Source organism: Panthera tigris, chromosome B1, assembly GCF_018350195.1.
Source record: "Panthera tigris isolate Pti1 chromosome B1, P.tigris_Pti1_mat1.1, whole genome shotgun sequence".
Lineage (NCBI taxonomy): Eukaryota > Metazoa > Chordata > Mammalia > Carnivora > Felidae > Panthera > Panthera tigris.
In genome coordinates this window covers 148,733,672-148,977,464 of record NC_056663.1, presented here as the reverse complement: position 1 = coordinate 148,977,464, position 243,793 = coordinate 148,733,672, and the positions used below count along the sequence as shown (strand labels likewise).

The window sequence follows — 243,793 nt, the reverse complement described above, 5'->3', positions numbered from 1 at the left end:
ATAATGTAAAGAACTACCTCCTAGAGGTTCAAACATGTAAATGCAACTATGAAACGTCAAATTTTTGTGCCATTGTTTTGGAATGACTCATGAAGTTACCATCACCTTCCCCCCAGGTTTTGTAACAAAGATACATTTGTGACTAGCTAATTATTATGTGCACTCATTTATTAATCAGGCTTTCTTTGGATATATCTAAGGGTGGGGATATTTCTCTTTTTTTCTGTGTGTGTGTGTGTGTGTGTGTGTGTGTGTGTTAAAAAAATCACCAAAAATAGGGAGGTTTCATAGTAAAAATGGTTAGAAGATCTCCGGCCTGATTTTTTATCACCATATTTTGTTTCCTAGATATAACTTTTTTTCGAGGATCCTTCTAAAGGGTTTATAAGTAGAAAATGTATTAAATAAAAAAATCTCTTTGGAAAACTTGGAATAATAAAGAAACAGAAAAAAGTATTTGTGAGCTCAGGAGAAATGATTAGAAATTATATAACGTTTCCCTGAATTCTTTAAGAGATTAAAAGGTTTCTCACTTAAGGAGACACCCTTGACAAAGATGTTCCAAAAATCCAGATTATTTTCAAAAATTTGCATTACACCTCTTTTATATTCCAATTTGCATGATGTAAAGAGTTGAGTATCTCTGCTGTATTCTTCCAGCCAGGATAAATTGACCCACTACTTTACAAATTTATAAGGATTTAAATCCCTTATAAATTGACTATGGGTTGATTAAAGTGATTTTAAAATAAATCATGTCATTTAATTTCACTTCATTGTACTGTATTTACTAAACATTTAAATTCTCAACACGTATAGCTTGCTTAAAGCTGTCAACATTTAACTTTTATAGAGAATTAGAGGCCTGTTTTTGAAGTGATCCAGTTTCGGTAATAAGCCACTTCTGTGTAGACTCCAGGTTTGTTCTTTTGACCACAGTTATCTCCCCAGCTCACGATTCCAATGAGATACCAGGTGTCTTTAAAATCCTTTATAACTAAGGGTCCCCCAGAATCACCCTGAAAATAAAAGAGAGAAATAAAATTACCTAAATATAGAACTTATTACTTAAAATATTCTGATGAAGCACATATTTTATTACAGACAGCATATTTATTGATTACCAATTACAGAACAATTAATTGAAACATGGATTTCAAAAGTTATAAAAGCTTTAAAGTTCAGTTTCCACATTTTAATTTTTTCAGATTTATAGACATGTAATTGACAAATATAATTGTATATAGTTAAAATGTACAATGTGATATTTAACATACATATATACATAATTTGTGAAATGATTACCACAATCAGTTTTATTAACACATCTATCATTTCACATAGTTACTGTGTGTGTGTGTGTGTGTGTGTGTGTGTGTGTGTTAGAATGCCTAAGGTCTACTGGCAAATTTCAAATACACAACACAGAAAGTCTAGTTGGTGTTGGTTTTCTCCTGGCTCGAAGCAGGGTTCTTGGATCTCTGTTTTATCAGACAGACTAACCCCCTCATCATGCACCTCAGTTATAATTGCTGTATTCATGTCTTGGACCCTGTCCTTGAGTCTTTTCTCAATAACTTTCCCAGTTTTTCTGTGTCTAGAGCTTTGTTTTACTACTCACTTGCGCAGTCATGGAGCAGGAATTTTACCTCTGCTTCCCAATCTAGTGAAATCTCCTTATGACCACCTCCTTCCTGAGGCATATCACGAATCTCACCACTTGCCTAGATTCTCATATCCTGTCTGCTCCTGGACTCCTGTCACCACCTTCCCCTTCTCCATCATGGCTTGGACCTCTCTGTGCATTCTCTGAATTCTAGCTGCCTCTCTCCTCTTTCTCAGCAACTGAGGCTGGATATGTACCCGATTCCGCTCTTGCCCAGCCTATATGCTACAAAACTCCCTGTTCCTTTTCTGACAGAGGTTTACATGTGTAATTTATGGGACTCAGGGCAGAGCTTTCTGCCACCTGACATCAAAACAACTTCCATTATTTCATCATGTACAATCATCTCCTTGAAGTTTTCAAGAATCTCATGTTATAAAGCAAGTACCTACAGGAAGAAACATACTTTATACCTTCATCAGAAAACGTACATACAGGATAGCTATTAGACAGCAGAGGAAGGCACTGGAAAGGGCACCAGGCCTAATCCACCTTCTCACTCAGTGTTAACTGCCTCTCGCCCTCTCATTCTCCTTATGCTGAGAGCCAACAGATTACTTAGAATTCCCTCAAATATGAATTATAATTTCATACCTTCATTATTTTTGCTATGCTCTATGTATAGAAAAATAATAGTATTTTCTTGTTGTATAACTTCTAAGTGCCATTTATGCTTCAGGCCTCATTTAAATGTGATTTCTCTGATATTTGCTGCAAAATTGTTCCCTTCACACTAAAGATATTTGCTCTCCATTATATCATTTAAAACATCTAATCATAGCTCATTGTTCATGATGATTTCCTTTCTAGATGAGACCCCTTTAAGAAAAGGGACTTTGCTGTATGAACCTTTGGACTTCTGGTATTAAGAAAATTTAATTTGGTTGGCTAGTTTGTTTGATAGCTTTAAAGAAACTCTGCTTATATAATTTTGCTTAATAAAACGTCCAAAAATGTTTGTGTTGTGAAATATGCATTTAGAAATTCCTGAACTGACAAAATATCTATATTGGTACAAACATAAAGAACATTGAATATTTCTTGGAAGAGATAAAAAATATTTTGAGTTAATGATATCAAAATAATTTCTACCTACCCTGCAGGCATCATAAATTCCTTCCAGATATCCAGCACAAAACATTCCAAATTTTATATCATGGCCATATATGTGTGGTTGTTTGCACACATCATCACTTATGATTTTCAGTCTGGCTTCTCGAAGATTATTTTGGGATTCCCCTTAAGGGAAAACAAAGTAATTTTAGTGTTTACAATCAATGTCCTTAGCTAGAAAGAAGTGAGTGGACTTTTTTCCTAATCGAACCTATTTCATATTGAAGCTGTCAATACAAAATGAAGTTAATATAAGCAGTTTCTAGAGAATAAATCTGTCTTTAAAATCTGGCACATTTAAATGATAATTATTGCCCTTATCATATTTTTGTAAATACCTATACTTGTAAGAAAAACATTTGTGTCTTTTTCTGGAAAACCTTTGTACATTTACTTTATTTTTATTATTTTATTTCATCTTTTTTTAATGTTTATTTATTATTGAGAGACAGAGAGAGACAGAGCATGAGCAGAGAGGGGCAGAGACAGAGGGAGACACAGAATCCAAAGCAGGCTCCAGGCTTTGCGCTGTCAGCACAGAGCCGGATGAGGGGCTCGAACTCACAAACTGCAGGATCATGACCTGAGCTGAAGTCGGATGCCTGACTGACTGAGCCACCCAGGCACCCCTATTTTATTTTATCTTAATTCTAGTATAGTTAACACAGTGTTATGTTAGTTTTAGGTGCACAATTTAGTGATTCACCTCTTCCATGCATCACCCGGTGCTCGTCACAACAAGTGCATTTCTTAATCCCCATTGCCTATTTTATCTATCGCCTCTCCCACCTCTCTCTGGTAACCATCAGTTAAGAGTCTGTTTCTTGGTCTGTTTCTTTCTTTTTTCCTTTGCTCCTTTGTTTGTGTGTGTCTTACTTAAATCCCACATATGAGTGAAATCATATGGTGTTCGTCTTTCTCTGACAGAATTATTTGGCTTAGCATCGTACTTTTTCTTTAAACCAATCCATTTATATATATAGGTAGGAAAGCACTCATTTTTAAAAATACAGTTTGTATTTGTGGATTCCGGATTGTTTCTAGAAACTTGTCAGGTTTAGATAGCTTCCTCCCTTGGCTTGATAAAATAACTAAAATACAGTGTACATTTATTTTATCATTTACATTTTATGAAGAACTTTTACATATGTAATGATATTTAGTGTCAATGATTTAATTTTCTAATGTATTACAAGTTTGGGACTCCAGAATATAAACTAGATCCTGAGTTGTAGAAACCAATGTTATGACAGGAAGATAACTGCCTCTGGTGGAAACAAAGAATATCACAAGCATTCGGGGATTCTTTATATCAAACCACATACTGGTCAGGAAACTGACATGTGGTAGACAGAATCTACAATGATTTCCAAGATTCCTATGTGATCTCCTCCCCTGCTTCGGCCTCCAACTGTGGATGGGATCTGTGAATATAATGGATGTCATTCTCATGATTAGGTTATGTTACATGGCACAGGTAAGGGAATTCTCCGGATGTCAGTTTGACATTGAGTTCATCAAAAGGGAGATTATCCAAGGTGGGCCTGACCTAATGAGGTGAACCTCATTTTCAAAAGGGTTTAGGCCTTCCCTGAGTTCAGAGACTTTTTCCTCATGGTTTTGAAGAAGCAAGCTGCTATGAGTTCTATAGCTGCAAGAAACTGTATTCCATAGCAACCAGTGACCTTGAAAGAGAACCCAGAGCTGCAGATGGAGACCACAACTCCAGTGGACACCTTGATTGCTGTTTTGTGATACCTTGAAAAGAGGACCTAGCTAAGCTGTGTCTGAAATTCTGACCCATGGAAACTGTGAAATAATAAATGCTTGCTGTTTGAAGCTGTTAAATTTGTGGTAATTTGTTACACAGCAATGGGAAACTAATAGACATACCAATTTTAGTAGAATACCAGTTCAGGATTTATTTCTGGAGAGGTGATTACTGAAGTGTTTAAAAAGTGCTTAAGTTATTCTGTTCTTTGAATCAACTGGTGTTTTGTCTTTTTTTTTTTTTCCTATGACATTGTCAGTTAAAAAAATTCATGTCCAGTGTCAGGAATGGTAAAGTGAAATTGACAATCTACATATTGTACCTAACAATATAAATTTATAACTTTTTCAGAAAACTGGTTGGCAAAATTTATAAAAAATACAGCACATAAATTCCAGGCATCCCTGAACTATTTCTCAACTATTTTGGGAATGCTTAATGATGTTTCTCACAAAGTATTGTTTTTTAAAAGAGTCAGCCTTTTATTTCACTAATTTTCTCTATTTTTTCTTAATTTTGACTTTATTCATTTATACCTATTATTATTTCCTTCCTTTTGCTTGTTTTAGGCTTATTTTGCTCTTTATTTCTGATTTAAGTAAGAACTTAGATTATTGATTTGAGAATTTTCTTCTTTTCTAATGTCTTCAGTTGCTATAAATTTCCCTCTCTGCATTGTTTTAGCTACATCCTACGCATATTGATGTTGTTTTCTTTTTCATTTTCAGTCTTTTGTATACTTAAAATTTTCTTTAAGACTTCCTCTGTAACCTATGTATTATTTAGAAGGGTATTGTTTGGGGCGCCTGGGTGGCTCAGTCGGTTGAGCGTCCGACTTCAGCTCAGGTCACGATCTCACGGACCGTGAGTTCGAGCCCCGCGTCGGGCTCTGGGCTGATGGCTCAGAGCCTGGAGCCTGCTTCCGATTCTGTGTCTCCCTCTCTCTCTGACCCTCCCCTGTTCATGCTCTGTCTCTCTCTGTCTCAAAAATAAATAAACGTTAAAAAAAAAATTTAGAAGGGTATTGTTTAATTTCTAAGCAGTTAGAGATTTTTCTGTTCTCTTTCTGCTAATGGTTTCTAGTTTGTTTTCATTATGATCAGACAGATACTGTGTATGATTTCAGTTCTTTAAAGTTGTTGAAGATTGTATTATGGAGCTAGATATGATCTACTTTTGGTCAGTATTGGTGAATATTTTATGGATGCTTGAAAAAAATGGGTTCAGCTTTGGGTTCTATACATGCCATTTAGATTCCATTGCTACCCAAAAAGTATTACAGCAGGTATATTTCTGCCAACCTCAAACTCCACGCCAGAACTGATTCTTCCCACCAAACCAAAGGGAAAATGAAATGCCCCTCCCATCATCATGAAGCAGGGAGTGTAAATTCTATATTATAAGAAAACCCGTCAGAGAGAGTGCAGACATAGAGGTGTTATGCTTACAGCTCTACTCAGCTGCCCTGGGATTAGTAAGATATGAATAATTTCTGTGATTGGTAATATGCTGTAAAGAAAGCCATACATATCTCAGTTTGTATAATAGAAATGAAACCATATGAGACACCTGGAAAAAATCTAGAGACCATCAAGACTATTCTTGGGTACATTAGTGAAAGATATTCCTAGTTCCTTAGTGGAGACTAAGAATTAACGGTTTATTCTTTAGGGTTTTTATATATAAAGGAATTGTACAGAGCTCTGTGAATGGATTTTGTCATTCCCAGAAAGGCTTTTCTTTATCTTCTTATGCCCAGAGTTAAGGAAACTCTCTTGCTGTTGTTATATGTAAGTACCTAGACCAGATTTTACAATCCAGAGTGTATCTGACTATGCCAAAAAAGCATCCAAAAACAAAATCATTTTTACTTATTAGAAGTGTAAGGTAGTATATCAAGTTAAATCAGTTTAGAGAGAGCCACGGAAGCTTTGTTATCAGAGACTATCTCTAAATTAGCCTCTGTAATTCTGAAGCAGATTTGGCTGTAATTGGACATTGTAGCTGAGAAACAGAAAAACTTGTGAAGTGATCCAGGAAAGTCAAAATGAGTAGTGGAGCAAACCAAGGGGATGAATAGATTAAAAAGGTAGAGGGGGGCTCACAGAGATGAGGCATAAAGGGAGGAAGCGTTGGAGGGAAAGTGGGCATGAAGATGACAACACATCTGATGCACACCTGGCATTGCATAGACAACAGCACATAGAAATAGACTCTAGTGTTGCTGAGGGAACATTCACTTCTTTTATGTCTTCCTTGAAGCCTACCCTTTGGAGCTGCCTCTCCCTATTCTATGTGAGTATGACCAGGCTGTCTATCACACACCTTCCTTTCTTGGTATAGGCACAGGAGAGAGTACCTGAGTTAGTGAGTCAATCCAAGTGCCCTGTACACAAACGGGGCCAAAGGAAACCTTTTCAGGGATTAATGTAGATTCTGGCAAAGAAAAGGACATGTTCTTCCCTCTGCATCTATTAGGGGAACATGATGTAAACCTTGATGTTGTTGGCCACCTTTGACACTATGTGGAACTAGAATCCCTCCATATGAAGGCAATCTAGGGGAAAACAGAGCCAGAAATGGGAAGATTCAGAGATTCAGCATTTAATGACATGCAAACTCCTGAATCCAGCTATGTCTAAAACAAGACTCATCTCCTCTGTCTTGATTTCCAGATCACAAGGGCCGAATTTGCCATTTTATTATTATTTTTGCTTTAGTTAGTTTGAGTTGAGTTTCTGTCACTGACAAAGTAAGAGCTCTAATCCAATCAAGCTGTGTGGAAATGGCTGGCAGGATATATTAATGGAGATTAGATTAAATCACACTGTCCTAAATTGGATTTAGAGCTCTGTGTCCTTTCTGAGATACCTACCACCATAGAAAAGTGCTCCAAATCCTGTGATATAAACAGTTGAATTGGGTTGGAAGGATGCAGAGGCTTCTGGCAAACAAACCCGGCGGATGTCATTAGTAAAGGTGACCTTGGGAGAGAACTGTACAACAGCAATGTCGTACTCTCTTGCTGGGGAGTGATATCTCTCATGGACAATAATTCTTCTGATATTTCTTTTCATTAATGGAGGGTTGATTGTTGTTCCAAAACTAACAGTCCATTGATGTGGATTTGCATTACTGGAAAAGGTTAGAAATGCATATAAACTGTACATATAAACTGCAGCACTATAATAACTGCATGAAGGCTAATAAAACTCCATCTTAAAAATATTTGGTTGTAGTGATAGTTTCCTTTGACCTTTAAATATAGACTATTGCTATTTTGAAAGATAAATTGTATACAAACAGTATCTTAGAGCTGAAATCCAAATAAGAATTATTGATTTCTAGAACTGTAAAGCATATAAGCTATCATTAATTTATCTCTTCAGCAAATATTTGTTGAAATTCTGTATGCTAAGTCTTATTTGAAGTGCTGGGTTTGAAGTAGTGAACCAGACAGAAAAGGTCCCTGCTGGTGGCAGTATTCAATTCCAGTATTCAATTCCAATTCCAGTGAATTCCAGTATTCAATTCCAGCTGGGTTTGAAGTAGTGAACCAGACAGAAAAGGTCCCTGCTGGTGGCAGTATTCAATTCCAGTGAAGGAAAAAGAACAAAATGAATTAACAGATAAATAAATCCAAGCAGTGATAAGGGCTGTGAATAAAATAAAATAGGGTAGTGGAATAGAGTACAGGGGGGTAGTTAGATAATTCTCTTTTGAGAATAGGATGTTTAGGCTGAGACATGGTTTATGAGGAATTAGCTGTGAGAAGGCAGGGAGACAAATTTCCAGACAAACTTCCCAAGGCTTACATCAGATGGGCTGCAGTTCGAGACCCAAGGGAAGAATGGTGGGGCATGAGGCTGGCGAGGTAGGCAGGAACCAGATTTTAGAGTGTCTTATAGGTCACGAATAGTGTGTTTAGATTTTATTCAAGTGATATGGGAATTCACTGGATGATTTTAAGACAAGAGTAATGTAGTCTCATTTACATTAAAAAAAATCACGTAAGTTCTTTCTGGAGAATAGATTGTTGGAAGGTAAGAGTGAATGAGGTAAAAGTTGTCAGAAGTAGGAGCGCCTGGATGCCTCAGTCAGTTAACCTTCTCACTTCAGCTCAGGTCATGATCTCACAGTTCTTGGGATCGAGCCCCACATTGGGCTCTGTGCTGAAAGCACAGAGCCTGCTTTGGATCCTCTTTCTCTAAAATAAATAAACATTTAAGAAAAAAATTTGTCAGAAGTCTTGTGAAAGATGACCAAGTATGGATGACTTCTAGCTTGTGAGCAACTTTTAGCTTGTGGGCTTGCACAACTGGCAGATCATGGTACATATGGAGATTGGAAAGGTCATTTAGTAATAAAAGATCATCTAGTAAAGCCTTTGTTTTATACATAAGGAAAATAAAACCTAGATAGGTTAAACTATTTGCCACGTATCATGTCTGCTTGCCTCTCTCTGCTCTTCTCTTTATTGGACATGGTCTCCCATCAAAATCTATTAGTAGCAAGATTAGTATTCTTAACTAAGTACTTAACTAACACCGTCCATGAGGGATAAGCAGAAACAGATACTGCCCATATAGATACTTGTTCCTCAACCTAATTATTTCCTAATAGGTAGCTTTAGTCATAGAAAGAAGCATATAAACATATCATAGGGTTTAAGTCCAATTTGACAGCTGTAATTATGTTGGGATTATTATTTTTATCTTTACGGGAACTTAAATTTAAATTTTAAATCGTGTTTTTATACACAGTTTTGATGTGCAAAAATAATGAGAAAAGCTAAATAAAAATGGTTTGTGAACACAATTGTTCATTTGCATAAATATATTGACATTTTTGTTTATAAATAAATCTCTTGTGAATTTTATTTGTGCAAATCTGCTCCCTCACCTTAGTCATACCTAGATAAACTTAACATAAATCAAGTATTTCGAACTTGGAAGTGCAAAGGACAGACCTTGAATTGCATTTACTTAAATGGAAGTGATCATTTCAGAACTTTCAAACAAAACCCTGATACTATTTAATACAACTTGTATTTGTTACATTGTGGACAGAAAACCTGAAAGAAACACCTGACATGAAAGATCCCAAGTGAAGATTACAAATAAACTTAAAAAAATTTTAAACTGGGCCCAAATAAAAAAAATGATAATGATAATGAGTATAAAACAGTAATTTAGATCCCCGACTAAATTGTAAAAATTGAAAGTGTGATTCCTGGGTTGGAAACCATCCCTATAAAAAGGATCTGGGAATTTTGTTGATTATTAGCTTGAAAGTCGATCCACGTGATAAGAGTTCTTAAAGTGTTCAGTCAGTATAAGAGTGCAATGATATCAAACAATCTCAAACTAGGGAAGGCCATAAAAAGTCATTTGGTCCTCTCACTGATCCAGTGCTTGAAAGATGGAACTTCGCATGAGGCAGACATACATGCTTGTGTTCAATTCCACCCTCCCCTAACATTGTGACCTTGGGCAAGTTACTTAACTTTTCTTATTTTGCTCAGTGAAAAAAAGCTTATTGAGCATTGTTTACTTAATGAGGTGAGTGTAAGAATTATGTGAAATCAATCCTTTTAAAAATTTTTTTAAAATGTTTATTTACTTTTGAGAGAGAAAGAGACAGCATGAGCAAGGGAGGGGCAGAAAGGGATAGAGACACTGAATCTGAAGCAGGCTCCAGGCTCTGAGCTGTCAGCAAAGAGCCTGATGCAACGTGGGGCTCGAACTCACCAACCATAAGATAAGATCATGACCTGAGCCATAGTAGGAGGCTTAACTGAGTCACCCAGGTGCCCCTATGTAAAACCAATCTTAAGCATCTAATCAAAAATTTGTACCACACTGGAGCTTAATAAGTGCTAATAGTTGTTGTTGTAAGAACACAGTCTCAGGTAGCAATGGTCTATGCTTGAACCCTTCTGCAGATGGGAACATCGCCTTTCCCTTAGAATCTCTTTCTTCACCTTGGAATCCCTTGCATGTTTGAGCAGCTCTAACTATTGAAAGTTCTTCCTTGATTCCCTAATTCTCTTGCACAGGAAAGTGTCTCAGACATAGGCTTTGAATGGCAAAGTAAACCATACAATTATACTATCACCTTTCTTTACCATCCAACACTCTATAGTTTGAGAACATTTCATTTTCTCAATTTTTCTTTGAGTGTGTTGTCCAGGACAGAACTCACTATCCCAGTCAGGATTTGACCAACAAAGAGTCTAATGTCTCCTTTATTTTGAAATCTGCATTTCTTTTAATTCAATTTAAATCATAATGTAGTTTTGTGAACAACTAACTCATAGTAGGCTATTTTCTGAAAAAAATTTTAAGCAATTTGCACATGTTAAAGCACAAATATGCCTTTGGTACTGATATACTTAGATTTTTTTGACTCAATGTAGAGCCTTACATTTATATTTACCAAAATTAATCATTTAGTTCTTGCTTATGATTCTAACATAATTAAAGTCCTGTTGAAATTTGTTTTTCTTACCCACATTTGTTATCCTTTCCAGCATCTATCATCAGCTACTTTGTTGATTGTAACTTCTATATCACCTACCAAGCCCAGAAAATACATTGTCTAGGACACAGTGCAGAATAAAGATCTTTGGTGGGCCATAAAAAACATCTGCAGTCTTTCAATAGCAATTCTTAATCATCATCCTTTAGATAGAGTTGTTCAATTACTGAGCTAACTATAACCTTCCATTCAATTTATGTTATTTTATTTTTTCAAAAGCCCTCGCATTTTACTTTGTCATTATGACATTAGTCATGCTAATTTTTTACTATGTTTATTTATATTTATTTGGGAGGGGGCAGCATAGAGGTGGAGAGGAGAGAATCCCAAGCAGGCTCTGCGCTGTCAGCATAGACCCTGATGTGGGGCTCAATTGCATGAAATGTGAAATCATCACCTGAGCCAAAATCAAGAGTTGGACACTTAACTGACTGAGCCACCCAGGCACCCCAATCATACTATCTATTTTGAAGAGTGTTTTGGTTCTTGGAAGCATGATTTAAGGAAGACACTGACAAAATCAAGAACATGTAGAGGAGAAGAAGTAAGATTGTAGGATATCTGAAGCTGATGTTGTGAAATAAAGTAGTGATATTTATTTTCACATATGGTTTTGAGATTCTCATTTATTTTATATTATCTGGCTTGAAAAAGAGAAAATAAGGAATTAGTTCTCTCCATGGTTCTATGGAGAAGGAAATAAATTTGATCCCTGATGTTCCAGATTAAAAAAAAAAAAAAAAACAAATATCAGTGGATAAAAGTTATTAGGTTGCAGATGTGATGTTCATTGTTATAAGGATATTTGCGAAAGTGGATCCATCTACCACAAAATTGGCTGACTTTGGAGCTAGTAAGTTCTCCTTACTTTGAGATATTCGATGCCCAACTAGAAAACTAGGGATTTCTTTGCATTCTAACATATTGGCCTGTTGAGCTCTGATGTCTTTCAAACTTTAAGAATCTAAGTCTCTATATTCAGATTTAGACTCCGGTAGACAGAATTACCATGGTATCAAAAGTCGGAATTTTATTTGCAAATATCTTCTCCCATTTGGTGGGTTGTCTTTTTGTTTTATTTTGTTGATGGTTTCCTTCACTGTGAAAAAGTTTTTGAATAGTAGTATAGTTTTGGTATAGTTTAATTTTGCTTTTGTTTCCCTTACCTGAGGAGACATGTCTAGAAAAATGTCTACAGCTAATGTCAAAGAGGTTGCTGCCTGTGTTTTCTTCTAGGAATTTTGTAGTTTCAGGTGTCACATTTAGGTCTTTAATCCATTTTGAGTTTATTTTTGTGTATGGTGTAAGATGGTGGTCCAGTTTCATTCTTTTGCATGTAGCTGTCGAGTTTTCCCAACACCATTTGTTGAAGAGACTGTCTTTTGTCCCATTGTATATTCTTGCCTCCTTTGTTGTAGATTAATGGGCCATATAATTATTGGTTTATTTCTGGGATCTTTATTCTGTTCTATTGATTTATGTGTCTATTTTTGTATCAATATCATACTGTCTTGATCACCACAACTTTGTAGTGTATCTTGAAATCTGGGATTGTGGTTCCTTCAGCCCTGTTCTTTCTCAAGATGGCTTTGGTTATTTGGAGGCTTCTGCACAGTGAAGGAAACCATAAACAAAACAAAAAGGCAGCCTACTGAATGGAAGAGTATATTTACAAATGATATACCTGATAAGGGTTAATAATCAAAATATATAAAGAACTTGTACAACTCAACACCAAAAAAAACAAGTGATCTAATTGAAAAATGGGCAGTAGGCCCAAATAGACATTTTTCCAAAGGGGATATACAGATGGCCAACAGACACATGAAAAAATTCTCAACATCACTGGTAATCAGAGAAATGCAAATCAAAACCAAATGAGACATCACCTTATATGTGTCAGAATGACTAAAATTAAAAAGATAAGGAACAACAAGTGTTGGCCAGGTTGTGGATAAAAAGGAACCCTTAGGCACTATTGGTGAGAATGTAAATTGGTACAGCCACTTTGAAAAATCATATGGTGGTTCCTCAAAAAATTAAAAATAGAATTACTGGGATGCCTGGGTGGCTCAATCAGTTAAGCATCTGACTCTTGATTTGGGCTCAGGGCGTGATCTCACAATTTGTGAGTTTGAGCCCTGTGGCAGGCTTAGTGCTGATGGTGGGGAGTCTGCTTGGGATTCTGTCTCTCCCTCTCTCTCTGCCCTTCCCCTGCTCCCATGTGTGGGCTCTCTCTTTCAAAATAAATAAACTTTAAAAAAATAAATAAATAAAAACAGAATTACCATATATGACCCTGTAATTCCACTACTGGGTATTTATCCAAAGAAAACAAAAACACTAATTCAAAAAGATCTATGCACCCCAAATGAAAACTACAATGAGATATCACCTCACACCTGTTAGTATGGCTAAAATCAACAACATAAGCACCAGCAGGTGTTGGTGAGCTTGCCAGGAAAGGAGAACCCTCTTGCATTGTTGGTGGGAATGCAAACTGGTGCAGCCACTCTGGAAAACAGTATGGAGTTTCCTCAAAAAGTTAAAAATAGAACTACCTTATGATCCAGCAATCATACTACTAGATATTTACCAAAGGATACAAAAATATGAATTCAAAGGGACACATGTACCCTGATGTTTATAGCAGCATTATCTACAATAGCTAAATTATAGAAACAGCCCAAATGTCCATTGGCTGTTGAATGGACAAAGAAGATATAGTATATATGTAATGGGATATTACTTAGCCATTTCTTGCCAAAGAAATTTCAAGCCAATCTTGCCAATTTCCAAGCTAATTTCAAGCCAAATCTTGCCTTATGCAACAACATGGATGGAGCTAGAGACTTTTTTTTTTTAAGTAGGCTTCAAGCCCAGTGCAGAGCCCAGTGCTGGGCTTGAATTCATGACAATGATCTCAAGACCTAAGCTGAGATCAAGAGTCCAGCGCTTAACCAACTGAGCCACCAGTCATCCCAGAGCTGGATGGTATTATGCTAAGTGAAATAAGTCAGAGAAGGACAAATACCATGTGTTTTCACTCATCTGAAGGATTTAAGAAACAAAACAAATGAACAAAGGGAAAAAGAGAGAGGCAAACCAAGAAACAGACTCTTCACTATAGAGAACAAACTGATGGTTACCAGAGTGGAGGTGGGTGGAAGGATGTGCTTAAAAGGTGATGGAGATTAAGGAGTACACTTGTTGTGATGAGCTCTGGATGTGGTATGTAAGTGCTGAATCATTAAATTCTACAGTTAAAACTAATGTTACACTGTATGTGAACTAACAGGAATTTAAATAAAAACTTTAAAAGAAGAAACTAAAACAAAAAAGGTGTATACACCTCTATGTTTTATTGCAACATTATTTACAATAGCCAGGATATGGAAGCAACTTAAGTGTCCACTGATAAATGAATAGATAAGAAAGATTTGATATATATTGATATATACATATATGTACATATATGTGTGTTTATATATATGTGTGTGTATGTGTGTGTATGCATGCATATATACATATATGTGTGTGTGTGTATATATATATATATATATATATATATATATATATATATATATACATATACATACATACATGGTGGTTGCCAGAGGGGAGAGGTATTGAGGGATGGAGAAAATATGGAATAAATAAGTCACAGGAATAAAAGCAAGCATAGGAAATATAGCCAATGGTATTATAATAGCGTTGTATGGTGCCAGATGGTAGCCACATTTGTGGTAAGCATAGCATAACATAAAGAAGTTGAATCACCATGTTATACACCTGAAATTAATGTGACATTTGTGTCAACTATACTCCAAAAAAGCCACCAAAACCTGTGAGGACATGACAAATGAATGCTAGGATAAGGACTACTACCCTCACTGACTTTGCAAATACGTATGCAACTATAACACATTAGAAAAAAGCCTGAAAGAAAATTTTCTCATTTACCTCGGTAATTTTGGGGGACGTTGGTTATTAATCAGAACATAACACTCAGTTTTTTAGCAGTAGTGAGGGCCAACTTACAGTCAATAACTTACTTCTTAAAGCAGTGTGCTGCGGTGATGAGCCATGTATTACTAATCAAGGTGGCCCCACACTGATGTATGTTATTTCGCTGAAGGGAAGCTTGCCATGGCCAGGCAGCCTTGGCTGCAATGTCTCCAGACATTATTCTGTTGACTATTAATGGAACAACTCGTTTACCACAACCTGTAAGAGATAAAATCACTAAGTTATAAGAAATATCTCCATAGTCTTTGATTCAGAGTACCTAATAGAGTACTAGAATGCAATATTTGCATCTATCATTATGTAAACATGTACAATATTAACACCTATCCTCTGTGTTTCCTGATATGCTGATGTTTTGCTCATCCCTGCATTTATAGATGTGGATATATATATTGCCTACTAAAGTTATGTTAAACTACAAAGGGTTGACATATCACAAAGTTATGTTTCCTGAAGACTTATGGTATCAATTATCTAGATATCCTGGGAGCTCCTACTATAATTTTTGCTTCCCAGTTTCAGATGATCCAGCGTGTTACTTTGACACATTTTTACACAGTAAAAGTACAAGTTTTTATCCGTAGAACTCACCAGACAAGTAATTGCCCATTTGCTGAAACTCCTTCTCCCATACATTTTTCTGTATGACTAGTTCCTAAGGTGTGCATGGGTTAACATATAATGACCAGTTTCTTACTCTTCTGGGTGAAGAGTTCCATGTTTCCACACAAACATCCCATTCACTATTGGTGGGGCTAAATATGTACTCTATTATGTGCATCAGATCAGAGATTACTTTGCTGCTTAAGTTCCTAAGAATTAAGCCTGTTTAGAACATGGTACTAATAAGGAAAATATAGTAGATTCAATTCTTGTTCCAACTAATTGGGTATCACAAAAGAAAACTCATTTTACTTATACTGACTACACTCCATTGTGGCCAGTCATTGTAGAAATCTCCACCATTCTGCCATTACTCTAGTTTAGACAACCATTTTTCTCATCTGGAGGGTTACAACAGCTTCCCAGCTCATCGCCCTGCCTCTAGTCCTGCTCTTCTAATCCATTCTCTATACTGAAATCTGAGTGAGTGACTTCCCGCTGCCCTCCAAATGAAATTGAAATGTTTCAGCATCATTCTGGTCCTTGATCACTATTAATCATATCCGTTTCCCATGCTCCCCACCCCCCATTCTGTGTTCCAGTTACACTGACATTTTTCAATTACAATAAATGACCATGTTCCTGCTTTTCTAATGACATTTTTACATACTGCTCCCCCTGGCAAGGACACTCATCCCACTTGTCACTTGACTCATGGTCTCTCCTGTCTTACGGATCACTTTCTGACTCTATGAGACCAGGTTAAGCTGACTCTGTGATTGGCTCTCATAGCACTGTGCACTTTCTCTGTTGTAGCATTTATCACCCTATTTTAACATTTCCTGATTTATTTATGTTTTCCCCTACCTTTGAACTCTTAATTTTAGAGGAGGGATCTTGTCTTATTCATAGTGGTATTCACTTTCTGGCACTAGGTAGATGTGAAAAAGATATTTGTTGAACGAATAAATGAATGAATGAATGAATAGATACATATAGTTTGTTTGTAAGACACAGAAACAAATGCATGAATGCTTTTGCTCAAAGTCATCACCACTTTGATTAAATCTTTCAAAATTTAGGCCATAGTGATATGAAGGGAGTGAGTGGAGCTGGTGTCAATCATGAAAATGAACATAATAAGCACATTTTATAGCTCAGTCATGAATAATGGAGTCTATTTCCTCCCCATTTATCACTTTCTCATTATTTCCTTTCTCAACAGAAAGAACATTTCATAGCATTTTTAAAAATTAGAAAAGCAAGCCCATTTATTCCAAGCCAGAAATACATAGTTTATTCAAATTGCCCCCAAATTCCTACCATGTAAAATGTTTTTCTTGAACATGATGTAAAGATTGGTTTCAGAGCTAGAAAAAAAATACTTGTTTATTGTCCAATTGTTATTCTCTTCCAAAGAAAATGTATGACATGGATGGGAAATTATGAGCTAATATTTGAAGATATTTTCTCTTCTGATGTGGAAATTGAACTTTTCTTAATAAGCTAACTAGACTTACATGCTTGGACAGTTAGCTTTCCTGTTGATGAGCTCATTGCTGAAAAACAAAAGAGAACATAGAATGATAATATGATATTCTCTCAGTTGGTCTCAATAACCAGAAATTACCAGAGGATATTGACTATGTATGGATTCTAGACAGTTGAACAAATATTCAGGAGAATGGCTACCCAATAAAACAGGATATGTATACAATTTTTATAGATATTTGTAGGCAACCTCTAATTAGGTGGGTAAATCCTCAAGCAGTGGGTGATTAAGGCACAAACAGTGGATGATTAAAATTCATAAATTGTGTTAATACAGAACAGTTGTTTTCTAATTGTGCAGGATAAAACCTCTTTGGATTTCATTTCAGGGGTGAAGTGAAATGGGGAAAGAGGCAGCAAGTAGACAGATCTCCAAGCTCAAATCCAGCCTCAGTCAGAACAACTCTGCTTTTATTTCTTCTATTTAAGCTTTCGCATAAGCATTTTTTTGGTCAAAGGGTTTAGGAATGAAAAAATAAACCACCCAAATAAACTATATTGAATAATATTTATAAAACACAGTTTCTAAAGTATCAAAATGATTTTTTTTCTGAAGAATAAACTTGTGTATTCTTATCCAACATCTGCTAAGTATTAGTAAAGACCAATTATTGGAGAGAATATAAAGTTAAATTCTGTCAATTTCCAACAGTTAGGATTCTGACAAAGGAAACATGAGCATTTAAATTGAAATCAGTGGAAGGTTATATGAAAACTGTGATGATTTTCAAGGTAAAAAGGCTTATGAGCAGAATGAGGATAAAGTATTTTATTTATTTCAACCAGTGAACATAACTAATTTTTACCAAAGAATTTTACTTTTCATGTGTAGGAGAGAAATAAACTAACACCTTAGACATGAGAGTGACCCTCTAACATACTTTGAGTTGAGAGTAATCTAGTAATTAGGGCTCTGCACGCTGTAAGTAACATCAGAGGAACTGGAGCACACATGAACCAAATGTGAACAGTGAGCTGCTCTTTCATAACTATGGTGTTTGCAATGCAAAGAAGTTGATTTTAGCTTTGCTTTGACACATTGCATCCCATAAAGGGCCCACACCACGTAGTTTTGTTTTTTCCTGAAAACAAAACAAAACAAAACAAAACACAGATTCTTGACAAATGACAGACAATCTTGGGCTGCAGGGTTATTTCTAGACTTGGTTTAGAATTTTGGCAGTTTTCCATTCATTGGGAATCCCCCAGATTGAGTGTTCCTAGAGAGCAATGATTTTGCCTGTAAAAATTGCCTTGAGGATAATACTGAGCTTTTCACTAAATGGGTTTTCCTACGTGCTAGTAAACACTGATCCTTTTACATTTGGAAATTTTGAAACCATGAAGGTTCTGGCTTATTCTACTACTAATCACATGCATTGTGTACAAAGCATATGTGCAACTTACTAGCTTTCTAAGTGGTAATGGCCTATTTGTTGCATATGTTCTACTTTCTTATATATCCTCATGCTATTTCTATGGTTGTAGGAAGAACAAACATTATTAGTGCAATTTTACTGTTGAGAGAATGGAGGTAAAGTCATGGGCCAATTACTTGGGTGGTCTTGCAGTGACTCAGTGGGATCAAAATAGGTTCTCAATCAGCACACCCTGCCTTTTAATAATTTCTTAGTCATTAAAGTAAACTATAGCACACAAACTGACCCTGTGAAAAAACAAAAGGTAGGCAACTGATAACCATTTCATGCTTCATTTCTGGTTTCAGATAGTTCAGGCTTTTAAATTTCTGCCAAATTAACTGGTTATTGGAAATTATAATTGTAACACATCATATAATTTATCAGAATTGCCACTATTTCACAACCTTGATTCATTTGTTTCCCCACCTAACAAAGAAGGTGGATTAAGCCCTTCCCTCCTGGGTTGGGAGAGGTCCCAGGCTTTATTCCCGGAGTAGCTGACTCTTTGTCACTTCAGCAGACTCCTGCCCATCCCATTCCCTCAGATTTTCACTTCCTGGTCAGGTTTCCTCTTGAAGAGTCAGCCAGACCCTTACAAGGGCAGGGCATCCTGTTTCACCTCTGATATTAATCACTTCCTTTGTGCTTCTCTTAAGTCTGGTGTCCATTGGAATTTGTAGGGGAAATTTGCACTTGTCTGCCAGAAGTAGGTGCTTGTGGAAGCAGCTTAATGTACAAGGGTGAACAGGTTTCTGTTTGGCTGGACTCCTCAGAGCCTTTAATATGCTAACGTAAGAGATTAATATCATAGACAGAATTTCTAAGATGTGTCTGACCACAGAACCCTTTTTATATAGAGTCTCTCAAGAAATTAGAGATCTAGACTTGAATCTTATATCATTTTAATTATTAGAGTCCTTACTTTTTTTATCTCTTTTATATCTATAAAAGATAAATTTGCCTATTTCATAAGAATATAGAAATTAGATGCTGCACGTGAAGGGCATAGAGAAGGCCTTGATAAAGACTGATTTTCCTGTTCAGAGAAATGATAATGGTATAGTAGAATGGTTCTAATGATTTTTTTTCCAGCTCAGTGATTTTTAAAGCATCACTTAAAAGATGGCTTTAGTGGCTACAAAGTTGGTTTATCATATTCCCAAATGCCCATAGGAAAAAACAGAAACTTCATAACTTGACTATATATAGAAACTATCCATATTTTTAAAAGGCAACAAATGACCTCATGTTTTAGGAAGGTCCCACTTAGAAAAGTAGTAGTTGCTAAATGCTTGGTATTTTCACTTGCTTAGTCATGAAGGCAGTGGCTGAGTCAGATTAATTCTCTGTTAGTGGTAAGGTTTCCTTATTTTATGATGAGTACCAGTCAATACCTATAGGATAAACCACTTGACAACTAACTTCAGACATGTTTTCAACAGAGAAAAATAAAACCTTGAAATGTCATATTTTTAACTTGAAATTTTTTTCCATCTAAATTCTAGCTATTATTTGGAAAGGAAATAATGGCAAGTAAGGTTAAGATTAGACATAAAATGGACCTAATAGAAAACTTCACATACCACAGAAGGTGCACCTACTTACCATTAACTTGAACTGAGGAGGCATTTATTGACAAGGCTCTTGTGGTCCTTATCTTCTGATTTAAGATGCTATGGATTTTCTCCTTTATCATGGCTCTTTGCTCAGAAGAGGGGAACTGGAATATCATAATGATATCTACTTTCACACCATCTTCCTCTGGCCTACAACATACAAGAGAAAGGTATTTATTCCAAGAATACATTGGATATCATATCATACTCTTTCCTATACTTAATGCTCCTAAATTATATCTTAATTGCTGCAAATGTCAAGGACTAATCCTCTCACATTGACATTCATCTGTATGTCACTCTCTGACCCAAGGTCATTTCATATGTTGTCTCTTCGAGTTTCCATTATGTTTTTTGTAAATTTCCCCCATTAATTTGAAGGCTTGTTATAGCAGTTGGGTAAGACTCAGATATCAGAAAATATTTTTCTCAGAATCATAAAGTTTGAGAATTGGAAGAAACTTTGGTGGTCTCTTTGGCCAATCGCTCATGTATCTGATACCTAAACCACCTCTACAGCATTCGTGATAAGTGGCCCTCTAATCCCAGTACAGTAATTAAAATGATGGGAAATTTACTTCCCTCAAGAGGCTATTTCTCTTTGGTCAGCTCTGATTTTAAGAGAGTTCTTCATTTTGAGTTGAAATATGTCTTCCTATATCTTCCATTACATTAAGCTTAGGTCTAGTTTGGGACATATATAGAACCTTAATTTTCTCTTCCACATAAAGTATTTGAAGACAACAGCATTCTTGGTTTTGAGTCTTCCCTAGATTACACATGTCCAGTTATTTGAACTTTCTTCATATGAACAAGTTCAAGTCCCTTTACCTGTAGTATTCAGTTTTTCCTCTTAAATTAGGAAAGCCAAACAATTAAAGGTCTTTAAAAAATTGAAATCTATGTATTGATCTGTTATATCTCTTATTTTTACACCTAAAAAGACCCAAGCTCTGAAAAGCACAATAGGCCTTATTGTCCCAAATCTTTTAACTAAAAAAAGAGGAAATCATATTGATTTTGAGGCTTTTTATATATTGTGGTCCATTTAGGCTCTAGAATGTGAAGATATAATAACCAGAATTTTATGTCCAATTGTCAAATGTATTCCCTCTTGAATCAAAGGGAAGACCTTGTTTACAAGGTGGAGTTTCTCTGGACACACACAAAAACTTACATAATGATAATGACTATAAATTCAAATGAGTTCACAAGACTGTAATAATATTGCTAGAATGGTATGGCAAATCAGAATTTGAAAATAGAGGATGTGAACTCTAGAAAATTTCAACAAATATGTGCTTTTTATCTCCTAAATATTATACAATTTATCCAATTAATAATATTCTTCTGGAGGTCACTGGCTATTTAGTAAAGGTATAAGGAACGTGGAATAAGTCTTCCAATAAGGCATTAGTCTATTGGTGATAAAAGTGATTATTTCTTAATATAAATCTCTTTGAATATATACATTTTTAAGAAGATGAGTCATACAGGTCCATAGATTTGTATTTATTATGTGTGTGTTCTGCTACATGCTTTCCAAATAACACAATTGAAACCTCTGAGCTATTTCAGCAATTGATATGAACTTCCCCCTTCTACCATAACAAACAGAAAACTTATTAAAACAGGAACATCTTTTTGTTTGGGCATGCCTCCTGTTACTGGGACTTTGTTACAAGTAAAACTTATGATCCCATTATGTAGCCAACTTGGCCTTCTTATTTTTGAAATGATATGTCTGAAAGAAAGAACTTGGTGTATGCAGTGACATGCTGCTGGGTTTTCCCAAGGCCACAGGTTCTGTTAGTCCCAGACCTTATAATCAGCTCATGGGGTTTAAATCCTTGTTCTGTCACTTGGGGAACTTTGAATGTATCACTTAACCTCCCTGCATCTTAGTTTTTACATTTTAAAAATGGTGGCCAGCAGTATATCTCCAAACCACTGTAGAGATGCTATTAATGAGAAATCCTAGGCAAGAGCCAAGCTCACAGAGGCAACAATATGTGAGGAATTCCTATCTCCTTTGCCCTATGTCCCTCCAGGCTGTGACTCCACCTTTGCCCAAATATACATACGTCAGTCTCACTACTTGGTTCTTGATATAATGCTTGTTCAAGGCCGAATCTATAAATATCTCATCCACCTGTTATTACAAGACAGAAACTCTGTGTTAATATTTTATAGTAAGGATATCCCCCTGACTAAATGCTAAAACAATAAAAAGAAGTTTTAACATGAGTAATATTATTTAAACCAGTGGTTCTTAACTCTCACAGTGCAGCAGAATCATTGGCATTTTTTTTCCTTAAAATTATAGATGCTGGAGCCCTTATCTCAGAGTCTTGGTTATAATTGATCTGGAGGGAATCTAGGCATTCATATTTTTAAAAATCTCCCCAGGTGATTCTAATGTGCTGACATAGATATCCAGAATAGAAGATATCTTCCTAAAATTATATAGAAGGTAAAGTAAAAGATATAGAGCCAAGGTGGGACATCCAGGGAAACCTTGAGAGATGGTGGAGAGAACCTTGGTTGAGTACTGGGTTTGAAGCCTATCCTGCCGCTCATGAACTGGGCAACCTTGTAAGTTACCGAACCCAACCTGAGCCTCAGTTTCCAAACTGAGATATTGATATACTGCTCATAGGGTTATAAAGATTAAACACACACACAAAATTCTAAGTATATTTTGGCAATGGACTTCTGGTGGTTCCCTAACCCCCATCCTGGTGTTTCAGGTCTCAGATTTCTTTGTAGGTCTTTGGTGGAAAGTATAAAGAGGCATTAGGGATGTGGGAGAGCCAACGATTTTTTAATTGTTTTTGATTGTGGGCCCTAGGGTAAATCAGAGAGGAATAAAGAGTAAGATGGTGTTGAAGATTTAGATTAGAGTTTTATCACTCATTTCATATCACGAAGGAAGAAGAAGATAAGCCTTATTGCACAGAATTTTAATTGCCTGATCTGACATCATGTGGCTGTGGCTTAGCACACCTGGATACTGGATTGCAATATCTCCTGGTGACCACTTGGTGGCAACAGTGTCATCTAAATTTGAGCATTCCATTTCACGTTTGATGAATGTGATGAGCCAAATGTGTAAAAACAATGTCCCAAATCCCTAAGGCGCAAGAAGACCAACTCTCATTTTGAAAAACACAAATATAAATAGAAAAATAAATGGGAATAAATGGAATAAATGGAAAAAATAAATGGAATAAATGGAAAGCTGTTTCAGAGATCAAGGAACAAGTCATGACTTCCTTGGCACTATCAGGCATTCACAAGTGCTTACCTGGGAAACAAAATACTCCTAATCGCATTTAACCCTTACAATAATGGTATGGAATAAAAATTATTTTGATTCTTAGTTTATTTGAAGAGGAAGCTGACACTTGAAGACATTATATAAATTTCACTGGCATCAGGTGGATAATAAACTGGGACTTAAGTTTAGATCTTCTGCTTGTAGTTTCATCTCTTGTTATCACACAGCCTCCTTGATAAATATGATGCACATGTTGCTTCAGGTTCTTTCACAGAACCCATAACAATAAGTTATAAAATAAACAGTTGGTTGATTGAAAGTATAACATTTAGGGGTGCCTGGGTGGCTCAGTTGGTTAAGCGGCCGACTTCGGCTCAGGTCATGATCTCGCGGTTCGTGAGTTTGAGCCCCGCGTCGGGCTCTGTGCTGACAGCTCAGAGCCTGGAGCCTGTTTCGGATTCTGTGTCTCCCTTTCTCTGACCCTCCCCCATTCATGCTCTGTCTCTTTCTGTCTCAAAAATAAATAAACGTTAAAAAAATTAAAAAAAAAAAGAAAGTATAACATTTATCAAGCTATAATTGGTAATGTATTTATAAACCTGAAGATCAAAGGCAATATTTAGAAATTTTAAAAAAATGCCAGTATCCAAAATATACATTTATTTGTATTTACATAAGAAAAGCTTAAATGGACTGAGGAAATGTGCGGTTCATATGCTAGAAATGGAACTCTTTAAATTTAATTTCTTTTTTTGTTACACAACACATAGCTAGTCTTTTACTCAGTATCTGGGGGGAGATCCAAAAGCAAAGAAAAGGTAAAAACAAAACAAAACAACAACAACAAAAACAGGGAGAGGAGTGTCAAGTAGTAAAAGGAAGAAAAGCAAATAGCAGTTGTGTATTTATAGAAGTTTGATTTGTAATTATCCTCTGAAATTCCACCCACAATTGTTCTGCTGGCTGTTCATAACTTGTTGGTGAAGATATTGGATTAAGTTTTTGGCTTTAGATGACATCATTCATCTGGCCACATGCCTGCTGAGAAGACTATCTGCACCCAGCATCAATTCCATCTTTGGTTTAAGTGACTTTAGTAATCATAGAAATAAAGAAGTTTTCTTCTTTCTAATACAAATTCAAAACCCTGCCCCTATAAAGCCTCTTTGATTAGCCTGGGGTGATCCTGGTAGCCTGAGGAAAACACTTTGAGAAACACTAGGGCACAGGGACTGGCTAAATGGGTTTCTACCAAAAAGGGATTTTCAGCAGGGGAAAATCAGGGAAAACATGAACATAAACTTTATTGCTGAGTGGATTTTACATATGAACTAGCTTTCTTAGACCCTAAAATAATGATTAATCTTTCCTAGAAGATAAGGCTTGCCTCATAAGAAACATTCTGCCAATAATTTGGCATTCTAAATTTGTAGAAGTTTCAAAGGACGCTTTTTTTTTTAACTGCGTGCCAGTTTGTTATAAATTTATTATTCACAGAAGCTAATAGAGATAGTGATTAATAAATTTATCCCACCTCCCTTCTGGGGGCATTGGCAGAGTCTGATAGTTGGGATTAGTCTCTTAATTTAACAGAGACCCTCCCCCTTTCAGGCTAGTACCTCGTTATGCTTGATGATTTTGTAATGCTGGAAGTTGCACTGAGATTAAGTTCTAAAAGGGCAATTGAAGGTTAGTTGGGTGTTTAATAAAAGAGTGAGGGAGAGGCTGTTAACTCCAACACACAGCCTCGCCCAACCATTCAGCTCCCATTCCGGAAAGAACCCTGTTTACACACGTCGCCAGCCTTTCACTGTCAGATGCTCCCCAACTGGGCTCCTCTCAGCAGTCTTGGTAGTAGGAGGTGTTTCAGGGTTGACGCTGTAAACTTCAGATAGATATGCCACTGAAGATTGGCCAATGGAATATGAAAGCAGTTTCTTCCACTGTCACAGCAGAAGAGCCCTGAGAATTAAAGGACTCACCAATGTGCCATGAAGAAAACTTCAGATCCTGTTGCTTTCTCCTAATTACAATAAGATCAGCACACAAAGAACAGTATAAGAGATGCTTTAGAAAAACAACACTTGTTTTGCCTTAAATAAGTCTTAATTGAGATTGCCTTGCTACAAGGGCTGAACTCTAAGTACAAAGAGTAAAGCACAATTCATTTGGGCCTCTGGTTACAGAGTCAGATATTCAAGGACTTCCCCTTCTGCCCATTTTCCATCCTGTCCAGTCTTCAACCATGTGTACCTGTCAGCCCTGGCCCTTGTTTCCTTTATACTTGCCCTTCTCAGGCTATTCCTTGAAACTATAGCACCCTCCCCCATTCTGCTGGCTCTGCTTTTCTGAATCATATCTCTCCTTCAATGTCTATTTCAGATAATACCTTCTTTGTGGTTATTCCTTGAAGCTTCTTTGTGGTTATTCCTTAATCTTTCCTCTTTCTGTTGTGATTTTTCTAATCCATCTTATACTTACTACTATTCCCTTAATATAGTTATTTATGCAAATATATTATCTCCTTTATTCAACTGCAAACCCTTTATGTTAAGTGTGGTGATTGATCTTTTCTCATTCCATACTATGTAGAAATGTAGCATGTTTTTGTTGAATGAATGAATGAAAAAAAATGAGAATTTATCAGAAAGACTTGCAATTACCAGGAAACTTGCAAGAGTTTTTAATGAGCTTTTCATCAGATTTAGATCAATGCTTCTGGAGAAAAAAGCAAATTGACTGTGAATTACTGATGGGAAGTCTTTCGCCTTATGGACATTTTCAGGTAATTTCATTGCTTGTGGAAAGCCCCTCCCAGGTGAGACTACAATAGATATTATAGTAGGAATAGTCATCACTGTTGTGGATCACCTATGCAGCAAGCACAAACTCCACTGTATTTATGAGCTCCTTTGCTTTTTTCCTCAACCCTCTGAGGTGAATACTATTATTATCTGCATTACAGAGATGAGGAAGTGACTTGCCCAAGATGAAAAAGTAATGAGCCAGTTGACCTTGGGAGGAGCACACAAGTGTGTTTTTAGTAAAAGCCCCTATTGGGGCATTTGGGCAGCTCACAATTAAGCATCTAACTTTGGCTGAGGTCATGATCTTGTGGTTCGTGGGTTGAACCCACGATGATCTTGAACCCATGATCTTGTGGTTCGTTGGGGTGTGTGCTAACAATGTGGAGCCTGCTTGGGATTCTCTCTCTCCCTTTCTCTCTCTCTGCTGTCCCACCACTTGCACACGCTCTCTTTCTCTCTCTCAAACTAAATAAGTAAACTTAAAATAAATAAATAAATAAATAAATAAATAAATAAATAAATAAAACTCCTACTCACTGATGTGTAGCAGGCAGCATGTAAGAGATCAAGAAACTGTTATATCCCCCTCCAAAGGCAGTCTGTTTTCTTTGTCCTTTAAAATTAGGACTATAATCTTTATAGTTCTTATTGCAATTTTTAAAAGTTCTATCTATTTAAAACTCTAGATCTTTGGTACAACCCAAGAATCAAAAAGTCAGCTATGAATAATTTTTCTAAACCTATGTATGGCATGGCCAACCTGAGCAGTGATGGTATCTACAGGATTCTGAAGCTTTGGTGGCTTTCTGGGTATCACGTCACTTTGTGTTCACAAAAATCCTTTAAAAAAAAACAAAACCTCCCACAGCTGTGAACCCAGTGCTGTGTCTATTAGAGATGGCAGTTGGATCCTGTGTAATAAGGGTGTGTGACTGGAGTACTATGGAAGTATGATTACTTTATTTTTTTTTATTATTATTTTTTTATTTTTTAATATATGAAATTTACTGTCAAATTGGTTTCCATACAACACCCAGTGCTCATCCCAAAAGGTGCCCTCCTCAATACCCATCACCCACCCTGCCCTCCCTCCCACCCCCCATCAACCCTCAGTTTGTTCTCAGTTTTTAACAGTCTCTTATGCTTTGGCTCTCTCCCACTCTAACCTCTTTTTTTTTTTTCTTTCCTTCCTTCCCCTCCCCCATGGGTTTCTGTTATGTTTCTCAGGATCCACATAAGAGTGAAACCATATGGTATCTGTCTTTCTCTGTATGGCTTATTTCACTTAGCATCACACTCTCCAGTTCCATCCATGTTGCTACAAAAGGCCATATTTCATTTTTTCTCATTGCCACGTAGTATTCCATTGTGTATATAAACCACAATTTCTTTATCCATTCATCAGTTGATGGACATTTAGGCTCTTTCCATAATTTGGCTATTGTTGAGAGTGCCGCTATAAACATTGGGGTACAGGTGCCCCTATGCATCAGTACTCCTGTATCCCTTGGATAAATTCCTAGCAGTGCTATTGCTGGGTCATAGGGTAGGTCTATTTTTAATTTTCTGAGGAACCTCCACACTGCTTTCCAGAGCGGCTGCACCAATTTGCATTCCCACCAACAGTGCAAGAGGGTTCCTGTTTCTCCACATCCTCTCCAGCATCTATAGTCTCCTGATTTGGAAGTATGATTACTTTAAACCATGAGGTAATAGTATCAGCAAATGGATCGTGACATTATAGGATATTATCAAAGTTATTTATTTGACTATACTGGTCCTTCCTCAGTGTTTCCTTGTAGACTGTCAGAAAGAAACAGATGGACATCTCTGACTGTTTAATCACACATAGTAAGTAGCAATATATTGGTTTGTATTACCTTACAAATTGGTTTGTAAGGTACCCTTACCCCAAATTTGTTTGTATTCCTGAGATTGAGAGGCAAAGTAAATTCAAGAAATTAAAATGTTTGCAATGAAGGGTGATAAAGAATAAATTATTAACTTTCAGTATACCACAAAAGCTTAGATCTCTAAATTACCATTTTAGAAGAGGAAAATATGTAATTTGTGTGTATTTAAAGTTGCACCAAAGATAGTTAAACCAGAATGCCTGAGGCAAGGAAAGGTCATTTCTTTAGAAGGTTCCTGTCCTCTCCAGGTGTGTTGTCTTTGATATCTCTAAATTTGATTAATCTGTGAGAAAGAGAGGATATGAATCATTACTCTTAGACTCTTGTACAGTTCCTGAATGATGAGCCATCATCTAAATAGATTATCCAGTAGAGTGAAGACTGTGCTATATTCATAGCTTTATCAGGAAGTTTTGAGATGGTTCATATTGCTTCCTTTCTCAAAAAAACTTCTCTCAGAAAACAACCATCCACATTTTCCCTCCAGTCATAGATTATTTATGCTAAATAAATATATGCTGATATTTCCATCCACCTCCTTCCCATATTATAGTTGTTTTTCTGTTGTCTTCCTCCTCAAAAACTGGTACAAACAAGAAACCATAAGCCAAAACTAGTAACAAGAGACAAAGAATGTCATTATATAATGATAAAGGAGTCAATTCATCAAGAAGATAGAACCATTATAAATATTGTACCTAACATCAGAGTACCTAAATAAATTAAGCAAAAACTGACAGATCTGAAGAGAGAAATAGACAATAATACAATAATAATAGAGGACTTTAATATCCCATTTTTAGCAGTGGATAGATCATCCAGACAGAAAATCAACAAGTAACCCTTGGACCTAACCATTTTTCACATCAAATGGACTTAACAGATATATAAACAACAATCCACCCAACAAGAGAATACACATTCTTCTCAAGCACACACAGAACATTCTTTAGGGTAGATCATCATAGGGTACAAAACAAGTCTTAGCAAATATTTAAGAAGATTGAAATGATACTATCTTCTGTGACCACAATGGTATGAAACTAGAAGTTAAGAACTGAGGAAAGCTAGAAAATTCACAAATATGTGGAAATTAAGCAATGCACTTCTCAACAACCAATGAGTTAGAGGAGAAATCAAAAGAAAAATTAAAAAAATATCTTGAAGCAAGTGAAAATGCAAACGCATACCAAAACTATGGGATGCTGCAAAAGAGCTCTAAGATAGAAGTCCATAGTGATGAATGCCTACATTAAGAAAAAAAGATGTTAAATAAACAATCTAACTACATACATCAAGCAACTAGAAAAAGAAGGAAAAACTATTGTTCACCTGAAACTAATATACCACTATGTTAACTCAACTGGAATTAAAACTTAAAGAAAGAAGTAGAAGAAAAAACTAGCATTAGCAGAAGGAAGGAAATAACAAAGATCAGAGTGGAAATAAATGAGATAGAGACTAAAAGACAGAAAAGATTAAAAAAAACCTAAGAGTTGTTTTTTTGAAAAGTTAAAGAAAATTGACAAAACCTTTGGCAAACTAAGGAAAAAAAAAAAGAAGACTCAAATAAAATCAGAAAATGAAAGAATATTACAAATGATGCTACAAAAATACAGAAGATCATAAGGGATGACTGTGAAAATTTATATACTAACAAATTGGATAACCTGGAATAAGCGGTTAAATTCTTGGAAATATACAACCTACCAAGACTAAATCATGTAGAAATTAAAAATGTGAATACATCAGTAAGGAGTAAGGAGGTTGAATCAGTAATCAAAACCCTTCAATACAGAAAAACCCAGGACCATATAGTTTCACTAATGAATTCTACCAAACATTTAAAAAAGAATTAACACCAATTCTTCCCAAAATCTTCCAAAAAATTGAAGAGGAATGACCACTCCCACATTCATTTTACAAGGTAAACATTATCCTCATACCAAAGCCAGATAAGGACACTATAAGAAAACTACAGGCTACCTCTGGAAAACAGTATGGAGGTTCCTCAAAAAACTAAAAATAGAACTACCCTACTACCTAGCAATTGCACTACTAGGCATTTATCCACCGGATATAGGTGTGCTGTTTTGAAGGGACACATGCACCCCAGTGTTTATAGCAGCACTATCAACAATAGCCAAAGTATGGAAAGAGCCCAAATGTCCATCGATGGATGAATGGATAAAGAAGATGTGGGTTTATAGCAGCACTATCAACAATAGCCAAAGTATGGAAAGAGCCCAAATGTCCATCGATGGATGAATGGATAAAGAAGATGTGGTGTATACACACACACACACACACACACACACACACAATGGAGTATTTCTCGGCAATCAAAAAGAATGAAATCTTACCATTTGTAACTACGTGGATGGAACTGGAGGGTATTATGCTAGTGAAGTTAGAGAAAGACACAAATCATATGACTTCACTCCTATGAGGACTTTAAGAGACAAAACAGATGAACATAAGGGAAACAAAAATAATATAAAAACAGGGAGGGGGACAAAACAGAAGAGACTCATAAATATGGAGAAAAAACTGAGGGTTACTGGAGGGGTTGTGGGAGAGGGGATAGGCTAAATGGGTAAGGGGCACTAAGGAATCTACTCCTGAAATCATTGTTGCACTATATGCTAACTAATTTGCATATAAATTTTAAAAAATAAATTAAATTAAAAAATTTAAAAAAACAACTATAGGCTAAAATCTCTGATGAACATAGATGCAAAAATTCTCAACAAAATTAGTGAATCAAATTCAACAACATATTAAAAGGATCACACACTATGATCAAGCAGTATTTATTCCTGATGTGTAAGGATGCTTCAACATACACAAATCAATAAATGTAATACACACATTAATAGAATGAAAGATAAAGATCACATGATTATCTCAATAGATGCAGAAAGATCATTTGACAAATGAAACACCCTTTCATGATAAAAACGTTCAGCAAGTTGTAAATAGAAAGAACATACCTCAGTATAATAAAGGCCATCTATGGCAAGTCCACAGATTATACAATATACCTCAGGGAAATGTTGAAATCTTCCTAAGATCAGGAACAAGATATCTAGGATGCCCACTCTCACCACTCCTATTCAACATGGTAGAAGTTCTAGCCAAAGCAATCAAGCAGGAAAAAGAAATAAAAGGTATCTAAATCAAAAAGGAATAAATTGTCTTTATTTGCAGATATATGATTTTATATAGAGAAAATCCTAAAGATTCCCACAAAAAAGCAGATAAGTAATCAATGAATTCAGTAAAGTTGCAAGATACAAAATCATACAGAAAATGGCTGCATTTCTATATATTAACAATGAAATATCTGAAAAAGAAAGTAAATAATCCCATTCACAGTAGCATCAAAAATTATAAAATACTTAGGAATAAATTTAACCAAGGAAGTGAAAACTGTAACACTTCGATGCAGGAAATCAAAGAAGACAAAAATAAATGAAAGATATTCCATGTTCATGGATTGGAAAAATTAATGTTGTTAAAATGCGTATACTACCCAAAGCATCTATAGAACAATGCACTCTCTATTAAAATTGTAGTGGCATTTCTCACAGAAATAGAAAAAAATCCTAAAATTTGTATGGAGCCACAAAAGACTCTGAGTAGCCAAATAGTCTTGAGAAAGAAGAACAAAGCCACTTCTTGATTTCACTTCCTGATTTCAAAGTCTAATACAAAGTTATAATAATCAAAACAGCATGGTATTGACATAAAAAGGCACATGGAACAATGGAAAGGAATCAAGAGCCCAGAAATAAATGCTCACATATATGACCAGCTAATATTTAATAAGGCAGCCAAGAATACTCAGTGGAGAAAGGATAATCTCTTCAATACATAGTGTTGGAAAACTGGATAACCACATGCAGAAGAATGAAATAGGGCCCCTTTACTCCTTCTCAAAAATAATTCAAAATTAAAGATTAAACTGAAAATAATTAAATTAAAAATTCATTCAAAATTAAAGATTAAAGATTTAAACATGAGGCCTGAAACCATAAAACTTCTAGAAGAAAATAGAGCAAAATGTTTCTTGACATTGGTTGGGGCAACAATTATTTGAATATGATTCCAAAAGCATAAGCAACAAAAGCAAAAATTGCTAAGTGGAACTCCATCAAACTATAAAGCTTCTGCACATCAAAGGAAGTCATCAACAAAATGAAAAGGCAACCTGTGGAATGGGAGAAAATATTTGCAAATCATACATCTGATAAAGGGTTAATATCCAAACTATATAAAGAACTTATACAACTCAAAAAAATCTGATTAAAAATGGGTATAAGATCTGTATAGACATGTCTCCACAGAAGACATAGCAAAATAGTCAACAGGTACATGAATAGGGGCTTAACATCACTAATAATCAGGGAATGCAAATTAAAACCCAATGAAATATCATCTCACACCTTTTGGAATGGCTATCATCAAAAAGACAAGAGATAACAAGTGTTGGAGAGGATGCAACTCTTTTGAAGAATGTGCACTCTTTTGAAGAATGTAAATTGGTACAACCACTGTCATAAATAGTATAGAGGTTTCTCAAAAAATTAAAAGTAGAACTATAATATGCCCCAGTAATCATACTTCTGGGTATATATCCAAAGGAAATGAAAGCAAGCATACAGAAGAGATATTTGTACTCCCATGTTCATTGCATCATTATTCACAGTAGTTAAGATATGTAAACAACCTGAGTGCCTGTCAAATGATAAATGGATAAAGAAGATGTGATGTTGTGTGTGTGTGTGTGTGTGTGTGTGTGTATGTATATATGTATGTGTATATATATATATATATATATATATATACACACAATCATACAATAATATGTCATATATATGTATATATACATATGGAATATTATTCAACCATGAGAAAGAAGGAAATCCTGCTATTTAGGACAACATGAATGGACCTTGAGGGCATCATGCTAAGTGAAATAAATCAAAGACAAATACTGTATGATATCACTTATATGTGGAGTCTAAAAAGATGAATTCACAGAAACAGAATAGAATGGTGGTTACCAAGGCTGAGGGGGAGGGGTGGGAGAAGCAGGGAGATGTTGATCAAAGGGCATAAACTTCCAATTATAAGATGAATACGTTCTAGGGATCTAATGTACAGCACAGTGATTATAGATAATAATACTGAATGCTGCTTGAATGTTGCTAACAGTATAAGATCTGAAATGTTCTCACCACAAAAAAATAGTAATTATGTGACATGATGGAAGTGTTACAGTGATAATCATTTTGCAATACATCAAATCAACATGCTTTACACTGTAAACTGACACAATGTTATCTGTAAATTGTGTTTCAATAAAGCTGGACCAAAAACTGAACAGGAAAGTGAGGATACTATGGAGGAGGACACACTTTTATAACAAGTAAACCCAATGTGTTGCTTAAATTACCTAGCACAGCATATGGGATTTATAATCTTTATAAATTTAAATATTAAATGGGAGAAGAATTGACACAGAGTTGAGCTTCCTATATTAGCTGAGTTTCTTCCTGACAAGTTGAACAATTTAGTGGAAAAGCACATATTCAAATTACCTATATGGCTTCAAATCTCCCGTCTGTCATTTACTGGCTATGGACCTTAACTTCAGAGGTTTAGTTCCCTTATCCCTAAAGTGTGGATAATAATGCCTCCTTTGCAGTGTTACATTGCAGATTAGACATGAAATATACAACAATTATCTTTTTCTTCCAGGATTCAAATTAAGGTAGAGGTGTTACACATCTTCCTCTTTTAAACATGCCTAATCTTTAATTTCAAAATAAATGTAGGTCTGTGTTCTCAGGAAAGGACTTGGCCATACTCTCCATTCAATTTTTCTAACCTCTGAACATGAAGTTTCTTGATAATGTCTGCTTAGTTTTTTCTTAAATCTTCCAAATCCAGTATCTTCTCTCCAGGCATAGGGCCACAATCCTACACCAAGCATGGAGCATCTTTTACTTCTTTTACCTTCTGCAAATCCAAACTTTAGGACTAATACTTTTGCTAAGTTTAAATTTATCTCGACTAATTTTTCTCAGTAGAAACACTTCCTGCTTCAGTGTTGATCAGAGCCCAATCTCTCACTTTTGTTTTCTAATTCCTTTAGAGTGTTTCTAACTAGTTTATCTCTGCATTTCTTTCTGTTTCCAAGCTCCTTTTTTTCTACAGTTCTAGAGACATAGCATTAAGGATATTTGGAGGATCATTTTAAGCTCCTTTCTGGTGTCCCTGAGTGCTCCTTGGGCACAGGGGGAGTGTTTTTTTATGGGGAGACATCCCTAAGAAAATTCCCAACTGTTCCCAGTTTTAATGAGACGATGGCCACTGGCCTATGTTGACAGTGTAATTGAAATAGACTAATGTACTGGGGATAATTACTTGATTTCTGGAATTTTGTGCCATAGTAGGTGGGAAGTAAAGTCACACAGATTATTCTTATGGATGACAGAAGTTTATTAAGAATATGTAATCATTTACTAGCTACATTTGCTAGCTCTATGATCTTGAGTAAATTAACTTTTCTGTACCTTGATTTTCTCATCTGTAAAATTGTGATAGTAATTGTAGTTACCTCATAAAGTTGTTTTTGAGGATTAACTAAAATACATGTAAGGTGCTTTAGCGTAGCGCTTGGCACTCAGTACATGCTAGCTATTGTTATGGAATTACAAGGTTATGACTTTCACATCTGTAATGACCCTGTAATTTAAAAGTATTTCTTGATATTTCTGAAATATGTTTCTTCAAATGAAGTACTACATCAGACAGTGATCCTACCCGAACTTATAATAATGAAGAAAGTGACCTACCTATTTGGGAGTGTCATGAATTACTGGTGTCTGGTTACTGAAGTCTTTTTAGCAGTATCTGAGCATGAGCTCATTTTACTTTTGCATCTCCATTTGCATTCAAATCAGTAAATCCCAAATTATGAGGAAGAGCAGGACCTGCAACCTGTCTTTCTTGGCTGTCTAATTAGCACCCATATAGGGCAGAGAGAAGAATCTGGTTTCATTCATTGGGATTCAGCAACAATAAACAGGAGTGGCAGGATGAGGCATGAACCATTCACATACTTCTTCTGAAGGTAACTGGGTGGTGAGTGGAGGAAAAAGGACACTTGTTTCATTTAAACAAGGCTAAATAATACAAAGCCTTTCCTGACCATGGGAAACCTAGCTGAATTTCCTTTTCTTTGAAGTTCTTCTGCCCTTATGGTCCTCAGCATACAATTTAGTCCTTAATTATGTCATGCTGTTCAGTTTCATGCTCATTACTCTCATATCTCCAAAGATATATGAAGCAATTTGAGGAGATAGATCATGTTTCCTTTTCTGCAAGATTCAGGTGCGAAGAAATGTAAAGAGCTGAACAACCGTGCCATTGGGAGGAAAGATTGTTTAGTTAAATTGGGAAAACTTATTTGGAGAATACAACCTGGGTTCCTACCTAACATCAGACACAAAGGTGGACTTTAGATACATTGAAGGCTTAATATAAAAGGTAAAATTTTGAACTTAATAGAAGAAAATAAAGTAAAATATTTTTATGACTTAAAGAGGGAATACCTTCTTAAAAAAACTTTAAAAACACAAACATAAGACAAAATTGATGAAGATCATCATTTCAAAATTATGGATTTCTATTTCATGAAGGACAACATGGTCCAAATTAATAGAAGATAGAATGGATGATTATAATTTCCTCAACCAGCAAACTGTTCATATCTAGAAAATATAAGGAACTTCTAGAAAATAACACTAATAAAACAAAATAACTCTAACAGAAAAACAGGTAAAGGATAGGTACAAGCAATTTATAAAAATGAAAACTCAATAAAGGATAGGTACAAGCAATTTATAAAAATGAAAACTCGAAAGGCTAACAAGCATATTTAATAATGCACAAACTCAGTAATTAGAAAAATGTAAATTAAATCACAAAAAGACATAACTTATTGCCTATTAGGCTGGCAGAAGTCAGCAAGCCAAATAATACCAAGTGTTGGCAAAGATGTGGGGACATAGGAATCCTTATGCACTGCAGATGGGCGTGTACACTGGGTCAGCCATTCTGAAGAGCAATCCACACTAATTAGTTAAATTAAGTGAGTACACACCCAGTGACCCAGTAATTCTGCTCACAGAAGAACTTGCACAGGTCTATAGGGGACAAGTAGGAGGCTATTTGATGCAGCATTTCTTGGGATGATAGGTAGGAGGTAAAATATGGCAAAACACACTATAAACCATTTTGTAGTAGTCAATAGCAGTGAATTATGTGTACATTTAGCAACATGGACAGCTTTAAAAAAAGTTCTGAGTAAAAAGGCATGAAACAAAAAGTGATGCCATGGGCTGAATATTTGTCTCCTGCCCCCAAATTCATATGTTGAAACGCTAACCCTCAATGTAATGGTGTTAGGAGGTGGGGCCTTTGAGAGGTGATTAGGTCATGAGTGGGGTTGGTGGTGCCCTTATAATGAGACCCAGAGAGCTTTTTAGGTCTGTTCTCCACTATGTGGGTATACACTGAGAAGTCTGCAGTCTGCAACCTGAGAGAGGGTCCTTATCAGAATCTGACCTGGCTGTTCCCTGATCTCAGACCTCCAGCCTCCAGAACTTTGAGAAATCAATATCTGATATTACAAGCCACTCAGTATCTGGTAGTTTGATGTAGTGGCCCAAAATGACTAAGATGAATGATTTATAACACAAAGAATAAATTAAAAGCATGTGCACACAAAACAACAAAATACATTTTTACAGGAATGAATACAAACAAAAGAATACATGTGGCACAAAGAAGGGTTGCCTGCTGAGGGAGGTGAATGGGAGTACGTTTTGTGAAAAAATGAGAGTAATAAATAATGACAGCCAGCGAATGGCCTTGCATGTGCTCATGATTGTAATCTGTCATTACCTATCTCAGTCTTTGCACGTGAAGCTCCTTCACTCTGAGAAATACATGATTTCTTGAAATTTAAAAGTCCACTTTCAAACACAGTATTACTATCATAAATGCACTCTGCATTTGTTCACTTCCATTTATGGATTTTTATTATTTTATTTATTTTTATTATTTATTTATTTATTTTTTTAGAGAGAGAGAGAGAGAGCAAGGAAGAGAGAGGGGCAAAGGGAGAAAGAGAGAAAATCTTAAGTAGGCTCCAGGCTCAGTGCAGAGCCCAACATGCAGCTTGATACCATGACCTTGGGACCATGACTTGAGCTGAAATCAACAGTTAGACACTTAACCAACTGAGCCACCTAGATGCCCCAATTCTCTTACCTTTAGATAAGGTGGTTGAGCCACAAAGGGTGGTTTATCAGAATCACTGTTTATTAGGATGGAGATTTCCTTGTTCCCCCATCCCTGCCAACCCATCCCATTAGACACTGATTCAGTGCGTCTGGAATGGGGCCTAGGAATTTTCAAGGTGATTTAATGCAAGTGGTCTGAAAATAGTCTTTTGAGAAATATTCAGGGAAATGATCCACAAATCTCTTCCTTCAACATTGTTTTAAAACAGAAAGAATACATCTGACTTACCAAATTCTCACTCATCTCCTTTAAGTCCTTAAGGTTGTATGTATTGTTTTGTCTAGAATTTCTATTGACTTGTAGATCTGAAATTTTAAATGTTCCATGATAATACTCCATTTTCTGTCCTGTGATAAAAAGGAAAAGTAGGAAATTACATGATTAGATTTCAAGATCTAAGGCACAGATATAATGGCGTTAGTATAGAGTCTTGAATTATTATTGAGACTTTTTTCTAATTTAGTTTCTTAAATATAATGAAGATAATTAATTTTTATGTTAATAATAACTGGAATTTATTGAGTGTCTACTATATTGCCAAACACTGTTCTGGGCACTTTACATGTATTAATTCATTTGGTTCTCACTCTAGCTCCCTGAGATTGGTGTCACCTCCATTTCACAGGTGAAGAAAGTGTGGCACAGAGGTGTTAAGTAACTTGCTCTATGCGATACAACTAGTGAGTTGGCCTGAGTTTAAACCTAGAGAGACTAGCTCTAAAGCTGAAACATTTAATTCCTATATTAGGTCTTGCTGAGGTAAAATGTATACCACCTTATACTCTGCTAAAAGTAGATGTATATGAACATCCTTGTGAATTTTGATTTATAATGGGAGAGCCAAGCAAAGTAAGAAAGACAGGAAAAGAAAGGGAACAAACTGTCAGAGGTGGGAGATAAGAACAGTGTGTAAGTGGGGTGAATCAGTCAGATCTCTGCTTGGCTGCTGGGAAAGATAAGAAAACAGAGCAGTGGGGGCTCCTAAGAAATCTAGTAATCTTAGGAGTCTGGCCTTCTGGGGGTGGGGGGCAAGAAATTTATGAAGAGTTAATTTTTTTTTTTACATTTATTTATTTTTGAGAGACAGAGACAGAGCGTGAGCAGGGGAGGGGTAGAGGGAGAAGGAGACAGAATCTGAAGCAGGCTCCAGGCTCTGAGCTGTTAGCACACAGCCCAAGGCAGGGCTCAAACCCATGAACCATGAGATCGCGACCTGAGCTGAAGTCGATGCTTAACTGACTAAGCCACCCAGGCGACCCTACAAAGAGTTGAAAATAGAAAAACGGAGCAGCCACAGAATAGCATCTCTCCTTAGGGAGCCTGGCCTAGGAAGGACACAGTGGGCACAATGGGTTTCCCAGCTATGGACCTAGGAAAGAGAGAGGGATCTCAGAATGGTACATCTTATAGGTGATACATTTCTGGGCTTTGTAGTGCTTTTTTTTGGTCCCCCTGATACTCATCGGCACAATCCATATTATTATCAAACATTATACTCCTAGTAAAGGGGCTCGTATGCAGTCAAATGAAATGACCTGAGAATCTTTTGCCATTAGCATAAACTACAGGCTGGGTTGTTACAAAAAGCCCAGAAGTGTGTTCTTAAAACCTTTAATGATCATGATAGAGTCTTCACCTGCCCCCCCCCCCCACCGCCCCAAGTCTGAGGAAGATGACAATAGGTGAGGCCATTCAAGTAAGAAGCCTGAGGTAGTTGTTGTATCAAACACATCTGTGTGAGTGACCCTGTGGAGATTTGTCAACAAATGTTAATGCTTTGCAGTCTGTGCAGAGAAAGATGATATTTAAAAAGAATTCTGAAATGCATTATTTGTGTGATTATAAATATATCAGGCAATTAAAAAATATGTGAATATCATTTAGGAAAGGATAAAATTTTCTCTAAAAATAAGTAACAATATTTGTCATATTTATAGTTTACCAATTATTTCAAAATTCATGATTTTGTTGGACATGTGTTTTTCTTTGGCCCTTGAAATGTTGGTGGACATAATGATGAGTAAATGAGTCAGTTTTAATAGCTAATATAATAACTAATTTATCATAGTTTCTCACTTGAATGGTTAGAGTTGTTTATTATGATTACCAGTAGATTTAAGTTGCTACTTTTTTTAGTTTTTAAATCTTTTTAGAGTGAGAGAAAGTGTGTGAGTGGGGGATAGGGGCAGAGAGAGAGGGAGAATCTTTTTTAAAAATTTTTTTAAGTATTTGTTTTTGAGAGAGAGAGAGAGAGAGACGGAGCATAAACAGGGGAGTGTCAGAGAGAGAGGGAGACACAGAATCCAAAACAGGCTCCAGGCTGTGAGCTGTCAGCACAGAGCCTGATGCAGGGCTCTAATCCATGAACTGTGAGATCATGACTTGAGCTAAAGTCAGACACATAACCGAATGAGTCACCCAGCTGCCCCAAGAGGGGAGAATCTTAAGCAGGCTCCACGCTCAGCACAGAGCTCAACGTGGGGTTTGATCCCATGACCCTGGGAAATCAGGAGTCAGCTGCTCAACCTACTGAGCCACCCAGGCGCCTCTTTCAGTTACCATTTTTGATCGTCTGTGTAGTCTTAAAAGAATATTAGCTTGTGAGCTCCAAGGAGATAGGAAACTGTTCTGCTTTACATAATGTTGTACCTTGAGTCATCCAGAAAATTACTCATATACAATAGGCATTCAATAATTATTTTTATAAAATGACTGAAAAAAATTAAATTCTAAATGCTGGTAAAAGCACAAAAATGCTTTTAGATAAAATTACATTTACATATATACAAATGAAGGTTTGCAGAAAAATGAAATCAAGCTGAGTGAAATTCACAATCTTTACCTACCAGAGACTAACAAGTGGGCCAGAATACCAATGGTCACTGCCACCACTGTCAGTAATAACACAATGAGAAGGGCAATCATCCATGGTTTCAAACTTCTGCTCTGGGTGCCAAATCCTACTGTCCTGTAAAAAGGAAAACTCAGCAGGTTACTCTTACATTGTAACAGTTACAAGCTTTCTGGTTGTCCTTTGGATAACAGCAAGTTTCTTTGGTCTACCTTTTCCAGCAAGAATACATTTGTCTTGGATATGCATCAAGGTTATCTTGGGGTGAAGGGACGTATTAAGAAGATCAGGATCTGGGAATGTACAATATTACTTGTGGTTTCTATTTCTAGAGGCACTGGCTCTCTGTGCTGTCAGTCCTGACATCTCTTATCAACAATAGTGCTAACAACATTGTGTCAAGTATTTGTTTGCATGTATATTAATCTAAATTTAATTGTGAACTCCTCAATGAGCTACACTGGTATTGTTCATCTTTTTATCATTAAGATTTAATAAGGTGCCTGGTAAAGAGTAGGAATTTTACAAATCCGTAAGAGGAAGATATTATGCCAGCTTTATATATGAAATAACAGAGGCTGAGAGAGAGGACACTTGATTAGAGTCAAATGGTTTAAAAAGGTCCTGGTCTTCTAACTCATTTTGTAGTCTCCTTCTCTACAACTTGCTATTATAATCAACTTTATTTACCTCTTTCATTAGAATTTAGCTTTGGGTGGGTGTGTGTTGCTAAACCAACCTCTTTGGGGACAGAAGGTATTTTTCCTTTACAAGATTTAGTCCAATGCTTTGCACTGAGTGTAATTTTATTTTTTATATTATTTATTTCATTAATTTTTTTAAGTTTATTTATTTATTTTGAGGTATACAGAGAGTGTGAGTGAGAGAGAGAAAGAGCAAATCCCAAGCAGGCTCCACACTATCAGCATAGAGCCTGATGTGAAGCTCCATTTCACAAACAATGAGTCATGGCCTGAACTGAAATTAAAAGTCAGATGCTTAACTGACAGAGTCACCCAGGCGCCCCTGCACTGAGTGTAATTTTAATAAATATTGGTTGATTTACAAGAAATTTTTCTTTTGAATATAGACATATTTTATATGTAAATGAAAGCATAAAAGATACAAGTCATATGGACCTAAATAATTAAGAAGATAATAGCTTTGGCATAAGCAATACATTTACCCAATAAACCTAGTGGAGCTTGAGAGGCTTGAATTCTGTTGGGTATAGAAAATATTGACAATGTATGCATTGGCTGATTAAAAAGAATCTAGACAGCTGGCTGTGGAGAGGCAGTGTGTCTTCCAATGGACAAGAATTAAGGTGCCAGAATATAACAACAAACAGAAGCTCTGTGGAGTGTAACATTATTTAGCCTCTTAAATGATTTAAAACCTAAATTCAGGGGTGCCTGAGTGGCTCAGTGGGTTAGGCGACCAACTTCAGCTCAGGTCACGATCTCGTGGTTCGAGAGTTCAAGCCCCGTGTCGGGCTCTGTGCTGACAGCTCAGAGCCCAGAGCCTCCTTTGGATTCTGTGTCTCCCTCTCTCTCTGTCCCTCCCCTGTTCACGCTCTGTTTCTCTCTGTCTCTCAATAACAAATAAACATTAAAAAATTTTTTTTAAAATAAAACCTAAATTCAGAAGTTAAGGATAACTTGGAAACTATTTGGTAAAATGTAACACATTTTCCAGGTGAGAAAATGATGCCCAGAGATGATTAAACGACCTCTGATGTAACAGAACTAGTGGTCATCTCAGACTCATGCCTTCTAACTCCTAGGGCACCATTGTTTTTCCCGCAGTGCCACACTTCCACTCCATTGAGTGCATTCTCTTAAATTGATTTATTATTTATATATTCATCTATTCACTCATTCATTCCTTCTTCATTTATTTGCCCATTCATTTTCTCAGAGAATCTTAGTATGTTTCCAAGACATTCAAAATCAATAAGAGAACCAAAGAAGGAAGGCTAGAACTTAAGGAGACTTAAGGGCTTTCAAATCTGTCTTCTCATCAGAGTTTCTCTGAATAGGGCAAATGGAGAAAGTAGATGACAGGAAGATCACTGTTATAGACTGAATGGTAGGACTCAGAAGAGGAGTTGTTCAACAACCAATAGCCCACTGCTTCAAGTGCCGTGGCAGTCATATCTACAAATCCCATACAAGGAGCTGTGAACATCTGGGCAGGGGGAATGACGACCAACAAATAGGTGTGTTAGGTTCTCCTTTTGTGAGAACCTCTGGGAATAACAGGTGTACAATGCCACATTACAAAAGCTGCAGGAGCCATAGTCTAAATCTGCAGCTATTTAATCCTGTATGAATAAACTGTCAACTCAGTATCAACTTTTATGAATAATATGATAATATGAAGAGATGCATGAAAGCCAATATGCATCATTGACTTTCCATTCTGGAGAGGTCCTGCTAGTGATTTGCATAATATCACTTCAGATTTGGAGAAAAATAGGCTCAGTAAAGCCTTGGGAATCTAGCCTGATTGTAAGTAGAGATGCACTGCACCATTGTGCCCATGCATTTTTTTTCCTGCTTTACTTGCATCAGAAAACAAACACTGATGTATTAATTTTCTATTGCTGTGCAACAAATTACCACAAAGTTAGCAGCTTAAAGCAATACCAACTTATTAGCTCACGGTTCTGTACATGTCATGGCTGAGTTTTCTGCTCAGGATCTCACAAGGTTGAAATCAAGGTGTTGATTGAGGCAGCTATCTCATCTGACATTTGTGATCATTTTCTAAGCTCACTTAGGTTCTAGGCATAGCTCAGTTCTTTGAAGTTGAACTGGGGTCCCTGTTCTCTTGCTGGCTGTCACAAGCCTCTCTCTCTCAGCTCATAGATTCCACCACATTCTTTGCATGTGGCCCATTCCATCTCTACAGCCAGCAATGGAGAATCACCCTCCCAACAAATCTCTTACATCCTGAATATCTCTCCAGGTAGCGCCTAGTCCTTTTCAAAGGTGTCACCTGATTAGAGTAGGTCCACCAAGGACAATTTCCCTATCTTAAAGCCAACTGATTTGAGACCTTAATTATATCTGCAAAATTCCCTCACGGCAGCACCTAAATTAGTGTTTGAGTGTCCAGGAGTGTGCACACTGAGGGATGGGAATCTTAGAGGTCATTTAAAATTTTTTTTATCATAGCTGGAAATATAACTTTCATGAAAATGGACAGAAATCTCTATAGCCTTCAGAGAAAGCATGTGATATTTAAAATTTCTAATTTTTGTGGAGGTTGTAGAAAACTATTTCATTAAAAGGAAATTTCTATGTTGAATGTACAATTAGGAGAAGACTAAGGTATATTTTATTCAACTAAAATTTTGGGGGAATACAAAATAAACTCTTGGAACTTGAAATGGGAAGGCAGCTAAAAGTAATCCCTGTTTAAGACCTATTTGGCATTCTGCATTCCTTAAAGGAAAGGGCAAGTACAGATGATACTTAATTCAGAGTAACACAATTTATAATCTGTATTAAATCCAATTTATCATATTCATTTACTTTCATTAAGTTTGAGTATTCAGTGTTTAAAAGGGCATATGCATGACATCATTTTTCCAAAGATGTCAATGAAAACATGGTGATAATGTGAATAATTTTGTGACTTTGCTTTCTGCAGTTTTTCAGACTGAAAAATACACATCTTGAGGAATATATAGGGCAGTCTGAACTGTTAATGATCTGAGTTGGGGTATTCTTCAGTAACCAGACTCTAAGCTGAGGACTTTTATATGTGTGAGTTCAAAGAGGTTTGAGTCAGCAAAAGACATAATAGACCTCTTTATCCACATGGATTTTCCTTTTTCTAGAAAGGCCTTCCCTGAAGGCAGCAACTTAGGCTTGCTCTACAGTCAACCACATGCCCATTATCGTTTTATCTATAAACTCTAAATTTTTCTATTTTCAGGATCAGTCTTCTGTTTTCTTGTAGATGCATGTTATCATTATACAAACGTAAATGCATGTGAATAGTATTCAAATGCCAATTTGCAGACAGATTATGTTCCCATAAATCTTCATAAAGATAGTTTCTTGAAGTTTAAAACATGCAATCTTATTTAAAAATAAATTATTGGTTAGCTTCCCAGGCCACCTACAAGTTTACTGAACTTCTAATGTAACTGAACAAAGGTGTTAAGTGCATCAAATTCCTAGAAGGCATTTGGTGCAAAAAACTTTGCTCTTCTTTCCCTAGCATGGTGCCCATCCCTGGAGGAAAGTTGTTCTAGAGCCAAAGTGCCAAATTCTCTTTCTACCAATGAAAATCATCATTTCCTTTGAGTCACTCAAGTCAGATGTTTGCTACAGAAGAGCAACATTTTGTGGTAACCTAATATACTCTGACATGTGAATATCTGTTTGGGTACTCTGGGACTCTTTTGTTTAATTATTTAATTTAATTTAATTTTTTAATTAAGTGTTTTATTATAGTTCCAGTATAATTAACATATAGTGGTATATTAGTTTCAGGCATAGTATGTAGTAATTCAGCACTTCCACATTACTAAGTGCTTATCATGGTAAATGTGCTCAATCCCCTTCACCTGTTCACCCATCCCCCACCCATCTCCTCTCTGGTAACCAGCAGTTTGTTCTCTATAGTTAAAAGTCTGTTTCTTGGTTTATCTGTCTCTCTTTTTTCCTCTTTCGTTTCTTAAATTCCACATATGAATGAAATTGTATGGTATTTGTCCTTCTCTGACTTATTTTGCTTAGCATGATACTTTCTAGCTCCATACTTGTTGCAAATGGCAAGTTTTCATTCTTTTCTATGGTGGAATAATATACCATTGTGTGTGTGTGTGTGTGTGTGTGTGTGTGTGTGTGTGTGTGTGTACCACCTCTTTTTTTATTTTTAAAGTTTATTTATTTATTTTGAAAGAAAGAGAAAGAGAGAGAGAGAGAAAGAGAGAGCAAGGGAGGGGCAGAGAGAGAGGGAGACAGAATCCCAAACAGGCTCCAGGCTGTCAGTGTGGAACCTGACATGGAGCTCAATCTCACTAACTGTGAGATCATGACCTGAGCCAAAATCAATAGTTGGACACTTAACTGGCAGAGCCACCCAGGCACCCCCACCTCTTCTTTATCTTTTCATCTATCAAAGGACACTTGGGCCACTTACATAATTTGTCTATTGTAAATAATGCTGCAGTAAACATAGAGGTGCATGTATCCCTTTGAATTTAGTGTTTTTGTATGTTTTGGGTAAATATCCTATAGTGGAATTATTGGATCATAGGATGCTTGTATTTAAGGAACCTCCATACTGTCTTCCACAGTGGCTATTTTAGGGTGACCATTTAATACTAAGAGTGACAACAAGAGCTACTATGTAGTAAATGCTGACTTTGTAGGAGTTGTTGGTTGGTATATGGTCGCATCTCATCCTCCAAACATGCTTGTCAGTAGAATTATGTATCTTTGCTTCACAGGTGACTAACGTGCTCCATTCATGAAGCCAGTATGCAGAACTAGAACCTAACTTGGACTTCTGTGACTCAAAAGCCCATTTTTCTCTGTGATATCAAACTTCTTTCTGAGAGTGATTTTTACATTTTTTTAGAACAGGCTTCCTATGAACTCAGATGAATAATGGGTGGTATTTCAAGCAGCATGAAAGGCAAGTGAAGAGTTTTAGGAAGTGAAAGTAGAGGTTGTTTGATCAGAGAGGCCACCCATCCTCATTGTGGTTAAGTCTGAAATTAATTTTGCTTTCACATTTTCCTTTCTATTGGCTTTACACTTTGATGAACTCTGAAAAATTTAGGATTCGCTTCTCTCCCTCCCCGTAGAATCTCTTATAACAGTGGCAGAGGTCACCTGGAGTGGGCAGAGGGGAGGTAGGGCTGATAGAATGATAACCATATTGGGGGTTGTCTGTAAACTTTGAAGGCTTTTATCTAATTTGACACTTTTTTTCATACTGCTACAAGTTCTCTATATATTTTATTTCTTGAAATGTTTATAAATATCCTCTTACCCCAAAGTGTGCAAGATCTTGAAGATAGTGAAAACATCATATACAGCATTGAGACATTTCTCCAAAAATGTTCCCAGGTGGTGGGGGAAAGGTTTTCCATATTCAAACAGGTTTGGAAAAAAAATGGGTTAAATAAAATTAGAGAGGATCCTCACTTCTAGAAGTCTCAGAATCTGGTTTTAAGTGGAAGTAAATGTGAACAATATTTCTGTCTTGGTTTTGTATATATTCTTTTCACTGATACAACCCCAGTGCCTCATACATTATCTGATTCTTAGCAGAATCTTGAATACTATTTATTGAATTGGACTGAAATAAACGTTTTTTAAATTACATTTTCTTTCTTTCTTTCTTTCTTTCTTTCTTTCTTTCCTTCTTTCTTTCCTTTTCAATATTTATTTTTGGGAGGGTGCAAGTAGGGGAGGGACAGAGAGAGGAGGACAGAGGATCCTAAGCAGGCTATGAGCTGACAGGCTGAGAGCAGTGAGCCTGATGTGGAGCTCAAACTCACAAACCAGGATATCATGACCTGAGTCGAAGTCGGCCACTCAACTGACTGAGTCACCCAGGTGCCCCTCAAATACACGTTTTTTTAAAAAACACCATATCTACTCCTATCCTGTGGGATTCTGATGTTCTACAGAACACAGCTTTGAAAACATAGCTCTAGATATATTTATGCCACTGTGATGCTCCATGGAATGCTTGTCAGGAGGTTAAAAAAGAAGAAACGAAGGAAACCTTTTATATTCCTTCAGTGTTTAACTCCCAGATATGGGAGGGACAATGGGGCGAGGGGCAGAATTGAATAAAATACCATTGTGAGTCCAGAGCAAAGAAAAGTTTTTGTGGAAAATGTTGAAATTATTCAAGCTGAGCTGAATTCAGAGGTCTCAGGGAAGGAAAATTAGGACCCAGAAAAGAGAAGACTATTTCTTCACCTATCTAAGGAAATGTCTTTACTCTGGTCCCAGGGATGGAAATTGGGCACACGGGCAAAAAAGGAGCATGAATGAGAATTTTAAGGCTGTAAGAGGAAAGCATAAGCTAAAGGGGATTGAGAACACCTTTCCTAGATTCCCCGAGGATACTTCATCCCCATGGAGGGAAACTCCCACCTCCTGCCACTTCCCTGCACAGTTACTCACTGCTTAGTCATGTCTGGCTTGCTAAGCTGGATTTACTCTAAAGCCTTGTAGCTCTGTCTTTAGCAACTACCCAACCCTAATGAGTGAAATCAATTTCAGATTCTTGTCCCTTCTAGATCGTTCTGTCTTGATTTAGTAAGAGGGATTTCTTGGCTGTATTCTGAGAGGTTAGGCATTTAACTCTCTTCCATCTTCAGATAACAGCAAAATGAAGGTTCATGGTGCTAGCTTATAGCTGCAAAGCCTTTCTTAAATAGTTTTGAACTTAGACTTTGGATTAGGGGCAGAGCACAGTCACATGTTAGTTTAAATTAATGCACCATCATTGAACTAACTTCTAATTGAGAGTGGTATAGCATTAAATGATAAGAAACCAGTCTCTGGAGCCAGACTACCTGAGCTCAAGTCCTAGCTCTGTCATTTGGTGGCTCTGCAATATGAAGCAAGGTATTTGGCCCTTTTGTGTTTTAGTCTTCCCATTTGGAAAATGGAAATGAAATTAATACCTACCTCATTGGATTTATATAAGCACTAAGTACATTAATTCATGTAAAGTGACCAGCCCATAGTAAATACTATATAAATGTGAATTAGTATCACTATTTTTGTTGTTATTATTATTACACACTTGATAGAAATCAGCCATGCTGAGACAATGGGCATTTTACTATGAGAATTTTATGGTAGGTAATTGAGACCAGTAGTATTTTAGATTTTAGGATCATCTTGGAGTGGCCCTACAGGAAAGACCTTATATAGGAGGGGTATTAGTAAATACCCCAAATATTTTTAATGCAGTATTAATCCACAAAAAATATGTTCCACTGTGGCTGGCCAAGAGTGACAATAAAATGCAGATGCTGTTTTATAAGTACAATATTGATGTGGGAATAAGGGATTGAGTAACAAAACAGAAACTTATTATGGAATGTTATACTTTATAGAAAAGATACCACCAAACATTATGCGGTGTATGTGCACGTGTGTTTGTGTGTGTTATATGTGTGTGTTTGGTATAGTCCTGACATGTTTTGGCATAAGATGCAGTCCCACGTATTAAAGTTTGTAAAATGTGTATCAGATAAGAGGTGAAGGTCCACACTGGGATGCTATGCATGTGTGAAAAATAAGTTGTATTCAAATGCCTTGGTCAGAGCCTTGTATACCATAAATATGCCCTAACAAACTACTTCTAAGAATTGATTAGCTATTACAGTGTTATTCCTCCTTTGTCCTTTTGTTTGTCTGTCTATTCAACTATCCGTCCATCTGTCCACCTATCCACCCATCTTTCTTTTTTCACAATATTTTATTGAGCCTCTATTTTGTTTTAAGGCATCATTCAAGGCTTAGAAAGGCATGGATGAATAAAACATGGATTCTACCCTTATGTAGTTCATGGTACAACCCATAGTGTTTTTGTCTCAATCTGTGCCATGTGATTGAAAATAACGAAGTATTATAAACTTCTTTTCTATAAATATTTAAAATTACACAAATAATAAATTTCCATTAAGGTAACAAAAATGAGCATTAAAAATTTTGATATAATAGAAAAAGTATATATTGATCTCTGGTCCCAGTTCTTGGCACAGAGTTCCTAAATCCCTTATAATTTCCTAAGTGATAAGAGCACCAGGAACATCATTTTTTCTGTTTGGTCTTTAACCTTGGTTCCTGACACAGAGCTCTTAGATCCCTTGGAATTTCCTGGGTGATAGCAATGTCTTTTGTTCCAATGGGGTAACTCTGGGTGGGCTCCTACATAGCTTCAGGATAGGGACTAGTCACCAGAAAGACCAAGCTATAGTTACAAGCTTGGAATTTCAGCTTCATTCCCCTTCTCCCCCCCAACCAACCCCTCCATATAAACCTCCATATAAACCTCTGGAAGCTGAAGATTGCATTCAGAATTTATCATGTCTATGCAATGAAGCCTCCATGAAAATCCCAATAGTATGGGGTTCGGAGAGCTTCTGAGTTGGTGCTGGGCATCTCTGTCCTGGGAGGGTGGTATACCACCAACTCTACAAGGACAAAATCTCCTGTACTGGGGACCCTTCTGAACCTCATCATATGTATCTCTTCATTTGGCTGTTCATTCATATCCTTTAATATAATTTGGAATAAGTTGATAATCTACTAGGTAAACTGTTTTCTTGAATTCTGTGAGCCACCCTAGCATATTAAAACAAAGGAGGGAGTTGTGGGAAGCTCCAATTTATAGCCAGTCGTTAAGAACACAGGTAACAACAACCTGGACTTGGGATTTCTGTCTGAAATGGGGCCAGGGGAAGTCTTATGGACCAAGCCCTTAACCTGTGGGGTCTGTGCTAACTCCAGTTAATGTCAAAATTGAATTGATACCCAGCTGATGTTGGAGAATTGCTTTGACAAAAACCGACACAGCTGGTATCATAAGTATGAGTAGTGACATAGGAAAGGAGTTTAGTGGTTTAGTAAAGGAAAACACAGGGAGTTTTTCTGAGAAAAATATTTAAAACATTTCCTTTAAGTCTTTACCTGCCCAGACAAATCCTCTCCAGGCATCCTCTGCCTTTTAGGATCAGAAGACTTTGGCCTCAGTCCTTGCATTTAATTTTTTGACATATATCTTGAGATGTTTTTGAAACCTCTCTGAATTTCAGTTTTTCCACTTGTAAAGTGGTGATAATAAATACCACCCAGAGATGTGAGGCAATAAAGTGAGTAAATGAAAGGCTCTAGCACATATCAAATTCCTACTCTGGCTCAGGAGTTTTCATGTGACTTATCTCATGTAATTGTTGACACAGCTTTGTGGAGTAGGCCTTGTTACCTTATCACCGACTCACTAATGAGGAAACTAAGAATCAGAGAGGCAAACAACACAGGTACCAGAGATAAGGGAAAGGAAGTCCTTAACTGTCTGACTTTAAGGCTGTCTGTCCCATTTGTAACCAGACCACTGTGATAATGAACGTGAAGCCTTTCATAGTATATTATTCAAATGTTGCCTATCTTATTTCTATATCCCCAGTAGGTCAGTTTCTTGTCATTGCCCAAGATGTTTCACAGCCCCAGCTGTTAATGAATTGGGAATATAGGATGGCGTGTACAGCTTGAGTTAAAGTCACTAACTCTGATCTTGGGTAGCTTTTTTTTTTTCCTTTAAAATAGGCTAACTTGTATGAGGACTGTAAATAATGAATGAGACAATGTATGCAAAATGATTCACATTTTGTAAATAGATACTAAATGGCAGATGTTATTATAATAATTACAAATAAACTACCACCCAGTAAGGATTTCTACACTTACCTGATCATAAATTCTTAACATCTTGGTTTCCAAGTACTTTATATACATATCTGCCAGAATGCCTATTTTTATCCATAAGTATATTATTCCCTATATGCCACACAAGTGGAAAAGTAGGAAAGCAAAACAAAGATACTAGCCTTTAATCTTGATGATATGAACACATATTTCAATTTATTGACTACAGAAAAAACCCAACTCAGTGAATCATTTTTAGCACTATGAATTTCATACTCAGTTTAAAAAATTTTTTTTTAATGTTTCTTTTTGAGAGAGACACAGAGAGCAAGTGGGGGAGGGGCAGAGATAGACACACACACACACACACACACACACACACACACACACACACACATACACACAGGGAAATTGAAGCAGGCTCCAGGCTCTGAGCTGTCAGCACAGAGCCCAATGAGGGTCTCAAACTCATGAACTGTGAGATCATGGCCTGAGCTGAAGTCAGACATTTAACCAACTGAGCCACCCAGGCACCCCTCTTACTCAGTTTTTGTATGAAAAAACAAAAAGTTGTTTTCTCTTGAAAGTTATCAAAGAAAGAAAAGCAGGATATCCTAATAGTTAAGTTCAGATTCTGGCTCTCTTAGCCTGTAATGTAGGGCCAGTTAACTTTTATCTATACAGTGGAGATAATAATGGCATCTAATTGTAGGATTGTGAGAATGAATGAACTAATATAATATAGCATGCATATGGCACTATGAGTAGTTGAAAACTAACAAAACAGTAAAATTTAGTTACTAATTTACACACAATTTAGTAATCAGTAAGTAACATGAAGGTTTTGTTATTTTGGTTTTAACCCTGAAGATATAGTTTTTGAATAAATTAGAGAATAAATTTGGCAAATTAACAAGTTGATTGACATGAGTATTCAAAATGAAATTAAACTTTAAATCATCAATATTTATAAAGATTTGCCCAGGACTACCTTTTTCTCTAAAAGATGATAATGAAGGGGCGCCTGGGTGGCTCAGTCAGTTAAACATCTGACTTCAGCTCAGGTCATAATCTTAGGGTTCATGAGAGTTTGAGCCTCGTGTTGGGCTCTGTGCTGACAGCTCAGAGCCTGGAGCCTGCTTTAGATTCTGTGTCTCCCTCTCTCTCTCTGCACCTCCCCTGCTTGCACTCTGTCTCTTTCTCCCTCTCTCTCTCTCTCTCAAAATTAAATAAACATTAAAAAAAAATTTTAAGGATGATAATGAAGAGAAAGAACCTAATTTTTACATTTATTAATAAGCAATATTGAAAACAATGAGCTGTAAGAAGAGAACGATGCCAGACTTCTGGGAACAAGACAGTAACCTGTTTGTTGATATGATGAGCCATTTGATATTTTATCTTTTATATGAAAAATAATTGAGATTTTTAAGTGAATGAATCACCCAATTAATACATGTATAGGAAGGAGTAGGGGTATGGATATTGCTAAAGGCAAATGAAGATGGGTATTCACAGTGAAGTCTGAGCACTAAGGACTATCTCTGAAATACAGTGAAGATGGTCATGAAACATAGAGAAGTAGCCAAAGTTCAGTGTAGCAAAAACAGCAAAGATATGGATCAAATATATTTTGAGAAGGTGTCCACATTATATTTCTTGTTAATAGAGAAGAATGGTGAGCATGGCTATAAAACATATTGTAGAAGTACTGTACGTGGAATGTAGGGTGTCATAGTAGTAATTAAGCATTTGCTTTTCTTTAATCCTTAAGCCTGCCTATTAATGTGACCTGCCATCTCCTGAAAATCTTCCAAATCCCGGATGAGCGTTCCATGAAGTTATCTCAAAGAAACCATACACATTCAGTTTCCCACCTTCTCCTTTCTTTACCAAATGTGATGGCTATCTCGAACAATAGCACTGACCCCCAATATTACTCCTAATTTTTTTCCCTGAAGCCAAAAACTTTCTGTAAACCCACAAATATTCATTAGAAAAGAGGACTTTTGGTGTCTATAATCGTGATATTTTAAAGAGAATAATTTTGGGGATGTGCAATATGAAAGGTTGGAACTACTTACTGCTTTACAATATCATGACTTCCACAAACATGAAATAGGCATTTTCAAATTCAATGAATTTTAATGAATAAGCAAAATATTATGCTAGACATTTCCATTTGTGTACTCATTCATTTGTTCAACAAATATTTATGGAGTGCTGCTTATGTGTGAAGCCTTGTGGACGCTGCCCAAGGATCTCCGAGACCCTTTAGCAATTCACTATAGGACTGATACAAATGTGTATTTTATTAGTGTGGAAGGAAGCCCAGTGGAGTTCACTAACTCAGCAGCTGATCTCTGAATTTCCTGATTTCCTTAGTGGCTGATCTCCTCTCTGAAATTTCCCAGGTAGAATCCTTGCCACCCAGACAGGCTGCGGGAGTCTGGGAATACTGGACTTGGAAGTTGTAGATGGCAGCTCTTGCACTCTGTCATCATACAGCTCCATAGATCCAAAGAAGCCCCTTAACTTCTGTTTCCCTCAAATTCCTCATTTCAAAAAGGGAGTTAACAGTACCTATTCTGATCTCACAAGGGTGTCCTATTAAATGAATGGCATATGTAAAAATACTTTGAAAGTGGCATAAATCAAAGCAATCGTGAAGTATTATTGTCATCATGGATGTTTAAAATCATGGTTTTAATTCCATATAAAGTTATTCCAAGGAATCTTATTTTTTCCTCTCCTTTGCATGTGGCAAATGCCCTTTTGGGAAATAAAATGAAAGAATTCAGTTTTTTTTCTTTAGTATTTAATGGGAGAGTTTTAGGAAATAGACAGGTTTGGGTCTCCTGGTTCCCTTCTTCCCACAGGAATCCTAGGATTTCTATGAGAAGGCAGGTATCTCTGTAGCTATGGACCTCCCAATCCTATTAGTTTCCAGGGCTGACTATAAGGTATAAGAAAAAGCAACAAAACAGAAAATGCTGTAGAAGATAAATTTAGTCAGATTACTTAAAGAAGGCTTTCTGTAAAACAAAGGAACACCTTCCACAGGTCCCCAAACCAGACTCAATCAGAACATAATATAATACAGTTCTTCATTAACTTCTTCTAAAATCCCAACTATTGAACCTGGCAACATGAAATAATGCTAAGAATGATTTTTAATAAAAAGATATTGATTTCAATTACAGAGATTAATTAATCCAACTGTTATAATAATTCCAGAAATCTCACAAGATCCATACAGATTGAACGCACTGAGGACATCTCACAGGCAGTGCCCTGACATAATAGGGAATCTAGACACTGACAGACGGTAGAGCAAGTAAGCCATTTGCTAAACAAAACTGAACTTACCGATACATCATCTGTAAGAGGAAGAATTTGGTTTTGCAGTTCTGCACCCACTGACTTCATTTGACTTTCTAATCAACTGCATGTCACCTCTAGATGTATTAGAGGTCTATGGCTGAAAGAAATTAAAACAAATTACAAATAGTTGAAATGAAACTAGTTAGACAAGTCTGAACAGAGAGCCTCAACCCGCAGGATAGCTTGAAGAAAACAGCCCAGAGATAGCATAGTCCCAATAAGAAAGCAACATAGTTTCTTTTGGTATTGACTAATTTTGTTAAAGGGAGATAAACTGGTTGAGAGGATTTGAATGAGAAATACCTTAGGAATGCACTAGGATTAAGAATTTAAAGAAGATTATTGGTAGGTATACCAATACCTTAAAGAAACCTTTATATAAAAGCTCTTAATAAAAACAATCAAGTATCCTTAAAACCTAGATTCATAATATAATTCAAGAAATAGTGTTTAATTTTTAGTTGAATAGCAGCTATCTCCATGTATGACAGGGGTAGAGTGAATTTATTAATATATAATTATTTTTCTTTAAAAAATACGTACTTCTGAGAGTATGTGCAAACAAATTCATATCAAACCAGATTTTTTCCTAAAATGGCTTAATGTGATACGTACACATGCTATAATTTATATTTATGTAATATGAATTACAAATATATTTTCTATACATGTATATATATATACATATATATAGAGAGAGAGAGAGCGCAAGAGAGAGACATTTATCAACGTGAAGAAAACAAAGAATATAAGTAAACAATATTTTCAATAAATTTTCAATCAGACATGAATACCTGCTTTTTGTGTATACTGAAACATTAGAAATGAGGCTGAAGCTGTTTCACCATGTTGTGGTCATGGTGCCTTTCCTTCTCCTTAGAAGCAACTAATGTTATTAAGGTCCATTTTCTTACAGAATATACTAAGCATTTACACACAAACAGACACATGCACGTATACCCATAGAAAAATATATATGAGTATTGATCGAACAGTATTATATACTTCCTTGTGCAGTTTGGTTTTTCTTCCCTTGATACTCTATTTTATGTTGAGAGAAATGGATTTACCTTATCTTTTTTAACAGCTACATGCAATATGAATATACTTAGTGTTTAGCCTTGATTATAATCTCACAACCAAAGGATAGCCATTTAAAAGGAAACCCTACTTGGGGCGCCTGGGTGGCTCAGTTGGTTAAGCGGCCGACTTCGGCTCAGGTCATGATCTCGCGGTCCGTGAGTTCGAGCCCGGCGCCGGGCTCTGTGCTGACAGCTCAGAGCCTGGAGCCTGTTTCAGATTCTGTGTCTCCCTCTCTCTGACCCTCCCCGTTCATGCTCTGTCTCTCTCTGTCTCAAAAATAAATAAACGTTTAAAAAAAAAAAAGGAAACCCTACTTTAAATGAAAATTTAATGGTCATTGCTTCTAACACTTAAGGAAAGTACCATTCAAAAGAATCTTAGTACTGTAGAATGCTTTAAGTGCATAGACTCTAGAATTAGATGTGGGGTTCAAATGTTAGAAGTTTCTATCTATAAAATAGGAATAATACTAATGACTACCTTTTAAGGTTTTTAGAAATGTAAATGTGTCAATATATGTAAAATACTTAGAGTAGTACCTTGTGCAATGGAAGCACTACGAACATATTAACTTTTAATATTACACTTGATCTTAGCCAAAAGGCCAAGAAGCGATATTATTAACTTTTAATATTAAGATCTTAGTTTATTTGCATATATTTTCTTCCTATTTAACAGAGAAACACTTAGTGAAGCTCATTATGTTGAGCTATACAAGGAGCACACGTAGTTACATTCTTCCTTTCCATCTTTTCCCTGCTGTTTCTCTGACACAGGGTTCCATGGAATAGTCAACAGTGGCATGGACTTAGAATGGAATATTGTTTTTTTTTAATTAAAAAAAATTTTTTTTAACGTTTATTTATTTTTGAGACAGAGAGAGACAGAGCATGAATGGGGGAGGGGCAGAGAGAGAGGGAGACACAGAATCGGAAGCAGGCTCCAGGCTCTGAGCCATCAGCCCAGAGCTCAACGCGGGGCTCGAACTCACGGACCGTGAGATCGTGACCTGAGCCGAAGTCGGACGCTTAACCGACTGAGCCACCCAGGCGCCCCTGTTTTTTTTTTTTTTTCAACTTTTTAAATGAGTGTTTATTTATTTTTGAGTGGGGGGGATAGAGAGAGGGAGACAGAGGTTCTGAAGCTATCAGTGCAGAGCCTGATGTGGGGCTCAAACTTATGAATGGTGAGATCAAGACCTGAGCTGAAGTTGGACACTTGAATGAAGAAGCCACCCAGGCACCCCTAAAATGGGATTTTGACTCCTTGGTAGTTATGTGACCTTGAACAGACCACTTAAACCCTTTGAGCATCAATTTCCTCCTATATGAAATGAGCTGATACCATTTATGTTCAGGGCTTTTCGTCAGAATTAAATGACATGGTGTTTATAACACTGCCCAGCACAGTGTCTAGTAATAAACGGCAGCTTCCATAGTGTGTGGCAGAAGGCCTGGTAAACAAAGCCCAGATGTTGAAGGAAGATGCACCTGCCTGTAAATCCAGGCTCCCCTAACATAGCTGCTGCTTGACCTTTCTTAGCCTCCTCATCTGTGCACAGAATTAACAATAGCTTTGCAGACTATTGTAGGAATTAAATGAGAGAGTACATGTAACATGCTCCCCATACTGTGTGTTGTATACATTCAAGAACTGAATGGTAAACTGTATTAAGATAAAATGGCGACGTCTCTGAATGTCAGCACAGCAGAACCTGGCAAGCCATTTGCTCAGGACTCCTCTTTTGGCCTTAATGTCCTCTGGGTCCTCAGTTTTCCAGGTCTCTGTTTATGGGAAGGTAGAGGAATAATGGCTGAATATGAAGATAAATTCCAGAATTGGTAGTGGAAGTTCAGTAAGCTGTAGGCTGACAGAAGGCAATATGGTGTAGCAAACAAGAAGCACACAGCTTGAAACAAAGCGAAGACGAAATTTCTGTCTAACTACAGCTTTGATTAAGTTATTTAACTTTCTGAATGTAATTTTCCTTCTCTGAGAATAGTAATATATGTGCAAATTAAATGAGATTATCTCAAAGGCATTGTGTTGAGTAAAAGAATCCAGACTCAAAAGACAACACGTTGTGTGATTCCATTAATAGGCTGTTCTAGAAAATGCCCAGCTTCTAAGGACAAAAATCAGTTTCCAGCATCTGGTGGTGACAGGCAAGCATTCACAAGAAGGGAGTTTAGGAGTTGGGGGAAAATGTTTTATATTTTGTGGTGATGGTTATAAGTTCAAAGAACTTATTTGTCAAAGTTCATAGAACTAGTCACTAAAAAAAGGTGAATTTTACTGAATGTAAATTACACCTCAATACAAATATATAATCAATATAGAAAAACAGTTTAATGAGACTATAAAAATTGCAAGTAAACAGTACTTATCAAAGGCCAAGCAATGCAATCAATACTTTGCAACAGCTCTTTGGGATACAAATTAACCCCATTTTACAGAAATAGAAACTGGAACTCATAGATGTTAAAGAGTTTGCCTAATCTCACATCTGAGAGTGGTAAAGATGGCATTTTCCCCCTCAGGTGTCTCTGACTCTAAAAGGCCCTTACCTTTATCACTTAGATCTACTTTATGAATGGCACTTGATACAAAGCTGACCCTTAAAAATAATTTTATTTTTTCTTATCACTAGCTGATTACAGAGGCTGTAGTAAGAGGTAGCAGTCCTTGGCCACTATTCTGGTCTATCTTTTACGTCCCAACCTAATTAACCTAATGTGACAAGGTAAGATGTAAAGATGTAAAGAGTTATGATGGTCAATAATCACATTTTTATATGGATAAAATTGTATATATTTTCATTTTAGGCATCTGAATAAGTAGATCTCAATAATTCACTGTTTCAGAAGATTGTATACAGTCGTCATGTCCAAACCTATACTTTTAAAGTTGGAGGGGTGCCTGGCTGGCTCAGTTGATTAAGAGTTTGACTCTTGACCTCAGGTCGGGTCATGATCTCAGTTTCGTGAGTTCGAGCCCTACATTGGGCTCTATGCTGTCAGTGCAGAGTCTGCTTAGGATTCTCTCCCTCCTCTCTCTCTGCCCCTCCCACACTTGTGCTTTCTCTCTCAAAATAAACAAATAAACATTAAAAAATTTTTAAGTTGGAATTTTTCACAGAAAATAAGTACTAAAGAAAGTTTGTCAGTGTAAATTAAATTGGCATGCTACTGCTTTGCTTTTGTCTATTGTGCTATTAAATGATAAAAACTCTTATAGTGCATAAGGATTATATCATGAGACAATAGCAATATAACTTCTGTGATTGAATATTTTTCTTCAACTGATATTTTTGTCCTCTGTCTGATAAGGGGAAATTAAACTGATGCCAACTGACAAATAAGTGTTGTCATGTTGAGAATGAACAGGTGGAAAACATCCCTTAGTCTAGGAGTGTTTGCACATAGGAGCTCAGACTCTATGTGTTGTGGTTATTTCAGAGAAGCCTACTATGTTAAACATCATGGCATTCAGTAACTCATTAAATAGATCTTTGCTCAGTTCCTATGATGCACCAGAATAGATTTCAGGTACTTGGATATTAGGGAAGTTAAAAAAAAGATAATCATTAAAGTCACTTCTTTGCATATATCATCAACTCCTTCACTTTGTTTTCACTTTGTGCTGTCTCAATGAAAAGATAATTTTGGATAAACCCGTTTCCATGATTCTTTAGCTGTACTCTTGTGCAGATAAACAGGCCAAGTAGAAAAACACAAACTGATCTAGTTTTAAATTCCTGTGCATGATCCTGAAGTGTGCTCCTGATGCTGGAGGTAGTCATTTTACATGTCCCTAGACCATTCACTTCCCCACACTTCTGGGCAGTCTCTCACCTCTCTTTTTTCCTTCAAACCCCTTCACTTACTCTTCCATTCTCAATTTTAGCTGATGGCCTTGATCCCTGCATCACTGTATTGGGTTCTTGAGGCTGCTGTAACAAATTACCACAAACCTGGTGGCTTAAAATACAGAAATTTATTCTTTCACAGTTCCGGAGACCAGAAGTCGGAAATTAAGGTGTCAGTATGACTATACTTCCTCCAAAGGCTCTAGGAATAAGCTTTCCTTGTTTCTTCTAGTTCTGGTGGCTCCAGGAGTTCCTTGACTTGTATCTGGAAACTCCAGTTTCTGCCTCAGTCTCAGCATGTTGTCTTTTCTGTTCTGTGTTCCCTCCTTTGCTGTCTCTCTCCTGTTCTTTTTTGTGATAAAATATGCATATCACAAAAAATAGAAGAGGAAAGAAAACTTCCAAATTCATTCTATGAGGCTAGCATTACCCAGATTCCAAAACCAGATAAAGACACAATAAAAAAAGAGAAGTACAGGCCAGAATATCTGAATGAATATAGATGCAAAAATCCTCAACTAAATATTAGCAAACTGAATCCAACAATACATTTAAAAAATTCATTCATCGTAATCAAGTGGGATTTATTTCTGGGATACAAGAGTAGGTTCAATATTCCTAAATCAATGAACGTGATACATCACATCAATAAGAGAAAGCATAAAAGCCGTAGGATCATTTCAATAGATGAAGAAAAAGCATTTGACAAAGCAAAACATCTATCCATAATAAAAGTTCTCAGCAAAGTAGGTTTAGAGGGAACTTACCTCAATATAATAAAGTCCTTATATGAAAAACCCACAGCTAACACCTTCCTCAATGGGGAAAAACTGAGAACTTTTTCCTTACGGTCAGGAATAAGACAAAGATGCCCACTCTCCCCATTTTTATTCAACATAGTACTGGAAGTCCTAGCCACAGCAATCAGATAAGAGAAAGGAATAAAATGCATCCACATTAGTAGGGAAGAAGTAAAATTTTCACTATTTGTAGATGACATGGTATTATATATAGAAAACCCTAAAGACTCCACAAAAAACTGCTAGAACTGGAAAAAGAATTCAGTAAGGTTGCAGGATACAAAATTAATGTACAGAAATCTGTTGCATTTCTATACACTATTAATGAAGCAGAAAGAGAAATTAAGAAATCAATCCCATTTACAATTGAAACAAAAATCACAACATACCTAGGAATAAAGGTAAAGAGGTAAAAGACCTATATTCTGAAAGCTTTAAAACATTGATGAAAGAAATTGAAGATGATGCAAAGAAATGGAAAGACATTCCATGCTCATGGATTGGAAGAACAAATATTGTTAAAATGTCTATGCTACACAAAGCAATCTACAGGTTTAAGTCAATCCCTATAAAAATATTAACAGCGTATTTCACAAAACTTTCACAAGTCATTGTGAAAGTCACTTTCACAAGTCATATTTCACAAGTCATTTTAGCCATTTTTTAAGTGTTCAGTTCTTTGGCATTAAGTACATTCACATTGTTTGCAACAACCAGCATTACCCATCCTCAGAATTTTTCGTCTTCTAAAACTGAAACACCGTACCTCTTGCATACTAACTTCCGATTTCCCCCTTCCTCTAGTCCCTGGCAACCACTATTCTACTTTTTGTTTCTATTAAGTTGACTACTGTATGTACTTTATAAACCTCATATGAGTGTACTCATTCAGTATGCCTTTTTCTGACTGGATTATTTCACTTAGCATAACGTCCTCAAAGTTCATCTTTGTTGTAGCATGTGTCAGAATTTTCTTTTTTTTTAGCATAGAATATTATTCCATTGTATGTATATACCACATTTTGTTTATCCATTCATCTGTCAATGGACTCTTGAGTTACTTCCACCTTTTGGCTGTTGAGAATAATGCCGCTATGAATATGGGTGTACAAATATCTGTTTATTTCTGCTTTCAACTCTTTTGGAAAGATACCGAGAGGTAGAATTGTTGTTTCATATGGTAACTCTGTGTTTAATTTTTTGAGAAATCACCTGTTAGATGAGTGATTTAAGTGATAAGTGATTTAAGGAGACTGAATGCGTCTCCTTAAAATTTCTATGCTGAAATCTTAATCCTAAATGTGATGGTATTAGGAGATAGAGCCTTTGGGAGATGGTTAGGTCATTAGAATAGAACCCTCATGGATGGGATTCATGCCCTAATAAAAGAGACCCCAGAGAGCTCTCTTGCCTTTCCTACCAGGTGAGAGAACACAAGGAAAAGTTAAGCCAGGAAGCATGCTTTCACAAGACGTGAATCTTCTAGCACATTGACTCTGGATTTCTCAGACTCTGAAACTGAGAGAAATACTTGTTTGTTGTTTAAGCCAACTAGTTCATGGTACTTTTGTTATAGCAGTCAGAATGGACTAACTATATTGCCATAACATTTTCCATAGCAGTTGTATTGTTTTACATTTGTACCAATAACGCACAATTAGTGCACATCTTTACCAACACTTTTTTTTGTATCCTAATACGCATTATCATGTGAAGTGGTATCTAATTGTGGTTTTGATCTGTATTTATCTATAATTAGTGATGCTAAGAGTTTTATCATATACATATTACCATTTGTATATATTCTTTGGGGAAATGTCTATTCAAGTATTTTGCCCCTTTTAAAGTTTGGTTGGTTATTTTTTAGTTGTTGAGTTATAGAAGGTCTGTGTATATTCTGGCTATTAACCCCTTACCAGATATATGATTTGAAAAAATTTTTCAAATATTAGAAATATTTCATTTCATCGGTTGCCTTTTCACTCTGTTGATAGCATCTTCTGATGCACAAATGTTTAAAATTGTAATGTCGTCCAGTTTGTCAGTTTTTTCTTTTGTTGCTTATTTTTTAACTGTCACATTTAAAAAATCATTGCCAAATTAAATATCATGAAACTTGTCACCTATCTTTTTTAATCCACTGCCACAGATTCAAATAGCACCTGTATGCATTTGACCCACAAATCTCTAAACATTTGTTATTATTCTTCTGCATTAAAGTTCTGTCTCCTGGGGCGCCTGGGTGGCCCAGTCGGTTAAACGTCCGACTTCGGCTCAGGTCACGATCTCGCGGTCCGTGAGTTGGAGCCCCGCATCGGGCTCTGGGCTGATGGCTCAGAGCCTGGAGCCTGCTTCCGATTCTGTGTCTCCCTCTCTCTCTGCCCCTCCCCTGTTCATGCTCTGTCTCTCTCTGTCTCAAAAATAAATAAAACGTTAAAAAAAAAATTAAAAAAAAAAAAGTTCTGTCTCCTGGAATAGTGTGAATCTGTTTCTGAAATCTCAAACTCGATATAACCAAACAATTTATTGTACTCTGATTCCTCTCCATCCATTCCTGAGTGTCCCACATCAATTGAATTGTCATGACCTGTACTTATTCTTTATGAAATCTTCCTCTCACACAAGAATCTACACCCCACCTCTCTTCCTGTTCCTGTTGAACTGGGTCACAAAATCTAACAAATATCTTCCTACGACAATGAATTCCAACAGTTATTTTGGGTGGGTGGAGATAAAGCAGTAGAACCATTTATTTTAACTGAATTTTATGCTGAAGCTAATTCGAGAAACAAATCACAGTGAGCAGTTCTGGTTGATGTGAGCAGGGCATACCTGAACTCCAATTACTCAGCATCTCTGTATCTCCTGAGAGATAGTCCTTGGAAATCTCTTGTCCTAGAGGTTTCAAGAGGATACTATTTGTCCTGCTCCACGCTAAAGAAAGGGCATGGATTGGATAGTGACCTAGGAATATTACAGGCATAGCTACAATACTGTCCACAATTAATTAAGTAGACCAAACAGAATGTGCTAACATTTCAATCAAAGTTACCAGTTAGTACAGTTAGGTGCAAGTATTAGTTATAAATATGAGAATCTGTTTAAATTAGAAGATTAATACATAAAACCTTTCTCTTCCTATTGCCTATTACTCTGAGAGATGAAATTTATGTTGGTTATTTTGCATAGATGCTAGAGTAATCCTTGACTGCTTATCTAACAACCTCTGGCAATTTATTCAAATGGAGAAAAACTCTCCTCCCTTCGGCAATTAAATAGAGATGGGTCATTGATTCTGCAGACTGTGGGGATTGGCAGAATTACTTAATAACATGTTTTTATTTTCTTTTCCTTCTGCCATAAATCTCCTATTCTCATAGCTAAACTCTTGTCAAATGAAAAATTTCTGTGTTCGTGATTTTTGGTTTGCACTTGAAATTATATGAAAAATTAAAACTTTTCCAACTGATCTAATCTGAAGAAAATGTACTGGGATACAATTTAAAAGTGAATTTATGCATGATGTGAAATATCAGAATTTGGGAGTCATCGGACATGTATGTGTAATTTAATTAAAATTGGCTGTGAATACCAGCAATCCAAGTTCACATCCTTGCCTATACTTGCTATTATTCCACTTGTCTGTGTGGTGTACAGTAATGATTTACTTTTATTTTAATTATGTTTTTCTCAATACTAGTTATTTGAACATTTGTCTTACATGCTATTAACTTTTTGGTTTTCTTTTCTATAAATTGCTTTTTCATATCCTTCCTCATATTTCTTCTGAGACTGTTCTTTTTTGTTGATTTGCAGGACTATTTTGTATATTCTAGTATATTTTCAGTTTATGCATTTTAAATATTTTTCCCATTCTATCCGTTGTATCATTTACTTAAAAAAAGCAGTGAATAGTCCATTGTATTATTATTATAATACTGTATATTATACATTATTATGTATATTATAATACTGTATATAATACTGTATTATTATAATAGTTAATACTCTCTATACTTTGCTTTAATAATCTATTACCTATCCTGGGTCACAAAGACAATCTCCTTTTTTGTCTTAACATTATCATTTTTTTCGCTTCTCACATCTCTAATCCATTTTGGGGGTCAACCTTTGTGCATATTTTTTTAAGTTTATTTATTACTCATTTATGTATTTAAAAGTTTATTTATTTATTTATTTATTTATAGAGAGAGAAAGAGCAGGGGAGGGGCAGAGAGAGAGGGAGAGAGAGAGAGAGCAGGGGAGAGGCAGAGAGAGAGGGAGAGAGAGAATCCCAAGTAGGCTCTGCCCTGTCAGTGCAGAGACTGACATGGGGCTTGAACTCATGAACTGCAAGATCATGACCTGACCCAAAGTCAGATGCTTAACCGACTGAGCCACCTGAGTGCCCCTGTGCATATTTTTAGGCAAAGATCTAGGATGGTGATGATAATGGAAATGTGCCTCTCAGATCCCCTGATTTGCAGGATAGAATTGACAGATGGCCCAAGATGCTGTGCTCAGAGCCATCCATTGCACTCATGGAGGCCATGCTTCCTTTAAGCCTCTCCCAGCCTGTAACCATGCACAGCAGAGTTGTTAAGGCAAGCTCACACCTGAGAGATGTGGGACTTTTCTGATGGACAGCTTTGATTTGAGGACTCCCCATAGGCTTGGTCAAATTTTCTTGGGACTGCACAGCCATCTGACGAGATTCTTCCTATCTAACTCTTCTTCCTTCCTTCTTTGCTGCATAAGGGGACAACCTGAACTGTATTCTCTAGGGTCTCTTTGACTCTTCCAGGAATTATTCCATTTTCTTCACAGAAATTTCCCCAATCTCTCAAATCCCACCTTGAGGTTTGATTGAATAGTCTGAGAAAATTTAGGACTGACTAACTCACTTCATTGCCTGTTGGGTAAAGAGAATACCACCCTGAGAAGCATGCAGAGCACAGATAATCCCTGGCATAAGGTGAGACCTGAATTACTGAAGATATCACCAGTAGTGACCTGGGAAAACTTCCTGGGAGGGGCATGATTGCAGCCATTATGGTTCAGGCAATTGATGAGGCAAGATGAGAAGGAGGAGTGCTACAAAGATAGTGGAGTTGGCTGGTTACTGCTAAATTGCATGTTGCCCTGCAGAAGGATAAGGAGAAGCTGAGAGTCCTTTGTAATCAGTTAAAAGCTATGTGAGATAGGTTACAAAGAGGCCTTAATCTTCTACAGAGAAATAGTAGACATGGCTCAGCATCAGGCTGAAGACCTAATAGTTAGTTTCTCAGAATTTGAATGCTTGGTCAAAGCAGATCTGCTATGCTTCTTTAGGTCAGGTCCCTGGTTTGGAATACCTAGGACCTTGAAATGCAATTTGGAGTCAAGTGGATGGATGTCCTTGAGGATATTGTTCTACAGATCCTCTGAATCCTGAGAATTTGCAGAAGTAGTTCCTCACTCCTTAGTAAAAGCCAGCCCTTCTCCCATGCAGCAAGATACTGGCGAGCGCTTTCTCCACAAGCCCTTTCCCCTTCCTCAACTGAAAACCTGTCGATAACTCTACTAGAATGTGCTGGGTCTGATAAGGGAGGAAGGAGACTGTGCACTTGAGGGATTATGAGAATTAGTGAGAAGAGTACTCCTGTTCCTGACATTGGGTTTTGAGTGTGCTTGATGAAGGAGGGCTGAATGGAAGACTGGAAAAGAATTCATTGATGTTCTCAAAATATAGAATTAACACCCTGGCAAGGACCCAAGGAGACTGGGGACGTCTTGCTTCTGGAGTGGCTCTTAACATCTTGTGGAAAGAAATAGCCAAAGCTGAGGGAAACAGAAACGTCCCAGTTGTCCTGGCAGGCAGTGGCGGAAGAAATTAAGAAGCTGAGGGAAGTGGCCATGCTGGAATGGATCTGTCATGTGAAGCCAGAAGACCCTGTGGGAGATGTGCTTTATGGGAAGGCCAAGATGACACACCGTTTACCAAAGCCTTAGAAATGAGCTGGTGAGAGGGGCTCCAGCGCGGCTAAGAAGTTCAGTGGTGGCTCACCCCTGCAGGTGCAGGCTGACCACACCAGGAGCAGCTATAGAGCTGGCCTCAGAGGGAAGCAGTACCGGAGGAAACCAGCTACTTAAGCTTTAATGCATCCGTCCTGGGGTTTGGAGGAGTGAGGGTGAGGAATACCTGAAAGCATCTGATTAGTGGTCACTTTTTCTAGAGCCTCCTCCCCTTAGTAGGTGTTTGCCCTGATACTCCCAAAAGTAGTTGTCTGGATTGCTGTGATTAGTTTCTGGTCTGAAGGGCAGGTGAATGTATTGTTAAGGCAATATAAGGCAGGCAGGGTGCTGGGAACTGCAAGAGTAAAACATAAACAGTGTTTCTTTGACCTGTTCTTTTATTCCACCCAGGGTGTCAGCCACCTACCCTCCCTACATAATTCACTTCACGAGAGCCTAGTCTCGTAGCCTTTCACTTTTATTTTCATTTGCTGGCCTAGAACCCATGTTTGCTTCTTTCATCTATAGTTTATCTGATTTTTTTTGATTTGGAGGGAATATCTTACTCTAGTACATTATTTTAGCAGAAACAAAAGCCCAGATACTACACACATACACGTGCGCGCGCGCACACACACACACACGCGCACACACACACACACACACACACACACGTTGCATATATAAGAATGCATATAAAATGTTGCTATTTTTTAAAAAAGTGGATAAGCTCTTTATAAGTGAATGAATATATTTGTTTATATTTGTATAAACAGAACAATTTGAAAGGATATATGCATTTTTTTAAAGGTTTATTTATTTTGAGAAAGAGAGGGAGTGCTAGTGGGTGAGGGATAGAGAGAGAGGGATAAATGGAGAATACCAAGCAGACTCCACAGGTTCTCAGAACAAAGCCTGATGTGGGGCTCGACCCCATGAACCATGAGATCATGACCTGAGCTGAAATCAAGAGTCGATTGTTCAACCAACTGAGCTACCTAGGCGCCCTAAGGATATACAGTTTTAAACTTTGATTACCTCAGGAGATAACTGGGGAGAGATTGTCTGATTTTTCTTTCTACTAATCTGTGTTGGAAAATAGCTTATGCAACTTTAGAGCCTGAAATGCAATTACAGTAAAAGTATATTTAAATAAATTATATAGACCAGGAGATGGCAGCATAGTAACACATTTGGTCTGTTTCTTACTGGGTTTTTAATGAACATAGGTTTGGATTATAGTGATCTGTTGTTTCTACATTTCTTGGATTCATCTATAATAAAACAATATTAACATATTGCACAATCCAGTCCCTGTTTTATACCTGGGTTGGCTTCTTGCTTAAAATATTACTTGATATTTTTAAATTTTGTGACTAAGTCACTCTGATGCTCCTCTATTACTTGCTACTCTTTTGTTGCCATTAAAATATCTTTCTGGATTATAAGATATTATCTGATTTAAAAAGCTACCGAAGTATTTTTATTCTTAAATAAAATAATAAAAATATATTTTTTAAACGTTTTTATTCTTTAATATACTATTTATTGAAGAAGTTCTGGGATCTTTGTCTAAGGTTGAAAATTCCACTTGTGACCACTTCAATTTCCTTATGGGTCTCTGGGCCTGATATAGCTTATACAAAGAACATTCTGTACTAGTGGGCCAATGACACTAGAGGAAGAGTCTGGAAGTCACCATGATATGCATGGCCAAACACACTACCCAAAGGCTCTGTTACTTTTAACAATAATTATCAAAAATACTTTTACCTCTATGTTGTCTTGAGAACAGGACTTGGTTTTATATACAATTATATACCCAATATCTAGAATATCCAATGTCTGACATATAGTGTTTCAAGAAATGTTTGTTAGATGAATAAGTGATTTATGCAAGTAGTTGCATACAATGCTGTAGGCCAGTGATGTCCATAAAACTTCATGATTTTGGAAATGATGTATATCTGTGCTACCCAATATGGTACCATTAGCCTTATTTGACTCTTTTATATTAGAAATGATATTAGTATAACTGATACTATTATAAAGTTCAATTAAATGAACTTTACTTAATTTTAATTAATTTAAATCTAAATAGTCCCGTCTGACTTGTGGCTACTATTTCAGATAATGCAGCTTTTAGTGCATAGTGATGCTATGCAACTTCCTATTCTCCACTCTACAATGCTAGTGAATGATGGACTGAGCCATTCTGCCTCAGCCGAAATTGTAAATCTTTTTTCAGGCAGTATTTATTTATTCATTCAGAGAATATTAAATAGAATATATATGTGGTATGATTATGCAGGATTTAGGTGTATGACAAATATCTCTCTTTCTAGAGAGAAATTTATATAGATTTCTCTAATCTATATAGACCAGTTGACATCTATCTATAGATAGACTTCTGTCTCAATAGATCTATATAAACAGCCTCCTTTGCCTGAACAGGTTCACTTTCCAAATGATCTTAATTTGGTTAGGATTTTTTGGATATGAGAGTAATCATCATAGACGGTCTTTTTAGCATTCTCAACACATTTGCATTGTAAGAAAAGGGAGAAGAAAGATATGCTCAGACCCATGTAAGAAAATTGTGGTTGTAAGATTTTTAACAAGTGACTTTTTTCCTCTGACTGTTGACTCCATGGCAGTGGTTCTCAGATGGGGGTGATTTAGCCCCACAGGCAACGTTTGGCAATATCTGGATACATTTGCTGTTATTATAACTTGGTGGGGGTTACCACTGGCATCTAGTGTATAGAGGTAGGAAATGTTGCAAACATTCTACAGTTCACAGGATAGCTGCCACCTTCCCCCCACAACAAAGAATTATCTCTGACTAATGTCAGCAGGGCAAAAGTTGAGATGTGTAATGCAATATACTGATGATTCAAAGGAAATGAGGTTGAGTTTATTATTATAAATATATTTTAATGTATACAATATAACATTATGTATGTGGACCAAGAAAGACTCTCAGCTGATATAAAACTCAGAAGAAAATCTTAGCACAGCAGTTATTTCATTAGCCAAATTAATCATAACAGGGGGAGCAAAGGTTTAGAAGCACAGAAAAAGTTTGAGTTTTGTTTAATACTAGTCCATAGTCATATATAGTGTCAGGAAATATACATTTAAATACATATGAAAATGACTATTTTGTCATATAAGTTAAATCTCTCCGAAGATGCTTTCTGGATTATTTGAGTATTCTCCAAAAATACTATAAAGAATGCCAGCCATTTTTAACAGTAAATTTAAATATTAGACAATCAGATCTTTTCCAAAATCTTATATCAAATTGGTTATGAATATCTAATTTATATTGGCTTCTTATTCTGTGGATCCTTTACTTGTTCTGAAGTTGATTGAAAATAAAGCTATTTAGAAAAGAAAATGCAGTAAGATATAATAAAACATAAGTGAAAAGTTAATTTATACCAGGTTTGGAACATCTCTCATTTTTAGAGATGGAAAGGAGCTCCTTCTCACAGAGTCCTTTTATCTTCCCATTTCCATCTAACAAAAAGACCAAGAAACTTTCTCTTTATTTTCTAAGTACAAAAAAAAAAAAAAAAAAAAAAAAAAAGGAATTTTTAGGTAGGGTAGCACAGAATCTGTGCTAGGCAGTGTTTTCAGTTTTCCTGTCTGGTACACAGATTTATTTATTGTTCCAAAGCAAATATTAGGTAGTTGTTTACACTTTAAAATCTACACTGTCATGTCAATGTTTTTCAAGTCTCAGAGAGAGGTGAATGTGCATGTGAGGACAAATGGGAAAGGGCTGATAGGAGGGCCATCTCTTAAGTCCCAGTTTCATGCCTAGTGCCCCTCCATCATTTGTGTTCACATTGGCCAGAACTAATTACCTTGATTTGTCTAGTACAGTGAACCTACAGATTCTTAATGAAGATTATTTGGTGAGGAACATGAAAACTGTGGAGTCAGGGAAGGGCAGTGTGCCCTGTCGGGGAAGAAAAAATAGAGAATGCTTAGCCAATTGGTACTTGTCTGATTAAACTGGATTGTTCTCATTTTAAATGAGTAGGAACAGAAAAATGAGCAAGGAGATCATGGGAGACACTTAGCAGCAATGGCAGATCATTGTGGAGTTGATGATATCTTGTATGTTCAGGTTAGCAAAACATTTCAGATGATGTAAAAGAAAGTCTGCTTTCCTCATGTTTAAGGAGAATGTTGTCCGTTCATGCTTATTTGCATCTTGAACTCGATGACAATATACATAGCAACACATTCTAGCAAAACAATTTGCTAGCGACCACATTAACATTTTGGATGTACAGGTGATTGTTGCATTAGATGTTGGTTTTAGATTTAATCCAGTCCCGATAGCAAGTCACTTTGGTGTAAAGTCCAGGCTTGTTTTCTTTTCCACAGTCTATTCCCCAGCTTACTATCCCAATAAGATACCAGTTTCTATCACGTGCTATAACCAGAGGTCCTCCAGAATCACCCTGCAGAAGAAGAAATGTACATTGTCAATGCAATAAATAAAGGGGAGTAAAAAATGAAAGTTTATGAGCCTGTGAATGACTATTAAATTAATATTTTAAATAAAAGTATGTAGGGGTGCCTGGGTGGCTCAGTAGGTTAAGTGTCTGGCTTCAGCTCAGGTCATGATCTCATGGTTTGTGGGTTCGAGCCCCGTGTCGGGCTCTGTGCTGACAGCTCAGAGCCTGGAGCTTCTTTTGGATTCCGTGTCTCCCTCTCTCTCTGCCCCTCCTCTGCTCATGCTCTCCTTCTCTCTCACATATAAAATAAAAACATTAAAAAATGTAAAAAATAAAATAAACAAAAGCATATAAAATGAATTCTGTTTTTACTTACCATTGTTATTAATATAACAATTGAATTTATTGCTTATTACCTGTTTTTATCTTACTACTTCTACTTATCTGTGTTAATATCTTCATCTGGAGTAGTGTGAATAAACCTAATATTTCAGTTTTACCCTTGTATAGTTTTTAGTTTTGCTCTATCTAAACAGGGAGCACAAACTGAACCTGAGTCCAGGCATACAATAGTTACATAAGTGATGAACTCAAGGCTCAACTATATGTCACATCCATGAAGCCTCTTCTGTTAGCTAGATATAGTCACTTGCTATGAATTTGTGTTTTTTTTTAACTTTTTAAAATGTTTCTTTTTGAGAGAGAGAGAGAGAGAGAGAGAGAGCGAGCGAGCAGTGGAAAGACAGAGAAAGAAGAAGACACAGAACCTGAAGCAGTCTCCAGGCTCTAAGCTGTCAGCACAGAGCCTGATGCAGGGTTTATCACTGACAGACTTTTGTTCCCAAACTAAGGTTTAATCCCTAGCCCTAGTGAACTGGTTTGAAGTGTGTGAATCCTGAGGACTTCCCTGATATCTTTAACCCAAGGTTTATTTAGACAGATGATTTTTAAATTTATCTTTTAGCAATAAACCTATATGGAAGCCCATTATAGACTTATTTTATAAGACAAATTATCCTGTTTGAAGCAGGCCTGGGATCCTAGAGTTTTGGCTCTTAGCTCCCTTCCCTTCTCTTTCCATGTAGCCTTTAGGGCTCAGTGGACAGAGTGTGAAAACTCTGGTTACTAAAAGCAATGCTTCTTAGCTCTTTTCCTGTAAGACCACATCCTAATTTAGGTCCTTAGTATTTTACTTTGCTGCTGGCGAAGGAAGCATGGGAACATGGACTAATGGAAAGAGAACATCTTTTACGTAGATTTATGTTTCTGCTCAAAAGTCATGTTATCCGGTTGTGTTGTGGACCGCCTTGTTTTTGCTTCTCCTCAGGAAGGAAAGTGAGTGGAAGGAGATCTTATATTCAGAATATGTAGCCAAATCCTATGTTTTTGTTCTTTTCGTTACTTGTTTGCTATATTATTAGATTGTAAATTCATTGTGGATTCAGTGTAGGCTTTTTTTTTTTTAAATGTTTATATTTCCTTCAGTAATTGCCAAGTTACCTTGCAATATACAAAAGAAAAATGGAATGAATAAGTGAATGAATATTTATTATATCACATTACAGTCAGGTAGTGGCAGATCAATAGTGGGCCCTTTGCATTTAAGTAAAGCACTCATATGTGTCAAATTCTCAAAACATTTCCTCATCTTTTAAGAATTGCTAAACTATTGGACCCAAGTTAAAACTTCATTATTTTAGTTACTTATTTTTAGTCTTTTAAGTAGCCTGACTTTAAAACTGATATTCTCCTTAAATGTTTAATCCTAAGATTTTGTATGGTTTAGTGAAATGCTATTTATTTAGTTTTTAGATATAATTTGTGAGGCAACACTTTAATATGAATAAGTGTTGATAAATGTATTCTCTTCCTAAATGGTGTGATTCTATATGAATGTAGACTACTAATGGTTAAAAGGGTTAAGTGCGGGTGGGATGATGGCTCTGGCCATGGAGGGATCTTCAGACTCCATTCCCTAGTGCCTTACAAGTAGTAGGGGTCAGACACCTAATTGGTTATCATTGAGACTTGAAGCAATGATTGTGTGGCTTCTTGGCTTGGTTTCTACTATCTGCTTCCAGTCTTTTTCTCTAATCAAAGTACTAATTTGCAACTGATGGTCCTTTTTTACATATGGTTCTGGACAATACGAGGGTATTAAATGAGGGGTATTTCTTAAGGTTCTCCCATTCCCTCTTTTTACACTCTCTTCCCTCCTCGTCAACTTAATTTTATAGTTGTATGAAGTGACATCGGTCTATAGTCAGTGAGGCCACCTCCATTCAACACACTAATTTTTGTGGATTTGAGTCTATTCTTACCTCACAGGCATCTCGCTTTCCTGTCAAGAATCCAGCACATATCATTCCTGATGATACAGCACCACCATATACATGAACTTGATTACATACATCATTACTTATGATCTCTACTTCAACTTGTCGCAGAGTATTGGGAAAAGGACCTAAAGAAGAAAATAATTAATAGATGAAGAATTTTCACATTGTTGCTTATGATAGTTAATTGTTGTGTTTTATAAAGGATGTACTGGTGATAAGATATATGTCTTAAAGTTGTAGGACTCTGAGCTCGATGACAGTGCTCAGGTTCAAGTTATATTTCTTGCATGCCTTCTAGGTGCTAGGTACCATTCTTGGTACATTTACTTCCACTGTCTTATTTAATCCTTGCAACAACCAACAAAAGTAGGTATGAATATTCTCTTTTTCAGATGAGAAAACCAAAGCTTAACTGGTTATGAGTCTTGCTCTGATCACATAGCTAAATGGAGGATAACATCACATTTAAACCCAGGGCATTTTTCACCACCTGGGAAAATCTGTGATAGTTTACCTTACTTTACCTGGAAATCTGCCACATCACTTTAAAATACACAGCTACAATGGGAATTGAAAATCCTTCAGGAAGAGCAGTACAGAGTGAGGTTGTACGATCAGAAAGTAATTTTAATACTGAATAAATGGAACCCTACTGCTTCATCAGAAAGACCATATCAACTTTGATAATAGCTCAAATGGCTGTCCACAACTAATTCCAGGGTAAGTAACCAATACCAAGATAAGATTTAAATCTTGTTTTACTAATGATCCACACATTCATTGATTTGTTGTTATATGAAAAGTGCTTTTAATTGTGTATTGTACCGTTTTAGTCATTGTATTCTTCTCATTACCCCTAAGCAGCTTTTATTTTAAAGACTGTATTAGTCCTTCATATAAAGATGGATGCACTGTTTACAAAAGGTTCAAAGACAATTAAAAGGAGGAAGGAGGGCAGTGCTGCCAATTTGACCAACGAATCAGGGTAATTCTGTGCTAAAGACTCTAGGCTTAGCAGTAGCACGTGTGAGTTTGAATACTGCACAATTTATGTGCTATTTAGCCTTGGGCAAGTTATTTAATCTCACTAAGCATCAGTTTACTCACTAAAAGGAGTAAATGATACCTATCTCACATGTCTGTTGTAAGGGTTAAAAAATAATTAATGTTAGGGTGCCTGGGTTGCTCAGCTGGTTAAGAGTTTGACTCTTGATCTCAGCTCAGGGCATGATCTCATGGTTCATGAGTTTGAACCCTGCATCTGGCTAACACTGTCAGTGAGGAGCCTGCTTGGGATTCTCTCTCTTCTTCTCTATCTGTCCCTCTCCCACTTGTGCTCCATCTCTCTCTCTCTCTCTCTCTTAAAATAAATAAGTAAACTTAAAAAAATAATTAATGTAACCAATTATGATAGTGCTTTGTCCCACATTTAGATTTCAGCCAATGGAAGCTATTGGAGTGGATTGTAGAGTATGAAATTATGTATTTAAAACCCTCATGGTACTAAGCTGCACTTCAATGTCAAAGATGTCTAGTGAGTGCTAGAGCTTTTATAAGAGAAGATATAGGTTTCTAGGGAATTTGTCACTAACTGTAAATAAATCTAATTCTCTGTATTAAGCCTAGTAAATTCACTTACCTAGCGTTAACTATCTTGCTGAAAAACTAAGCCTAAATCTTTTATAGTCATTAAAGATTATCTAGGATCTGGTGCATTTCTTCACCATTTTTAAGCACTGGAGGGTCATTATATGACCATTTTCTCTTCATTTCTGATTCTCTCTGAAATGATCCTAGTGAAAGAATCTGCTCACTATTCTTTATACAGATTTTTAGAACAGGCTAAACTATTTGTGTAAATGCTTCAGCAATATTCAATACTATCTCTTTTGTCCTCTCTAATTGACATTTAAAATTCATAGGTATTCCTAGGTTTTAATCAACTGTATTTAAACTATTTATAATTTCTGTGTGCCTACTTTTATGTGTTATGTTAATTGGCCTAGGATGCCTAGTTTTAAACTTCAAGTGCTTATAATTCCTTAATCTCAACTTTTAAAAAGTCAATTCAAGTGCTTAATAATATAACAAGCTATTTTACATTATCAACTATTCAAGGAAGAAACCATCCAGAATAGAAAGTTTCTATTTTACAAGCTGTCTGGTAACAAGATTTCTAATTAGATATAATTGGAAAAATTTGGGGAAGTAAGAGAAGAAAACCTTAGTCCTTGTCTCAGTTTCAAAACACAGAGAAAACCATAATCAAATATTTAATGCTTAACTTTAGACTGACGTCTTACAAATTTATAACATTATTTCTGGAAAGTATACAACTTGTTAGAGTAGATAGATCAAAGTTTAGTAATATACACACTATTGGGCATTGAACGATTCATGATGAAGTCCCAAATCACTCCCAAACTACTACTCTGGGAGGGGGTGGTGTTAAGTTTAATTAGGGTCTAGAGGAAGTGTAGTAGTATTGCCCTAGTGGTAGATGCTTTCCATTTCTACTCTAGTCAGTATAGTGGCCTTCTAATCCCAAAGGATTTGATTCCCCTTTGTTCTCATCACCATTGCCTATAGAACAAGGCAGATCCCCCAAGATGAGGAAAAGAACTCTCAGATTATAATGACAGTATAACAACCTGGACCCAACATCAGAATTTTGGAGTTCATATTGAAGGGAAGCAGATTTCTATAAAAATGAAGTGACAGAGACTTAGTACATAAAAGCTATCTTTGGAGCAAGTACATAAATAAGACTATAACTTTTTAACAAGAGACTGGAACAAGAATCAGAAATTCAATGGCTGCTTAAACTATATGTAAATTGCTCACCTAAGAAAAGTAGAAACAGAGACTCCTATCAAGATCTGAAGATCTATCTTTGCAGTGTATTGTGTATTATTAAATGTAGTAAAATGTTGTACTTTTGAACTGTATAAATCCTGAGGCTTAAAACCTGCTCCATAGATACATGGATCAGAGGGGTCCCATTTAATAGTTAGCATCAGGCGTGACATTTAAATTGTTTACTTAAAAAAATTGCTTAAGTCTGTTTTTGTTTAGTTGTATGACACATTACAGAAATTTATCATTATTACTGCTCACAAATCACATACTTTAAGATTCATGCAGCCATGGCAGAATCTCTACATATAAAAGACAGCAACATGGGGCTCCTGGGTGGCTCAGGTGGTTAAGCGTCTAACTTTGGTTCAGGCCATGATCTTACAGTTTGTGGGTTCAAGCCCTGTGTTGGGCTCTGTGCTGTCAGCTCCAAGCCTGGCGTCTGCTTTGGATTCTGCATCTCCCTCTCTCTCTGGCCCTTCCCTGCTCATGCTCTATCTCTCTGTCTCTGTCTCTCTCTTTCAAAATAAATAAACATTAAAATTTTTTTAATACAAAAAAGAGACAGCAACAAAAGTAAATGATATGAAAAAATATGCCTTAATAATTTTTGAAAAGGAAGTTATAACTAGCTGTAAAATTATAACCAAAATAGCCCATAAAGAAAGCATTAAACATAGATACTGTCTAATAGTAATAGCCAAAGTTTCCATAAGTCACCATATCTGGTTTTTTTGTTTGTTGTTTTGTGATATTTTTCATGGGACATCTTGATTTCATCTCTTACATTCAATATTTTGATTTTGTATCTTATATCTCCATTCAAATGGAAGACAGCTTTGCATTTTTTGCTTAGTTCTTTTTACTGAGATACTCACCATTAGCTTTTAATGCTCCCCATCCAGTGACAAACACTGGACTCTGAGGCAAGACTTCAAAAGTATCATCTGGGAGACAGACTCTGCCCACATCATTGGAAAAGAGGACGGGGGTGGAAAGCTTCACCACAGCAATGTCGTCATCATGCTTATGGGTAGCATAGTTGTTGTGAATGATAATTGATTGTATCTTTCTTCTCATCAGAGGAGGGCTGAGAGTTGTTCCAAAACTAGCCATCCAGAGTTTGGGGTTTTTGTAACTGATCACAGATTAAAAGTATTACAGTTGGTTCATTTCTGATCTAAAGTTGCCCAGGACTCCAAATAAGCATAGGACATAAAGGTGGTAGAAGGGAAAATTGTTTAAGGTGAAGGAATCTACTGCCGAAATCATTGTTGCACTATATACTAACTAACTTGGATGCAAATTTAAAAAATAAATTAAAAAAAAGAAAAAAGTTAAAAGAAAATTGTTTAAGGTAATAGTTGATCGGGGTCTTCCCACTCTACTTGAGGTATCTCCCCCAGGATTGCTCTGCTTCATTTAGGTGATACAAATCCGCCCCGCCTCCCCATTCTAAGGTAGCTTACTCCCCTTGAGGCGGAGTTTGTATTTTCTAAAGGAAACAAAATATTATTGCTAGTTTTGATTATAAAAGAAATACAGAGTAGTTGAAAAGCCTATAAATAAATAAAAAATTAGACTTATGTGCCCATATATGTACACATCCATGCACATATATACCCCCATATGAATGCAGTAATATAAATGTATGTATAGGTATTGAGAGAGAAAGAAAGGGAGAAGGGAGAGAGAAGGAGAGGGAGAGGTGTCAACTTGGAGCCACACTTTATATATTGATTGTTTTGTCATCCTTTATTTTTAGTTAACATTTTACTCAGAATATTTTCCCACTTGATATGAATTTCACTAGATTTACTGTATCTCATTATTATCTCCATGTATCCCATATGTTACATCTTCAAAAAAGATATAATTAAAGTGCAGGACTAAAGACATTCATGTGGGATAATCTGATGTAAATTTGTGCATCAGGGTACTATTAGCAGAGTTAAAAAATCCACAATATATCTTAGGAAAACTGGTGAGTGTGCTTAACTTTTGAAGTGTTGTCTTGTTCTTAGTTAAATTAGGATTGCTGGGGAATATATTTCCAGTTGCAGCTGAAGATTCTCTAATTTTTCTACTATTCTTTAGTAACTATCATTTCTTCCTAAGCCTGCTTCACAATGTTGAGTTCCAGTGGGAGGCCTAAGATGCTCATAAAAGAACGAAAAAATTTTGAGAATGATGAGAAATGAAGGTAAGAAAAGAAGGTGAAATTGGTCATCCTGCTGGTATAGACTGAGGACTTACATGTCAAAGCAGTGAGCAGCAGTCAGGAGCCACTCCTCACTGATCAAAGACGCACCACAGAAATGGATGCCGTCCATTTGCAGGCTGGCTTGCCATGGCCAATCAGCTCTTTTTGCAGGATAACCTTCAGCAATTCGTTCCATGGATGGAAACTCTCTCCCTCTACCACAACCTGTCAGAAGGAAATAAGATAGTTTTGTTTTGTTTTTTATTTTTATTTTATTTTATTGTTTCATTTTAGTTGACACACAATGTTACATTAGCATTAGCTGTACATTAGCTGTACATTATAGAGATTCAACTTCTCTATCATTATGTTGCGCTTGCAACAAGTGTAGCTATAAGATGGTTATTTATAAACAGTGTTTTAAACATGTCAAGGCATGTTTAGCACATAAAGATGGAAACAGTTATAAGTTTGTCTTGCCTTCAAAAAATTAATCAAAATTATGTAATAGAATAATTATTCAAATTGAAAAAGGATTAACTTAAAAAATAAACTATTTAATATCCTCCCTAGTGCATTTAAAGCAATTTCAGTTTAAAGTTTGTTTTTTCATATCTTACTAGGTCATTTTCTTGTGTGCAACAGTTTACTTCATGATCGTTGACAATTTTGAGTGCACAATGTATACTACTTATTGCAGAAAAATACCACTGGTACATTTAAAATACCTGTCTAATATTATAGCCATTACCCAACTGTATCAAAATTCACATATTAAAATTAATGGGTGTTATTTAATTCTAAGCAAAATTTTCTACTTTAACAAAGTGAGCCAAATAAGAATAAATACAATAAAATGATAGGGAATTGTTAAAATAAGTTATCAGGGAAACATTCTGTGAGGAATAGTAAGTTATTTCCAAAGAGCCCATATAGGCATGGCCAATTATTATTAATAATAATTTTTCCTCTTACAGAGTGTTAAATCATGTATCCATTTAGAGATATTTCATACTTTTGGGAAATAGTAAACCTGGGGATAGAGAAACTCTAGCGGTATTTTGAATTTTAGCATTTGATTTACAAACATCACAGGGATATTCTCGAACTTACAGCTGTTCAGAATGTGCTCTGCTTGTGCTTCATTCATATCTGGAAAAAGCAAGATGATTTCTCAGCAGTAGAACAATTATAATTTGGAAATACTATGCCTACATGACATGAATATTTCTGGTTGGGATGAGCTGAGTTAGTCAGGACATTCTTTAATTTTAAGGCAATAAAATGAAATCCCACCAGAAGAAGAGACCTGGGTATAAATTAAACCCTTCTTCTAACTCTTTATGGACTCTAGGAAAATCCTGGGTTATGATTTTAAAATCATCTGCATAGAGAAGGATATTATTTTTCTTGAAGGAAGACTACATCTAATTAATTTAGCCATAGTAATTTATTAAAATGAAAGTCAAACAGAAGAGGGTCTAGGACTACTTTTACATGTGTACTGTTATATGGTGGGCACCATTTCCTTCTGTCCTCATTCACACATTAGTGATATGGTAAAGGCACTCAAAGCATCTTAGATGCCTGACATCTCCACAGAGTCTCCCAGTAGAATAAAGGTCCACCAGTGTACTAATGAATCTTCAAAATATGTTAGTCATTTTGTCATAAAGTAAAATAAAAGAAATCATGATCAGTGACTGCTCCCCGAAATTATATGAATTGCTCCTCATGCCAGATAATATAATGAATAATCCAGATCTACAGTTTTGTTCAGTTGAAAACTAGTGTGGAGTTCTGGTAGGCCTGAAAAATAAATGCACCTTTCAGACTCTAAACTCAGATTGAGTTCATCAGCAGGGAACTAAGCTTATGTTTATTACTGTTTATTAGAATGAATCCCTTTGAATTTGTTTTGCTAATAATTCTCTAGTGGCTTCCCTGATCTTTATAACTGAAACTTCCTACCTGGATCTGCATGACATGGTCCCTATTTACGTCTTTGTTGTCATGTTGAACTGTTCTTGCTTTTAGCCATGACTCAGTGGTCACCCTGGCCGTTCTGTTTCTTGGCTGTGCCAAGGTGTTCATACAGTCTTTATTCTAGTTGTCCCCTGCCAGAAATGCTCTTCCCTTGGCCATTTTTATGGTTGGTTCCCTATTGCCATTCAGAAATTAACTTAAAGTCTTCTCCTCAGACAGGCTTTGCATGACAAATCAAAGCAACCTCCCATTCTCTATTCTCTTTATTGAATATGAAAATTCAAATTATTTGATATAACTTTTGTTTACTTATTTTTTAGTGGGCCATTGTCTTTCTTATTCCAATTACAATGTTCTATGAGGAGAGGTAATTTCCTGGCACAAATAGGTTCTTAATAAATACTTGCTAAATGAATAATGAGGAGTTTTGATAACTAGTAATTTACTGAGTCCTATCTACTAGGGAGTATGACAAACATTGCTTATATCCTCCCAATAGCAGTATGAGGCAAAAGTATTAAGGACATAATTTAAATACTTCTTCAGGTATAAAGCTTGTTCTACAACCATTTCACTGTAAGGTCAATTATAGTCTAGTGTCACCTTCTGTAGGAATGGAACAATGAGAGGAGTGGAATTATGGTCAATTCATGAGTAACTAGTCTGGGCTTATTTCTATCTGCGGCAACTACTGAGGGACTTCAGAGAAGACATGAAATCTCCTAGGTGAACATCACCCAGCAGATGTGCTCCACTGCAGGACAAAAGTTGAATAGCTCCAGTTTTGGAACAAGACTGTAGACTCCCTTTTCTCAGCCCTTCTCCTATAACTAAATACAACTAAATATCCTGAAAATCATCTAGCAGATAACGGTAAAATAACTCTTAAAGCTGGAAGGAGGAAGGCAAAATGGCTAGAGACTACAGTATTTGAAGGACAGTGTGATGAGCTTCCTAGTTTTGTTTTCATCTCACCTACATTTGGACTGGGGACCAAGAAAGGCCTGCAATCTGAAACCATCCATAGGCATAGACAAAAAAATCCTAAGAAAAGTCTGCTCTCTCCGTCCAAATACTGGGAAAGAAGAAGCACAACAGAGGCCTAGTGAGGAGCCCAAATCTCCTGTTTCACAACACAGGGCTGGCTATCTATTTTACTAGCACAGTGACAGTAATAAGCCCTTGACCATCCCAAACCCCACTTCCCAATCAGGGCACCAGCTTGCAGACTGACACCCACAGGGACAGCATCAGCCTTTATCTCCCCTGTGACATAAGTAGGTTCAAGCCCACCACACCCCTACACAGAGGATGGCCAAGGGATACAAGGCAGCTGAGAGAAGCCTGTTTTATTCCCATATATGTTGCTGGCAGCAGGAATTGAGAGGATGTTCCAGAAGACTAGAATAAATACTGCAAGGACTCTGCAAACTAAGTTGTTATTGAAACCACAAAAGTTGGTGAGAATCTATACTCCAAACCTAAACAAGTTGGCTATCTGCCAAAATAAAAGAATTAAATAGGATCAAGAGTCTCCTAACATAAACTGAAATGTTCAGAATACAAACAAGTTACTTGCCATACTGAAACCCAGGAAAACCACACTCTGCATGAGAAAAGAATATCAACAAATACCAATACTGAGATGAATAAGAAGTTGGAAGTATCTGATACGGATTTTAAGGCAGATGCCAGAAAAATAATTCAGCAGTCAATTACAAATTCTTTTGAAACAAGTGAAGAAATGGAAAATCTGAGCGAAGAAATAGAAGTTACAAAAACCAATTGCAAAATTATAGGACTGAAAAGTATAAGTAATAATTATTATTGTATTTATACTATTATATTTATATATAATATTATATAATATGTAAATATTATTTACAATAATATTCATATTATTATATTTATTATTAATTATTATTGTTATTAACCCTGCTGGGTGGTCTTAATAATGGAGAGTGGACATGGGGGATAGAGTCAGTAAACTTGAATTAAGTTAAATAGTGTTTACTCAGAAGAACAGAGAGAAAAGAGACTGAAAAAAAAATTAAGAAAACATCTGAGATTTGTGGGATGATAACAAAAGATTTAACATTCATATTATCAGAGTTCCAGAAGGAGAAGAAAAAGAGTGTGAGACTGAAAAAAGATCGAAGGAAACAATGGTTGAAGACTTCTCAAATTTGGCTAAAGACAGAGATCTGCAGATTCAAGAAGATGAGAAAATCTCAAATAGGAAAGACTCAAGTCCACACGAAGATCCATTATAATTAAGTTACTAAAAACTAAAGACAATGAAAAATTCTTAAAAGCAGAAAAATGATATATTACCTATAAAGTAACACCAATTCAAATAACAGCAGTTTTCTCATTTGAAACCGTGGAAGACAAAAGAAAGTGGCATAGCATTTTTCAAGCTCTGAAAGAAAAAACTATTAACCACGAATCCTATATCTGCTGAAACTGTATTTAGAAATAAAGAGGAGATGAAGGTATTCTAGGATGAAGAGAAATTAAAAGAATTTGTTTCTAACAGACCTACTCTTGGAAAAGGGCTAAAGGAAGCTTTCCAAACAAAAAGCAACTGATAATAGTTGCTTAATAGTTTTTAATGTGTAAATAGTCTAAATACATCAATTAAAAGAGAATGGCAGAGTATAATTAAGAAATGGCTCAACTATTTTCTTTTTACACTGAAATATCTAAATTGAAAATAAAAGGTTGAAAAAAGATATATCACACAAATATGAATCCAAAAAAACCAGTAGTGGCTTTATTAATTTCAGATAAAGTGGACTTCAGAGAAGAGAAAAATTACTGGGGACAGAGAGGGACATTACATAATGATAAAAGGATCAATTTACGAAGAATATGTAGCAACTTCATGTGTTTACAAATAGCAGAGCTTCAAAATACATCAAGCAATAACCGAAAGAGCTGAAAGAAGGAATAGACAAATTCACAATTATAGTTGGGACTTCACCATCCTCTAATATCAACAATTGACAGGATTGCTAGCCAGAAAATCAGCAAGGATATGGAATTAAACAACATCAACAACAAGACCTAATTGACATTTATAAAAAACTCCATTCAGCAATAACAGAAGGCACATTCCTTGCAAGCAGCCATGGAATATTAATTAAACTGGACAATATCCAGTGTCATAATCTTCTGCATATTAAAAGAATTGAGATCAGATTATGTTCTCTGTTCATGGTGGGGTCAAATTAGAAACCAATAACAGAAAGGCAATGAGAAAATCTCCAAACACGGGATTAAACAGCAGACTACTAAGTAATATGGTCCAAGAAGTCCCAAAGAAAATAAAAACATTACATAGAACTGAGGGAATATGAAAATACAACATACCAAGTATTGTGGGATGCAGATAAAGCATTACAGAGAGGAAAGTTATAGTACTAAATGCTTGTGTTAGAAAAGAGAAATAATCTCAAATCAACACTCTGAGTTCCTAACTCAAAAAAACTAGAAAAAGAAGAGCAAAGTAGGCCTAAAGTAAGGTAGAAGAAGGAAATAGTGAAGAAAAAAAATCAATCAAGATCAGAATTTCAATCAAGAGTTAAAACAGAAGAATAATATAAAAAAATCATTGAAACAAAAAACACTGGTTGTAAGAAAAAAATCAATCGAATTGATAAGCTTCTAGAAGATTGATAAAGATAAAAATAAAGAAGACAAAAATCACCAATATCAGCAATTAAATGAGGGGCTATCACAAAAGAGCCTGCAGCCCTTATAAGTTAATTAAGGAATACTTTGAACAACCTTACATTCATAAGTTTGATAATTTAAAAGAAAAGGATGAATTCCTTGAAAACCATAAACTACTAAAATTCATCAAAGATGGTATGGATAACCTGAACAGTCCTACTGGTAAAGAAACTGAATTTGTAATAAAAGATTAGAAAAGAATCCTTAGGCCCAGATGGCTTCACTGGAGATTTTGGCAAAACATTCAAAGAATTAACACCACTTTTACACAATTCCTTCTAGAAACTATAAGAAATGAGAACATTTCCTAATTTATTTGATATAGCCAGTATTATCCTAATACTGAAACTAGATAAGAAAAGAAAGCACACTAATACCTGTCATGAATTTAGATGCAAAATTCTCAGCAAAATTTTAACCAATTGAATCCAGCAATGTATGTAAAGAATAATATGGAGTGATGAAGTGGGTTTATTCCAGGTACGTAAGGATAGTTCAATATTTGTAAATCAATTAATGCAATCTTCCATACCAACAGATTACGGAACAAAATTATATGATTATGTCAATTGATCTAGAAGATATATTCAACAAAAATTGGCACCTGTCACACCACCACACCCATCTATCATAGTCACAATAAAAACATTTGAAAATAACAAGTGTTGATGAAGATTGGGAAATATTAGAACCTTTATACATTGTGGCGAGAATGTAAAATGATGCAGCCACTGTGGAAAACAGTTTACAGTTCCCTAACAAGTCAAACATAGAGTTACCATATTGCCCAGAAATTCCACTCCTAGGTATATATCCAACAGTATTGAAAACTGATATTCAAATACTATACACCAATATTTATAGCAGTACTATTCACAATAGCCAAACAATGGAAACAGCACAAATGTCCATCAACTGATGAATAGGTAAACAAAATGTAATATATCTATAAAGTAAAATATTATTCAGCCATAAAAAGAAATGAAGTATTGATACATCCTAAAACATGGATGAACTCTGAAAATATTATGCTAAGTGAAATAAGCCAGACACAAAAGTAACATATTATAAGGACTCATCTATATGAAACATCCTGAATAAGTAAATCCATAAATACAGAAAGGTAACTAGTAGTTGTCAGGGGCTGGGGGAAGGGAAAATGAGTGCTTAATTGGTATAGGATTTCCTTTGAGGTCAGGAAAATGTCTTGAAACTAGGTAGAGATAATGGTTGCACAATATTATCAACTTAATGCTACTAAATTGTACACTTTAAAATGGCTAATGGTTAATTTTACGTTACATAAATTTTATCTCAAAAAACCACACCCATTTATGATAAAAACTCTTGGTCCATTAAGAGGTATTTTCTCAGCTTCTTTGATGAACATTTACAAAAAACCTATTTCTAACATCATACTTAAAGGTGAAAGATTGAATGCTTTCCCTCTATGATAGAAAATAAGGCAAGAATATCCACTATCATCATTCTTATGTAACATAGTACTGGAAGGTCTAGCCACTGAATAAGATAAGAAAAACAAATAAAAGGCATACACATTGGATAGAAAAAAAGAAAACTGTCTCTATTTGAAGATGACATAATTGTGTACATAGAAGACTCCAAGGAATCTACCAAAAAAAAAAAAAAAACCCCACAACAGCCTAGAATTAACAAGTGAATTTAGTAATGTTGCAAAATACAATATCAATACTCAAAAAACAATTGTATTTTTATATGCTGACAATAAGTAGAAATCAAAATATAAAAACATGTTTACAGTTTCTCCAAAGAAAATCAAATATTCAGTTATAAATGTAACAAAAATGTACAGGATTTTTATGCTGAAAGTTAGAAAATGCTGATACTCAACATAGTAAAAGAGGTCAATTTGCCCCTAATAGATCTATAGGTCTAGCAAAATTTCTATCAAAATCTGTTAGGGTTTTTTTTGTAGATATATATAAGATTATTCTAAAATTTATTTAAGACCTAAAGTATTTAAAATAATATTGATAAAGAATAATAAAGTGGGAGAATCATCCTTCCCAATGCTAAGCTTGCTATAGAGCTGCAGCATTCAAGAGAGTATGATCCTAGTGGAAGGATAAATCAATGGAATAGAATGGAGAACCCAAAAATAGATCCCCACAAAAATGCCCAATTAATTTTTGATAAAGGAGTCAATGTAATTCAGTGAAAGGTGGGCAGCAAAAAAAAAAACCTCACAGCTTACACAAAAATGAGCTCAAAATGGATCATAGACTTTAACATAAGATATAATGTCATGTGAAGCCTTCAAATTTTATAGAGATATGTATAAAATGTTAAAAAGTATAAGTGTAAAATTACAAAATTTATAGAAAAAACGTAGGAAATAATTGTCAGAGACCCAGGACTAGGGGAAGATTTCTTACCAACAACATAATCCATAAAATGAAAGTTTGGTTGGTTGAATCTCATCAAATGTAAAACATTTCCTATCTGTTTATGGGATGAAAAAGCAAATGTCAGAGTAGTAGGAATTATTTACAAATTACATATGTGGCAAAGACCTTGCATCTAGAATACATTAAAACCTCACAAAATTTGATATTTAAAAAATAAAAAATCAACTCAATTAGAAAAAACTTGCACATTTTGCCAAAGAGGATGGATAGATGGCAAGCAATTAAAAGGATTTTTGCTATTAGTAGCTATTGGAGAAAATAAAATTAAAGCCATAATAAGATATCACTATACACCTATCAGAAAGGCCAACATGAAAAATAGTGATAACACCAAATTCTGGCAAAGATTCAGAGAAACTGGGTCACTTATACATTGCCAATGGGAATGCAAAATGTACAGCCACTCTGGAAAGTAGTTTTGTAGTTCCTTTCAAAACTCAAAATGTTTTTATAAACCCAAAAAATATACTCTTGGATGTATCCCAGAAAAATGGAGACTTATTCTTATAGGAACATATATACCAATGTTCATAGCAGCTTCATTGTAATAGCCAAAATCTTGAAACTACTCGAATGTTAGTCAATGGATGAGTGGTTAAACAAACTGTGGAATACAATGGAATACTACTCAGCAATGAAGGAACAAATGATTGATACACACATCAACATGGATGAACCTCAAGAAAATTACAGAGTGGAAAAGGTCAAGTTCAAAATGATACAAAATGTATGGTTTATGTGACATTCATTAAATAATTATAGAGATGGAGAATAGATTAGTGGTTGCCAGAGGCTAGGGATGGGTGGAAGAGATGGGTATAGTTATATCTGTGTCCAGATAACACAAGGACAATGCAATAAGGTACAGTTGAATATATTGATGGTGGTAGTGGTTATGCAAGGCTACATATGTGATAAAATGGCATAGAGCTGGGGCGCCTGGGTGGCTTGGTCGGTTAAGCGTCCGACTTCGGCTCAGGTCATGATCTCACCGTCCGTGAGTTCAAGCCCCGCGTCGGGCTCTGTGCTGACCGCTCAGAGCCTGGAGCCTGTTTCAGATTCTGTGTCTCCCTCTCTCTCTGCCCCTCCCCTGTTCATGCTCTGTCTCTCTCTGTCTCAAAAATAAATAATAAGCGTTAAAAAAAAAAATGGCATAGAGCTGCACCTACACACACACACACACACACACACACACACACACACACACAAATGAGTTCATATATAACTATGATACCTGAATAAGCTCTATGGGTTTTATCTATGCCAATTTCTTGCCTTTGATGTTGTGCTATAGTTGTATAAGATGTTAACTTTACCAAAGGCTGGGGGAAGGGCGCAAGAGCATGAGATTTCCCTATAAATTACTTTGCAACCTCCTGTGAATCTATACTTATTTCAAAATATTTTTAAAAGTCAAGCATCCCAGTAGAAAGTCTGAATTACTTTTCTATTCTTCTTATAGAATATTAAAAGCATTGTCATTTGAAGAAGTAATCAGAGAATAAATATGCAGTCAAAAAAATGTAAAGGGATAACAGTGAGGTATTACAGAGACATACCAAGAAACTAATTAATAAAAACAATGTCCTTTTTTTCTGGATTCTATATGTAGTATATTAGCTTTTTAAAATTTGTGATTTGTGATTTCTTTCTTATTCTAACTATTCACTTTCCTACCTAAAATAAAATTTATTTCAATAGTGGGTGAGATATTGGATCTGGTTAAAAAAGATAATATAGTGTTTGATTAGAAACAAGGCATGAAAGGGGTTAAATGAATTACTGGTTAATCTTCTGGTTAACTTATTATTATGCTAAATAAAACTGCTATGAAATATATTAAATACTAAATTTAGAAGGGAAAAGCCCTACTGGCTGAAAAAATTAAGACCAGAAAACGATTTTAAAATGTTAAAAATTTTTAAATTACACTAGTATGAATGAATAAAAGTGATATCACATGCTATTTGGCTTTGATCTGAGATAATTCACAAAGAGAGGCAAAGTTTATGCATTTTAAAAGCAAGCAAAAAAACCCATAACTGACCTAAATGATTAAAAAAAAAAAAAAAAGACTACCACTTACATTCTCTCCTAGAGTGTGAGGAGCATCAGATTATGCTAGTCCAAAATATGTCACTTTGGTATATGAGTTATTTTGAATCAAAGGTAAGTGAGAAAAAGCAGATACAAGAAATTCCTCTTGCCCTTCCTCTATTTGCCTAAAGGCAGGACGTAAGTTTACAAAGGTGTCCCTCTTCTTCTCTCTACCAGGAAGGAGAAAGGTTAATTCCTAGAGATAATTTTAGACCCTATCAGCCTGGAGAAGGCACCAGAAGAATCTTTATAACACTTTTACTAACTAGCCCTTATCTCTGTCCTTGAAAGCCTAAAACTGCTCTCCTTTGTTCTCTCATTTCTTCACAAATTTGTTCCTTGATGAAGATGCTATAAAAGCCAAATTCAAAGCCACCTCTTTGAGTTACTCATTTTCCCCTACTTTACTTCCATGTGTACATCATGTTAATAAACTTTTGTTTCTTTTTTCTTGTTAATCATCTTTTATTACAGTAGTCTTTTATTATAATCAAGAACTCAGAAGTATGAAGGGAAAATTATTTTTCCTCCCTACAAGTAAATTCCATGAATTTTTCTTTATATTGTATATATTTATATGATGAAAAGAAACAGAAATAGAGGCATAATTAGGGATCATAAAAGAATTAATAATTTCATGAAAGGTTTAGAGTAAAATCAGTGACTAAAAGTACACTTTCTTGAGACACTGGCAATATTAGCTAATTCTCTCTTCCAACTAATTGTTTTTCCCTCCCTCCCTCCTTTCTCCCTCCCTCCCTTCCTCCCTCCCTCCCTTCATTCCTTCCTTCCTTCCTTCCTTTCTTCCTTTCCTTTCCTTTCCTTTCCTTTCCTTTCCTTTCCTTTCCTTTCCCTTCCCTTCCTTTCCTTTCCTTTCCTTTCCTTTCCTTTCCTTTCCTTTCCTTTCCTTTCCTTTCCTTTCCTTTCCATTTCTTTCCTTTCCTTTTCTTTCTTCTTTCCTTTTTCCCCCAAAATCTAGTCACTAGAATCACTGGAGAGTATTCTGACTTGTATAAAATGAGAAGAAATTTCATAAGGGTATAAATTTTAGAAAAAAATTCACCAAATTATGCATGAGCACTTTAAATTCTGCAATTTTTAAAAATGAGATATACATAGATAACTATTATCAAACTTGCACTTTATTAACTCTGAAAGCTACACTCAAAGCTTCCCCTTGAGCTTTATTGTGATCCTGTATAAATTACTTTTGTAAAATTAAACCTAATATATTTCTGCATTGTTTTTTCTTTGTTGGACTCAAGATATTAGCCAACTAACTCTTCTAATATTTGTGTTTGGGGGCTATGTGTGTGTTTTAGCTTTCCAGATACCCTTTTCAAGAGATAAGTTAATCAATTCCCCAACTTCCTAGGATCAGTGTTGCTAAAGATACCTGAGAAAGTCCATAAAATAATACATTAAATTAATATGTTTATACTTTTCAAAGCATTTTAAAGTTTTTCCAAAGGATAAATTTCACAGTTGCTACTATTTTCATTTTGCAAAATAGGAACTGAGACCATTTTAGCAACTGACCCAAGTCTGCACTACCATGGTTATCTCTGGGACACAGGTCTCCTGATTTCTAGTCTAAGGTTCTTCCCACTACCACCTGCAGTGTCTCCTAGAATACATTCCATGCATTTTTCTTTTTACTATATATACTGAAATGATTTCTCTTACTCTATGAAACTCAGCTTTTGTTTTTAAAATTTTTCTGTATTTTCATGCAGTTCTAAAAGTCTATATGGAAAAAGGAATGATTCCAGTTTCCTCAGTGTTCTGTGGTGATTGTTGATTTTAAGACTGCTTATGTTTCATGCCCACTTTCAGGAGATTGAGTTAGTTTACACAGTTAAAGATAGAACATTTTACAAATACCAACGTCCTGCCCTATGCTGAGTTTTGTGCTAATCTTGGGTATGTGGTTGTAACTACAGAAGACACATTTCTAATATTCAAGAATGGCAGTCTTTTGCAAAGATAGATGAAATAAAATATGTACAAATTAATTTCTAAGCACCCTCGGTAAACACCGAAGTCTCAGGATGAATGATGAATCTGAGAAGAGTTTTGCATGGGAATGAGGATTGTCTTAAAAGTAACTTGCTTTGATAGGCAACTGAAGATCTGGTGATGGATGGTTCACCAGGAGATCCCTGAATAGACCAATCCCCATCCTGATCCTGCTTTGATAGGCAACTGAAGATCTGGTGATGGATGGTTCACCAGGAGATCCCTGAATAGACCAATCCCCATCCTGATCCAGCAACACTGTGAAGGACCTAAGTGCCCTAACCCCACAAAGTGGGGGTCGGGGTGGGCAGATAGATCCAGAAATGATGGAATTTAAATTTCTAACATTTGGCTTCATGGGAGCTCAAGATTAAGTCACATTTTTTTAAAAAGTCAAAATTTCACATGTACCTATATCCTTAACAAAATGTTTTCTGCAGGAAGTCTTGTCTCTGCTATCTAAAGCCCAGCACATTGGATTCAGTCTACTCTGTTCTATGTGCATGATAAACAGAACTGAATGTTGGCCATTACTCACAGAGACTCAAAGTTCTTCAAGCTATTTTTTTTCTTTCTGACTTTTGCCAAACCAAATACAAGTTTCTCTTCTGTTAGTTTATTATAATGTATCTGCTCTAGTGCTCTGGAACAGTTTGGGGTGGGGGGAGGGATACCAAGGGAATACTTATTAGTAACTTAATTATCTGTCAGCCTTAGAGTCTCGTATCATAGCTTACATAAGTTCTTGTAAATATGACAACTTCAAAGTTAATATATATGAGGCTAACAATAACCTTGGAATTATAATGAGCTTTGTTTAGTCTCATACCCCAAACATTTATCACCTAGTTCCTTATTATGCCTGTGTTGCAAATGATACGGTGCCTTTATGCCAGAGATAGGTATCATCAGGGTCTGACATTTTTCTTATTCTGTTTCCTCTATGGCCCTAGGCCAGTCCTATCCTGCATGCTGTAGGAAGGCTTATTGTAGTGGCAGAAAAAGAGCCAGGTCTCCTTTCACAGGAGCCCAAATTATGTTTGTGTTCCACATATCATGATTTCTGTGTTCATACCACTCTTACATTCTGGATTCAGATTGAAGAAAATATTGCAGCAGAAAGAGCCAGGCACTATAGATTACTGTATCAGTAGCAGAATGTAGGTTTTTATCTCATATATGCTTAATTAATTCAAACAATTCCACCAAGAACTTTAAAAAAATTATATTTGGGTTATAGTATAATTTATGTTTCATAATTATTTCTATACTAACCAAAGGAAGATAATATTTGGTGTTGATTGTGTGGGGATTTGTTTATTATTAAGTAAAGGAGAGATTTAAAAATGAAAAGTGGTTTCATTTTATGGTGAAATAAACTTTTCTCTGTAGTTGAGAATATTACTAAAATGATAAACTCTAACAAGGGAAGGAAAATGATATTTCTTGCCTCTAAGATGAGGTAATGAAGTATCTGTCTTCAAGAAGCTGTCATTTAATATCAGCTTCTGATGCAAAATGTTGTCAGCTTGCCTTTTTATTGTGTCTGCATTGTTAGAAACAAACTGAAATTTAAGCAATACATCTGTTCTCAAACCATCATTACTTGACCTGAAAAAGAAAAACACCACAATGAGTGAAGTCATAGCTATAGTTGTGATTATTTTATACCTTAGTATTTAAATATTAGTTACATCTTCAAGAAAATCAACATAAATATTTTATGTATTTTATTGTCATGGATTTTTCCTCCTTCCTGTGTCATATAGGTGTTAATACCTGAATTATTCCCTCCTTGTGTAACTTGATCATATTCAGAGAAAGCTGAGTATCTGAGAGTTCTACATTTTTTTTTCTGGAAAAATACATCAAAAAACACTTGTTAAATCCATCAACTTTGTGTATGTTTTCTTGATTTTTAAAAATTCACAATATCTATTTATTGTTAAAAAATAAAGCAAGCAAAACTGAGAAGAGTATTTAAGGATTGTAAGAATCTTTAACTAAAATGCAAGTCTTTAAGAGGACAACCAGTAGAATATATTGTATCAATACCCAAACTAAGAAATCCTCTCCCTATAGGTACTCTATACAAAGAATAACAATTAAATGTAATAATATTTAAAAAAATTGTGCTCTTGTTAAATCTGAGATTTTTAGATCCTGTCCACAAATGGAACAATTGAAAAATAACTAAATAATACAAATTGTCTTTTCATTATAAAAATTAATTAGTTGTGATTACCTGAGAGTGACAACATGAGACTTGATGTAATAATGATTTAAACTGGATCTTCGAAATATCTGATCTATCTGAAAAAAGAAAAAAAAACAACAGTAAAGAACTTTTAAAATATGAATTCACACATTTCAATATATCACAAAAATGCCTGTGTAAAATCTGCAGTTATAGCATTTACTTCTAAGTTTGCAACTAATCTCAGAAAGCTCATTTGGGCACAGTCCTGGTGTCATAAAGGTCATCCTTATAAGTGGATGCTGATTTTTGAACAATTTGTCACATGATCAAGGATGGCTGATATAAAGAGTTGAATTAAGCTAGATATTTCAGTAGCCAATATAAAATATACATAGGGATGGAGGTGCTGAGACTGAATTTCTCTGAAAATTTGATGTGTATAGTCATTATCATTAAAGCTCAGCTATCATCATTGATTGAAGAATCAGTTTTGTAGGCTTTAGTGAAATTTTTAGGCCATGTTTTGATCCTGTGGCAAATGGAGGAGAGGTGCAGAATGTGTATTTATCAGGTACTTCCTAAAAAAACATATTCATCAAGAAAAAATGCATGAAATAATTACTTAGAAAAGACAATACTACATATGCCATTTGTATGTCATTTTAGACTTTTCTCTGTGGGATAATTTCTCTGTACTATAAATTCCTAGAATAAATTATTTCTTACTAAAACCACAGCTTATTAAAGAATCTATGCTTTTACAAACCTGTTTATTATCATTAACTTGTCAATTTGGCTTCTTGAAAAAAAGACTGACCATTTGCCAAACCTTAAGTGAACTTGAGTCTCAATAATCAGTTTCCCAAATCAAAGTTGAAGAGCTGCAAATATTGAAACTGGGTCTGTGTTGAACAAATGCTTTTCATGCAGTTAATTTGATTTATCAGTTCTTTTCTGGCGAAGTACCATGCCATATCATATTGGATGGATTAGTGAGCATGTTTATTGAGAAATCAATAGCAAAAAAATGAATGGCCATGTGTCTTCCTACTAACGGATTATAAAGGGAAAATTGGTTTTTAAGGAAATATTTTTATAGCATACATACATTTATAGCATACATACATTTGGTTTTTAAGGAAATATTTTTATAGCATACATACATTATTTGAGAAAACAAATACATATTCATTGTAAAAAGTTATAAAAAGCAAGCAATACAGCAAAAGCATTAAAATAATTTCTAAGTCACCATATAGAGAACCTGCTATTTGTATTTTTGGTTATGTACTTCCAGATTTTCTACATACATTAATATGTCTTTATATATGATACTTACATATCTTATATATAATCATAAATTTTCTGCTTGCCTCTTTCCATTCTCTTTCCAATTTCATTATTTTTTCTTGTTTCTTTTGAAATCACTGCTTTGTGAACCATGTATTACCCATGGTAATTGAGAATATAAACAATTTAGATTATTGAACTCCACAAAAAGTTTCTAAAATTCATTTTAGGTACTGGTTTTAATAATTTCTTTTAGGAAAATATTTCCTAGAACTATAACTCATAGTCTAAATCAGGGGTCAGCAAATTACAGCCTGTAGGAAAAATCTAGACAACCATCTAAGAATGGTCTTCCCATTTTTTGAATAGTTGAAAAAAATCAGAAGAAGAATATTTTGTGACAACTAACAATTTAACAAAATTCCACTTTAAGTGTCCATAAAGAAGTATTACTGGACCATAGCCATACTTATTTGTTATATTATCTTATGGCTGCTTTTGCACTCCAGTGACCGATTTGAATAGTTGCCAAGAGACCACATAACCTGCAAAACTGGAAATATTTACTATCTGGTAACTTACAGAAAAAAATTGCCAACTTCTGGTTTAAATTACTGTACTTCCCTTAATTATGTTGTCTCCATTCATACTCTAGAGGAGAGGGCCAATTCTAGTGCGTTATTTACTAGTCATCTCCTTGAAGTGTATTTTTATAGTCCTACCACATGACAGGCACTGTTATAGGCACCAGAAATATAAGAATTAGTAGACTTAGCCCCTCACAAATTCAGAAGGACAAAGCCATACAAAATAATAATGTTGTAACAAGGTGGTAAGTGCTTTAGCAGAGGTGTATAAAAAGTTCTGTGAGAGCACAGGAAACAGATGCTAACATTTATTTGGACATAACTTTTCATACTTTTTATTCACAACATAAACCAGTCTTCAGAATAACTGAGGGAGGTAGGTGAAATTATACCTGTTTTGTAGTTAAAACTTTGAGGGGTCAAGGAGCTTTATCAAAGCTGATAGTCTGTCAAAAATTAAACTTTGGATATGAATATGGATGTCCTGACTTCAATGCTTAGACTGTAATTTAATATTTTGCTTCCTATAACAAAATATACCCTGCCCTGATTATTTTTTCTTAATCAAAATTTCCTTATGATGTGTTTTTGGAAAGACATGTCAATCCCACTCAGTTGTAACCTTCAACTCATTTCATCAGTTTTTACTTTTGGTTGAGGAAATGAAGAAAGAAATATGTCTAAAGCTGGCAAAATGATCTATCATCTTTGGTCAATGCTAGGCACAATAGGAGCTGTGTACACAACTGAAGTCTTCAGTGGAAGAAATGGTCTGTATGTTTCTGTGGTGTATTTTCAGGAATAAATGTTTAGTATAACTTGCCTGGTGGGAAATGTATGAGGGTCATAAATATATTAGGTGGTTAAAAATTGATACATGGTAATGTTTGTGTCTGAATGATTGAGTTATGTTTCCAGATAACTCTAATAATTTCATTTTTTATGTTTGAGCTATTTAATTTTTCTGTTGGGCTTCTATTATTTAGTCTTTGATGCAATTATTCTTTGTCCAGGGTATTTTTCCAATTTTCCTGTTAAAATATCGGTTAGAGTTGCTAGAGTTAGCAAACAAAAATGTGGTTACATTTCAATTTAAGGTATAGGCATGTTTAAAATATTGAATGAAATATATTTTCAGGAGGATATGAAATTAAAATTTAACTGAGCATTCTGTATTTTATCTGGCAATCCCAGTATAGGTTCAATCATCTCTTACTTTATTTTAACCTTCTTCACAATAGTATTATTGGTAGAAATGATGCCAGACTTACCTCATTATTGACTTTTTGTTTCAGGTCTGTTCTAATTTTTGAGTGTTCAACTGAAAATTCAGGATTATATTGAATACTGGGGATCTGGAAGGAGGTTTGGTAATAGTAATATTTCTGATCTGGAAGGGAGAACAAAAATGGACGTTTTTGCTTTAGTTCATTTGAGTTGTATAAATATCAGAAGTAGAGGGGATAACATAGAAAAAAATCCTATAATTGATGAACTATTGGGAATTAAACATTCAATAGCTGTGGCCAAAACCTCTCTCTAACCTTTTGTTTTCTTTCCCTTTTTTTTTTTTTGAAGTAAAATTGGCATATAATATTATATTAGTTTCAGGTGTACAAAATGATAATTTGATATTTGTATAAACTCCAAAGTGATCACCACAATGTCTTGTTATCGTCTGTCACCATAAAATTGACCCCCTTCACCCTTTTGGCCCATCCCCAACTTCCCCTCTGATAACTTCTTCCTCTCGAGTAACCACTAATCTGTATTATGTATTTATGAGTTTTGTTTTGTGTATTTGGCTTGCTTTTATAGACTGCCCATAAAAGTGAAATCATATAGTATTTATCTTTCTTTGTTTGACTTATTTCACTTAGTATAATGCCCTCAAGGTCCATCCATATTGTCTCAAATAGCAAGAATTCCTTCTTTTTTATGGCTGAGTAGTAATCCATAGTGTCCATAGTGTGTGTGTGTGTGTGTGTGTGTGTGTGTGTGTGTGTGTATCTGTATCTATATAATCACATCTTCTTTATTCATCCATAAATAGACACTAAAGTTTTTTGTGGATTTTGGCTACTGTAAATAATTCAGCAGTGAACTTGGGGGTGCATATATCTTTTTGAATTAATGTTTTTGTTTTCTTCAGATAAATTCCCAGAAGCAAATTAGCTGATTCATATGGTAAATCTATTCTTAATTTTTTGAGGAACTTTCATACTGTCTTCCATAGTGGCTATACCGATTTACACTCTATCAGTGTATGTGGTTTCCCTTTGTCCACATCTTTGCCAATACTTGTTATTTTATGTCTTTTTATTTTTTTAATTTATTTTATTAATTTTTGAGAGAGGGTGCAAACAGGGAGGGGCAGAAGGAGAGGGAGAGAGAATCTTAAGCAGGTTCAATGCCCAGCACGGAGCCGGACGCAGGGCTCATCTCACGACCGTGAGATCATGACCTGAGCCAGAATCAAGAGTCAGATGCTTAACTGACTGAGCCCCCTGGTTACCTCTATTTTTTGTCATTTTTATAATAGTCATGCTATAGGTGTGAGGTGATATCATGGTTTTGATTGCATTTCCCTGATGATTAGTGATGTTGAGTACCTTTTCATGTGCCTGTTAGCTATGTGTATGTCTTCTTTGGAAAAATGTCTATTCAGGTCTTCTGCCCATTCTTAAATTGGATTGTTTGGCTTTCTGTTTTCGAGTTATTTGAGTTCTTTATATATTTTGGATATTACCCCTTATTGTACATGAGTTGCAAGTATTTCTAACCTATTTTTAAGATCATACATTCTCAGAGTTATGTGGTTGTCAATTGTTTCATAATAAAATTATTACCTGTTAGTAATAATTCATACATTTAAGCTGTTAATTAGATAATGACAGAATATAATATATCCTCATAAGTTAACCTTGAAGTCAGAATTGCTACTAAAATAAATTTTACCCTCAGTACATTAAATATTATTAAGCCATATAATAATATGTATTGCATTGTTCAAGAGATAATATTATATGAACCAGTTCAAATTTTAAATGCTAGAAATAATTTTTATACATAAAGGATAATCATTTCCCAAATGTAGATAAGTTTATGCAAATTAATACTGCTTCATACGAAGTATGCATAGATTTATGAAAATTATTGTTGCAATTAAAATTGCACTCTATGGCCAAAATGAAGAAATCAGGAGACTATAGATGCTGGAGAGGATGTGGAGAAACAGGAACCCTCTTGCACTGTTGGTGGGAATGCAAATTGGTGCAGCCGCTCTGGAAAGCAGTGTGGAGGTTCCTCAGAAAATTAAAAATAGACCTACCCTATGACCCAGCAATAGCACTGCTAGGAATTTATCCAAGGGATACAGGAGTACTGATGCATAGGGGCACCTGTACCCCAATGTTTATAGCGGCACTCTCAACAATAGCCAAATTATGGGAAGAGCCTAAATGTCCATCAACTGATGAATGGATAAAGAAATTGTGGTTTATATACACAATGGAATACTACGTGGCAATGAGGAAAAATGAAATATGGCCTTTTGTAGCAACATGGATGGAACTGGAGAGTGTGATGCTAAGTGAAATAAGCCATACAGAGAAAGACAGATACCATATGGTTTCACTCTTATGTGGATCCTGAGAAACATAACAGAAACCCATGGGGGAGGGGAAGGAAGGAAAGAAAAAAAAAAAGAGGTTAGAGTGGGAGAGAGCCAAAGCATAAGAGACTGTTAAAAGCTGAGAACAAACTGAGGGTTGATGGGGGGTGGGAGGGAGGGCAGGGTGGGTGATGGGTATTGAGGAGGGCACCTTTTGGGATGAGCACTGGGTGTTGTATGGAAACCAATTTGACAGTAAATTTCATATATTAAAAAAAAATAATAAAAAATAAAAAATAAAAAAAAAATAAAATTGCACTCTATAATATTAGAAAATATTAGGCTTTGAAATAAATTGAGTGGCTCTTGAAATTTTCAAAATAATACAATGAGGTATATTCTTACCAAATGCCAAAAAATACACAAGGAGACCGATGATTATTGATAGAACCAACACAACAGCTGTGACAATAAGGGCAGTCATCCATGGTTTCAGTGAACTTGTCCTTCTACCCAGTGTTGCTGGCCTTTTGAGAGAGAGTTGTATATTAAAGTCAAATAGAACTTAAGTACTAAAATCTTAGTTTTTCATAGTTTTGATATAGAATTTTTTTTCTCTAGAATTCATGGTTAGCTCATATTACATTTAGTACATTAAATATATTGTTCTATAAAAAATAGAAAAAATACCAAAATACTGTTAATGAAAAATATAACTGATTGACATTTGACTTTATATTTTGATTTTAGAAAGTCAGAATTTACTGCAATTGACTACTGTTTCATATACTTCCTGGTCCATCATGCTAGATTTTCTGAAATATGTTTTTCTTTGTTAAATGAACTAAAAACATATTTCACTCATGTGGTTCACATCCAAAAAGCCTCAAATAATGAGAGCATCTGGGTCACTCTTCTCATTCTAGCATAAACCCAACAGAGGCTCAAAGTGATTACTAAAGGCTCAAAGTTGGATACAATCAATGATATGGTAATAGCAATGTAATGGGACAGATGGTAGCCATACTTGTGGTGAACATAGCAAAATGCATAAACTTGTCAAATTACTAAGTCATATACCTGAAACTAATATAGCACTGTGTGTCAATAATACTCAAATAAATAATAATAATAATAATAATAATAATAAAACCTTAAAGTTGGGTGTTGGGGGAACTGGAATTAGGACTTTGGCTTTTGGGGCTTTTTTCAGACCTCTGTACTTAATCCCATAATCCTGATTTATATGACAAGTAACCTGTAATGCATATGAAGAATATCTAGAATAGGACAGGTTGAAGAAAAACAATAGAGCTATAAGGAAGAAATAATCGGTAGATAAAAAAGAGATCATCAATATAATGAACAAATAAATAATTATAGCTCAGGACTTTGGACCCGGGAACTTCGTGGTATGAGAACCACTGGTTTGATGAATATCTATTTCATAGGGCTATACGATTTCAGACCTGTGATTTTTAATAGATGATATTGGATAAAACAGGCCATATTTACTTGAGTAAATAATAAATTTAAACAAAAATATTAAGACAATAATAGTACCAGTAGTATGCAAATATGGCAAAAAGCATGAAAGTGGTATGCAAATGACTGATATTTCGGAAAAACAGTGTGGAGGCAGGGAGATGTGACAAAGTTCTGTCCCTATCCCAGAGTCAGGGCCCAAAATCTAAAGGCTAAATCTGGATAATTACAGAATTGAGACAGTCTAGAATAAAACTGGCATGGCTTGTCCAGGAACATCTCATTCATGGGAGAACTAGGCAGGAATATGTCTCTGAAAGTTAAAGGTACCGGTTCTTGTTCTGTTAAAATTACACATGTAAAAGCAGAAGAAAGAATTACCTTCCCTGGATCGGTGGATGGTTGTGGTAAAGTGGAAAGTAGATCAGCACTAAATAATTGAAGATATCACCTTGGGGTACCTTTTGGCATCAACAATCTGGAAAAAGTGGGGATATTTCTGTATCCTTGTATCTTCACAAAGAAGTTAGAGGCAGTTTCCTCACCCAAGAACCATCAACTTGAGCTCTAATAAATATCTCAGGTAGCACTGGTTCTGAGTTTTGTTGTGTTTCTGGGAGGAGCTAAAGTTACTCTGGCTTGCCACTCTTTCTTTGGTTGGTAGCAAGACAAGAGTATTAAAATCTACAAACATCTGAGGTATCTTTAGAAGAGCTGGGCAAGGAAAGAGCTGATGAAAATATTCACTGCCTTTATTAATAGAAGACCATGGGCAATCATGAACTCATTCAGTTAACATTTACCAAGTTTCTTCGTGTGCCACTTTCTGCTTGGGATTCAAAAGTGAATAAGACATAGTCTCATCTTCAAGAATGTGTAACCTAGCAACACATTAAGTAACTACTAAAATACAAGAGATAAATACCATAATGGAATTATGTCCAATAAGCAATGAGAGATGAGTGTATACAAATGGTTTTGCCTTAGAGAACTTATCCTTTGAACAGGGTCTTGGAGGCTGAGGAGGAGGAACTGGTGAGAATGATGTCTACCACAGACAGAGGGAACAACATAAACAAAGACAAGGATTTCTCAAGGATATACATGAGAAAGTAGAATTTATGAATGAGAATATAGATATACCTAATTAATGCATGTATTAATGCATATATTCATTAGTTAACTCAGTGAATATTTATTGAACATTGCTATGTACAAAACAGGGGAATATAATGAAGAATATTCAATAGATCTTCCTCTCAAGGAACTTATAGTCTTATAGAGAAGGATGGCATTGTATCAAATTGCTCCTAGAGCTGTAGAGTATTTCTAAGACAATTTCAGAGAAGGACTAATGATTTCTCTTTGGAGGAAACAGTGGTTGAAAAATAATAATTTTTATTTATTTATTTATTTTAACCATGATAATTTTTTAAAGCTTGAAAATGCTGGACCCATCTTTCCTCTCCTCTGAGTCAGATATGGAAAACCATTCATAAGGAGGCAATTTAGTTTCAAAAAAAAATTCTCCTTGAACTGTTTTACTTCTAACACCAGAAACATCACTAAGAATGAATTATAGTCTTACATACGGGTCATATTGAAAAATTGTGTGAGTACATTTTCTTTGTTTTTTTATTTAGAATTTTTTTTTAACATTCATTTTTAAGAGACAGAGACAGAGCATGAGTGGAGTGGGGGGGGGGGGGTGGGGTGCAGAGAGAAGGAGACACAGAATCCAAAGCAGGCTCCAAGCTGTCAGCACAGAGCCCGACACAGGGCTCAAACCCACAAACTGTGAGATCATGATCTGAGTGGAAGTCAGATGCTTAACTGACTGAGCCACTCAGGCACTCTGAGTACATTTTGTTAATTATGTAGACATGCCCTAAAATGTATTCTTAAATGTTTTTTTAAAAAATAAAATAATTTTTCTTCCTGATTTTTTTCAGTACTAATCTAATTTTAACTTAAAAATTGATGAAATATCACTGGCTGTTCTAGATTGGTGGAGTTTGTACCTCATAGGTACTTGGCAAATATTTGTCTACTAAACAAAATTATGTGTCATAAAAAAGCAGGCAGCCCTAAACTATTTGTGACAAAAAAAAAAAAACCCAAAAAACAAGAAAACGCTTTTCAGCAGAAAGTCTTGCAAGAGATTAATTTCTTCAAATATGGTAGGAGGAGAAATGATCTTAAGCATTTATGTGGGATAGAGATACAATTATAAATTTTGCACTTAAAAATCTCTAAAGGACAATTCTTTCCTTCTCTTGCTTTCCTGGCTTCTCCTTCCCCCTAATCCTTCCAATTCAAAGAATTGAATTTTGGTCAGACTATCCCAGCCAGATGACTAAACAGATTCAGTGTAGTGTAGGAAAATCCAGCCTTAGAGAAACCTTTGACATTCAAACAAACAAAAACACTTAAAGTGACCTCACCTTTGAAGTGTTTATGCCAAAGCAAAGATGAGCAGTGACAAAAGTTACTCATTCAACAGGTCAATCACAAAAAGTCAAAGCATTTTTGATCCCTCCCCCCCCCCCCTTTGGTTACATTCTGAGTGGCTCATTATCCAGACTGTCTCATGGGGAGGTATTTCTTAACCAAAGCTCAGCAGAAGGGAATGAACTCTCCTTGCTCTTATCAGTGTCAGCCATTTTCTTTCAATGTAACAATTTTTTACCAAGGTACATATTCAGGTCCTTCCCATTAGATAGCTCTCCTACCATCTACTGTTTTCCTGGAGCTTTTAAACATTTTATATAACCATAATATTGTCCCTCAGTGATTCAAAGATGAGAGATAAAGGGTTTTCTTTCTGCCACAGCCATGGCCACATGACTTGAAGGGTTCATGGTCTCTGAAAGAGGTTATTCATTGTAGTTAAGGATGTGGGCTCTGCAGCTGGCCTACCTGATTTCTTATCCTGGCTCCTCTGTGGGACCTTGGGCAGTCCTTCAACTTCTTTGTGCCTCAGGTTCCCTTTACCAAATGTGGGTAATGATACCTATCTTGTGAGATTATTGCAAGGATTAAGTGAGTTAATATACCTAAAGCATTTAGGATAGTAACTAAAACCTAGTGAAGACTTAGGAGTTTTGATTATTTTATTATTTTTATTATCAAAAGTAGCAGACAAAGGATATCAAGCAGATATCCTTGTACATAGATGAGATGGAATGAACTGGTAGAAAATATGTGCTGGATGGTAGATGTGCCCCTCATGAAGGAAAGAGGTGAGAATTGGTGCCCAGGACCTTGGAATCTGAGTGACAACACTGGCCAGAAACTATGCAGAGACTGGGAAGCCCCTTAGGAGCCTAGAAAAGCCCTGATGATCTCCAGGGAGAGTTCCAGCAGATAAGAGTCTAAGCTTGAGATAAGGGGGGCTACCAGAGCTTTCAAGAGTAATCCCTAGTTTCAGAAGTGGGCATTATCAGATGAACACATTTTGGAGAATCCATAAGGGGAAGAATTACAATAATGGATATGAGAAAATTTCAGACAAGATAATTGAATCATCTGGCTGGGGTTTTAACCCATTGCCTAGGGAAGACAGAACAGTTCTGGAAGAAAGTTGTTGTTGTGTAAGTATCAGGAGGTGATGGTGTTATTATCATAGTAACAGTGGCTTAGCAGTGATGATGATGATTTTAATTGTACCACCAGATATGATGAGACTTGCATAAAATCTGTGATATGAGTAGAAATACTACAAGTTGTGAAAAAGATTAAATGAAAAGATTTGAGCTTTCTTTTATCTTTCGTGTTCTGACAAGCTCTGTGTCTTGTTTCTATAACTCCACATTATGCAAATAAGGTAGACATAATGTCTCATAAGTGAAAAGTTGACTAATGTCATAATTAACTGGTATTTTAGCTGATAAGAGTTCAGAAGGGGATAATTGAGTTCTGTTCATGAATGCAAATTTGCATGAAGTTCTATAAGAAGCTGTTTCTTGAAGGAAATTTTAATTTTTTTAAGTTTATTTGAATTGAGGGAGTGTGTGTGTAAAAGTGAGTGTGTGTGTGTACATGTGTGCGTACACGCGCGAGTCGGGTAGGGGCAGAGAGGCAGGGAGAGACACTTCCAAGCAGGCTCCACACTGACAGAGTGCAGAGCCCAACGTGGAAGTCAAACTCACAAACCATGAGACCATGACCTGAGCTGAAATCAAGAGTAAGATGCTTATCAGGCTGAGATACCCAGGTGTCCCCCTTGAAAGAAAATTTAGAGTATTGAGGCAATTAAAACCTGATGAGGACCAAAAAGTTGCATAGGCCATTGGCTTATTGGGTTATTGAAGAGAAGGTGACTGGCCAGAGAAGTACCATACTACTTTGGCCAACACTGGTTCAGTTTTGTTGGTACATTTTCTTGCTCTTATTAATATTTTCAAGTAAGCATCATTTATCCTTAATCATCTCTCTTCCTACTGCTGTTTAATGACAAATTTTGACCTCCACAAGAAGGCAGGGGTTGTTTTGAACATTGAAGCATGCACAGATGTATTAGCTACAAATATTTTCTAATGAACAAGTTCTACTGTCACTGTATCTAACCACAGGGAAATATTTATTTCTAAAAATTAAATTTGAAATGTGAAAAGAAAATGAGGTAAAGCCTTTCTTGAGTCAGAAAGAACTATTGAAAGAAAGGTTTGTTACTGCTAGAGAAGTCACATGAGTGCCAAAAGGGGAGAGTAATGATAGTTAGGTAACTTTGACAGCTTTAGTGAATAACTGTCAGGAGTTTTTACATTTAATCAAAACACATTTTGAGCTGCCAGAGCCTTTTGATGTCTTCCTTCCTTCCTTTATTTCTTTAGCAACTTTATTGAGATATAATTCACATACCATACAGTTTACTCATGTAAAGTGTAGAATTCAATGGTTTTCATTATATTCACAAAATTAACTATCACCACAATCAATTTTTAAACCTTGTATTACCCCAGAGACTCTGTACCCATTAGCAGTTCCTCTCTATTTTTTCCTAACTCCCTGACTTTAGGCAATGACTAATCTACTTTCTGTCTCTATTGTTTTGTTTATCCTGGACATTTCATATAAACAGAATCAATCATATAACAAATGTCTTTTGTATTTGTCTTCTTTTGCTTAGCATAATATTTTCAAAAGCTATAAATGTGATGGTATGTATCATTTCATACTGTTTTCCATAGTGGGAGGTAAGACTTCATTTGTTTTCTTTTGCCAAATAATATTCTATTTTATGGGTATGCTATATTTTATTTGTATATTCATCAGGTGATGGACATTTGGATTGTCCCTACTTTTTGGCTATTATGAATCATGCTTCTCTGAGCATTCATGTTCACATTTTTGTCTGGAAATGTGTTTTCATCTCTTCTGCATGCATAGCTAAGAGTGGAATTTCTCGGTCTTATAACTCTATGCTTAACATTTAGAGGAACTGCTAAACTTCCCCAAAGTGCCCACACCATTTTACATTCCTATCAAGAGTGTAAAAATGTTATAATTTCTTCACACCTTCACTAATCTTTTCTTTTTTCTCTTTGCTTCTCCATAGTGGTTTTTCTTTCCGTTTTCTTCCTTCTACTCATTTCTTTTGCTTTGTTCTTATTGTATCACCACCCTCTTTTTAGCTAAGTCTGTACATTTCTTATTACACTCTTCCTTTACTTCCCTTTACTTTTTTAAATAACATTTTTAAAAGACAAATATATGTGTTAATAAGATTATTCACAGTTTTCTAGATTACCCACTCTCTGAACCTTGAAATCATAGGACATCTCCCTCTGCACAACTGCTTCACATAGTCAGTCTACCTCTGAATTTTCCTTCCCATTTGTCCCCTTCTTTGCATGTCCTTAACATCATCATACTTCAGGCATTCAATGTGTCTCACCTGGACAAACACAGTAGCTATTAATAGATCTCTTCATGCCCAGATAATTTCCCCTCAAATACATGGTACAGTGTTGCTGCCAGAATTATCTTCCAATTATACACTTCTAATAATGTGATTCTGTCATTCAAAAACCCTTGAATATTTCTCATTGTGTGTGCTATAAGCTCTTTGGGTTAGTATTCATTCATTCGTTCAATCATTCATTGAGGATATATTTATAGAGATCCCACTATGTGCTAAAACTGATTCTGCTGCTGGAAAAACTGTGGCAAAGACCGATAAGTTATCTCCTTTTATGGAGCTCACAGGCTAGTGGAAAGAGGCTGAAAATAAGCCAAAGAATAAGTTTCATCTCATGAAAACAAAGCATATTAATGAATAGAGAGTGGATGCCTAACTGAGTAGTAAGGAGTTGTCCCTGCAGAGATGCCATTTCAGCTGAGAGGTGAATTGTGAAGAAACAGCTTCTAGAAACTTTACTTCTGAGTAAAGAACAACTAGGTGGCAGCAAGTTCCTAAAGCTAGAAAAAGAGTGTGAGCTTGTTGAGTTCTTGAAAGAAATCAGGCCAGGGTGCTGGATCATGATCGGTCCCAGAAAGAGTAGAAGAGGTTCAGCCAGAGGGACAAACAAGTATCAAGTCATGGGGCCCCTGAAGGCAATGCCAAAACACTGATAATTCAAAGTGTCATAGAAACCCACTGGACAACTTTAAATATAGGAAGAACATGATATAATTTAGATTTTTAAGAGTCTTTCATTTGGTGTGTCTAGCTTAATTCTGGGTTTTTAGTGGATAGTACTTCTCTTCACATGTGTTATTCTGTTTCTTACATTCACCCATTCCTGTTTTGCTCACAACACTTCCTCTGCCTAAAATATCCTCTCTTCCCCTGTATTTGTAACCTCCTCTTTTCACAGCTGCTGGTATTTCCATTTCTGGAAACCTTTCGATGTGCTACTCCAATGCCTTCTCCCTCCTCTAAGGGCCAGTTCCTTTCACTGCGATCCTACTCCAGTTAGCAGCCACCTTGAAGTTTCCTCTACTGCGTTGTTGCTATTTTGTTGGGTTGGTTGTGTTCTATTTCATGTTCTGGTTATTTGTGTCACTTTGTCCTTCACCCTACCTCAGCTGTCCAGCAAGATATATGTTCTATATCTTGTTATTACCAATAACTTCAATTTCTCCACAATCTAAATTTTAATCAACCAGCTCTGCAACTACCACCACTCTTTTTTTTCCAGCTCATTACCTTAGTACCCTGACTTCACCCCCACTGGTACTTACAATACATGGATCCTACTATCTTTTCACTGTCTTCCATCACCCTCATGGTGACATTGCTCTCTTACTTGGCATAAATCCCATGGTCTCTAATTATACTCATTCCTGGCATACATCTTTCATCCTGTAATCTTCTCTCTGTGATAATCATCTAACAAAACTCCAACCCTGGTTAAATACAACTTTATACCTACTCTGTGTTTACACAAATATGGCTGGGAAAAAAATACCCAATTTTGCTGATGAGTCTCATTGTAAATGCAGGAGCACTAACCTCAAGTTGGCCTCAGTGCTTCCTTGCCATAATACTCATTTAGTTATTCTTTCTTTCTCCCAGTGTGAGAAATAGATAATTATTCATACCTTGTCTCTTCAAATCTTCAATACCTCCTCCTTCATCCTCACCCTCAGCTAGTGGCCTTAAAACAATTTCACTGAGGAAATAGAAATAATCAGAAGAAAGCATCCACCAACACATCTGCCACCCCTGTTGTGCTTTTTTATCTCTTATTTCTGTGCCCATCTGTGTTCTCTGCCTTTCTTCTTGTTATAACAATACTGTTTAACACAGTGTTTGGCCCAAAGTGGGCAATAAATTTTGGTTTATTCATTGAACTGTTCTGTTCAAAACATTGTTCTGTTTTCTGCAGAGACAATGAAATTTAACTGAAGGGCATATGGGACAAGGAGTGAAAACATTGGGTTCTAGTCTTATCCCCCTACAATCTGAGAGAATCACTTTGAAAAGATGAAGTCAAGAATTAAGACAATTATCTAGATAATTTCTCCTAATTGCCCAGAGAGTTTTCTCAATATCCCACTCAGCTGTATAATCTGGTCTGTATGTGATCTGTCACATATTTGAAAGTTCTCTGGGTTGCTGTGGCCTCATGAGGAAGAAAGAAGCTGACAGTAGCGTATTTATTGGATTGTATCTTAATGCATGTATTGTGCACTATTATGGGTCAGGCTTTTAATAAGATGTTTGAAGACAATACCATGTTACAATATTTTACACATTTTTACATGATATTCCATCTCTTCTAGATAATTCTGCATGTATCACACAGTCTTCAACAGAAAACAAGCAATATTTCTCACATTACTTTTTTTTTTTTTTTAAAGAGATTGCTTTGGTCACAGCAGCCTTACCAGCTTTCTGAAGAGAGGTTGCATGTATGGGGTGGAAAGAGCCCAGGTCGTTTTCAGACAAAATGCCTTTGCTTTCACTAGTCACATGGCCTTGCCTCATTTATTACAGCCTGAGTTTATTAATCTGGAAAATGCAGATGACCCCTACAGAGATATAAGAATGAAGAGCTAGTAAATTCTCACTTGATATTAGCTCTTGCTATCAGACTTGGATGAGGAAGACTGGTTGACCCTGCTGAACAAAATGGGATGGCTTAAAAAGTATAAAAAAAAAAAAAAAAAAAGAAAAGAAAAAAGAAAGAATGAAAGAAGAGAAAAATATAAACACTCTGTTCTGACTAAGGCAGTCCAGCCACTGCATAGAAGTCACACTCATTTGGGAGATTCCTGTCTATGTGATAACTGAGTGTACAGACAGTTCTCTTGTCCCCAGTTTCCTATGACTCATCCTCACATTTCAGTGGCAAAATACCTGCCACAGGGTGACTGTATTACTTCAGTTAAATATAAATGGCATTTGTATATATATGATAAGCTATCTTAATTGTTGGGAGTTCTTTCTGTCTGTGTTTGATAAATTTGCACAGTGTAATCAGAGCCTCGTGGGGGTGGTTCTAGAGAGTCTTAGGGCCCCTGAGAAGATAGGGAGTGGTCCTTTAGTCAAGGATGCCCCACCTTATTTCAAACAGGTTTGGGAGAGCGGAGGGTGAGGTAGAGGGTGGAAGGGTGAAGCACAGGTCACCCTAACAATAATAATAATGATAATAGCTTTAATTTATATAGCACTTTATAGTTTTTAAAGAGCTTTATCATACCCCGTAACACTTGATCTGCACCCCCATCCCATAACTTTGTAGAGTTCACATGGTATGATTTGCCTATTTTTCAATTGAGGCTATAAAGATTTACCCAAGACCATAAAAGTACTAACTATTGGAGCCCACCTAAGTTCCTCGTCTTCTACCTATGAACATTTTTCTCTGTGGAACACAGGTTCTAATCCAAAATTACGACAGCAACGACCAGTGGGGCATGTGAGAAAAATAGAAACCTGGGAAAAGGAAGGGAAATTTTGTTGAGCAGAACTGTATGAAAAAAAAGCAATTTCATTTTCAGCCCAAATCCAAGGATCTGGAAGAACACCAAGACTCAGAAAAATAGTACATGGAAGCACTTAAGAGCTTCTAGTATTTTGCGGAGTAACCAGGGCAACCAAAGCCTTACAGTGGAGCTGTTCAGCAGACCATGTGGGAGAGGCATGCCTTAGTCACATGTCTCACGACAGTGAGGTCACCGACTATCTGGGCTATGACCTTCAGGGAACCCAAAAAAGCAGTAGAGGACAGAAAATGATTTTTCCTGTTGGAGGGAACTAAAATCCTTTGTGGAAGAGACTTAATTCGCTTATAAGTGGGACAGTTATAAGCCATTCTATGGAGTCTATTCTCAGAAACCTAAGTAAGAATCTAAGTCAAAGAAGTATAACAACCCCCTAGAAAATCACCTAGTCATTTGTTACACATGTGTGTCTGGCATAAGGGTCATGATCAAATAAATCCTAACACACTAAACTGTCTTCTAATTGGCACCTTCACTGGGGTCCATTAGCAATGATAACCTTTCACATTTGTAATCTTTTGTAGTTTTCATGGTGTTTATCTGAAATATTGGTACAGCAATAAAAATAGGTCTTGTGTATGGTCCAAGGACACATTGCTATTAACTAGAGGAATTTTCATTTAGGTGTTCTGACTCCAAACCCAGTGTTTCTTCCCTGCTATTTGCTCTAAGCTGCTATTTATTTTGTAAGGGGAACATTTCAGTAATCTGGATTTTAATTTATTAGTTCTTCATAAAATAGAGATTATTTAGAGGGCACAAGAATATTTTGCCAGAGAGTTGGTATTTGAGCTTGAATTGCAAAAATTATAGAAGATTCCATTTGATAAACTTGAAAGGACTGGAAAATTCAGGTAGTTACAATCAAAGCAATATTTAGCCATAGTAATTATAAAAAAGCATCAACCATGAAACTTAAAAATCAAAATTTCCCCTGCTGTGTTTATGATTTTATTTTTATGTATGCTGAAGTATATAAGTACCCTCTATAATAAACCCATAATGAGCATGTGTTTTAAAAAGTAGGGCTTCTAATTTGCATTTTCTTGAGGATTTCAATGTGGTCAAAGCTAAAACTTAACACCTATTACATTAACTAAATAAGGAGGCTTTCTGTATTGTGAGTCTAACAACCCCAGTTACAATTGCCACTTCCCTATGTACATAAAATGTACTCATCTTCAAGAACTCACTCAAGTGCTGTGTTTGAAGTGTTCATATTCTGTCCTGCTTAAAATTCATTGTTCTTTTTTTGAATGATTTTCAAATTTTAGTTGCAATCATCACAATTTTTTTTTGCCATAAGCACTAATATCTCAAGGAAATTTCCTTACATTTTTAAATGAACTCATTTTTAATATAGCCAATCCCTAAGCAATAATATCCATCAAATGCTGAGTTTGATATAGTAGCTTTATCTTCTCTATCATACATTAAAGTAAATCCTACCTAAAGTCATTTCATTTGTCACCAGCAGTATGGGTACTGGTCTTTCAGGTAATTTTGCTGAAGTGCATTGATTATACTCGTACTTAACATTTATTCAATTTTAAATTGTATTATATTCATTACTACTTATTGTTCTTTCAATCATCCCCTTACCAGAAATCAGGTTTCCTTTATTCCCCTACCATGTACCCAGTTACAAGTCTTGTCCTTGGTAGGAATTGAGTACATTCATTGTTATTGTTGAAATAAACTAACATTGAGCTCATCTTATTATTACTTAGATCTTTTGTTTGCATAAGAAATTTCTCAGTATCCACTTACTATGACCCCTGTGTATGAGTCTGAAATTCTATGTGGTTTATTTACCAAAACTGAGGATTAAGTTTGCATTTTAACTCAGTAATATGCCAATATCTAGGAAATTTGGAAGGAGTTTTTTCTTAGATGGCTAATGAACTGGGAAACAGAAAAACTTTGCCGTGAATCTGTGAAATAGGATTAATTGCAGATGGACTGGGCAATAGTACTTTCAGACTACAAACTTCCCTTCCATAAGTCTATAAAATAAAATAATTATTGCACACTACTTATTCCTATAGGGACATTTAAAATATTGTACTACGCCAACACTGTAAAAAATAGTAAATAAAAACCCCCCAAAATAAAAAAACCCCACTTTGTGTTTTACTTAAATGCCACACCAGAAGGAGAACTCTTCTTTTAAAAACTGCCTTGTTTGTATAAATTGTGTCTTTTTCACTGTTTTAAGTTATTTGATACCAAGCATTGATAAAAAGTTGATACCTTTGCTTGCAAAGTTCTTGGAGCTAACAGATTAGATAAATCAGTATCACATGATCTTAGTTTATTTTCATGTTTTGCTTTTGCATTTTTGCATGAGATATTCACTTCCTAAAAATGGCATGTAGACATCATCACAGGAAACACTAAATAATTTGACTACTTTTTTTTAAAGGAGAGGAAAGTGAATAATAATAGATCAAATCTTCTATTTATCAATTTTTCATAAATAAAAGGAAAGTCAAATGGCAAATTTTAAGTTATATGTTCCAAATATGAAAAGGAATAGGTAGGTTGGCTTACAAACATGGATTTAAAACATTCAATATGCATTAGCAGTTTTACTTTACCATTTAAAAATGATTATTAAGTTTATACTTATACCAGGTACTTCTGGTAACTGAGATTATGGCAGTGAACAATCCAGGTACTGTGTAAAATTCATTATTGTACTTTTAGCACATGGAATATGGTAGGTGGTCAATAATTTTCTTAATTGAAATAATAGGAAGAAAGGAAGACTCAGAGAGGAATCTTAACGAAGACTGACTAACATTTAAGATATGGGCAAAGAATGAAGTCTGAAAACCACAGAGGAAAATAAAGAGGAAAGTAAAGTGTGATATGATGATGAAAGAGGATATTCAAGGAAGGATTGATCCACAGTGGCATACACTGTTGAGAAATCAAATATGATAAAAATGTAGAAACCCATTGGGTTAAGCAGTAGTGAATCACTGGTGACTATGACAGGAAAAGGAACAGAGTAGTGGCATTATAAACAAAATGTCAGTGGATTTGAGGATAAATTGGGAGTGAGGAGACAGAAAGGCAGATGTAAACGTTTTCCCCCCATGAATTTGACTATGGATGGGAAGATAGTAAGTCATCAAGGCATATGGGTTGATGGAGGATTTTTTTCCCCTTGTGAATGGGACAGTTTTGAGTATGCTTACAATGGTGTTAACAAGCCAGCAGAGACCCTGAGGTTGGGTGGATATTTGAAGGATCCTGGATTCTAAACTCTTAGTTTCCTACATATAAAATTGCTATTTGTGGAGGTCAAAAGTGTTCATGTATTATTGACCTTTTCATATGGCTTAACCTAGAATGAAGAATTTGGACACACTGTAGGCATCCAGTTACAGTATGAATGGATGTAGGTAGGTTTGTTGGTTCAATGTCAGGAAGTTGAAGGAATTCTTTTCTAATTGATAAATCACATTCTCTGTTTGAAGTAGTAGACACATGAGAGGACAGGTGGTGAGAATTGGAAATTTGGAGAGGCTGGAGGAGCTGGAAATAGCAGTGGAAAATGGGAGTACAGACTAAGGGAATGTAGTAGGAATGCTGGAGAGAGCTGAATCCTAGATGAATTGGCACCTCTTGTACATTTGTGAATTTTCTGGTCTGGGCAGGGGTGAGCCACTGTTCAGACAATTATATTCTCTCTAGAATTTATCCAGGTGTGAATGATGAAAGAAAAAAAGGACAATAGAATATAGTGGAGTTTGCCATCATTAAAAAATTTATTGAAATGATAAATATAAGGATCACAAGCAAAACAAAAACGTGTGTGTGTGTGTGCGCACGCACGTGTATGTGTTGGGGATGGCAACTAATAGGTATGAAGAATTCACAGATTAGAAGAGCCAATGAATAAAAAAAAACCCTTATGCACTAGAAATAACTAAGACTTTAAGAAGGAAGGTTAGAATAGAAATAGTTGTCCAAAGTTATGATTCAGAAAGGTAATTCCAAGTCATGACCAAGTCTAGGGTGTGGACATGAGAGTAGTATTTGAAGACAATATTCTAGAGATGAGAAGATCGAGGAAATAAATGACTAGGATGTTGCAGATGAAGCACAAAGGTAGTGATGTTACCTAGAGTAAATGTAGGGCGTGAAGTAGAGGAAGAGATGGGGAAGCAAGTGCCGGGGTGCCTGGGTGGCTCAGTCAGTTAGTTAAGTGCCTGACTCTTGATTTCAGCTCTGGTCATAATCTCATGGTTTGTGGGTTCAAGCCCAGCATCAGGCTCCATGCTGACAGCACAGAGCCTGCTTGGGATTCTCTCTCCCCTCTCTCTGCACCTCCCCTGCTTGTGCTGTCTCTTTCTCTCTCTCAAAATAAATACACTTTACAAAAAAAAAAAAAGGGAAGCAAGTTCCAGTCTTCAGTAAAGAGGGGGCATACTCGTGGTTCCATAAGGACCATGACGAGAAAAGAAAGGGGGCAGAAAGCAAACTGTGTGAGCCTCAGAGGAAAAAAGCAGTTTTCAAGGGTGTTTACAAGGGTGTGGAGAACTATGGTCTGAGGTGGCAGTAAAGAGTGAGGAGAACCAAGACTAAATCTTCAGTAATAAACCCTTAGTTGAGATGGTTGTAAAAAATAACATGTCTTGAGGAAAGAATTATATTTCAGTTTTATAGGGATATAGAGAATACGCAGAGAAAAAAGAAGGTTAGGATGTAGAGCGGTTTGTTAATGAAGGGATGGCATTCCAAAAATTGTGAAAATGCACAAGATAACTTATCCTACGGAAATAATTTCAAATTGTGCAAAAATTATCCAGAAGGATGTTCATTATTACAGTGTTGTTTACAATATGTGTATCCATTTTACCATGATTGAAAAATTAAAAAACAAAAACAAGTAGAGGTTTAAATTAGAGATAATGTATCATGACATCATCCTGTAAAAATACTTAGCTATAGAAAAACAGATGTTTGTATCTCATTAAGTCTTATTTTTTAAAAGTGTTGATAAAAAAGAAAATACAAATGTATATCGATGTATAATGTGAGTGTGTTCTGGTAAACCTAATTTAAACTTGGAATTTTGCTACTTCAGATATACTAATTACTCTTACTCAGTTAAGGGGCCATCTGTCTTCTCTCTCTCTCTCTCTCTCTTTTTTTTTTTTTTTTTTTTGGTATCTTGTCCTAGCCCTACATTGACAGTCCTGAATTCCTAGAGCCCAAAAAATGAGGGAAATTACAGACGATAAGGGAAATATGTTGTTTAAATGACAAGCTTGGTTTACAAATTAAAAATCACCTGAGGGGAGCCTGGGTGGCTCAGTTGGTTAAGCATCAGACTTCAGCTCAGGTCATGATCTCTCAGTTTGTGAATTCGAGCCCTGCATTGGGCTCTGTGCTGACAGCTCAGAGCCTGGAGCCTGCTTTGGATTCTGTGTCTCCCTCTCTCTCTGCCCCTCCCCTGCTTACACTCTGTCTCTGTCTGTCTGTCTATCTGTCTCTCTCTCTGAAAAATATTTAAAAAACAACAACAAACCTTGACAGAGTCTTTTTATGCCTATTGTTATAAAACCCAAACTTGATTTTTACAATCAATGTGGGAAAGAACTTAAAATCCATTGGTGGGTGTTACTGCATGAAAAGAGACTCTAGGTGGTTGCCAGAGGCAGTAAGGGAGGGCAGAAGAAATGAATGAAGTTGGTCAAAAGTGGTCAAACTTCCAGTTATAAAATAAATAAGTCATGGAGATGTAATGTATAGCAAGGAGACTATATTGCCTATTTGGAAGGTGCTAAGAGAGTAGATCTTAAAAGTTCTTATCACAAGAAAAAAATTGTAACTGTATGGTGATGGATGTTTACTAGACTTATTGTGATCATTTCACAATATAGACAAATATCAAATCATTATGTTATACACCTGAAACTAATGTAATATTGTATGTTAATTATGTCTTAATTTAAAAAAAAGAAAAGAGACTCTTATATGTCTGTGAGGCAAAGAGAAATGTAAAATTATTCAGAACCTCATTGTAGGAATGTGATAATCCAAGGAATCTATTTCATAGTTACTCAGTTTTAGGAAAGAAAATAAGGACTAAACATTATAAATCTATTTACACCTGTTTATACCACTATATCTAAATACAGAGTGGCTTACTAGAAAAGTAAACAAAATTTTCTGTGTGAAAGAGTCTTTGAAAGTGATATGAAATCCAGCTAAGTCAAATGGAGAAGTTCCAAATAACCAAACCTGATAAGTTGTTAGTCCCATATAAATTTGAAGAACAATCAAACAGCTCAATTAACATATTACATGCCAAGAATTCTACTAGGTGCTAACATGTACAACAAAGAATAGTTATATTTTCTTCACATTACCCACAGGTGACAAAAATTAATAAACATTTACCTGTATATTTCAAATGGAGAAAATCTTCTGAGATTTAACTACACTGAGGCATGGATTTCCAAAGGGAAGAACAGAGATAGTTTTTCAATACCTCCCCCACCCATCCAAACACCCGTACCCCTTATTACTCCTGGGAGCCACAAAACTAAGAAAAACCAAAACCAATATGGCAAAAATCTATACAGTAGATATAATCATTTATCTGAATATGGATAGGTACAATAGAATTTGTAAGGATTTTGGACTTGGAGGGGAAAATTTTGAAAATCTTAAGAATATAAAATAATAGGAATGGAGAGGTCTAAATGGTTTCCTGGTCAATTGATCAGAGGTAGGTCTTCTGCTTTTCCTAGATTTTTACTTCAGCTTGTTTTGTTGTTCCTGTCTCTATCGCTTTATGTCACTTTCATTTCTTTATGGTAGGTTTCTTTTTTTTTTTTTTTTTTTAATTTTTTTTTTTCAACATTTTTTATTTATTTTTGGGACAGAGAGAGACAGAGCATGAACGGGGGAGGGGCAGAGAGAGAGGGAGACACAGAATCGGAAACAGGCTCCAGGCTCCGAGCCATCAGCCCAGAGCCTGACGCGGGGCTCGAACTCACGGACCGCAAGATCGTGACCTGGCTGAAGTCGGACGCTTAACCGACTGCACCACCCAGGCGCCCCTACGGTAGGTTTCTTTAACCAGCCCTGATACACAATTGACATTTACCTAACCCTTAAAAGAAGCAATTAAAACTGTGTGTTTATTCATCCCTATGCCTCTGATGTCCCAAATGGTGACTAGTACATAGTAATTCTTGAATAAATTGAGGACTATTAATTGAATAGCATATTGAAGAGCAAAATAATAATAATAATAATAATAATAATAATTAATTGGATTATCTTTATCATATGGAGTCACCACTTTTCCCCCTACAGAATGGAGAAAATTTTAAGTAAAAATAAAAATAATAATGATCATCGTCCCACTTCTATTACATTCCATTTAAAAAGTGAATCCTAATGTGTGCCAGTTCTAGAAATAAGATCAATTAAGTGTAAAAAGTTGTTTTTGTTCATTTCATGTTGTCTTTTAACAACCTAAAGTTATTAATGTGTAGCTCTATGGGGAGCAGGCAGAAAAATGAACATTTTGAATGACTATTGAGAATTAAATCTGTTGGGAGACTGTGATCCAGAAGTCCATGTGTGCTTAATTGAGTTTTATACACAATATTCAATTATTACCAACAAAGGAAATAGTGCAACTCTAGAAAAACAGTATTAGGAAAGATATTTGTAATTCCCTCATTATTTTGAGTAATTTGTACTAATTGACTCATATTTGCAAATAAATAATTAATGTTAAAAATATAGAAAAATGCCGAATGGATTAGACAGGGGAGTGGGAACTAAAAAACGTCTAAGATTTATTTTCCATAGACTTCCTTTCAAATCTGTTAAATACAAAAATTTTAGGATTATTTTTTTTGCTCTTATTTTATATTCTTGTGTATACATTATTCTTATATTGTTCTTTAACTTTTTATTTTAAAAAGCAAAAAAAAGTCTCAAAGGACGTTGTTTCCTTTTTTTTTTTTTTTTTTGAGTTTCAATGATGTTGATCAATTTCAGAATGGGGGTAAAATACAATACTTGCTCTACAACTTGTATATTTCCTGTATCTTCAATGTGTCAACTGAATGCATGATTTGGAAAGATCACAAACAGCATTAGATATTCTAGAATCTGGATACATGCAAGAATTGCCCCATCCTTTCACTCATACAAATTTACACAATGTTACCCCAGACTCTGTTTCTCCTTCCTGTCTCTGTGACTATCTCATTTTCACATTAAAATTTCCAATAAAAATCCAACTTGTTAAACCTTTCAAATCCTAAATATGAAATTGTTAGCATGGTTTCCTGAAATAAAAAACACTAACACGACCGTATTGTCTTCAACAACAGCCAAGGAAAAGAAAAACCTATTCAATTTCCAGTTCGCGATAATTTTCAGAAGTAGAAACCACAACCTGAAACAAATCTGTCAAACATGAAATAAAGTTAAACTTACTGATACATCATACTCTGCTGAGAACACAAACTTCTCCACCTCCGTGTTTCTTAAGATTTCTTGTCAAATGAGTAGCATCCTGGGCATTCTTTCAGACTTGTAAGCTAACTAAAGAAAGAATGCTTAAGGATTTAGAATAAACTAGTTTAACAAGTTGGGATGGGTACATTTTAGCCAATAGTAGGTTTTGAAGTGAAGAATCACTTGATAAGTCTTTGTTGCAGGAAGTAAGAATTTCCTGGCTTTGGCTAATGAAAATAAATGAGAAACAGTAGCGCCTACAAAACCTAAGCAACACCCTTGAAAACTTGGAGAAGTTTTGTATTTGTCTTTCGAGAGGTGTCACTCTTCCTTCTGAGTCATTACAGGTCTAGTCCTCAGGCCCTGCTCTTCCTCTCTTTCAGAAGCAATCGTGAAACAAGACCAAAGGTTTTCGTAAAACATTTGATAGCCCTTGACTTTTTTTTTCTCAGTGCAACGGTACCTGTACTCATTATGCCTGGCCCAGTGGTTCATTTGTGTGTATTCTAAAGGGGAATCCAGCTTCAAGGTAGAAAAATGAAAATATATTTGTGCCAACCGCCATTTTAAAAGGCTTCACCAGCTGATCATACTCTCTTTCATATGCTCTTTGTAGCTACGGCTGTATCTGCTTTCTTTGACTTGGAGTTTTCGTTTCTGTTTATCAAGTCCTTTTTTTTTTTTTTCCTATTGTGTCTTTGCCCACGTGCCTAAAATATCCTTTCCCTTCTTTCTTGCACAGTTCTCAATTCAAAATCCACCTCACTGTAAGATTCAAGTAATTTAATTAGAATCCGTCTACACAGAGTCCTGAGACTTTGAAAGCCTACATTCTCGGATGACTCCTCCAGATTTCCCTGGCTCTCACACTATCTGAGCAACCCCTCACCCATGCTTTCCCTTCAAGCTGGCATCTAGTTTTACTTTTTCTTATTTTCAGGTCTATGGATCCATCTCTCCTGTTAAAGAGTGAAACATTTGAGACTAGAAACTTTGATGTCTTTGAATGAAAATGCACTTATCAGCACCTCTGCAAACACTTGAACATGTGGTACTGTCTTTCTTTTATAACGTTGATTTGACAATCCACATTCACTCACATTTCCATCCCTCTTTTGTTTTGAAAAAAAGTTTTTGGCAAGACAGGAACACACAATAATTACAATTGATAAGTGATATATGGACAAAATGTTCAAATTAGCTAATAAATAAAAATTCTATATCTTTGCCAATTTTTATATTAATGAGTAACAAATTCCTATAAACTTAACCACTTAAAACAACAGCCATTTGTTATCTGTTTTTATTCTGCTGATCAGAAGTCTGGGCAAGTTCAACTTTGTTCTCTGCTTTCTGTCTCATAGGTGGAAAGCAAGGTATGAGCTCAGCTAGGTTCTTTTGTGGAAGCTATGGAGGGAAATCATGTTCCGGCTCATTCCAGTCATTGGCAGAATTAAGTTCCTTGCAGGAAGGCTAAGTTCCCTGTTCTTTTGCTGCCTGTCAGCTAAGACTGCTCTGCTCCTAAATGCTATCTGCAACTGATACACAGTTCTTTCCATCTTCAAGCAAGAAATAGTGCATCTTCTCATACTTAGAATCTCTGACTTTTCTTCTACCAGAAAGAGAAATTCTCTACTTCTAAAAGATTAGGTTAAACCTACCTGGAAAACCTCCTTTTTTATTAATTCAAAGTCAACTGATTAGTAATCTTAATCATATCTACAAAGTTCCTTTTGCCATGTAATGTAACATTATCATGGACATGTGTATCTCATTTTATTTACAATGAGATTAGGACAGAAGATCTTGGAGGACCATTTCAGAATTCTGCCTCCCTACCACAACATTAAAATAAAATATTATTTTCTATCCTTTTACCTATATGTTTAATAATGTTAGTAGATTTTAGTGAAAATTTAACATCATATACTCTGGGAATATGGTCAGGTGGTATAACAGTTTCAGAAAGCACACTTGCTAAAATGATGGGGGTGGGGAAGCTTCTATGCAAAAGGGTTCATTTGCGATGCAACATTACAGTGTATAAAGGACTAGCGGTACCTTTTTAAAAACTGAAGTGAAGAATGCCAAAAGGAAGAAGCCAAGATGGGAGATTAAAATGGAAAATAGGAAGAGTATAATCATGAAATTTTTTAACATCAAGAAAATGGATTTTGTTTTTTACTCTATAGGTCAAGGTCTCTTAATTTCTTTTAATGCCATGTCTATCTTTGGCTGTGGATCCCTTCTCCTAAAAATGTGTGTTTTTTTTAGATGCATAAAATAGAATACACAGAATTATAGGGAAACCAATATATAGTAGTATAGTTATGGGAAAAATTTTAAATTTGTGACAGAGTAATAAATATGTTTTCCATTAACATATTAAATCACAGGATTTAGCAATGTTGAATAACAGTTTCAAAGCTGCGATGCGCATAAACATATTTTGATAAGTATGTAACAACTGTTAAATGAAGTAAAAATATCTATAATCTCTCTTGGTGACAAAGTCACTGATATAACTTATGTTACTATTTTTATTTTTGTTTTTTGGGTTTTTTATGCCTGTTTTATAATAGAAAGAAAAAGCAAATTTCTGTTAAAAGTTAGTGAAAATAAAGTTAAGATTTTTTTTCTATCCAAGTTGTTGGGCTCTAAATTAAGTAAGTATCTCTTCTGTAGGAGATGGAGAAATTAGAGGTAATTGAAACAGAAACGCAGGAGAATGGACTAGAGGACATCAAGTTGGAGAAGGAAGATCATTTTGGAGTTCTTCCAAAAATCTAGGCAGGGGATTATGGAGGCGGGGTCATTTGGAAGTTAGAGTCATTTGGATTTATGAGTTCAAAGAATTGTAACTAAGTGTGGATTATCCACTTGGCTGTTGAAATTGACTACAAGGAAGACAGAAGTTAGGGAGAGAGATCTATTTTGAGCAGACACCTAGTAAGTCAATAATTGTGAGGAGTGATCAAGAGGTTGGCAGTAATTAGGAGGCACAATGTGTGGAATAGATAGAGGTATGAGCCTATATACTAAAAACACTACATGTTTTATACTAGTGTGTAGCAGTAATTGTTGGAAGACTACACAAGTATTTAGAAGCATATAATTAAGAGTTGGAGGAATTCTGACTGAGTTTGGAGTTCGAGCCCTGCCTTGGGCTCTGTGCTGACAGCTCAGAGCCTGGAGCCTGCTTCAGATTCTGTTTCTCTCTCTCTCTCTGCCTCTCTCTCACTCACATTCTGTCTCTTTCTCTCTCAAAAATAAATAAAACATTAACAAAAAGAAAATACTAAATATAATTCAACAAAACACTGGCATTTGCAAAATACACAAAGCAACTAGTATTGATAAATGAAAATGGTAACACTGTATAAAAATTTATGACAATCTTAGTGCACGTTTGGCATCAACCATGCTGGTATCGGTATCCAGCAATAAACTTTGCACTTTTCAAACAGGTTTTAAATATTCTCTGATTTTTAGATGGTATTATTCAACAGGAAAGTTTCATAAACATCATGAGGTAGGTAGATTAATGTTGCATTTCACAGATTGAAGCAGTTGGAAGCAAAGTTTTTAATTTTTATGACAAGATTTTTAATTTTATGACATGCTTGCATTTCTTATTAGCCATGTTAAAACTTTAAGGCAAGGAAAATATTGAAATCTGTAGAAGAATGTTTATTGTAAGTATTTACAGAAACAGCTTAGGGCACCTGGGTGGCTCAGTCGGTGGTTTGTCTCTGTGCTGAGTGTGGAGCCTGCTTGGGGTTCTCTCTCTCCTCTCTCTGCCCCTCCTCTGCTCACGCGCTCCCTCTCTCTCTCTCAAAAGTAAATAATAAACGTTAAAAAAACCCAACTCAATCAAAAATTTTAATTTGCTGAATTTTAGTGGGCTTTCTGTGTTTTATCTATTCATAAAACAGATTTTCTAATGAGGCAGTGAAAAGAGCAAAGAGAAAGACATTGGTTGTTTAGTAGAGTTCTTTTGCTGCTTGTTATTTAAAAATATAATCTAGATTTTTAATTTATACCATATTAAGGTTTTAAATTTGCTGCCAATTTACCTAGCTCTGCAGCTTTGCCTCATTAAAATTATCCTCCTTTCCTTAGGTATAGTTGGATATACTTTTGTTGTTTGTCTTAACAGTAAAACTGTTTTGGTCCAATGAAACTTTGCTGAATACTATGTGAATTTAATTTTCCTCACTTTTTTTTTTTTTTTTTTTTTTTTTTTTGCACAGAGAAACATTAGCTGGCAACAATCTAATTCCTGCGACTTCTAGAACTGTAATGTTCCTGGCTAGCGACAGCCACGTAACAGATGAGAGTAGTGGGGGAAGACTAGACTGGCCACAAGGGTTCCAGTCATTTGTAACAAGGTTATTTTTCACTCTCATGAGTGCATGAAGGAATGCCTTAAATACATCCCCTCACCCTCAAACAAACATATTAACAAAGTGACAGATTTATTCAGTTGAAGAGGGTAGATTCCCATTGATGTACTTTTACTCTTATTGTTGAATTGTGAATTTCATTGAGAGATGGTTAAACATTGCAAAAAATTTGGTCCATTGTTGTTCTAGCGTTAAAAACGAACTCTTTAGTTCTCATGGCACCCCAAATGCCATCAGGATTCCACAGGGATTATGTGCTGTATTGTTTACTGTCAGTTTAATGGATTTGACCTTTCAAAACAATATGTCAAGCAAATTTTGGTGGTTTTTGTTTGTTTGTTTTTTTAAGATGAGAGTATTACTATAACATTTACAACACAGGAGGCAAAACCCAGGTTTGTTTGTTATTTGTTTGTTTTTTAACCACAATATTTTTGCAAAATTCACAAGGCAATACTATTTATCAGTAAAAATGTGAACACTATTTTAAAAAATACAACCTTTTTTTAAAATCTTAATGTATTTGCAACATCATCTGTACTGATATCAGTTTACAATAACACACTTCACATTTGTTTAGCAGGCTTTAAACATTCTTTGACTTTTCAACTTATTATTCAACAGGAAAGCCTCACAACAATCCCATGAGGTAGATAGTTAATGTCCCATTTGGTAGATGGAAAACATGAGGTAAAATACATTGCATGACTCCTATAACACCACTCAACAGATCAGGTATCAAACTAAAAATAGGACATATGAATCCCGTTTTAAAAATCCACTTTTCCATTTCTCGGATTTACTTATGGCCTTTTGTATTTATTGCTCTCATTTGTGTTAAAATGTCACTGAATTGAATTTGAACTGAGCATTGAATCATTTAAATCAGTGTGCAGTTTCACAGGCACTTCTATGCAAAAAAGCTATCAGTCTTCTGAAATGTAAATATAGTTACACAAAAGCATATATTCATTGTTAGAGAACTTACACAGTAGAAATTTATTGATTTTGTAGACAGATTTGTTTTCCTCTTTCTACAAAAGACTATGTTTAGCTTTAATATAAAAAGGTCTATTATGAATCAAATACATCTTAAATATGCTAAATACTCTCTAGGAAGCTTTTGTTTCTCTGCATAGAAGGAAGTATAAATATTCAAGTTTTTACTCTGCTTCTTCTATTGATATTTAGTTATTAGCAGTCATCAACTCAAAAATTTGGTGACATTTTCCTTTTAAAGGGGAGTGTGAGTGGATGACCCTTTTGTGTTTATTGTATCTCAATATTAAGATGTAAATGATAACTAGGAAAGTTTTTAAGTTATATTTATCTTGTCTACATATGTTACAGATAAACATACATACATGTAAATTAACAAAAGTTTGTCATTAAAGAAATAGAAAGGCTAGATTTTTGTCTGATATATCAGAACAAGAAATCAAGCACTTTGGTCGTACATGTGAACCCTGAAGGTGAATACCGCTGCATCTCTGTAGTCACAACCCCGGTGACTGATGACCACACACCCCACAACTATGTCTATAACCAGACACAGTCCTAAACATATTGAGATATCAAAACATGATTTTGAAAATCCAGTAGATCACTTAGGGTTTTTTTTACAGTGTAATTTAAGCATTCTTAAATCAATTACATGATTTTAAAGAAGGGACTGCTTTTAAAAACTATACTGTTTTATTGAGTCCAAAGCACATTCATAATAATTGACAGTAGCTAGTTCATATTGAGAGACTACTGTGTGCAGACACTGTTCCAAGTGCTTTACTTTTACTAATGCATTTAATCCTCATAACAACCATATGAGGTAGGTATTATTTTTATTCTAATTGTAGAGATAAAAGTGCTAATGCACAGAGATGTCAAGAAACCTGCATCAGGATGCACAGTTCATACGTGGCAAAGCCAACGTTTAGCCTGGGCAGTCTGCTTCCAAAGCCTGTGCTCTCTGCCATTAGACTCTGAGCTGTATTTAAGTCCCAAAGCCATTCACTCATTTGACAAAGTTAATTTATCTTAAAACTCATGGAGGCTTTCCTTTCTTCCACATACAGGAAATATCCACATAGTGCTTAATATATGTGAGGCACTGTCCGAAGTGCTTACGCAAATCAATTCTCCCAACCTGATAGATATCTGACCTGGCAGAGAGCTGAAGACTTTACAATTCTATGCTTACAAAGACACCAGTTACTGTATGCTGCTGTACATATTTCTAAATAAATAATTGGATAGCTCATTCCACCAAAAATCTAAGGTGTGTTTTTCTTGCTTTTAATCACTTGAAAGCAACTCAACTAGCCTAGGTCCCATCAGTTCTTTTTATCCTCCTCGTACACATGGAAAAATGCTCCCAAGATTCTTCTTTTTCTTCTTTCTGGCCTGACTTCAATTGATATATGGATGGCAAGATGCTGTTAAAGAATAAATCAGAAACACTCCTTCACAATACAGCTTTTATCCTGAAGCTAGTCTTTGTGTATGTAAGTGTTAACAGCAAGTTCAGGTACACCCAAACATCTTCTAAATCACAAGTCTTATTAATGACAATGCTTTGTATTATTATTTAGAAACACAGGTTAGAGTTCAAGTTATATTGTAATTCCATGCTTCTCCATTCTAGCCAGTGAACGTCCAGCCATCAGTCTTTGAATGTTGAAGCTCTGAATTCTCAGGGAAGACAGCTGTTTGATACAAGAGTCACAGGTGCTCCAGGATATACTCTGAGTAAGTTTTTGGCAGCCCTGGCAGCTCGTCGTATCCTGTGAAAAATGATGTTCCTTGTCTTCCATTGGGGGAAACCATTATAAATAGTCCTCTTATTATAAGTACCACAGTTTCCCTTGTGAGGAGTTGGTGCTATTGCCATTTGCTCTGTCTTCCTCCCACAGGGTAGAGAAAGAGTTCGGTCACTTGTGTGCAAAGACCACTTCATGATATTACATAGGTCTGAGTCAGAGGATTTCTTGACATCCAGAAAAAGCACTGATCCAAACCGCATGAATAAAAATAATATACAATATGCAAGAATTTCAGCTTCATATGCCATGCATATAATTCATAGACAATTCACTCTAGATACCAGTCTTTGAGGCAATCCATCCTCGATACTGAGTCACTCTTGTATAGACCCCAGGTTTCTTGGGAAGAGCACATGATTGTCCCCAACTTACTATACCAACTAAGTACCAGATGTCATGATTATCATAAACCAGAGGACCACCAGAATCGCCCTTGAGAAAAAACAAAAATATATTTAGAATTATAAACTCTTACTCGGGAGGTAGGTCACTGCAATCATCTCCCTTCCACAGACAAAAAGGAAATTGGCACGCAGAACATGCAGCGAGACTAGAGATAGATTATATAATGTTTCTCTGAATTGAGTTAAAATTTTATTCTAAACTTTAAAGTGCAATGGTTACATTATTTCTGGTTCAGCATCCTTGTTTTTTTTTTAAGTCCTAGTTTTTTTTTTAAGTTTATTTATTTTGAGAGAAAGAGAGGGAGAAAGAGAAAGAGAGAGAGCGTTAGCACAAGTTGGGGAGGGGCAGAGAGAGAGGGAGAGAGACAATCCCAAGCAGGCTCCACACCGTCAGCATGGAGTCTGATGCAGGGCTCAAATTCAGGAACCATGAGATCATGACCTGAGCTGAAATCAAGAGTTGTACGCTTAACCAACTAAGCCACCCAGGTGCCCCCTTGCTAGTTTCATTAGACGCTTTTTGCATGGGTTAGTAAGTATATATACAAAATATTAAATATGAAGTTAGTATATATGGGAATAGGTGGAAAGTTTTGATAATCTCCGAATATTCTTAGCTAGACTCAATGTTATAGACTGATTCTTGGTCTCCTTGGCTTTCATGCACCTAATTATAATTATGCTTGCTTGATGAATTTTATATAAACACTCCTAAATCTGTTTTGGAATAAGGACAGTTAAGTACATAAATAGATATACATGTAGAGGTTAAAAGTGTGGTCTTGGTATTTGAACCGCTTATGTTTTAGGATTAGCTCTATCAATTACTGTCTATGTGACTTAGGGTAAAATATGTAAGCTCTCTGTGCCTGTTCTACCTCATTCATTTATTCTTTTGTGAAGTACTTAATAAGTTCCAGCTATGTGTCCCAGTCTCAGGCCTGGAACCTGCTTCAGATTCTGTGTCTCTCTTGCTCTCTGCCCCTCCCCACTCATGTTCTGTCTCTGTCTCTCAAATTAAATTAAACAAGCCCACAAATAAATGCAAGGTGACTACTATGGTAAATACTATGGAAACATACATAGGGGAATAGGACTGGTCAGGGAGGTCAGGAAAGTTTTCCTTGATGAGATGTAATTGAGCTGATATCTAAAGAATTTAATCTTTATGAAAAGGGAGGTGGCTATATAACATGTTCTAGGCAAAGGGAACAGTACTGCAAATGCTCTGTGACATGAAGAAACCTGGCATATGCAAAAGCCTGGGGCAGCATGGATAAAAAGGAGTACTGAAGAGAAGATAACAAGGGGGCAAGTGACTGTGATGAGTCTGTAAAGGTCAAGAAAACTAGTCCTGGAGAAACCCTGAGGGTCTTGCTTAGAAGTTATATTTTCTATCTTAAGACTGAAGGTAAACCACTGGAGTGTTTTAAGAAGGAGGCTTACAAGATCAGATTAACATCTTGTAAATCATCCTGGCTTTCATTTGACTAATGGACTACAGGAGCATAAGTGTGAATATAAGGAAATGAGCTAGATGAATAATTCCTTTAGATCAGGGAGTGTGAGGAAAAAGTAGGGAAAAGGAGGTAAAATCCATGGGATTAAGTAATCTGTTGGGTATGGGGGAGGGAAAGAAAGCTAGAATGTCTTCTAGTTTTCTGCTTTAACAGAGTGAAAAGGGATGCCATTCACAGAGACAAAATAAAGGAAGAGGGTCAGGTGGGGAGGGAAAAAGAACAGAATCAGGTGCAACATTTTGAATTTGAGATATCTTTGAAATATCCAAGGGGAGTTGTCAAGTAGGAGTTGAATATATAAATCTGGAGATAAAAGGGGAGGTTGGGGCTAAACGTATAAATTCATGAATCATCTGTCAAAGGATGGCATTTGAAGCTAAAGAGGAAAAGCAAATCCTCTAGGGAGAAAGTATAGAGTAAAAAGAGGAGCAGACATAGAATAGATCAAAATTTAATGGCTGAGATTAAGAGAGTGAACCTGAAAAGGAAACAGAGAAGAAGTAGACAGAGGTGTAAGTTGAAAATCATTATAAGCCAAGGAAGACAAGAAAGAGGGAGTGGTAGGCATTATTAAATGGTGCTAAGAGGGGAAAAAAAGAAATAGGACAAAAATACATTTACTGGAGGGCATTGGTGGGTTAGTGAAAACCTCAGGAAGAGCTATTTTGAAGTGAAAGCGCAGAAATCATATTGAAATGGTTTGAAGAGTTAGTGAGAGGTGAGAAAATTGAGACAATGGATATAGACATTTTCCCAAATATTTCACGGTAAAGAGATAAGATGCAGTGCTAGCTGGAGGCATTATAAGTCAAGAAAAAAAGTTAGAGGTTTTTCCCCCTAACTTGAGAGATATGAGTAGAGAAGGAGCTAGGTATAAGAGAAATGTTAACTATGTTAACTATGGGTTCAGATGAAGTCAGGTCTGCATTCATGGTGTTGGAAGATGAGGCAATGCTCCACTTAACGATTTCTACTTTTCTTTGAAAACTGGGAAGCAAAATTATCAGTTGAAAATAAAGAGGTTGAAAAAAACCAGAAGTTAAGGAAAGTGGAAAATGTTGAGTAAGTTCAGAGAAAGGTAGATTTGGAAAAAAAAAAAAAGAAAAATAGTAGGATTGTCACTTTTGTTATCTGAAACCTAAAGTGGAACCAATGTGTTATGTTGTATTTTTTCCAGGAGCATTTGACATCCTTGGTGCAGGCAGAGAGAGAGAGTAGATTGTGAAGTTCTTCCAGTTTTGGGACTTTGTCAGACAGAAACACTGAAAAGACAGATCAACAAGAGAACTTAGGATATTAGCAAAAGTGTTCAGAAAATGATTAATAGTGAAATCTAAATTGGACAAGTGGACAATGGAAGAAAGGATTAATGGAATGTGATAAAGCAGAGAAGCGATGGTCTATAGGTCTTTATGAAGTTGAAGAAAAGTGGTATTTTATTTGGCCAACAAATATCTGTGCCAGGCACTGATTTAGGTGTTGTTAATACAATAGTGAATTAAATAGACCCCCCCAAATCTGTGCCTTCTTGAAGTTTATATTCTAGTTTAATGGGAGAGACAGACAATAAACCATCTAAATAAATTGTCTGTTGGATGGCAATAGAAGGTAAAGGTAAAGATAAAACAAAGAAGGGACATAATGTACATTTGTGTAGGCTGTGTAAGTTGGGGAGTGAGGATGGGTAGACAGGGGTATAATATAAAGGGTATGGCCAAGGGAGCAGGAATAGCTTGACATGCAGGCAGGAAGTTAAATAGGAAGATTGGGGAATCAGTGTTCTTGGAGATGAAAGGCTCAAAATGTGGCCCTAGAAATGTGGCTCAGAAGTGGAGATCAATGGGAGTAGGAGGTCTAGGAACTAAGAATCCAGCATTTAAATGAGCCAGTGTTAATAATGCAGGCTTGGGATGGACAGGAAACCTGTTTCAGGTGTTAATGTCATTAATAGTGGGAGGGACACAGAGACTTGGAGGCCAGGAGATGAAGTAAGATACATGAGATATGATGCCAGAGCTGAATAAGGTGATCTTCAGAGGAGAGGTTTCTCTGTCTTTTGTTTCCAATTCTGTTTAAGAAAATAACAATAGAACAGAAGAGTAATTGTTTGAATCAAAAATAGGGAGCAATAGACTTTAATCTCCCAATTTGTAAAAATCGTACCTCTTTGATTTCACTATTTTAAATGAAATAAGCACTTGGCTTGACATACAGTAAATACTTAATACAAGAACTTTTTAAATTATGATTATTAAATAAGCTGAATTCTTGGTGAAATAGATGACTTTTTTTCTGCTAGGGGAAATGTATGCCAAATTTATAAATAGCTAATGGGAATTTTCAAAGTTTTGAACTTGACTTTGGACTTACCTTACACGCATCTACTTTTCCTTCCATGAATCCAGCACATAACATTCCTGAAGTTATCAGGCCATCATACACATCCTTTCTGTTACACACATCCGTGCTTATGGTTTCCACCCTGGCTTGCCGAAGTTTGTTTTGCGTGGGTCCTATTATATAAACACACACATACAAACACACACACATAAGCAAAAAATATGTTCTTTGAATATAACTGTATCTAAGACATGGAATAAGTATGTGTTGTATATTTCTAGGAACAAAAGCACAAAATCAAAAGATTATTTTATTAACATTAATTATAATTATTGCCTTATTTATGTTCTGTATCATAAATGTCTAAATTCAAGGAACCATGCATATGCATACCCCAATATTATATCATATCTGTGAATCTTCAAGCCATTAGAAATCCTTAAAACTGGGGCGCCTGGGTGGCTCAGTCGGTTGAGCATCCGGCTTCAGTTCAGGTCATGATCTCGTGGTCTGTGAGTTTGAGCCCCTCATCGGGCTCTGTGCTGACAGCTCAGAGCCAGGAGCCTGCTTCGGATTCTGTGTCCCTCCATCTCTCTCTGCCCCTCCCCCACTCATACTCTGTCTGTCTCTGTCTCAGAAATAAATAAACATAAAAAAAAGGAGAAATCCTTACAACTACATGTAATAGTGTGTGTGTTTGTGTGTGTGTGTGTCTACACTTTTTTTTTTCATGAGGAGAGGGTTCATCACACTGATCTTGACTAACCAGTAGCCTTTTATGTATAAGGAAATCAAGGCTCAGGGAAGTACACTGATTTTCTGAAAGATATTCAAGTAAAAACCAGTACATGAGCTGCACAGAGCTATGTTCCCTACTCTGTGCTGTAGCGAATTATTTAGAGGTGACTTGAAGCATGGGAAAAAGAACCGATGCCCACAATATGCCATAAATGTGATGCCAGTACAAAGCAAGACTGGATTTTAGAAGAAGGTAAATAGCATATGGTTCCAGATTGAAGCTGCTGGTGAATAGTCTTACACTAGTGATAAGAGAAGAGAACACAAAAAGAGACTTATAACAACATCTCACAAAGTCACGCTAGAGATGCATGGAGCATTTGGGAAATTTCACATATAATAGAGTTCTGTCAAGAAAAAAAAATCCAGATTTAAATACTTATTAGCAAGGGTGCCTGGGTGGCTTAGTCGGTTGAGTGTCCGACTTCGGCTCAGGTCATGATTTCACAGTTCATGTGTTCGAACCCTGCATCGGGCTCTGTGCTGACAGCTCAGAGCCTGGAGCCTGCTTCAGATTCTGTCTCCCTCTTTCTCTGCCCCTTCCTGCTCATGCTCTGTCTCTCTCTCTCTCTCAAAATAAATAAACATTATAAAAAATGTAAATATATATTAACATTTGTCTCTTAATTTTTTCAGGATATCTTTGACAGAACCTTAAACATTTATTTCCCATTTTATTTTATCTGGTTTTTTTTTAAGTTTATTTTGAGAGAGAGAGTATGTGAGTAGGGAAAGAGAGAGGGAGAGAGAATCCTGAGCAGGCTCCATGTTGTCGGCACAGAGCTCAACACAGGGCTCAAACCCAGTAACCAGGACATCATGACCTGAGCTAAAATCAGGAGTTGGACACTCAACTGACTGAGCCACCCAGGCACCCCTTTTTTCCCATTTTAAAATATTCAATTAATCTCTCTATTTAGAGTGAAATGAACTGGTACCTAGAAATATTAAATTCTGGTCTTCAATTTATAAAATTTTAGAACTGATGTCTTTGAACCAACCAGGAGGTGACACAGGTGAAAAGAAATGTATGTTAAATTAAATAATCAAAATGAAAATTCTCAAAACATTCACAAAACACTTTTATGTTTATGGTCATCATAAATCCCCATTAAATGAGGAAGAAAGAAAGAAAGAAAGAAAAAAAGAAAGAAAGAAAGAAAGAAAGAAAGAAAGAAAGAAAGAAAGAAAGAAAAAAAGAAAGAAAGAAAAGAGAAAGAAGAGAAAGAAAGTTATCAGTAAGACTGTGATCTGAAGTATATGCTAACTAGGAGCTTCTACATTGGGAAATATACAATTCAGAATCATTTACTCCCTTATAGTCCCATAGTATTTTGTCCCTTCTTGTAGCACCTAAAGTAGTCTGATATGCTGTTCTCAGTTAGCCTCACCCCTTTTTCATCATTGCTCCAATTAATTGTGAATTCAAGGAATGGGACCTGATTCCTTTTTAACCTACAAATTCCTGTTCTGCTCTGGGCTGTACACATTGGAACCATCATTATTTTTATGAAAAGTCTAAAGAGAAATTCTCTAGGACAGCTTGTTAGAGCTCAAGACAATTGTGTACTAAGTATATTAGGTTGAACCACTCACCATCATCTACAATGGATCCAAAACCTGTGACAAATACACTTGTTTTAGGTGGCAACTTTATAGATGAATCTGGGAGGCAAACTCTCTGGACTATATTTGAAAACTCAACTCGGTTGGTAAGCTGAGCCAAGGCAATGTCATTTTCATTTGTTTCCCTATGGTAATTTTCATGAAGGATAATTTTCCCCAGGCTTCGTTGCACTGCAGGTGGTGTAATAGTTGTACCAAAAGTAGCAATCCATTGACTTGGGTCTTTATTTCTGCAAAAAAAATCACAGGGTAAGATTTGTGATGCTTACCTGTGTCATCTAAAAAAGATTGAGACTGTATTTCTCACAACTATTGGGATTATGCTCCTGAAAAATCTCTCTGGTGAGAGAATTTGCAGTTGTTGGCCTTAAGGCAGAGAGTTTAAAATATTAATGAGACAAATGCGAGTACAAAAGCTCTTAAAGATATTTTGGAATTTCCATGCTTTGTTTAGATTAATAGTAGTAATGGGTATTTTATAATTAATTGTCAATCTTCTAATTCCTTGTTCATTAAAAACTCTTCAGATTCTCTTTCTTCTATAATTTCAATGAAATGTGTAGAAATTCATTTTGTTTTGGGTAATATGGATAGTAGGAGGCATTTTCCCTGCGTATCAGATACTTCATCCATTCTAACTTTATGACTCACTTGTTGGCTCTTGTTTCTGGGTCTTACCATGATCTTTGGGACAAAGTATAATCTGGCCTGCTTCACAAACCCTCATGTGTATACAGGTTTGTTTTTTTGCCCTCTGCCCATACACAACCCCAATATTCAAGGGCTAAGCAGATTTAACTCCATGTCAGGCTGTTAGAGGTTCTTTCCTACTCCCCAATCCCTTTAATCTGGCTTTCTCAGTCCCTCTTAGTATTTTTCAGGCTCTCCCTTCACACAGAAGTTTTTCTCTCTCACGAGGTTGTATTACAAGGAAATTCTGTCTAGTCCTATTATCTCTTTACCTCCCTATTTGTCCTCAAAGTCCAGTTCCCTCTTTTTCTAATTATTCCTGTGAGGAATGACTAGAAATACTGTATATATAAACTTGAAATTCTCTATGTAAAGGAAACTTATGTAGAAGGAAATCACACAGAGGAGAACTCATAAAGGGGATTTCCTCATTCATACAGGATTACAATGCTGGTGAATCATAAACTTCTTAGTGAAAAACCAGAAAGATCAGTGATTTTCAAAGTACTCTGCACTGCTTCAGGATGAGCAGGACTGGTGGGTGTGGGAGTAGGGAGGGGGAGGAAAGGGACATGGTGGGGAGCTGGAGATAGGGAAGGCTGTTTTACTTATTTATACTTTAAAGGAATGTTTTATTTGATGCAGAAATCTTAGGGCTGAAGATTTCTTTTGAAAACTAGAATTCTGGTAGATAAGAAGACATATGTGATTTCAGTCCTTAAGGAACTCATAAACCAATTGAGTAGATCAAATAGAGATACCCTATCCCGGGAGGCCTGAGTGGCTCAGTTGGTTAAGTTACTGATTCTTGATTTCAGCTCAGATCATCATCCCACGGTTTGTGAGTTCGAACCCCACATTGGGCTCCATGCTGCCAGCACAGAGCCTGCTTGGGATTCTCTCTCTCTTTCTCTCTCTGTCCCTTTCCCACCTGATATCTCTATCTCCTTCTCTCAAAATAAATTAATGAACATTAAAAAAATAAATTATAGAAATACCCTATCACTCCGTGCATTATGTGCCAGAAAGGAGACCTCATTTAAAAGGCCCAGCTCAATCCATGCTTTATGGATAAGGACACTGAAAATCAGAAGTTAAATGGCTTGCCCAGGTATGTGATAGATCCAGCTGGTTAGTGTCAGAGAGAGATGGCCTGGGGCTCCTGACATGCTGTCAAGAACATTTTCATGATGTCAAGGACATCCACACTGGTTCACAAAGGTTGGGATAGTTTTTCATGAACACCAAGGTACAAAGATTTGTCTTAAACACAATTTTTAAGATTACACTATTTCTGTAGAAAAAATACACTTATAAAATTTTAAAAGCTATTTGGATAATTGTAATATTGTCTTCAAAGTACACTGTATTTTTTCTTCACAACAATATAAGGCATTGTGCAATTACATGAAATTGCACTGGGGAAAGACTCCCAGCAGCCTCGAGAACTTACTTGCGGAAGCAGTGAGCTGCTGTGAGCAGCCACGTGTTACTGATGAGGGTGGCTCCGCACTGATGGCCGGAACCTATGAGCTGGAGGCTGGCCTGCCACGGCCACTCGCCTTCCATGGCTGTTTCCCTCCCTTGGACAATCCTCTCAGTAGAGGAGGATGCTGGTAAAGGCATGTTTGAAGATGTCATCCTTATTCCGCAGCCTGTCACAGAAATGTATGTTAGCTTGTTTTCATGAAAAGGGAGAGAAAAGAAGCATATCCTGATTTGCATAGGGTGCAGATGCTTTGGTAGTCCATTGTGCCTGCTCTTTTTTTTTTTTTTAATTTAAATCCAAGTTAGTTAGTTAACATATGGTATAATAATGATTTCAGAAACAGAATTTAGTGATTCATCACTTACATATAACAGCCAGTGCTCATCCCAACAAGTGCCCTACTTAATAATGCCCTTTGCCCATATAGCCCATCCCCCCACCCAACACCCCTTCAGTAACCCTCAGTTCGTTCTCTGTATTTAAGCGTCTCTTATGGTTTGTGTCTATATTAGTTTTACTTCCCTTCTCTTATCTTCATCTGTTTTGTATCTTAAATTCCACATATGAGTGAAATCATATGAGATTTGTCTTTCTCTGACTGACTTATTTCACTTAGCGTAATACACTCTAGTTCCATCCATGTTGTTGCAAATGGCAAGGTTTCATTCTTTTTGATCACCAAGTAATATTCCATATTCCATATTCCATATTCCATATACTACATCTTCTTTATCCATTCATCAGTTGATGGACATTTGGGCTCTTTCCATACTTTGGTTGGCTATTGTCAATAGTGCTGCTATAAACATTGGGTGCATGTGCCTGCTGTTCTTTAATCCTTTCCCAGTACTCAGTGTCTGAGGTTAATCTATAGGGGTCTTCCTGATCCTGTTGAGGTTCAGAAGAAATATTTACTAACATGTCAAGGCATCCAGTCTAGGAATTAACTTCTGTCTCTCTATATTAAGCATATATGGATGGATACATAGAGAGGTAGATAAAAATTTTATTGAGCATAAAAAAAAAAAAAAAAAAAAGGTTAGAGTGGGAGAGAGCCAAAGCATAAGAGACTCTTAAAAACAGAACAAACTGAGGGCTGATGGGGGGTGGGAGGGAGGGGAGGGTGGGTGATGGGTATTGAAGAGAGCATCTTTTGGGTTGAGCACTGGGTGTTATATAGAAACCAATTTGACAATAAATTTCATATATTTAAAAAAGATAAAAAATAAAAAGGATTTTACACCATGAAAAAAATATATATATATAGATCCTCTGCTAAGTGTTTTAGATTTATTTATAGCAAGCCACTTTTCAGATGAGGAAACTGAGCCTTGGAAACAGATCATAAAGTGCTAGAGGTCATCCAGCTGGTAAGTGAACGAGTTGGACGTAAAATTAGGAGGATCTACATCAAAACTTGTGTTCTTGCTCCTGAGAGATAGCCTAGTACCAAATGCAGGTCATGATTCTCCCTTGACATGAATTTATACACAGTCTTTGCAAGTCCTGAATTTAAACAGTCTTAAACAATAATGACCTTTTTTGGTTTTCTAAAATTTGAAAGACTAGTTTTAAAAAAAATACAGGAATGCCTAGGTGGCTCAGTCGGTTGAGCATCCAACTTTGGCTCAGGTCATGATCTCACGGTTTGTGAGTTTGAGCCCCATGCTGGGCTCTGTGCTGATAGCTCAGAGCCTGGAGCTTGCTTCTGACTCTGTGTCTCCCTCTCTCTCTGCCCCTCCCTCACTTGTGCCGTCTCACTCTCTCTCTGTCTCTCAAAAATAAATAAACATTTAAAAAAAAATTTAAATCAGATTCCCTGACAAGAAATCCTCAATTTGTTAGAGTTCAAATCAACCTTAAATAAGACTAGAAAGCATATTGATATATTTTATTAATGTGTCTTTCTTTTTTAATTTTAATAAGCTTTCACCCAAGTTGGGGCACAAACTCATGGCTCCAAGAGTCACATGCTTTACCAGCTGAGGCAGCCAGGTACCACTATTAATGAATGTACTTTTCAATTATTTATATTTTTATTAAAAATACTAGGTTTTTTTCATAAAGGAATATTTTTTCAGAAACAGGTTAAAAATAGACGCCTGTAATCATGTTTATAGATTCATCATAATTCCCTCTGAGTTAAATAGCTCCAGTTTAAGGTGACCATGAAATCAAACAGATGGGATTTCTAGGCTAATATATTGGTAGTACCTAATATATACTTCCTCTCCCAAATTCCTCTTAAAATATGCATGAAAGTAATGCTAATATAAATACTATCTACTAGTTGTGAGCCAGGCCTTTTATGTACTGTTACATATATTTTCTCTAATTTTCTCAATTCCTATGCTAGGTGTCATCCTCATATTGCAGATGAAAAATCTGAGTCTGGTATTTTTTCAAAGGCAACAGAGCAAAATCACCACAACATAAGGAAAAATAAGAAAAAAAATATATAAATTCTGGTAGAAACTCCAATAGCCAGTGGGGTTTGAGAGCAACTTCTTGGACTATATAAGCTCTAGCTTGTGAACCAGAACTGTGTGGAGAATCCTGGTAAGATGACAAAGCCATTGTCTTACTGCTATGGGGATTCCCCAGTCCAGGAAATTAAGCTACACTGCACTTGTTCCCAGCCAAGCAGATACTATAGGTTAAGCCATCCCACTATGACTCATAAACTCTTTTCTTCCTATGTATGTATGTATGCAGAAGCCACATTTCTGGCACACCGTCCTATAGAGAGATATAGGAAAGATGAGAAATTCTATGAAAATGTAGTTAACCTCATGCAGTGGTCTGAATGTGAACCTGTCAAATTTATGTCAAAATCCTAACTCTTACAGGTGATGGTATTACTAGGTAGGGCCTTTGGAAGGTGCTAAGTCAGGAAGGCAGAGCCCTCATGAATGGGATTAGTGCTTTGGAAGAGTTTCCAGAGAGATCTCTAGCCCTTCTGCTCATGGCATGATGATTCTTTAAATCTGTGAGTTGGAAGAGGGTCCCCACTGGACCACTCTGGTACCCTGGTCTCACACTTCTAGCCTCCAGAATTGTGAGCAACAAATTTCTGCTGTTTATAAACTACCCAGTCTATGATATTTAGTTACAGCACGAAGAACAGGCTGAGATGCCTCATAAAAAGTATTTAAGCAGTGAAAGGAAGAGTGCTGGCATCAGTGAATGCTACATTTGGTGGTGCAAAGGGGGAGACTGATGTAGTTTTCATAAACTCTGCTTGTAAGATCAAACCTTAAGCCTGCATCTTACTGTATAGTATGGTTAGGGACCCCCAAATCAGATGATATAAAAACTCAGAAGACAGACATATTTCTGAAAGTTATCTTCCACAAAAAATTTTAGGAAACATGTGTGTTACCAGCCAAGTTGTGCAAGTAAACATGATATTAATGTAACAAAAGCAGCCAAACATAAGAGGGAAAATATGCTGCGAGAAGAGTACACATAACAAAAGAGCTGTCGGTAATCAAATAAAATTCTAGATATCACAGGCATATCATAGCAGATATGAAATCCACATGGAAGAGGAAAAGTAACACCAGACAACTGAGATAAGTGGTTTGGGGGGGTACAGAATTGATAAGATCTTTCAGAATGTGGAGGAAAGTGACCTGAACTGGAACTAGAACTAATGATGGATATGGGGAGCAGAAAATGGAATTCAAATAAATCATTGGTGTTCCTGAGGGAGAAGAAAAAGAAAAATTGGAATGGAAATCAATCATCAAATGTACAATGGAACGTTTTTCCAGAATAAGACAAAAAAAACTGTACAGATTGAAAACATTCATAATGTCCTAGTCAAAATTCAGTGCAAAATATAATTGTCCAGATTTCTTGACAAAAAATTTAGGATAAAGATTTCCTACATTCATCCAAGAACAAAAAAATTAACCTATGTAAAAATAAAAAATGCAGCAGCCTTAGACTTTTCCTCTACAACAAAACACTAGAAGAAAATGGAATAATGTGTATAGAATTTATAGGGGAAAGTGTATGACCCAAGAATCCTATAAGAAATTGAGATAAAGGAAATCGAGAGAAGGCAGAAAATGTACACAGCAGATATTTTAACAAAAATGAAAGAAAACAGAAATTTAACAGGAAAAATCCTAACTAGTTACTACTTTAAAACATTCTCTTTAATTTGAGAGAATATTAAAATAGAAATATTTAAAGAGAATATTAAAATACAATGTTAGGTGGCATCTGGGTGGCTCAGTTGGTTACGTGTCCAACTAGGTCTCAGCTCAGGTCCTGATCTCACAGTTTGTGGGTTAGATGCCCATGTGGGGCTCTGCACTGATGGCGTGGATTCCACTTGGGATTCTCTTTCCTCTTTCTCTCTCTGCCCCTCCCCTGCTTGCATGCACACTTTCTCTCAAAATAAATAAATACACCTTAAAATGTTCAAAATACAATGTTAGAAATATAGTCACAAAAAGCATAATATCAAGAAGCTATGAATTTTCTTTTACTACATTCTGCAAGTCATAAAACTTAAAATTGTATTTGGTGTAAATTCATAAATTTAAATGTTTTAAATATTAAAAATAACCAGCAATAGGGGTGCTTGGGCTGCTCAGTCAGTTAAACCTCCAACTTCAGCTCAGGTCATGATCTTGCAGTCCATGAGTTTAAGCCCCACATCAGGCTCTGTGCTGACAGCTCAGTGTCTAGAGCCTGCTTTGGATTCTGTGTCTCCCTCTCTCTCTCTGTCCCTCCCACACTCATGCTCTTTCTCTTTCTCTCTCAAAAATAAATAAGCATTAAAAAATAATAACCATTAATAAAACACTAGGTGGTTTACAAAAACGTAAGATGAGCAAAAAAGACTTGATGAATTCTTCTTCTAACTTTTCTGTGACTTTGATTCATTATCTTTGTTATGAAATAGACAGTGGTGGGTTTTGGAACTTACGGCTGTTGAGAAGATTCCTCATCTTTTTGCTGTCGATAGCTGCAATAAACAAAAATTGAATTAGTTGGTCAAAGAATATGTTCCTGTTTATATGTGATTTTGTTCAAATTATCACTAGAAGAAATGCTTATTATCCATCTTTCAAGAGGGCATGAGATTTTTCAGTCAAGTAATATATACAATAACTCAGATTTGATTTGGTCTAAAATGTATAATTTTACATAGAAATGAAAAGAGAGCGTTTTGTTATTTTCTGATTTTTGCTATGAAATCTGCAAAGGACATTGGGAAAGAATGGTAAGGATAAATATCCCTGATTGCCTTCTTTGGGAGCCCTAGCATAACTGGAAGAGGCAACCTCTGATTCCCATGCAGCTGGTGCTCTCTGTATTAGGTGCACCAGACCATGCGTGTCAGGCACATGCCTGGTGGCCAGTGTAAAGGGGCAGCTCCAGGGAGCCAAGGGTATCACAGACTCTTCACAGCCCCGTTTCCGTCCCTGGTCTATAAACAATAGGAATTCAGTCAATACAAGTTGATGGTCTTCTCTCACTGGGGATTCTTCCTCCTGGTGAATATTGTAGAAGGTTGCTGCTCAGGCAGCAGGAACTAGAGGCATGAAGAAGCTCTGATATACAGCCTGTCCAGGGACACTCTCCCCATACCACTTTATGCCTCCCTTCTGTGACATCTTTTTCCCTTCACACTTTTCTTCACGTTCTTTTGAGTTCCATTTCATTGCATTTTTTTTTTTTTTGGTTTGATGTTTGTTTTGTTTTGTTTATTTGTCAGAGAAAATTGAGAGGTATATAACGATTTCCTCAGGAACACTGACTTCTCCACAAGAAGGGATATGAACCCCAAACTGTACTAGAGGTTTCCTGGGCATTTCATTTCTCTTTATGTAATGGGAGATATATATGTGGCAGAAGAAAATGTTTGTAGCAGAATTTTGGTTATGGAGTATGGTTATAGAATATAATTATTTGATATTAAAACAATAACCCGTAGGGTAAAAGGTCAGTGTGCATGACCAAGAAGTCTGAAAAATTATTTTTAAAAATATTGGAAAAATTATTTTTTAATTGTAAAAAAAATCCCTTTGACATGTCTTTTATGATGGATATTTTATTTTAGCATATATGATCATGCATTAGGAGAAATTATATTATCAGGAATTGAAATTTAATTTGAGATTGCCCTTTATGGAATGCTGAAAAATATCATCTTTTACTTTGGCATATAATTGATTAACACTTAAGGTAGATAGTACACTCTTCATTATTTCTAATTCATGAAAGTTGTCATTACTGTGTGTGAGGATTCTATCTCAAAATGGATTTTAAGGGGGTTTCCTGATTTCTAAAAACAGAGAAATTAACTTTAAATAATCTTTTTCTTAAATTCATGGATACTTTGACGGGAACAGACTTTCTGGTCCAAAGGGCAAATCAGGAATCTCTGCCCTTGGTGTACTTAATCAGAACAATGAACAGAACCAGAGCACCTACCGCACGTGAGACATCTGCTAGTGTTTTTGGGGAGGGGGTAAGGAACTAAAAAGCCACAGTACTCGACCATGAAACTTATCATTGGAACCCCATGGTTATGCATCTCAGTTTAGATTCCAACTAGCTAAAGGTAGTTTTAATTTCTTAACATCTTTATTTTTGTCTACTTTTGGGGGGAAACAAAATAACTTTTTTGATTTTATTTTGTGAGGAATAAAGGAGGAAATAAACAAAACATTGTTTTAAGTTGGAAATGATCCAGAGAACTTCTTCATAGATCATGGCAATGGTTCTTCCTACAGTGGTAAACCTTTCTAAAGATGTTGGTTTTCTTGATACTATAGGCGCTCATCCCCAGAACTGACCTGTAAAGATCTCTGGGAGTCAGAACACCTGTGCTTTAATTTTGGCCCCCCAAGGCTTGCTAATACCCTGTCTTATATCTTACTTGAGGCTCAGATTCCTTACAGTGGTGAAAATAATACTTTCCCTCTCATGCTTTTGCAAAGGTCCAACATGATACATGGGAAAAAATTTAGAAACCTTAGCAAAACCCCTAATCAAATATGAAAATAAATTCCAAAATTAAAATTTGCCTTATAGTGAATTTATATTTTAGATTTACATTGCTATATCAGTGGTGAAGTCTTAAAATGGGAGAAGACATTGATCTAAATTCTTATGAAAAATAAAGAGGATTGCCAAGGAACCACAAAGATGATAAAAGGACTTACATGTGAGCGTGAATGATGATTTGTTTATAGTCAGAGGCAACTGTTTTGTCTTCAGACTTTGATATAAAATCCTCTCAATTTTTTTCTTGATTTGCTCAGCACTATCAGTAGATGGGTATCGAAACATAAGCACCATAAGGATGTTCATACCTTGTTCATCTGGACTAAAGAGCAAAAAAGCAGATAAATAGAGATAATAACAACAAAGCCACCTCTCTAATTATTAACTATTTTTACCTATTAAGATTCCCACTAAATTTTTAAAAATGGATGAAATATGTGTATATCAGATTTCTAAATTATCTCCAGAAACGCTGAGTAGGATACAGAGCTGAAAAAAATTGTTCTCTCTCCTTAATTAGGTCACAGTCTGCAGGTGGTAGTGAAAGGAAGACATGTTCATGAAATCATGCTTTATATGCACTTAAACAATTTGCTTTTGAAGACATTATAAGCCACGGTAACCAACACCATTTTTCAGTAGTGGTGTGGCAGAGACAATGCTTTGTGCCCACGAAACCCAGTTACCTTTGCCTCCTGACCACAGGGCTAAATTTCATTCCCTAGCCTCCTTTGCAGTTTATTGTAACTCTAGTGAATTCTGTGGGCAGAAATGATGTATCCCACTTCCAGCCTGGCCCCTGAAAACTTCCCATACCACCCTCCCTGCTTTCACTCTTCCTGGATTTGCCAACCAGATACCAAAGATCTAGTGGGCAATTCCATTCTGCAGTCCCTCCCAGTACCCATGTCCCCTGTGGCCACTTCTGACTCTTTGGACTATGTCATGGAAATGAAGTAAACCTTTATTGTGTTAAGTTATTTATGTTTTGGAATTTGATAGTTTACGTATGTTTGGTAAGTGGATAATTAGAGAAAGCACTTATTAAAATAAATGTTTTGATAAGAGGTTCAAAGATATGCATTTATACCATGTATAGGTCTAGAAAGCCTCTAGTTACCTCTTGAGAATGAATTTCACCTTGAAACATATAAAGAATCAAAGTAGGAAGGAAGGAGAGAGAAAGTAAAGTAAGAAAGGAAAAAAAGTGGAAGAGAGGAGAAGAAAAGGCAGGTTCTTCTTAACTACAGGTATTTTTATCGTCAAGAAATGAAGCAGACTACTAAGTATTACATATATTTATATTTGTATATTGATTGATAGCCACCGAAAAATTTTAAAATTTTTCACCAAAATGGGTAGAAAACAAGATACATTATTTCAGTAAATGCTAAGCCTTTTGGACATCATATAAAAAGTATATACTAATTATTAGATGGATTCTAATAATTTATTTGAGACTCATAACATATGTATGTTTAATTTATGCATACTGCCTCTCATCCAAAAATAAAAATGAAAAGCTATTAGAGATAATAATAAAAATGCAATGGCATTAAAGAAAAATCTTACTGCAGAGAGAGTCATAGTCTGATTATTGGATAGGCCTACAAAGAGGATAACCAAAAAGAGCTCATCTAAATTCTACTTAGCCCAGTACCAGTGCCATTCTTCCCCTTCCAGCATCTAATGACTGGCATTGCCTCCAGACATATTCCTGTCATGACTGGGAAATGTCTGTGCACCATAAGCTGACTACTCAGGTTTATGAAATCTTTGTGTTCCTGTAAAGATTTTCCCAAGGGAGCTGGGCAGTCATGTTGATCAAGTACTTCTTAAGGATACTGGCTTGAAGTCGCAAACTAAGTATACATACCTCAGTCTGATAACATGAGATTTGATAAACCGACCTCCTCTGGAAGAACGTCGAAATATCCTAGACATCTGATTAGAATAATTAAACAAGAGAAGTATTAGTCATAAGAAAAATGTTACTCCTTTGTCTTTCCTAGAGAGTTGAGGCAAAAATAAGAATTTTGTTTTTTTCCCAGACAGGAACTGGTTTATCACAGTGGTAAGACTAAAAGAGGTTCTAATTTTTGGAGAACTGAATAACTTTAACAAAACTGTATACTTTTGTGTCAGCTTCTGTAAAACAGGATAACAACAATATCTACCTCAGAGTTGTTTTGAAGATTAAATGAAATAATGTTTCACACATTTCACACCTTGCCCGTCATGTAGCATACTATTGATAATGTTCATTTGATCATTGTCAAATGAATTTAAGTATCCGTGCTATTTTTAAAGGAAGCATCCTCACTTTTAAGAAAGCCCATCCTAAGTTTGTGGTATTTCCAAATATGGCATCCAGTCCATTGTTTGTTTCAACTCTTTGCTTTCTCTTAAAATTTTTTTTAATGTTTATTTTTTGAGAGAGAGAGAGAGAGAGACAGAGCCTGAGCTTGGGAGGGGCAGAGAGAGAGGGAGACACAGAATCCAAAGCAGAATCTAGATTCCAAGCTGTTATGACAGTACAGGGATCGACGCGGGGCTCTAACCCATGGACCATGAGATCATGACCTGAGCCGAAGTTGGATGCCCAACCGACTTAGCCACCCAGGCACCCCTCAACTCTTTGCTTTCTTAAATAATTATCCCATTACTAGAGCATTTGACATAATAAGTAAGGATGTGTCATTTGACTCTGACACCCTCACTTGTTAGTCATCTTTCCGTGGCAGGCAGGCTTCCAGCTGGTACCAGGTTCGGAAATAAGTTTCACCACACTCCATACCATCAGCATTTTATTACTCAGCTTCTCCAGCCTGAGCCATTGAAGGATTTGGATGTTCAGTGAGCTGATTTCCTGGGCCCTAATTCCCAAAAGACTGTTGAGGCACTGCCTCACAGTAAAAAGCACTGGACTGAGTGTCAGAAATCAGAAATTCCAGGTCCACATAAGTTTACAGAAGGCCCACCACCATGGTAAATCTTTCCCCTCAAATACTACATCCACTGGGAAGAGGGGATATTGCCTCCCTCTCCACAAGATTTCTCCCTCTCCTCGATGCCTTTAAACTAATAACAATGCTCAATAGATTTTACCTAGTCAATATTGAATCTCTCTCCTTTCCTCCAACTCCACAGCTGTAGTCTAAAATCAGCTCCTTTGAAACTTGTGCCTGGGTCTCTGCAGCATCCCCTCACTGGCACGTTTATGTGGTTCTACTCTGTCTTTTCTCCCCTCAGTTGTTCCCCCACAATAGTACCAACTGGAGTGATATTCCCAAAGTGCAAATTTGAGGATGTGATCCTCCCACTTCAAGCCCTCTGTCTCCCTCAGCATGAGCTCTGCAATCTTATCCCTTCACTGGCCCTTGAGCCATCCCTACCTTCAAAGCCTATTTTTTCATCTACTGAGTTACTTGCTCTGTCCTAATCCCACTAGACTGATTCACACCTCTATGGCTTTGCACATTTCACTTCCCTCTTTCTACAATGCACTTTTTCCCTCTGCAATTCCTTTAATTACAGTTCTGATACTATTCAGACTCTCCAGTGACAAATAAGTTATCTTTGACTTGCCCTCCTCAAAGTTCAATACTCCTTTATTTGGGCCACCCCAGCAACTTGCACATGAGGCTGTTATAGCAATTATCACACCCGTTTACAATTGTGGCTTTCTCACTGTAGACTGTGAGCTATATGATGGTAGGGAGTGTGTCTGATTCATCTTTGTATTTCCAGTGTTTGGAACACTGCCTGGCCCACAGTAAACACTCAATGCATGTTTGATGAATTATGGTGAAAATCCATGAATGAATAAATGAATTAAAAATGAGCAATATGGTAAAGGGAAGAAGAGAATAGCACATTGTTTTGTTTTATCTGCAAATCTTATTGCAAAGTAGAAGTAGAAATCCTTTGAGGCACCTGGGTGGCTCAGTTGGTTAAGTGTCCGACTTTGGCTCAGGTCATGATCTTGTGCCCCGTGAGTTGGAACCCCATGTTGGGCTCTGTGCTGACAGCTCAGAGCCTGGAGCCTGCTTTGGAGTCTGTGTCTCTAGCTCTCTGCCCCTCCACCACTCAACTCTGTCTATTGCTCTCAAGAATAAATGAACATTAAAAAAATTAAAAATTTTTCCAAAAAGTAGAAATCTATGGGAATATAAAGCAAGGTGGGAGGCAGAAGACTCTAGTGGTGACCCCCCTTTTGTATTGTCATTCCAAGGGTTTGGATCAGTTTTGAGTTATGTCACTTACGATTTCACTAAGCTTCTCTGAATTCATTTTATTTTCCTGTATCAAGTAACCTGGAGAAAAATATGATTTTAAGGTCTGCAACAATTTACATAAATGTCCCCTGAAATTTTGAACTGTACACATAATGGCAGTAGGGGAAAGGATCAGGATTCTGTCATATCAGACAGATATAAGAAAGTACTAAGAATCTGTTCAAACTAGAATGTTATTGTTAACAAGCCTATCATCTCCTGAGGAGTTGACCTCTGTTTAAAAATGGATACAGTACAGGATTGATGTGACCACAAATAATAGTTTACATGTACTAAAGTCCATACTACACAGTATACATTGACCCAATTCCTTTGTTTAAACCTCACACCATCTTAGGAGTAAAGTATTTTTAAAATTCTCATCACCCTCATTTTGAAGATAAAAAAAAAAACTGGATGAGGACACTTAAGTACACTGGTCTGAGGTGGCATAGGAAATGCTGATTCTGGCATTTGAACTCAGGGAATCTGGCCCTAGATCTGGTGTTCTCAAGTATATTAAGTAACACTGACAACTCTGAGCGATTTATATAGCTGATGACAGATGTTCAGGTTGGTGGAGGTAGAGAGGTCCTGGGGCAAGCAACTTTTAAAGAAGACCTCAAATACATCTTTTATGTCCTGAATCTAAACCCTATAAAAGATCATCTCTTGGGAGGTTGCTTTTTTTTTTCTGCTTCTGAAAAACTGTTCCTTTTCAGACACCTAATCATTATTGTAAGCAAATTCTAGAGAAAATTAACTTATGTTTATATTTTTCTGAGAACTCAGTAATACTACATTTAGTCCAAATTACAAAAACAAATTGTATCCTTCCCTTTTCATGTCCAAATCAAAGAATAGTTGTTGTTGTTGTCGTTGTTTTTTAGAGATTGTTCTATTTAAAACAAGATAGGGTTTAAGCTAAAATGGGGGGAAAGTTCACCTTAAAATCAGATCCCACTTGTAGTCCTTGGCTTGAACTCCAGCATCAAAAAACAAAATGACGTGTTTGAAACAATACGTGTGACTCTGACTAATAGGACATCCAGTTACTATCTTTCACAAGCTTGAGCTTGCACCTTCCCTCTGGCTGGGAACTGCATTCAGATTAAGTCCTCATAAAGATCAGTAGTTACTGGATGCCACCTAGGGAATCCCTTTCCAGGTCCACCCATGAAAATAAGCCAGGCAAGTTTAAATATTTTCTGCTACTGTCAGGGAAATATATAAGAACAGAGGGTGAATACACCAATAAAACAAATCCTTTGTCCCTTTCCTCTCCAAGAAAACTTCCTCTTAGCTTAAAAGAATTTTTCCTTCCTCTGAACTCCTAGAATACCTTTCATTCACATCATATATATTTGACAATTACATTCTGTACTGTGGAAGCTTTCATATTACCAAATCATCTTCTTGTCTAATTTTTCAGTTTGTATTCTTTTACACGCACAGAATTTTATACATAAACTATATTATAAACTACAATAAGCAAGAGACTGTGCTATTCAAATCTTGGCATTCTTCATAGTCTTACACAAAATAGGTACACAATAACATTTTCATTAACTGATTCTCCAGCTGTGGTTAATCATAAACAACAGTGTGAAGAAAAAAAAATGCTGGCTTTTGCATATCTTCATGTCTTTTTCACTATATTCTGTCCCCTTCCTTTTTTTTCTCATTTACTTATTCATTCAACACAATGGATCAAGAGTTTTCTATGTGTAAGGCACTGTGACAACACTGGATAAAAATTAGTAAATGAGGTACCTGGGTAGTTCAGTTGAGAGGCAACTCATATAGTTAAGTAAGATAGTTTTATGGTTGGAGGGTCTATAATATGTAAGGGTTTTCCAAGGAGGGACATTTAAGTGAAATCTAAAAAATCAGAAAGAGTAAGCAAGAGCAAGATCATGGGACAATCTTCCAGGTAGAAGAAATTGAATGTGCAGATTATCTCCCACCCCTCAAAAAAAAAAGTCAATATGATAGAGAACAGTGAGAAAGGAGGAGTGTAGAAATTGGAGGAATAGTCAGAGGCAGAGCATTAAGCTCCTTAGACAACTTTGTAAAAAGTTTGGATTTTATTATAAGTACATAAAATGACTTATTCTAAGCCACTTATGAAATTTTAACCAAAATAAAACCTATCGTATGGGTTTTTAGTTTTTTTATTTTATTTTGAGAGAGACACAGACAGTGTGAGTGGGGGAGTGGCAGAGAGAGAGGGAGACAGAGAATCCTCTGCAGGCTCCGCACTGTCAGCACAGAGCCTGATGGGGGGCTCAAACTCATGAAACCATGAGATCATGACCTGAGCCTAAACCAAGAGTCGGACACTTAACCAACTGAGCCACCCAGGTGCTCCTATAATGTGTTTTTAACATCTGGTTGCTATGTAGACAGATATTAGAGGGAGCCTGAGTGGAAGCAATGATTATGGTGAGCTGGCTATATGAATGATTATCTAGGTCCAGGATAGAGATAGTGAATTAGAAGTAGAAACATCAAATGTGAATGGATTAGACATGAGGATAAGGAAAAATAGTATTCTAGCAACTAGATGGACAGTGATGCCATTTGTTGAGTGGAAAAATGTAGGAAAGAGAGAGTGAGAAGGCAACAACTTTCAAAAACTGTATTTAGTTATAACTTCAAGATGCCTGTGAGAAATCCATGTGGAAATGTCAAGTAGGCCATTGAACGTACAAGTCTAGAGTTCAGAGATATCTGGGTTAGAGATAAAAATTTTTAGAATTAGAGTTATTGTATACCCATTGGTACTTCCCCTTTTTTTTCTGCTAAGAGATCCCTGCTTGCCTACAGAGAACTCATTCCATATGATCCAGTTGAAATTAAACTTGCCCCTTCTCCCACCTAACACCAGGTGGCACAGGTTTACTCTCTTGGTCACAGTGATTAGTGAAGGGTTGAGGAGGTATTCCAACTTTAGCCAACTATGTTGATTCTTCAAAATTTCCTTCAAGGACTATTACGGAAAAATTTCTTTTCTTGCTTCAGTTAATAACCTGGTAACATGTGAATATAGAATAAATGTAAGCTATTTTGTCTGCCACATGGAGAATAATAATAATAGCTTGAAGACACTGTTTGAGCCTCTGAATCCCACCATATCTGAAGTCAAATGAATCTCTAGGTTCTCCCACAGTCTTCTCTCCCTCCCTTCCTCCTTTCCTTCCTTCCTTCCTTCCTTCCTTCCTTCCTTCCTTCCTTCCTTCCTTCCTTCTGTTTGACTTGTTAATTGGGTTTCTGGTACTTTCTACCCAAAGTGTTCCATTTATTATGGGAATAGGAATTTACAGAGCAACAGAGCAACAGAAGAAGAAGAAGCAAAGTCAGGATCATGTCTCAGATGATCTGGAGGCCTAGCCAATGGGAATTATATGTCTATAATCACTTACACGCAAATATTTTTTTTTCCTCTTTCTTAAGGAGTTTCTTAAGAAGCTGAAATCACTTACAGATGATGAATTGTGGTAAAAGATGAAATGTAGAATACTTGTTCCCTATCTAAACTGCATTTACTGGGAAGGTGTACTCATAATCCAGCTTCTAGAAATATTGATTGGGAACAGCTTACACCTGTACTTCTCCGGAGGCCTGCCTTGTCTAGCCTGAGCACCTCACTTATTGATGTCTGGGAGCTTATGCTCCACCTTACCTGGACAGCTCTAATTGGTATAACATAAATAGCCCAACCCTCTTACCTCTGGGTGCAATCACCTGTGAAGTAATTTAGTAATAATCTTTTGGATTATTCTGAGCATTGATTTTCAAAGTGAAGCTAATGATTCATAGAGGATGTGGAAAATATTAGAACTTCTATTTACATTTATTTTTCAATTAAAAAAAAACAAGTTTTCAGAGCACTGGCCCTAAGGTGTGGAATCTTTCCAAGAGTGCACTGATTAATTATCTAACATCTCCAAGGGGAAAGTGAAGATCAGTCTGTGTTAGAATATCTAGCTGAGTGCTAGTCTTAGAAAAGGTACAGAGTAATTCCTTGCTGCATTGCATTGAATTCAATAGTCACTCTTCAGTGACTTTTTAACATAATTAAACTAGCAATTCTTAGAATGAAAACAATTATCTTGTTTTAATTACTATATTAGTTATTTTTTAAACTCTGCCAAAAACAATGGAGCACACATCAAAATATAAATCTGTTTTCTAAACAAAACAGTTTTGTGGCAAACCCTACCACACATCTTGCTCTGGCATTTCAGATGGGCCTTGGGGCAGAGAATGACACTAGAGAAAATAACTATCTTATTTATTTATTTTTTTTGCTGAACCTAATATCGGAGCACCTAAATATATAAAATAAATATTAACAGAAATGTAGGGAGAAATTAGCAGCAATACAATAATAGAGAATTTCAATAACCCACTTGACACACTGACTAGATCATTCAGTCAGAAAATCAATGCAGAAACAGAGCTGAACACAATAAATTAAATGACCTAAAAGACATATACAGAACATGCCCTACAATAACAGCAGAATACACATTTTTCTCAAGTATGCATGGAACATTCTCTAGGATAGATCATATGTTAGGCTATAATCAAATTTCAATAAATTTAAGAAGATTGAAATATCAGTTATCTTTTCTGATCACAATGGTATAAAACTAGAAATCAATAACAATAGGAAAATAAGAAAATTCACAAATATGTGGAGATAAAACAACACATTCCTGAGTAAGCAATAAATCAAAGAAGAAATCAAAAGCAAAAACATCTTTAAAAAAGCAAAAAAAAAAAATCTTGAGACAAATTGAATATTGATACACAACATACCAAAACTTAAGTGATACATAAAAAGCAATTATAAGAGGGAAGTTTATAGTGATAAACACTACATCAAGAAAGAAGAATCTACAATAAAAAACCTAACTTTATACCTCAAGGAACTAGAAAAAATAAACAAATAAAAACTAAGCCCAAAGTTAGCAGAAGGAAGGAAATAGATCAGAGCAGAAATAAATGAAATAGAGACCATAAAAATAATAGAGAAGATCAATGAAACCAAGAATAGGCTTTTGGAGAAGTTAAACAAAATTGACAAACCTTTAGTTAAACTAAGAAAAAAAGAGAGAAGACTCAAATAAATAAAATCAAGAATGGAAGAGGAGACATTACAACTGATACACAGAAATAAAAAGGATCGTAGGAGACTGCTATGAACAATTACAAGCCAAAAATTGGATAACATGGAAGAAATAGGTATATTCCTGGAAACATGCAACCTATCAAAACTAAGTCATGAAGATACAGGAAATCTTTAAAGACCAATAACATAAAGGAGACTGAATCAGTAAACAATAATCTTGCGACAAAGAAAAGTACAGGACTAGATGGCTTTACTGGTGAACTCTACCAAACATTTAAAGAAGTAATACCAATCACCTCAAACTCTTCCAAAAAATTGAACAGGAAGAAATACTTCTAAACTAATTCTATGAGGCCAGCATTACCTGATACCAGAACCAGAGAAGACTATAGGAAAAGTACAGGCTAATATTCCTGATGAAACATAGATACAAAAACCCTAAACAAAATGCTAGCAAACCAAATTCAACAACACATAAAAGGATCATACACCATGATCAAGTAGGATTTATCCCTGAAATACAAGAATGGTTCAACATAAGTACATTGATAAATGTAACACACCACATTAACGGAATGAAAAATAAAAATCATATGATCATCTTAATGGAGACAGAAGAAGCATTTGATAAAATTCAACATCCTTTCATGAGTAAAAACTCTTAACAAATTAGGCATGTACCTTAACATAGTAAAGGTCATATATGACAAGCCCACGGCTAACATCATATTCAGTGGTGAAAAGCTGAAAGCTTTTCCTTTAATCAGAAACAAGACAAGGATGTCCATTCTCACCACTTCTGTTCAACCCAGTGCTGAAAATCCCAGCTATTGAAGAAAACAAAAATCCCAGATAAGAGAAACAAATAAAAGGCATCCAAATCAGAATTGAAGAAGTAAAATTCTCTGAACAAATGACATGATCTTACAGTAGAAAACCCTAAAGATTACACATGTTTCCTCCCCACACACTTCACAAACCTGTTAGAACTAATCAATGAATTCATTGAAGTTGGAAGATACACAATCAAAATACAAAAGTCAGTCACATTTCTATACACTAATAATGAACTATCTAAAAAAGAAATTAAGAAAATAATATAATTTTCAATAGCATCAAAAACAATAAAATATGTACTAGTAAACTAGTAAACTTAACCAAGAAGGTGAAAGATTTGTACACTGAAAATGATAAAACATTGATAAAAGAAATTGAAGAAGACACAAACAAATGGAAAGATATCTTGTGTTCATGGATTAGAAAAATTAGTATTGTTAAAATGTCCATTCTACCCAAAGCAATCTACAGATTCAATATAATACCTATCAAAATTACAACGGCAATTTTCCACAGATAGAAAAACAATCATAAAATTCATATTGAACCACAAAAGACCCTGAATAGCCAAAGCAATCTTGAATAAGAACAAAGCTGAGGGCATCACACTTCTTGAATTCAAATTATATTACAAAATTATAGTAATCAAAACAGTATGATACTGGCACAAAACCCAATATGTAGACCAATAGAAAAGAATAGACTACCCAAAAATAAAACCATGCATATATGGTCAACTAATCCTTGGCAAGGTCACCTAGAATACAAAATGGGGAAAGTATAATCTCTTCAATAAATGGTCTTAGGAAAACTGGTTTTTCACATGCAGAAGAATGAAATTAGATTCTTATCCTACTCCATATACAAAATGGATTAAAGTCTTACATTTAAGACCTGAAGCCATGAAACTCCTAGAAAAAAAACATGGAGAAAAAGGCCCTTGACACTGGTCCTGGCAATGATTTTTTGTATATGACACCAAAATCAGGTAAATAAATAAATAAATAAATAAATAAGCCAAAAATAAACAAGTGGGATTACATTAAATTAATAGCTTCTGCATGGCAAAGGAAACCATCAACAAAATGAAAAAGCAACCTATGGGATGAGAGAAAATATTTGCAAATCATATAGTCGATAAAGGGTTAATATCCAAAATATAAGCAATGACAAAAAAAAAAGAGCTTTTACTATTAAATCTAACCAAAGATGAATAAGACCTTTAAGAAAAACACTTTAAAGCTTTATTGAAATATAGTAAATATGGGTAAATAAATGAAGATATCAATTATTTCTCTAAATCTCTCGATTTGAAGCAATCTGAATAAAAATCCCAATATAAATGTTTGTATGTTTGCATATGTGTGTATTATTTGATATGAAAAGAAAAGGGTTAAGAATAACTAAGACATACCTGAAGAAGATGGTGATAAATTCAGGTGTACTGGGTTGAATGATGGCCCCCTAAAAAGATATGTCTAAGTCTGGGAACATGTGAATGTGATCTTATCTGGTAGAATCTTTGCAGATCCTATGTTAAGGATTTCAAGATAAAACCAATGTGGTTTTATCCAGGAAAATCCTGAATCTAATGATTTTAATTTAATAATCCAATGCCTTTATTGGAGTGGAGAAGCACAGAGCAAAAGGTCAGGTGAAGATGGAAACACAGATCGCAGTTATGTAGCTATGTCAGGGAATGCCTGAACCTACCAGAAGCTGAAAGAGGCAAATAAAGATTCTTCCCTAGAACATTTCAAGGAACCCAGCCCTGTTAATACCTTGATTTCAGATTTCTAACCCCCATAACTGTGAGAGAATAAATTTCTGTTATTTTAATCCACTAGTTTTTGGTAATTTGGTACAGCAACACTAAGAAACTAATATAACCAGTATCAACACTTACTGTCAAACTGCAGAGGTTAAAACATTGTGGTACTGACACAATGCAAAACAAGCTGATTGATGGAACAGATTAGAGAGCCCAGCAACATCCAGATTCACATATGGAAACTTGATTTGTGGCAGAAATGGCATGGCATATCAGCCAAAAAAAAAAAAAGACTGCTCAATCAGTGGTGCTAAGAGAACTGCTTACTCATATGGGGGGGGGGGTTGAAATGAAATTAAATCTCTAAATCAAACACATATGCAAATATCAACTCCATGTAGAATGAATGCTTAAATGCAAAAAGGAAAAAGGATTTTTTTGACAGTGACATCAGTATCAGAAAGGATTTCTTTTACACACACAAAGGGCACTAATAACAAAAGAATGATGTACGTAACTATATTAAAACTGAGAATACTGTTCATTAAAATATGTTATAAAGAAAATGAAAAGGCAAGCCACAAAATGGAAAAAAGGATTGAATTGAAAGAATTTTTCACTAATATAATGAACAAAGTATTCATTTCCCAAAAATGTTTCTAAGAAAAAATTAAAAACCAAAAATACAAGAAGACATGGTCATATTACACTGTATGTTAACTAAAGAAAAAAGAAAGAAAAAAGAAAAGTAATGGGAAAAAAATCATGAGTAGATATTTATAAAGGACAAAATACAAATGGTTGCTAACCACTGGTGGACCTTATTAATAATCAGGAAAATGCAAATTAAATCCACAATGAGTTACCGTTTTATACAGATACCAGTTTGGCAAAAGTCAATTTTGTAGAAAATTTTGGTGAGTAGGAAGGGCAAGATGAACTCTCATGCCCTTCTGGTGGTGGTGTAAATGTCTACAAACCCCCTGGAAAACCATTGATAAAAATCTGCTAAAGCTGAGTATTAGCATTACCTATAACCCAGCAAACCATCTGCTTGGTTCATGACCTACGGGAGGCTCTTGCACATGCACTAGGAGTACATGCGCTAAACTGAAAGGATGTTAATTAGCTGCATTATTCAGAATTACAAAGTAGCTCAAATGTTTGTCAATTGCAGAATGAATTAATAATTAGTAGTATATTCTTTTTAGGGCATTCTACACTGAAGTGAAAATAAATGAGCTATAGCTACATGCATCAAAATGGGAAAAATCTCAAAATATAATGTTGAGTGAAAGAATGAAATCACAGAAGGATATAATATGATTACATTTACATAAAGTTCAAAAGAGGTAAAATTGCATACTATGCTATTTGAGTATGCATAAATAGGTGATAAAACCACAGAATGATTAAATCCAAATTCAAAATAGAAATGTTTAACTATGAAGAAGAGAGAGAGAGAAGAACATATAGAGGTTTCAGAAGTACTGGTAAAGTTCTGAAAACTGGTGGTGGGTTCTTGGATATTCTTTGAAATGTTTTACACACTTTTTAAAGTATGATGATATCCCAACAAAAATGAATGAAATATCAAATTTCAAATACCAAGACACATCATTATGAAATTTTAGAAAACAAAAAATAGAGTACAAAATCTTCTAGAGAAAGAAGACATTTCCTTAAAAGAAACACCATCTCTCATCAGCTGCATGTGATAGAATAAAAAAAATGAAGCAAGGTTTCAGATGGTCTGAAGAGAAGTGATTTTCAATTTAAAGTTTTATATTCAAACTGTTGCTTGAGTGGAACATAGGACTTTTTTCCAACATAAAGTAATTCATAAATGTTACCTCCCATGCACTTTTTTCTTAAGGAAGGTGCTTGAGGACATAACCCACCATATCAAGGAAAATATGGGATTCAAGAAGCAATGGATCTCACATGCTAGAGCAGTCCTGTTTTGACCCAGGTTACCTCTCTGAAGTGGACCTAGAAAGCAACCCGTTCAAACTGAAGCAGAAAGCACAAAGTTTTGAGAAGAATGAAAGAAATAAAGAAATATTGAGACTTTGGACATATCTGAAGATATAGCAAAATGGTGGAGAACTTTAAAAAAATAAGTGAGTTGTATTTAAAATTGCTTCTGGGAGCATTCTTCTTTGAATAGCATAAAAATTGCTGCAACATGGTTATAAAAAACACTTGTTAAATGACAAACACTATTTAAACAACTATGGAAATGAAAAATACTTTCATTGGTTTTCAATAGTTAGAATCAACCTACATATAGATAAATAACTAAATAAAATGCAAATACTTTCCTACATTGTTAATAATTCAGAGAAAGGAAAGTAAAATGAGTGAAGGGTTGGAGTGCTAAGGTCATCTTTTAATTGAGCTAGTATTTACAGCTAATCATAAATAATCATACGAATTCAATCTCCTTTCTACAGAGCTATTGCTCTGTTGTTCCAGAATAACTCTCCTAAGCATTAAGGAGTACACTTTAAGCTAATATACTGGGTTTTGCTAAACAAATATGTGGTCTCCGTGGACATGCTTTTCATGGGACGAAAAATAGAAGACTATCCTATTTGACTTTCTACTAGGATAGGTAAAGATCTAGCTTGTCTTATATACTTTAAAAATTAGACATGCCTTGATAAATGTGTAAATTTTCAAGGTAAACCAAAATATTTGAGGGGCAGAACTAGATTTGAGATTGGCATCAAAAATTGCCAACATACATCCTCGTATGTGATGCTTTACATAATTTTAAAAGCAAAATAAACAAAATGATAAGGCAAAATGGCAATCCTACATTCTTATGTTGAAAAAGATTATGGAAAATGAACCAGGAAAGAAAATCAAGAGTTAAAAATAGGAAGAACATCTATTTGACTCATCAGGTTTTTTTGTTGTTGTTGCTAATTGGTGGCCTACTGTAATCTACATACGTTTAATGGTACATAACATTATTCTAAATATTTTACATATATTAAGTGATTTAATCCTCATAACCATATGATCTATATATTATCTACAGTTCACAGAAGAAGAAGTTAAGGCAGGAAGAAGCTAAGTTCTTATAGCAACCATACTGAAAGTGAAACAGAAAACACACTCATAAACTTTTAGAATTTCTATTGAACTTACCATTCTCTCAATCTGATGACTCCTTTCTATAAACTCTCTTGAGCTTTTCATTCCATAACTTTCTTTGTATTTTATATTTGTTACTTTAAAAGAGGCAAGGTAATAGAATGACTTATCATCTGAAAGGTAAAAATAAATAAAAGGTCCATGCTTAAATATAATCAGTTTTGTGTCCCCCAACCCCAGGAAATAGATTTACCATAGTGCAGTTTATTTCTTCTTGGTGCAAAAATTATTGTGGACATTTTTCAAATATTTTATAATTTTATCATTGTACCCATCTAAAATAGAAAATTCAGGCCTCCAAGTATACTTTCAGAATACCTCATTTACAGTGTTTACGCATATCAAAATTTTCATACAATGGGACATGTAACATGGAAAGTAAATATTGAAAGTGACTGCTGAAAGTCATATAAAAATTATCAATTTCCTCAAAGAATTGTAGCATAAGTATATCTTAGCTGAGCTGTATTATGAAGATACATTGAACAGGCTATCAGTTTTTTCCATGCTATTAATAGGTACTAGTATTTATTGTTTTCACTTTCTTTTTGCCCATTTAACTCTCAATTCTCTGTAATCTACCCTTGACACACCAGTGTAACTGCCATTGTCTAGGACAACAGTCATAATATCTAAAAGCCACCTTTTTGGGGGTCTTTCTTCTTTTTAATCTTGATTTCTTTGCCGCCTTAATCATATTCCTTGAAACCCCATCCTAGACTTTATGGAGACATCTTCTAACTTTCTTTCTACCTGGCCACTCCTTCTCAGTTACCTTGGAGAGCTCTTTATTTTTACTTCTATCCTTAGCCACTTAGCATTTTATCCTTGTCCTGGTCATGTTAATGTTAGTTAACTCCTTCTGGGTGATCCTAATGGTGATGGCCTCAAACATCAAGTATTTGTTGATTTTGAAAGATCAACTGGGGCACATTTACATTTGCAAGGGTTTATTTGAGCAAAGGGCGATTCCAGTTGGGCAGCATCAAACCAAGTGATTAAGATCCCTCCACTGACAGAAGTGAAGGGAAATTTGTAGACAGGATGTAAAAGAAAAGCAAGGAAATCATTTGATTGCCTGTAGCTTAAGCAGTTGCCTTATAAAAGAAAGCCTACTGAGCTGTTTGTGATAGTTGTTCTTAAGTTTCATTTTCTGAGATTTGAGTGCACTGACTCTGGTTTAGGTTTAGGTTTCCTTACGTAGGCTACCAAGGCATTAGAGCCACCTTAGTCCAATGACTTCCCTGTTTAATTATTTTAACAATTGATGACCCCTAAATTTTTATCTTCAAGCAAGATCTTTGTCATGAATTTCAGTTCTCTATCAAATAAGGAGACTATTTGTTGGACATCAAATAGGCACCTTAAAAATAATATTTCCAAATGGAAATAATCATTTACTTCTTCCTGTACCCAAGCCTGCCCCACCTCCTACATTTTCTATCTTCATTAACAGCTCCATCATCCACAGTCACCCCAAACTTAGCTTCATCCTCATTTCCAACATCCAGTCTTTCCATCTCTAAGTTTTATGTATTGAATCTATTAATATATCTCAAGTCCTTTCTCCCACCCAGAGAAGCTACATCCTTAATTCAGGTCCTCATCAACCACCTAGCTAATATCTATCCAAAACAAAATGACTTTTTTATTCAAAAAGAAGTTGCCCATCTAGATTGTCTATCTTAAATGCTATCATCACAATGATATCATTACAACCAGACTAGAAATCTTAGACATTAGAAATCTTGATTTCTTTCTAATTAATCAGCAAGTTCTGACAATGTTATCTAAATTTTAAAAATCTATCTTCTATTCACATGCTGTACTCCTACTAGTGCTGTAGTTTATTCCCTTATTATTTATTGTCTAGAAAATGTAACAGCTGGGGCACCTGGGTGGCTTGGTCAGTTAAGCTTCTGACTTCGGTTCAGATCATGATCTCCTGGTTTGTGGGTTTGAGCCCCATGTCACGCTCTGTGCTGACAGCTCAGAACCTGGAGCCTGCTTTGGATTCTGTGACTCCCCCTCTCTCTGCCCCTCCCCTGCTCATGCTCTGTTTCCCTCTGTCTCTCAAAAAATGAATAAAAATGTAAAAAAAAAAGAGAAATAAATAAAATGTAATAGCATACTAACTAATACCCTGCCTCAAGTTCTGTTTTTCTAAAATCTATTCCCCACATAGTAATCTTAAAATTGAAAATTTGACAAGATGACTTCCCCAATTAAAATGTTTCCACTTTTCTCCGTTTCTTATGGAAAGGTGTCTTAACTATGATCTCCAAAAGTTTTCCTTGACCTAGATCCTACCTGTGCCTTTGAGCATATTCTTTGCAACATTCCCCTTAGGATTTATGTTGAAACTACAGCAAACTGTTTTCATTTGTCTACATTTACCATGCTGGGTATTTGTTTCCCCCTAAGATTTTGCTTCTGTAAACCCTTTGCTTGAAATGCTATTCCAAAGGCATTTCCATGCATAAATTCTACTCATGACATTACTTCCAAATGGGGAAAATGTCTGGAACATTCAGCCTTAGTTAGATAAGGACTTCACAATTGTGCCACTATAACCATCCTGTGAAGAGCTCTATTTGGTACTTGCCACAATATCATAATAACCTATAGATTTTAGTCCACTGTAATGTCAAGTCTTTGAGCAAAGTATTGTACCATTTTTGCATTTGAAGAGGAAGTAACATTTTAGGTAATATGAGTAAAAAGAACAATACCTTAAGCTTTTTACAAGTCAAGGAAAAATAATTATTTCAATAGTCAATATTTCTTAAGTATATAATAGATCAGACTCTGTGCTAAGCATTCTAACTTTTAATTTAATTTATTTTTTTAAATTTTCAGACTATAAGTGCTATATTAGAAACTCTGAAATGAACAGAAGTATATAAAAAAAAGTAAAAGTAATCTATAACCCTAACATCTAGAAGGAACTAATATTATTATTTTGACTTATGTTTCTTTTTCTAAAAATATTGTTTCCATTGACTGCAACTTAGTGAATTAGGAAAGTACCCTGCCAAAATGACCCAGCTATTATATGATGGGCCTGAGATTAAAACCAAGGTTTTAATTTGACTCTAAATCCTATGGGAGTATATATTCCCCACATTCCTGGAACTGGAGCCAGTCTTGTAGAATGGGAAGACAAATGATGCTGTTTCAATCCAGACTTAACTAAGAACACTTAGGTTTTCAAGAAGTCAAAATATTAAAAATAGCTTTAGAGGAGTGCCTGGGTAGTTCAGTCCATTAAACATCTGACTCTTGATTTGGGTTCAGGTCATGATCTCACGGTTGTAAGATTGAGCCCTATATCAGGCTCCTCACTGGATGGGGAACCTCCCTTTCTCTCTGCCCCTCCCCTGCTTGTGCATGTGCACATGCAAGCAGTCTCTCTTTTCCCCCTCTCTCTAAAAAACAAACAAAAAAAAAAAACTTTAGAAAATTGAGTTTCTGGATTTTGTGAAAATATAATTCTAAAGGCAATTCTTCAAAAAATTTCATGGAATTCTTTATAAAAGATATGTTTTTATCCTATAAGAAAAGATATAAGTAATTCTAAATAATTCTGAAAAAATTAATCTGGATAATGAAACTATTTGTTGAAAAATATAATTTACTATATAATTCTAGGTACCTAAAAAAAAGACAACTTGAAAACTCAGTGTTTGAATTTTTCTTGTTAATATTTCATGTGAATGGTGGTGGTGATGATTTCATTAATATTAAATTATCCTCACACAATTATGAAGCTATCATTATGTTTTTGGTATTTTTCATTGATATTTGATATTTTTCATTGGTTGAAGATATTTGCAACATATTCAATAGATCATGGATATATATATCCAGAATATAGAAAGAACTACACAAATCAATTAAGGACTTCAATAAAAAATGGGAAAAAGATTTGAACAGGCATTTTACAAAAACAGAAATCTAAATTATAAGTTAATACATGGATAAGTGCCCGGTGTTATTGGCAGTCATCGGGCAGATACAAATTAAAATTATAGTATGTAATAAGTCAGATACAAATTAAAATTACAGGGGCACCTGGGTGGCTCAGTCAGTTAAGCATCCGACTTCGGCTCAGGTCATGATCTCGAGGTTTGTGAGTTTGAGCCCTGCGTTGGGCTCTGTGCTGACAGCTCAGAGCCTGGAGCCTGCTTCGGATTCTGTCTCCTTCTCTCTCTGCCCCTCCCCCACTTGTGCTCTGTCTCTCTTGATCAAAAATAAATAAATGTATAAAATTAAAAGAAAATTTAAATTACAATAACACTACAATCTATACCAAATTAGCAAATATATAAAGTATGGCAATAGCAAATGCTGGTGAAAATATGGAATGCAGTGGGAACTCCCATACAGTACTGATAGAAAACAGCTTGGTTTTATCCATAAAGTTCAAAAAGCATATGCCCAGTGATGCAGCAACTCTACATCTGTTTATGTTCTCTTGATAAACTTCGCATATGTGTACCAATACATATGCATAAGAAGGTTCATAGCTGTATTGCTTTAATGTCTAAAACCTGGAACTACCCAAATGTCCATGAACATTAGAATAGATGAGTATGGCATGTGTAAGACAACAGAATATTAGTCAATATTGAAAATAAATAGACTAAAGCTAACTACAAAGTGGATGACACTTATAACAATATTGAGTAGCAACAAGGCTCAAAAGTATGTATAATTTACTATTCAATTATGACTTCATTTTTAAATATTTAATTTACCTTCATTTAAATAAAAAGGGAGGATCTAAATGGAAATCTCAAGGAAAAATAAGAATCCAACATTTCATCAGTCTTTTTATCATGATGAGTAACAAAAAGGTAGCTACATTAATTCTGTTAGGCACTTAATATTTAATTAATAACACAGAAATTTTCTTTTAAAGGGATACCCAAGAATTTATGGAGTTGTAAATATAAAACCTGAGAAAGAGGAAAAGTGGCTCCTGACATCTAGGAACTGGCCTGATACTATCGCCTAGGCCCTGGTATTCTGTTACAATTTTGTAGAACATCAACATTAGACAAGGCCACTCTGTGACAATATAGGTGATGACAAAAATGAGATCATCTATAGATATATCTGAGCTCAGACAAAAACACTGTTCAAACAAATAATCAAACAAGGCAAAACATTCCCTTATTCTGGCTATTATAAATGAGTGCTCTTTCTCCGACAGTTAACAGCGTTAGCCCCACTTCATTGCTGTTGTCGTTCAGGTAAGATTTATTAAGATACCAAATTACAGCATTATTCCAGCTCTCTGACAGCATCCAATGAAGGATGCATCCTACTTCCTTGAACCCTCCCTAAATCATTTAATACACGGTTTCCAACAGTCTCTGACCGCCTCATGGTCCCCCATGGTGTATGTTCTCCTCTGCTACAAGAATAAACCCACCTTGTTCAAATGCAACTGTAATTTTGGCGATATTTAATTGGAGGGCACTGACAAACCATTCATATTCTACAAGTCACTGGATTATTTTATAATCCTTATTTGAAAATTTCCCATATGTTAGGGAGTAGATAATTCATCAGAATGATAATACAGTGAAAGCTAATCATTCATAATTATTGAGATCCCTAGGATAAAAATAGCTTCCTCAAATATACTTCAATCCTAGTGATGTAAATTTTATCAAGTATGCTAAAATCCTTACTTCTGTTTTGATTATTTCATATATTTCATTTTTATTTTCCTGCCTTTTAGATCCATTTGTTTTCACTCTTTAAAATTATTATTTTTTAGATACTTTTTCTTCTTGGTGTTATCCTGGTCACTATACTGTGATTTCATTTCATTTTTATTTCTTTATGCTATAAAAATATGTATATTACTTTTTTGAAATGTGTCTATCATCTTATCTTTTGAAATGTATATGTTATTACCTCTATCTTATTCCTTGGATTCATTAATCCTTTGTCACAGACTATCTTCTCTTTTGTTTTACTAAATTTCCATCTATAATGATGCAGCTTTCAGTTAACTGCAGGGAAGTTCCATGTAATAGATTTCTGAAATTCTTGAGTATTAACCTCTGTATTAGTTTCCTGTTGCTGCTGTCACAAATAACCACAAATTCGGAGGCTTAAAACAACACAAATTTATTATTTTACTGTTCTGGAGGTTAAAAGTCTGAAGTGAGTTTTATAGGACTACAGTCAAGTCCTGTTTTCAGAGCTGGTTCCTTCCGGAGGCTGTAAGGGGAGAATCTTTTTCCTTGCCTTTTCAGCTTCCAGAGGCTATCCTCATTCCTTGGCTTGTGGTTCCATATCACATTATTCCTTTTTGCCCCTGCTTCTGTCATCACATAGCCTTCTTCCTTCTTTAACTTGCTTGCCTCCCTTTTATAAAAACCTTGGAGTTACATTTAGGACCCATCTAGAAAATCCAGAGTAACTTTCCTTTCTCAGAAACCTTAACTTAATCACATCTGTAAAGTATTTTTTGCCATATAAGATAACATCCCAGGGTCCAAAGATTAAGACATGGGTAACCAAAGTGGGAAGGGAGGCATCATTCCGCCTAGGACAACCTCTATGACATTTTAAAAACACTATAATGCCATTATTTTTATTATCCCTTCATTTTTTTTTCTCTTTTGAACACCTGCAGTATTGGGGATGGAGGACATTTTACACACAGAACTCCTTTACTCCTTTTTGACCTGGGGATATATTAACAAGAAAGACATAATTACAGAGGACAATTTTGTTTATCCTTTTTATTTCATGAAAGTCAAAAAAATTGATATCTTCAATCCCCCAATAAAGTGGGTAGGAAGGTAAACTTAGCATGTTTGACAATATTTCATCACTTCCTGATCTTTCAAGTGTGACTTTATTGTTGTGAGTCATATGATTCTGGAGAATTTTAGTCAGTGACTCAGTCACATGTATTTATAAATACACATGCCAAAGTAAAGGTAAATGAATATTGGTTGACTGTCATTGGTTTAATTAGTATTATCCATTTTTGCACATCATGCAAAATTGAGTTTTCCTTTCTTCCTCCAGTCATGAAACAATCTCTTTTTCCTTCAAAGATAATGTTTGATTTTTAGCCCATTAAAGATTCTTTTTTAGGTAACTTTTCTCTTATCATCTTTGCTTGGGGAACTCATTAATATATTGTTTTTGAAAAACGAAAACATATTAAACTCAGCACACGATGTGATTTGTATCTATTCTAAAGATTAAGCTTTCATTCTTCTTTCTCATTTTAAAACTATTGCTTTTAGATGTCTATCCATGTGATAAGGTATATTGCAAGCTTCACTGGCTGGAAATATGTAACCCTGAACTCAATAATGGAACAAACAATAACTTAACGTCAATAAGAAATTAGTAATTAAAATTTTAATATCATGCAAATAGCATTTTTTTATACAACAGAGAATTTCAAGATATTAAGTCATAGAGCACTTAGGCAATAAAAATGTGACCTGGATACTTACCCTCAACAACAAAATGAGTAACGATACCAATTGCAATTCCTATGATTGCTACAATTGCCAATGTGAAAAGAGCTAGACGTATAGGATCCCAAAATTGTTGTCTTCTTTGATATTCAACTTGTGGGTAATCAACTTCTGAAAACTCAACTGGTCTGTGAAAACAGAAAGAAACAGTAAAACAATTTAAAAAGTCATTATGGTTCTACTTTATGTCCATTTGTTATGTTCCTCTAAGAAAATCCTTTATACTGCTAAAAAGTAGGATACTTGGATCTTGAAAAGAAGACAAGGCTTTAATTTGCATACCCTCTCCCAATACCCGAATCACAGCATAAATTTTGGTTAAAGTTCTACCAATGTTGTCATTCAAGTGAGAATATTTTCTCACTGCATTTTGTCTGACATATTGGCAATTTGAAATTTGGGGAAGTGCAAAGACTCACTTAATAAAAAGATAATTTATAAATAACATTTCAACATTTTAATAAGAAGTTTCTAGCAACAGTTATATAATAATCTCATCAGTTCTGCTTGATTAAAAATAAAAAAATAATATTAATACTTTTTAATGATTTGTTTTAAAAGTGGCAACACTGCTTTAAAAGACCTGATCATGGTTCTTTGAATATCATTAGCACCTCCCAATGAAATCACCAATTGTGAGTTCTTCTTGATAAGACTCCAGTTCCCAGGAAGAATGTTTATTTCCACTTAACTTTTACCTGTCTCTACTCATGCACTATTTCCCCACTCAAAATATCTTAAGCCATTGAAATTGTCTTTCTCTAACTTGAAAGTTGGCATTTATTTATTTTCCGAATCCCTGAATAGCATTCAAAGTTTAATGTTTCAGAAACAGTTCTAGATCCCTAGAGATATGAAGATTTTAAGATACGCTCTTTGCCTTTAGGACGTTCACTCTTTAAAAGAGGGTACCAATGTGGAAACAAGTAATTAATATATAGCATGAAATGTACCAGAATAAAACTTTGTGCAAGAAGAGAAAACAATTAACTTTTTGGAGGACTGTGTCAAGAGATTTCATCAAGAAGGTGACACGATTAAATTTTGAGTGTGAATAGAGATATGTTCTGAAACCCCCAGGGGATGACTGGAATTGTGAATAGTATCAAACCCTATGTTTTTCCCTATACATACATAAGTATGATAAAGTATAATTTATAAATAAGGCATAGTAGGAGATTGACAGCAATCTCTGATAATAAAATAGAGTGATTGTAACAAGCTATTGTAATAAAAGTTATGCAAATGTGGTCTCTCTTTCAAAATATCTTACTGTACTGTGCTCACCCTTCTTGTGATGATGTGAGATGAATGACGTAAGCATTGGGACTAGCGTTAGGCTACTGACTTTCTAACAAGTCAGAAGGAGGATTATCTGCTTTAGGTTGACCACAGGTAACTGAAATCACAGAAAGTGAAGTCTCAAATAAGCAAGGGGTGGGGGGTGATGGTACTGATGTAATTAGTACTGGGATTGAAAATATATACGTGCTTTTGTCCTCAAAGAACTTATTATGGTCTCCAAAGTATGTTCATGGTTTCATGTTTTCTCAGCACTGCTGTACTAGAAAGAGGATATGCTAAGGCTGGTGGGCTGATCAGCTCATGAGGAGTCCCGTAACCCAAAGTAAACAGTTTGAAATTGACTCTGCTGAAGATGGGGAGCCAATAAAAGTTTTAATCAGACTGAGAATTTAAGATAATAACAGGATGGGGATTAGAGCAAGAGTGCAGAGAGAAAGACTAGTTTAAAGGTTATTTTGAAGGTCCCGGAGAAAGATGGTGAGGACCTGAGCCAAGGCTGGAGCAGTGGGATGGAGAGGAGGAGATGGATTTAGTCAATTCTTGACTTTTGCTGGCTGAATGCTTAGCTGTGGGATAAGCCATTAATTAATGGCTCCCTTGTTTTAATGTTTAGGTAAATGATTGTGTCTCCTGGCAAGATGAGAAAGATTAAAGGAAGAGACAGTGATTTCAATTGAGACATCAATGTTGTTAGTAATGAACAATGTGCTGTCCTTACACTTGGTTCTGAGCCAAATGGAAAGTCCTTATTTTATGCCCTTTTCTCGTTGACTCATTTTATTTTAGTTGTGTCACCGACACCTGTTTGCATGCCTCTAATAAAAGCCAATGTTAAAGTTGGCACCACAGACCCAGAATAAAAAAAAATGATTAATATCCCCATGTGCAATACCTTCTTCCTCACCCATAATTGAAGTTTCCATATACAAGATCTTTGACATTAAAAATTCTTGATTATTTATTTTGTGGATATTTTGGTTGCTGAGGTTTTTCTCACTTTCTTTTTTCCTAAGTTTTATCAATTTGCTTTGTTGTACCTGACCCCTTCAAGATGCAAGAAATGGCCAAAAACAAATTCTGTCAAATTTGTGGGGATTATAGCCATATATTAAGCCATGATAACATTGCATCATGGTGAAGAAGATTTTTTGAATCATGGCCGTATTTAATTTTAAAACGAATTTAGTCTGGTGATCAGTTATTCTCAGTCTGATGTAACTGAGATGTTGACTTTTGTCTCACAGAAGTTGAAGTAAGTTTTACCAAATACTCATTTCCATGTTTTGAGGTAGAGCTGGCAGAAACATTATGCAGATACCAGCTACGTACAAAGGAAGTGGTCTTTAGCCTAATTGGGAAAATAAGGTTATAAAACCCAACAAAGCATTCAAAAAAATTTGTAAATTTGTTGGCTAGTCTGTTGTAAAATGTTTGTGCTGGGCATAATAAGCAAAACAAAATGCATCCAAGTCTTAAGTATACAATAACTAGAATTTGGCTATGAAAAGTTAGAAAGATATTTTAAAATACGTAACAGGTTCAAACTTTGAAAAAGATTGTTTTATTTTGATGACATTTCAAATCCCTTTGTATTTTCCTGTATGTTTATTCTGATTTGTACATGACAATTATTTCTTTAAATCGGAATATGAGTCTGATGCTAAATGGAACCTTTTAACCTTTTTATGGGACTTTGTATTTGTATTTATTTCAAAGAGAATTAAGCCTTTGTTCCCTTCATTTTTCAGAAGGAGGGTTGTTTGTTTTGCCTTGTTTTATTTTCTTCATGTTAAAATGAAATTAAAATTAAAATTGGGAAATATCTAAGTGGAGAAGGAAAATACAACTCAAATATATTCCTCCATTGAAGCAAATTTTTAAAAGTTAAATGGAAAATGTTGGTACATGCTCCAAAGGGGTAACTACTTTTTTTATGATGGACATAAACCCAGATAAACTGGATTTAATCCTGGTTTTGCTCATAATAGCAAGTTAGTTAAATTCTGAAGCTCAGTCTTCTCACCTGTAAAATGAGGAAGCATTTTATGGCTTTGCTAGGATTGAAAACAGTACAAAAAGATCAAGCTTTGAAAACCAGCAAGGTTCGCCTCCACCAGACTCACAGATTTGTAGCAAACTGAGAATAGCTCTTAAAGGTTCCCAGGAACTCACCTGCCCCAGCGCCTAGCTATTTCATTCTTATGATTTAACTCAGGTAGATATAGCTGACTAACTACAGTATCCCAGACCAAAAAGATGTCTGTAAAAAAGTTCAGTCTATGCCTTTCTCTGCAGACAGCCTCACAAATGCTCTGATGAAAAGAGCAAACATAACCTCTCCTCCAAAATGCCATTTGTTTAGATTAGCAATTAAGTTCAGAGTTATGTCCTCTTTTAGAGGCAGATTCTTTGGTGACAAGTGCTGTAATCATACCTAAATAAATAAGTGAGAAAGCTTGCCTCTCTCAAAAACTAGTTGTAATAAGCTCTATGATTACTGGAGCAAAGATGGCTGACTGTTGGACATATGATGCTTACCAGAGTTCAGTCATGCACTTTTAGAAAATTTATTTAAGCAATTGAAATTGAGTTGCTTTTCCCCAGTTTCTTTTCCAGAACTTTTCTTAAAATGGAGGCATTTATAACAAAATTATTCAGATTCTAACTAGTGTAGTGTAAGTAGAAGTATGCAGAAAGAAGCATATCTTTGTGCATTAAATAGCATGTGTATTTTTCTTCTATGTTAGGCACAATGGGGAAGATTATTGTATGATTAAGATATCTCTCAGTCCTTCAGATCTCAGTCCCATATATCTTTAGGTTATAGATCTTAATATGAGAATCATTGGAACAAAGCTGTTCAAAATCCATGAAATATGGAAAAATTATAGTATTTTTTACCAGATTCAGGAATAATGAATTAGAAATAAGTCATGAAAATGAAAATAGCCTATTCATGCCTAAATTACTCTTATTCCAGAATTCTCAAAATTAATCCATTTGTATCCTTTTAAAGAGTTAGGGGCAGCTAGCTGGGTGGCTCAGTCGGTTCAGAGTTGGTCTGATTCTTGATTTCGGCTCAGGTCATGATCTCACAGTCATGAGATTGGGTCCCGTATAAGGCTCCACACTGGCATGGAGCCTACTTAAGATTCTCTCTCTCTCTCTCTCTCTCTCTTTCTTCCTCTGCCTCCCCCCACTCACACACACACTCTCTATCTCAAAAAAATTAAATAAATAAATAAATAAATAAATAAGAAAAATAAAGAGTTAATTGAAATATATGTAAGCCTATATGGTTCAGGGGGATTATACCAGTCACAGAGGATACTCACATAATAGACATTCCCAAGCTAGAGTAAAACTTTCTTACTCAGCAAACATAACTACTAGATATTATCTAGATGGAATAAAGAGTCAGGTGGCAAAAAGGTTAATTTTTAAATTCATATTTAAGATTTATCTTCTGCCTGTCATTTTGCTTGATAGGACTTAAACCACTAATTTGAGACCCTCAATAGCATGTGTTTTGGTACAGTACCCTGCCTCTTTTTAAACTTTAATCTGTTTTAGTTAATTCAGTTATAAAATTGGCATTTTAGTTAATTCACCATATTTCATTACTGAAATATACTGGCATTGCTTTTCCCATTTCTAAACTTCCTATTATAGTTGTGTGTGTATGCTTGTGTGTGCGTGTATGTGCATGTGTGTGTGTGTGTGTTTGTTTGATTTTCTAAGTTTATATCACTGGAAAACATTTATGCTATTGTTGAATAATTATTTCTTGGTTTAGCATTGGTGTTGGTATTAGTGTTAGCATTGATAGACTAATTCTCAGCTTCTCTGAGCTAATTACTAATTATACTCTTTTCAGGTCATATATATATAATAGGCATTTAATAATAACTAATAGAGATATAATTAAAATATCTGTATTATTTATACTATAGTATTTTATTTGTAGATGCTGAGGCAAAGCTTGGTTTGTGCTTTGTAAATGTGGGTATTATCTACTTTCTCTGAACTCCACACAGACTAGAAGTTTCTTCAATACTTTTTTTTTCTCCTATAGTCTTACTATGCGATTATTGAGTTCATGGTAAAAGATCCCAACACTATATTATCACATTACCATAATAATATGACAATTAGTTTATTGATGTGAAATATGTCAAGTGTTTATCTCTAGACAAAGTTCTGCTACTACTGAATTTGGAACCCAGATACTTGATTCATGATCTGGCCAGTGGAACCGCTATATGTCCTTTTGTTATACTTAATTCAATTCTATTTAAGAAACTTATTATGTGCCTAGTATATTCCAGCATATATTCAAGAGGCTTATGGTAGAGTAGAAAGATATAAAATAATAAAATGAATATAGTGTCATAGGAAAAATAATAGATTTACCAAGTACAGTGATAAGTAAACATGGAAGATTGAATAATAAAGGTGTTTGGGAAAGGGATAGAGAGGCATACAGGAAAGACATCTCAGACATGACAGTTGAGCAGGACCTTCATGGATCAAAGGAGCTCTCCAGCATGTGATATGGGTTAAATACATCCTGCTCCTGTTTACTCCTTGCTTGCAAGCAGAACAACTTCTCATTATTATAAAAGCACCTTTTTAAACAGGAATATGACCACAGACTTTATTTGGAAGTCAAAGAAAACTCACCAATAAATGATATCACTCAAATGAAAATTGATAAAATCAACAAAAGAAAACAGACATAAGGTGATATACCATTGTAGTTTTGATTTGCATTTCCCCGATAATTAGTGATGTTGAGCATCTTTCGTGTGTCTTTGGCAATCTGTATGTCTTTGGAAGAATGTCTACTCAGGTTCTCTGCCCATTTTTTAATCAAATTTCGGGTTTTGTGGTGTTGAGTTGTAGAAATTCTTTGTCTATCTTGGATATTAAACTCTTATAAGGTATATAATTAGTAGATAAGGAAGATATGGGGTGTGTGTGTGTGTGTGTGTGTATGTGTGTAAAATAGAATATTATGCAGCCATAAAAAAGAATGAGGTCGTGCCATTTGTGACAGCATGAATGGAACGAATGCGTATTATGCTGAATGAAATACATCAGACTGAGGAAGACAAATACCATATTATTTCACTCATATGTAGAATCTAAAGAACAAAACAAATGAATAAACAAAGAAACTACAAGCAGAATCAGGCCTATAAATACAGAGAATAAGCTGATGGTTACCACAGGGGAGAAGGGTGGGGGCAAAATGGGTGAGGGGAGTGGGAAATACAGTCTTCCAGTTATGGAATTAAAAAGTCATGGGAATAAAAGGAATATAGGGAATATAGTCAATGATACTGTTGTAATAGTGTTGTATGTGACAGATGGTAGCTACACTTGTGGTGAGCATAGCATGATGTATAGAGAAGTTGAATCACTGTATTACACACCTTAAATTACTGTAACATCGTATGTCAACTATACTTGAGTAAAAAAAATTACAATAAATAAATAGATAAATAAATTCAGTCATCTAAGTAGTAACGACACTGATATATTCATGATGAGGCAAAATTTGCTTCAGACTTGATAAGAATTTTAAAGACTAGGAACACAAATCAAGGGACTCTAGCAAGAAATGCCCCTGGTTTTTTTCAAAAGGCACATGAAAGCATACTCTAAAAATGTGATGATAATAAGTGACTATAGTAGCATAAAGAGCTAGCAAAGTGATGAGAACCTGGGGGGATTTCAAGTATGAGTTAGTCATAAAATTGACTGGTTTGGCAGGTAATGGAAAAGGGCAAAGTTGCAGACTGGGCAGAAAATGGATAGCAACCTGTTCCTTTATTGTAGTGTGGAATAGTTCTGTACATTGCAGGGATACCGGTATGTTAATCCTATTAAATCCTATTTACATAATGCAATGTAACATAAAAGCATATAGGACATCCTAGGATATTGCTGATAAGAATTTCATGTGCTTTCCAAAAATGCTTTTAAAAAAATTCTTTTAGACCTATGATTTTTATTTTTTTTTCAACGTTTTTTTTTTTTGTTTTGTTTTTTTGTTTTTTTTTTTTATTTTAGGGACAGAGAGAGACAGAGCATGAACGGGGGAGGGGCAGAGAGAGAGGGAGACACAGAATCGGAAACAGGCTCCAGGCTCCGAGCCATCTGCCCAGAGCCTGACGCGGGGCTTGAACTCACGGACCGCGAGATCGTGACCTGGCTGAAGTCGGACGCTTAACCGACTGCGCCACCCAGGCGCCCCAAGACCTATGATTTTTAGATCCAACATGAGATCTGTCCCCCTTATAGCTAGCTTATTTTCAAAATCATGATTGCCATCTTCTAAGCACTCAAAGGCCACCTTCTCCCATGATATAATATTATCAAGGTCAGCTCCATCTCTATGAAAGCAGCTACAAGAACAACAATATTTAGTAATTTAATTTAATTCTTACACATATGGGTAACATAGCTATAGTTTTCATGTGTCCCTCAAAAATATATCAGGCTCTTCAAAATCTTTTATTTTCTGGATAACTACAAAATTTGCATTAGAATGATCACAATTCCTGCATGGAAAAGATCTTACAGTTATTATGATTGCCAAGCATACCATTAATATGCTTTGACTTCATCCTGTCAGCATATGTTCATTGTCTATTTGTTTCAGGCACTATTTTAGTAGTAGGGATATAGTAGGACTGAAGGTATATTCTTTGCCCTCATGTCTCCTGGTGAGGAAGAAAGGCAGTGAACAACACATAATCTATATATAAATGTAAAATGTCAGGTAACAGAATAGAGAATGAATGGAGGTGGGTGGGGTTAAGGTGATCAGAGGAGACTTCTCTGCAAAGATGACATCCAAGCAGACATGAACAAAGTGAAGGATGGAGTCGTGCAGCTGTCTGAGGGGAAAGTACTACAAGCAAAGGGAACAGAGAAGTATGAGTGTCCTGAAGTGGGGGCAGATGTGATGTGTTGGCCGAAGAGTGAGGAGGTCAATGTGGCCAGTGTGCAGTGAGCAAGCAGAAGAGAAGACGAGGTCAGAGAGAGTCACACAGCAGATCATAACCTAGCAAGCCACCATAAGGACTCCTATATGTTATTCTGAGTGAGAAAGGAAAGCATTATGGAGTTTTGATTGGTGGAATGTAAGGGTCTTTTCAAAAGGATCACTCTGTAGAGAACACATTGTGGTGGAGGGAGGGGGTAGCGTGAAGGGTAAAAGCAGGAAAACTGGTTAGGGGACCACTGCAGAAGTTCAGGCTGGAGACGATGGTGGCTTGGACTAGAATGTGAGCAGTGAGAAGATCAGAATATATTGTTGGATTCAGAATATATTTTGCGGGCCTTGCTGACAGACTTTGTTGATGAATTGATGCAGAATGTGAGGGAGTTAAGGAGGATTCCAAGGTATTTACCCTAAGCAGGGAAAAGAAACATGTCCAAGGGGGTGAGAAAGCTTTTCTCAAATTAATGCTTACATGGAACTCTACCGTAGAACACTGATTTAAAACAGAGCTGTTCTGGAACAGAGAGGATATATAGAACTCTACTAGTATGTAATCTCCTCACTGAGACACATTCACAAGAATGAACTGCTGACTTTCACACTGATGTACAAACTCTTTAGCATAATCCTGAAGATGCCCCAAGATGGAACCCACTGTAGCCTGATCTGTCACACAGCCCCTAATCACTTTCCTCACATTCAATTCGCAGCCTTTGCCTGTCGTACACCCAAGGAGAACCTTTTCAAGGGGTACCTCTATAAAGTCTTTTCATCATAGGAAACTCCTGAACTGGAGCCGGCTTTGACCTTTAAGCAATCAGTAGGCAGGTGGTAGACACAGACGTGAGTCCTTTATTCCCTCTCTGTCGTAGGGCCTCAGAAAAGGTAGGAAAAGCTGGGATCTCGAGAGAGAGTCTTGATAAAGGGACCTGCTTCCTATGAAACTGATTACAGATACAAATGTATCTGCAAGTATGGGGGTAGGGATATGAAGACCCCTTTCTTGATTTTATCAAAGAACACATATTGTTTCTCAAAATTCATGGTTAAATGTAACATTATTAATCCACTTCAATCACCAATGCTAAACTCTCTTTTATTATGTCACCACTATAATGTTTTCCAACCCGTTCTTAAAACCCTTCCTTCCTAATTCTTTGAGGAAGCTCCTTTTACCTTTAAATAACCTTACAATGGTTTTAAGGAATGCATTCCTAAAGTTTACATCTATTACACTAGTTATCTTTCCTTAGGTTCATATAAAATGGATCTAATCCTTCTGCCACATGTAATTTATTCAACAGTTTCTTATTGAGCACCTACTGTTTGTCCAGCACCATTATAAGCACTGGGTATTTGCTGACTAACAAACCTATCCCCATAGTGTCACATAAATTAAAATCAGGTGAGCATGTCAATTTCTTCCACCTGTGGGCCAAACCAAAGGGTTAAAGCTCTTTACTGCCTGGGAAAGACATGTTGAGAAAACATTTCCCAAACAACTTTCAAGAGTTAAAGAAAATATTGGGGTGCCTGGGTGGCTCAGTCAGTTAAGCGTCTGCCCACTTCAGCTCAGGTCCTGATCTCACAGCTCATGGGTTCAAGCCCCGCATCAGGCTGTGTGCTGACAGCTCAGAGCCTGGAGCCTGCTTCAGAATCTGTGTCTCCATTTCTCTCTGTCTCTCTCTTGCCTGCACTCTGTCTCTGTCTCTCTCTCAAAAATAAATAAACGTTAAAAAAAAGAATTATAAAAATATCAACAGGAACTATATATTAGGTGAATATAAATGATGAAAGCACAGGTCCCAGAGAACTTTGTAAGTATGCTTTTTTTTTTTTCACTAAGAATTTAAGGCTTTGCCTTTGATTTCAAATCAACCAACTAAATGATGCCTTTCAAAATTAGAAACAGAGCCAAGACTTTATGTTGAATAAGGTTAGTTTGACTTAGTAACACAAGGGAATGAGAAAGAGTTGGCTAAGGGTTTATGCACAAAAGAGAAGTTACTTTGTAATGATTATATAAACATCCTTTAACAGAGTATGACCAATATTATTCAAAACTTTTTGATCACTCTCACATAACTTCCTCATTGGGCATATTTCTGTGTTTGTTCTTAATGCCATTAAAATGTTATAAAGAGACTCTGTACAATTAATTTGAAGTGGATGAAGTGAATCCATCAGATAGCTGGTGCCATCAGAATGAGAATTTAAATATCTGATTATCCTTGGTACTAAAGAAATGTGAATAAACCAGCTTAAGATAAATGATGTACACTCCTCAATGTGCAGCATAATTTATTTGCTAATCAGGTGTTCTCACAGCAGCAGCCCCAAGGGAAAATTCTTTTTATGTCTTACACATGTCTTAACGTATTTGTATTCAACCTGAAGCACAGATACACATTAGATATTCTGTTTGGAAACAATTCTCTCTACTTCTTGCCAAAAAGCCTTCATTTCTGGTAATGCCTGTGATTAGTAATACCTCTTTAATAACATGGGTTAACTGAGGTTAACAACCTCCCCTAAAACACACACGTAGTGATGCACACATGTTAATGGAGAGAAACAGCAACAGAAAACAAATACAATATTCATTTTTTTTGGGGGGGGTCAAGTTTTTTTTATGAAATTTATTGTCAAATTGGTTTCCATACAACACCCAGTGCTCATCCCAACAGGTACCCTCCTCAATGCCCATCACCCACTTTCCCCTCCCTCCCATCTCCCATCAACCTTCAGTTTATTCTGTTTTTAAGTCTCTTATGATTTGGCTCCCTCCCTCTCTAATTTTTTTCCTTCCCCTCCCCCATGGTCTTCTGTTAAGTTTCTCGGGATCCACATAAGAGTGAAAATATATGGCATCTGTGTTTCTTTGTATGACTTATTTCACTTAACATAACACTCTCCAGTTCCATCCACGTTGCTACAAAAGGCCAGATGTCATTCTCATTGCCAAGTAGTATTCTATTGTGTATATAGACCACAAGTTCTTTATCCATTCATCAGTTGATGGACATTTAGGCTCTTTCCATAATTTGGCTATCATTGAAAGCACTGCTATAAACATTGGGGTACAAGTGCCCCTATGCATCAGCACTCCTGTATCCCTTGGGTAAATTCCTAGCAGTGCTATTGCTGGGTCATAGGGTAGATATATTTTTAATCTTTTGAGGAACCTCCACACTGTTTTCCAGAGTGGCTGCACCAGTTTGCATTCCCACCAACAGTGCAAGAGGGTTCCCATTTCTCCACATCCTCTCCACCATCTATAGTCTCCTGATCTGTTAATTTTAGCCACTCTGACTGGCGTGAGGTGGTATCTGAGTGTGATTTTGATCTGTATTTCCCTGATGAGGAGTGACATTGAGCATCTTTTCATGTGCCTATTGGCCATCTGGATGTCTTCTTTGGGAAAGTGTCTATTCGTGTCTTCTGCCCATTTCTTCACTGGATTATTTGTTTTTTGGTGTGGAGTTTGGTGAGTTATTTATAGATTTTGGATACCAGCCCTTTGTCTGATATGTCATTTGCAAATATCTTTTCCCATTCCGTTGGTTGCCTTTTAGTTTTGTTGATTGTTTCCTTTGCAGTGCAGAAGCTTTTTATCTTCATGAGGTCCCAATAGTTCATTTTTGCTTTTAATTCCCTTGCCTTTGGACAGGAAACCATCAAAACCCTAGAGGAGAAAGCAAGAAAAAACCTCTCTCTTACCTCAGCCGCAGCAATTTTTACTTGACACGATATTCATTTTAAATGCAGTTTCAAGTCTGCATTCCATCCACATCCAGATGGCCAACAGACACATGAAAAGATACTCAACATCACTCATCATCAGGGAAATACAAATCAAAACCACAGTGAGGTACCACCTCACACCAGTCAGAGTTGCTAAAATTAACAGCTCAGGAAACAACAGATGCTGGCGAGGATGTGGAGAAACGGGAACACTATTGCACTGTTGGTGGGAATGCAAACTGGTGCAGCCACTCTGGAAAACAGTGTGGAGGTTCTTCAAAAACTTAAAAATAGAATTACCTTATGACCCAGCAATAGCAGTGCTAGGAATTTATCCAAGGGATACAGGAGTGAATCATAGGAGTACATGGACGCCAATATTTATAGCAGCGCTTTCAACGATAGCCAAATTATGGAAAGAGCCTAAATGTCCATCAACTGATGAATGGATAAAGAAGATGTGGTTTATATATACAATGGAATACTACTTGACAATGAGAAAGAATGAAATCCTGCCATTTGCAGCAACGTGGATAGAACTGGAAGGTATTATGCTGAGTGAAATCAATCAGTCAGAGAAAGACAGATATCATATGTTTTCACTCATATGTGGAAGTTGAGAAACTTAACAGAAGACCATTGGGGGAAGGGAAGGGGAAAAAATAGTTACAAAAAAAGAGTGAGGGAGGCAAACCATAAGAAACTCTCAAATACAGAGAACAAACTTAGGGTTTATGGGAGCACGGGGGAGATGGGAAATAGGTGATGGGCATTGAGGAAGGAACTTGTTGGGATGAGCAATGGGTGTGGTACGTAAGTGATGAACCACAGGAATCTACCCCCAAAACCAAGAGCACACCTTATACACTGTATGTTTGCCAACTTGACAATAAATTATATTAAAAAGAAAAACACTAAAAGCAATAACGGAAGTGGTTATGTTAAGGAGATGACAAAAAATAATAAAAAAATACAATACTTAAAAAAATACAATCTAAATAAATAGACAGAATTACTTTACACACACAAAAATAAATAAATAAATAAATGCAGTTTTGAATGCACAAAGATACCTGTGAAACAAATATCCATAGACTTAGACCATTTCTCTCTAGTGTTTAGCCATGGATATAAGGTACAGTGAAATTAAATCCCCAACAATGGCCTTTCATTATGGTCTGCTCTATGGTTACTTAAAAGGCATAAAGTTTGTTTTGAGTGATTTGAGTTGAGATATAGTATAGTGTTCAGAAGCACCCTCTGGAGTCCAGCTATTTGCTTTATATCCCACATTAATGCTTATCAGCTGTGTGACGTTACAGAAGATACTTAACTTTTTTGTGTTTCGGTTTTGTTTTGTTTTGTTTTTATTAGCAAAATGGATGTGAGAGTATCTACTTCATAAGTTTTATGGAAATAAAATGAAATTCTATATGTAAAGTGCCATGAATGCTATAAATGAGCTTGCTATTATTAAACTGCCATTAGCTTGCTAATTTTTATTTAAAAAAGAACACAGTGTTTTGTCAGGTATAATTGAATCCAATGTCTTTCCTCCCTTACAGTATGTTAATTTAATTTTGGTTCTCACTCCAGTAGAATATTTTTCTGTATTCTTGTCAGACTTTCTTGCCTCAAAAAAGAAAAATAGCTCTAGTAGGGGTCCAAGGACAGGAATGAAGAGTAATAATTCTTCAATCATTTTTCAAAGAGACTATTAAGTCACCTCAAAAAAAAACTAAGACCATCATGCATTTTGATCCCATGCCATGTTTCTTTTATGCCTCATTTATGTTAAAGCTCAACAAGTAGAGGAGGTTTCTATATGAATTCTGTGTTATATTAGGTGTGATACTATAATATAACTAAACCTCAACACTGTAATTCCAGAACACAGTTATTTTCCCTTTCTTTACCTTCATTGCCTAAGTCCACATTTTACAGTTGAAGTTTACACGTCTATCACAATTTTAATATTTCTGAAATTATTCTGTCACTTTGAATCTCTAATAAACACATTCTCCTTCCAAAAATTTTAGGAATATTCTTATGACAGACGAGACATTCTTGCCTGCTATATTAAGAGAACATGAAACAGATTGCCTAATACTTCCAGCTGGCAGATAACTTTTTGATAAAATGAGGATAATGGCTTTAATTTTATGGACTATATTAAAAGATAATATAAGTTAAATGCTGAGGCACAGTGTCTGACAATATAATGAGTAGTCAATGAAAGGATGGTATCCCCCAGATGTCACCTTGAGGGAGGCAGATTTGTGTATTTTCTACTTTGCGACATCTCCTCTCTGTCAGACATGGTGTTGGGCAGTTGATACATCTTATCTCAAATTTTCCAGCAATTTACCATGTAGTTACTAATAGCCTCATTTAATGATGAATTAGCTAAGATTTAGATTAATTTGAGCAAAGTAAAATTGGCAAAATTTGGGATTAGGATTTGAATTCAGGACTATGATTCCAAATCTCAAATTGTTTCTGTATTTTACACACCTACTTTTGATAATTGAACCCACAAACAATTAAACCCAAAGATTTAGGTTAAGTTCTGCGTCCCTGTGTCCTTTCTGAACAATCATAATAGAGTCTAAGCTGTTCTCTTTGTTTTCACTTTTTCTTCCTGATAATCTATCTAACACCCTGTGAATAGAGATATTTATTAAGTACTTTTCTGATGGTGTTTCTTCTGCTTAAACATCTCCAGATGCCTACTGTCTACTGAATCAAGAACAAAGGGATAGAAAATGATATGTGTATAATTACATTTTCAAATATTTTATAATTCAATCTGTCATATCTCCCAGTTATTCTGGCCAGTTATTTAGAGTAATATTTTACTCTGAGTCATTAAAAAAATTAAGTCTGCATCTTTGCATTGAAAAGTCCTTTTGCTTAAAATATTACTCCACCAGACATCTGTATGTCTCATGCCTTTATTTCATTCAGGTGACTGCTCAAAAACCATTTCAGAGAGGACTTCTCTGATTAACTTAAAATAGCCCATATCACTTTCCAAGCAACCCTTTTATTCTGCTTTGTTTTGTTATTTTTTTAGTACTTATAACTATCCAAATTATGTTATATATTTACTTATTTTCTACCTCTTCTGGTAGAATATTTTAACTTAATTCCTGACACATGGTAGCTATCAATTAACCACCTGACAAATAAATGAGCTTAATATTTAACTTAACAGTCATCTTCCTATAAATGATCATTACTGTTATTGCTCTTTTAGTATTTAATAACAGAAACCTCTGTCAAGTTGAACTATAAGCTTGTGTCAAAGGTGTATTCAGCTGTTTTCATTATTTTTCAAATATGCACATAGCTAAACAAGAGACACACCTACATAGTGTACATTTCTCAAGGGAAGAAATCAGGTCTCATATTGATTTAACATAACATTCCATTTTTTTCTTATTCACTGCAGTGAATCAGCATCTAGGGAAATGAAAGCCCTTATAAATTCACCCAGACAGATAGATTCTAATTTTAAAAATTTACATGGAAGCAGCTTATGGATTATCTGCATCACAGCCTTTAGTTGGTATTAGAACAATCCCAAGGAGAGATAGTCATGACACACAAAAGACTTTTCTTCATAGAGAGAATTTCCCAACATACTTTTATCACCATTAATTTGTATAAATTTGTATAAATATCTTAAAATCTAGCATAAAGGGTAGAAAAGATTAGTAATAAAACTATTCATTCCATCAATGAGCATTTTAGTAAAATTTTTGTTATAAATTAATGGTTTCAGTTTCACTTGATGGAACTACAGATGGAAATAGGTTAGTCATGGTAATATTAACATTGAAAACTCATTCTTTCAAAATCTATCCCATAGACTTTTAATAACAATTAAAGTAATGTAGTCAATGGTCTTTTTAGATATGCCTCCATTTCATTATTAAAAACAGAGTCATGCAAATAATGTTCCATTAGTATCATTCACCATCTTTTTTATTGAGTAGTCACCTACTGTGTGCTATAGGCCTAAGAATATGTCAGTCATCAAAACAGATAACCCTATCCTCATGAAGCTTACAATGAATGTTCTAGAAGAGTCAGACAGAAAAATGAGTAAAAAATATATAGCATATTGGATGGTACTAATTCTTATAGGAGGAAAATAAAGCAGTTTAAGCATAACAGTGAACTAGATTGCAGGAGTAAAACATTTAATAGAGTAGCCAAGGAAACTCTCACTATGAAGCAAGACCATAATAAGTAAAAAAAAAATGATACATACACATGGCAGGGAAAGATAACCTTAGGTAGAGGCAACATCTTGTGCAATGAGTCTAAATTAGGAAAATGCCCCATGTGTTTAAGAAGTAGTGAGTGGTAGATATACGACAACTTCATTATTTTTAATTGCTTCAAAAGATAATTGTATAAAGCAAAATTAGTAACCACATATTGTGGGATTTTTATACATTATGGGATTTATAACATACAAAAAGTAAAATGTTTTCCAGGAATAGCTCAAAGGATGGGAGAAAGAAACTGGAAGAATACAGCATTAACGTCTTATACTATATGAAGTGGTATAATATTATTTGAAAGTAAATTGTAATAATTTAAAGATGTAAATCATAGAAAGATACTTAAAACTTTTAAGAAAGGGTTATAAATAAAATCCAATAGTAGAGATAAAGTGGGAAAAAATAAATAATTGATTAATCCAAAAGAAGGCAGGAAAGAGTAAAAGGGGAAAAAGCACAGATGAAACAAATATAGAACAATTAGCAAAATGATTAGATTTGAATACATTGTGATGAACATTGCATGTTGTGTGTAGATGATGAGTCACTAAATTCTACTTCTCAACTAGTATTACACCATATGTTAACTAACTAGAATTCAAATAAAAACTTGAAAATACATACATGCATGCATGCATACATACATACAACCATATCAAAACGACATTAAATGTAAATTATTTTAAAAACCCAAATTAAAAGGCAGAGATTATCAGATTGGTTATAGAAACAAAACCCAACTATATTCTGTCTATAAAAAACCTATTATACATATAAAGCCATAAGCTACAAGTAAAAGGATAGAAAAACTTTCTATTATACAAACACCATCAAAAGAAAGCTGTAATAGACTCTATTAACATTTGACAAAATTAGACTACAAATTTAAGGAATTTATCAAGAACTAAAGAAGGTAATGAATAATAATAAAGAGGTCATTTCACCAACATAACTATGATGTAACAATCATTGCAACTAATAACAGAGCTTCAAAATACCTGAAGCAGATACTATTAAAATCAGAGGAGAAATCCACACTTATAGTTTGAAACATCAACATTCCTTAGTAGTATATTATATATTCTCCTTAGTAGTATATCCTATTTATAGAATAGGTAGACTGAAAATCAGTAAGGAAGGAAAATACCTTAGGAACAGTATCAACCATCTTGCCTTAGTTGACATTTCTAGAACACTCCACCCAACAACAGCACAATATATATTCTTTTCCACTGCATATGGAACATTTACCAAGAAAAACCACAATCTGGTTACACCTCAACAAATTAAAAATAAATCTTAACAGGAGAATTAACCTACAAATTGATAACAGGAAGATGTCTGGAAAATCCACCAAGTATTGAGAAATTAAATAACCACCTTCTAATGACTTATAGATTAAAAAGAATTCACAATTAGAAATACTTTGCATCGAAAGAAAAAATATCTACCATATAAAAATTTGTGGGATACTCTTAGCACAGTGCTTAAGAGAAAATTTTATAGCTTTAAGTTCTTTTATTAGAAAATAAGACAATAATTTAGCCTCTACCTTAAGACACTAGAAACAAGAAGAGCAAAGTAAACCAAGAAAAAGTCAAAGAAAGGAATAGCAAAGAGCAAAATAGAAAACCAGTAGAAAAAAAATAAATCACCAAAAACTTCAAACATTCCAAATATCCATCAGCTACTAAATGGATAAAGAAATCATGATATAGCCATGCAATGTATTCTTTCTCAGCAATAAAAATGAACACACTTATATATGCAATAACATAGATAAATCTCCCAATGATTTTATGATAGACACACACACACACACACACACACACACACACACACACACACACACAACTAAGAAAGAAGCTGGGTACAAAAGACTAGGTACTATTTGATTCCATTTATATGACATTTGAAAAAGGTAAAATTATAGGAACAAAAACCAGCTCAGTGACCATCACAGACTGGAGCAGGAATAGAAGATTGACTATCAATGAGCACAGGTAACTTTTTAAGGCAATAGATATAGTCTTGATTGTATACATTTCTCAAAACTCATAGAACTGCAAAACTAAAAGTAAATTTGCTGTAAAGGAAAGTTAGGAAGGAAAATCTCATGAATATAAAAGGCCAATCAATCTTCTGTAACACCATGTATAATAATTACAGTGACTGCACTGAAGGAAAATGCTAATGGACACAGAACAGGCCCAAAGAAAGGAAATTAAATGACCAAGGGGCTCCTAGAGTTCCCATATGATCCTAGAGTAGAAATATTAAACTCTAATCTGGAAAGAGTAAGAGTGAGCAGTGTCATTATCAAAAACTCGTTTAACAAATCCCAAAGTGTTAAAAAGAGTGAGCATCCTTTTAAACTAGAATTAAGCCAAATGGAAACTGGGATGTCTGAAAATAGATAATAAATTTATGAAACTTATTCCAAGAGGTTGTGCTGATAGGAAACATGGTGGAGAAAAAGAGAATTTGTACATGTTTATAAATACTGAAATGATAAATGGCAACTAAAAAATGTTGCAGTATATTTAATCTCTAGTGTTGATAACAGAAAGGCAGTGCAGATTATTACATGTTACACTTCCTGAGGTTGGATTGGCAACATATTACTAGGCTGGATGGGCTCCTATGAGTGAATTTCATGGCCAGACAAACCTTCCACAAAAATTATTTATTTAAATGTAAGAAAAGAATAAGAGTTAATTTTTTTCTGTAACAAATATCTTGGTGGGGTCCGTGTTACTGTGTCACGTATTCTTGGAATATTTTGCTTGCTGTTTGTTCCTGTTAAGACTCTCTTCAACTAGGACCCCCCTTCTTAGTAAGATTATCACTGGGTGAAAGGTTCAGCAAGGCTTAGGCCATTCCACATCCACATGCTAAACTATAACAAGGGGAGAGAGAGAAATCATAAAAAAAAATCACTTCACTTAAATCTTACACTATGACCTAAGAACTTTTCAGTGTTTATTACTTTGAAATGTCTATTTTAGAGAGTAGAGGAAACCTATCACTTTCCCAAATGGAGAATGGAATTTTGTACTTAGGAATTTTTATTTTTCAATTATCTTGAGTATCAAAGGGTGTCCTTGAAGATCCTTTGACATTACTCTCAAGAGGAAAGAAACAGTATTCACATAATGTTCACAGACTGAACAGTAGAATCTTCGTATTATTCTGTTAACATGTTGGTAAAGAAAGGTGACTTCTTGAAATTTTGAACAAATATTTGTCATAATAAAGGATAGATGTCTCACCAAAAAAGGAATCTGAGTACTAATACAAGTAATATCCAATGATTATTTAATGTTATCTTGAGTAGAAAGTTGGGCATCCTCACTGAAAAACCTTTCTAGTTCATGTTTTTGCCTCTTAGAATTCTCAATCTTCAATTCACTGAACTATAAAAAGAACTACTAATTACCATTGATCCTTGGGCAAAAGTTCTCTTAAAGAACATCCCTACATTTATTTCACTCCCATGTAATTAGTGTTAGCTAAACTAGATGGTTCCACCCCCCTGACCAATGGTTCTTCAAGAGTGGACATGCCAATTCAGTTCTGGCCAAGTATATGGGAGGGGAAGTTGGCTGGAGGACTGCTAGCAAAGGCTTCCTTTCTTTTAAGATAAGTCAAACTAGGGGTGCCTGAGTGGCTCAGTCAGTTGGGCGTCCGACTTCGGCTCAGGTCATGATCTCACAGTCTTTGAATTCGAGCCCCATGTCAGGCTCTATGCTAACAGCTCAGAGCCTGAAGCCTGCTTTGGATTCTGTGTCTCCCTCTCTCTCTGTCCCTCCCCCACTAGTACTCTGTCTCTCTCTGTCTCAAAAATAGATAAATGCTAACAAAATTTTAAAAATAAATAAGTCAAACTAAGAGATCATTTCTTTTCTTTTCCTCTGCACATCCTGTATCAATCTGACACATGGGACTGCTATAGCCATCTTGCAACTCTGAGAGAAGCCAACCTGAGGGCAAAGCTGAGTCACTAAAAACAGCCTAGGGGAGACAGAAGGAATCTGGATCTTACCTAACACATTTGAGCTGCTATATCAAACGGGACTAAGACCAGCTCTGCTTTTAGAAATCCTGTTATGTTAAGTAATTTTTCTTATTATGTAAGCCAGTTTGAGGCTGATTTCTATTTATTTTATTTTGTTTTATTTTATTTTATTTTATTTTATTTTATTTTATTTTATTAATGTTTTTTTACTTTTTGAGAGAGAGAGAGTACAAGCCGGAGAGGGGCAGAGAGAGAGAAGGAAACAGAGGATCTGAAGCAGGCTCTGCTCTGTCAACATAGAGCCCAAGGCAGGACTTGAACTCACGAACAGTGACCTGAGCCTAAGTTGGATGCTTAACCTACTGAGACACCCAGATATCCCCAGAGGCTGGGTTTTTAATTGATTGCAATTGAAAACATCGAAACTAATACACATATTTAAATGTTAATTCTTCAGCCTCAGTATCTTCCAAGAATATGGAAAGGATGTTTTTTTGTTTTTTGTTTTGTTTTTTCCCAAGCTTAAAGATTTGATTCAGGCTCTATTGTAACTCTATTTTGGATAGTTCAGACACGGGCTCTCGTATTACATGCCTACAGAAATATTTAAAAAGAAAATTCTTTTTAACCCACTGCTTTGTCTGTATTTTATGCAATTTGGAAGCACCCAATTACGAATCCTTGGTATACTAATTATAAATATTTCTAGCAATGCTTTGAAATAGGGTCTTCAGGATTTTCCTTGGTAAGGAGTTCTGATATTTATATATTCATTGAAAAAATAGTTCTTGAAAATTTTTACTGTTTGGGGTAGAATGGTTAAGCAGACATATTCATAGAGTTTATAGCCCAGGGGGAAATGCAGACTTAAAAAATATTATAAGAATATGTATATAATTACCATAATGAAAATGCTAAGAGAAATGCAAGGTGCTCATCTATGTGTATAATACAAAAATTTGATCTAGTGTAGGGGATCAGGGAAGATTCCCCCCAAGAACATTTAAACTAAAACCTGAAGCTTTATCTAATTAAGTGAAGCTTAGAAGGAAGAGCAGCACAGGCAGAGGAAGCAATGCATGTGGGTGAGTTGAAGTTTGGCAAATTCAAATACTAAAATAAGACCAGTGTGGATGAAACACAGTGAGTGTGAAAGAGAACAGCCTAAAGTCACTGCAAAAGATAAACAAAATAATTCCACAGATGTTTTTGTGTATGAGTGAACAAAATTAGTTCCACAAATCTGGACAATATTTTTATCATAAAAAGTTCATTAATGAATAAAAATAAAAATATACAGAGCTCATCATAGTACTCTGAATATTTGTAAAATTTAGTCATGTAAAAATGTTAGAAAACCAGTATTAACATGGATACCTTATAGGCAAAAGGTAAACGAATTACAGAAATACTACCTGTGATCATTAATGTAAACATCCTAGTATATTAACATTCTTCTGGTTTTTTCTACCTATATTTTACAGTGTACTGCTCTATTCAGCCACCGGTTACATGCCGATTTATTTTTTGCTTATGTGTATAAAGTTTACTTCTCTAAGATTATAAACTCCTAAAGAATCAAGGTTTGTCTTCTGCTTTCATATTTCCAAAAGGCTCCTGCATGGCAATTATTTAGGAAGTCTGGTTGACTTGAAAAATTTCAAATATGAATAAGTCACAAGGAACCCAATCCACAAACTTGCCAGTATTTCCTGAAGACAAGGAAGACATAAATCAATATTTGACACAAAACAATTGAGAACAACCATAATAACTTCCCAGAATCAAATCAAGAATCCCTGGTCTGAGGGATCCCCTGAAGCTTCAGAAAAATAATAACACATGTTATCTAATAGTAAGAACAACAAGGTTTTCCATTAAGGTTTTGAACTTCAGGTCAGGTAATAGGCAAGGTGTTTACTTTTTTCCTCAGGTATGATCCTGGAATTCTCTTTTAAAATATGACATACGAGAAATTGAAAAGAAAATTCCTAAATTACAAGGAAGTGAAAAAAATTATAAGAAAGTGCATATCAGCCTCACCTCCCCTTCTATATAGCACATCCAGCTGACTGGATCCATACTGGAGCCATACCTCCTGTGTCAATTCCTTTTTAAGTTTTGCGAAATAGCCCAATGAACTCTCAACAAATTTTCTTTTTAACTCAATTCCATTTGTTTCAACGAAAATAATTTTACTCATCTTCACTTAACACAGCATAATATGCTTCCATTGAAATCACATTCTGCTACTTGTGACTGAATTTGGGAGAATATCTTAGAGGACAGAATTAAAATGGTCATAGTGACTGAATAATTTCATAAACTGCTAAGCATACACTCTCCTGACAAATATTTTGTGTATTTGTTGATGTGAAACATTTTTGGATGCCAATCTTAAAAAGCCTTCAGTATGTTGTCTACCATTCAAAGACTAAATAGTTACAGAATGCTGTTAGTTACAATAAATTTGAACTTGCAATGTTTTATATATATATATATATATATATATATATATATATATACACACATATATATATATATATACACATATATATATATATATATATATATATATATATATATATCACAGATACCAAACAGAATGTGCTATTGATTTGCAGTTTTTGGCAAAATAAATAAATGCATATATGCATGTATATGTACTTTTAAAATGCAGTTACTTTCAGTAAGCAGCCAATGTTCTTTGCTTAGCTTCCTGTATGATTGATATGAAGGTTTGTATTTCAATGGTATTTTGCAATCCAGTTCAGTGGGAGGATGTATGATTAAGATATAAATGTCCTAGATAAAGCACATCAACAGTGTTCTCATTTGCAATTAATATAATCTGCATATTAAATAAACAAAATTAACATGTCCCAGAATCTTTCTGTCACATTTCTGAGGTGTCATGTGTGAAAGAGGTAATGAGTAGGTAAGAGTGTTCGACTGGATACAGAGTTTAAGAGCTTCTCATTCTTAGAATTTTCCCCTCAAATGCTCAATTGCCTTATCATTGATGAATTTACTAAAATACCATGCAACCCAAATGCTATTTCATTAGATTTGTATTTTTTTCAAACAGCTATTTTTTATTTTTTGAAGGTCTGAGTATACATTAAATGGCTCATTGATAAATTTTTAAAGTATTTATTTATTTTGAGAGGGGGAGACAGAGAGAGAGGGAGACAGAGAATCTCAAGCAGGGCTTGAACTCACAAACCATGAGATCATGATCTGAGCCGAAATCAAGAGTCAGAGGAGGCCTAACCAACTGAGCCACCCAGGTGCCTCCACTGATAATGAACTAATTGCTGTAGTAAAATAATCTAAGTCCCAGTGGTTTAAAGAAACACTATGTAGCTATGGAATCACATAAAATAATTAGATTTGAACTTCTGAACTTTTAGAGAGATCCTACAAACTATGTATAAAGTTTAAACAGTGTAAATATTAAATTTTGTTTGGATTCCATTTTTGTAGGACTCCATTATTGAATTTCATATTCTGATAGATTCTACTTCTATTTTTATAAATGAATCAACAGGAATTTACTTCTATATTTCCATGAAAGTCCATTAATTGACTTATCATGGTATTACATCTGGCCACAGATAAAACTCTGAAAAGGAATTAGAGTAAAAAAAAAAAGCTTATTTCATAGCTATGTGAATAATAATAGCCATATTTCATTATAAATATTGCAGAATTTGGAATTCAGCTTCTATATAACTTCTCCTATGCTATTAAACAATTAAGTATTATAAATACAACATTAATTTATGAATCAAAGAAAATGCAATTCTGGTAGGTAGATTCCACTCTAAATAATGCTTATTTCATTTACTCTAATGAATATGTAACACATAATTGAAGCAGAAAATCCCATTTCAGGCACCTAGAACAACTAATACATCAGTCTTGAATCAAACTACATTTTATTTAAAATGCATTAAATCATTTCCAGAAAGAAATCATGAATCTAGCACCCTTTATCCTCATTAGTTTAGAGATATGCAGTGTGCTCCCTGAGTGCCTGATCCACTTAAAAAACTTTTTTCTGAGGGAATGTAGGTTGATCCTTGAACCTGAATTCCAGTTTACTAATAAAAGGGGTACGTAGCTTAGCTTATTAGAATTGTGTAGTAAGAATACAGTCAGTTGCCTTTGCTATGTTCCTTGATAATAAACTGCAACTCTACCTCAGCCACGCAAATTTCCAACTAATAGAGAGCCTTGAAAGAGTCAGGACAAATCACACAATACAAATAGATGTACACAAAACTACTAAAAATTTGATTCAAAATCCAGAAGTTTGTGAACGAAGTCTTTCTCAGCTAATAAGCTATATCCTTCCCTGTTGCCACAGGGTTGTTATAAGCAATGTTTAATATTCTTTTAAAAGCTGTTGTCAGCAAGAGAAAGATGGCAGCTGACCAGTTAAATAAATAGCAACAAAGGAAAATGAATGGTTTTACCAATTTTAAAGAAGTAGTAAATACTGACTAAATTTTTCCTGCTCTTGTTGGACCAAAGTGTGAAGGACACAGGAGCGGTCCTAAACAAGAAGTAGTTGCTCCAAAAAAGCTGAATCATGAAAAGCGAGGATTCTAAGTTTATGTTTTCCTCTAAAGAGGGCATATTTCTTCAGTTAACCTTATCAAAAATGTGAACAGGTGATGGTACTTGTCTGAACCATTTTATCTGATGATAACCCAAGTACCCAATCACAATATCCCATGAGTTAATATGTTCTTAAAAGTGACATGATATATACGGAATGGAATAATACATTGATCTTTCTTCTCTCTTGCCAGTAGCAGAAATGGTGGCCAGTACCACCAAAGCAACTGAAGTTTGAGATTGAAAGTAAAGGTATAATCAGAGGCAAGTAACCGTCAAGGAGAAAAATGATTATGGAAGGATGAATGATAAGAGGGAGGAGAAGTTAGGAACATAATTGGGCAGCAAATGCCTCATTGACATAGTAGAGAGGAGAGATAAAATGAAAACACTGATGTAGTTTCGAGGCGGTGTCTGGGCTAATATGCCCAACACTATCTTTAACAGACAACTTGTTCATGTCTGCACGTATGACCAAAATCAGGAGTTGAGTGTGTAAGATGGGAGTAACATAACTGACCTGATTTTTAATCTATCTTTAAAAACCTTTATCAAGATAAAGCTGTAGATTCTTGCTTTATATAGCTTCTCTTATGACTTGACACTGCCAGGTTGTACTAAACACCTCATTCATTTCAGGTCCTTTTACTTATTTCGGTTTATCTGGTTGATTATGAACAGAAGCAGTGCAGAGCATATGCAAAAATCTGTCAACAGGTGTAAAAGGGGGACATGTAAGAGTTGTTGACACCTTGTAGATTAAATAAATTACTGGATTCTCCCCCCCTGTTTGCTTACAATAGTGTATAGATACACCCTACACTCTGTTTTGCACTGGATTTTTTTTTTCCAGGAGTTAATTTTTGTCAGCTCGCTCTACCTTATCTCACCTTTTGGGATGTGTGTTCAAGTTTGTTTTACATTCTAGTATCCAAGTCTGTGGTTTTTTAGATAGTATGGAGGATTTTTCAAATGTTGTCTTCATAGTTTTTTAAAATCATGGAATTTTAAAGTTGTGTCAGTCATTCTATATGTGTGTTTATATGTGTGTATTTATAAACAAAATAAGACTTGAAAGAGATTTGAGTAGTTTGAACCATGTGAAATTTCTGGCTCAGACATTTTTAACCTATAAAAGGGCAACTTCATATGGTTCCCACTAAAAGATCACACTACTGTATAGGTTCTACAGTTATATTTTAGATTAATTCATTTTCATTTTATATAAAATACCAAAGTTGTGGGCTGCTCTTTTTACCCAATGATAATGTTACGTAAATTACTGAATGCCTCAAAGTAGCCTGTTTTCAAATAGTGAGCAGTAATAAACAATTAATTATAAAATCTTAAAAACTTTGTAAAATAATTCAAAGACAAATACATTTTAATACTGGCAACTACAAGGAATCAGTTAAAAGTCAAAGTTTAGTTGTATACATTATTGGAAGAAAATATAATGTACAGAGTCTAAAACAGCAGATGAAAACTTCTCTCATATCTTTTTGAATTGACATCTCAACTTGGATTTTGATGTGAATATTCTTGAAATTCTAAGGGTTTGAATGCTTCATAAATAATGAAACCATATAATGAATATATGATTCAATAGCATGAAAACCATCTTGCTATTTTTCCCAAAAATCCATCCATTACCCTACTACATCTAACCCCACAGTACTCCAAAGACACAATATCCTTTTTTTTAACTCCATCCTTTTGTTAATTTTATTTATTTTTCTTTCATCCTGTTTTTAAATTTAAGTTTCAGTTAACATACAGTGCAATGTTGATTTCAAGAATAGAAGTCAGTGATTCATCACTTACATACAACACCCAGTACTCATCATAACAGATTCCCCCCTTAGTACCCATCACCCATCTAGTCTATCCCCCACCCTCCTCCCTCCATCAACTCATTGTTTGTTCTCTATCACTAAGAGTCTCTTGTGGTTTGTTTTCCTCTTTTCTCTATTTCCCCCCATATGTTCATATGTTTTGTTTCTTAAATTCCACATTTGAGTTAAATCATATGGTGTTTATCTTTCTCTGATTGACTCATTTCACTTAGCATAATGCATTCTAGTTCCACCCACATCATTGTAAATGGCAAAATTTCATTCTTTTTGATGACTGAGTAATATTCCAACACACACACACACACACACACACACACACACACACACGCACACACACACAGACATACACACCACATTTTCTTTATCCATTCATCAGTTGATGGACAGTTGGCCTCTCTCCATAGTCACTGGGGTACATATACCCTTTCAAATCTGTATTTTTGTATCCTTTGGGTAAATACCTACAATACCCTTTTTAAAGACTACTGCAAACAACTGTACACACTGCAAACACAATACAGATTCCTGTATGTGTCTATGTGTACGTTTATGTGCATATGATACGTGTATATATGCAAACATGATGATTACTCACAATGCATATATAGTACATGTATATATGTGTCTATATTATGTGTGTATATAATGTGCTACTGGTACACTATAAGCTAGAATAATAGGCATTTGTTGAATTAATGAATAAATGAAACTTTAAAATCTAGTCTATAGGCATTATGTGATGCTTTCATCTCTTTTATAATAAATCCCCATCAGCACCACAAGTTTTCTTCTCTCCACTGTTTGGCTTTTTGTTTCCCTTCTGAATTACTCTACCTCAAATATCTCCTAGGCCTTCTTGAATAGATATGTAATGAAAAGTAAACTTGAAATTTTCATTGACTCCAACCGTTCCTCCTTTCTCAGTCTCTGTTCTTTGGCTTTAGGCATACGTTATCATAGGTCACCAGACTAATGTTGAGGGTCTCCAATGGGCCAGGCAATGTGTTTGGCACTGGGAATATAGAGAGCTGTCTGTTTGACTGGGGGCCATAATTGTAAAATACTTGACCATACAGAGAAGTGACAACAGTAGCATATACAATGTTTATGCGAGTTTTTAATAGGATGGCTGTGCTTCAGGAATAATTAACACATAAAATGTAAAGTAAGAAAAAATTCACAGCGATTTTGATTAGAATCTTCAAGGAAGATATGGAATCTCATCAACTGTGGGAAGGAACATTCATTTTAGACAGAAGAAACAACCTGTACATGGCAGTCTCCCTGCCGTTCCCTTCATGCACATGTATATATGTGTCTATGTGCATGTGTATATGTGTCTGTGTGCAGTTCTGCAACTGCACCAGTAGAGCCCCCCTAGACTGCTCTGTCTACCTGAATGGTTCTCAGTAGCAAATTTTGTCATTCCTTCCTTATGCCTAAAGTTTTACTCAACTCTCATAATACAGCTCAGTGATTTTCATCTGGCACAAAATGTCCTTCATCGTCTGACCAATTGCTCATTTCATCTGATAATTTCCAACATCCATTCACCAGTGTATGTCAAGTCTCATGACCTTTGCAAGAGCTGTGTTCGACCAGTCCAGAATCCTGACTTCCTTCTCCTCCAGCTGATTCTGAAGGTTTTTTTTAGACTAAACTCAATCATTGTATGTTCAGAGAGGCCTTTATGAGATAGAGTGGGTATCCCTATAGCATTCTGTTTATACTTTTTTTCCACACTTGTCAGATTGTGCCCTCAGGGTGTGGCATCCTGCCACTAAAGTATCTATATTGCAGGTAGCCATATCTCATCTCTGCCTCACCTGTGGGAGGCACCAGTTATAGGGACTAGTGAAAAGAAAAGCTCTACTCTGGGATAATTTAAGTGGTTCTCTAGTGCCTTAAGAAAGTTAATGTCCTCCATATTAACTAGCTATTAACACTTTTGAAATCATGGAATTCAAAAGACTTTAAGGCTAACGCAGTTTTTTAAAATATTTTTTGCCATGACCCACAGTAAGAAATGTTCTGCATCATAGCATGGAACACACACATAATCATGTATCTAAAACAACAGTTCCATAATTCAATATCTAGACTTACTAGGTATGATATGGTAAAAATATAACAAAAACCCCAATATCAGATATTACTTCACAATTATTTAATTTAACCAAGAAAAAAACCCAAGATAAATAATATCAAAATAAGCCAAATAATAAATAAAATAGCTTTGTGCTTACCCACCAAAAAATGATTTCTAGTCCCATTAATAGTGACAACTACTCCCCCATTTCTGTTAGTGTAAACTCTCCTCACATTTTACACATAAAGGGAATGAAGTCTTGAGAGATAAGTGACTTGTCCAGACAATGAGTCCAAAGCTGGATCTAGGACACATCTAAATGTCAGGCTAGTGCTCTTTCCACTACACCACAGTGAGAAAGACGGAGCTGCTGTGAAGAAGCTATAGCATCTAAGTCATTCATTCTTTGAGACAGACTCTTTGCCCATGGGCAAAATACCTGTACTAAGGAAGTCAATAAGCCTGCTATCTACCCTTCTTACTTTTGTGGCACAGCCCACATTTTTGAAAGAATATCCATGTTAAAAATAATACTGATATAGAATCCAATTAGAAAAGATACTTAAAATCCTCAGAATTATAAACTCTGGGTCAGAGTTGATGAGGTTTCAATATAGAAATTTGATGTGTCCGTAATGATACTTTTAGAGTGGGAAAAGGAGTGAACAGAGATGATACCAGAAGTTGGGAAGAGAGGAACCAGGCTGACAGAAAAGCCATACTACACAATTCTGAGCAAAATGAGAATGGGAGAACTTCAAGTTCTTTGTTAATTGTTTACAACTGAAATTGCGAGCATAGCATGTATTTGTGAATGTTTATTAAATACAAAACTAATTTTTCCTACTGCACATTTTGTCTTACTCTGTCCTTATCGTGGTGAATTAGAAATAATACTTTCTCATATTTAATAAGAAGTACACCTCTCATATTTAATAAAAAGTACAGATAATATGCTGTATCAGGCTGTCCTTAAAAGGCCTGTGGGGAGAAGCTTTATGCATGAAATAGACAGTCTTCCTCAGGCTAATGCTTTTATTTTAGAGTAATTTAGGAAGGGCAAGAACACTCATTATCTAAGAGCACCAGAGCCTACAGGCTTAAAGTACTATGTTTCATTGAAGACAAAATCAAATGACTGCACAATTATAATTATCAAAGAATCATGATTAAGTCTGAAACATCAGTCAATGCAAACCTTGTGGGAAATTGGTGTCTGTAGAGGGGTCAAGAGTCTCTTTGAGAAGCAAGGTTAGACTAAGCAGGTGTTTGAATGAAATCACTCACATAAAATATTAGTTATTTATTTCTGAGTCTGTTAAACAATAGCCTGAAATTACCTAAATGTGTATATATATACGTACATACATACATATATATATATATATATGTCTATCATGACAAATGTCACATAGTCTAGATTTTGTTAATTCAATAATATTTATATATGAATTTTAATTTTCATCCTACATATATATATATATATATATATATATAAATCTTACTGCTACCATACTTTCTATTATTTAGAATTAAAAATTGAAATTCCAATAAACTCTCCTCTTATATTTCAAATTTTCCCAGAATATACTTCACAAAGCAGCATAAGACAAAAATTTATTCCAAGCTACTGATCATACCAAAGAAATTAACTAAACTGTATTATAGATTATTTTTTGAAGCATAGGTTTTTCTAAATGTTTAAATATAATATAGTTAATATATTACTGCATATCATTTCTATTTCTATTATTTAGAAAGAAAGGATCATATTGGCTCCTTTTGTTTTAAAAAAAACATATTTAAACATAGCAACAAAATAAAACTTTAACAGAAAATATAGTAACACATTTTTTTAAAAAAACCTCTTAGTTTTAAAGCACTATCCACTAGCCGTTTGTCCTGCCCATCTCAGGAGTTGTGAACCTCTGTCCCTGTTGATAACTCTGACTGAGAAAAGCTGCATACTTACGCGTACATCATGGACCCAGGACTGGGGCAGCTTCTATTCAGTCACCATCTGATCTCTATCAGCCAGGTCAAGGCTGGGAGGCTGGAAAATAATAAGAGTCACTGGCAACAAGAAAGGCAACGAGTCCTACAGGTTTACTGACTGAGATCTGCTGTCCTGATGTAGCCTGATAAGAACATGATCAATTTTGTGCCAGCCAGTTCAACACAGTGAAGTAATTATTAATACTTCATAGCATAGAGCAGCTCCAAGCAGTGGACGGCACAACGTGCAACTGCTGATGATTCAGAAGACCATACTTTTCCGGTTGGGGAGGTATGATCAGGATTGAGGTGTGGTTCCAATTTGTTTAAAAAACAACAACAACAAAACATTAGAGCACCTCAATGGTACTTTTTCCTTCTTCATGAGAATTGTTGTGTCTCTTCCCTTTAAGAGAAACTTTATGGTGCTGTGGTGAGGACCTGGGCTATGGGCCAGGGTGCTTATCTCCACCACCGTGGTAGTATGACCATAGGCATGGTACTTAACTCATTGGAACTATTTTGATCATAAGTAAAATGGCAATGCTTGTGTTAGCTTTTTTGTGCATTTTAGCTCTAAAGATTATATATTTTATCGAAAGAATTTAATTATCCCCCAAAAGGCAAAAGAGGAACATTAAAAAAAAAAAACAACAACAAAACAAAACTTTTTTCTTCTTTCTCATCATTAAGAACAGCTTAGTTCATCTTAACTGGGTATGAATTCCTCAGTGTTTATACTCACTTTATTTTTTTAATTTTTTTAATTTTTAATTATTTATTTTGAAAGAGAGAGAGTACAAGCAGGGGAAGGGCAGAGAGAGAGGGAGAGAGAGAATCCCAGGCCGGCTCCACGCTATCAACACAGAGCCTGATGCGGGGCTTGAACTCACAAACCATGAGATCATGACCTGAACTGAAATCAAGAGTCAGACATGTAACCAGCTGAGCCACCCAGGCACCCCTATTGTCACTTTAGATAATTGCATTCGTTCACAGAGATTCTGGTCTCAATATATGAACTTCTAATGAAGATCAGTAAAGTTTCAGAATGGATATGAAAATTTTAAGAGCTGCTTTTAAAGGCATAGAGCCAGGAAATATTAAAGGAAAAAAAATTAAACATGCATTTTTGTTGTTCATACAGAATACCTTTATCTAAAATGCTACAAACAATATCAATCTAATTCCAACATTTTTATTATAATATTCCACATAATCATGAATATGAAATATATTTCTCAAGACATATTATGAATGGAAAAACTGGCCAAATTGTCAGTTTGTGTAATCAATTATCAGCAAAAAAAAGACATGTGACAATAGAATTTTGAAAAGGAATAAAAATTTCTGAATAAATAATTGCAGAAAAGTTACTGAATCACTTTACCTATATTGAAAATTATAACTTAACTTGGCAGAAAGTAATTTTGTTCTTTGGAGATTTGATTTTTTTCAAGAGTGAAAAAAATCATAAAATTATAACCAGAAAAAGTACTAGAAAAATTATACTAATTTTAATATACAATAAAGACCCATTATTGTTTCTGTATTATAGTACCCTGCTAACTTGAAATTAGTGGGGCATCTGAGTGGCTCGGTCAGTTAAGTGTCCGACTTTGGTTTGGGTTATGGTCTCATGGATCATGAGTTTGAGCCCCGTTTTGGGCTCTGTGCTGACAGCTCAGAGCCTGGAGCCTGCTCCAGATTCTGTGTCTTCTTCTCTCTCTGCCCCTCTCCTGCTTATGCTCTGTCTGTCTGTCTCTCTCTCTCAAGAATAAATAAACATTTAAAAAAAATGTTTAACTTGAAATTAACATCATACACATATGCTTTTAAAATTGTTTTAATGTTTACATTAAAATATTTCTCATTAATAAATTAATATATTTGCATAAATTAATATTATAATATTAAAATATTCTCAGTTCTTTTTAAAAATTCTTTTCTTAATGTTTTTATTTATTTTTGAGGCAGAAAGAGACAGAGAATGAGCAGGCAAGGGGCAGAGAGAGAGAGACAGAATCTAAAGCAGGCTCCAGGCTCCGAGCTGTCAGCACAGAGCCTGATGCGGAGCTCAAACTCACAGACTGTGAGATCATGACCTGAGCTGAAGTCAGATGCTCAACCGACTGAGTCACCCAGGCGCCCCTCAGTTCTTTATGTTAGTAGATAATACAGAGAACACAAAGTCTGGCTTAAATGGAGGAAATTTTTCTATACAAGAACCTTGTAAGTACAAGAATCCACTTTGAGGTTTCTGGACTGAGACATGTGGTAAGCATGTATTTCTTACATTCATATATATGCAAAACTAGAGGTTCAATTGTTACGCTCAGGAATCTTTCTTCCTATTCCATTCTCTCAAATTATCTTCTTATTTTAAATGTTCTATTTCTTTAATTGTTTTCGTTTTTTTCCCCCTCCTTCTACTTTCAGTGAATATGTAAAATAACTCCATTTACTCTCTGAGGTAATGTCTTTGCCATGGTGTGGTTGCAGTACCCTAAGCTTCCAAGTAAGATGGCTGGGTTCATTTCCTGCTGCTGTCATCAACTAACTGTATAAACTTTAGGAAAAGTCTTAAACTTTCTACATCCCAGTTTCTCCCTCTGTGAAGTGAGGATAATATTTGTACATAGTTTAAATGAAATAATAAATGTAAAGGACTTAAAGTAATGCCTGGTTCATAATAAAGCTCACAAAAATATTAGGTACATCTTCTCTCCAACTCTCATTTTTTTCTAAGATTAGTCCTATATTGCTAATTGTTTTCAACAGACTTCAAAAGTGCTATTTCCAAACTCTTCTGTTTATATGGTTCTCTTTTCAGCAATATATATTGTGTCTACACAATTTTTTTTAATTTTAACTAAATTAGTTTTAATTGTAATGCATAATTAAAGATATTGATGTATTGGATTCTAATTAATGTAGCATATGCAGATTTTTTAAATTTATTTTTGAGAGACAGCGTAAGTTCAGGAGGTGCAGAGAGAGACAGACAGACAGACAGAGGATCTGAAGTGGGCTCTGTGCTGACAGCAGAGAGCCCAAGACAGGGCTTGAACTCACATGAGATCATGACCTGAGCCAAAGTCAGATGCTTAATGGAATGAACCATCCATGCACCCCACATATGCATTTTTTTTAAATAAATGTTTCTTATAAGGCTGAATAACTATCAGCTAATTCTGAAGATTGGCAGGCATTAACAGTTTGCACTGTAGAAGTGAAATTACTACATGTGAGTTTTATTTAATTGGTTCTCAGCACCCTCAGCACACCTTGCTACATGTGTGCAGGCACAATACTGGTTTCTATTACTGCATTGTTGATTGATTTATTATTGGTCAAAACACAATGAGTGTATGTTGCAAAATGTCAATGGGGAAAGTCAACAATAAGATGACGTTACATCATGACATCAAGGGGAAAGTTAAGATACTCCCAAACTGATCATGTTTCTTCAGTGTCCAAAATAAAAGAAAGGAATAGAAAAAAGAGAACTTTTAGAGTAGAATCTATAAAAGGTTTTTATACATTTCCCTGTAGTTGCAGATTTTGTAATGAATTAAATTTATGAATTTAATAGCATTATCACATACAAATAAATTAGCCTCATACTTGCTAACAGCTTAAGGTTTGAGAAGTGGCCTTAAGTTTTATCTTACACTTATTAAGACAATTTTAATTCAATTTTACCACTGCAGAAAGAACGTAAGGGAGTTAATGTACGAGCACTGCCAAAGGGTGATAACATGGAAGAGGCCACCCTCAAAGGAAACAATGAGTTCTTTGGACTAGAATGAATGTATCACTGACCTAAGGAAAATAACACCAAATTGAATGGCCTCTCTTTAATATATATAAAAACTAACGGATATCATTTGCCCAGACAACTGGGGTGACAAAAATTGGAGACACTCACTCTAAGATCAACTCACTTCCATGTATCACTTCCATGTGTTCATTAAATCATGGAACTGAGATCAAAGGATAATATATGAGCTTTTTTTTTTTTTTTCATCTCAAAGAATAGGTCTTGGAGTTTTTTGAGCCAGTGTTCAAGTCAATAGTTTTTTTCTTCTCTATTTTGGAGAGAGAGAGAGCACGTGAGTTGGGGAAAGGGGCAGAGAGAGAGTGAGAGAGAGACAGCGAGAGAGAGAGAGATAGAGAGTGAAAGAGAGAGAATCTCATGGAAGCTCCATGCTCAGTGCAGATCCCTATCTGGGACTTGATCCCACAACCCTGGGATCCTGACCTGAGCTGAAATCAAGAGTCGGACATTCAACAGACTAAGCTACCCAGATGCCCCTAGAAAACGTTTATTTGTAGGCAAAATATATATTTTACATAGAAATTATTTTATTTCAATACAAATAGCTTAATTACTTCATTATAACCATCTTCAAAGTTGTAGAATATTCTATCTTCATTCAAATATAAGGTATTAAATGATTTCCTTGCTGTATTTATTTAAATATTTGTATTTATCTAAATCTATAAATCTAAAATAATTTATCAGTCTCTATATTTAAAAATACTGCTACTCAAATTATTTTACAAGTAATTATAAGATATATTTCTGCATTTTATATAGAGTTCTTTTATATAGAGTTCACTTTTTGTGCTTTGTGATCCATTTATCATTTAGATAAATGTTGGGGAATAGAAGATATTTAAGTGTTTATATGGAAGGGGAATTGTCTAATATCAATAGCACTGCGATTGTTTCTAATAATCAAAAAGTAATTTATTTTCATTCTTTGGGTGACATTACTGGAAAATAGTTTATGTACAAGCTGTTTAACTCTTGGGAAAAAATTAGTAGGTTCTGTTGAGATAGAACACTACATCAACTCAAATTTTGGAAATTCTTTTGTTACACTTTCAGTATATCTATAGTTCACACATATCTTCTTTCATGATACTTTTAACTCTGGCTTTCTAAAATGAATAGATCTTCTATGTACATAAATGGCTTAATAACATCTATACGAACTTTTTCACATGATAGGAAGTCTAAAAATGTATGTTCCTGGGGTGGCGTGGTAATAGTCTGTAACTACTGATTAAAACCTGTCATCTTTAGAAAGAAAAAAAAAAACTTGACCTTGATCTCCAACCTGATAAGAAGTTTGAATGCTAGATGAAAGGGTAGTCTATAACAGAAAAATTAAAAAAATATGAACTTCTTAAAGCCAAAGATCTTTCCACCAAAAGAGTCTTTCTTTAAAAATTCTTTGAGCATAGGTATAGCATTAAAGTCAAATAGCCAAATGGACAATAATATGATGCCAAAGCTATACAAGGAAGGATTTCCATGTGTCCCAACAGGGAGTGTGTATGCTTCTCTGTTATCAAATGATCAGATAATTAGTGCACTGGGTCATTGGAATGGCCAAAGAACAAGGAATGACCAAACTCATGAAAACAGAAAAACAAAACAAAACAAAACAAACAGCAACAACAACAACAAAACCATGTTGAAAAGCTTTCTGGATGATATGTTTGATATCATCATGCAATACTATGAAGAGTATAGCTTGTGGCTACGGGTGAGATTGCATTTCTTCCATGCTGATTTTCCAACATTAAAAAACATTAAAAAAAAGAAATACATCTATGGGCCTTGGACCTAGTCCAAACACTGAAATTATCTATCTATCTATCTATCTATCTATCTATCTATCTATCTATCATCTGTCATCTATCATTTACCTACCTACCTATCCATTTATCCATCAAGTATATATAAAATGAGATCTAGAGATGTTATCTGCATTGTTCAGACACATAACTCTGAGATGGCAGTCAGTTCTGTCATCAGGACACTTAACTTCCTGATCAAGTTTTTTTTTCTATTCCTTATCCTGGAAAGATTACATAGACAGATGAGTGGTAGGGGCAGTTGTTGTTTATTTCTTGTCTTTTTTTCTTCTTTTTTGCATTCTCATAGTTCCCCTTGCCTTCTCTGGCATTCTCATAGTTGTTTTTAAGCAGTTACACCCATTGTGTTATTGAGTTATTGACATGTAGAGTATATATAGGCTAGTCTGATATAGTTTAGTCTTCAAAGAGAAGGGCTCACACTCTATAAGGTGGGTGAGGCACAAGGTCATTAGAAGAGGTATGGAAAGAAACTGCTAGAACTTATTTTACATGTATTTTTAAATCTACAGAATATTAAGAAAGAAGCAACACATTACTCGTGTTTAATTCCTTGATTGAGATTGGCATCTTCACTCAGCCTTGGATGTCAGGTCATTAGATGGCATCCTAGGCTAAGGGTTCAGTTAACAGTGACACTGGTATTTGTTGTTTGGCTTTTATCATATTTTGATGTATTGAAATTTCATGTATTTGATTAGGTGAACTTTTTATGAGTAAATATACCTGGTTTTATAAACATTCCTCAAAAAATGGGAAAGGTTGAGTATAAATAATAAAGAAGTATGAAGTTTGACCTATTGGGAAGGTTAACTCTTTCAGAGAAGCATGGGAGGAAGTCATGCTCTTGTTTCTAATACTTTTAAATAATATATCCAGCCTCTTAAATATCAAAGATATGACTAAAGTCTCTTTGGATTAATACCTACTCTTCTAGTCTCTTTTATCTCCCCATACCACTCAGAGTTAACCACTGCCATTGTTTTGATGTATACCATTCTCAGATGATAAAACATGAGCTCAGAATATGATCTAACATTTTACAGTATATGCCATTTTTTTAAGTTTATTTATTTATTTTGAGAGAGAGAGGAAGGGAGGGGCAGAGAGAGAGGAAGAGAGAGAATCCCAAACAAGCTCCACACTGTCAGCACAGAGTCTTTCTTGGGGTTCAGTCTCATGAACCATGAAATCATGACCTGAGCTGAATCAAGAGTTGGATGCTTAATTGACTGAGCCACCCAGGCATCCCTCAGTATACACTTCCAAAAATTCATTAGAGAGATAGAGTTTCCCAGACAAACAAAAACTAAAGGAGATTGTGACCACTAAACCAGCCCTGAAATTTTAAGGGGGACTCTTTGAATGTTGAAAAAGCAAAACAAAACAAAAAAGACCAAAAGAAACAAAGACTAGAAAGAACCAGAGAACATCATGAGAAACACCAACTAACTCTACAGGCAACACAATGATACTAAATTCATATCTTTCCATAACCACTCTAAAGTCAATGGACTAAATGCTCCAATCAAAAGACATAGGGTAACAGAATGGATTTAAAAAAAAAAGACCCATATATATATTCTGCCTACAACAGACTCATTTTGGACCTAAAGACACTTGCAGATTGAAAGTAAGAGGATGGAAAACCATCTATCATACTAATGGATGTCAAAAGAAAGCCTCAGTAGACATACTTATATCAGACAAACTAGACTTTAAAACAAAGAATGTACTAAGAGATAAAGAAGGGCACTATATCATAATTAAGGGGTCTAACCACCAAGAGGAGCTAACAATTTAAATATTTATGCCCCCAACTCGAAAGAACCCAAAAATATAAATCAACTAATCACAAACATAAAGAAACTCATTGATAGTAATACCATAATAGCAGGGGACTTTAATACCCACCCCCCTTACACCAATGGACAGATCATCTAAACAGAAAATCAGCAAGAAAACAATCGCTTTGAATGACACACTGGACTGGATGGACTTAACAGATGTATTCAGAATATTTCATCCTAAAGCAGCAGAATACAGTGGACCATTCTCCAGAATAGATCACATACTGGGTCACAAATCAGCTCTCATCAAGTACAAAAAGATCAATAACATACCATGCATATTTCAGATCAGAATGCTATGAAATTTGAGATCAATCACAAGAAAAAATTTGGAAAGACCATGAATACTGGGAGATTAAAGAACATCCTACTAAAGAATGAATGGGTTAACCAAGAAATTAAAGAGGAAATTAGAAAGTACATGGAAGCCAATGAAAATGAAAACATGGTAGCCAAAACCTCTGAGATGCAGCAAAGGCAGTCATAAGAGGGAAGTATATAACAATCCAGGCCTTCCTAAAGAAGGAAGAAAGGTCCCAAATATGCAACCTAAACTTACACCTAAAGGAGCTGGAAAAAGAACAGCAAATAAAGCCCAAAACCAGCAGAAGGGAATGATAAAGATTAGAGCAGAAATCAATACTATAAAAAAAACAAAAAATAAAAAACAAAAAAACAAAACACCAGATCAACGAAACCAGGAGCTGGTTCTTTGAATTCTTTGAAAGAATTAACAAAATTGATAAACCCCTAGCCAGACTGATAAAACAAAACAAAACAAAACAAAACAAAACAGGAAAGGACCCAAATAAGTAAAATCAAGAATGAAAGAGGAGATATCACAACCAATACCACAGAAATACAAACAATAATAAGAGAATTTTATGAGAAATTATATGCCAACAAATTGGGCAATTGAAAGAAATGAAAAAATTCCTAGAAACATATCACTACCAAAACTGAAATAGGAAGAAACAGTAAATTTGAACAGACCCATAACCAAAAAAGAAAGTGATTCAGTAACCAAAAGTCTCCCAGAAAACAAGAGTCCAGTGCCAGATGGCTTTTCAGGGAATTCTACCAAACATTTAAGAATTAACACCTATTCTTTTGAAGCTCTTCCAAAAAATAGAAATGGAAGGAAAACTTCCAAACTCACTCTATGAGGCCAGCATTACCTTGATTCCAAAACCAAAGACCCCACTATAAAGGAGAACTACGGACCAATTTCCCTATTTAACATGGATGCAAAAATTCTCAAAAAGATTCCAACAAATTGAATCCAACAATACATTAAAAGATCTATTCATGGGTACCTGAGTGAATCATTCAGTTAAGCTTCCAATTCTTGATTTCAGCTCAGGTCATGATCTCACGGTTCATGGGTTTGAGCCCCCATCAGGCTCTGCACTGCCAGTGAGGAGCCTGCTTGGGATTCTCTCTCTCTCTCTCTCTCTCTCTCTCTCTATCTCTATCTCTATCTCTATCTCTCTCCCTCCCTCCCTCTCTTCCCCTCCCTGCCTGTCTTAAAGGAAGGAAGGAAGGAAGGAAGGAAGGAAGGAAGGAAGGAAGGAAGGAAGGAAAAAGAAAGAGAAAGAAAGAAAGAAAGAAAGAAAGAAAGAAAGAAAGAAAGAAAGAAAGAGACAAGGTAGAAAAAAAGAGAATTATTCACCATGAACAAGTATTCACCCTCAGCACAAGTCAGATGACTCCTCCTACCAGTGCCGGCTACACATCGCACCCGTCGCTGTCCAAGCACCTCTTCATCATGCACAAGCTGAAGGAGCCGCAGCTGGTGTCCAAGCAGAACAGGGCCGGGGAGGAGAACCAGTAGGAGAAAAAGCCCAGTCACGAGGATGAGGTGCCCGATGGCACAGTGTCAGACCAGAAGTGCAAGGTGTGCACAGGGATGGTTCAATATCCACAAATCAATCAATGTGACACATCACATGAATAAAAGAGCATAAGAACCACATGAACTTCTCCATAGATGCAGAAAAAGCATTTGATAAAATATAGCATCCTTTTTTATAAAAACCATCAAGAAAGTAGGAATAGTAGGAACATATCTCAAGATCATAAAGGCCATATACAAAAGACCCACAGCTAATATCATCCTCAGTGGGGAAAACACTAAGGTCAGGAGCATGACTGGGATGTCCACTCCCACCACTGTTGTTCAATGTAGTGTTGGAAGTCCTACCCTAAGCAATAACACAGCAAAAAGAAATAAAAATCATCCAAATAGGCAAGGAGGAAGTCAAACTTTCACCCTTCACAGACAACATGATACTATACATGGGAAATCTGAAAGACTTCACCAGAAAACTGCTAGAACTGATACATGAATTTAGCAAAGTCACAGGATATAAAATTAATGTACAAAAATCTGTTGCATTTCTGTATACCAACAATGAAGCAGCAGAAAGAGAAATCGAAGAATTGATCCCATTTACAATTGCACCAAAAACCATAAAATACCAGGAATAAACATAACCAAAGAGGTGAAAAATCTATGCACTGAAAACTATATAAAACTTAAGGAAGAAACTGAAGAAGACACAAAAAAATGGAAAAAGATTCCATGCTCATGGATTGGAAGAACAAATATTGTTAAAAAGTTGATACTACCCAAATCAATCTACATATTCAATGCAATCCCTATCAAAATAACACCAGCATTCTTCAGAGAGCTAGAACAAACTATTCTAAAATTTGTATGGAATCAGAAATGACCCCCTAATAGCCAAAGTAATGTTGAAAAAGAAAACCGAAGCTGAAGGCATCACAATCCCAGACTTCAAGCTGTATTACAAAGCTGTAATCAAGACAGTATAGTACTGACACCAAAACAGACACATAGATCAATAGAACAGAATAGAGAACCCAGAAATGGACCTACAAATGTATGGGCAACTAATCTTTGACAAAGCAGGATAGAATATCCAATGGAAAAAAGACAGTCTCTTCAGCAAATGGTGTTGGGAAAACTGGACAGCGACATGCAGAAAAATGAACCTGGACCACTTTCTTACATCATACACAAAAGTAAACTCAAAATGGATGAAAGACCTAAGCATTAAGACAGGAAGTCATCAAATTATAGAGGAGAAAGCAGGCAACAATCTCTTTGACCTTAGCCGCAGTAGCTTCTTACTGGCCATGTCTCCAGCAGCAAGGAAAACGAAAGAAAAAATCAACTATTGGGACCTCATCAATATAAAAACTTCTGTACAGTGAAGGAAACAATCAGCAAAAATAAAAGTCAACCAACAGAATGGGAGAAGATATTTACAAATGACATATCAGATAAACGGTTTGTATCCAAAAGCTATAAAGAACTTACCACACTCAACACCCAAAAAACAAATAATCCAGAGAAGAAATGGACAAAAGACATGAATAGACACTTTTCCAAAGAAGACATCCAGATGGCTAACAGACACATGAAAAAATGCTCAACATCACTCATCATCAGGGAAATACGAATCAAAACCACAATGAGATATCACCTCACACTTGTCAGAATCACTAAAATTAACAACTCAGGCAACAACAGATGTTGGCAAGGATGTGAAGAAAGAGGAACCCTTTTGCACTGCTGGTGGGAATGCAAACTAGTGCAGCCACTCTGCAAAACAGAATGGAGGTTCCTCAGAAAATTAAAAATAGAACTACCCTACAGCCCAACAATTTCACTACTAGGTATTTATCCAAAGAATACAAAAATGCTGATTCAAAGGGGCACAAGTACTCCAATGTTTATAGCAGCACTATCGACAGTAGCCAAAGTATGGAAAGAGCCCAAATGTCCATCAACTGATGAATGGATAAAAAAGTGGTGTATATACAGAATGGAGTGTTACTCAGTGATCAAAGAGAATGAAATCTTGCCATTTGCAACAATGTGCATGGAACTAGAATGTTCCATGCTAAGTGAAATGTCAGTCAAAGAAAGACAAATACCATATGATTTCAGTCACATGGGGAATTTAAGCAACAAAACAGATAAACATAGGGGAAAGGAAGCAAAGATAAAGTGAAAAACAGAGAGGGAGACAAACCATAAGAGACTCTTAAATACGGAGAACAAACTGAGGGTAGCTGACAGGGTGTTAGGTGGGGGGGAATGGGCTAAAAAGGTGACAGGCCCTAAGGAGTGCACTCATTAGGATGAGCACTGGGTGTGATATGTAAGTGATGAATCACTAAATTCCACTCCTGCAACCATTACTACACTATATGTTAACTAGCTTGGATTTAAATAAAATTTAAAAAAATTAAAAATCATTACATGTTTCTCATTTGTAATTAAGCAGACTGAGATATTCCCATTGTCATCAAATGATACTGGATCTGAGTAAGACAGACTAATGTATTTTTTACATTCTTGTGTATTAGTTACATGTCAGTGTCTTTGACTGAATGAAAAAATATGTCAAACTAATCAACACACCCCCAGTAGGGTTACATGCGAAAAGACTGTTTAGTGACACATGCACTAAATAAGCATTTATTTTTCTTCATAATTTCTAAATTGAAAGAAGTCCCTTAAGACCTCAAGTAGGAGGTTTCTATACCAGGTCCTCTAGATTTTTTTTCAAAACAATTTCTTTCATGAATTAATTAATTCTCATGACTCTATAGGACTCTCCTCTATTCAGACCATTCCTTAATCTGTATCCCCAATTACTCCCTCATTAAAGTTGTAGTCCTATAGATGCCTATTGATGTTTTGTTTCATTGTCTTACCGTAACTATATTCAATCATATATTTTAAGAAATATTTTCTTTAGCATCTACTATGTGCCAGGCATTGAGCCTATCAACTTGCTAAGGCTAAAATGGTAAATAGGATACCACCCTGCTCTCAGAGAATTTTACAGTCTAGTCAGTTATCTCAAACTCAAATCTTTGTGCCTCCAAATTTCTCTGTTATTGTCAATGGCACCACCAAATGTCTCAATCAGCTACACTCAAAATTTGAAATGTATCTTTGACTCAGTGGTCACTTTAATTCTCTGTATCAAGCCAATGATTTTGGTAATTATTCCCTCAAATTATTTCTTTGGTCCATATATTCCTTTCTCATGACTATTATAATAGCTTTCCAGCTGAATTTTATGACTTTTACTCTTTTCTTATTCCATTTCACCTTCATGCTCATTAAAAACTAATTGTTTATAAACATGACTTTCATCATGTCACTATTAAAAAACTTTTTAATAGCTTCCTTGTTTTCTACCTCATCAAAAATATGCTCAATGAAATTCTAATCCTCCAAGAATCAAATTCATCCCACCTTTAATTCCCATGCTACATTGCATCATGAATTTTAAGCCTAATTAAGCTTTGTCATTCTTAAAATGTGTAATATTCATTCTGACTTTGTAATTTCTATTACTATAGACTCCTTCCCATTGGAGTGTTCTCCCTGTTATTTTCTGTCACTTAAGTATGACACTTTGTAAAAGCTCAACCCAATTACCACCTCCTTAATGAAATCTCTGACAGTTTAGGGTAGCAGTTTAAAGTGCAATTCCTGGGGCTTCTGGGTGGCTTAGTCAGTTAAGCGTCCAACATCGGCTCAGGTCATGATCTCACGGTTTGTGAGTTCGAGCCCCACCATCGGTCCAGGCTGAGAGGTGGGTGTCACCCCAAAATCCACCCCACACACACACCCTTGTTCTTTGGAGTTTCCATTTCCAAATCTGGCCCTGACCTGAGTACCTTCTCTCAATCTCTTCCTCAACCCTATTCCCCATCTCAAAACATACTTATTCTCATTGAACTCTGGCCAGTTTCTAGTTCCATTCCAAATTCACATAACACTGAAGTTCATTAATCTCCATCCCTCTTTATACCATGTGTCCTGTTTTATTCATCTCCAGTGAGTGTACTAATTCCTTAGGTATCTCTGTAATTATCTATGCATAATTAAAGTACTTCTCACCGGAGGAGTTATTCTATGCCCATAATTCATTAATGAAACCAGTCATGATGCAATGTTGGCTGGCCAGGATTTCTTCATGAAAACTATGGTTAGATGCCTAATTAACAGCAAGATGAGAAGTTTATATTTAATGATACATTTCAAATACTACAAATTATTCTCCCTTATATACTCTTTGGTTTATGATAAACAGGGATTTAATCATTAGTATAAAATTTCCAAAAATGTATTCTAAACAGCTAAAATTTATGAAATATATTTAGATAAAGATTTTAAAGGGGATGATTTATTCTGAGTTCTACATAAATAACCATTCAGTTATTTTACACCATGTGAGAAAATGATTTTAAATCTGTTTCAGTAGGGATTGTAGGGATTGATTACAGATTAATATGCATACTTTTTTCTAGCTAGTATAAATATAGGCTATCATTTCTTCTGAGCCATGGTTTTTCCCATTGTTAAAATGAGGGATTTAAATGCTATTTAACAGTTTTCTGTAATGCTCATGATAATATGATATGACCACAATTATAGAATGACATTTAACTATTAAAAGGTTGTTGGGTAAATTAATATTTGCATACAATGTGATTTTCTAGATAGAATATCGAAGTTAGTTAAGGATTAATTAGCTAATCTAATAAAAGCTTTCAAAGTGACTTGATTTGAAAACTAATTATAGCAAACAATAACTTTATCAGTATTAGCCAGTTGTAAATAATAAAATCTTTTCACAAAAGCAAAACTAATTAAATGTAACTAGTAATAGCCTTAAGAAATGTGCAATACCTACATTAAGAAAGCTATACACATTTTAAAGAGAAAAAAAATACTACAAAGATATACAGAAAAATATTACAAAAGAAAAGCTAAATGGATGATTTTTTAAATTTTTTTAATGTTTATTATTTATTTTTGAGAGAGAGAGAGACAGCCTGAGCGGGAGAGGGGCAAAGAGAAAGGGAGACAGAATCTGAGACAGGCTCCAGGCTCTGAGTTGTCAGAACCCAATGCAAAGCTTGAATTCACAAACCATGAGATGGTGACCTGAGCTGAATTCAGACGCTTAACTGACTGAGTCACCCAGGCACCTCTCAATGGATGATTTTATATGTGAAAACTGATAACACCCAATTATTGAATAAATGGAATATTTTTTAAATGTGAAAATTCATATTAGATTTGATGATGAGGAAGGGGAGAAGTAGAGAAGAGAAAGAAGAGAATGGGCAGAAAACAATAAAAAATAATGAAAAAGAAAAAAACAGAAAATTAGTAGATTTTAATGCTCAAATATTCCTATAGGTATAAACTTCAGAATGTGTTCAGCTTGTGGCTCTTCAAATGCTTTTTATCTATAGTTTCTCAGAGGCTTCAGTTTAGTTATGTTACCCAAATAATTATAGTAAAAAATACATGTTTTTTACAAAGCAGGTATGGTAACAACTAGAATAATACTACCTGGAAAGTTAAGCTAAAGTTCCAAATTTGATTTTCATCATTGGATTTTTCCACCTCTAATTTAATACCTCAAAACATTAACTTAATAAAATTGGGCCCTTTTAGTGGACTGAAAAAGTGGGTGAAAGCTTCAAAGATCAGCAATTTATGGAATTATGGTAACATCATAATTCAATATTTTGCACTCAAGATCAAATATTTCACATATCAGAAAGTAGGGAATAAATAGCAGTACAGTGAAAAGAATATTCAACTGGGAAACCAGATTCCAGTTCCAGAATTAGTCACATGCTGACCTTGTATGTTATTTATCCTTGTCTGGGCCTCTGTTTCTGTTTCTGCCAAAAGAAAGTTTGGACTACCTCATCCCATGTCTTTTTCTATTCTAAAATAATTATATCTCCATTATTTTAATCACATGACCTATAACAAACCTAAGACTATTTATTGTAGGGTCACACAAAGCTCTGATCATCAAAAATATATCTTGTTAAAGATCCTCAGTGTGACTGTGGAAATGATTATGTTAAATGCTGGGAGCCAGGAGATAAGTATTAATTAAACAAGCAAAATACATATATATATCACCCAGAGCACTAGAATTATACATTTTAAAGCTTCTGATCTGCACAGCTTCTGATCTGCATATGTATAATCACTATGTTAAATATGTCATGGACTGAGTCACTGAATGAAAAAAGAAGAGATAACATTTTTTGTAGGCTTATATATTTTTAAAATCTAGCTTCAAGGCTAATGAATTAGCCCCCTACCATTACATAAATCTGTTATGGCTGGCTTCTCCCTTGCAAAAAATTAAATCAGTGGTACTCAGACATTTTGGTCTCAGGACCACCCCATACCCTTAAAAATTACTGAGGACCTTAAGCACTATGGTTTATGTGGACTATCTATCAATATTTAATGTATTATATATTAAAACTAAGAAACTTGAAACATTGTTTAAAATAAAAATAATAAGCCATTTAAATGACATTTTTATTTTTAAAAAAACTATATTTTAAAAAAAATGTGAATTTTTAATGTTTATTTGCTTGTAAGCTCACTGTATTGCCATGTGTTGTTCTGATTGAAGTATTTTAGGAAAATTCTATCTCACACAGAGATGTAATTAGAAAGAAGGAACATTTTGATAGCCTTTTGAATAATTGTGGATATTCTGATTTTATGATAAAACTTGAAAAATGGTCGCTTCTTAGAGATTAGTTGTTGCCGTGTAGAATCTGAGACCACATCAAAGAAATTTTTATACTTTGTTATGTTAAAATCCATCAGTCTCTGTCACACTTGAGTGGATCTCTTAATGTGTATGATTTTGTAATAGCTTGCTATTTATAAAGTTCTGATTCACTTAATTCACATAATCATGCACATCTCTCAAGTGTTGACACATTTCATTATGTAATATCAAAAAAGCCATATTTCTTAATATAACGCCAACCTCATTATAAAAAGTAAGTATATTGGAAAGCTGTAAAATTTAGAGGATTATACAAGTTTTTTAAAATTCTAATTAACACTTGTGAGTCTGAATTTTATCACAAACAACAAATTAGTGTTTTCTTTGAAGTGGCAGGCTTACTTTATTAATTTCACCTGCCAAAAAACTAAGTCTAAGTAACCCTAATTTGTCATCAGTCGCTCTTTAAAGTAAAAATGGTACAATATGTTAAATAGTAGCTTTTTCAGTTTTTTTCAAATATCCAAGAACTCTCCTCAAGATAACTGCACTTCAGCATTGCACCAGAAGTGTTTATGCATGGTTTTTATGTTGTCACCCAGCATATTAATAAAGCTCTGTACCCAATGGTCAAGATTTAATAAAATTAATACTTTTTATTTCTTCATCAATAACATTCTTAAGTGAAAATGGAATTCTTTTTTTCTGGAATTCTTGAAAGCAAAAATATGATGGCAGTTTGGTGCCATTGTCTTGATTCACACTAAGGTGCCAGCAGTTTTCAATGCCATTGCTTTTGCTTCAATCAGTACAAATGTCAACACAGCAAAACTACTAGTAGTACTTTAAGTTTGATATTAGCAGTCCATGAGAGTTTCAGGAATTCCCAGGAGTCTTCAGTACATACTGAATTAAAGTTTTCAAGCAAAATAAATGCCATTTTAAACCTCCCAAGATACTTTTTTAAACGACTATAAGTACATTTTTACACAATAAATTGAAATGCCTAATCATTCAAGGTTCAAGTAGAGAGAATAAAATTTGAACAAGATAGATTTAAAATATAAGCATAAGGAGTAAATTAAAAAAAAAAAAGCATGTCATAGGAAACTATAATAGGGCATAAGGAAGAAAGCAAATGGATTTTTACATATGTGTTTAATCCTTTTAACCATTGCTTCCATACCTTGTAGTTTATAGTCTGAACTGGTTTCATCATTAGAGAATTTCTACTTCTTTGGCTGGCAGCTGTTGGAAATGGTCCTAGGATACAATCTGGAATCTTTTCTCTGACATCCGAAATATATTAAAGACAATGCAGAGTTAACCTCCTTCTCCCAGGACTTAACCCTTTAAATCTGAGTCAGACATGGGCCCAATTTCAAAAGGGTTCTTGCCTATTTGAAGCTAGTCACATGCCATCTTTCTTCAGCCAATCATAGGGCCATGCTAAAAACAACAGCTGGTTAATTGAGATATCATTCTAACACATCTATATAATCACCACTATCATTAACGCTGACTCTGTACCAGAGACTTCTGAGGACAGCACACCATCCTATCAAGACTTATAGCTTCCAACATGTAGCAAGAAAAAATTATGCTCACTCTATATAAGAGTTATGCAGTTTGACCTAAGCCTCACAGTAAGTCAGAAGAGAAAATATTGATGAAATAACTTGGATATGGGATCTTTATTTCAAGGAATACATTTCTTATTCATATTCCCTTTTTGCTGCCAAAGCAAATGAATAGGAAATATCCTCTACGGTAATAATTTTTAGAGTGTTCTTTGCTAGTATATAAAATGGTTTTGTGACTATTAAATATCTGCCAACAAAACATTACAGTATGAAACTAATATTTATTTGGCTCCTACTACTATAAGGCATGCTTTTAGGCACAAAAGATTTGAGTGGTTTGGCAGACATTATTATTACATAAATTAAATTACAGTACTTTTAGTGTTTGATTGAAACATCTAATTCGAAAAGTTATTGAACAATTACCCAAGAAAATAATTTGTAGCTACCTTTTGGCTTTAAATTATTGCTAATTAATAATGAAAATGTGTTCAAACTACCACACGCCATGCTCTTAGTGCACCTGTGGCAGTAGTAGATTGTATCTAATACTTGAAACATGAATCAGCTAAGATTTAGATGACTTCTCACCAACGGCTAATTACAGGGCAATGACTGAGAAACTTCTTGCAAAATCCTCCATTCTGTTCAACCGGTAAATCTTGCACGTTCTCAGGGCTCAGCCTTCAAATATCTTCTCTATCACATTTACTCTCTGACTTTTATGGTCTTTTTTGTTTCAAATATACTCTCTGTTTGTTCATGATTCCCAAACTTATATTTCCAGTTCTGATACATTCTCTGAACCCCAAACTTGCATATCTAAATCTCTGCTCAACATACTCACTTGTATTTCATGCAGGCATCTTATACGTAACATGTCCCAACCTTAACAGTTAGTTCTCCCTAAACCTCCTGACTGCTTCTTCCCACTCAATCTCAATCTCAGTAAATTGCACCATTACTCACCCAGTTGGTTGTGACAAAACCTTGAAGTGATCCTAGACTGCCCTCCACATCCAATCCGTTAGAAAATCCTGGAGTTTCAACCTTCAAACTATATATTCAGATCTGACTGCTTGTCACCATCTTCACCAATACCACCCTAATCAATAACTTCATCATCAGTCATCTGAAATACTGTATGACCTCCTAACTGGCATCACTGCTTCCATAATTGGCTCCATCTAATCTATCCTGTATACAACAATTAGAGTGATCTCATTGAAATATTAGATTATATTGCTCAAATGCCTTTTCAGCACAGTTAGAATACTACTGTTTTATCTTAGCATACAAAGCCATATATAATCTTGCCCTACTAATTCTCTGTTCTTTCTAATTTCATTTTCACTCAGTTCCAGCCATGTTGTCCTCCGGGTTTGTAATTTCTTTTTTTTTTTTTTAATTTTTTTTAGCATTTATTTATTATTGAGAGAGAGAGAGAGAGAGAGAGCGCGCATGAGCAGGGGAGGCGCAGAGAGAGAGACACAGAATCCGAAGCAGGCTCCAGGCTCTGAGCTGTCAGCACAGAGCCCCGATGCAGGGCTCCAACTCCCAACCGGTGAGATCATGACCTGAGCGGAAGTCGAACGCTTAACCACTGAGCCACCCAGGCGCCCTCCGGGTTTGTAATTTATGTTCTCTCTCTCCTTTGAAACTCTTCCTAGAGATACTTACAAGTCTTGATCCTTTATTTCTTTCACATCTCTGCTGAAATGTCACCTCATCAAAGGTAGTTCTCTGACCATGTTCTCTAAAATAGTGAATCCTTCACTCTCCATCCTCAACCTTTGCTTACTTGTTTGTCTTAGCATTTACAGCTTGTTATCTCTGTCTCTGTATACATATATATCATATATACATATATATATGTACCTATGTGCATATATTAATTCATCAATTTATTAGTAGATTGAAAACAGGGATTGTTGCCTCTTTAGTGCTTACAACAGTTCTTGGCACATAGTTGTAAATATTATTGAAGTAAAAAATTAATCAAGTACACATGCATAAGGACTTTGTACATAAACAGTATACATACCTATTTTTTATTTTTAATTTTTTAAATTAATTAATTTATTTTGAGAGATAAAGAGACACTGTGAGAAGGGAAGGGGCAGAGAGAGAGGGAGAGAATGAAAGAACCCCAAGCAGGCTCTGCACTGTCAGCACAGAGACCAATGCAGTGGTCAAAGTCACCAAACTGTGAGATCATGACCTGAGCCAAAGCTGAAAGTCAGATGCTTAACCAACTAAGCCACCCAGGTGCCCCCATAATATCTAATTTTTGAGACATCTTCACTAGCTATACCTAATGGCCAATTCTTTAATAATAAAGTGCTAGAAATTAATGTTGGAACCACACTACATAATACATTATAAATTCCCTCTCTCTCTCTCTCTCTCCACACACACACACACACACACACACACACACACACACACACACACATAGTAATAAACAAAGACTAACCAAATGAGAACAGGTAAAGTGTATTTATTCAGAGTTTCTGTAGGAAGGGAGTTAGCCATTGTCATTTGTGTCTGGCAGACTCAAAGATAGGCAGAGCAGAGGAAAACTTTAGAAGGGTTAAATAAAAGTAAGGCATCCTACTTGATTGGATAAAGGTGCATATTTAGCTTCCTGTGATTGGTCCTAAGTTGGAAGCAGAGGAAAATATTAAGGAAGTTGTCAGCTATTAATTAAATTACTAATCAAATTCTAGTCTTCTGGGACCAATTTCTTGTTGAGCCTCTTGGATTGATTGTCACAGATAGTGAGTTGGTTTTCTGGGCTGATTGCTGAAGGTAATGGGTCAGAGTTTTACATTTTTATATATAATCTGCCTATTGCCTATTTGTATATTCAGCCTATAACCAGGTAACTTTTAATAAGCTACATATAATTCATTATGTATTTTTAAAATATTTTATAATAACATTTTTAAATAGTCTCATTTAATATTTGCATCAAGTTCTAAAAGTCTATAAAGATCACCTCTAAGTATTGCTGTTGATAAACATCTAGAACAAATAAGGTTAATGGTAGTTAAAATGCTGAGCCCAAGAATTTCTTATTTAAAAATGGCAAAGAGGATTACCTAAAATACCTATAAAGGTAAAAATAAGATGAAAACATATTCCATAGGATCTCATAAGGATATTATACAGTGAGACAACATTATAAGAAATAATAGCCAAGAATTTCTAAGAACTAAAAGCATAAATCTTAAGAATAGAGAACCTAACAATTTGAAAGTAGGATAAAATGCTTTTAAAAGTTCTCATCTATAAAATATTTCAATAAAATTTAAGAATATCAATAACCAGGAAAAATATCAAATCAAACATATAAAAATACAGCTTACTCTTTTACAAACACAGGATGCAAAAAGAAGAAAAAAGAGCAATACTTTTAAAAATATAAGAAAATAATGTATAAGCTAGAACTCCATTTTTCAGATACATAATTATTTAAGGGGAGGAAGAAATTAAGATATTGTCATGCATTCACTGCCTATCTCTCCAGTTCACTTCCTCTAGTAACCTGACTCCAACAATTCTTGGACCCCACTCGGACCTTCAGTCCACTGAACCCCTTTACATGATCTTTCACCCAAATCAAATCTGATTTCTCTTGCTTATGCAGTTTAATTTATTTTTTTAAGTTTATTTATTTACTTTGAAAGAGAGAGAAAGAGAGAATCCCAAGCAGGCTCCACACTGCCAGTGCAGAGCCTGATGCAGGGCTTAAACTCATGAACCATGAGGTCATGACCTGAGCAGAAATCTAGTGTCAGATGTTTAACCAACTGAGCTACCCAGGCACCCCTGCTTACCCAGTTTAGATTACATGGTCCTTCTCTATAAACAATTTCCTGAATAAGCTTTCAACTCTCTTCTGTCTTTACATTCATGATGCTAACCTCAAGTAGCCCCCAAATGCTATTTAATAATCCTACCATACATCTCTATTCAATTCTTACACTCTCCTAGACAATTATTTCAGATCTTCTGTTCTTTTCAAATAATTCCTCCTCATTCTCACCCAACTGATGGTCTTATTACTTATTTATTGAAGAAATAGGAGTCAAGTCCCACACTCATCTAGTGGCCTGCCTTCATCTGAATCCACACATTTTCTTTCTCTGACCCATGGATGCATGCATCAATCGTTCTTATCTGAGACTCTTCCTCTTGGGCCCTAATGCTGACCTCCACTAGTCTATTAAGATGTCATTCTAGCAACTGATAGCCTTTCTCTCCTGCATCAATAATTTTTCTACTTTGTACTGGATTGTTCCTTTTAGTATACCAAAAGGTGAATACACCCATTTTTAAGAAAGAAAGAAAATCCTTGATAGGTTAAGCCATTGTCATTTCTCTATTTTGCTTTACAGCAAAATTTCTCTAAGCAACTATTACTTCCTATCAAATAAATAATACCAAAAAAGGAAACAAATGACCAAATAAACATGGGAGAAAATATGCAATCTCAGTAGGAATCAAGGAACTCTAAATAGAGATGTATCATTTGCACCCATTAAATAAGCATTTAAAAAATTTTGTAATACTAGACCTTAACACAGGCCATGGAGAAAAAGGCAGTCTCATATACTGCTGAGGGAAGCATAAACTTTTCCTAAAGTCTTTCTAAATGTTAACATGATCTTGATATAAAAATCAACTAAGCCTATGCTCCTCTCTTCCTTACTTGCTTCCCTGTATTCCTCCTTCTTTCCTTAATTGTTTCCTCCCTTCTTTCATAATTCACTTGAAAATCCATTAAACAGGGGTGAGTGAAATAGGTGTTCAAATGTGGCAGCTTAAAGAGAGCCTAAGTGGAATGACATGTATCCATCCAAAGAAGTGGCAGTGGGAAAGTATGAAAAGAGCCCAAATGTCCATTGACAGATGAATGGATAAAGAAGATGTGGTACATCTATATATTATATATACACAATGTAATATTATTTGGCAATCAAAAGAATGAAATCTTGCCATTTGCAACAACATGGGTGGAACTAGAGTGTATTATGCTAAGCGAAGTAAGTCAGTCAGAGAAAGACAAATCTCATATGATTTCACTCATATGTGGAATTTAAGATAGAAAACAAATAAACAGAAGGGAAGGGAAGCAAAAATAATATAAAAACAGAGAGGGAGACAAACCATAAGAGATTCTTAAATACAGAGAACAAACTGAGCGTTACTGAAGGGGTGTTGGGTGGGGGAATGGGCTTATGGGGCAAGGGGCATTAAGGAGGACACTTGTTGGGACGAGCACTGGGTGTTATATGTAAGTGATGAGTCACTAAATTCTATTCCTGAAATAATTATTATACCATATGTTAACTAACTTAGGTTTAAATTTTTAAAAAATGAATGAATGAATGAATGAATGAATGAATGAATGAAATTTTTAAAAAGGAGGTGGCAGTGGGAGCAGACTAACTCAGGGTGGGACCTCACAGAGTGTGTTCACGTGGGGGCCCAGGATTGGGAAGTAGAAGGCAGAAGCAGCAGCCTGTCAAGGAGTCAGGTTACTCAGTGGTAACTTGAGTGAATAAGTAAATATTTTGAGGATAGTAAGAGCCAAGCTTCTCACAATAGAGGAAATTACAAATATTAAAAGGGATAAAGGTTGAGTGAACCTTGTGATTTTTCTTTGACATTGGGCATATTGGTATGAATCCATAGTTTTCAATACATTGATAAAGAAATATAGATGCAAATATGTACATACATATATATAGTTATAGTTCAATAACTGTATATAGATGTGGATATACATATGCATATATTCTTTAGTTCTGTCCACCAAGAGGGCTTGGGAGAAGCAATACCCCAATAGTAATGATCACACCTAGCAGTCAGGTCTTGGTTTCTAAATACCATTCTTTATTAAACAGGGATTTAGAGAAATGATTGATTTCAAGGCTGACTCACACAAAGCCAGAACGTATGGAAGTATTCAAAGAATTATAGGAACATGCCAAAAAGGCATGGAAGCCAGCATGAAGGGGTTCATACAGGCCAAATCCAAGACAATTTTAGTATCAAAATAAATAATAATAGTAGCATTATAATCTGAATAAAATAGGAGGTTACAAAGCAATATTTTTATACATAATTAAATGAATAAAGAAGCAGAGAAAAGAAATAGTCTTTCTTTACAATGGAATGTCCATCAATGAATGTAAGTAGAATGATGGAATTGGGAACATTACCTCTTAGCAAATATCATAACAATGATTGATTAAGCCAAAAAATCAGTGGATGTTAAATTTAGTAAGGGAAAGGCTGATGAAGAACAAAATATTTGCATAGAGTCAATACATCTTCCACAAATTGCTTATTAGTTACAAAAAATACTACAGTGAAGGGGTGGCTGGATGGCTCAGTAAGTTAAGCATCCACCTTTGGCTCAGGTCATGATCTCCTGGTTCGTGAGCTCAAGCCCTGTGTTGTGCTGACAGTTCAGAGCCTGGAGCCCGCTTCGGATTCTGTGTCTCCCTCTCTCTCTGTCCCTCCCCTGTTCCTGCTCTGACTCTTGCTCTCTGAAAAATGAATAAATATTTAAAAAATTCCTAATTAAAACCATATTACAGTAGAGAAAACTGGCAGACAACTGCTTAATTAAGTATCAAAATTAATATGACCAGGAATGGGGCAAATCAAAATTGTGTTCTACTTGATAGGATATAACAAGCACACTGCAGCACCATTCCTATGAAGTTTCTGCAAAAAAACCACAAAAATTCCAATGGAAGAAAGCCTGCAAAATAGATGTCCTATACTTTTTAAAAATGTCCATGTCATCAAAGTCAAAGAAAGACTGAAGTACTCTTCCAGATTGAAGGAGTCTAAACAACCAAATGCAACAAGTGATTCTGAGTCCCTTGCTGTAACGCATGTGGTGGGGATAACTACTGAAACTTGACTGGGGTCTTTGCATTGGGAGGTAATAATGCATTTATACTAACCTGCAGGTTTTGGTGGTTTTACCCATCCATTTGGCTGGGTTTACAGAAATTGTGTCTTTTCAAATTAACTCTCAATAGCAGTTGGCTCAGTAAATATTCTTGAATAACTCATTATGCTAAAACCTACAGATAAATACCTATTTTATAATTGAATTATGTAACTGTATCAGATTTCTAGAACTTGTAGCTGCAAGTCTGAAAATCTTATTTTAGTATTGATTACCTCTTCTTAGATTAATGTTTTACTGTGTATGTTTAGTAATTTACATTCTATGACATGTAGAACAGATTCTAAAATGCTTGATAATTTGACTAAAACAGATATTAAGTGTGCCTTTTCTAAATATATTTAAAAATCCTATTTAAGAGGAGAGGAGAGGGAAGATGATGGAGGAGTAGGAGCACCCTCGGCTTGCTTCGTCCCATGAACACAACTAGATAACTATCAAATCATCCTAAGTATTCCAGAAATCAACTAAAGACTGGCACACAAACCCCACAACTAAAGGTAGAGAAGAGGTCACATCATGAAGGTAGGAAGTACAGGCACACACTGTTTGGGAGAGAAAAAGATCAAGGCCACCATGGTGGAGAGGGAGCCAAGGTCCTAGGGAAGGACAAGGGACAGACTAGCATGCAGGGGAGCCCGTGGAAGAGATAATTCCCCATAGCAATCAGCTTGGAAAGCAAGAGTGGCTGAATTTTGTGACTTCGGGCAACAAGTGGAGCTTAAAGCCTAAACCTTTAAAGGTCAGTGAGTTTGGCTGAGATAGATCCTGGAGAGCATTGTGCTGCTCTTGGAGCAAAGGCAGGCAAACAGTCCATGGACATTAGCCCCCAAACAGTGATCTGAATAGTGTCTGGCACACACAGGGGGGACGCTATTTGCTCATCTCAGAATGTGTCCCAGAGAGGCAGCTTTCATGGAGAGACCCCTCTAAGAACAAAGGAACTGGCAGGTGCCATTCCCCTCCCCTGCCCCTTAACATAAACACAGGGACACGTGGGGGAACCAACACAGTGCCCACACTTGCTACCTAACTTGTTTTCATCAAACCCCATGCCTCACACTCTCACAGGTCCATTCCCAGTCTTGCTTGCCTCAGTCCCAGCACAGCAGGCCCCCTCCCCCAGCCAAATCCCTGCACACACTTTGTCTCTCAACTCAGGAGTTTTGCAGAGCCTTGGTTCTGGCAGCGGTGGTGACAGATCTCATTTCACAAGCACACCAGCGCTCACCTAGTTAAAGTGTACCACATTCAGGCCAGGGACCAGCCTCTGCCCACAATGGGCAAAGAGAGCTTCCACAGTCAACTGACCTAAAGGATAAAGTAGCCAGAACAAAATAGCAGAGCAGATGCAGCACACATTAGAGACTCTCCTAGAAGTGCCAGGCCCTAGGGAACAGGGGACACTATCTGGCAGGGAAATATAGGGCTTCTTCATAAGACCATTACCCTCAAGAACAGGAGATGTAACTGACTTTCCTAACACACAGAAACAAGTATAGAAACTTAGACAAAATGAGAAACCAGAGAAATGTATCCCAAATGAAAGAGCAGGAAAAGCCCATGGAGAGAAATCTAAGTGAAACAGACATAAGTAACATACCTAATTGAGAATTTAAAGTAATGATTATAAGGATACTCACTAGATTTAATAAAAGAGAAGACATGAGTGAGACCCTTAACACAGCAAAAAGTAATAATATAGCAGAGAAAAATGGATCAATAAACAAAATGAGAAACATGCTTGATGGAATGACAGCTGGCTGGAAGAAGCAGAGGAATGAATTAATGACCTAGAAGACAGAGCAATGGAAAGTAATCAAGCTGAACAAAACAGAGAAAAAGAATTATGCAAAGTTAAAATAGACTTAGGGAACTCAGTGACTCCATCAAATGTAATAACATTCCTATTATAGGAGTACCAGAAGAGGAAGAGAGATAAAAGTGAGGAGAAAATTTATTTGAAGAGATAATAGCTGAAAACTTCCCCAGTCTAGGGAAGGAAACACATATCCAGAACCAAAAGGCACAGAGAATCCCCATTATGCATTCTTGCTCTGGCATGTTATAACAGTTTTGTGTTACCTAACAAATACAAGTATGTTCTTTGCAGGATTCTCTTAATTATAGGAAACCAGAAAGAACTAAAGTGTCCATCAATATAGGAGTGGTTAAATAAACTATACTAAATCTAACTAATATTCAGCAGATAAAAGAATGAAATTGCTAGAAGTTGAAATTTTCATGTTGAATATCTAACAATTTTCTTATTGATAATTGATTAACAAATTATTTTTAAAGAGTTGTTTTTAATAAGAATGAAAAACAGATGAAGCAATTGTCAAAAAACCCACACAATGAAACATTATTTTTTAAAAAGTTATTTTAATTCTTGCTTACCACCTTCTGCTGGCACTCACAAAGCAAACATTATGTACATGGCCCATTGATCCTTATTAAAGATCCATTGTACCTACTGCAAGCCAAGCTTCTGTATTAAATGGAATATCTGATAAAGGGTTAGTATCCAAAATCTATAAAGAACTTATCAAACTCAACACCCAGAAAACAAACAACCCAGTTAAGAAATGGGCAGAAGATATAATAGACACTTCCAAAGAAGACATCTGGATGGCTAACAGACACATGAAAAGATTTTCATCATCACTCATCAACATGGAAATACAAATCAAAACCATGATAAGATACCACCTCGGGGTGCCTGGGTGACTCAGTTGGTTGGGTATCTGACTTCAGCTCAGGTCATGACCTCACAGTTGGTGGGTTCAAGCCCCACGTCGGGCTCTGTGCTGGCATCTTGGAGCCTGGAGACTGCTTCTGATTCTGTGTGTTTCTCTCTCTGCCCCTCCCCTGCTCACACTCTGTCTCTGTCTCTCAAAAATAAATAAAAAATGTTTAAAAAAAAAAAAAAGATACCACCTCACATTTGTCAGAATGGCTAAAATGAACAATACAAGAAACAACAGGTATTGGGGAGGATGTGTAGAAAGGGGAACACTCTTGCACTGTTGGTGGGAATGCAAACTGGTGCAGCCGCTCTGGAGGCCACTCTGAAGCAGTATGGAGGTTCTTTGAAAAGTTAAAACTGGAACTACCCTATAATCCAGTAATTGTACTATTAGGTATTTACCCAAGGGATACAAAAATACAGATCTAAAGGGGTACATGCACCCCAAGGTATATAGTAGCATTATCAACAATAGCCAAACTATGGAGAAAGCCCAAATGTCCATTGACTGATGAACAGATAAAGAAGATGTGGTATGTACATACATGATGGAATATTACTCAGTCATCAAAAAGAATGAAATCTTGCCATTTGTAATAATGTGGGTGGAGCTAGAATGTATTATGCTAAGCAAAATAAGTTAATCAGAGACAAATACCGAATGATTTCACTCAAATGTGGAATTTAAGAAACAAAACATATGAACATAAGGGAGGGAGGAAGAGGAGAGAGGGAAATAAGCCAGAAGAGACTCTTAACTATAGAGAACAAACTGAGGACTGATGGAGGGAGGTGGGTGGGAAATGGGCTAGATAGGTGATTGGTATTAGGGAGGGCAGTTATTGTGATGAACATTGGGTGTTGTATGTAGGTGATGAATCACTAAATTCTACTCCTGGAACCAATATTGCACTGTATGTTAACTAAAATTTAAATTAAAAAAAAACATGTGGTATATATACAATGGAATATTATTCAGCCACAGAAAAAGAATGAAGTCTTGCTATTTGCAATGACATGGATGAAGCTGGAGAATATAATACTAAGTGAAATAAGTCAGTCAGGAAAAGACAAATACCATATGATATCACTCATATGTGGAATTTAAGAAACAAATGAGATAGGGGGAAATATGATAGAGACAAATCAAGAAACAAACTCTTAATTATACAGAACTGATGGTTACCAGAGAGGAGTTGGGAGTGATGGGGATTAAGAACTACACTTGTTGTAATGAGCACCAGGTAATGTATGGAATTGTTGAATCACTATACTATACATCTGAAACTAATATAATACTGTCCATTAACTAACTGAAATTAAAACAAAAATTTAAAAAACAAAGATCCAGTTAATTTGAATTATGTAACTAATAAAATATAGTGGCATGCACATTTGCATATGAAACAAATATTTAAGGACAAAAGGAGGTGACAAAATATAGTTCTGGAGCAGTTTTCTGATTTAACCAAGATTTGTTGATTTCCTGTCGCTGCTCTGAGTATTTTCAGTACTTTGTTTCCTTAATCCTAACAATGCTGTGAAGTGTACACTATTATTCCCATTATTCTGGAAAGCAAACTAAGATCAGGAAGGTTGAGTAAATTTCTCAAGCCACAATATGACTAACAGAACTGGGATTGGAATAATGTTTTTCTCACTGAATGGTGATCCTAACATCCCCTACCATTAGCCTCTTTTCCTGGAGTTAAATTAAGCATCTTATTTAAAAAGATCATCAACAACTTTAAACTGTAAAAACAGAGTCTTTATGGACTTGCTTATAGTTCTGTTCAGAACTTTTCTGTTCAGAAAAGAGAATCATATGTACTGGGCTCCAAAAAAGTAAAGGAGGTTGCCAGTAGGAGAACCAGGACAAATTTCCCGATTCTAACTCTGTGCCTCACAGGTATGGTGGGTGGAAGGGAGTTACACATGCAAATATCCAAGTCATTATCACTGAAAATATCTTACTTGATTTGCAAGAGGTGGAGTTTAGGATTTTTTAGGGACAGACATGTCAGAAATAATTCTGATGTAGCAATAGGTGAGTATATGGATAAACAGGTTATCGCACATGTAATTGTTTGTTTGCTTACTATTGTGATTTCTATTAAAACATACTATTCATTTGGGGCGCCTGGGTGGCTCAGTCAGTTAAGCGTCCGACTTCGGCTCAGGTCATGATCTCTCAGTCCACGAGTTCGAGCCCCGCGTCGGGCTCTGTGCTGACAGCTCAGAGCCCGGAGCCTGTTTCAGATTCTGTGTCTCCCTCTCTCTCTGCTCCTCCCCTGTTCATGCTCTGACTCTCTGTGTCTCAAAAATAAATAAACGTTTAAAAAAAACAAAAAACAAAAAACATACTATTCATTCACGGTCAAATATCCAGAGCAAATTTGCTAACATACAGTTTAAAGAATAACAGCCAGTCTTGAGAGAAGAAAGGATCATCACACGACCACTATTTCCATTCCTGTTATAGGAAGAAAATGAAGTGAACCCTATCAAACTCTTAGGAGAGGGAAGTTCAGACACATAAAATACTTTTAGTGAAGGTATTAACTTTTGCCCTATAATTAGTGGCAATCTAAATGATATGTGTCTGTATATGTCAGAATAAAGGTCAGGGAACCCAAAAAACATGACAAGGGATCAAATAATGTAACATTTATGTTAAAATATCAGATGTCTCCTGACATAAGTACTTTGGGTCATACCAAATTTCTCATCAAATGGTCAGTATATCCTCTGATGACATGCTTGCTTAATACATAAACACGGATCTTGTTTCTATTATACTTTAAGCAATCTTATGACACAGGTTCATTGTCTTATGATGACTGAGGTTGCAGGAGTTCAAAATTTATTATCACCTGGATGCTTTGTCATCCAAGTGACAACACACATTACCTAATTTTAAATAACATGTTAGAGGTTTAACCTGTCTTGGGTTATAGGAGGCTCTGATTAATGTCTTTATCATTTGAGCACTGAAATAAATGGCTATGCCATATCTCAGAAGCAGTGTTCTTTCACATGTTTAAGCTGCATCCCTATAGAACAAAGATTTATTTCCCTCTTATGTGTTTCATAGTTGGGACAATTCTTCTGTGTCACCTCTTATATTAATAAATTCTCTTTCAGGCAAAGAGCCAATGATAACTATAAAGAGGAAGCAAAGAGTCTTCTGAAGCAATTTTAATTGGAATTATTCACTGAAAATGACTGACTACGTATAACATAATCAATTAATTTGCCTTGTAGTATGCACTTGAAACTACTGCTTTGTAGGTTTATTTATTCAGAAAATATATACCTAAGGCCCACCGTGTAGAGACACTGTTCTAGATGCTGGAGTGATCGCAGTGAATACAACAGTTCTTGCCTCCATGGGAGCTTACAGTCAAAGAGTGAGCTCCTTTATGGAAGCTTATAGTCAAATAAATGCATAATATAATTCCAAGCTTAGCTTTTGGTGCTATGAAGCAAATTAAAGCAGAATAAAGACTATAAAGGAAAGAAGGCATGGGCACTACTTTAAGTATTTAAATAAGGAAAAGTTTGTCTGAGGATATAAGATTTAAGTTGAGACCTGAAGAATGGTATGCTTGGATAAATTTTTAAATATTTATTAATTCAGGGGCCCCTTTAAACTAATTTGTGCTTTATAAATTTCGACAGCATCCATACATATTTAAAAGTGGTAAGCAATACAAAGTTAGTTTAAGAACACTATTTGGAGCACCAACAGATTTGAGGACTCCATATGATAACTACACATCTTACTCCTTCACTTAGGGCTCTAAATATGGGAACCCTCCATATCAATCCCATATGCCCAGACTTATTCCTCTTCCCTTTAATGTTCATTTCTTTCCTAGCGTCCTCAAATGTGCCATGTTCATTGCTTTGCTCAGGTTCAATATCCCCCTCACCTGAAATGCCAGCCTTTTCCCACACTCTGTACCTGTCCAAATTCTCCCCTCCTGTCAAGGCCTCGCTTCTGTAACGATAGGTCACCATTCTTTGTGGGGGGAGAGTGGTTTACTATGCACTAGGCACTGTGTTAAATGCTTTATGTTTTTTACATTATGTACAAGCCTTGGTACTGTTATCATTTATACTTTGTAGACAAAGACACGGGGGCTTGGGAGATTTAAGACACTTGCCTAAGTTCATACTGGACGACGGCAGGGACAGAATTCCAGTACAGGTCTAATGATTCCAATGTCCATGCTTTAAACCACTACTCTAGTGTGCCTTCCCAGACCATTCCAGGACAACTATTGCATCTTGATATAAGTACACTTCCCATCTTGGTCCTGCCTTGCTTCATCCCCTAGTATTTCACATATTTTAGCTTATAATTCACAAGTTGGTAGGTAAGGACAATATTTTGTATTTCTTGACCAGACTCCATAACAATGTTTACTGTTCTAGACATGTGTAAATTCAAAAATATTTGGTGATTAACTGCTAAATACACATCTAATTGTATTATATTTTTCTCTGCTCAGGATTTTCTTTCTCAGTAAGTTTGACAAAGGCCTCATCTAACTTTTCTGCCTCATTGTCCACAACTTCTTCAACAATCTAGCTTTTCTGCCTCATTGTCCACAACTTCTTCAACGTTTCTGCTTAAGAAAGGCCTAATTAGGGGCGCCTGGGTGGCTCAGTCGGTCAAGTGCACAACTTTAGCTCAGGTCATAATCTCATGGTTCCTGACTTCAAACTCTGCATGGGGTTTTCTGCTATCAGCAGAGGCGGCTTCTTTGGATCCTCTATCCCTCTTCTGTCTCTGCCCCTCCCCTGCTTGTGCATGCATGCACTCATAAGGACTCTCTCTCTCTCTCTCTCTCTCTCAAAAATGAATAAGCATTTTTTTAAAGGCCTAACTACCTGCAGACCTGCAAACAGGCTGTATGCTCAGGTATACTTCTGATTCTTTGTGAATATTTTTCCCTTTGCTTGGTATGCCCTATACCCATTTAGTGCAGAAAATATTTTTGACACCCTGAAAAGCTTTAGCTTTAAAAATTCAGCTAAAGTAATCTCCTCTCAGAAGGATTTTTTGATGTACCAGAAGTTTTGGTTGGCCCCCACCTGCTCCTTTGTGAAAAGCTGCCAATGCTTGGCAGCTTTTCATAGAAGGTGACTCAGAGAAACACTATGCTAGTTCATAGCCAATATTTAGTTCAAGAAAATACAGCAGAACCAAGTAGAAAAAGCTACTTTTGGAGAGGCAGGGTTGTTTTTTTCTTTTAATTTTGCTCTTTTACAAGGGCTAATCTGAAAACCCTATTTTGAAAAATCCAGAAAACCTCTGTAAAGAAACCATGCAAACTTTGAAAAGTGCTTTTTACTACAGTTTACTAAATTTACTCCTTCAGGTGTGTTACTGTTCAAACCTTGATTGAAAGTACTGTTAAAAACACTACCCTCTCTATAGCCCTTCACTGGACAATCACAAGATTTATACAGATCTTTAAATTTTTAAATATAAATTTATACTCTTCTGGTGCAGCTCCCATAAGGAAGTGAATATAAGCAATGGATAGCACAAATGAACAAGGACAAAAGTATACAGATACCCTAACTTTTTTTTTAATTTTTTTTTTTAACGTTTATTTATTTTTGAGACAGAGAGAGACAGAGCATGAACGGGGGAGGGTCAGAGAGAGGGAGACACAGAATCTGAAACAGGCTCCAGGCTCTGAGCTGTCAGCACAGAGCCCGACGCGGGGCTTGAACTCATGGACCGCGAGATCATGACCTGAGCCGAAGTCGGCCGCTTAACCGACTGAGCCACCCAGGCGCCCCAAGATACCCTAACTTGTACTACCAGTGTTCCATTTGATTCAGTATGTTAATTACACCATGCTCAATGTACTGTTTGACTTTAAATTTGGTGAATATGGTGTAATATACAAGATCAGTAATGACATTAAATAATGAATGGACAGAGAAAGAGGACCACATGTGAGTCAGATGATGAAATGTTGTGGTGATGTTAAGTTTATGGGAACTTGAATTGTTTGGTGTGGTCAAGGAGGCAACTGGAAATTTGAAACAGTTTTGAGGTCTAAACTTGGCAGTTATTGCTGTTGTCATGCATCTGAGTTTGCTGTGTATTTATATGTTCCCTCCACTAGATCATGTGGTTTTTAGAGCACAATCCATTAGTCAATATGTATGTCTTTATTTATCATAAAACTTGATATTGTCCTTTACAAGAATGTTCTTGATACTTTTCTTTAAAATGGAATTCATCTATGCTCTTCCCAAAACCATTTTTAACCCCTCCTAGATGTGATGGCACCTTTATAACTGTGCCCTCTGGGCTGTTAGCTGTCTCCATTTATTTGACACTTGGTACAAATTGATAAGAACATGCGCAAATCATCTTGGTTTATATTCTTTGTTTACCAGAAGAAAGGTCTGGAAGGGAAGTCTTTACTTTGTCTTCCCCTGCCTCCTCATGGGGCTATACTTGGCACATTTATGAGAGTTGTCAAGTAACTATGTGAGTTATGAAAACTATGTGAAACTTGATACTTGGGTTGTAGTGCCCTCTGCTGGAAGAAATGACAGAACATAGGTGTTTTCTTCTGTTCGCAAACAAAAAATAATAAGCCCAGATTTCAGAGGTAAAAATTAAAAGCCTATTATCCTTTAAGCAAATATATGTGTGTATGTATAGATATCCTATATAGAAAATAATTCAAAGTAATATATTTATTTAACTACAAGGCTATTTTAGGGAATTAAAGTATAATTCAGTTTATAAAAATTAGATTAACACAAATTTTATTAACACATCCATGGAAAACAAATATATATATACCTGTTTTCTTTTTCCTCTTCTACCCACTTAAGGAAAAAAATTAGCTCTTCAATACTGAGCTTTTTATCATTATACCATGAAGAATCTCTTGCCTATTATCTTGCCTATTATCTCCAACTCTACTTTTAATCCTTTTTGATCTGAAACTTCAGTGTGAATCTGCCTACTCATCATCATTCTGGTTGACTAACAGAGCACTTTACTGTTTATCTCTAGAAACTATCTATTCTTTGCGTTAGTAGAAATTAGTGCCAGAGGTCTGTTTTAAGGACCTAAGGTCGGCCAATTAAATTCATGCCTCTCCAAACATGCAAGTGCTCTCTCACATTTCTCAGCCCCCTTAAATTTTAAGGGGCCATTTGAGGAGTTCTAATAGTCTAGGACCATTAGTGGATATGTTTTCAGTTCTGTTAGCAGATCTAATAGCAGCTCTCTCTTTGCCACGGAGATTGTGGAGGCTACATGTTCACATTCCATAGCCACAGATAAAAGCAACCCAAACTGCTGACCCAGCTGCCTTGAAGAGTCATCTTACTGGCAATAGTCTATGAGTGAGAAATAAATTGTGATGCATTAAGCTGTGCAGATTTAGGTATGTGCTACAAGATAATCTAGCCTATCCTAATAAATGAGGCTGTATTCAGTCATGGTGTTTGACAATGTATTTTCTCTGCTTTGGATGCCCTTCCCAAGCACATCCACCCCTTCATCAAGAAGACTTTCTTGATTTCTTCTTGTTCCCCTTAATGGCTTATCTCAGCTTTGATTGCCCCCATCCCCCTCCTGGGTTAGTTACCTCTTCAACATGCTCCCTTTGTGCATGTATATGGAAGAATGACTCTTGGTATTTTATGCATTGACAGAATTATTTTGTAGTTATTTGTTATATGCACTTCCCTTTAGAAAAATCAGAATAGATCAGTGGTTTGACAAGTTTGGTTTGCATACCCCTGAGGGTCTCTGAGACCCTTTCAAGAGGTCTGTGAAATCAACCAGTAGTGAAAAAGCAATAGTCGTTAAAACTGCTGGCACCTTAGTAAATCAAGGTAGTGGCATCTGACTCTACCAAGAGTCATTGTATCATTGTATTCCTCATTGCCACACATTCACAGGGGAAAAAATCTAATTTCATTTAAGAATTCCCTGGATGAGGGGTGCCTGGGTGGCTCAGTCAGTTGAGCATCTGATTCTTGATTTCAGCTCAGGTCATGATCTGGCAGTTTGTGATTTCAAGTCCCACATCAGACCCTGTGCTGACAGCTCAGAACCTGGAGCCTGCTTCAGGTTCTGTCTCTCTTTCTCTCTGCCCCTCCCCCACTCGCACTCTGTCTCTCTCTCTCTCAAAAATAAATAAACATTAAAAAAATTAAAAAAAAAAAGAATTCCCTGGATGAAACAGTAAGAACTATAAACTATAAAATCTTGAGGCTGAGTATGTCTTTGTAATATTCTGAATAACCAAATGAGAAGTATACATAAGCATTTTTGCTGCATATTGAATTAAAATGGCTGTCCTAAATAAAGGTCTTGAACAATTGTATGACTCACATGGTGAACTCACCACTTTTGTTATGGAACAGCATTGTATTTGAAAAGAATGACTGACAAATTCTGGTTATTTAGAATCAGTATTTGGCAAACATTATCTTGAAAATAAATAAAGGAAATTTGTGCTAAGGAATACAACTGACAGTATTTGTTGCTAATGATGAAATTTGAGATCTAGCATGAAAAGTAAATTTTGATGAATTTATATGTGCCTCTTGATACTTAATGACTTTATGATGGGATCAGTTCTGATGTTAATGAGTATGATTATTTTTTTAAGTTTATTTATTTTGAGGGAGAAAAGGGGCAGAGAGAGAGAGAGAATCCCAATATAAACAAAAAGCCTTTAAAAACAGAAGCTCTTTAGGGTTCTCAGTAATTTTGAAGAAGGTAAGGGACCCTAAGAGCTCAGAGTTTGAGAAGCACTGCTATAATCTGGGATCCAGGCTATGGATTTGGCAAAGCCCATCATAGTAGGCTAGCTACGTGAGTGCAGGGAAAGAGTTCAAAGCAGTGCCGAGTATCGTCAAGTTCACAGGCCTCATACCACACATTTGTAATAAATCCTTCGATCTCATTTCAGAATAAAAGCTGTCTCCAGGGAAATTGGCAGCACCATTCTCACCATTCTCCAACCGAGGTGCAGAAGAGTTCCTCACAACAGCCTGACTGAACTCCCCTAAGCCCACAGCCCCTGGGCTAGGCCACTGCCACCCTCTGCTCCTACACTGAAACCCACCCCACAAACTATAGGACCCCTCTACCTGTTTCATCAATTGAGTAGAAAAGCATATAGAGTTTTTAGTTGAAGAGAAATATTAAAAGGCTACTTAGTGCTGTAAAAAGAACTATCTTCGGGTTGTTGTTGTCGTTGTTGTTTTCACAGTGTAGTTTCTTTTTTTATTATTTTTTTTAATGTTTATTTATTTTTGAGAGACAGAGAGAGACAGAGCATGAGCAGGGTAAGGACAGAGAGAGAGGGAGACACAGAATCTGAAGCAGGCTCCAAGCTCCGAGTTGTCAACACAGAGCCTGACATGGGGCTCGAACCCACAGACCATGAGTTCATGACCTGAGCCAAAGTAGGACGTTTAACTGACTGAGCCACCCAGGCACCCCTTTTGTTTTTTTTAAGCTTTTATTTAAATTCCCCAGTTAGTGGGTGGCTCAGTCAGTTAAGCCGCTGACTTCGGCTCAGGTCATGATCTCACAGTTAGTGAGTTTGAGCCCCCCCCTCCCCGGTCGGGCTCTGTGCTGACAGCTTGGAGCCTGGAGCCTGCTTTAGATTCTGTGTCTCCCTCTGTCTCTGCTCCTTCCCCGTTTGCACTCTGTCGTTCCCTCTCTGTCTAAAAAATAAACAATAAAAAAAAATTGTAAATTCCCCAGTTAGTTAACATAGTGAAAATCAACTGTCTTTTGGAAACTGTGAAGCTAACAGTCTGAACAGGCTCATTTATAACAGAAATTATATAGCCTCATGAAATAGGTACTATTCATTACTCATGTAGGAGAGTTGGGGAAAGGAAAGCAAAAAAAAAAGAAAGAAAGAAAAGAAAAGAAGGAAAGGAAGGAGGGAGAAAGGAAGGAAGGAAGGGAAAGGAAAGAAGGGAGAGAGGAAGGAGGGAAAGAAGGGAAGGAAGGGAGGGAAGAAGAAAGGGAAGGGAAGAGAAGGAAAGGAAGGAAAAAAGGAAGGAAGGAGAGAATGAAGCAGAGAAGGAAGGGAAGAAAGGAAGGGAGGAAGGAAAGAAAGGGAAGGAAGGGATAAAGGTAGGAGGGAAGGAAAGAGGGAAAGAAGGAGGGAAGGAAGGAAGGAAAGAGGGAAGGAAGGGAGGAGGGAAAGGAAGTAGGGAAGGAAGGAAGCCCAGCAGAACATGGATGAGAATGGAGGAACCCAGGTTCATCCTTCATAAACACCCTTTTCAGAGGCTACTGAGAGCCCAAGTCTCCTTCTTTCCCAGAAGAATAGCCTTTCCTGAAAGGAACACATGCCACAAATTCAAGTTGTTTTGTGGGTGGTGCTGAGTTTTGTTTTCAATAGGACCTAAAAGGTATCAAGGATCATATATGAATAAACTAACAAATCCAGCAACATACTAGCAGATCTAAGAAGACATGTGGAAAGCCTTGTGGCTGAGAATGAATGATTTTTAAACAAAAAATAGCTAAAACCTGAAAAGACAAGGTTCCATAAAAGGTCCAGTAGAAAAGTAATGGGATCTAGATGCTGGTTTCATAGAAAAATCAGCTGCAACATCTGCTACCACCATCTGAGGACATTGTCAAAGACCTGATGAATGTATAAGGACAAACAAGGAGTGAGGAACAAATATAAAATGGTTAAGCCAATCACAAAAGAGAAAATCGTCAAGCCAGGGATAATCCCATATCACTCTGCAGTGCATTTCCCAGCACCAAGGGGAAAAAAAAAAGGAATGTTAAGATTATTGACTGGATATTGAATTGCTAGATTTGACAGACACTGATCTCTCTGAGGTTTGATTTCTTCTGATACAAGTGAATGCATATCTAGAATAACCCTTGCAATTATTGTTTTTCTTTTCCTAATCTTGGGATTTTAAAGTATAGAACTTTAACATTCGTAATGCGTAATCTTCATTGCCATAAACGTTCAACATTTATATTTGAAACATCTGTTTTATTGTGCATTGCATGCATATTGTTATGCAGATTTAATTACTTTATGTAGAGTATTTAAGGTAAATATGTTTCTGGGGCGCCTGCATGGCCCAGTCAGTTAAGCATCTGACTCTTGATCTCAGTCCAGGTCATAATCTCACAGTTTGTGAGTTTGAGCCCCAGAGCCTGCTTGGAATTCTCTCTCCTTCTCTCTGCCCCTCCCCCATTTGTGCATGCATGTGCAAATGCTGTCTCAAAATAAACTTTTTTTAAAAAGATAAATATGTTTCTAATAAAAATATGTTTCTGTCTGTGCCAAATTTTGCACTATTCTTAACATAATGATAATATCAAGACTATCAGATAACAAATTTAAAATTTTCATATTATGAGTAAAAGAACCAAATTAGTTCTTTATCTAAAATTACCGGTTTACATACTTAAGCAGAGGACAGAGTACACTCTAAATTCTAACTTTTTTTTATGGTATACTCTATCATTAAAAAAAATCCACAAAATTTTCCATCTGTTTTAAATAACATATGAATGGATATGATGCTAATTGGCAGTACTTGATTTTTTTTTAAGCAATAAAATTTTATATATAAAATAGCTGCTTCTGCATTGCTACTTCTCACTGCAAAGTTTGTGATTAACATATTCAATAGAAAAGAGAATAGCATATAAGTAATACTTAAAAGTTGAAACAGTTTACCAACTAAGCTCAATAAAGCTCTTTACATTTTGACTTTAAAAAGGTAGGTGCACATTTATTTGTAATAAATTGATTTTTTTTAACAGAATATGAAGTTTACTGCCCCACATTAATAAACTCTGGCACTCATAGGCAGGTGAGAGCTAAGAGGATTCTAAGCCCAAGAGGAAGTACTGGCAAGAGTTCACATTATGAGTTCAGCTATAATGGAAACTGCATCGGAAGGCTCAAAAACGTATAATTAAAGGACAGACAAAAATCTTAGTGGTCATTAGTATCACTCTTTTCCACTTCTAATCCTACCTCCACTTTGAAAACCAAATCTTTGAATCCATCCTGTACCCTCTGGACAGTTATCCAATCTCTACTTGAATCCTTATTAATCCTTCTGGACAAAGGGTGGATTTATTGCTTTTGCTATTTTTCCTCTTTCTGGGACAGCTTCCAGGAGCAGTTGTTAGAGGCACAGGCATAGCATGTAGGTATGTCTCTTGCTGGAACAGAACTGTTTTTCTCTCCATGCCACTCCAGCCTCAGCCACCCTCAGCTTCCTCCTCAGCCCCCAGCAACAGCTTCTAGAACCATCTTCTTGGCCATTCCATCATCCATTTCTGAGATGCACTAACACCATACTTTGTGTGTGGTTGACTCCTGATCTTGAGGAACCATGAGCCACCAGATCATCCAGAATTATTCTTCTAAGGTGGGAGCTGCCATCAGCTGCCTGGTCAACCTGCATCTGTGAGCCTCACCCACCTGCCTCTCTCTGGACCTCTATTCTCATGGCCCGTGGCCCCTGGTGACTGTGCCATTTTTTCTAAGAGTTGGCAGAGAAGTTGGAGGGTGCCTAGTATCTCTCAAAGATGCAAAAACAGGGAGGCAAACAAGCTTTCTTCCTGGAGGTCCAGAAGCCATCCAGAGATAAGTGGGGGGTGAGGGGGCAGCCTGCAGGCCATGGAACCTGTCTTGGACCTGGAGAAGAGCCTGGCCTAGTCCTCAGTGGATTTGCAAGCCCTGGGCTCTCCTACACATACTCCCAACTCAGTGGCTTCCTAGAGAACCATTTCCTAGGCGGTTAACTGAAGCTCACCCAGAAGATGAGAAACCACCTGACCAAACTTCTCAGGCAGGCAGGCCTCAACCCTGGGTTGGCCGGCCTCATCCTCAGGCATGACTGAGAGCCTCTTGCATCTAGTAATGAGGGACCCACCTGTTGCATCCCCGCTGGCCTGCCTGAGCCTCTCCCTGCAGCCTGGAGGTAGCTTTTTAACTACTGTATAGCTTTTTCCCAAGCCAAGGACCAAGTGAAAATAATAACAGAGAAAGAAGAAAAGCCACCTACAAAAGACCTTTTTAAGAATAAAACCAAACAAGAGGCATCTGGGTGGCTCAGTCAGTTAAGCATCTGACTTCAGCCTAGGTCATGATCTCACAGTTCATGAGTTTGAGCCCCACATCAGGCTCTGTGCTGACAGCTTGGAGCCTGGATCCTACTTCGGATTCTGTGTCTCCCTCTCTCTCTGCCACTCCCCAGCTCATGGTTGCACTCTGTCTCTGTCAACAATACGTAAACTTAAAAAAAAATTTTTTTGAAAGAATAAAACCAAACCAAAGAAAACCACACACACGAAAGAAAGAAAGAAAGAAAGAAAGAAAGAAAGAAAGAAAGAAAGAGAGAAAGAAAGAGAGAAAGAAAGAATTTGTCGTTGAGCAAAGATAGTCTGATTTTAAATTTGTTTTTATTAAAATACATTGTACATTTCATGGTTCATAGCTACTTATTTTTATATGTGTTGCAAGTGAGGAATTTCCACAAAAACCTGTGTCAACACTGAAGAATTAGTGTACATGGTCTCTATAGGTCTAAAATGTATTTTGCCTAGTTTTACTGACAGTGAAGTTATTTCCCAGTGATTTTAAGAGCTGATCAAGACCCCTGTTCAAATGAGAGACTCTAAGTCAGTGCCTAAATTCTGACCAGAGTCAGTTCACAACCATACCCTTTCCTCAAAAGCTACGACATGAAGGCAGATAGAGCATGTTCCAACCCATCCCTCAGAAAGGGTTGGTTCCACTTTCTCACAGCGCTGCCACTGAGTTGGGAGGATATATATTCATAATTGAAAAAAGTCTGAATGACTAAAACCAAGAGCTTTATTCTATGGTGAGATAGCCATGATGGGGGTTCATGAAATAGTAAAATAGGAATAGTCCTTTTTTTTGATAGGAGCATTTTCTTTGCTTAGGCCTTTCTGGACTAAACATTAGATTTGTTGTTTTGTAAGTTGCTTAAAATTAAAGTTCATAAATACTCCCTCAGGACCACAGTTCTTTCAAAACGGCCACTGTACACACTAATTTAAAATGCATGTTAACTAAGTTTGGGAGTAACCTTAGGTGAAAATGACTTCAGATAGTTGCTACAAGATGCTTTTCTCTTAGATACCAGTCTTGGAGGCGATCCAGTTGCGGTAGGCAGTCACTCGCATGTAGACACCTGGCTTATTGATTTTACCACATTCTTCTCCCCAGCTCACTATTCCAACAAGGTACCAAATATTTCGAGAATTAGGATGAACTAGTGGTCCTCCAGAATCACCCTAAATAAGACAAATAATATTTATCATTATGAGAATTAACTTCCAGATACTTTACTTACACTAAGTGATAAGCCCAGATAAAGTTTGTGACTCATCCTTCATACAGACCATAGGAAAATGTATGGTGTAAATCCCTGCATCACCCTTAACCTCACTTTTGGCCAGATTATATTCTCTGGGACTCTTTGGTGTTGACCTGAACCTTGCAGGCATGAGCTGATAAGTTATCTAGTTCTATGAGAAACTAGTTAGCTAGTTCTAAGAGAAAGCTTTTGGGAAGCAAATATTATAGATGTACTTAGAAAACAGGGCTTTATATCTGAGAAAAGTAGCCAGAACCCTAGCCATGAGGAGGCTAAGAAGGAAAGAGAAATAGGCTGGAAGTAGATTAAAATTTTCTGAGACTGATATTTTATTGAAATGTGATTAAGATTATGGACTGTGATCCTAGACTACTTTGGTTTATATGCCAGCTCTCCCAGTTACTACCTGTGTGATCTTGTGCCAATCACTTTACCTTCCTCTGCCTCGGTTTTCTCATCTATAAAGTGATAATGATAGTACCCACATCACAATGTTGTATGAGGATTAAATGAATTATTTGTAAAAAACTGCAATCAGTGCTGGGCTCAGAGTAAGTCCAACTTAAGTGTTTGTTAAACACTTATAAACATATATTTCATGTAGTGGAGAATTACTTTAGCTGGAAGAGTTTAACAGGATTGTCAAAATGCAAATTAACTGAAGCATAGAAATTGTCTTTGTATTGATGACATTCATAAAATAATAGCAGTTATTTGTAACTGATGGTCAATGTGACTAGTGTCCAGACTTACCTGGCAGGCATCGATATTTCCTTCCAAGTACCCAGCGCATAGCATTGTGTCCAATACCATACCATAATATCCTTCCTGAGCATTACAGGTATTTGTGTCAATAATCTTCACAGATGCTTTCTGAAGTACCTCTGGGTATTTACCTAAAGGAAGTATACAAATTAGTAAAAGACCTGTTCTAAAACAGAGCAGGATGGAAAACTTGCTTTGTCCTCTGTGCATAAAACCTGTATTTGACTCTTGCCTACTCATTTCCCTCACCTGAACCAATGGAAAGGACATCTTCAAAGAATCATTTGAAATCTTTTAAATACTGCCTTTCTATGTCCTTATCTCTCTTCTTATATCTTTGAACCAGAACTTTCTCAGTTAGTTTCTCCAGGCTAGGGAATTTCTACAATCAATTGGTCTCCACAGAACATTCCACACCAAGGCAATTTGCAAAGCCATAAGTCCATACGCATCATTTCCTGAGATATTGCCTGGGAGAAGTAGGCATCCTGAAGTAAATGATGCCTTTGACTCTGTGCCTAGCCCACCATTTTTCGTGCTTTTGTACTGACACACTGTTAAATTTTCACTGGACTTACCATTATATGAAAGTGCTCCCCATCCTGTAACAACAACTCCTTCACCTGGTGGAAAAACCTGTGTGGCTTCAGGAAGACAAACTCGATGTACATCATTCTTGAATAAGACTTTTTTGGTGAGCTGTATAATTGCAATATCATCATGATGTTCACCCGGGATGTAGTCTTCATGAACTATAATTTGTTGAATATGATGTTGCATATAGGGGGGATTTACTCTGGTGCCAAAGCTGACAGTATAGTTTTTTGGATTGTTTGTCCTGAAAGAGCAAAAATTATATATTTTGTATTTATTTCAAAATAGTAGAAACATGGCCTTCATCTACTGTACTTTTTAATGACATTAATATTCCCTTGTGCCATAGCTCATTAGCAGTGATACAATCTGATTTTTTTCATAAATTAAAAAACTGTTTGAGTCCCTCCCTATACCATATACTGTGTAAAGCAGTGGGGATATAGAAATAAAAATTAATAGCCATACCTTCCAGAAACTTAAATATAACGAAGGATGGGCATAAACACAGACAGTTCTAATTGCTTAAGTGATTTGTGTATAATTAGTGGGACAAGAAAACAGGTGGACTTAAATCTGCATGCTCTAGGGAACAGATATTTCTTTTTTTTATATGAAAATTATTGTCAAATTGGTTTCCATACAACACCCAGTGCTCATCCCAACAGGTGCCCTCCTCAATGCCCATCATCCATTTTCCCCTCCCTCCCACCCCCCATCAACCCTTGTTTATTCTCAGTTTTTAAGAGTCTCTTACGGTTTGGCTCCCTCCCTATATTTTTTCCCCTTCCCCTCCCCCATGGTATACTCTTAAGTTTCTCAGGATCCACATAAGAGTGAAAACATATGGTATCTCTCTTTCTCTGTATGACTTATTTCACTTAGCATAACACTCTCCAGTTCCATCCATGTTGCCACAAAAGGCCATATATCATTCTTTCTCATTGCCAAGTAGTATTCAGATATTTCTTAAGGAAAGTAGCATTTTGGATGAGACCATAGAGCTGGGTCAGAGTTGCCTAAAAAATGAGAAGGGGATGGTATGTGCAGAAGGTGAGGAAGCTATGAAACAGGATGATGTGTTTTAGCAACTATGAGTAGTTAAGGATGTCTGCAGTATAAAGTGATGAGAGATAAGAATCATGTGAGAAAAAAATGCCATATCAAGAATGAATGACTCTTCCCATTCTTACAGGTAATTCAGGAAAATCTTAGATTGGCTTCCCATATAATTTGTTTTCCAAACCAGGACACTTGAGAAGAGAGCTATTGATAATTAACTGAGATAACAAGTGTGAACTGGCCCAGTTCCAGTCTTTGGTCTCCCTATCCTTGAGCAACATGATGAACTTACTTTTGAAAGCAGTGAGCTGCAGTCACCAGGTGTCTTTCACTGATCAAAGATGCCCCGCAGTAGTGTCGGCCATTCTTTTTGAGAGTTGCTTGCCAAGGCCATTCTCCCTTCTGAGCATTGGAACCTCCTTTGATTCTATCATACGTAGCTGACATCCTTGCTCGTGTCCCACAGCCTGTCAGAGTCAGTTTTGTTCCATTGAGAGTAGGAAGACACTTGTTTGATTATAAAGCAGAAACTGAGCTGAGTTATTCTTGTATGGTTCTATCTGACAATATCTTGCACTGAAGAGAACAGGATGTAATCTGCAAAGGAATCACTAGCAACCCCTAGATCACCTCCATACCCAGCACAGTATCTCCAAGATACCTCAGCACCTGGAGAATATGAGAGCTCTGGGAGGCAGATAAAGTCACAGTTAAGTCCATGGGCTCTGCAACCAGACTCCCTGGTTTGAATTCTGACCACACCATTCACAAGCTGGTTGAATTTAGGCAAATTATTTCACTTCTTTGTGCTTCAGTTTCCCCAACTCTAACATGGAATGATAATAAATAATATCTATCTTTAGGATTATTGTGAGGATTAAATGAGTTGTATGTAAGGTACCTAGTTAGAATTGTAACTAGCCAACAGTAACAAATCTTGACTGTTATGTCTTAGATCATCTCACACATTGAATTAAGAAGATCTGAACTTACGGTTGTTGATAATCTTTTCAGCATCAACCTTACTGATTTCTGAAATAGAACAAAAAGCTCATGGTAAATATAATACCTAGCATAAGCCATTGACCTTGGAGACAATGGAGTAAGATGCTAGCTAGGTTCAGCAGAGAGGAGGTCAGAAATAATTTTGAATCTCAGGAGAAAATGTTAGTAGAAAGGAGAGAATATTGGTTTATTTGAATTGTTCTTTTACTATATGCAAATGTATGATATGGAAATACCACTTCCATAGCTCCAAATGAGAGACTTCATTTTTATTTAATTGGAATATAATCTTTATCATCTAAGGTGGAAAACGGTCAGTATCTTTTCTTAGAAGATCAAAAAGACCCACAAGTGAAACTGATTCCTGTCAGTAGACAAAAATAACTTAAAAACTGACCTGTCTTGTAATGGCAGATTGTTTGATATTTTTGAAGTTTATAGGAGATCATGAAAATATATACAAGACACACTGTTACTTATAAGGACTGTTCAAAGTCTTACTATTTGCTTTATAATCAGAAGCAGCTTTTCTCCCAGAAGTGTTTTAAAGTGTGGTATTATTATGATTTGATTATAATGTTTTTAGTAATGAAGAATACAAATTATTGCTCTGAAATAAAATAATGGCCTATTCATTTAAAAAATTCAGGATCAGCTTTGTTCCTGGTACTTGTGATATATGTTAGAAATAAAAAGATGAAATAACACTGCTCCTATTTAATTCATAAGCTTACCCTTGAGCCTAAGAGAATTAGGATCTGTAGTCAGAGAGCCTGCGTGGTTTCTCAGCATCTGATGTAAGACACTTTCAATTCTTCTTCTGGTGTTTTCCTTCATTGATCTGGGAGCCTTGAATATCAGCCATATATGTGCAGTTAGACTGTTGTTATGAGGACTGGAAGCAAGATAAGTATGTTTCAACAAGATAAGCATATTTCTTATGTTGCTAAGAAAATAGCATTTCCTTCCTCATTCCCTGATCTTTCATATTTTTATATCTTCTGTCTTTTTATGGGTTTGTGCAGTACCTTCACTTTTGGTTAATCACAGGATCATCCATCTGCCTACATTTACCTGGTGACAGTATGCAAGCAGCTACAGCATTCATCTTAGAGGACAAGTAGTTCTACAAATCTGAAAAGTAGGAAAGGCCTGCGGCACAGGGTGGAAATATCATGTGAGAACTGGGCTCGCTTATTCATGTATTCATCAATCATTTATTGGGCAACTGCTATAGACAAGTGACTGGAATGGGTGCTAGTCGGTGATGCAAGCGTGACTAAGACATGGCTCCTACCCTCCAAGAATTTCCAGATTTCTAGGAAATCAGACATGTATACAAATGACTACAATAAATGAGGCAGAAGGGATAATATTTATTTTGTCTTATCTGCAAATAGAGGAAGGATAAGTTATTTTTTATTTAAAGAATTAGAGAAATTTTCATGAAAGAGGTGGCATACACACTGGGTTTTAAAGTGTTTTTATCACTACTTCAACATCAAGCAGACAATTTCATCAGGTAGAGAAGAAGAGTAACACTCCAGAATAACTGGATAGCGATAATTAATTTGCATTTACTGGGGATCAGCTGTGTTCTAGGTACTTATTTTCACATTTATTGTCACACTTAGACTTCACAACAAGCCTGCAGCATGGGTGTCATTGTCTTCATTTTGTAGACAAGGAAAAACGGAGGCTCTGACAGGTTACCTAATAGGCTCAAGATTATACAGCTACTAAACTCAAATCAGATTCAGTACAACTGACTCTATAACCCAGAGTCTTTACACTGTTTTGTCTCCCTGTGCCAGGTCACAGAGACAGCAGTGTCTAAGAGATTGGGCTCAGATGGAGGAGGACTTTTAATGTGAGCCAAGAGATAGAAGTAAAGAGAAGTTGTTGAATAAAACTGTGCTTGAGAAAGATGAACCTGACCATGGCACTCAGGGAAGATTTGTTTGGAATTCAGATAGGGGTAAGCAACCCAAGAAGGTGACGGGTGGACATGTAGGAATTGTCAAACAGCTTTGAGGATAGTGTCCAAAGTGGCATTTTTATGCTTTGGCTCTCCCTGACAGATGATTAACCTTTTGGCGTATAAATCAGTAATCAGTGCTAGGAAGCACTCAGCTCATGCAGGTTTGATTATCATAGAAAGGGGTGTCAAAATGAAAACGTCTGTCCTGTAGCCTCTCCATCGCTTCCTTTGGAAGTGATTGCGGTGGTTGCAGACTTCTCTGAAAGATACCTGGGCCCTTCAATTTTAGCTCCCATCTCTTTCCAATACTAAAATCATCTCTCAAGGTTAATTGTAGTGGAGATCTTGATGTGTTCTGCAATTCCAGGAGTCCCATGAATTCCAGGAGCAGGCATAGCTGGTGACACTGATGAAGGTAAAAGCAATAATTGCCTTCACTGGAAATGTGTTTATTTACAAATCTTTCCATACACATTACCTTCTTTGACCCTAAGTGCATTTACATGAGAGAGGCAGCGAAGGTGCTATGACAGTATTTCACAGAGAGGTAAATAGAGTCAAAGTGATTTAATGACTCTGGGATTACTAAGTGGTAAAGACTGGGATCAAGTTGCCTAACTTCTGTTCTAGGCCTCCCTCTGCTATTACCTGCTACTCTAAACCCACATACGATAGCTATTTTACTTCTTGTTATGGTGACTACAAGGACTTCCTTGACATCAAAGCCTGATGTAGATATGCTCTTTTCTACCCTAAAAGAACTCTAGGGTAGTTCCACAAGGTGTCTGGCTGATTTGCAAGTAGAAGGACATGAGTCACTAAATAGATTTACATAAGACCAAAAAAGGAAAAAGAAAGACATGAGAAAACAGGGTCTGTATTTACACAACTACTAAATAAAAATTTTAGACTATCAAACATTGGTCTAAGGGATCACCTACTATTTGCTAGACATAAAAACTTAAGAAGCTTGAGTGATGAGGCAACTATAATTTAACGCATTATATGAATAACACATTCTCAATAGATCTAGTGGACAAAACTAGATAGCCCCATCTTTGCTTTGGTTTTATATTGAACAATTAGTCTGGCATTTGACTTACGATAATACTGTATTAGTAACTTATTGGCTAATGACTGTGACATTTCACAGAGGTGCTTGAAATATGTATGTATGAATGAGTTGATCTCTTTTCTAACTGCTATTATTAGTTACTTACACCAGTGTGATGACTTGAGAATTGATATATTGTCTGTAAATGCTAGAACTTTGAAATGCATCAACCATCTGTTAAAGAGAACAGAATCAAACGTCATATTCCAATAATATATTTATATTTCAGAGAACTAACAATGAAATAAATATAGGAAAATACCAGTTTACCTTAGTCTCAAGAATTTTGCTAAGATAGTTATTTTCTGGTGATGTCTCTCTTTGATAATTTCTGTTGTATGGGATATCCAGCACTTCAAAGCTACCTTGATAATAGTAAGTCGTGTTTTCTGTGAGATAAAAACATCATCCAAGAATTATTTAGGTGAAATGGATTTCAAATGCAGATACAAATTACATAGTAATATCAACTAGTAAATATTGTGCTCATATTAGACATTGATAAAGCCTGTGAATCTTTCTGGCACAGCCGGTTAGATATCCTGGGCATTGTGAAAAGTGTTTACGGGACCAATAATGCAGCATATATAGATATAGACAAAAGTCAGCAAGAAGAGTAATATCTTGATTGAGACAGATAGAACTATATACTGTAAGTGAGATTTCTGTCATATAATTATTAAACTATGAGTAAAAATAGTTACCATTTATTATGTACCATGAGAAGATACTTTATAAAAGAACATATGAAGTATACCCCTTTTTTTTCTGGAAAAATGTGGTGTTGAGATATTCAGTAACTTGACTAATATCATATGGATACTAAAAGCCAAGAATCAACAAAAACTCGATTTGAGTACAAAGACTACACCTAATCCATTTTATTTCCTTAAATTCTCATAGATACTAAGATACCTATTAGAGGTAAGACATGTGATATATCTTACCTCTAATATGTGATAGATACTAAGCACTTAGAAATATTCTAGATGCTATATAACAACACCTAGCATATAGTAAGCATTGAATAAATATTAATACTATTGTGCAATATGATCATTGCTTTTGAAGACTATGTGATGGAAGTGACAGGCTCAATATGGTTGAAATCATTACACAAGGTACTAATAAGGATATAATGAAAAACATTAATCATCTAATTGCAGGTTCTATACAAATGCAGAGAAGGAAAGCA

General features: G+C 35.7%; 4 protein-coding genes across 4 annotated transcripts in view; all 4 read right to left on the bottom strand.

Moving 5' to 3' along the window:
* Positions 1-791: 791 nt before the first annotated feature.
* TMPRSS11A (transmembrane serine protease 11A) lies at positions 792-64,809 on the bottom strand. Its single transcript, XM_015539664.2, has 10 exons — positions 64,721-64,809; positions 40,538-40,659; positions 37,920-38,038; positions 22,395-22,462; positions 20,300-20,460; positions 17,243-17,281; positions 15,146-15,317; positions 7,426-7,685; positions 2,763-2,905; positions 792-1,019 (listed from the first exon to the last, which is right to left on the bottom strand). Exons 1-10 carry the CDS (start codon positions 64,807-64,809, stop codon positions 858-860), a joined length of 1,335 nt encoding a protein of 444 aa, XP_015395150.1. The 3' UTR covers positions 792-857.
* A 5,611-nt stretch (positions 64,810-70,420) lies between these two features.
* Positions 70,421-124,629, bottom strand: LOC102960647 (transmembrane protease serine 11G-like). The gene is made up of 10 exons (XM_007086956.2): positions 124,529-124,629; positions 98,360-98,481; positions 95,613-95,731; positions 92,510-92,577; positions 91,715-91,875; positions 79,088-79,126; positions 78,028-78,199; positions 76,650-76,909; positions 72,898-73,040; positions 70,421-70,579 (listed from the first exon to the last, which is right to left on the bottom strand). The coding sequence occupies exons 1-10, from the start codon at positions 124,627-124,629 to the stop codon at positions 70,421-70,423; spliced, it is 1,344 nt and encodes a 447-aa protein (XP_007087018.2).
* A 269-nt stretch (positions 124,630-124,898) lies between these two features.
* LOC102960934 (transmembrane serine protease 11F) lies at positions 124,899-163,949 on the bottom strand. Its single transcript, XM_007086957.2, has 10 exons — positions 163,936-163,949; positions 163,214-163,365; positions 155,709-155,827; positions 142,401-142,468; positions 140,683-140,846; positions 138,438-138,476; positions 133,457-133,658; positions 131,284-131,543; positions 128,920-129,062; positions 124,899-125,057 (listed from the first exon to the last, which is right to left on the bottom strand). Exons 1-10 carry the CDS (start codon positions 163,947-163,949, stop codon positions 124,899-124,901), a joined length of 1,320 nt encoding a protein of 439 aa, XP_007087019.2.
* Positions 163,950-235,832: 71,883 nt separating this feature from the next.
* Positions 235,833-243,793, bottom strand: part of TMPRSS11B (transmembrane serine protease 11B) — a 13,268-nt gene continuing 5,307 nt past the window's right edge. Inside the window, exons 3-10 of the mRNA XM_007086958.1 lie at positions 242,869-242,987; positions 242,705-242,772; positions 240,238-240,398; positions 239,492-239,530; positions 238,791-238,965; positions 237,421-237,680; positions 236,831-236,973; positions 235,833-235,994 (exon numbers count right to left, since the gene is read on the bottom strand). Coding sequence (XP_007087020.1) covers positions 235,833-235,994; positions 236,831-236,973; positions 237,421-237,680; positions 238,791-238,965; positions 239,492-239,530; positions 240,238-240,398; positions 242,705-242,772; positions 242,869-242,987 — 1,127 coding nt within the window. The remainder of the gene's footprint in view (positions 235,995-236,830; positions 236,974-237,420; positions 237,681-238,790; positions 238,966-239,491; positions 239,531-240,237; positions 240,399-242,704; positions 242,773-242,868; positions 242,988-243,793) is intronic.

What these genes read in the sequence shown, in the direction of transcription:
- TMPRSS11A (XM_015539664.2), bottom strand. Translation starts at nt 64,809, where the DNA reads ATGGCTGTGCAGTCCCAAGAAAATTTGACCAAGCCTATGGGGAGTCCT. An exon ending in AAAAGTCCCACATCTCTCAG is followed by an intron (nt 40,660 to 64,720) that starts GTGTGAGCTTGC and finishes TCCTTTTTACAG; the next exon opens with GACAGTAGGATTTGGCACCC. An exon ending in TGGAGCACTTTTCTATGGTG is followed by an intron (nt 2,906 to 7,425) that starts GTAGGTATCTCA and finishes TTTTCCCTTAAG; the next exon opens with GGGAATCCCAAAATAATCTT.
- LOC102960647 (XM_007086956.2), bottom strand. Translation starts at nt 124,629, where the DNA reads ATGGTTTCCCCCAATGGAAGACAAGGAACATCATTTTTCACAGGATAC. An exon ending in TCTCATGTTGTCACTCTCAG is followed by an intron (nt 91,876 to 92,509) that starts GTAATCACAACT and finishes TTTCTTTTTCAG; the next exon opens with GTCAAGTAATGATGGTTTGA. An exon ending in GGGAGCATTAAAAGCTAATG is followed by an intron (nt 73,041 to 76,649) that starts GTGAGTATCTCA and finishes TTTCTTCTTTAG; the next exon opens with GTCCTTTTCCCAATACTCTG.
- LOC102960934 (XM_007086957.2), bottom strand. An exon ending in GTCATCAGATTGAGAGAATG is followed by an intron (nt 142,469 to 155,708) that starts GTAAGTTCAATA and finishes TATTCTAATCAG; the next exon opens with ATGTCTAGGATATTTCGACG. An exon ending in ATCATCATTCACGCTCACAT is followed by an intron (nt 138,477 to 140,682) that starts GTAAGTCCTTTT and finishes TGTTTATTGCAG; the next exon opens with CTATCGACAGCAAAAAGATG.